This window comes from Sphaerodactylus townsendi, linkage group LG13, assembly GCF_021028975.2.
Source record: "Sphaerodactylus townsendi isolate TG3544 linkage group LG13, MPM_Stown_v2.3, whole genome shotgun sequence".
NCBI lineage: Eukaryota > Metazoa > Chordata > Lepidosauria > Squamata > Sphaerodactylidae > Sphaerodactylus > Sphaerodactylus townsendi.
The window spans coordinates 14809880-15094010 of NC_059437.1; the positions used below are offsets into that span (position 1 = coordinate 14809880).

Here is a 284131-nt window from a genome sequence, read left to right on the forward strand (position 1 = left end):
CCTAATTTGGTATCACCTGCAAATTTGATTAGCATGCCCTCTATTTCATTATCCAAGTCATTGATAAAAATATTGAATAGCACTGGGTCCAGAACAAAACAGTATTTGACATTGATAGTCCAGGCTTGCCTGATCTCAACAGATCTCAGAAGCTAAGCAGGATCAGTATTTGGATGGGAGATCTACAAGGAATTCTAGTGTGTTGACACAGAGATAGGTAATGACAAAACACCACTGAACGTCGTCTTGAAAGTCCTACAGAATTGCCATAAATTGGCTTCAGTATGATGGAGCTTTCCACCACCATTTGGGCTTTAGCCAGTTAGCTATTATGGAGAACATCTGGATATGGATAACATATTAGCCAGAATTCACTTCAACCTTGGTGGCTTAAGGGACCAAACTATGGTTTGAAGCTATATAAACAAACCCCCATGCTGTCAGACTCCTCCTTTACCCTTTCCTTGTCTGCCTTGACTCCCAGACAGAAAGTCGGACTATTAACAAAATAAGTAAACAGTGGACACTATTTTAGTTCAAGTTGAATGGACAAACTATGGTTTCTGTTTACCCCCAAAACAGGATCACAATCTAGTTTTGAAACATGGTTTGAAATCCCAGCATGAAAAGGTAGCATAAATCTCACCCTGCCAGCCCAGATGTAATGACAAACCAGAGACTCTCTGCAGAATTGTGGTTGGAGTGTCAGACTAGGAGATCCACATTCAAATCCCCAGTCTGCCCTGGAAATTTGCTGGGAGACCTTAAGCCAGTTATACACTTTCAACCTAACCTACTTCAGAATGTGAGCATAAAATGGCAGAAGGAAAAATGGTACAAGCCAGTTGGGGTACCCACTTAGGAGAAGAGCAGGGTATCAGTAACTTGAAAAATAAGTCTGTGCTCAAACAGAAATCACCAAGTGCATAAGAAGGAGGAGAAGGAGTGAGCAATCGCAGAAGTCTTCCCATTACGAACCATCCTTTGAACCATCTTGGAAAATTTGCAGTTTAGGTTCGAGGAGCTTCTCTCTTGGATCAATTTTTCTGTTGTCCATGAATGAACAAACATATCAGTGACAGCAAATGGGACTTCATAGGCAGGGTACTAATTTGACCAACACTGTGACTCGTAAGATCTGACAATCTAAAAGGCAGATTTTCCTCCAAATTTCAAAAAGTTTATTGTCATAAATTAAAAAAGGGAGGGAAGGGAGGTTGACCAGACAATACCAAGGAAGGCAACACATTGAAAAAGAAAGAAAAATAAACACATCCCCCCCCCTCCTCAGAGAGCAATTCCCCCTCTGCTTCTGTCCCCCTTCCAAGTGCGGCACTAACAGACCTGAAGCTGCTTCTGAACATGGACTTCATTCTGTTTGAGCTCATCAAAATGACAAGTGCAGCAGGAAAAGGAGGTTTGTCCTTTGCTTCAAGCCCTCAACCCACCTGGCCACAGTAGCCAGTTGCTCTTTCAAGTCTGAGCAACTGCATGATGGAAAAACACGCTTATTTGTAGGCAGGCAATGAGCGGTCTCTGATATTTTTGGCAGCAGCACAGACAGATGTTTGGGTAATCAACAGGGTTTATTGTGGGGCATACAGCAATTTGGGGGGAAAATCTCTGCTGGGAGAGTTGGAGGGGACACACTGCTTGGCTCATTGTGAAGCAGGACAGAAAGTTCATTCCTGGGGGCAAAGTTTGTCCCTCCAGCACTAGATGCTTGGCAAAAAGGGAGGAGGATCAGAGAAGTGAGCAACCCACAGGATTCAGGCTCCGGTGCTCCTTGTTGCCCCTGAAGAATATAAGCTGATGCAGAGGCAGCACAGCTTAAGCAATTCAGCCATCTGTCTCACACTCACACACGCACACACACTCAACACAAGAAACACTTATTTTCTGGATTCCGAAAATTAAACCATGTCTACATGTGTAGGGAGTACAGGAGAGAGCAGCTCTAGAGGGTCAGTGCAGAACCCAAGTTCTCAGTTAGCCTGCAAACTAAATTGTACCCCTCATGCTCCAAATTGCAACTCTTTACAAAACCAAGAAAAGAAAAGAAAAGCCCATCTTTTTTTAGGTGTTTGGGAAAGATAGACAGCTGCTGGGAGGGTCCATGTCCCTCTTAGGCCCCCCACTAGGACACCTTGATTTTGCCCTTCTCAGGAGCCGCCTCTGCAAGAAGAGGCTGCTCTTCGCCATTCACCGACAGGGTCCTCTTCTCTGGCAGTGGTTCCTCCGGCTGACGGGCGATCAGAAGGCGACAGGTCAGCAGGATCCCAAAGACCAGGGCATGGGCGTAGCGCTTCAGGGGGTCACCCACCAGCTGGTGGAAGAAGAGCACAGCGAGGACAAGCAGCAGCAGCACAAAGTTGGCCACGTCCTTGGGGCGCCCAGGAACCAGCGTCATGACGATGCCACTGGCCACCTCCAGGGTGCCGATGCTCTTGCGGAGCATGATGGAGCTGACCCCCATCTTCTTAAGCATGGGCAGTGCACGGACGTAGCTCTTGTAGGCTCGTTTCTGCAACAAAAACAGCAAGGGGATGGCGTTCAGTGCTGATAGGCATCTGAGATCTAGCTCATTTCACACTCGAGAACCACACGGCCTTGAAGGATGGAAGTCAGTTTTGTTCATAATGAAATAACAATTGTGTGGAGAGGAACCATCAGTAACAGAATCCCCATGATCACAGGAATGCTGCCTTATGCTGGCCTCCTCCACACAGCAATGGGGCTATTGCTGCTTCTGTAAATGCGGAGGTGTTTACAGTAGTAATGGAGCATTCATGTGGTCGATTTCCCTGCACTTTCTTTTGCGCCAGCCCCCAATAGCTGCTATTTCCCCTCATTAGAAGACTTCCTCTCATTAATTCATAACTGACACACCGCCATAGCTAATTGCCAGTGGAGAGCACCTCCTCCAAAAAGCCTTCCTGCTTCCTGGGGGACTGGGGCAGAGGAAATAGCATCATTGTCAGTGGGACAAGGAAAGATATATATTTTCCCATCCACGCCATCCTGGCCTTGCTATCGTCTTTCCAAAAAAATGTGTAGTAAAGCAGATTTAGCAGAGTGCATCAAGTCAGGGGAAAGTAAGGCGATCCATGAATACAACCTCTGTAATGGTTTCCATCTTTACTGACCTCCCCCCTCTCCTTCCCTCCCCTTTCTTTTTCCCTCTCCAACATGATGGTGGCTACGTTGTTGTGGGGATGATTATAATTTATTCAAGGACGCCAAGTATGTTATGGAAATTGGGAGATTATATCAGATTTTATACTTTTTAATCATGTTGGTTGTTGTAATGGTATTCTTCTTTGTAAGTTGCTCTAAACCCTGTTGAGGGGGCGGGGGAGAGAGAGAGAGAGAGAATGAGAGAGAGAGAGAGAGAGAGAGAGAGAGAGCGAGCAGGGGAAGAAATGCTTCACATTAACAGCCAAGGCAGACCAAAACATAGGTTGCCAACAGTCTTGGACAAAAAAAAAAGTTCTGTTCCTTTAATGGAGGCTTAATGCACGTAAACGGGCAACGGAACCTTTTCACAGCATGGAAGGTAAATAACATCCCATTAAGCCTCTATTAATAAGATATTATCCCCCCCCCCCCACCAGCCAGCTGGCAACCCTACTAAAATACTAGCGTGGAAGTGACCACTGAATCGAACGCTTTATCTATCAAGATCAGTACTGTCTTCTCCCACTAGTAGTGGGTCCCTGACCCCCTGATCCTTTTTTTTAAAAGGGAGATATCAAGGATTGAACCTGGGATTTTCTGCACACAAAGCAGATTCTCTGCTACAAAGCTCCAGCCCACCTCATCTTTTGACTGCTAAAATTCCTGATTGTTGAGGAGCTACCAAGAAATGCTGTGGGTATTTTTAGGGAAATGTTTGCTGCAGTTTTTAAAGTCACACTCAGATCTCAGGTCTCCCCCGCCCCCCACATTTTGTCCTGGCAAAGGCCGATGAGGTGAGGTGAGCTAATCTGAAGAGACAGTAGCTTGTCCCAGGTCATCCCACAGTTCCATCATAAATAGAGTCACACCTTTCTAACTCCATTAAACCCAATTGGCTTAGAATGGTGTGACAGTGTTTAGGATGGCACCACAGGTGAACTTTGTGGCTGAACAGGGAATTAAACCTGTGTTATCCTTATTCCTAGAACCCTCTAACAATTACACTACACAGCTCTCATTCCATAAATACTCAATCTGCAATCTTCTGAAATTACATCTGAACCACAGACATAGCACTGAGTTGCACTCTTAGATTTATCCATTCGTTTTCCATTTTAGAAGTAAATGCAATAGCCCTAACAGATCGTCAAGGAAACATTTGGACACAACTGTAACTTCCATTGTTCATTGGGGTTGTTGGTTATTTTACCAAAAGCTTACAACAAGTCATCTATTAGAGAACACAACAAATACTCATTCTGCTTCTCAGGCTTACAACTGTCTGAAGAAAAAGTGTCCTGTCCCTTTAAGAAAGTCTCATTGGAATGTTATTTAAAGGGACAGGACATTTTACTCCAAAACTCCAGGTGGGGGTGGACTGGCTTTACTCCTTCTGCTTTGCAAAGTTGTTTTACTCTTCTTCATTAATTGCATCCCATTACTCTAAGTAGCAAATATTTAAAAAGTCACTAGTCTTCGGATACCCAGGAAACCATGTCCTTGATTAGTTCCAGACAAGAGGAAGAGAGACCAGTTGCTCATATTCCTGACTAGTCTGATGATGGGTAGGGATGGCAAATTATTCCAATGGGGAAAAAAACCACAACTTGGACAGTAGAAGAAATACCAAGAGAGGAATGGTGTAAAAGGAAAGAAAATGAAACAAAATAAAGTTTAGAGTGCTGTGGGTCTTCCGGGTTGTATGGCCGTGTTCCAGTAGCATTTTCTCCTGATGCTTCGCCTGCATCTGTGACTGGCATCTTCAGAGGATCTGATGGTAGTAAAGCAAGTGGAGTATATATACCTTTCCACTGAAAACTCTGCATTTGCCAATCTTACTTGTTCTGGGCTGTTTGTTTCCTTTCACAAAGTTAAAAAAAAGTCTTCATTTCCAAACCATCTCCACCAATCCCTTTCTGTCAGTCTGGTTCTGACCGTGAAAGCCTTCAACAATACAAACGAAAGTTTGTTAAAGGAAGTTATTGAACCTATTTGCGATTAGTAGTTTTGAAATAACTGAAGGCTGAGGGATGAAAGGTATGCCATCTTTTTCAAGATATTATTGAAATCAAAATTGAAGAGAAACCCAATGGTACTTTTAAAGACTAATAAAATTTATTTCGGCATAAGCTTTCATGAGGCAGAGCTCTGTATATAAACTAGTAGATATATTTATATTTAATGTTACAAACAACAGACAGGGAGTGGAGAGATGTTACAAAGAAAGGCTAGTTTGAAACAACAACCAATTTGAGATAAGTCCACCCATCCAGAGCGGGCGAGGACCATTCCCAACTGGAGACAGAGAGGCAAATTGGGATAAACAAAAATCATATCTAGTAACTGAAGATGCAGTGTCCCCCTCCAGAATTATTATTGAAACCAGAGTTCTTGAATGTGACAGAATAAGGCAATGATCAACAGGGAACTTGTTTAAAAAATACTACATCTTTTTTAAAAAACAAAAACAGAACAATTCAAAACAGTGGCATCACAGAGAATCACTAGTGCCAGTAACAGTAAGGCACATTTAAACACAGTGGCAATCCAAACTGAGCTTTACTAGATTTTAAAACCAGCCTTGGCTATTTCAGTCAGCTACGCTTTCCTTTTTACAACCAGACGTCCAGGCAAGCAGTTTACCAATGGACAGAATTACTACAATTCATTCATCTGTGATCCAAAACTAGGGCGAGGAGAGTATATCAGAACGTGCTAGAAATTTCCATTGTGGTTTGTTTTTCACCTCAAAATACAATCCCAGAAAACCAAGGAAGAAAAGCCTCAAATGGCTGAACGGCAGCTGGGCTCCAATTGCCCACAGAGCTCACTAGCAGATTTTGTGGGCCAGAGTAGGAAAGGGTGGAAAACATCAAGGAAAGAGAGACTGACCGCAGCTCCACAGCCAGAAATCCCTGACTGAGAAAGAGAATCCAAAGGTGTCACTTTCCAGAACCTTCTCAGGTGGGGAGCAGAGTATATATTATCATTTGCCAATAGGGCCAGAGACATTTTAAAGACAGGACTTCCAAATACTCCCATACAAATAATTAAATAATGGACAATTGTAGTCCATTAATAGTGTCCTCAAATAGTGTACCCAAATAATAGTGTCCCCAAATCAGCTGCCTGAGGCAAGCCACTTCAGAGGACCCGATATTGCAGGCCTTGCTCTTGGAAGGAAACTCACTCTGCATCATTTTGAGGCATGCCTTTGGGGTGGAAAGAATGGAAAATATGGGCAGCCTTGCGGTACTTAGGCATATCTCCTCTAAAGCAAGGATTACTTACGTTTGTTCATATCTCTATCTCACATTGCTTCCCCTTCTTCTTTCCCTTACCTTGCTTTCTGTAGGTGTGGGGGGGGGGGCAATGAGGGGGGGATGGAAAACCTAAGGAAGCTAATCACTGATTGACAGCAAAGAGGAGCTTAGCAGCAAGAGGATGAGATGTGAGCTTCCCTGCCAACCAAAAATGCTGTTTGTGGTACCCATCCCCCCCCCCCCCCCCCCATGCATCCCGCCTGCTTGCCTGCCTGCCTGCCCGCCTTGGCACATCCACACAGTTGCTGCCTCTAGCCGGGGTTGGTGCAACTTGCAAAGGCAGAAGCGGGCACCCCCCAGGAATGCCATTCCTGCCAGCAAGATGTCTCCCACCCTGACTGAGCTGCTCACCATTTCATTGTAAGCATCTTTGCTGAGCCTGGGGGTCAGTTTGATGGTCCCCATGAAGACAAAGAAGAGCCCCAGGGCTACCGAGAGGGCCACAATGGTGATTGTCCTGGGAGAGGCCATCAGGGTGGCGGGTCTGCTCCTCTGGAGGTCTGGCACCTGGGCTGGGTGGGCGATGGTCAGCCACCATGGAAGGAGATCGGCAGAGGGAGGCTGCAGAAGCAGAGAAGATGTCAGATCGGAAGCCTGCCTCTCCTGCTCAGCAGCCTCTGGGTCCTAACGTCCTTGTCTCTCACTTCCAATGAGATGCCAGCTGCAACAGAACAGAGAGCGGAAAGAAACATTACTGAAGGACAGGGGGGATTTGGGGGAGGAGGGGCCTCTCCTTGTCAATTGTACAACAGTTTACACACATGCACACACTCTACACACAAAATAAAACCCAAGTCTGGTGGCATTTCAAAGCCTGCATTTATTTCAGGATTAGCTGTCATGAGTCAGAGCTCACTTTGGATGCAAGAAGAGGAGGCAGCCGGATCCCGTTCCATTTTGCTGCAACAAAATAAGAATTACACCCACAAAATGTTTGGGGATTCAGTTACACAGCAACCTCTTCCTCCCCCTTCCCCTGGAGGAGCTAGCAGAGGCTTGTGTTTCCTCTCTAGATCGTTTCTAAAAAAGTACTGGTGACATATTTTCCCCAAATTGGGTTTCAGGAACTACTGCGATTCAGCAGTGGAGTGGCTGCTTTGCAGGTTAAATACCCTGATGTCACTCCTTAGCATTCCACTGCAAAGGATCAGAGATCACAGGCTCAGGAAAAGATCTGTCACGTCCTAAGAACTTGAAAGATCAGAGATCATGAGCTCAGGAAAAGATCTGTCACCTCCTAAGACCTTGAAGAACCACTGTTAGCACAGTAGGCGGTGGCGGAAAGTGCCAGCAAATCTTTAATGGTGACCCTGTAGGGCAGTGGTGGCGAGTCCCTGCCAGCATGGCCATGCTGGCAGGGGCTGATGGGAATTGTAGTTCATGAACATATGGAGTGCCATAGGTTCGCCACCATGGCTGTAGAGTGTTTAAGGCAAGAGGTGTTCAGAGGTGGTTTGCCATTGCCCAACCCCTGCATCAAGACCCTGGCATTTCTTGGAGGTCTCCCATCTAAATATTTGCCAGGGCTGACCTTGCTTAACTTCTGAGTTCTGATGAGATAGGACGAAAATACATACACAAAAAAACCTATATATGAGTATAAATATATAAATATATACACAGGCATTGGGATACAAGTCATCTTGTAGCCAGGGTGACATACCCGTTACAGACGTGAAAAGAAGAACTCTGTGGCCTCCATGAACTGTAAAGGTCATGGGGAGGTTATACCTAGGGTTTTCAGTTCCGGGTTGGGAAATACCTGGGAATTTGGAAAGGCGAGATACGTCAGTGGGGTATAATGCCACAGAATCCATTTCCAAAGTGGCTGTTTTCTCCTAGTAAACTAATCTCTATCACCTGGAGATCAGTTGTAATTCCAGATCTCCAGTGACCACTTGGAGGTTGCACCCCCTCCTCTCAGGAAAACCAGTTCGACCACAACCACAATGGCAGCTGAGCTTTCTGGCATCTCTCTTGCTTGCCTGAAAGAGTCCACTGTTCAGATCGGAGAATCAAGGACACTCCCAAGTCCATGGGCTGCTGAGACTGCACATCTGTTGTCTGTACCCTGGCCCAAGGATCGTGCTATCTCATACCATATGTATCCTAGCATCTAGTCATGTTCATGTGGTGATTAATACAATTAAATTTTGCACTATCCAAGATGTGTGAATGGGAGGTGTGATTAAATGCCCTCCACACCAGACATCCAATCTATGTTACAATCACAGCGTCTACACTCTGCTCATGTTCCAGACTTGCTGCAAGTTACCAGCTGGCAAGAGGGAAAGCACAGGAGATGAAGCGTTGGCCAATTCCCCAAGCACCAATGCTTTGAAATGCAAATGGAGCTGGTTGGAAGATGAAAAAATATAAACAGACACCTCAGCAAGATTGTCATACTTAAGGGACAGAGACTGACTGCAGAGGCCAGAAGGCTATGTAGTATTTCTTCCTTCTAAGTCAGGAAGATTGGGAATGACCCTAGAGGAGGACAGATTCAAAAAGGGAGAGGAGAAATTCTCCAGACGTGTGGAAGAATCTCTTTTGGTTCTTTTACATTCTTCTTTGGCACTGTTGGTTCATGAAACGCTACATTTTTACAATTAAACTCTGCAATACGGCAATACATTGACTCATGTTCTGCACACAGCCCTGGCACATTTAGGTTCCCATCCACTTCACTGTGATTTGTATAGTTCCTTATATCATTTACTTGGAAGTAGTCTGTTGGAAGTAGTCTGTTGATTTCAACAGGACGCGTGAGTTACCGTACAATCCTAAGGAGAGTTACTTCAGTCTAAGCCCATTCATTGAAATGAGTTTAGACTGGAAGTAACTTTCCTTGGGATTGCATTGTTAATGTGTTTAAAGTGCATGAAAGAGCAGAAATCATTAACACAGATTATCAATATTTACCAAATGTTCTGGAAAATCAGTTCAAACTTGAAAGAAAACCTTGTCCACAATTTACAATATGTATTTTTCTTTTTGGAAGCATTACTGTCAATATTTAGGTATACAACTATTTCTAAGTTGTTTTCAAATAAGAGATCAATGCTGTAATTGGTTTATATATGAGTTGTGTATTTGTGTATATTATAATGGAGCATCTGAGAGAGCCAGCGCGGTGTATTGGTTAGGAGGGGTGGATTCTAGTCTGGAGAACCGGGTTTGATTCCCCACTCCTCCACCTAAATGATGAACTCTTATCTGGTGAACTGATTTGTTTCCATGTTCCTACACATGAAGCCTGCTGGATGATCTTCGCCTAGTCCCTGTTCTTCGCAACTCTCTCAGTCCCACCTATCTCACAAAGTGCCTGTTGTGGTGAGAGGAAGGGAATAGGCATTTGTAAGCAGCCTTGAGTCTCCTTACAGGACAGAAATGTGGGGTATAAATCCAAACTCTGAAGAAGAGACGTGAGAATCAGGCAGGTAGAAACATTATAGCAAAAATAATTTATTTTATTGTTTTCCTCTACTTTTTGCAAAAATAAAAGGCTGAAGTTCAATAGATGTCCTAGCAATTTAATCAGGTAATGCAGCTGTTTCTTCCAGCTGCCCCAAGAACGCTGGAAGGCAATCAACGGGCCAAAAGCAGGACTAGCTCACAATGGGAAGTGTGAGGAAAGAGATCTACTGGAACAGCCAAGACAGGTGCAAAGGCCTCACCCCTGAGCTTCTTCCCAGAATCCGGTGGGCAGCAAAACCTATGCAGACAATAAAAGAGCTGCTTAATATCAGCACAATGCAGAAACAGATGTTGTGTTCAATGTATTGTCGAAGGCTTTCACAGCCGGATTCAACTGGTTGTGGTGGGTTTTTCGGGCTGTGTGGCCGTGGTCTGGTAGATCTTGTTCCTAATGTTTCTGCTTGGAAAACCCACCACAACCAGATGTTGTGTTATTTACTATTTACTATCTTTTATCCCTTTTTGCAATGCCTTACAGCTATATACGATAACCAGCATGGTATGGTAGACTAGAACAGAGGTCTGCAACCTGTTGCTCTCCAGATGTCCAACTGGCCATGCTGGCAGGGGCTGATGGGAATTGTAGTCCATGAACATCTGGAGAGCCGCAGATTGCAGACCCCCACATGCAAATCCCTGATGTCATGGAAACTTCCAGGATGGCCTTGGACAAGAATCCACGTCATACTTTTTATTAAGACAAAACAAATTGGCACAAAACGTTGTGCAACCTTTCAAGCTCACCACTTCCTCTGTCTCAGTCTAACCTACTTTGCAAGGCTGCTGTGCAGATAAAACGGAGAAGGGGAGAATGTTGTAAGTCACGTTGGGTCCCAGTGGTAAGGCAAAAAAGCAGGGAATAAATATTTACTTGTAAAAAAAATATCCTATGTATATTCCACAGATTTACTAGCCGCCTAGAGATGCTAGTATGAGGCAGGGTATAAATATCATACATAAATTAATAAATGAGTAAATGATTTCCCAGTAGGCATTAGCACGTGTGCCTGCATTTTCAGAAAGACAATCCAAGTGCCTCACTCAAGGAAGTTTCTCATGGCTTCTCCTTCGGGCTTGCAGGAAACATACACCAGTCTTCGGATGGCCTCACAGTTTCGAATGGCTCGCACCACACGGTAATCTGAAAAAAGGAAGGACAAGAAACCGCACACACATTACAATCAGAGACCTGCAGGACTTGTGGGAGAATCCCATCCTCTCTCTGCAGGGACCTGCTAAACTCACAGGGAAGAAGGAATCTCAGCTGCCCTCTCCTCCATGCTCTGCCTGCCCCTGTCCCCTCGCTGCTCTCTACCCATACACCTGGCCCTCCTCCTTGCCGCTAAACTGGGAGAGACAATAGGAAGGTTCCCAGCCTCCCTCTTTCTTCCACCTACCTGCAGTGGTGGTCTAAAGATTAATTAAGGAAGAATACTCCAGGCTCCACCTGGAAATTGGCAACCCTATAGGTGGGCCTTAGAGGACCCATTATTGTCTCAGCCTCACAGCACTGCTGATAATTTAGATGAAGTGCTTGGGGAACACTCTGAATTGTTACATAAATGCTAAGTAGAATCATACAATCCCATTATCTTTATTAAATTCAGTCGGCTTCCAGGATACTAATCATGTATCTTTGCTGGCTTCCAGGACTGCATCCTACATCCAGGGAAGTAGGTTATTGTCTATGAAAACGCATGCTGAACCAATGAATTTTTCTCCAAGGTATCACATAACATTCCTTGAACATTTCTGGAATTATCTTTTCAAACCTCACAGCAACAGAACAATACATAGAGAATCCCCAGATCTGTTGCCCTCTGGGATTGGAGTTGGCCAACATCAAAGCACCTAACATATACTGAGCGCTATTTCCAGCTCACATTACTGAAATTCCAGCCTGTACAGCTTTAATGGTGTTTTCAATCTGCCCCAAACCTGGCAGAACCAATTGTTGCCACGTCAGACTGACACACAGGACACCCCGTTCAATCCTAAAGATACTCTGCAATTTTGCACCAGGCTTGATCTGAAAAAGAAAGGGTTGGCTTACGGAGTCCAGCTCGGGATGGGTTCACCACGGCAGTAAGAGGTCGAGTCTCCGACCAAGACATCAGCAACTGGGGCAACACAGCCTCTGCCTTCCCATTGTGAAATTCACAGTTGGAAATACCTGTGTAAAGAGAGTGGTCAACCAATGAAAGAGTCATGTAGCACATAAATACATTGTCCCCAGTTGAGCTGACACTGAAAGAACAGACATTATTCCATTACCCACTGGCACTCTGGCATGTAGTGGGAGCGGAAGCACATCGGGGCAAGAAATCTTGTCCTGACCTGCTTCCTCTTTGCAGCGTGCTGAAAGAGGACGTGTATTGGGGCAAGGTTTCTTGTTCTGACATGCTTCCTCCTACCCAGTGCTTGCTTCTCACTTTCTGCAGGTAAAGTGAGAGCACTTCTGGTGTGACTTTTTGCTCCAGAGTGGGGTGTGGGAGTGGAATAGTCTGCAGTGTGTAATTGGCCATTGACAACTTTTATCTCAAAGACAATAAAGCTTGCCAATAAGCACAGCTCTTATTGTACAACTTTGACCAGAAAACTAAGTGAGAAATTCAGAAACAAACTACACTACCACCAGTCAAACTGTACAATTCAGATATTTACATTTGCTCCTGATACAATATACTCTGTATGAGAAGAGAGAAATCCTGGAAGTGGAAGAACTGAATGTGTGCCATGGATGGAGAAGATCAAATAAAGACCATCTGCAATAAATTCTCATACAAATCATTGGAGATCACAGTAGCTGTATTTGGTGGATTTCACCGCTAAATGAAAAAAGTATTTGTAAACAACACCCACAGCCAAAGTGGTGTGGTGGTTAAGGTCAAATTGGGATCTGGAAGACCTAGGTTTGAATCTCCACTCCACAATGGAAACTTGTTGGGTGTCCTTGAGCCAGTCATACACTCCAAGCGTCAATCAACAGAGTCATGACTCACAGTCCAGCAATCTCATTGAAGAAGGAGGTCCTACACAACCAAATGCTGTAGGTGGAACTAAAACTAGGAAAACAGTTCTATTTTAGTTCATTGTATTATAGTTTTTTGTAGTTGTGGGATCTGTTATTTGGGAGTTTTAAAAAAGTTTACTATTCTTGGGTAATGTGTTTATTGTATTGTAAATCCTATAGAGCTAGTGTTCAGCATAGTTAGATTTGTTTTAGGTTTAGTTTAGTGATATGGTGCTGTATTTTTTAGATCAGTCACTAGACTAGGCTTGTTGTACTAACGTGGCTAACGTGGTTGGGGGTTAGTCTTAGGTAACTGTGTTTTCTGTAGTCTTAGGCTACACTTAATTGTTACTCACTTGCCAGGCCACTCCTATTCAGATGCTCTCACCTATTGATCTTTACTCACAGGTATATATACTCCACTTGCTTTGCTTTCCTACTATCAGATCCTCTGAAGATGCCAGCCACAGATGCAGGCAAAACATCAGGAGAGAATGCTGCCAGAACACGGCCATGCAGCCCAGAAACCACACAGCACCCCAGTGATTCCGGCCATGAAAGCCTTCGACAATACATGGTAACTTTATTAGATAATGAATCTCCAGAAGTATTGGAAGCATTAGCTAACTGTATTGTCGAAGGCTTTCACGGCCGGAATCAGTGGGGTGTTGTGTGGTTTCCGGGCTGTATGGCCATGTTCTAGTAGCATTTTCTTCCTGACGTTTCACCTGCATCTGTGGCTGAATCCTCTGAAGATGCCAGCCACAGATGCAGGCGAAACATCAGGAGAAAATGCTACTAGAACATGGCCATACAGCCCACAAACCACACAACACCCCCGTTAGCTAACTTTTTGTGCTCTGTTATTAGTAAACGGTCTTAACTGTATGGTAATTGTATTTATAATACTGTATTTTTTCCAATTATGCCATTAAAGGTTTTCTTATCTATTAGAAAGATACCCTAGTTAGAATAGACTGTGCGTTTGCTCCTTCCTGCATGGATGTAACTTCTATTCTACATACAGATACTTAGTCAAATGTATGAAACTCACACCATTAAATGCTGCGTTCCACTTGGCATCTTCTATTGCCTGCTCCACCAACTCAACACCAATGACTCTAGAGACTTGGTCAGCCAGAGAGAGACCAATTGCACCTAGGAAAAAGATGGATAAGTGTTTGTACGCACTGAGAGCTACTAACAAAAAGGAGAATTTCAGGGGAAAACCTGGAACCCAGTCTTGACTTGTACTCAGTCTAGACCTCAATCAAGCCACAAGATCGCACTAAGCTGTCCCTCCAAGTCAGTGCCGAATCAATACACACCAGTTCCACAGCAGATATCCAGCAGAACTGTGTCCTTGTCAGCTCTGCTCATTTCCCCAATGGTCTTGTACAGAACCTCTGCCCCAGCTGTATTGACTTGGAAGAAGGCATCCGGGGAGATGCGAAACTTCAGGCCCAGAAGCTCTTCAAAAATATGGGGCTCTCCAGAGAGGAGCTGGTAGGGAGACTGCTCGTGGGAGCAGGAAGTCATGGTGTGCCTTCAAGGGGAAACGGTGAAGAGAAGGGAAATATTAAAACCAGGGGCCTGATATGTTTACCCACTCAGAAGCACAAAGCTTGGTATTCGAAGTGCGTAAGTGTCGCCCAGCATCTCTCAGCTTTTTTTGCTGACTGGTTTGTTCTCAGCAGGTTTCCAGCTCTTACGGATCCAGAGGAAAATTAGGAAGTGTGCAGTTATTGCACAACTTAATATATGGTTGCTGGAAAATGTCAACTCTTCCCCCCAGCTAGCGTGACGCTTACTATTTAAAATACTGCCTACAATAGAGCAGCAACTGGTTAACGTCCATGACATCACTGAGGTCAATGGAAGCAATACTTCTTCCATTATCATGCCCACCCATGATGTTAACAGTACCGCCAATCCTCCACTCACCCTCCCCACCAATAGATCCAAATCTATGGTGAAATCAAGAATGGGAAACTCCCAGTTTTGTCCACAGAAGAGCTAGTTTTAACTTTTGGGCACCTTGCCTTCTGCATATCCTTTCACAAGAGCTCAAGAATGGATATTATTTGGATCTTTAAAAAGAGGGAGGAGGGGTGCAGCAGCCCATCTACCCTTTCTGCTAGCCACCTGAAGGACATCTCCCTCTCTGTTCCATGCAGATGGGACAGCTCACTAGTGCAGGACTATTAGGGAAAATGTAGATAACAGAGAAGCCTAGTCAATCGCTGCTTTTTTGGAAAGGCCACTTTGAGAACCAAGGACATGGCAGCGGGCCACAACCTCAAGTACCCTCTTTCTTAACTAGCCTGCCCAAAACTTCTGTTGCCACAGATAATTCTTTCATTTTTAAACTGGCAGTTTTCTGTGTGTGGAATCCCAAGTCCTCAGTGAGCCAGATTTGGTCTAGGGACCTCCAGGAGCTGACTTTCTAAGAATGTTTTGAACGCCTCATTCAGACAGGCCATAGCTTTGAGGTGCTTGCACTGAAATAAGTTCCCAACGGCACTTATTTCCAAATGTGTATTTTTTTTATGATTAAGATGCAAATCCCTTTATTTCCACAGGAATAAACAAGCTTAAATACAAACATACCATTTGAAATGGGAGCTTTCAATTTGAGGCTGCTGTAAAAAGAGCAGATTTGTATCCAGTTGCAGACAGTGAAAAATGGGAGGCGGCAGCTCACGGTTCATTTCTGCCACCCTCACATTTCATTCACTTTTCAGGTGCTGGGATATACTGCAATTCTTTTCAAGACAAAAGTACTTACCTTTCTTGAAAATAAAGGGAAGTCAGACCACAAACTGCCCCAGGCCCACGAGTGAAAAAGTCCTTGACCAATCCTTTCTGGAGGCTGACGTCCTCCTGTTATGAGCAAAGAAATTGAAGGGAGTCAGGAAAACATATTATTATTAGGCAAACATTCAGGGATCTGGCTGCCACTTTCCCACTTTCTGTTTTGTTTTATTTAGGCAAAGGTCTAGTTTGTACTGCAACCATAATTTTTGCTCGCTTGTGCAGGCACAGAAAGAGGGAAACCAAGATGATTAAGATGCTATTTTTATCACATGCGGTGGACATGTCCAAAAACAAGAAAATATTGAATTATGATTCACGGTGAGTTGCAAAAGATATTGAAAATATAGTTTATAGTAGATTCCAAATTTACGTTATTAAATATCTTACCAAATAATATACCAAAAGTGTACAATGAATTGTTTAAATATATGATGACAGCAGCTAGAATTGTATTTGTAACAAGATGGAAAGTTGACACCCCTCCCCCCCAACCCAAAAAAAGACCTTCTGGAATGGATGAACAAATTAACGGAATACTCAACAATGGCAAAGGGGCCATTTTTGGTGCACAGTAGTCAACCCTCCACACAGTACAAAAGAAGATGGAAAGGTTTTTTTTTTATTACACTAACTGATAACTTGTTTTTCTGATGGCTTGGACAGTTATACAAACTAATGACCTGCATAATTTAGACTTTATAAGGACTATACGGATAAGGACAAATGACTGAGCCTGTGCTTTAATTTCTCGAGCCTTAAAAATTATGATTGGAATTTAAAACGTTGTAAAATGATACAGATGCACGCAAGCTTCGCAATGATTGTTATGTTTGATTTTGATTCTATGTAACAAAAATTAAAAGGAGATTGGAACACATTCCCTTGAGGAAATGTTAAAATTTAGAGAAAAGGCAATTGGGGGGAGGAGGGAGATGACAGAGGTTGTTCACAGGGCAGAGAACGTGGCTAGAGGGAACTTCTTTCCCAAAATATGAAAACTTGGGGGTACCTGATGAAGTTGATTGGCAATATATCCAGAACACACAAAAATTCATCACTCAGGGATAAGAATTCAAGACCGGTGGAAGCAACAATAGCCACTAGCATAAGTGATCTGAATAAGGGATGATGCAGGTTAATGGAAGAGTAGCTACTAGCCATGAGAACTAAAGGGAAGCTCCATTTCCAGAATCAGTAAACATTTGAAGGCAGCAGCAGAGGCAGGCCTTGGCCCTATGTCCCTTCACTTAGTCAGATCCTGCAGAGCTCTTCGTATGTTCTAAATCAAGACCAATGAACAGCTGCAAGCCAAACAGGTAGGCATCAGACCACAGTCAGCAGGGTGAATTGTGTCTTCATGCCTTCCTTCGGGATAACTGGTCTTTGCACATACAAGTACTGGAGTTAGTGCAGAGCTTTGTCTACAATACAGTAAAAAACCCTCTTCTGTTCAGTATGGAATGTGGAAGGGCCACATGGATTCTCATGGCCATTGGCATTAATGGACAGCAAAGCACCACAGTAGGCAAACACAGACCTATTACGACATTTCAGTCCTGCCCAATTTCTCACTTGCAATCCCTCCACCCTAAAAACTACTCACGGGGTTTAAATGTTGAGGATGAAAGGTAATAATAGCCATTTTGTCTCCTTTCCGATTAGTTCGTACGATGAGCTCACGCCAATGTCCACCCATGTGAAAGAGAAGGCACGGATCCAGAGGGGATTGACGGAGAAATTCCTCATAGTACTACATTAAAAATGAGGCTGGGTCAGTGGTACCATCTGTGCTGTTTAAGCACTACTTTGTGTAGTGATTTACTTCTTTACTTTTACATCATTGCATGCATATGCATTTCCCACTCAGAAAGGCAGTTTTCAAAGTGCTGCACATAAGAACATCAGTATTATACGACAAAAGAATGCAGCTTATAAATACACAACAGTAAAATAAAATAGCCAATATTGAGACTGTATTCTACAGGAGCTGCCATGTTAGTATGCTGTGGTAGACAGAAATGCTAAACTAACAATGAAAAACAAACAAACATGCCAACCATCAGTTTCTGGCATACTGAAAGTGTCTCCGCTTGGTACCACTTGGTACAACTGTTTGGCGAAAGAATCTCACAAACAGGGTGCCCCTGTCTTCAAGAAGCAGGAAGGGGCATGTGCAAGTTGCTGGCTATTCACTTACCCTAAGAGCTCATTAAGATTAAAACTAATACTTGGGAAAATGCCCGAAAGTAAACACTAAATAATTAAGACTGGTGAAATGGCAGGGATTTGTCAACCTAGCTGCTGTGTTCTATACCAATTTTCAAATAGTCCTTAAAGGACACCACATCAACAATCCAATGCTTTAGTTTAGTCATCGGGATGGATCAACATTAAGTTGTAATGAAGTATGAATAGAGTTTATTTACATTTGGCCAATTGTTGCTTAACCTTATGTTATCAAAAGACACAAAGTGCCTTGGATTCATCAGTAGTATACTCTTATGATACACCATCCCTGACGAGCTTTTAGGTCCCTTAGTAGATTCTCTTCAGCTTAGAGACCGGGTACATATATGCAGTGCTCTGATAGACAAATCACTCATTTGGAAAACAATGTCTGCTTCATGGTACAAATTATTTAAAAATGATCATCACAGATCCCCAATTATATCAAACCATAACCTCAGAACAGTTATCATGTCCTTTACCTTCGAAACAATGCCAACGACTGTATTGGTCGTTTGCTACAGAAGTATATCAAAGGACCAACATTTCTGTATTTGCAGTTTGTCAGTCCTGGAGGATTTATCCCATTACATTTTTGACTGCCCCCTTCTATGTGCAACCAGGACTAAATTTCTTGCTTGAGTATTAGCTGGTTTAAATTTACATTCTGTTAATAAGAACATAAGAACAAGCCAGCTGGATCAGACCAGAGTCCATCTAGTCCAGCTCTCTGCTACTCGCAGTGGCCCACCAGGTGCCTTTGGGAGCTCACATGCAGGATGTGAAAGCAATGGCCTTCTGCGGCTGTTGCTCCCGAGCACCTGGACTGTTAAGGCATTTGCAATCTCAGATCAAAGAGGATCAAGATTGGTAGCCATAAATCGACTTCTCCTCCATAAATAAGAAATTAATATTCCTGTTCTCAGATTCTGATGATTTTATAAATTACATGAGGACAGTGTGTGCCCTGGAAGCAAGGAAAATAGGGGCCAATGCAGTGTCCATGAGAGCAGTAACCCAAAATTAATTTTAATGGCCTATTGGATGTTCTGTTTTATTGTTATGTATCATTTTAAGGTAGTTTATATCACTGTAATTCTAATAATGTTTGTATATTATAAAGTTGTAATGACAAGTTGTTGTGGGTTTTCCGGGCTGTGTGGCCATGGTCTGGTAGATCTTGTTCCTGTCTGCATCTGTGGCTGGCATCTTCAGAGGTGTATCAGCCACAGATGCAGGTGAAATGCTAGGAAAAAGATCTACCATACCACGGCCGCACAGCCCAGAAAACCCACAACAACCGGTTGAATCCGGACGTGAAAGCCATTGACAATACATTGTAATGACAGCTTCAGCAGGATTTCACCTGTTCGTTTACTTCTTGAAAACATTTTTATTCTCAGTGTTCTGCCCCAAAGTGGCTTACATGTTCCAACTAAAAACAAGATTACTGGACTTTTGCAACTCAAGCAGCCCTCAAAGACCTACTCAGACTGAGGCACCAATTTTTTTTTAAAATAACAGCCACTGAAGTCACATATAAGGGCACTACTGAAACAATTTAAAACTAGCCAGTGGAAACCAAAACAATACTAAAACATCCTGGATAGTTTAGAAGGATCAAAGGGATGTACCGGCAGCAACTAGCTTTGAAGGCAAGATAACAGAAAACTAGCAAAAAGGATGGATAGGCAAGTTTCTTTAAGTGGCACTGGAAGTTCAACTGTGGGAAAGGATTTCCACAATGAAGGTGCTACAACAGAGAAGGCTCTGTCTTCAGTGGTTATCCACTCTCTTTGGCGGAGCAGGGAGGGGCACACAGAGCAGAGTCTTCAAAAATCTTAGATCCATATTTGTTCCATATTCTTGCTGAGACTCTAGGCAGATGGTAGTAAATGCAAAAAATGGACTGAACTTCCCCATAGTCATGATGCCTCCATCATTACCTGGGCAACCTGGAGGTGGCTCTGAGGCATGTTCAACAAGTGATTGGTCCGTACACAGACAATGTTTCTACCTGCAGAAGGAAGAAGGAGGATATTTTGGTACCACAGTCTCCAGCAACCAGAGAACAATTAACCATGCAAAGAGAACAGATCAAGGTTAGAATTGCTGATCTGCAACATTTCAAAGTACTCCCTAATGCAGGGGTGTCCAACTCTGGCACTTCAGATTTTCATGGACTACAATTCCCATCAGCCCCTCATAATGCCAGCAGGGGCTGGTGGGAATTGTAGTCCATGAACATCTGAAGCACCAGAGTTGGACACCTCTCTGTCCACCTGAATAGCCCTGACTAGTCTGATCTCATCTGGTCTTGGAAGCTAAGCAGGGTGGGCCCTGATTTGTTCTTGGATGGGAGTCCACCAAGGAAGTCCAGGGTTATTAAACACAGAGGCAGACAATGGTAAACCACCCCTGTTCATCACTTGCCTTTAAAATCCCATGGTCTTGGTGTCACCATGGTTGCCACTTGATGGCACACAATTGTTACTGTTAATAGAACAAGTGAAAAATCTTCACTTTTTGGAGTTTTTCAGAAAAAAAGGCTAGACCTGCTAGGAATGTTTCAGGCAAGGGATACAGTTGTACAGACAGCTGGAGTACAACACTGTTTTTCAATCTTCTACTAAGTAGGAACTGATTCCATCTCATTTGGTTTCCCAGGCATGTTTCTATGGTACACACTCAGCACACAATGCACACCTGGTCAGAAGAGTGTGAGCTAAAAGTGTGGGCCACACAAAACTCCCTTTCATCTGCACACTGCAGCAGAAGATCATTAGTAGTGGCCAAGCTCTTTTTCAGAGAAATGGTTACAAGAATATGCACCTTCTCTTTGAAGGACATCAATAAACATCTGAGGAACTCCACGGAATGCAGTTCAAAAGCTACAAAAAGTATTTTGTTACAGACTTGGCTAAAGTCAGAAGGGACAGTTTTTAGGCTTGAGACACAAACTTCAATGTTTACCTTTGCCAGTTCCTACGTACATCCCTACAGTTTTCGGGTTCCTGTCAGGGCCATGGTTCACTGAGAACGTGGACTTATTTCTGTAGCCATTGACAATGGGCTGCGAAAAGAGGAAGGAGAGAGAAAGAACATCAGGTGCGAGACAAACAGCAAAGCCTTTCTGTCAGGTCAATACAGGTGTTGATGAAAGAAGCCAGCAGAGACTATGCTAGACACATGGGTGAGCTACAGGACCCTGATGGAGAAGGGGTGTGAGAAAGCCTTGCCTGTCAACTAGTTCCAGGATCTAATGGGAGCCAGATTGCTATTATTACCATATGGGGTCAGGGACAGATTATGGCCTTTTCTGCATGCATAGTTTACCACAGATTCTCCAAATGGTCAGACCTTGTGCCTTGAAAAATGTGTTCTGTGAAATCATTCCACATTTCTTCATTCTCCCTGTCATTTTCCCCCTTGTCTCTTCAGCTGCATTATTTCCATACACTACTGCTGAAAACGTCTTATTCCTAATAGGGCTGAAATGTCACCCATGACACAGAACAATCCACCCCTTCAGTCATTTTCTCCCCCACCCCCAATCCCATTTTCAAAAGGATTTTTTAAAAATCTTGATCATATTAGGGATGTAACCTGAAGGCACAGACACAAGTTAGGCAGATTGTATCAGATTCGTCAATTTCATCTTGAATTAGCAATGTAAGGTAAAGTCCATGAAACAATGTCCACAGTTAGGAGGGAGTGAAATTGACAAGGGAAGTTGCTGTGCAGGAGGAAATTGAGAAGGGACAATTGAGAAGTAACGTCGCATCCTTACTGCAGCAGTCCCTTGTGAATTTCTTTCTGCAAACCTAACTTTCTCTGTCAATTTCACTCACTCCTAGTCCTAACTATGGACACAGTATATCACCTCCTTAAAGTTACATGCTATACTCTGTTCCATATAAAGATGTTAGTGGATTATATCTCCACCACAGAACAATACATGCTAGACCTTCTTTGCTGTAGAATGCTCTGCCTGGGTCCTACTGTCTACTTAGCCCTGTTCCTCCCATTTGAAAGTAAAAATAATGCACAAAATAGTGATAAAACGAATGATAATTCTCAAATTTGTTCAGGACTATATTCAAATGTGGAAACATACAATTTTCTCAGCTTCTTCTCCTTAATTAACTGAACTAACATCTTTTTGTAAAACGGCACAATTCAAATCTCATGTACCAAGCAAGATCTTTCTGTGCACAGACCTGGAAAGCTGCTATCAATCAGACTAGACCATACAGAGCTAGGTGGATCAAGGGTCTATTGAGGTATGAGATGGCCTGTAAACTGATCCTTCCATCACTTGGGATACAGAGGACAAACAAGAGCCGTGTATTACTCACTGAGGGAATTACAGGCTTCAGAGAGCAGCAGATCCCATCTGGCATCTGAGTGATCTTCAAGCGATCTGCACCAAGCTCCTTAAGATGTGTTGCCAGGTTCTGCAAAATAGACTTCAGCTTCTCATATTTCACCTGGGGTATGCATGTCGTAAAAAAAAGAGGCAAGAAAATTATTTTGGAATCAAAAGTGACATGATTGGTTCATTAGGCCCTGTGTTGTTTCCTTAGCAGGCATCATTTCAGGAATGGTTCTTTCCCACCCTTGCTACACTGAACACCTCCCCTGTAAACATGTCTTACCTTCAGTTGTTCCTCATATGGAAGTCCGCAGAGAGGGGTAGCCACACTGGACAGCCTGCCAGACACAAGATACCATAGTTAGAAATGGATGTAGGATGCATGGCATCACTTGGGACACCCTGGGTCAAATCCTGACTTTGCCATCTTGGGCGGTCACTCTATCTTAGCTTAATCAATCTTAAGGATGGTTGTGGTGAAGATAAACACAAAGGAAAGGAGAACAATGTTGTAAACTGCTTTATGTCCCCCTCTGGGAGAAAAGTGGGGTGTAATTCACAGGAGGTACATTATCTCCTACCTCTCTTCCCAAGAAGAATTCAAATCTTGGGAGTTCCATCGGTCCTTCAGTTTCTTTTCCTTCCACCTTTTCTTCCTCGGTTCATTCCTTCCAAGTACTTGTTTGCAGTCCACAGGGGCAGATGTAAGAAATGCTTGTCTAAGACATGATGGCTGGCAAGCTTGTAAACGTGACAGAAATCTTTGTCCATAGAAAGCGGCCATCCTTGGAGACCAGCACTGGAATCATCCATGCAGCAAAAAGTACTTTTAACTCCCACAGTTATGCCACCTTTAAATTCAGGATGGCTTCCACTCATCACAAAAAGCATTAAATGAAAAAAAGTTAAAATTTCCACAAGCCTCTTAACATGTTGTGTTTAAAGCAACTGAGTCTGCCAAAGTTTCTAGTCCTTAAAAGTTAGCATATTCATGATCCCAGATGTATTAATGAGTCTCCGTTGAGGTGAAGAAGGAAGTGTGATTTACCAACTTGAATAAATATTTATTAACAATAAATAATTAGGCTTTGTTTGTAGTATGTCCAAAATGGACAGTACACGTGATCTCAGACACCTGGCCTGCAGGGTCCCCTCACTCCTCCATATGAGGGGTGGACTCCTATCTGGTGAACTGGGTTTGTTTCCCTGCACAGCCCGGAAGACCCACAACAGCCAGTTGATTCCTGCAATAAATGTGATTTATTATTTATTTCAAACATATATTGGAGCCTGACTTTCAGCTACGTGGAGCTGATGCTGCATCGCAAGAGGAAAACACAGCATGGTGTGGCCGGGAGGAGACAGAACGGCAGCAGCGCGACAGCCACAGAAACTCCCGCGCCTGCGCGTTTACGCAGGTTGGAGTTTTGGGGACTGCAAGGGTTAAATGTCGACCTGTCTCTTACCTGGTCACTTCTGCAGTTTGCAAGCCAGCCTCGTTTCTTTCTTGTGATCCCTGTATGCTGCGCTTCCTGCTTCCCAGAAACGCTGAAACCTAGGGCCACCTCCTCCTGTGACCAGCTCAGGAGCCGTCCCTTTTTTAAAGAGACATGAACTTTGCAGCAAGATAACTTTGCAGCGGACGGAGGGCTTTTGCACCACCTGCCCTCCCTTGAGGCCGACACCTAGGGAGGGAGATCATGGAATAATCGTGTGGGATCTACTGCGCAAATGTTTCTCGCCGGGCTGGATTTTTCTGCACAAGGAAGGAGCAAGTTAATGGAGCCTCCCTCTCCAAAGGCTTGAAAAGTGAGAGCTGAAGCTCTTGCTGGAGTCAAATGAGGCCTCAGTGCAAGCTTTTGAGTTACACATGGTTCCTTCTCAGAAAAGAGGGGAGTAGATGCTGAGGTCTGAGAACAGGGGTGTCCCCCCCCCCCCCGATTTTGAGGGAAAGTGTTCTGGAGACTGGATTGGTCCGAAGAAAAAGTCCAAAAACTAAACCAATGGAATACTTTTATTCAAGCTGATCAAAAATAACACAAAGCATGTGAGTTCCCTAGCACGGTTCACCAGACTAGTTGTTTTAAAGAAGGGTGAGGAAAAGTTTTTTAAAATTATTATTCCGGCTATTTTATTGAGGCCTCTTGTCTGTTCCATTTGGGAAGTTAGGCACACTTCATATGTCTCAGCACACTGGGCAGAACACTATGATCCTTATCAGAGTTGTATCTGGGCAAACTGGATCTTGGGGACAAAACCTGAGTTTGACGCCCCTCCCCCCGGCGTATGGGTGGCCACCCTCCCCCACCACGACCAAACAATGATTTTTTGCACCAGCTCACAAAACACCTCCCACCCCCAGCAAAACATACATGGCTCTCTTCCCACCAACTCTCCTAATTTTGTCCTCACGCTAACCCTATGAGGTAGGTTATTAGCCTGAGAAACAGATCCAAGCCAATGTGGGTGGGTATTAAGCATGTAAATCTTTCACAAATCATCCCCAGCAAAACATTTACCAAACAAATGTCGGCATCATCTTTCACAAAACACCTCCAGTGGAATCCACCCCCAAACAGTATCACTTTCAATGGTGTTTAAACTAGACAGCTCAAAGTCTCCTTTTAAATCCACCTTAAAGGGAGAATCTGGGGTCCCCAGTTAAAACAACTTTGAAAGTGATGCTGTTTTGCGGTGGATTCTCCCTCACCCTGAAACTGCATCACATTCAATGTTTAAACTGGGGACCTCAGATTCGCCTTTTAAGTCCATGCCAAAGGGGGCTGATTTAAAAGGAGAATCTGGGGAATTTTTGGGGGTGCCTGCTGTCAGGGGTGCAATTGTTAAGCTAGCAGCACCAAACTTTCAGGGTATCTTTAGGAGACTCTCCTGATGATCCCACCCAGGTTTGGTGAAGTTTGGTTCAGGGGGTCCAAAATTATGGACCCTCAAAGGTGTAGCCCCCATCTCCTATTAGCTCCCATTGGAAACATGGGAGTCCATAACTTTGGATCCCCTGAACCAAGCCTCACTGAACCTGGGTGGTATCATCAGGAGAGTCTCCTGAAAAATCCCTGAAATTTTGGGGCTGCTAGCCTAAAAACCGTGCCCCCTGCAGGCCAAAAACTAAAAAAACACACACAAAGAAACCTGAAATTTTTGCGCCCCCCACATGACCAAATGGGGGTGCCCGGGGGACATTTGTCCCCCCATGTCCCCATGACAGATATGCCCCTGATTGGTTGCAAACGTTAAGGAACTTCCTTTGGGAGTCAGAAAAATTGGGCTTCTAGGCTCGCCAAGGGACATGTAAAGCTAGGGGACACCACCAGCCATAGTTTCTCCAGCATGGTGTAGTGGTTAAGAGCTGGTGGATTGTTGTGTCTGAAAAATACACTGCAGGATACAAAACATTGTCTTTCTTGCAAGGTTGGACTCTTAATTTGGGATACGGGAGTTTCCTGTGTTCTGTGATGGTTAAGCCCAAGGTCTGATGCTGTGTGACGTGAAGGGATTGAAGGAAAAGAGAACAGGGCCAGTGTGGGTTCTTTTTTGGCAGGGATTTCCATAAATAAAGGAGGATGCAAGGGAAGAATGGCTCTTGTTGTTTGAGGCAGTGGATATCACAAGCTGTCTTGGACTAGGATGTTTGGCTGCCATATTCCAGTTTGTCACAGATGCAAAGCTCAGCCCTGGAGCCTGTTTTAATTTGAATGTCTGAAATGCCTGATGACCCAACAATAAAGGAGCAAGCCCTCTGGAGAGAGCATGGCTTATTCTCTCTGGAGGATGGTGGCCCATTTTTGAGGGAAGATGAGTGCAAATCTTGGGCCCCTTCCAAGCATATATATAAGCTTCTACCATTGAACATAAAACATTCAATAATAATAATAAAGGCCCCATGCGCACATGCTGGAATAATGCACTTTCAATCTATTTTCAATGCACTTTGCAGCTGGATTTTACTGTGAGGAATAGCCAAATCCACTTGCAAACAATTGTGAAAGTGGATTGAAAGTGCCTCATTCTGCATGTGCAGAAGGGGCCAAAGTGTACAGATTGCTTTGTGCATGTTGTCACCCCTTCGCCCCATCCCCCATTGGCCTGAAAAGGGCCCTAGTGGGAACTACAGTACCCAGGAGACATTGCGAGTCCCAAGGTCTCCTGGGTAGAGTAGCTCCCACCAAGAAGAAAAAGAAGAGGAGTTTGGATTTATATATCCCCCCTTTCTCTCCTTTAAGGAGACTGAAAGGTGGCTTACAAACTCCTTCACCCCCCAACAAACAACCTGTGAGGTGGGTGGGGCTGAGAGAGCGCCAAAGAACTGTGACTAGCCCAAGGTCACGTGTTGGAGTGCAGAAGCTAATCTGGTTCACCAGATAAGTTTCCACAGGCTTTTTTCATCCTGAACTGAATAGGCCTGAACTTTTTCAGCCTGAACTAAGGTAAGTGGGGGAGGGGGCACAGGGGTGGGGGGTAGGGCAGAAAACATAGAATCTGCCCCAGGCACAGTTTGGCCCAGCTAACCCTCTGCTTTTCAGAGATACCCTGTTAAACAGAGCTTCTGCCTAAAAGACAGAAGAGCCATTTCCTGGCTGACATTTTGTGTTGGGTGGTGATTCCTTCCATGGAAGCAAGTTTGGGGACCTCAGGGTCAGAACTGCAAATCCCGAATCCTAAGTAAGCCCTATTTCAAGCAAGTCTGGACCTTATGGGTGGAAGTATTTTGATTTATCCCCAATACCTGCTTGAAGCTACTAGGGTGTCAAAGTGTGCTTTTAAAATAAGCTGCTGTAAGAAATTAGCAGGCAAAGATACAAAGTATACTTTAATGCAGCAGAAAGGACCCTGTGTGAAAATATGCCATGAAAAGAGACAGGAACCAATCTTGAAACACAGCAAAAAAGATTTGATTTGTAAAAAACAATGTTGCAGTTAAAATATATATAATTTACTTCACAGAATTGCTGTATAGTTGAGGGGAGGGGCTTATCTATCCAAAAGGGAGATCTTTCGAAAAAGGTGGGAAAATGCCAGGTGTGTTCCTGAGGCATCAGTGGCCCCCCCTTAACCATGCAGGGAAGGCAGCCTTATAAAAGGAGTCCTGTTTATCATGGGAAAGAGGAATAGAGCTGAAGTTTATTGAAATTAGCAGGCAAAGATATGAAGAAGTATGAAGAAGTTTCCCCTCCTTGACAGTGACTTGAGGAGGGGAAGAAGCCTGAACAGGCAGGAGGCTTAAAATATATAAATGTGGCATGAAACATTTGGTAAAGGTGTGGCAAAAATTAAAATTGAAGTGAAATAGAAGGGTTTTTTTTAAAGGGGATATAAAGCCTGTCCGTGTAAGGTATTTTTTTTTTAATTTTACAGTTTAAAAAGTATAGTTTACTTCACAGAATTGCTGCAGTGTTGAGGGGACCTGAGGGGATGGGCTTTTCTATCCAGAAAGGGGAGCTTTCAAAAAAGGTGGGAAATCACCAGGTGCGTTCCTGAGGCATTCAGTCGCCCCCCCCCCCCTTAACCATGCAGGGAAGGCAGCCTTATAAAAGGAGTCCTGTTTATCATGGGAAAGGGGGATAGAGCTGAAGTTTATTCAACAAAGGTATGAAGGAGAAGTTTCCCTTCCTTGACAGTGTGTCAAACATTCAATTTACCAGGCATTGCTAAGGGTGACATTTCAAAAATGTGGAAGAATATGGGGGAAAGGGTTTGAGCTCCTTAATAAAAATAGACGGTTTACAATAGATTTGGGCATAAAAATTAGATTAACGTGAGAGGAGAAATAGGAATTAAGTGTGGGAGAGACCCCCCCCCCCACCAAGCCTTCCTTGTAAAGCAGAATCACTGGAGAAACAAAGCACCAATTGCTTTTATGACCCCCCCTAAGAAGCCTGAACAGGCAGGAGGCTTAACATACATAAATGTGGCATGAAACATTTGGTAAAGGTGTGGCAAAAATTAAAACTGAAGTGAAATAGAAGGATTTTTTTTAAAAAAAACCATGGGATATAAAGCCTGTCCCTGTGAGGGTTGTTTTTTTTTTAATTTTACAGTTAAAATATATATATCGTTTACTTCACAGAGTTGCTGCAGTGTTGAGGGGACCTGAGGGGATGGGCTTATCTGTCCAAAAAGGGGAGCTTTCAAAAAAGGTGGGAAAATGCCAGGTGCGTTCCTGAGGCATTCAGCCCCCCACCCCCCCTTAACCATGTAGGGAAACTGGCAGCCTTATAAAATGAGTCTGGTTTATCATGGGAAAGAGGAATAGAGCTGAAGTGTATTCAACAAAGGTATGAAGAAGTTTCCCCTCCTTGACAGTGACTCAAACATTCAATTTACCAGGCATTGCTAAGGGTGACATTTCAAAAATGTGGAAGAATATGGGGAAGGGGTTTGAGCTCCTTAATTAAAAAATTTACAATAGATTTGGGCATAAAATTAGATTAACATGAGAGGAGAAATAGGAATTAGGTGTGTGAGAGACAGAACGCCCCCCCCCCCCAAGCCTTCCTTGTAAAGCAGAATCACTGGAGAAACAAAGCACCAATTGCTTTTATGCCCCCCCCCCCCCAGCCTGAACAGGCAGGAGGCTTAAAATACATAAATGTGGCATGAAACATTTGGTAAAGGAGTTGCAAAAATTAAAACTGAAGTGAAATAGAAGGATTTTTTTAAAAAACCCCCATGGGATATAAAGGCTGTTTGTGTGAGCGTTTTTTTTTTAATTTTACAGTTTAAAAAGTATAGTTTCCTTCACAGAATTGCAGCAGTGTTGAGGGGACTTGAGGGGATGGGCTTATCTGTCCAAAAAGAGGAGCTTTCAAAAAAGGCGGGAAAACGCCAGGTGCGTTCCTGAGGCATTCAGTCGCCCCCTTACATAAATGTGGCATGAAACATTTGGAACAGGTGTTGCAAAAATTAAAACTGAAGTGAAATAGAAGGGGTTTTTTTTAAAAAAAAAACCCATGGGATATAAAGCTTGTGTGTGAGACGTTTTTTTATTATTATTACAGTTTTAGTTTACAGAATTGCTGTAGAGTTGAGGGGCAGGGCGGGGCTTATCTGTCCTGAAAAGGGAGCTTTAGAAAAAGGTGGGAAAACGCCAGACACAGGCCTGAGGCTTTTCATTTGTGTCCCTTAAGGATGCCGGGAAGGCAGCCTTATAAAAGCAGTCCTGTTTATCATGGGAAAGAGGGATAGAACTGAAAAGGGGAGGTTTATTGAACAAAGGTAAGAAGGGAAGGTGTAGAAAACAGCACTGTGACAAGTGTTTGGGGACCATTTTGACCTGGATAGTCCAGGCTAACTTAATCTTGTCAGAATTTAGAAATTAAGCAGGGTAAGTCTTGGTTAGTACTTGGGCTGGAAACCACTGAGGGAGTCAGGGGTCGCTATAGAAAGGATGGCAATGGGAACCCACTTCTGGAATGTCTCTTGCCTTGAAAAACTGCTGGGTCAACACAAATGGATTTTTTTCCTGATGTAATCATTCCTTTTCTTATTTCCTTGGGGAAAAAACCCTTTCTGGCTCTTGTAACAGTGCCTTGTCGAACAGTCTACTACCCTACCTTACAAAGCCGCTCATTGGAATTGTATAGGGTTTTAGTCATCACAAAATATATAGATAGGAATGGTTTCTAAAAAGAGCTCCCCCCGCCCCTTCTGGTTGGCTCACTGGAGAATTGTGACAAGAATGTGTGTTAAATTTCAGAAATTTAAAGCAGATATTGGGTCTATCAAACCCTTGTGGGGTACAGCAACTATGGGTGGGTGGGAAATAATAATGATAATGATAATGATATTTAATGAACAGCCCACCCCCGAAGGGCTCTGTGGTTTTATAGGGTTTTGCTTAAAACTGCACCCTTTTTTCCAGGATTTTCCAAAATACAATTGTATGCAATCAAGGAGCTTTACAGGGTTACTCTCTCTACCTCTTTTTTATGTTGTTTGAACTATGACAATGACTGTTTTTTTTTAAAAGCAACAACCAAAAACTGCTGAACTAGTCTTGTAGTTACCAAATGTGGGGAAAGCTATCAAATTTCTCAGTGTAGTGAGTTTTCAAACTTCTGGCTTCCAGGATTTGTTCTGCTATCGACTTGTTTGCTGAGGAACCTCTAATCAACTTTCAATGTTTATATTACAGCATATAAAACACCTCAGCCTGTTCTTTGGAACATGAAGTCTTCAAGAATGAGACCCAGGTAATGAGTTGATCCAATTCAATATCTTCCCTCAAATAACAGCCCAGCCTGGCTTTAAACAACAGCTGTACCTCTCCTTATGTATTTGTACTATTTGGGCATGGATGTTTCATATAATTGCTACTAGCATTCCCTATATAAATGGCAAACACAAAATTGTTACACACTCTGAAGATGCCAGCCACAGATGCAGGCGAAACATTAGGAACAAGATCCACCAGGCCACGGCCACACAGCCCGGAAAACCCACCAGAACCAGATGAATCTAGCCGTGAAAGCCTTCGACAATACAACAAAATTGCAGCTTTGCCAGTAAACCTGAGAGTATCATAGAAACTCAAAATAATAGGTATTAATCGACTCAGCCCATTAAGTTATGTTCAGAAGAGTGTGTTGGGAGATATTCCCCAAAAACTGAGGCTCTGGGCTCATGCCTGCTTAAGCTGGATTCAGTTTTTATTAAGGGGCATACTAAAACCATTGACAATACATGATTGCAATGCTCATAGAGAATGCATGATTGCCCATAGGGAATAATGGAAAGCATGACTGTCATTACAGTTGTCTGTTACACATTGTGACTTTCCCCATCATGGTTTTGATATACCATGGGTCGGCATAAGAAATTAAATGGGAATTTTTTGAAAAATTTGCAGAAACTGGTAGATAACATGCAGATGCAAATAGATGACACAGAAAAAGTTTAGAAATGCATTAAAATATGAGAGTATTGTATAATATCAACATATCTTTAAATGCCATAAATATACACAATTTTTAAAAAATGTTAAAATAAAAATACATTTAGACTAGTTCTTGGGTGCAAAGGGAAGGTAAAAAAAATATTATGAGGATTTCCAAATTGCAGGGGGTGCTGTACCCCTAAATCCAGCAGTGTGGAAGGGACAACTGTATTTCCTATGGGCAGGTGTGCTTTCCATTATTTCTTATGGGCAATCATGTACTGCCAATGAAAAGAAGAAGAGTTAGATTTATATCCCCCCTTTCTCTCCTGTAAGGAGACTCAAAGGAGTTTACAAACTCCTTTTCCTTCCCCCCTCACAACAAACACCCTGTGAGGTAGGTGGGGCTGAGAGAGCTCCAAATAACCGTGACTAGCCCAAGGTCACCCAGCTGGCATGTGTTGGAGTGCACAGGCTAATCTGAATTCCCCAGATAAGCCTCCACAGCTCAAGCGGCAGAGCGGAGAATCAAACCCGGTCCTCCAGATAAGAGTACACCTGGTCTTAACCTCTACACCTGGTCTTAACCACTACACCACTGCTTCTCCTGAGCAGTTGTTCTCCTTAGTTTTAGTACTCTATTGAGTCAACGTTGTTTTCAGTTAACTCATGCACTGAGCCTTCAAGGTGGTTGGAACCGTCCCGCCAATCAGGATTTAATTTCTAAATTGAAAAGGGCTGTGGTCATTCAGGCTTTCAGGCCCCTTCCCTCAGCAACACAGCATTGCATGCCAGGTGCAAATTCAGAGCACCCTTTTGCTCTGCATTCAGTCTGTTGCAAAGTTTGCCAGTCCCCAATGCTCACAGTTCAAAGTGGCCTGTCTGTCCCACTGGTGTAGCCTCAGTTGGCTCCTTCTCTTCTTTTGCTGGGCCAATGAAGGATCTGGATTCCTTGTGCCCAGTGCTGCTAGCTTTCCTTTGCAGGCTTCTGCCAGTGCTGGAGGCAGGTGCTGGGGTATGGCTCTGGCTTGCACTTTTCTTTGTGCAGATTCTTGAGGTCTGGGGAGGGAGGAAATGGGACTGGCCTTGGGCTTGGCTAGATCCTTCTTAACTGGATTCTCCGTTTCTTTCCAGCAGCAGCACCAGGCACCATTGCAAAGTCTCCTCGTGACTTCGTCTTCTGGACAGCAAGACTGAGTGAGTCTGGTCCGTGAAGGTGGCAGGTCCCAATGTATGCAGATATGGGTGGGCTTATGTCTGGTCTCCCTCAGGCTGAACTAGAAATTTGCTGTGCTGTGTAATTTCTGCTACAGGAAGGGTGCCAACTTTTCTCTCTCTAAATTTCTTCTCTCTTTCAAAATAAGAGAGAAAAAAGCTGGCACCCTTCCTGTAGCAGAAATTACACAGCACAGCAAATCTAAATTTCTGCTCTCTTTCAAAATAAGATTATTTCTCTCTTCTCCCTTTTTATATGGTGAGGATAATAATTTGTTTGCCCCTTTTGTATTTGTATATCACCCTTCCTATAGCAAAAATGTAATTCTGATTTGGTCTTCTGGTACAATGGGCATCTCCTTTCTTTCCCCTGGCTGAGCATACCCACCAAAAACAGGACGGCTTATGATCATCATTGTTTTTTAAAGGTTTCTTTGTTATCTGTATTACTGCTCTTATTTTTGTTATAAATTGGCCCCTTTTTAACTCAGATATTTTTGGTGGGTGGGAGAGATTCTATATTCTGCTGCATAAGATTTGTATGAGAAGCACTGCTTTCAGATTTTGGGTTTGGTGCCTTGAAATTTCTATTTCTAAGTTAATATGCATGTGCTTTTTTCCTGCGGAGAGGCCTCCCAGAGGAAAAGCTTATCTCTTTCCACTCTGTACTGGATACATCATTCCTTTCAGCCAGAGATGGCGAACCTATGACACTCGTGTCAAAGGTGAAACACCACAGTGTTTTGGGTGACACACTCCTGTTCACCAACACATGACAATACTCCCTGCTTGAGTTTCAGGCATTTTGGAATTATTTGACTTTTAAAAAACAAAACAGGTAGCATTACACATAAATGGTTTGTTTGTTTTTTTAAATAAATGAATTTGTAAAAAAAACCTGTGTCTTTTATTTGGGGGATGGGTGACATGGGAGCAGAGTGATGTTAAGCATTTTTCAAATTGTTGGCACCCAGAGCCCAAACAATTCGCCATTACTGTGCTAGGCAGCAGTGACTCCTTGTGGGGTAAAGAGCCTCTTGGTAAAGTTCCCACACAAGGCTTTGCTTCTTCTGAAAGGATCACAGGTGGGTTTCAAAGGGGGATAGAAGCCCACCAATGCCTACTAGCCATAGTGTGCTTAGGGAATCTTTATATACGCACACAGCAAATATCTGAAATACAGGGGTTGCATACAGAATCAGGGGAAGGTCTTGGTCTTTATGTCCGGGGGTGGGGGTGGGGGCTATCCCCTTGAGGTGAGTTGAACTAGATGTATGTATATGATCCAGAAGGACGCTTCTCGTGTCGTGTGCTGGACCTTTCAGAAGTGCAGATTATAGAGGTAAGTGGTGATTTCCATTGTATACATGCATTTTTTAATGCTTATGAAATGTGTTGCAGTAGTGCAGGGCTTGTAGAGCTACGTGATGATTTTCCATTGTATATACACACACAAAACCTTTAATGCTTATGAAATGTGTTGCAATCGTGCAGGTTGTAGAGGTGATTTTCCATTGTATACACACAAATTTTAATTGTATTTTAATCAGATTAGATTGAATTTTAATTTTATCATTGTTTTTAATTGTGCTAATTGTTATTTCATCAAATTTTATGATATTTACTACAGTAAGCTGCTCTGAGCCCTTATGGGGCATGCAAATTGAAATACATAAATTTAATAGAGAAATCTCCCCTCACTCCCACGTGGCTTCATGCCTTTCCATTCCCCGATTTCTAGGTTCATAAAGGAATCTCCCTTTACTCCTAGTGGGGCTTCATGCCCTTCTATTCCTAGATTTCTCTGTTATGCATGTCTTAGAGGAATCACCCTTCACTCCCACCTGGGCTCAGACCTTTCCAGTTCTGCATTTCTCCACTAGTATGTATTTCATAGAGGAATTCCCCTTAACTCCGACATTAACTTGTTTCCTTAAATTTTCCGATTCTCTTTGAACTTAAATGTCATAGAGGAATCTCTCTTTATTCTTTCTCTGCTTCAAGCCCTTCCATTCCCAGATTTCTCTATGAATTTGTAATTTGGAGAAGACCCTACCCTTGATGCCCAGGTGGGCTTCAAGATCTGCCATTCCAGATTAGTCTGGGAATTATGATCTGAAAGAAGATCATTTCCTTGACTTCCCCATGGACTTCATACTCATCTATTCCATGTTTTGAATTTTGTTCACAGAGCAGACCCCCAGTGTTATAACTGGGTTACAAGCCCACCTACTCCTTATGTAACTATGAATTTTGCTCAGTGCAGACCCGTCCCTAATGTGTTATACCTGAGCTGACTTTTCCTTATTAAACTGAATTTTGCTCAGAGCAGACCTGTCCCTAGTATAATAGCTGGGCTACAGGCCTTATGTAACTGAATCTTGCTCAGAGCAGACCTCTCCCTAGTTTTATACCTGGGCTATAAGCCCATCTATACCTTATATAACTTTGAGTTTTGCTCAGAGCAGACCCATCCCTGGAGTATCAAACCAAGTCCTGTGGCCCTGCGGAGACATTTCCATCTTGTGAGACTTTGTGAGGTTTTTTGTTGATGGTGGGGACTTTATGCATATTGGAGGGATGCTAGGGGGGAACTGCGCTGGGTTATTGTGACATGTTTGGTGGTCATGTGAAGACTTTTCACAAGGTGGGGCTGTGTATTTTGGGGGGAATGGGGCTCCAAATATATTTGGGGTGTCTGGTTGCATTTATTTTTGGAGGTGAGGTGGTGTTCATACATATTGGAGGGGTGTTGGTGCTATTGACAAAAAGAGCTGAAATCACAGAAGATTCAAGAGGAAGGCCACTGCGGGTCAAGACTTCCAGAGAAAGAGCTGTGCTGACATATCATACCAAGTCCTGTAATCCAGCGTAGATTCTTGCACCATTAAATAAATGAGTTTAAAAACATAAGCTGGTACTATTGAAAAAAAGAGCTGAAATCACAGAAGACTGAAGAGGAAGATGCTGGTTTGGCGCTTTGATGGGGACAGCAGCTGACAGGAACAGTCCTACTTCCAAGGACCACACTCTACCATTCCTGCCTGCGAGGGAGGCCACTGAGGGCCCATCTATTCCTTATTTGAACTTAAATTTTCCTCAGAGCAGATCATTAATTTCAGCTCTTTTTGGCAGTCGCACCAACACCTTTCCAATATGTATGAACGCCACCCCACCTCCAAAAATAAATGCAACCAGACCCTCTGAACGTATCTGAAGCCCTATTTCCCCTAAATACACAGATTTGCCTTGTGAAAAGTCTTCACAGAACCAACACACTTGCTACAATAACCCACCACAGCTCCCCCTCAGAAACCCTCCAGTATGCATAAATTACCCAACTCAAAAACACCCCAAAGCAGACCCGCACCCTAGTATTATACCTGGGCGACAGGCCCGACCATTCCTTATTTAAATGAATTTACTCAAAGCAGATCTGTCCCTGTGGTAATACCAGGGGTACAGACCCTATTATTCCATATTTAACTAGATTTTGCTAAGAGCAGACAAGTCCCTGGTGAAATACCTGGGCTTCAAGTCTGAATAGTCGCTTACTGAACTGCATTTTGCTCAGAGCAGACCAGTCCCTGGTGAAATACCTGGGCTTAAAGTCCCGAATAGTCCCGAATAGTCCCTTATTGAACTGCATATTGCTCAGAGCAGACCAGCCCCTGGTGAAATACCTGGGCTTCAAGCCCGAATAGTCCCTTACTGAACTGCATTTTGCTCAGAGCTGACCAGTCCCTGGTGAAGTACCAGGGCTTCAAGCCCGAATAGTCCTTATTGAACTGCATATTGCTCAGAGCAGACCAGTCCCTGGTGAAGTACCTGGGCTTCAAGCCCGAATAGTCCTTATGGAACTGCATATTGCTCAGAGCAGACCAGTCCCTAGTGAAATAGTCCCTGGTGAAATACCTGGGCTTCAAGCCTGAATAGTCCATTTTGAATTGCATTTTGCTCAGAGCAGACCTGTCCCTGGTGAAGTACCTGGGCTTCAAGCCCGAATAGTCCTTATTGAACTGCATATTGCTCAGAGCAGACCAGTCCCTGGTGAAATACCTGGGCTTGAAGCCCTAATAGTCCTTATTGAACTGCATTTCCTCAGAGCAGACCTGTCCCTAGTGAAATACTTGGGCTTCAAGCCCGAATAGTCCTTATTGAACTGCATATTGCTCAGAGCAGACCAGTCCCTGGTGAAATACCTGGGCTTCAAGCCCGAATAGTCCCTTACTGAACTGCATTTTGCTCAGACCTGTCCCTAGTGAAATACCTGGGCTTCAAGCCCCAATGGTACTTATTGAATTGCATTTTGCTCAGAGCAGACCAGTCCCTAGTGCAATACCTGGGCTTCAAGCCTGAATAGTCCTTATTGAACTGCATTTTGCTCAGAGCAGACCAGTCCCTGGTGAAGTACCTGGGCTTCAAGCCCGAATAGTCCTTATTGAACTGCATATTGCTCAGAGCAGACCAGTCCCTGGTGAAGTACCTGGGCTTCAAGCCCGAATAGTCCTTATTGAACTGCATATTGCTCAGAGCAGACCTGTCCCTAGTGAAATACCTGGGCTTCAAGCCCGAATAGTCCTTATTGAACTGCATTTTGCTCAGAGCAGACCTGTCCCTGGTGAAGTACCTGGGCTTCAAGCCCGAATAGTCCTAATTGAGCTGCATATTGTTCAGAGTAGACCTGTCCCTGGTGAAATACCTGGGCTTCAAGCCCGAATAGTCCTTATTGAACTGCATATTGCTCAGAGCAGACCTGTCCCTAGTGAAATACCTGGGCTTCAAGCCCGAATAGTCCTTATTGAGCTGCATATTGCTCAGAGCAGACCAGTCCCTGGTGAAGTACCTGGGCTTCAAGCCCGAATAGTCCCTTACTGAACTGCATTTTGCTCAGAGCAGACCAGTCCCTGGTGAAATACCTGGGCTTCAAGCCCGAATAGTCCTTATTGAACTGCATTTTGCTCAGAGCAGACCAGTCCCTAGTGAAATACCTGGGCTTCAAGCCCGAATAGTCCTTATTGAACTGCATTTTGCTCAGAGCAGACCTGTCCCTAGTGAAATACCTGGGCTTCAAGCCCGAATAGTCCTTATTGAACTGCATATTGCTCAGAGCAGACCAGTCCCTGGTGAAATACCTGGGCTTCAAGCCCGAATAGTCCTTATTGAACTGCATATTGCTCAGAGCAGACCAGTCCCTGGTGAAATACCTGGGCTTCAAGCCCGAATAGTCCTTATTGAACTGCATATTGCTCAGAGCAGACCAGTCCCTGGTGAAGTACCTGGGCTTCAAGCCTGAATAGTCCTTATTGAACTGCATTTTGCTCAGAGCAGACCTGTCCCTAGTGAAATACCTGGGCTTCAAGCCCGAATAGTCCTTATTGAGCTGCATATTGCTCAGAGCAGACCAGTCCCTGGTGAAGTACCTGGGCTTCAAGCCCGAATAGTCCTTATTGAACTGCATATTGCTCAGAGCAGACCAGTCCCTGGTGAAATACCTGGGCTTCAAGCCCGAATAGTCCTTATTGAGCTGCATATTGCTCAGAGTAGACTAGTCCCTAGTCAAATATCTGGGCTCCGGGCCCGAATAGTCCCTTATATAACTGCTTTTTGCTCAGAGCAGACCAGTCCCTGGTGAAGTACCTGGGCTTCAAGCCTGAATAGTCCTTATTGAACTGCATATTGCTCAGAGCAGACCAGTCCCTAGTGAAATACCTGGGCTTCAAGCCCGAATAGTCCCTTACTGAACTGCATTTTCCTCAGAGCAGACCAGTCCCTAGGGAAATACCTGGGCTACAGGCCCGAATAGTCCTTATTTTACCGCTGTACCTGTGTGGTTGGCACCTGCAGAGACGTGGCACAGAAAGAAAGTCCGGCACCCACAAAGGCGTGGCACAGAGAGAAGGCCTCCAGGTATGTATGCTGTGGGCAGGACAAAAGGAATTATTGCCTCCTTTCTGTTGCCCTCCATGCCGGAGTCCATTGCTTGCTGGGGGTGGTGTTTTAATTGTGTAGATCTGCTACAGAGCAGTCTGTTTTGTATGTTAACCTGTTGGCTTTGTTTTATTTATCTTTGGGATAACTTAATTTTTCCCTTAAGAACCCTTTTACCTTGTTAAAACATATGTCTGCAGCATGCTCTACAAAAAAGATACGAGAGGATTCATTTTGAACTCAGCACTGACTTTTGTTTTCCAATTTGAAGGGACATGGCCCATCTCAAGCAAAGACTTCAATGGCCAGAAAATGCAGGAAGAACAAGAATCGCTCCACGTTGGTTTTCCTCTGGATTAAGAAGATAGCTGAAACAAAGAAACAGTGCCCTACACTGCCTGGACTTTGTGCTTCTCTGTCCTCTGGACTTTGTGCTTCTCTGTCCCCTGTCCACACCTGTCCCTAGTGAAATACCTGGGCTACACGCCTGAATAGTCCCTCATTGAACTACATTTTGCTCAGAGCAGACCTGTCCCTAGTGAAATACCTGGGCCTCAAGCCCGAATAGTCCCTTAATGAACTTTTCTTACTTACTGGACTTTAACCTGTTTCCTAGAAGCCTAAATTTAGCTTCCAGAACCTCCCGGCTACATTTCACAATGTTGTTGGTGCCAATGTGAACCATAGCTGCTGATTCCACCCCAGCACTGTCTAACAGACTTTTTAGACGAAGCGTGACATCCGCAACCTTCGCTCCAGGCAGGCAAGTCACCATGCAGTCATCACGCCTCTCACAAACCCAACTCTCTATATTCCTAATGCTCAAATCGCCTACTGCAAGGAGCCCCCCATCTCCCTGAGGGGTATCAGTTTAAATGAGAACTGATATGAAATTGATATGAGAACTAATTTTTATCCCTCCTCCTCGCATGCCACCACCAGTGATATGAGGGATATTGGATAGGGATTGGAAAATGCAGGGAAACCAGTCATGTGTGACCCTATTGCTGCTGTGCTGAATCAGTGATTGCTGTGACAGGAAGGAAACTACTGAAAACCTGCCCCAACATCCCTGTCAGTCTCACAGAGCAGAGAAGAATATGTCTGGAGAGGGTAAACAGCAATGTACATTATCATAATGGCATGGCTTGTTAGGTTCACCAAGTTCCTTGACAGCCTACAAGTTAGGCATAAGCCACAGCTTAGAGACTGGAATGGAGGCGGAGAGGAAATCCATGTGGCACCGATATGGGGCAATACGTTCATCTATATCCTAGAGTTCAGGGTAATGTACATAAGAGCTGTCCAGCTGGTATCAGCAATCCTGCAAGGTAGGCTCAGCCGCTTGAGTGGCTAGCCCAAGGTTACTCAGTGAACTTCACACTAGGTGGGGATTTGAACCCAGTTACCTCAAACTTCTGCTCTTAGTGTTTTTAAAAATAAACAAACGCACACACAAAACAAAAACCTGAGACTTTAATTGAAAACAAAAACAAAAATATTTCCATTATAGTTCAGTCTAGCAAATATTTTGCTGTTCTAGATTAAGTGTATCTGCAAACTGAGTGTCTCTCCCAGAGTAGAATGTTCTAACAGTATGGAAGCAGCCTCCGAGAAGCCCCCCATCTTCACATTTGGGCATGACATAAAGATAATGCTGCTAAAAGGATGCTGATTGGGTCAATGCCAATGGGGTACAAAGGACCATTCTCAGCATCCGAATCACTGGTCCTTTTTTCAAGTGAGTCCAAAATAGACTCTCTTGAGAATGAGGCTGCAAATCTTCATTGGATTCTAGTGATGTGGAAGAGGCTCTCAGAGCCGTCCATGTTTTCTTCCAGAGATTTTCTTTGAGCCATCTGACTGCCTGTTGTATGTCAACATTTCACTTCTGAATATTGCACAAAGTTTTGGTACATCTTAGTATTCAGTGCTCCATCTCCATCGCAGTGTCTTCAGCTCTGCAGGGGCCAGTTTGAGATTTCTACCCCAGGGTTATTGACTGGATGGATCAGGAAATGCTGATTGAATGGGTCTTCGGACCCTCTTGTTGCATTTTCAGAGCCAGCATGGCTCTCCGATACAAATCTGGGGGACAAAAACCACACAGCTGATGCAATACACTAACTGTCGTTAACTGTCTGGCTAACTGTCACAGGTACAGTGGGGAAAAATATAAGCCCCTACATCTTCAACTCTAAGGAAGCAATATGAACCAGGGGGCATACATTGAAAATGCTGGGGGGAAGAATTAGGACTAATAAAAGGAAACACTTCTTCATGCAACATGTAATTGGTGTTTAGAATATGCTGCCACAGGAGGTGGTGATGGCCACAAACCTGGATAGCTTTAAAAAGGGCTTGGACAGAATTATGGAGAAGTCAATCTATGGGTACCAAACTGGATCCTCTTTGATCTGAGATTGCAAATGCTTTAACAGATCAGGTGCTCGGGAGCAACAGCAGCAGAAGGCTGTTGCTTTCACATCCTGCATGTGAGCTCCCAAAGGCATCTGGTGGGCCACTGCGAGTAGCAGAGTGCTGGGCTAGATGGACTCTGGTCTGATCTAGCAGGCTCGTTCTTATGATTTTGCTAAATAAATTAATGTCCACTTACTGCACATTCCTGGCAGCTTTGCTAGCTTCTTTTCAGGAGGAAACCAGTATTACTGTTGGTTTCGTGAAAGAGGCATGGTTGCATAGAAAGGAACTAAATAAATGCAGCTTTTCCCATTCCAAGGTGGTCACAATGAGGAAAACTTTCTTGCCTGATGTTGCAGAACATGTGTGTGCATGCTCACTTCCCCATGTTCTTAAAGGGGCAGTGCTACTGTCTGATCATGGTGGCAAAACCACAGTGCTTCAGGAAGGTTCATATTTGGCCCAATAAAAGCCACATGTTTTTGGGTTCTACAAACCATTAATGCAGAATCAAAAACCTACCCCCAACAACAGTCATGCCAAATTAGACCACAGACTTATCACATTCATCCTCCAGCCTGCAGCTTCAAAGAAGTAGAGAAGCAGGGCATGAAGGCGACAGACCTCCCTAGCTCCTCAGCAACTGGTACTCAGTGGTATACTGCCTCTAAATATGGAGGTTCCATTTAGCTATCAGCATTCACTGGTGTAGATCTATTACATTTTAAATCCCTTCCTTCTCCAAGGAGCTTTGTGCCACATATCAGGTTCCTCTGTTTTATTCTCAAAATAATTGGGTTAGGTTGGATCCACTGAGAGAGAGTGATTGGCCTAAAGTTATTGCATAAGTATAATCCCTCAGTTGGGATTTGAATTCAGATCTCCTCACTTCTACTTTATGTGTGTATGTGTTAAGTGCTATCAAGCCACTTCCAACAGCCTTGCTGATGTTTTGCAGATTAAGATTTGTGGCTTCCTTTGTAGTGTCAATCCATCTCATGTTGGGTCTTCCTCTTCTTCTGCATTCTATACTTCACATATATTCTTTATGTATTTGTCTACCCTCCCCAAACCAATTATGTAAGTAAACAATGTGTTGAACGAAGTAGTCCTGAATCTATCACCAGTAGATTTCATGGGGTGACCTTCAGTTTTTAACATTTTAACAATTTTAACATGGAGGAGATGGAGCAAGCCCTCGATATTTCTTTTCTCCAAACCATGTCTAATTGAAAAACCTCTCACAATAAGAATGTAAGAAATCACTGGTATACAGAGTATCATGCAAAGACTGTAATCCCGCCCCCCCAAACCACCTTTCCTACCAAAAGTGCTTGACAGGTTCTCATTTCGTTGGGTCTCTGCTTGCTCTTTGCTCTTGATTTTATTTTTCAGTGTTTTATTTTTCTTCTTTGTGCTCTGCCCTGGAAGAACAGAAATGAACAAACAAGGCTTTAATCATCCAGCAAGCCTATTTTGCAGCATTATGAGCTAGTTCGGACATTTTTTAAATAAAAAAAATAAAATCCAAGAAACAATTAATTTATTTTTACAAAAAATAAATCTATCTGTCCTCTGGACCAGTCTCAAGGGCAGCCCAACACACAGCAGGTTACAGTAATACAGCAGTAAAACACAGCAGGTTACAGCCCAACACACAACAGGATACAGAGGTGTCCACTGCATGAATCATTGTGGCAAAGTCAGACCATCAAGAAAGGGAGATAGTTGGGGAGCACACCAAAGATGTTAAAACACAATTTTACCTCCTAGCAAAACCTGCTTCTCCGTGGTTAGTGTGGCATCTAAAATGACCCCCAAACTCCTGACGGAAACAGAAGGTGTTTGCATTCCATCAAGAGTTGGGAGTCGAAGTCCATGACCTAGTCTGGACCGAGACGGTGTAGTGGTTAAGGTATCAGACTAGCAACTGGGAAACCTAGGTTCTAATCCCCACTTTGCCATGGAAACTTGCTGGGTAACAACCGTGGGCCAGTTACACACTCTCAGCCTTGACCCTGGAATGTACTTACGTGAGAGATCTCCAAAGAATACCAGGGGCATGATGTGAAAGCAGGCAATAGTAAACCACCTCTGAATGTCTCTTGCCTTGAAAACGCTATCGGAGCACCATCAGTTTGGCTGTGATGCAAGTAAATAAATAAAACAGAACAAGCAGGATGCTGGACTGAGCTCCAATTCAGCAGGACTCTTCTTATGTTCCAATACTGCTACTTTAGAACAATGTTGTGGCTCCTTATAAATGGCTGTAGCACATTGAAATAAGAATTCTATTTCCTTCCGCAGCACTGTATATGTTTGGGTGTTTTGTTAACATTTGTTCATTTTTACCTGCTGGGGTTGGAGATGTTTCTCGAATTCTGGGATTCTCTTGGGCAACCTTGTTGTTCTGGATGAGGCCACCGATGGCTCCGCATTTGCTCCCACTGGCTGCCATTTTGCCCTTGACGTCTTCAGCCAACGTGCTGCTCGACTGCACTGAGCCTTTCTTCTTCATCTTGAGATTTACTTTCCTCTTCTTCTTCTTGGGCGCCATAGTTCTTTCCTCTTTCTGCACAAAGACCAAGGAATGGTAAGCATATATCTACGGAAGCCATTTCAGAAGCTTACCATTCTAAAGGTCTTGCTCACACCAGTAGTAATATCCCACAATATCTCTAACACTCTAAAAGCCTCATGCTTGGATTCATTTTTACCAAGATATGAGAGAGGAGGGGGCAGGTCTTACTTTTTGGAACATCTCTCTGAGATTTTCAGAATTTTCCTTGGTTTCCCTATTGGTTGAGGTAAGGAGGGGAATCTGGCTCAAGTCAGCAAAGCATAATTCTCTGCGGTGGCAGCAGTGAGAAAAGAGAAAGGGAACCAAGAGGAACAAAGGCTGAAGAGAGGTGAACTCCACTATTTATTTCTTTTATTGGATTTATATCCCGCTCTATACTTGAAGGGCTCTGGCTATGAGGTCTAGAAGCTTAAGACCAATGCCAGCTGTGTAAATTTCTTGTTCCAAAGGACTGATTTACTACATCAACTACCAATGGACATATTGCTACTTCTGAATACAGGTAATCGACACATCGCTGTAGCTTAATGTTAAAACAATATTTGCATTATTTTTAAAAGCCTTTAAAAGTGGTGTGTGTGGATGGTGGTGGTAGAAAATGAACTATGAACATCTGAGATGCAAGGAAACATCTTTTGTCTCTGGGGAATCTCTGACTGCTCCGGCCTGGGGCAAGAAAAATAGGACCTGCAACAAAGGTCCATTTTCCCCATCCACAATGAATCAGACTTCGACCAAGATGTTTAGCAAAAGCTTATATCGAACGAGGTTTGAGAAAGATTGCAGGATAGCAGAGGAAACCTCAGAAAGCAAATAATCAGGGAACCACATAGCATGAATTCTCAAAAACAACCCTGCTTCAGTTGGAAAGCCAGTTTGAATGCTGGAGAAAAACTTCTGTATAGAAGCTGTCTTAGATGGCTTTAAAAGGAAGTAGGCAAATTCTTGGAGATGGTTCTGTTCCCAGCTATTACCTCCATATTCAGAAGCAGTGAACTGATACCAGCTGCTGGACTTTTAGGCCACTGTTGAAAGCAAGATGCTAGATGGATTGCTGATTAGGTCCAGCACAGAGGTGGGATCCAGCAGGTTCTCACCAGTTCCTGAGAGTGGGTTACTAATTATTTGTGTGTGCCGAGAGGGGATTACTAATTGCGTCTGATTTTCCGTTAGAAATTCCATTAGGTCCAAAAATCATAAAGTCCTGTTGTTTCCTATGTGGCTGGTTAGCGAAGGTAGAAAATGGGATAACTCTCCCTGTTGGGCTGTTTTAAAAACATGTTTTAGAAATATGGTAAAGTTCCTTGTTTAAGGAAAGTATCCTTCTTTTGATTTCTAGAAACAAAATTAAGTATTTGAAAGTATTAAGTTTTTGACAGGCAGTCAATTAGAGCAGAAGTAGTTGTTTCTGTTGGCAGTAGACGATAGGACTTGCTATAATGAGTTTAAATTATGGACAGAAAGCAGCTGGAAATTAGGAACTTTTTTTTTACAGTAAGAGTTTTTTACAGTAATAGAGAAATTATTAATGCCTCACCCCCGGAATGCCCGGCCATGCCCCTGTCGTGCCCCGCCCAGCCCCATTGGCGCTACACCATTGTTTGAATCCCACCACCTTGGGAACCTATTACTAAAATTTTTGGATCCCACCACTGGTCCAGCAGGGCTCTTTTTAGATGCTTATATTATAGTCTGTACTTTATACAAAGAAATCAAAGTTCTGTGGCAATAAACAGATCAATCTGCAACTTTCATAACATTATCAAATATGCACATAGTTGTTTAAGTCTGCTTCTGCTGATTATAAGGATGTGGTAGGACGGCAAAACACCATCCCATCCCATCATGGAAACCCTGCTATACCCCATTTTGTATGTGAGACTTCACTAGGCATTCCCCAAGTTCTTTCAAACCTACTTCAAAATCTTGAGAACTAAAAATTGGAGGGGGGGGGGGTTATGGAAACTGCTTATTTACACTCTGTGCTAATTTCTGCGTTTCTGGCTGTGTAATGATAGAACGTAAATAGCTCAGATCAAGATAATGAATCTTTGTAAAATACAAAACACAAAACTACCGATTTATCTTTCTTTAGATGTCAGTCACTACTGCAGAACACTCTAACTGTACATTTATGACACATGTATTTTTTGGGGCAATTTTTTGCAATGTTTATTTTATTTATTTATTTATCGTTATAGACTGTCCTCCCCCAGAGGGCTCAGAGCGGTTTACAACAACAACAAAACAGATAATACGGTGGCACATAAGCACCGGTACAAATTAAAACATAATATTTAAATCATAATATAAAATTTCAAAATAGCAAACAGATGGCGTTTAATGGCTAAAACTCCTCTAAGAGGGGGACAGCAGGGTCCCAGCTGTTTAAAAAAATGGAAAAGGGAAGGGGGAGGGGGTGGATTGCCATTGTTCAGAGGTGGATTGCCATTGCCGGCCTCCATGTTACACCCCTGATATTCCTTGGAGGCCTCCCATCCAAATAATTGCCAGGGTCAAAGTTGAGAGTGTGTGTGACTGGCCCAGGGTCACTCAGCAAGTATCCATGGCATCATGGTTTCCCAGATCCTCATCCAACATCTTAACCATTACACCACGCTGGCTCTCTATTTTGTATGTACTGTGTGGAAACAGTTGCAGCTCCTTGTGACTGGTCTCAGCCTGGCCCCATGATTCTGGCATGTTCTGACCAAAAGACCTTCCCTAAATTACTCCCCGTCTCTTGTCAATTACTAGACATATGATATGACCAACACACCTATGAGACACCCGCAGTGATCCCTGTTAGAGGGCCTTTGGCCCTATAACTAACAATGATAATCACGCCTCTAGACAGAAAGGAGCAGGTTACCTGTGACAAAATGTTCTGGGAGCTCTTTGGTGGTTTGCTTTCCTCTATCTTGGCATTTTGTTCTTGGGAGTTCCCCCTTTTGGCTGGTGGCTCCCTAAAAATTGGAGGCAGAGGTAAGAAATAAGCTTAAACTAAAAGCAATCATATGTGGCTAATGATGGCTAACCCCAAACTATGCTGTCCTCTACAGTGACTTGAGGATCATGAAAGTAAAGTATCAATATGGTAGAAGAACTGGGTCTGAAAGAACAAGGCTGAGGCATGTGATGTATCTGTTATGCTGGAGCTAAGCAAGAAGGAATACGGTCCATTCAATTCTATGGGTTGCATGATGGAAGAAAGGCAGGAAATAAGTATAATAGTAGAACCTGTTCTCAAATCCCTACTCATTCAAGTAGTCTAGGGCAACCCTTTCTCAGCCTCACTGGACTATCCAAAATAAATTTTGCAAGAGTGTGAAGATGAGAATCATGACATACCATGCTGTAATGCTGCTATAAAGCACTGTCAGGATGTTAGCTTCCCTAGCATTGCCAGACCACTGTCCTGATTGATGGCAGGACAACCACTGTGGTTTCAATAAGTATTTGTTAAACTTAACAAGAATAATTAACAGCTACTTAACAGTTCCCAGCCTGAACTCTCTTGGTTCCAGCTCCAAGAACATCTTTTTCTGGCTCTTAACTCCTCGCCTCATCTCAGACCCTCTCTTAAAGGCATATATCACCACAACCATGGCAAGTGGCAGGAGTTTTTGGGTGGCAGGAGTTTTGGGAGTGGAGAGGGCTGGGCAGCACTGTGCATTGTGACATCACTTCCTGGTTAAAAAAACAGAAATAGTGTATATAACTCAAGGAATAGCCAGCAGAGAAGGGTATTTTGTGGGCATGCCCTAATCAAATAGAAGTTGTGAATATGCAGGTGGCTATAGAGACTCTGGAATAATTTTGTTGTTCTGCTGTTGTTGGATCTGAGGCAGAAATATTTGGGGCAACTTTTATCCTATAAACCTTATTTTTATTCACAAAATTTAATTCAGTATCTGACAAAGATGATAGAACTACAATATTATTAGCTAACTTCTTGCGGGCAGTAATCGATTATAAAAGAAATTTGGGGGGATTATATTACTGAGATGCTGCTCGAAGCCTTTTGGCTGTTTAAGCAATATCATTTAAGTAAGTAAGAATAGCCAGCGATTCCTAGAGCTACCCTACATAGCCAGCGATTCCTAGAGCTACCCTACATCTTTGCTGGGTCTCCCCTGGAAATGATATCATGCAGATGACACCAATGTGTTTTTTAAAAAATTGTTTCCCTACTGCCACTTCGAGCCATGTTGGGCAACATGGACTTCCAGCAGAAGGTCTCCCACCGTAGTGGGAGTCGTGGCAGTCCTACTTCATTCTCTGCCTAATTCCTACTCAACCAAGTTACAATCTTGGTTGTGGCTAATGATGCCATTTCAAAGTCAAGATAGGAGGAGGAAGGAGAACCTTTCTTCCCGGGTCTTGCTCCGGGGTCTCCGGGCCTTCCGGGATACCTCCCGCTCTGATAACTGTTGCGGTTCAAGGCTGTCTTTCTGGATGCGATCAGACAGTGCCCCATAGTTGACGGCAATGATGCGCAAGAGCCAGTGAAGCCCTTGAATGATGGTTCGGCACTGAGTCCTGGGAAGTCTTTTGGTGGCTGAAGAGGGTTCCTGTGAGATGATACACAAGACAGCTGGGATTAAAGCCCACAGGATCAAACTAAAAACAAGCAAGAAAGAGTTTCTGAAATAGAATGCAGGCATTGGGGGCTATGGGGGCTCTGCTAAGGCACTGGTCTTCAATTGGGAAGCCAAGCCATGATTTATAAGGGGTATATCAGAAGCATCAGTGCATCTGACCATTTTTGTGAGGGATTTTTAAAGATAAGAAAAAAAATAGGGAAATCAAAGAGTGAACAAGAGAGCAGATGCAAGCTACACTGAAGGCCAACTCACATATGATAGTGGAGATCAGCATTCAGATGCCCAGAAGTTAAGCTGCCAAAAACAGCTGGGAGGAAGAAGAAGAAAAGAAGAGTTTGGATTTATATCCCCCCTTTCTCTCCTGCAGGAGACACAAAGGGGCTTACAATCTCCTTGCCCTTCCCCCCTCACAACAAACACCCTGTGAGGTGGGTGGGGCTGAGAGAGCTCCGAGAAGCTGTGACTAGCCCAAGGTCACCCAGCTGGCGTGTGTGGGAATGTACAGGCTAATCTGAATTCCTCAGATAAGCCTCCACAGCTCAGGCGGCAGAGCTGGGAATCAAACCCGGTTCCTCCAGATTAGATACACGAGCTCTTAACCTCCTACGCCACTGCTGCTTTCAAGAGGGGAATGATCTGAATAAGGGCTGTAATTCTGTCTCCCACCCCCACCCCCAAGCCATTTCCTAGGCCAGAAAGGGATCTGCCAAGCAACAACTTTGTCATAGGGATAAAAATGGAGGACAGAAGAATGATGCAAACTATTTTGGGTACCTATTAGGGAGAAAGGTGGGGTATAAATGAAGAAGAACTTGGAGAGGCATTGCCAATACAAGTGGAGAGTGTGAACCCATGCTTACAATGCGACACAGCGACTTGCTTTCATTCACGAGCTTCTCCAGAGACAGGTACTCGATGATTTCACTGGGCAAGAGTGCATCCAACTTGTCCTGTTTGTTCGCCAGCCTTGAAGCACCCACACCAAAATCAGAAGACAGAACAGCAAGATCCCATCAGCAAACAGCATAAATGTTGTCCTTACACCCTCTGGCCACACAATACGGAGAAGGCAACAGATCTGCAAGGAGCACCTTGTCCTCTATGTGCACCCCAGAAAAACAGCACCCTCCTGGGATTTGGGGGTCAGGAAAATGATGTCGGGGAGAATGCCAGGATTCTGGTTCATGTAGGGCCCTGAAGTACTTAGAAAAGTAAATTCCCTATGCTTTTGTGTAGCTGTGGGGAACATGAGTTGGGGTGGTGTGGGGAAGAATCCCAACCTAGTTTGTCGGGACATATCACAGAGTTTATGTCTCAGTGCTTCAATCATCTTATCAAAACCTGTCTTCAAGTACTAAGAGCAGAGTTCCCCCTCTCTCTCAGAAGGGAACCCATTCTTTGGAACCCCAAGAAGTCAGTCCTCACTTCTTACATTCAGGTCTATAGTTAAACCCTCGTAAGAAATTCCAGAGGGACAACTGCACTAATCTACTGCTGTAGAAAACCAAACAGGAGTCTTAGGACAGCTTAAATAGGAGTCTTAGGAGCAGCAGTGGCATAGTGGTTAAGAGCAGGTGCATTCTAATCTGGAGGAACTGGGTTTGATTCCCCGCTCTGCCGCTTGAGCTGTGGAGGCTTATCTGGGGAATTCAGATTAGCCTATGCCCTCCCATACATGCCAGCTGGGTGACCTTGGGCTAGTCACAGCTCTACAGAGCTCTCTCAGCCCCACCTACCTCACAGGGTGTTTGTTGTGAGGTGGGAAGGGCAAGGAGATTGTAAGCCCCTTTGAGTCTCCTACAGGAGAGAAAGGGGGATATAAATCCAAACTCTTCCTCTTCTTCCTCTTCTTCTTCTTGCCTCACAATTTTTTATTGCAACATAATCATTCATGGTTTGCTGCATACAAGGAATAGGGCTGTAGCCCACTAATGGTTATCATAGAATAAGGTGTTACAATACTTTTTTTGTTTAGAAAGAATTTTGGATGGGCATTTAAGCTGCTGAGTTGCGGGTATAGATTTCCATGGGGCTCAAAATAACCTTTTAGCTTAGTTTACTTTCCACAATACAATGTTTTAGAATAGATTGGCTAAGTGGGCCAGGTCTAGACGGAAAAGAGAATGAAAATGAAGTAAGTGAATAAATATAGAATATCTGTCAATGTAAAACGGGAACACTTTTCCTGCATCAGAAACTCTGCTGTTTTAAGTCTTGTTTGTGAAGCCCTTGTGCGTGATGGCCCAACTCTGACCCAGTGAAATGGTCTACTCTGAGCTCTGCCATCTCTTGATTGAGGACACAAAGAGATGTAAACAGGATGAAAGGAAGCAGACTTTATAACCCTCTCTCCCAGTAGCCAGGCTCAGAGTGGCTAACAAATCAAAACATCAACAGAATAATACATTAATAATGACACTACAATATTAAAACATTATATCCCATTTCAGATGGCGTTGAGTCCTTGGAGCCAGTGAGTATCTAATTATGATCATATAATACCCTCCAATCCCATTAGATGTTTCATTTATAGCTCATATGTGAGGAGGGAAGGCAGAGGAGGGGCAGATTGAGAGGCCAGTAAAATTCAAGAAAAACTGTAGCTGTCTCAACCAGAAGCCCGGTGGATAGTGGTGTAGCGCCAAGGGGACAGGGGGACATGACATACCAGGCGCATACCGATGCAGGGGCAGGTGTGTGTGGAGGGGGCATTCCAGGGCGTTCTGGGAGTGTTCCGGGGCAGGGGTGTGGCAGGGGCATGGGGTGCATGCATGCCCTAGGCACAGTTCCCCCTCTCTCCAGCCCAGCCGGTGGAACATCTCTGTCTTTCAGGCCCTGTGGAACTGGACTAAGATTCAGGCAGATTTGGAGCTATTATGAAAACGGTCCCTCTTCCATCTTCTGGTTCAATCACCAGTTCCAGTGAAATGTAAGTTACTTTCAACTCTGGAGGATCCAAGATCCATGAACGCCATCATATTTGTTTGTGGCCTGATTATCAAACTGTATATTACATGGGAAAGCTACAATTCAAACCACTATTTTTTCCTACACATTAAAAAGCCACCAGGGTGGAGGTGAGAATTCAGACCAGGTCTACAGCATGGAGGCCAGGGGCTTAAATATTCTCTCCTGCTTCCCTATCAGCCATCCTTTAAAAGAAGAGCATCCTCTGCTTCAAGCCCCTCTCCCCAATTTCTCCATTTACACCCTCACTTTTATCCACAGGGACACAAGAAGAAATTACAATGCAAAGAGAACGAGGCTCACAATAGCAGAGGCTTTCCCGAAATCTTAGGGTGCCCCAAGACACGCGCAAAGGTCTTCTTGACCTCATCCATCTGTGCCATGTTGCTAGAATCGAGCACAAAGATTATCCCATGAGCTTTGCCGTAGTGGTTCTTCCAGGTTCTCTGACCCCCCTCTGGGTTGATGAAGGATACCTCAAACCTGTCCACTCTGAGCTCTGTCTGATTTGGCTTGGTGGTAGGGAGAACTTCGCAGGAGAGTACTGCACAGAGAAAATGGAAAGATCAGACACAAACTAATCGTTAGTTCCACCTACACAGATAGGGACTGTACATCAATATATTGTTTAAGGCTTTCACGGCCAAATTCAATTGTTTGTGGTTGGTTTTCCGGGCTGTGTGGCCATGGTCTGGTAGATCTTGTTCCTAACATTTTGCCTGCATCTGTGGCTGGCATCTTCAGAGGTGTATCACAGAGAGAAGTCTGTTACACACAACCAATTGTACATCAATAGTTTCCCCCTAATTTCTTGGAGGTTTGTTGAAAAGCTAGTTTGTAGAAAAGCTAGAGAGTGTTGAAAAGCTAGTTTCATCAGCTGGTGTGTCAGATTTAAATGGCAGAAACATCTGAATTCCAAAACTATCACTGTAAACATTCTCTGTGGTGGCCCCAAATGTACAGAACTCTTTCCCTAGAAAGAGTAAACCTTGCCTCTGGTGTGTTCCCCACGGACCATATATCCTGGGATAAGGAGGTGAAACATCCCAGTTTGGCCATGACTTCCGCGGTAGAATATAGTCCAGAATGAATATGAGAATTATCATTCATTTTTATGCGCTCCTTTTGTTGAAACCATTATGTTGTGCATTATTGAACATGATACTTTGATAGAAGAGCAATGTATTTTTACTTTCAAACAGACTGGGGGAAGCAGGGGTAGGTAGGCATTGGGACCCAGGTGGAGCATTCTACAACAAAGAAGGTCTGGCATGTTGAGGTCTGTGGCAGAGGAATATTCAACCCTACTAACATCTTTTTCTGAGACAGACTATAACAGAGCACCTGCCTTGTTAAATTCAATTCCCAACATCTCCAGTGAAAGGATCAGGTACCAGGAAGACCTCTGCTTGACACCCTGGAGAACTGCTGCCAATCAGATTGGACAAGACTGTCCTTGATAGACCAAGGGTCTGGCTTAGTATATGGAATCCTCATGCACTTGAACATCGAACATACAGAGAACCTACATGTTTCAGTTTATCTAGCTACTCACCTCTCTGGATTTCTCTGACTAGGGAAGTTTTTCCTGCTCCTTCTAGGCCAAGGACAAGGAGAGTCACTCTTCTGGCAAGGAGGAAAGAAAACGTGACATTGTGTTATGGCAAGATCTGAAGCTATGCTCTCTCCCCTAACACTTCTCCTCCAACATTTCACTGAAAAAAGGGAAACACCTGGGAATAGGGTTATTGATAGGGCTGCTAGGTCCTCTTTGGCTACTCATGGGCAATGGAGGTGGGGAACGTTGCCAGATCCAGGTTGGAAAACTCATAGAGATTTAGGGAGAGTCTGGGGAGGCCAGGGACTCGAGTGGGGTACAATGCCACAGAGCCCATCCTCCCCAAAACCTATTTTCTCCAGGGGAACTCATTTTTCTGGAGATGAACTACAATTCCAGGAGATCCCCAGGTCCCACCTGGAAACTGGCATCCCTAATTGTTTCAAACTGTTTCAAACAAATTGTTTCAAACAAAGGTCACCACCTTCATCCTGCCTCTTTATTAAACTTTGCTGAAGTTTAATAAATGTGTTCACTTGAGTAGCCTATTCTCAGCTGTTTCCACAGAGAAAGGTGACTGTCTGCTAACATCCTGCAAAAACTAAAAACCAACACTGCAGCTTATGGTTGGGGCAGAGAACATGGGAGATAAAAGTCTGCGTAGAAGCAGGCTTCCTCAGTCTTCTAAGGAGCGCCGTTAGTAGACCAACTATTTAAAAATTACCGTATATACTCGCGTATAAGCCGAGTTTTTCAGCCCTGTTAAAAGGCTGAGAAAAGCCCCCTCGGCTTATACGCGAGTCACCATTTTCTAGCAATCACAACGAGGCTGGGGGCGGGGCCGGGACAACCTCCCTGCCACCTGGAAGCCGCTTGTTGCTGCCCTCCTCCGAGGGTGAAGGGGGAACCCTGAGGCACCCTGGCTGGCTGGGCTTCGTCAAACCCAGGGAGGCAGAGGGAGCTCCTTATTTGGGCAGTGACATCAGGGGGAGTCACTGCCCAAGTAAGGAGCTCCCTCTGCCTGCCGGCTGGGTTTGACCAAGCCCAGCCAGGGAGCTCCTTATTTGGGCAGTGACATCAGGGGGAGTCACTGCCCAAATAAGGAGCTCCCTCTGCCTGCCCGCTGGCTGGGCTTTGTCAAACCCAGCCAGCGGGCAGGCAGAGGGAGTTCCTCTCCTCCCGGCTTCCCACCCTCAGCTTATACACGAGTCAATAAGTTTTCCCAGGTTTGGGCAGTAAAATTAGGTGCCTCGGCTTTCACACGGGTTGGCTTATACATGAGTATATATGGTAAGCATACTATAAACACATCATAATCCTATTCATGCTTACTCAGAAGTACATACGCATTGTCTTGCTTCCTTTAGTAAGACATGACACATCTCATCTGGTTTTCACCCCAGTGTAAATAATCATGGCTGCAGTCTTATCTAGAGTAAACTCTGCTAGACACATTGCACTGACCTCTTCCCCAAAAGCCAAAATGGAAGAAGTGGGTTTTTTTAGGCAGACACCACTGCAGGAGAATTATCAGTGAAACAACCAGGGCTGATTTTTAAAAACTGGACAGAGGCTCGGTGTCTTCAGCAGCTTTGAAACAGGCAGAAAATCTGCAATTCCCCCCACTTTCTCTATTGCAGCCGTCTCCAGTGCGGGAGGAGAGATCAAACTGCCAGGAAGTCAAAAAGACACAGAAACTCTCACCATTAAAGGAGAGCAGACGTATAGCGTGCACTTCAGCATTAGACAGATGAAAACAGGCATACATTTTTATTCTCCCACCTTGTGTCCTTGAAGCCCTTTTCCTTATGTTCTGACTGGTTAGAAAGTATGAATGAGGGGAGGAAAGAAAGGGATAACAAGCTCTATCCTGATAAGAGACCCTATAAGCTTTCCATGCTCAGAGCAGGATGGAGTTTATCACTAGGTGCACAGAAGTGTTAAAAAGAAGAAAAAGAAGGAGGAGGAGAAGAGCTCCCAATCAGGTGAAGAGAGTCATGCACTTGCTGTCATAATTCAGCCCCACCCAACATGTTCACTCCACTCAGCTGCAATGTTTGAAGAGAACAATAGGTTAGAGCCCCCTCAGGAATTGCGCCTGGTGACTGAGGGGTATTCCTAGCTTATTGCTTTTGTAACCATTTACATTGACAGAGATGGTATCTGGATGACAGAAAGGTACCTTCACTTCAGTGTGATTGTCACAAGATATATGGGACCAGCCTGCTATATGTAACAGAACTTTCCTTTCGCTTGTATTGATCTTTATGGCTTAACATGTTGGTAGAGAAGTAGACTGACCCTGGTTGGTTGCTCCCAAGAGAAAAGGATGTGCCTGTTGCCCTGTGGAGACAGACAAGCCAGGTGGCTGTATCTTTGCCTATCGCTGACCTTGGAGCGCCTAAGCTCCAAAATCTCTTTTCACACATTCTCTGGGAAAACAGGAGGGGGGATCATTTGGGGATAAAAGGAGGCCAGCTAAGCCAGGTCTGGCAGAACTGATTTTCTCAAGCTGGGTGCTTCGTTGCCTTTCAATAAACACTTCTGATCAAGACTCCAGAGTCCATTTATTCCTTGAAGGTGCGAGACCTAACAAGCCCACCCCCATAGAAGATTTCCTTGTGCAAAGAGGCACTAACATTACTCTTCTCTTCACTGTCTCTTTACACAAAGTGAAAGAATTTCTCTTCCCACAAGGGCAAAGCATGTGTGTCAAGTCACAGCTGACTTATAGCCACCCCAGCAAGGGGCTTTCAAGGCAAAGGAGACACTAAACTACTAGATTTTCTTTCCTGTTCACACCCCTCTTCCATTGTGACCAATTGATGGAATGTCATCTCTGCCTCCAGTATGTCTAGCTGCCAACTGCGAACCATCCTCTGCTGCTGTGCCTAAATTCTGCTCTTGGCTACAGATCATAGATCAGAGGCATAACTGTAGAGGCCACTCTGAGCTGAAGGGATTCCTTTGCTCTGCAATAGCTAGTAAGGGGTCTGCAACCTGCGTCTCTCCAGATGTTCATGGACTACAATTCCCATCAGCCCCAGCCAATTGGCCATGGTGGCAGGGGTTGATGGGAATTGTAGTCCATGAACATCTGGAGAGCCGCAGGTTGCAGACCCCTGTCTGGGGCTTGAAGTGCAGCATGTTAGTAAACCGATTGCTAGAGCCCTTTTTGTGGCGAGCTTCCGAAAACTCAGCAAAAGGAAAGCTGGTGCCCTCTACTGTTTTCAAAAAAGCATCCTCTGAAGATTAAATAGGGGCCAATAAACTTACAAGGGTGTGGATCAGAAAACAGGGACCATCCTTGGTGACTGCGTGCGCGCGGGGGGGAGGGGGATATGGCAGAAAAGTTGCTTTGTTGCCATGGTGATCTTTGTGGGGCGCAAGCCTGGCTAAAAAGGCGCAATATATTGGAAACAGAAAGTTGGAGGGAGAGGAGATTGCTTGGCAACAAACACTTCAGTTTGTCGTCTTAGCAACCTTTGTTCTGCGGCATGTAGATAAAACCAGAGCTCTGTGGTCAGATAAGGCTGGGAGATTTGTGGGGAGCCTTCATCACCCATCGTGCTCCAGATGACCAGCCATTTTAAAGCAGGTGTTGCAATGTCTATGAATAGCCTGAAAGCCACATCCTCTGACCTCTGGTTTCTCAAACTGCTGAGGGCAGGGTGTGGTTTATGAGAAGACACCACTCTACTAAGATTTGTAAACAAGCTCAGACAAACACAGCCTGCCCTCTAGAGCAGTGATGGCGAACCTTTTCGAGACCCAGTGCCCAAATTGCAACCCAAAACCCACTTATTTATCGCAAAGTGCCAACACGACTTACCTGAATACTGAGGTTTTAGGTTAGGAAAAATGGTTGGCTCCAAGGCAGGCATTACTCGGGAGTAAGCTTGGTGGTAGTCTGTGGCTTTACTTTGAAGCAACCGTGCAACTCTTCCAATGGGTGAATCATGACCCTAGGAGGGTTTACTCAGAAGCAAGTCCCATTGCCAGCAACTGAGCTTACTCCCAGGTAAAGGAGTAATTAAAATCAGTTGGGTTTAACAGCGCTTAACAGGGTTACCTACACTGCTTCCCCAAAACTAGGTCTTAGGTTTAATGGTAATAGAGCCCAGCGGCCCAGGCCAGCGTAGATATGGGGAGGGGGGACTCTGTGCATGCCCACAGAGGAGGCTCTGAGTGCCACCTCTGGCACCTGTGCCATAGGTTCGCCACCACTGCTCTAGAGGCTTAATGTGTGGAAACAGGAAGCTAAACCTTTTTGGTTCAAAGAAGTAATGCTGGGATTTGCAAGTGTCTCTGTCACAATCAGTTATGAAAGTTTTAACTATCTGTTTGGGTGGACACAGGATGTTGAAGTCACATTCCAATGAGCTGACCTATTGATCAGCTATTGGCTAATCAATTTGATAGCCATTGGCTACATGTTTGTGAGCCCATATACCTGACGTTATAAAATCAACTTGCTGTCTTCGTTCTTTGTTCAGACTCACTCAGTTCTTGCCATGTGCTGAGACAACTGTAAATATGGAGCAGTACAGTATAGTATTTGTTGTTTTTCTCCAGGTTGCCCTACCTTTATACGACGCACCTCATGAGTATCTGGGTCTTTATTGGTAACTGCCAGACTCTGCTAACAATATATATCAACCAACAAGTAAATATCTTAGCAAGCCTCTTCTAATAATGAGCCAGGATGCTGTTTTTATTCCAGTCAGTTGACAAACCTTTGCCCTGGAGATTATGATCAGGAAGTAGAGTTGCCAACCTCCAGACAATCTCCTGGAATTACAACTGATCGCTAGCAAGATCCTCAGATTTCTTTCAAGACCTGGGCGCTGCAGGACCTGATGTTAAGACAGAGCTGTTCCAACAGATTTATGGTTCAGGCAGCTATGTTTATACCATGTGAAAGCCTCCCTGTTCTTCAGCCCTCTATTGTTTACATTGGCAGGGTTATTTTAATGGAAACTGATTTTATTTGCCATCTGGGTTTTAATTGTTATTTATAGTTTTAAGCTTTGATTGTATGTTAAATGTTGGAAGCTGCCCTAAGCCTGCCTGGGGATGGGTGGCATATAAATAAAATAAACTAACGTAACAGGGATCATTCCCCCAGGAGAAAACAAATGCTTCGGAGGGCAGAGTCTGTGACATTATGGCCTACCTTTCCTCAAACTCCACTCATCTAGGCTCCACCTCCAAATCTCCAGGAATTGCCCAACCCAGAGTTGGCAACCCTAGATTCAGCACAATGCTGTTGGAGGATGGAATTCTTTCTAAAGGCTGTAAGAGAACCTGTCTCATTTCATTTCATTTCTTGGATTTACAGATCACCCTTCCCCAAAGGGCTCAGGGAAGTGAACAGCAAAAAATATAAAATATAACTTTAAACAGTATAAAATAACTTTAAAATATAATATAAAACCAGCTCAAACCCACTTAATAAAATCAGGAACCACGTAATATCATATGGCGGCATTTTCTTCCCCCCTCCCCACTTGCGCCCACAGAAGGCCAGAGGTCTCATCCTCAGTTGGATAATGCAGTTTCCAAGGAATGGGGAAAGGGACTCAGCAAAGGCATAGAATCGGCTTTTGCCAAAATCTTCCAAATGGCGAAAGCTGCCACCATCCAAAGTCACCTGACTTCTAGATTACTTCACAGCACTAGCAGAAAACATGCCCTTCCTTGGTTGGAGGAAACCAAAGTTCCACCTTGGATAGTGTCATTAGTTGAGTGGCAGTAAGGAAGGACAATCCCAATGTGGTCATGTCACTGTAGCTGTTTTTGGTGTAAAACTGAACTGTTTTTTTTTGAACTGTTGTTTTTCAAGTTCAATGTATTTTAATTAGCCCACTGTACAATTTTCAATTGAATACTACAAGTTCTGGTTTTGTTCAGTACTGGCTTTCCCCTCTTTCTTTGAATAGCTCGGAAAGTTTTTCCACAGCTTTTCCCATCCCTGTTTTCCTAGCGCTGGTTAGGAACTAATAACAAAGTCTCTTCCAATCAAAGGACTTTTGAGCAGTCTTCTAGAAAAAGTTGCTCTGAATGGGTGACGGAAACATTATACTTGAATGTGCTTTTAGAGTGCAGCTGATATGGTTTTCACTGTATTTTTACCAGGATCTCAGAGGGGTTGCCTGGTCCTCCCTGGCCACTGGTGAGGGAGGGGAAAGGGGGTAAGGTTGCCAGATCCAGGTTGGGAAAATCCTGTAGGTTTGGGGATGGAGCCTGGGGAGGGCAGGGACCTTAGTGGGGTGCAACCAATTCCATACAGCCCACCCAACAAAGCTTCCATTTGCTTGAGGGAACCCAATCTCTGTAGTCTGGAGATGAGCTGTTATTCCAGCAGATTCTCAGGTCTCACCTGAAGGCTGGCATCCCTATAGGTCTCCATGAGGAAATGCAAGGCTTCACATACCCTGTGAAGCAGTGCAGTGAATGGCATGGAATGGAGAGGGACTAGTTGCTAATATTTGAGAACTGCTGCTGTAAGAAAGAACATAAAGTGGAGTGTCCAGCTCTGGCCATCTAGATGTCCATGGACTACAATTCCCATCAGCCCCTGCCAGCCCGAAAACTTGAGGGCCAGAGTTGGACACCCCTGACATAAAGTCTTTTTTTTACTGTATATTATACAGGAAATGTCAAAGGACAAAGCAGAGAGAAAAAAACAAAACACCTCCATGGAATTTACCTCAGCGGCTCCTGAATCGCCTGCAGCCAAGACCAGCAGTAGGTGATGAGGTGAAACATACTTTGGCAAACCGCAGAACTTGGTTGTGTCTCTGTGCTGAAGAAACATTAAGAGAAGAAGAAAGGAAGAAGAAGAATTAGTGGAATTTTATTTCACAAAGGCAGGATAAAATAATGAAGTATCAATAATCATAAATGCATTATTTCTGGCATCCACAAGTGAAAAAACATAAGAACATAAGAACTAGCCTGCTGGATCAGACCACAGTCCATCTAGTCCAGCATTCTGCTACTCGCAATGGCCCACCAGGTGCCTTTGGGAGCTCACAGATTTAACCCTGGACTTAACAACTGCTAGCTTGGCTTAGCAACCAAGAATTCAGACTTGTTGCTTGACAGGTGCAAAAAGTCTGAGAAGAGACAGAGCCTGTATTCAGACATCCACAAACAAACCACATTTTGTTTGTAAGTCCTCAAATCCTCAGGCCTTGGTGTGGCCTTTCGTCTTCCATCATGCCTGGAGCCCCATCTGAAGATCTTTGGCTGTCCATAAACCACAAACTGAATCCTGGTTTAGTAGAATCTCAATTGCAGAAGGAGAGATAAAATCAAAACAAAACAAACTACCCTTTAGAACAGAGGTGACCAATCCTGGTCTTCCAGATGTTTGTGAACTACAATTCCCATCAGCCTCTGCCACTTTAGAAGATGGTTGATGCAAAATAACATCCTACTATTAACTGGGAAGCTTAGTAAAAAGACTGTTCATGTTCTTGTTGCCATTACTCCCCCATCATTTTGCACTACAGAAGACAATCAGTGATCAGAACAAAAGACCCCACGGTGAATTCTCTTTGGAGTCACGAGAAGCTCGCCACGCACAATCAACCTGTATTTTCTCTGGTATATACCCAACAATCATAAATGCAGTTCTAATCAGTTCAGGATTGTGCCACAAAATTCCAATGCGTGGTCTCAAAAATGTATCCCCAACATCCTTCTAAAAGAATAAACAGACACAAGGGTTTGCTTTTTAAAAAGGGTCTGTCCTCCCAGTGCATACCCAAAAGCCTTCTCTAGATCAGGATATGACAACTCTGTTCTTGTAGTTTCCTACTCTTTATTACACTACACATTCAAGATTTGGTCCTGAAAGACATGCATGTTTCCTTAGGCCAGAACTTCTACTTCTTCCTTTTCCCCAGGATTGCCCCCTTCCTTTTACGGCAATGAAAACATTTCCATTGCAGAAAACCAGGTTTAATTGAAAAGCTCTGCCCTCAGACTTTTCTGAGGTAAATTTTTTTTGGGGGGGGGGGGGTGTGTGACAGGGAATCAGAAAACCAGGGAATTACAGGGAATCAGATGAGCCCCACTGTTTTAAGAAGGATAAATTAAATAGAGAATCTCACCAGTTTCTTGCTACCGCATTCTTCTTCCTTCCATCCGTGTTCTACTTCATTCAGATAAAGCTAATCTGGATTTAAGTACTCAGGACCTGCAGTTTCCTTAATCCTGGAGTAGGTTCAATTCAGGAAAAGAGTTCACTGTCATTTTGTAGATGCTGCAGTTCCAGTCATAAATGCCAAGCTAGGCAAGAGTAGATAACCACATTTCTCAAAATGTGATCTCTACAGGGTCTAAGGAAAGGCAGCAACTAGATCCATCACTGGTTTTAAACGTCTTAAAAAAAACACACATGCCCAATTGGCCTGTGTAGCAAATCTCTCATAATGAATCTCCTTGTACTAGAGTCCTGTGCTGATATAATCTTGAGATTGACTGAACTACTCTTGCTGAACAGCACAGCCACTCACCGCCATTATTTTGCAGAAAAAAACCTGAGATCCAGTGTACAGAACAAAGGGTGAGAATTAGATGGGGAAGGCCTGAGTTCAATTCCTAAGAAGCGTGTTAACTGTGCAATCCTAAACAGAGCTACAACCTTCTAAGCCCAGTGATTTAAGTACACTCAGAAGGGAGTGATATTCCTTAGGTCACCAAAAGTGACCTTGAGCCCAGCAAGAGCTCTCAGCAAACCTCATCTCACAGAATTGGTGTGAAGCCAAAGAGGGTAGCTCACTCCATGTTGTTATCATTATTAATGCCATTAATAATATCGAAGGGAGTTATCATGGGCTATTAAAGGTTAGGGTTTTAAGAAGTGGTGAGTCATCAAGTGATCAGTATTGCTGTGAACTACTACAAGATTGTTTGTAATTAGCATGCTAAACTTAGATGTTCTTCAACCTCCAATAACAGGGTTGCAAGCTTTGGGTTGGGAAACACCTGTTGATGGGTGGGGGAGCCTGGGGGTGGGGTTTTGGGAGAATAACTAGAATCAGGTTAATTGTTGCAGAGGGTGGGGGGAGGAATTTGAAGTCAGGTCCCAAAACCTGGTATCTCTGCTTCTACTTTATTACAATACTGCAGTGGCTTTCATAAGACCATAAATGGCTTCTGAGAACAAGAACAAGGACGGAAACATGATAAAACAGTAATGTAAAAAGACGGGGCTGTTCATTCTTGAGAACTCCGGTTTCCCCAAGCCTAGCTGGCAGAAGGTCTTGATGGGCTCATAGCTGGCTGCATTTTCACTGCATTTTCACTAGATCCTGGCTGCATTTTCACTTTTGCGCAATTCAAGAAATCAGTGCAAAAGAAAATCTCACACTTTTTATAGCTGCCCTGGGTGGAACACTGCACAAATGTAAACAATGACAGTTTACTAATTGACCGGTAATAGGAAGGTCTGTGAAAAAATGGGACTTTCCTCCTCCAGCAGGAAAAAAAAAGAGAACAGTGTGGCCTTTAACTACTGCAGGATGTCACACTGCTCAATTCTGGCCACATGAGAGAGTCACGGGGTGGGGGGATGACAGCTTGCTCCACAGACAGACTGACTGTCAATCTTAGGCTGACATTCAGTGAGTTAACTGCATTGAAAAGGGAGACGCTGAGGCGGAGAGTCAGACATCCATTTTTAAAGCATTTTGACAATTAGGAACGGATTCCAGTGTCAGTTAGTGATCACCACTCAAGAGTTTTGCTTTTCCTGGTTAAATATCACCAGGCTACCTCCCGCTGGTGTGAAGGAAAACTCACTTGTCTAACTCAGAAACTGGCCCATAAAGCCCGGAAATGAGACTCTGCTGCAATTATGGTATAAAGCCCATGTTACTCACCTGTCTCTCTCCCCACCACCCCCCCCCATATAGGAAGCTGCCATACCAAGTCTGAATCATCTAACTCACTGTTTAAAAAACTGACTCTAAATGGCAGCAGCTCTCTGAGGTCTCAGGTAAAGAAAGGCCTTCCCCAACATCTGCTGCTAGATGTTTTTAGTTCAAGGGAATTAAACCTGCAAGCCTGTATGCACAGCAGTGTATCCGGGAAGGCAAACCTGGAGCCAGGGCACGTGCTTTGCTCTCTTCTTTCACTGAACCCTTTCCTCCTGTTTTCCAGCTCTGGTTGGGACATTCCTGGAGATTTGGAAATGGAGCCAGGAGAGGGCAAGGACCTCAGTGAAGTACCCTGTTTCCCCGAATATAAGACATCCTCTGAAAATAAGACATAGTAGAGGTTTTGCTGAAGTGCGAAATATAAGGCATCCCCCGAAAGTAAGACATAGAAAAGTTTTTGTTTGGAAGCATGCCCGACGAACAGAACACAGAAAAAATAAGACCTCCCCTGAAAATAAGACATAGCACATCTTTGGGAGCAAAAATTAATATAAGACACTGTCTTATTTTCGGGGAAACACGGTATGATGCCACAGAGCCCATCTTCCAAAGCAGACATTTTCTCTAGGGGAACTGATGTAGTCTGGAGATCAGTTATAATTCTGGTAAATCTCCACAGTTATAATTCTGGCAACCCAACCTGAGCCAGACAGTCGATGTAAACATTTGATGCAAACTCATTTAATGCTGCATTTTTGGTCTTTCACACATACACACCAGGAACAGCAGGGAGGTCCAAAAGTGCCCGGATCAGGGTACACATGATTGGGACTGTTGGAGCTACAAGAAGAACAAAACATATGTGAACTGTTCCTGCTACCACTTATTCTCTGGGCAGGGCTCCTGTGCCTGGGCCTTCCCGCTCTGCCACTGAGCTCTGGTCCCTCCTGATGAAAATGGCAGATAACAGCAGAAGCGATCAAGGGGAAGGATCAAGATGATACCTTTAAGACGTTTAAGGTCCATGCTATTTCTGTCAGAGGAGATCAGGCAGGGAGGGGGAGAGGAAGAAGGAAGCACTGGGCACGTTGAACGTACATTGTGAGCAGCGCAATTTACATTTCCTGTTGTGCACACAAGGAAGAGGAGAGTAATTATGGTGACTCACAGACCACAACAGATTAGGTCAGCAACCTGCTGGCACAGTTGTTTGTGTGGATGTATTGACATCTATATGCAATGAGGTGAAGATGCATCTGTCACCTACTTGAAGAAATGCCCACTTTCAAGATCCGTGACTGGTTCTCAAGCTCTGTACTTTACCCTTAAAAAGCAGTTTTGGGGTGTGTGGGGGGTTGAAGTAGAGTGGGGATGAATGCTATCCCTCAGGCCATTTTCCTGATAGTATCCACTTAGCCCTCTGAACTGGAAAGACTGGAAGAAAAAAAAGAGAGAAAAGAACAATTTTTAAAAGGCAGTGCTAAAAGGTAAAACAGAAATAGGGATGAGTCGTGAAAAACAGAGACTGATCATAGTAAACAGGAGCATTTAGAGTGTGTGAAGCATTTCTTGTTATTGCTAAAATTCTGCTTTCAAGGGGAAAGGTTGCTCACATGAAGGGGAAAGTTTGGCAGAGCTGCCCCTAGGGACAAATATCATACTGCCCTTTGCAAGAAACAAGCAAAATTAAAAGAAATCAACATAATATTTTTAATATTTTAAATCTGCTGGGAAATGTAAGAGGCAAAGACTGAACTTTGCTGCTTGGACATTGGATATATTACAGATCCAGATCAGGAGATGATACCGGATCTTTTAGGAGTGGGCATAGAAGCAGGAGTAATCCACACTTCAGTGTGAAAACAGGTCTATTAATGCTGGCTTATTGTACTGTGACTGATGATGTAATCTTATGCAGATTTACTGAAATCAATACTTAGACCACAAAGGACTTGCCCTTTGACCATGTCCGGGTTAAAAAGTTTCTTCTGTCAAATCTTTTGATTTCATTTGAGCACCTTTCCCCCCTTCTGAGTGGGAGTGATAGGGGGTGGATTTATTAAATTTAAAAAGAATGTTTCTTATGATTCAACTGCTCCAGTTTACCGTTTATCTGGAACTTTTCCACAAATTACAGGGAGCTCTGCGACACTTAAGTTTGGGTTTTGTTTAGAAGAAGCTTCTAGCACAGTGGACTGAAATATGTCCAAGGCTCTGCAACAATGTAATTATTGTTTTTGCTATTGTTTTTTGCTATTGTTTTTGCTATTTGAAATATGGCCTAATTTTGAATGAGGAATTTGAGATTTGAATTCCCAGTCTTAAAATCTGCTTCTGCAGAAGACATTGATAGAGTTGATATATTCCAAGAAACTAAAAGATGACGAGACCTGTCAGAAAGGAGTTTAATTTTTTTTATATATATAATTCGGTGTGTTACTTAAAGAATGCTTAGCTAAGATTCTGGATAGATGTTTTACATAAATAAGTAAATGACATTATAATGAGAGTATTACAACAGTGCATACTCCATATGGCCAGTAGGGGACGAAGAAGATTTGTACAAGAGGTTCTGTGTCAGACACTCCCAGGAATTTTAAAAATTCACTTAGGTGCATAGAAGATAGGGATCACGGCATGGAAGGAATTAAGTTTTCCCTAACCTAAGAGCCAGCCTCCAGGTTGGGCCTGGTGATCTCCCAGAATTACAAATGATATCCAGACTACAGATATCAGTTCCTTGGAGAAAATGACTGCTTTCCAGGGTGAACTCTATGACACTGCACTTTGGCTGCACATTGATTCAGTCTCTTCATCAACATAAGAACATAAGAACATAAGAACTAGCCTGCTGGATCAGACCAGAGTCCATCTAGTCCAGCACTCTGCTACTCGCAGTGGCCCACCAGGTGCCTTTGGGAGCTCACGTGCAGGATGTGAAAGCAATGGCCTGCTGCTGCTGCTGCTGCTGCTCCTAACAATTCTGCTGCTGCTGCTCCAACAATTTGGCTCTACATCGGACTAAAGTAGATGGTCACCCTCCAAAGATGGGGAAATGTCACATCCCTCTACTCTATGCGGACAATGCAGCTGTTCTTTCTTTCACATGGGTGGGCCTTAAACGATATCTTCAGGCATTCACTAATTATTGTCATCATAACCATCTCACAGTCAATTCTGACAAATCGAAGGCAAAGGTTTTCTCAAAGAGATGGAAATGTCTTAAATGGAAAATTGAGGACAATCGAACAAGTTAAAAATCAAACAAGTTAAAACCTTTAAATGTCTACGTTTGAACTTTAAATATAATCTTTGGTGGTCAGCTCATAGATATTGTGCCATCAATCTAACTAAATGTACAGCATCAGCAATCCTCAATTTCTACTTCCACCAAGGCAATCAAATTCTATCTGCAGCAATTTACCATCTTTAATGCTAAAATAATCCCACAACTTTTGTACGGAATACCTGTCTGGATTCATGTTTTCAACAATACTGTTGAATATGCATAATCCTATTTTCTCCATCAAATAACAGGATTGCCTCATCGCATGATCTGTGCAGAAACCAAACAACCACTTATGAAAACCAGAGCTTGGTCAATTACCATCAAATACTGGCTGAATGTTTTCTATAATCGACATTTGTCAAGTACTCAGTTTTAGAGGACTCCTATCAGTCCAACTGGCACAGTATAATCCTCCTAATAATTAAACCCATAGGAATCAACATTGACCCTTTCCTTCAGAGACCACAAGTTAGCAATACTATATCCACACAAACCTAGAATGTGGTCACCTCAATCTCTAGGCAACCAATGTGATCACAACTACAACTTGTCCTGTCTAACTGAGTTGGATCCACCCATTAACAGATGGGTGTTTATGATGGCCAGAATGAACTCCTTCCCATCATCGGTGCTCTCAGGGAGATTCCTTCGCATTCCACATGCTCTCAATTTATGTTCATGTGGGAAAGAAATGCCAGAGTCCATTGCTCGCATTCTTTTCAACTGCCATCACTACAAAGATCAGCTTGAGAAATAATTGATCCTGCAGTCTGTCTCAGTACCCTTTAAGATATGGCACAATGTAGGGGGAAGGGGGGTTTCTATGGCGCCACCTGACCTGCCTTTTGGTTTCTGCTGTGGTCAAGACCGTCCAGCACTTAGCAAATTAAAATTGATATGATTAGCAAAAGTAGAGACATCTAGCTTGTGATCTTAATTTGGATTGCAGGCAAAGTATGCATTGAGTTACGCAGCTGAATCTCTTAACCAGAAACAACAAGATACCCATCTCAGTTCAGCTCTGGTTTCCCCAGAGGATATCTATAATCCAGGCTCAGCTTTGTTCATAACAAACTTCTGGAAGAGCCTCACAAAAGTCATCTGGCTTAATTTCTTATTTACACTGGAATTAAGATAGATTAGGCCCGTGGCCTCCAGAAAAAGGATTCTGGCCCTTTCAACATGCCATGTTTCAGGACTAGTTCCTGGTTTCTATGGGAACTGTTGCCCAGAGAGACGCTCCACAGTAGAATTTATTCCTATGGTTGATAACAGAAGGTTAGATGAAATGGAGAATCTTTCTTGTGTTCCCCAGGGCATCCAGACCAGGAGATTACCTGCTATGAAATGATTCACAGGAAAGGGTACGGTATTAGGATAGTTCTCTAGTGTTATGCAACAACCTTTTAAGATTGTGTGGAACCAGTCAAGAATGTCTGTTGCCTCTGAGCATCAGTTGAGGCTTCTTTTCCCAGTCTCAATCATGGAAGACGGGAGAGTCTTGATGATTCGTTCCTGGGCCAATGTCTCAGGACACCGAAAATAAATTGTGTGCGTCACAGCTGATTTGATGGCAACCCAATAGGGTTTCAAGGCAAGAGTCACAGAGGTAGTTTGCCATTGCCTATGGCAGGGTCTGCATAACAACCCTGATATTCCTTGGTGACCTCCCACCCAAGTACTAGCTAGGACTGACATTGTTTTGTTTTTAGATCTGACAAGATCAGGAACAGCCTGGGCCAACCAGCTCAGGGAAAATGAATTAGAGTCTCTCAAATACCTTGGAATTAATCAGAACTGCTTAGGATTACTGTAAAGGTCGCCCCACTATTTTTGGGAGGAGAGGAATGAGATTGTGGTTTGCAAGGGATAAAAATGAACTTGCTATGATTAATCTGGCTGACGAGTTGCTGTTGCTTTTATACACTGTGCTACTATGCCTCTCAAGGCAGCCTGACATGAAGCAATTCGTAAGCCTGAACTTCTCCCAGCAAGTACTCTCCATTCTAAAAAAGTGTTACCTGATCTCTTTCTCTGTTATGAAAAATTCTGGAAATCCCAGCCATGGCCTTTTGAGAATGGTGGCTTCATCATCCTTACAGAAAGGTAAGCTCCCTTTGATTTTGGTTGAAGAAGAAGAGTTTGGATTTATATCTCACCTTTCTCTCCTGTAAGGAAACTCAAGGTAGCTTACAAGCTCCTTTCCCTTCCTTTCCCCACAACAGACACCTGATGAGGTAGGTGGGGCTGAGAGAGTTCCAAAGAACTGTGACTAGCCCAAGGTCACTCAACAGGAATGTAGGAGCGCAGAAACACATCTGGTTCACCAGATAAGCCTCTGCCACTCAAGTGGAGGAGTGGGGAATCAAACCCAGTTCTCCAGATTAGAATCCACCTTCTCTTAACCAAACTGGCTGTCTTGATTTCTCCATAACTTGTTTTAAGACCAAGTTTCAAAAGTACTTTTTCATAGGGAATGTTTATGCATGTCCTTAACGTGGAGTCTAAAGTGGAAATGAGAGCGATTTTTATTGCTGAATGCATATTTTCACCGAGGTAGGTTTTTCATTCACGTAATCGTTTTTACAAATAGGCAAATGCAAACATTGTTTTTGTTTTAACACAGGGAAAGTCGATCAGGTCTCTTGGTAGCTGTTTTTTTTCTTAAAGGCTGTATTATCCCTCTAGCTTTCAATCAAAGCTTCCAAGTTCATTTCCATAAATAAAAAACAGGCTTTACACTCAGACAAAAGTAAAACAGTACAGGAACAAACAAACAAAACCAGAACAAGGGCAGTCTAGGACTTGAGAGAACGATAAAGTTTCTACTTGTTGCCTAAGCAAGAAAGACGAAGCACCAGGCAAGCAGCTGTAGGAGGAAGTTCTGTGGAGAAGGCCCTCTAAAACAGAGATTTTAACTACTTTTCTGCCACACAGGGCCAATTTGTTCATATCAAGGAGACTCAGTCAAGTCACTCAACCGGGTGACTAATTGAATGGACCTGGGCCAGTAATTCTTTCTCAGTCCAGCCTGCCTCACAGGGCAGTTATGGGGATAATAAGGAATATCACCTTGAGTTCCTCGGAAAAGGTGGAGAGAAATTAATAGATATTGTTCTGCATCTGGAACAGCCTTCCACAATTGTGTTCCCCAATCCACTGCCTTCTCCTTCTTTCAGTCCTTCTTCAAAACCTAGTTTTTAAAGTAAAACCTTCCCTAAACAGCACTGGTCTCCTCTTATCTGTTTCCTATTCTCTGTTTCCTATCACTTCTTGTGACCTTCTCAACCCACCCCTTTCTCATGTAGCTAATGTAAAGAAGGCACCAATTGACAGAAATAATAATTATTCCCCACCAATGAACTGCTATTTTCCTGTCTTTAACAGAGTTGTGATACACAGAAATCAGGATGTGAAGGTTTTCCTAAGGTGGAGCTAATAGATCACAATAATTTTAAAATGCTTTAGCAGCTTGTTAAGAAGAAGAGTTTGGATTTATATCCTCCCCCCTTTCTCTCCTGCAAGGAGACTCAAAGGGGCTGACAATCTCCTTACCCTCCCCCCCCCCACAACAAATACCCTGGGGTTAGGTGGGGCTGAAAGAGCTCCGGAGAACTGTGACTAGCTCAAGGTCACCCAGCTGGCGTGTGTGGGAGTGCACAGGCTAATCTGAATTCCCCAGAGAAGCCTCCACAGCTCAAGTGGCAGAGCGGGGAATCAAACCTGGTTCTCCAGATTAGAGTGCACCTGCTCTTAACCACTACACCACTGCTGCTCTCTTGGATCTTTATTTGGATTTTTAAAGTCCAAAACAACTCTCTAGTGGTATAGGAGGATGACATGGTGGCGGGTGGCGGGCAGCGGGGGGGGGGGGGGGGGGGGGAAGGAAGGAATGTGCAGGAGAAACTGTCATGTGGATGTTTGCTATGGCTGCAAGGGGCTCACAAGCATGTGCAGAAATACAGGGAAGCCCACGTATGGGACCAGACTCAAGGGTAAAAGTATATGTGGAAAAGGTTAAAGTAGCAAAGGTGGGACCTGGGGTTCCCCCCGAATCACAACTCCTCTGCCGATTACAGAGGTCAGTTTCTCTGGAGAAAGTGGCTGCATTAAAGGGTGGAGTCTACGGCATTGTTCCGCACTGAGGTCCCCGCCTCCCAACACCCCGTCCTCAATTCTCTAGGAGTTTCTCAAACTGGATCTGGCAGCCCTACATCCTCCTATCCCCCACAGGTGGCCAAATGGAACCTGGCAATTCTAGGTCAGAGAATCACTGCCATGTTTGTTTTATTGTAAGCCGCCTAAGCTGCCCTACAGAGATATGTCGGGGTATAAATATAATAAATAAAATACAATAAAATGTGGAAGCAGCCTGAATTCAAACAGGCCATTATAGCACTTTCCCAGTTCCTCTCCCACCCAGGGGTACATTTGTAAAAAACACACCTGATAGTGGGTTTTAAATACGCTTGTAGCAAAGTTCTGCATTAGCTGAGGGCAATGGAATAATACTGATTTACTACCATATTCCATCTTTCCAATGTGTACCTGATGGTAGTCTTAAGTTTTTGTAACACAGACACCTGGTTTGGGTTGGTTTTTTTTTTTGGGGGGGGGGGAATTTTACCAGGAAAATGGAATGGGGGAAAATGTTAGCCCTTTTTCCACATGGCATAGCCCTGATCTAAATTGCTGTCCTTCTTTGTAGCTTCTTTTGAACTTTACTGTGTATGTCATGAGATCCCATCACAGATCTCCCGCACAGCATGCATTCAGTGGAGAGAGCTGGGTAGGACTATGGTTTGTAGCAGAAGGAAAAGAGGAGGGAAAGCAGCTGAATACCAAAGCACGAGTTTCCTGCGAAACTGTTTTTAAAAAGCTACGATTGCTATCGTGTCTAAACGTCAGGGTTCCGCAGATATGCATGAAGGAGAACTGCAATAGGGGAAGTTCTTCCTGTGACTGTAACAATGTTGGATGAAACTGCACCTGTTGAATGTCTGTTGTGCCTCTTCTACCCCCAGTCACTAATGATAACTCTTTAGGATTCATTACATATAAAACGACATCTGACTGGCATTAAAAGATAAGTACTGCTTCTCCTAGCAGAGTAGAAATGCAGATGATTGGTCAGGAATTGGGAGACAGGCGGTTTTTGATAAGGGAGTAATTCTAGAAAGAGCAGCTCTGGTAGCAACTCCCTTAGGCAGACCAAAAGAAAGCCACAACAAACAGCCTAGTTAAAGTTTAGCCTGGCATTTGTGCAAGTGCCATTTCCTGGTTTCTGTTGACATAGATTTGGATGTGGCAACACTGTAGTGAAAGGCACAAGCTTTAGCTGAAACTGACACCATCCTTTTCTAATTATTTCCTCTCTCATGTAACTTCTTGGGGTTAGTGTTATTTCTCCAGCAGGAATCTTGCACCTTTCTGAGACGTGAACGAGGGAGAAACGAAGAGGGAACGGCTGTCTCCCCAACACAGTTCCCAGCTGAGAAAAAGCTTCCTCTGACCAGAAAAACAAAGTGGCAACCCTATTTCTCTCATAGTGGAATTATCCTGGTTTTGTTTTGTATTTTTAAAATGGGCTGTGGATCCTTTTCAAGAACAACCACAGGAAAAGATTGTTCAGTTAGTGATGCACCAGAATTTTTTGTGACTTGAACCCAACAAATATGGTGTGTAGTTCCTTAACTGGAAGTTCTGGTGTCCATGCTTGCTGGCTCGGCTAGTACCTATGAGAGATGGCTCAGAGGATCTTGATGCACAATGTAGAAACCCATATTAACCTAGAAATAGTAATCCTTTGTTTCTGGTTTGATTTGGTGAATCCGCCAATCTCTCCCCATTTGTGAGATGGGTTGGGGTCAACAGCCCTGCTCACAACAGACAAATGTGGCACAGTTTGGCAGCGAGGGCAGGGGAGGCCCGTGTTTTCTGATACGCTCCATAAATGTAGCAGTGCAGGGTCCCAGTTCACTTTGATGTGATCACTTCAGTAGGTGCCTGTGAAGACCCTGCCACATTTTGGACCAATTGAAATTACCAAATGGTCTTCATGGGCAACCCCATACTGAATGAATTGCAGCAGTCAGATCTGGGTGTTACCATAGCAATTGTAACTGAGGCCAATTCAGCCTCCTCCAGGAAATTCCAACAGCTCGTAAACTAGCCTCTGCTAACTTAGAAATACCTCCAATCTACATGCTTGCCAGTTTTTGAAGAGCCTGTTCTGTCCTCCTCCTTTGTTGCTACTTGTTGCTAATGGCAGCCAGTGTGTGGTGTAATGGTTAAAGCAGTGTTTCCCTACCTTTTCAACGTCACGGTACCCTTGACCTCTCTCTTCATATCTCACGGTACCCCTGCCATCCCCCCTTCCCCTCCTAGTGCCCCTGCTTGCCACCCCCCTCACCTCCTCCTCCCAGGGTGAAGGGAAGCACGGGGGGGGGGGGGCGGGAAGTGACTGCTGACCTTGTGGCAGGCCCTTGTGGCAGGCTCACGGCACCCCAGGGTACCACGGAACCCTGGTTGGGAATCGCTGGGTTAAAGTGTCAGACTGGGATCCAGTAATCCCAAGTTCAAGTCCCCACTTTGCTATGGAAACTTGCTGGATGATTTTGGGCCAATCACAAATTCTCAGTTTTAGTCCTGGAAAGTTTTTGATGGGAGAACTCCAAGGCTGATTCCTCATGGGCCAAAAACAGCAGTGTGAAAACAGTGTGAAAAAAGCATAAACCCCTTTGCACCATTTTAAACCCTTTTACACCATTTTCACACCATTTTCACACTGCTGTTTTTGGCTCATGCGGAATCAGCCCACCAGAGGCCTGGTGTGAAGGTAGGCAAATGGCAAACCACCTCTAAACGTCTCTTGCCTTGAAAACTTTGCAGGGTCACTATGGTTATTTATGCATACGCTACTCATCCCAAGGCTGTTCACTTTAAAGTGGAGTTATCCCTCATTTTTTCTACCTTTGCAAAGTGTCCCTAAGCTGAGTTGATCCATCATTTTGCCTGCTGCTTTCTTGTTGTTTTCAGGCAACATTGGGGAGGTTGCTTACTGCCTTTTTTTTGTTTGTTTTGTTTGTTTTCGGTCTAGCATTACTTTGTTAGACCATGTCAATTTCATGTCACTTTCACACTGCAATAGACCTGCAATGTTATAACCAAAAACAAAACAAAAAAAGAAAGTCCTTCTGATTGTTCTGAAATGGGGATAGTATGGGCGGGGGAAGGATAGGAGGAGCGATAAAAACCCTGAAGAAAGCCTGATGCATATGGATCTCCTTTGCTTTCCCAACAGAGAGGGAAAGTCACGCTTAAAGAGGAGTTTGAAACTGGAGTGATTCTCTGATCTGAAGGCAGGGTGACTGCAGAAGAGGGGAAAACTTGTGCATAATAACCCAGAATCAAACCCAAAGGGAATGTATGCTCAATGTGAAGCAGACTACACTTGTGTTAAAGTCATATAAGTCAGCTGTGATTTGAGGGCAGAAAATTGTATACCCTCCCCTCCCTTGCATGCCACCCTTCCCCCTCCCCCTCCCCTCCCCTCCATTGCATGCCACACCTTACTCCCCTCCCTTCCCTTGCATGCCTCCCCTCCCCTCCCCTCCCCTCCCTTGCATGCTAACCTTTACTACCTCCCCCTCCCTCCCCTTCCCTTGCATGCCACCCCTCCTCCTCCCTCCCCCTCCCCTTCCCTTGCATACCTCCCCTCCCCCTCCCTCTCTTGCATGCTACCCTTTACTACCTCTCCTCCCTCCCTCCCCTTCCCTTACATGCCACCCCTCCCCCTCCCTCCCCTCCCTTGCATGCCACCCCTTACTTCCCTCCCTCCCCTCCCTTGCATGCCACCCCTTACTTCCCTCCCCTTCCCTTGCATGCCTCCCCTCCCCCTCCCTCCCCTCCCTTGCATGCTAGCCTTTACTACTCCCCTCCCTCATTCCCCTTCCCTTGCATGCCACCCCTCCCCCTCTGTCCACTAGGGTGGGTGGGCCATGTCCAGATGCTGGGCCCCTCCCTCCCCTCCCTGCATGCCACCCCTTACATCACCCAATGGGTCAGCTATATTTTCCTTCTTTGCTTTCCCGGAGTTCTTTTTGAAAGCCAGAAGCCGGTTGTTGTGGATGGTAGAGTGTTGTTTGTTGCTGGTTTTTGGTATCCCCCACGGATCCTGCAACTAAGGTAGCAGATTTATTGCCATGAACTATTGCTCAGTGAACTAAAGCCTGCGGTTTCATACATCTTTAAATAATACAAAGTAGACCCCAAAAAAAGATCTAGGAAAGTAAAAAAGAAAGCCAGCTTTTAACCTTTCAAACACAAGGGGCTCTGTTTAGTGCAGGAAAAGCAAGTATAAGCAAAGATGACATCGGAAGTGACAGTCAGCTAATAGGCCATCTATCACTAGGCCAATTTTAACTGTGTTGGATACATGCATTCCAAAGTCAAGGGCTGATGTAGAAATATAATAATACAATAAAAGCAGATTTCCTAGGGTCGTGGTAGAGTGTAATCCTATGGCACTCCAGATGTTGTAGATTGTTTCATCAGTCTTCGCCAGCATGGCCAATTGGCCATGCTGGCAGGGGCTGATGGGAATTGTAGTCCATAACATCTGGAATGCCAAAGGTTCGCCACCACTGTTCTAGGGCAATGTGGTGGCTGGGATTAAGCCCTGGGGATTTGTGACTGCGTGGAGTTAACAGTGGGTACATTTGAAGGTGAGTATTTGCTTGTTTGTGGGAGGGGTTGTGGCTGAATGGTAGAATATCTACTTTGAGTGTGGAAGGTCCCAGATTCAGCCCCTTGGCATCTCCAGTTGAAAAGGATCAGATAGTAGGTGATCTGAAAGTCATTTGCTTGAGACCCTGGAGGGCCGCTGCCAACCCAGATTGTATAAGCATCTTGGTTAATGTGTCAGACTAGGATCTGAGACAGGGGGTGTAGCACCCAAGGGAACATATGGGGTCAAATGTCCCTGGGCTGCAGCCATTTAGTCACATTGGGGAGGGGCAGAAAATCATCCCACACACCCCTCCTCCTTCCCCCCCAGGTCCATACACTGACTTTTGGTATTATGGCTACCAATCTTGATCCTCCTTGATCTCAGATTGCAAATGCCTTAGCAGACCAGGTGCTCAGGAGCAGCAGCAGCGGAAGGCCATTGCTTTCACATCCTGCACGTGAGCTCTCAAAGGCACCTGGTGGGCCACTGCGAGTAGCAGAGTGCTGGACTAGATGGACTCTGGTCTGATCCAGCAGGCTAGTTCTTATGTTCTTATGACTTTATGACATCTTTGGAAGGCTTCGTGCTGTGTGGCATGGACCATTGCTGTGTTCAGATTTGTGAGTTGGGGCATGTTCTATAATGTGATGGTAACTTTGTGATGACCTGGTGCAAAAAAAGTTGTTTGGTCGTGGTGGGGGAGGGCAGCCGCCTATGGGGTGGGGGTGGGGCGGAAAACTCAGATATTGCTCCGGACTACATTTTCCTTGGACATGCCTCTGATCTGAGAAACCCAGGTTCGAATTTCCACTCTGCCATGGAAACTTGCTGGGTGACCTTGGGCCAGTCACACACGCTCAGTCTCAACCCTGGCAAGGAATGCCAAGGCCATGATGCAGAGGCTGATGATGGCAAACCACATCTGAATGTCTCTTGCCTTGAAAACCCTACAGCAGCGATTCCCAAAGTGGGCGCCACCGCCCCCTGGTGGGTGCTGCTGCGATCCAGGGGGGGCGTGGATGCGCCGCCAGGTAGAAACATTAATACATATATCTTTCTGTTTAATTGCTATTAAAATTTAAAAAAAATTAATTTCCAGGGGGCGCTAAGTAATATTTTTTCTGGAAAGGGGGCGGTAGGCCAAATAAGTTTGGGAACCACTGCCCTACAGGGTCCCTATAACTCCGCTGAGACCAGGCAGCTAAAAAAACCCTACTGTTCTGGTGAATGGTGGTAGGTAATGTGTACACTTGATTTTTTTTTCATATGTACACAGAGTGATTATTAAATTGTATTCAATGCATTCAGAGGCGGACATGTGATTTTAAACCCCACATTTATCTAGGTATGAATCCCTGGCTTAATTTTTTTTAAGTGAATGCACATTGATTAATTCCTACATCTGTACATGTGTACTTGCAGAATGTAACATGTGATTATATCTGATTCTGCATGCATTCACTGTAACACATGCATAGTTCAGACACGTATATTTCCTATTTAGTTGTCAGGAATTCAGGACATCTTAGGTGGGAATGCTTGTTGCACAAGCTGCAAAAATGTCCAGCCATTTGAAGATTGTTGATAAGAGCATAATAAATAGCAACTTTCATGGCCGTTCCTATCATATCTGGACCCAGGGCTGACAGGCACATGGAACTCCAACAACACTGAAGCAGACCTAGGTCTGATCAGTGCTTAAGATGGGAGAATGCCTGAGAAGCCATTGTCAGAGTGTGGTGGGGTTTCTGGGCTGTATGGCCACGTTCCAGTAGCATTTTCTCCTGACATTTCGCCTGCATCTGTGGCTGGCATCTTCAGAGGATCTGATGGTGATCCTCTGAAGATGCCAACCACAGATGAATGCGAAACGTCAGGAGAAAATGCTACTGGAACATGGCCATACAGCCCAGAAACCTCACAACACTCCAGTGATTCCGGCCATGAAAGCCTTTGATAATACAATACAGTGATCCACTGAAAACCAGCAGTGTTGCTCCTAGATTCAAAGAGCTGACCTTGCTTCTTATTCCAGCAAGATTATTCAATTGCCACAGCTTCTTATATTGCCTCAATTGTGAAATGTCAGATTTTACCCCCGTTTGTTTGCAGCTGCTTGTGGGGTTTGCACAAGAACATAAGGATTGCCTGGCTGCAGCGGACCAAAGTCTACTGAGACCAGCTTGCTGTTTAGAAAAAGTGACCAATCAGGGTCTCTGTGAGCTTTTGAGCAAGGCAGGCAATGACCCAACCCTGTTGTCAGTCCACAGCATCCGGCTTTCAGGGGTATACTCTGAATATGGAGGTTCCAGTTAGCAACTGTGAATCATCTTTGAATTTGATTAATTTTTTAAAAAGTTTTTTATGCTAATGACTATTGCTATGCCTCATCATAGTAGTGAAAACCATAAATCTTGTGTAAATTACTTCCTTTTATCACTTCTAAAATTACAGTTAGTCAGTTTCACTTGGTGAACCTAGTCCGCATTTTACAAACCAAAGCTTTTGGGGGCTGCCTTCTGCTACTCATAAGATATTTTCCCTCCAGAAATTTGAACCTTGGCAAATGAAGAATTATGTGCCGTAGAGCACACAAAAGCTTGCAGATGGATTGGAGGGCCAGTGGGCTGCCTCCAAACTCAGTTTATGACTATATTTGGGAATCGAAGAATTAGGTTTCTTGGCATGTTGCACTGAAGACTCCCCAGAGCAATGCTTTCTTCTGGGTCCTTGTGCAATCCCTTCACTAGAAAGCAGAAAGTCCACCCCCTCTGGGGATGCTTGGGCTGCAAAAAGGATCTTGGTTCATTCATTTCTATCCCAGAGTCAGCTTCTCTGACTTAGAAAAAAAAACCCTGAATTTCAGGGCAGGAGATTTTGAAACAAAGGCATGGGAGGAAAGCATCTATCCCTCGTGTGCGGACCAAACTTTATTGTACATAAAGAATTCTCATTATGTTTCCAAAAACAGCAGGAACAAGGAAGATTAGGTGATTTTATCTCCAGGACAAACAAAATAGGAAAACTCAAGCCTCAAAATACACAAAACAGAAGGTCTCACTCCATCTATGCAATTGCCCAAGGGATGTTTAGCAAAGTTATTTTCTAAATTTTTGTTTTGTAAGGAAAAGACAATAATGCTAGCAAAAGCTGAAGGCAGTAAGAACCGAGATAGATTGACTCTATAAAAGAAGCCATGGGCCTCAGTTTACCAGACCTGAGCAATGCTGTTAATGACATTTCGGAGGACAGGCATTCAAGTCAGAAGTGACTTTACGGCACTTAACACACACACAAGTACCCATATCCAAGGGTGACATGTTATTTCCCCCCTGCCATCCATAATGCCTGTTCAGAAAACACTGTTCTCAGTGATCATCTCATCCTTTGGCAGTGAGTTCCAAAGACTTCTAATGAGAGGAAGCGGAACTATATCTAGCAGGATTATACAATTCCCATCAGCCCCTGCCAGCACCATGCTGGCAGGGGCTGATGGGAATTGTAGTCCATAACATCTGGAGTGCCAAAGGTTCGCCACCATGGCTCTAGTATGAACAGTTATTCTAACTAGCTTGTGGCCTATCAAGGTCACATAGGCCACTAGTGGTGAATGGCTGGCTGCCATGGTGATTAGATAGCCTCCTGCTTGGAAACTGATCTGGAGGATTGTCAAGCACCCGTTGAGCCATGATTAGTTGCTGGTGAGGGATGCATTTGATTTTTGGACAACAAGCTACCTGCCTCAGTTGCGCCCCCCCCCCCCACCAATTAGCAGAGGTGTCTGGGTCTGATGCAAAGGCTCTCTGCCACGTCCTCAGTTTCTTTATTCCCTGCTGTGGTGCGGGGGTGGCTGCAAATCTTGCTCTTTGGAATGTAGCTCCCCTTTCTCTTCCACTTTCAGCAGACTCCCTCTGCTAGTACAGACTCTTCTTATTGTTCTCTTTGATCTTCACTGAGGTGAAGGTTCAAGGGCTTTTCCTCCGGCCCCATTCCTCCAGCCATTAGGCAGAAATGTTGCTATTGTTGTACATGTGAGCAGGGCTTGGCTTGGCTTTGAAAATTATGGTGTGGGTTTTTGGCTTTACTTCTGTTCCTCCCTGGGAATCAGAATTTTCAAGCAATCATTGTGGTTGCCAGTGAGAATTTGATTGCTGGGGTGGTGAAATGATCTTAGGTGTATTTTAATGGTTGATATTGCTAGCTGCACTGAGCCTGACCTTGACTGGGGAGGGATGGGGTGGGGATACAAATCTAAGGAAAAACTACAACCAACCATGACTTTGCTAGCTCCTCCAGAGTTCTAGGTTTGAATCCCACTGGAATAGAGACTGTGTGTGATGCTAACCCTGTCTCTGGTGTGACCATACTTAAAAGTGCTTTTAAACATTCTGATGGAGATTCAACTATTGCTTGGAAACGGTCTGATTTTGGAGCCAGCAGGATCTTCTCTTGCTGGCAACATTAATTTTTTTTTGTAACGATCATTTTCAGGGGGTTAATTTTGTTCTCTCCAGCTGCTGGGTGAGAGCAGAGATCGTCCCCTACGGGGCAGCTTTCAAGAGGACCTATAAGGTTTCAAACCTACCTATGTCTTGAATGGAGAAAACTTTCCAGCGAGCATGTGTGGCTCTCGCAGCTAAAAACAGGTTGGCATTTTTAGCCAAATACATGCTAAAGTTATACAGACATGGATGTGGTTTGGGGGACGGGTTACCTAGTGAGAGCCAGTGGGGTGTAGTGATGAAGAGCAGTGGACTCTAATCTGGAGAACGGGGTCCCCGCTCCTCCACATGAGCAGCAGACTCTTATATGCTGAACTGAATTTGTTTCCCTGCTCCTGCACATGAAGCCTGCTGGCTGGCCTCAGGCTAATCAGTTTTCTCTGAACTTTCGCAGCCCCACCAACCTCACCAGGTGTCTATTGTGGGGAGAGGAGTTTGTAAGTCACCTTGGCTCTCCTTACAGGAGAGAAAGGTGGGGTATGAATCCAAACTCCTCTTTTCTCTTTTGCTGGCTAGCTTGCTTTAACCCAGTGTCACCACCAACAGTCTTCCTGGGCATGAAAATGGGGTGTCACTTTTCCGGGCATGAAAATGGGAACCTACTGGAGTGGAGACTTTCCTTTTCTCTTTCCCAGTCAGGCCACCGCGCTTTTCAGCCCCCGCCCCCCCCCCCCGCTTTTGCACGCCTCCCCCCATCCACCCCGTGTTAAAGGCCCAGGAGCCCCTCGGGGGCCAGGAAGGAGGCTGGGCTGTGGCTGGGTGGGGATTTTTAATGATGTTTTTATTGGCTGATTTTAAGAGATGTTTTAATGGCAGTTTTTAATGTTTATGTTTTTGGGATTGTATATTTTAACCACAACCGCCCTGGGACTTCGGTGTAGGGCGGGGTATAAATGGAATGACTAAATAAATAAATAAAACCCGGCGGCGCTAGGACCCAGGGCTGCCGCGGGCGGCGGCGCCCGACACACCTGTTCCTCCAGCTCAGCCAAAACAGACCGGGCGAACCAGCAGGGCGCGGAGCAGCTCGATGGGGGAGGTCCCGGGTTCGATCCCCGGAGCCCCCTGGACGGGCTCCCCGCGCGCCTGCGTGGGTCGGCGGTGCAGCTGCAAAGAGCCTCGGTGCTCCGGGGTTGTGGGCTGATCCGTGTCGCTTCTGTCGCCCTTTCTGCAGAGCCCACCTCCGCCCTTCGGTCCGGACGGGAGGACGCAGCCCCGACGGCGATGTCGCGCTCTGGCCGAGCCCCCCCGGACCAAGCCGGCTCCTGGCCCGCCGATCCCAAGAGGAGGCGCCTCCCCGAGCCCGGCGCGGGGCTCCGGCAGTAGGCAGCCCGGGAGGGCGAGAGCCCGCGGGGCTGCTGGAAGGCCCACGTGGCGGGCGAAGGCGCGGAAGCTCCCCCGGGAAGCGCCGGTTCTGGCACGCCCTGCCCTGAATGCTATCCGGACGTTGGAACCAGAAAGCCCCCCTAAGTGGGATCTGGGCTGCAGAGACCAGGCGATCCTAGAGCCCCACGCCGGATCCTGGGATCGATCCTGTGCCCCTCCCTTTGGAACTTGCTTGCCTCGTGGTGGCTTTCTCTGGTGGCAGCTGGATCAGTCTCTGCCTGGTTGGGTCTCGGTTCCGGTTCGAGCCGGCATCTTTTCTCGGGAGAGTCAGAGAATCGCGGTCCATTTCTTCGCCTTGTGGGGAACAGCGTCTGAAGCCACACCCTGCAGGTTCCTATAGAAACTTGCCAGAGCCAACCAAAGGACCGTCTTGGCTCTCCTGCCCTCTATGGACTGGGCAGGGTAGAGAGGGTGGGACTGCGCGTTTTTGTTAGCGCTCTGGGTGGGATTTTGTGGGGTAGGCTCTGGAAAAGAAAGCAACTGGGATTTGGGGGAGAGAGGAGGTGGAAGTGGAAGCCTGGCATGAGGCCCAGGTAACCCCTCCCTGCTCTTGGGGCCTGAAGCTCCTTCAGACGAGATCCTCTCGGAGCTGGAAGGTTGCTGGACTCCAGGATGGATGCCGTGCGGAAAAGTTCCATTGGGGAATGCCCCGATCCGCTTCTGAGCAAGGGGTCGAAGCACACGCCTCCCAGCATAGTCATCCAAATAGAGCCCAAAACTTTTTCCCAGATGAAGCTGCCCTACAGCATCCTCCTCACCACCCTCCTGTACTGTGGGGAGTTTGTGTCGGCTGCTATCCTGATGGCCTCTTACAGACGTTCCGACGACCAGTTCTGGCTTCTCATGACCCTCTTCTTCATGCTGATGCCCGCCATCGTGGACCAGCTCACCCTCATCTTTGTCCACCGAGACATGACCAGCGACAAACCCATGGTCTTGTGTATGCACCTTCTCTTACTGGGTCCTCTCATCAGGTGAGAAAGGCTGGCTTTGGTAGCCCATACCAGGCCCAAATGCACAACAGCCCCCTTCTTTGCCTGACTAGCTGTGCCACCAGCAGGGATTGAAGGTGCTCTGTGGAAACACCAGGCACCACGCAACCCTATTTACCTTCTTGAAGAGGGTGGGGGGGAGTTGGAACCTTTTCTCTGGGGTACCAGGAAGTCAGAATTCTGCAAGCTGCTTAAGAAGAAGAAGAAGAAGAGTTTGGATTTATGTCCCCCTTTCTCTCCGGTAAAGAGACTCAAAGGGGATTACAATCTCCTTTCGCTCCCCCCGCCCCCACAACAAACACCCTGTGAGGTGGGTGGGCCTGAAAAAGCTCTGAAGAGCTGTGACTCGCCCAAGGTCACCCAGCTGGCATGTGTTGGAGTGCACAAGCTAATCTGGTTCCCCAGATAAGCCTCCACAGCTCAAGTGGCACAGCGGGGAATCAAACCCGGTTCTGCAGATTAGAGTGTACCTGCTCTTAACTGCTACACCACGCTGCTTAAATAAGGCCGTTAAGCATTGTGCAGTTACACTGGGCTTCTGCTGATCAGAGAGAGCGTAAAAGTCTTGCAAAGTGCAAATTCATTAAAATAAACTACCACCACCCCGCACTCCCCATCACTCATGTGTGTGAGGTCTTGTGGGCATGTCTCCTCCCAATGTTGTTAGATCTGCCTTCAGAATGGCTGGAAAGTTGATTCTAAAAAGTGCCAAAGGTTGAGATTTCTCTTCATGCTAAACAAGACACTGGACTTAGGTCTTGTGATTTCAGATGGGTAAAGCAAACAAGGTCGTTGCCCATCATGGTCCTTTCCCCCTCCTTTGGAATTTACAAGAGAAATGCAATCAGAAACAGTAAAGAGGATACAAATTGTGTACGCTGGTAAGGTGGTGGTCTTTTTCAAACTTGCCCTGGAGGAAAGGCCCGTGAGCTTTCGACTGGGCCTCTCATGGTGGTAAGAGAAGGACGCAACAGGAATCATGCCCTAAGCCCATGGTGGCGAACCTTTGGCACTCCAGATGTTATGGACTACAATTCCCATCAGCCCCTACCAGCATGGCCAATTGGCAATGCTGGCAGGGGCTGATGGGAATTGTAGTCCATAACATCTGGAGTGCCAAAGGTTCGCCACCACTGCTAAGCTTCTAAAGACTGCTTCACACATTGCAAAATCCCTACAAGGAAACTGCTTGGTGTGTATGCATTAGATCATTGTATGTTTCCATTGTAAATGGGTGTGTGCACGTTGAAATATGCACGTGTAGGCAACTATCCGGATTGCAGTACATATTTTAAATTAATTCCCACCCAGGAGTGCTTTCCATGTCGGGAGAGCTAGTATGATGTAGTGGTTAAGAGCGGTGAAGAACTGGGTTTGGTTCCCCACTCATCCACATGAGCGGTAGTCTCTTATCTGCTGAATACATGAAGGCTGCTGGGTGACCTTGGGCCAGTCACAGTTCTCTCAGAATGCTCTCAGCCTCACCTACCTCACCAGGTGTCTGTTGTGGGGAGAGGAAGGGAAAGGAGTTTAAAAGCCACTTGCGGCTCCTTCCGCACATGCAGAATAATGCACTTTCAAACTGCTTTCAGTGCTCTTTGAAGCTGTGCAGAATAGCAAAATCCACTTGCAAACAGTTGTGAAAGTGGTTTGAAAACGCATTATTCTGTGTGTGCGGAAAGGGCCTGATGCTTACGGTTGAGAAAAGTGAGGTATAAATCCAAACTCTTCTCTTCTTAATGAGTGAGGGGAGTATGTGGAGGCTTTCCATCAGAAGGGTTGCAGAAGATGAGCCTCCGATCAGACCACTAGTTCATGTAGTCTAGCATCCTTTCTCACACAGTGGCTGACCACTTCCTCTGGAGGTCCCACAGTGGTCATAGAGGCTGAGGCCAATCTCTGATGCTTCCTCGTGGCATGGTATTCAGAGGTTTACTGCTTCTGAACGTGGAGGTTCCCTTTAGTCACAGTGGCTAGTAGCCATGAGTGTAACCCCCTTTTGAAGCCATCAGTGCTCATGGCCATCACTACCTGGATGGACTCCTATTGGGTGAACCAGATTTGTTTTCAACTACATTCCTTCTTGGTGACCTTGGGCTAGTCACAGTTTGTTCAGAACTTTCTCAGCCCTGCCCACGTCACAAAGTGTCTGTTGTGGGGAGAAGAAGGGAAAGGAGTTTGGAAGCCGCCTTCGGTCTCCTTACAGGAGAGAAAGGCCGTATATAAGTTGAAGCTCTTCTTCTTCTCTACTTCCACTGGCAGTGACTTCCACAATTTAATTACCCACTGAGCTAAAGAATTATCTCCTATAGAAGAAGAAGAAGAGTTTGTATTTATATCCCCCTTTTCTCTCCTGCAGGAGACTCAAAGGGGCTTACAATCTCCTTGCCCTTCCCCCCTCACAACAAACACCCTGTGAGGTAGGTGGAGCTGAAAGATCTCCGAGAAGCTGTGACTAGCCCAAGGTCACCCAGCTGGCGTGTGTGGGAGTGTACAGGCTAATCTGAATTCCCCAGATAAGCCTCCACAGCTCAGGCGGCAGAGCGGGGAATCAAACCCAGTTCTTCCAGATTAGATACACGAGCTCTTAACCTCCTACGCCACTATAGTCTGCCCTGTACCCGTGGCATTGCAAATTCACAAGTACATTGAGCAATGCATAGAAGATTATGAACACTGAAGCTTGAGATACAAGTAAGTAGAAGCCCAGTCTGCTGGCTATACATAGGGGGAAGTTTAAGAGGCATGTTGGTCTGCGGTAGAACAGCAAGATTCGAGCCCAGTAGCAACAAAACTTTTGGTGTACAAGCTTTCAAGAGTCAAATACCTGAGGAAGGCAGGTATAAGTGCGGGCAATGTTTTGATCTCCTCCCAACATCCTCCAAGGGTCTGTCCTTGAGGGCACTGTGTATGTGTGTGGCATCCTCCCAGCGCAGGGTGATATGGAAGATCTTCTCTGGACTTGTTTGGTCACCGAGCCCCTTAGAGGGTGTTCACTGCAGATTCAGCATCTGAGGAGGTGCTCCGTCTGGGTGCACTCTAACTCCCTTTTATTGAGCACAGTCTCTCTGTCATTTTGGCAGTTCGCTGTTCCCCAGCGGGCCTTCTGTTGGAGGCAGGAAGCTGTTCGCCAAATCAGGCAGCAGGGCAATTACAACAGTCCAAACCAACTGGTTTTACACTGAGTCAACTCTTAGGTTGGGGGGGAGGGGACACAAAGCAAAACAGATTCTATCTTTTTTTAAAACTCAGTCTTCACGAATGCTTGGTACTCTCCTGCTGTGATCTCTTTAGATGTCTTCCTGGGGCCACCTCAGAGGTGGGGGAAGAATTTCCAAAAGTGAAACTATACACGTTCCTTGTGACATTCTTGGTTCAGATTCCTGACGTTTTCTGTAAGGCTAAAGACCTGGCTGGCCCAGGCTGGGCAGATCTTTTCAAATCTCAGAAGCTAATCTAATTGGCCCCGGGTGATTTGGACTAGTCACAGTTCTCACACAACTTTCTCAGCCCCACTTACGTCAAAAGGTGTCTGCTATGGGGAGAGGAAGGGAAAGGATTTTGTAAGCTGCCTTGAGTTTCCTTACAGGAGAGAAAGGCAGGGTATAAATCCAAACTTTTATTTTTCTTCTTTAATATGTATTTATTTATTCAATTTTTTATCCCACTTTCCCCCAACAAAGTTGGGCTCAGAGCAGCTAATTGTGCTGGCTATACATAGGGAGCACGTATCTAATCTACGTGAATTAGATAAACATCCTAAAACATACATAAAAATCTGCACAGCACAACAGAACTTAGATCAAATAAACAGATAGCTTCCTAATAATAATTCCACTCATCATGAGGCTGAGCAAGTAGCTAGGAACATTGCGACACCCGCGCTTTATATAGCACTTTACTGAGCGCAAGCAAGCTGGTCTCTTCTGCCCGGGTGTTCGCGATCTAAAATTGGACACAAAGAAGATGACAAAGGATGGGGAGGGAGGTGGAGGTGGAAGCTGAATAAACATGGGAAAGACTGCATTCGTTACGGGTGTACATATGTAGTAGACTTAACTTCCAGTGGATATGGGGACAACAGAGTTGTGGCAAAGATAGGCCATGAGATTTTTGTCAGGAGGGATCATCTTTCTGATATGACACGCCAGGCACCAAAATACCTTTGTTTGTCAAAGTGAACACAGGTCATATCGTTCCCATTCTTTTCCTCTGTGTAACTCTTTTGAAAAATAAATCATCCTTCTAACTCCCCAACCCTGCTCAACCATTATGTGCACCACTCTGCTCTGAGAAACCAGAGGAGGTCCAGTTCCCTACCTCCTCGTCCACCTCTGTCTGTCTTTGTTTCCCTTCTCTTGCTTGCCCTGCCCGTCAATTTTAAGTTTCCCCACCATCCCCTGTAATTGGTGAGGAGGGATTGCGCATGCCTTCAGTTCTATTCTCAGCATCTAGAAGTCAAAACAAAGTGTCTGTGTTTGCCGACTGCGCCTCCCTTTCCTTCCAAGCCATGCGAGGCTTTTAAAAAAATGCAGAATACAAGACAGTCCATTGATGCTGTTCGTTTCAGCACTTGCATTTAACCACGAAACCTGTTGTCGATGCCAAAGGCTAGAATCGGAAGAGGTGATGAATGGGAGATGGATGTGCCTCGGGGAACGCGCAGAGCACTTTTTCTTCCACAGCTAAACTAGAGAGCGTGGCAGCCAGGTGAAATTGAAAACCAGTGCCCCTGGTCTTTGGAATGGGGGATTCGAATGAGGTTTTAATATTTCGTTGGTGCACCCTTCAGTTTGAAGGCAAGGAAGATTAAGGGACAGGAAGAGCGGTTGAAGAGAGAGCCAGCATCATGTAGTGGTTAAGGGCAGGTGGATTCTAATCTGGAGATCCGGGTTTGATTCCCACTCCTCCACCTGAGTGGCAGAGGCTTATCTGGTGAACCAGATGCTTTTCCGCACTCCTACATTCCTGTTGGGTGACCTTGGACTAGTCACAGTTCTTTGGAACTCTCTTGGCCCCACCTACCTCACAAGGTGTGTGTTGTGGGGAGAGGAAGGAAATGGAGCTTGTAAGCCACCTTGAGTCTCCTTGCAGGAGAGAAAGGTGAGGTATAAATCCAAACTCTTCTTTTTCTTCTAGTATGAATTGAAATAAAGCGCTGTACTTTGTAGCACTTTTGAGCGACCCACATGGCAAGCGTATTTCATTGCAAGTCGGAGGGTCCACTAGCTATTAAGGAGAGATGCTTGGGCTTCATTCTTAGGGAATGACATCACAGCTTTCTCCAGACACGGCAGAGGGGGAACTCCCCCCACTCCTCCAGCTGGCCATGCTAAACCTGAACATGGATAAAAAAACAAATTGTAGTAGAGGGAAAGAGACCAGACATTGCATCCAAGCTGGAAGAGTCTTGCTTGAATGAGAATGCTCACACATCTTTCAGTCTAGTTTCTGTCTGAGTCAAGATTGGGCAGAAGCCCCATTGCACCGGTTGGTTTCCTCGACAAGGGTGTGTGCTCTGCAATCTTGTATTTGGCCTCAGGGGACAGTTGTGGGCGTGTTCTTGCATTCCCCGTCTGTGGGAAAGACAACTGTGTATCAGGAAGCTGGGAATCTAGAGCAGGTCATGTACTCAGGGTGTCTGTTACAGCTGCTGCTCCTGCAGCGAGAGAATTGACATGCAGGAAATTTTCTAGTGAAGCTCCAAAGAAGGACACGGCGTTCCACAGCTGCAAGTTGCTGCCTTCACTCCCGAGTCATGTTTCGGGCCTGATAACCTGCCTCCAACTTGGCTAAGTTAGGAACTCTTGAGCAACTTTACGGCTGAAGACAGATGTAAGAACCGTGTATATTTTTATCCCACCCTTCTGCCAAGAAACTGACAGTTGTGTATATGCTCCATCTATAGAAGAAGAAAAGTTTGGATTTAGAGCCCTTCGGGGACGGGGCGGTATAGAAGCCTAAAGTAGAAATAAATAAATAAATAAATTTATATCCCCCCTTTCTCTCCTGTAGGAGACTCAAAGGGGCTTACAATCTCCTTGTCCTTCCCCCCTCACAACAAACACTCTGTGAGGTAGGTGGGGCTGAGAGAGCTCCGAGAAGCTGTGACTAGACCAAGGTCACCCAGCTGGCGTGTGTTGGGAGTGCACAGGCTAATCTGAATTTCCCAGATAAGCCTCCACAGCTCAAGTGGCAGAGCGGGGAATCAAACCCAGTTCCCCCAGATTAGAATGCACCTGCTCTTAACCACTATGCCACTGCTGCTCCTCTATAGGCTTTCCATCGTCCAGGTGGGGCCAGGAGATCTTCCAAAATCACAGTTGATTTCCAGGCAACAGAGATAAGTTCCCCTGGGAAAGATCCCTGCTTTGGAGAGTGGACTCTACACTACTGAAATCCTTCCTGGGCTCATCCCCAAATCTCCAGGCATTTCCCAACCCAGAGTTGGCAACTTTGTGCGAGGAGGTGTGATTGGCCCTCTAGTTGGCAGAGTAAGGTGTCTCCGCTGCTAATTACCATAGCAGCTCTGTTGCAGACAAAGACAGCATTGTAGCACCTTTCTCTGCTTCTGAGGGAAGGTTGGCTTTCTAACCAAAAAGAGAGATTCTCATTCCAACACATCACACACTAGCTCAGCTATCATTCATCTTTTTCTGACAGGGTAGCCACATTTTTTAAAAAGTTCTATATGAATGCACATAAATAGCCCATCATCATATGTAACAGCAGAGTGGTTTCCTCTCCGCCGCCAGTCAGGAAAACAGAAAACCTGGCCACTCGCGGTCACGGCAGGGATTTCTAGATATATGGGACTCCAACAATATACAAAACAAATGGTTAATTAGCCAGAACCCACTGGCTTGATGAGGACTGAATATATGCTAGGAATATGGAGTGTTTGAGCAGTTGAGAATCAGGTAAAGGGGGAAAAAATAGAAAGGAGAAATTAGCTTGATTAAGCCCTGGGAGTTTATAGCAGCCCAGAAAAGAGCTTTGGGGAGTGGGATATCCAAATTGTTCCTCTCTCCCTTAACTTTTCATGAGTAGCTGATTTTTTTTCTTTTAAAAGGGAAAATTATTGTAAAAATACAGACATTTCTCCAAGGTTGGGATAGGGCGGAATTTTTTTGGTGACATCATAGGGACCCAGCCGATCAGAATGGTCCACACCTGGCTTCTGCTTCAAACTTGCAATGTACTACTCTTGAAGTTGTGAGTTCTCTATTTTCAGGTAGAGTGCTCTTCTTTTTCTTATTGGGCAACAAACTTGGTGGTTATCACTGGTCTGTTATGCTCTATTCTCCCACCAGCACTGTTCAGTAGCTGAATGTGCTTTACTGTGGTATGCTGCAGGCATAGCGAGAGCCAAGGTGGTGTAGTGGTTATGAGCAGCTGGATTCTAATCTAGAGAACCGAGTTTGATTCCCCACTCCTCCACCTGAGTGGCAGAGGCTTGTCTGGTGAACCAGATGTGTTTCCACACTCCTACATTCCTGCTGGGTGACCTTGGGCTAGTCACAGTTCTCTCAGGAATCTCTCTCAGCCCCATCAACCTCACAAGGTGTCTGTTGTGGGGAGAGGAAGGGAAAGGAGCTTGTAAGCCACCTTGAGTCTCCTTACAGGAGAGAACTGTGGGGTACAAGTCCAAACTCCTCCTCCTCCTCTTCGGACCATGGCAAATATGTGCCTGGTCTGCTGGTCCTACTAAACCTCTGACTAGGCATTTTAATTATTCCATACTGAAAAGCAGGCCTCATATATTTTATTGAATATTTGACATTACATTATATTTCACAGTCATTTTGCATCATTGTACAGGTTGAGCTGAAGGCATATGTTCTGATCAAACCACCCTTCTTGCATAACTGGATCTCTGCCATTCTATAATGCTGTCGAGTGCCACTTTTGTCTACTCATGATTTAAACATGGAAGGGGAAGGGACCATGAACATGCCTGACACATGGGTACATCATGTTCAGATGTAGGAAACAAGAAGAAGAAGAAAAGTTTGGATTTATATCCCCCCTTTCTCTCCTTGTAGGAGACTCAAATGGGCTTACAATCTCCTTGCCCTTCCCCCCTCACAACAAACACCCTGTGAGGTAGGTGGGGCTGAGAGAGCTCCGAGAAGTTGTGACTAGCCCAAGGTCACCCAGCTGGCGTGTGTGGGAGTGTACAGGCTAATCTGAATTCCCCAGATAAGCCTCCACAGCTCAGGCGGCAGAGCTGGGAATCAAACCCGGTTCCTCCAGATTAGATACACGAGCTCTTAACCTCCTACGCCACTGCTGCTCCTACACTCACAAGTATTACAGATGATAGGACAAGAATCTTAAACACCCTACATGAGTTGGCTTTAGGCATAAAAATGTTCATGTGTACACTCACAGTATAAATGAAACTACATCTATGAAACTACATGCGCCCCCAGCACAGAGGGTTCAATGCATTCACCGTGCTGGATCAGGCCAAAGGCTTTCCCCTTCACTTCACCGTTCTGTTTCCTGAACTGCCCTCCAGGTACACCAAGTTACACTATATCAAGGCAGACCATTGGTTTATCTGGTTCCAAATTGTTGCCTTGGACTGGCAATAGCTTTCCTGTGGAGAAAGCTAAAGACCTTCCTCCAGATTCCTGTCCCTTGAGGTCCTGCACCAGGAGATGCCAGGAATCAAAGCTGAACTTTTTTGCATGCAAGGTAGACTAATGATGGGATTCTCTCTCGTTGCAGATGTCTGGAGGCCTTGATGACCTACTGCCAGGTGGGGTCTGAGGAAGAACCGTATGTCACCATCACACGCAAGAAGCGTCTCCACAAAGACTCGGCGGTCGAGGTGGAACAGGAGGTGGGCCATTCGCTACGCAGGTTGATCACCCACCGCAACGCCTTCAAGCGCATGGCTGTGATCCAAGCCTTCCTGGGTTCCACCCCACAGCTCACACTGCAGCTCTACATAAGCGTTGTTGAGCAGTACGTACCCGCCAACAGAGGTAAAGGAACCGCAGAAAGGACAGGGATTGAAAGAAGCCAGGCAGGTTTGATTTTTAACCTGGAAACTGGACCACATGGTATTTTTAAAAGAGGCTGCCTTTTATCTCAGGGCAGGATGCTGATTCTGAGGAATTTTCTTTCTATGTATTGTGGAAGGCTTTCATGGCTGCAATTAACCGGGTTTGTGGGTTTTCCGGGCTATGTGCTCCTAACATTTTCGCTCCTAACATTTTCACCCACATCTATAGCTGCCATCTTCAGAGTCATGTGTTTCTGTCCATGGCACAATATGGAGTGATGGAGTGCAATATGGAGTGCATGTGAATGAACTCCACCCAGACACATGCTCACCCCCCCCCCCCCGTCTGTGAGGTGGACAGGACATATACTCCACATATACACCACACAATCACTCGACACTGTGCCATGGAGAGAAACACATCTTACTGTGATACGCCTCGGAAGATGCCAGCCAAAGATGCGGGTGAAACATTAGGAGGAAAAACTATCAGATGACACCACAGCCTAGAAAACCCACAACAGCCCCTTTTCTTTCTCCAGGTGTGTGTATATAGACATCCCCAGAAGGAATGGTAGAATCCTGAACTGATTGGGTTGCCTATGTTTCCACATGTTGGGCAGAGTCATTTTACTTAAAAAGTTCCCAACCAAGTTACAATGTACTGTCCCAACAGGAAGGAAGGTTCTAGCCTTGCTGACACGTTCCGTTGCAAGGGGTTTTTACAGACAGGAGCAATATAATTGTGTTTTCCCTGTACCCTGGACTGTGCTTTAACACCAGCTAGCATGACTAAATGAATTCAGGTGAAATGCTGTCTAGCACTGAAAGAAAAAAACTCACCAGTAAATGCTGATGTTGAAGACACAGAAGTACAGTAAAAATTTTTTTAAAGAAAAAGAAAATTGGCACTCTAATCAGCTGATTGGTGTTTTACTTTAGCACACACACACACACACACACACACACACACACACACACAGAGCAAGTTCAGCCAGTATCTCCTTACTATTTGAGATGTTGGAGGCCCACAAGGAACTGTGTATGTACAATGTAAGCAGGTAACTTACATCTCCCGACGTCCCCTCCTCTTCCCCATTTTTCCAGGACTCCCTATTTTAGTTTTTTTATCCCCCACTTTAAAAAAATCTCCAATGTATGGACAGTCTCTAGTGAAACACCTCTGTTTTCTACATGCATGGACAGTCTCCATGGAAACACCTCTATTGTCTGCAGGAGTCCCTTTCTGTCCTGCCAAAAGCATCCTGGATAGTCAAATGCCTATTGGGAGGACAGTCGAGAGAGCTTTTCTTTTAGCTAGGACCTTGCAAGAGGAGGGCTTTGCATCTGGAATGGAAGGATATGTTTTAAAACAACTCGCAAAGCAAAGCATGAAGCTAGCAGTTGACGTAGCCAGTGTGTTCAAAATTGAAGTTATGTGGAAATCTGGAAATGAACTAAGCGTTGTGTAATCACTTTTTGTTCAGTAGACAAGGAAACATGGCAGAGTTCATAAAGAAATTCATTACCCCTCTCCCCCACTGGATATCATCGACAGAGCTCACTTTGGATCACTGTATTTATTTTCACTTATTGTAGGGTTGTTTGCCCTGGTCCAGATTGATGCTTTCAGGTGAACTTGTGAGGCTGCCTTATGCCGAGTTAGACCAGGTCTGTCAAGATCTGTATTGCTGTCATTCCCGGTGAAGTTAACCTTCACTCAGATGCTGGCGGACTACAGTTCCCATCAGCCCCTGCCAGCATGGCCAATTGGCTATGCTGGCAGGGGCTGATGGGAATTGTAGTCCATAACATCTGGAGTTCCAAAGGTTCACCACCACTGGCCTACTCTGACTGGCAGCAGCTGCCCAGAGTCTCAGGCACATGACTTTTGCCAGTGGATTCACCCTCCCTGGAGCACTTAATCCGGCGGAAGGGCCATTTCAGTGGTGTGCAACCGCTGTTGCCCTTTCTGGCGCTGGGATGCAGCACCGACTGGGGCATCAGCATTCCTGTCCCACCTTATTCAGTACAGTAGGGGTGGTCTGGGGGCGTGGCTAGGGGAAGGGCTGTCTTTAGTTGGCTCCCTTCCAGCTGTTCACTACGGTATGTCAGCGGTGTTTGGTTCAGACTTATGCCACTGAAAATGGTAGCCTAATTCTGAACAGCCCCATAGAGGCTGCTCAGTGGCAGCAAGGCTTCTGCATTTTTGCAGCCTCCAAGAAGCCCCTCTGGGGGAGCACCAGGGCAGGTTGGCATGGCTGCATCGCCACAGCTGGAAGTCCAGCTTGTGGACGAGGCTTTCCGCAAGATTTTATTTCTGTATAAACTCCAGTTTATGCTGAAATCTTATTATTCCTTAAAGTGCTGCATAACGCCAGTTTATTTGGGGTTCTACAGAATTATCCCTACTGAAAGAAGAAACTATTCTGAGCTGTCATTTTGTTCAAATGAAAACAAACTGTGTTGGCGCTTTGAAGGTGTCTTGTTACTAGAAATTATCTCAAACAGCTCTGGTAACTTAGAACTGTATGATTTGAGAGATGTGGCTCAGCTATATTGGTCAGAATCTGTATAAACACAGTAGAGGGACACAATAATCACAATTTCTCTAGAATTTCTGTAGCACTTTTCATGCAGGTGCTGCCTGGTTTTGCTGAGTCTGCACTTAAAAACTGTGTTTGGTGCAAAAAGAGGGGGAGTTTCAACATCATGCTTGTTTTCTTCAAAATAATTGGAAGCATGTTCTGAAAAAAAAACACGATGTGGTAATTGACATAACTTGCACACTTGGACGGATCCACTGTACTTCAGGGCTTATCTCCAAACTGTAACTTTACGAAGTTATGCAATTATGTGGAGATTTTGTTTTGCAAATCTAGAAAAACTAGCAGTGTGACCTATGAATACTAGGTTCCCAGGCTTCAGAAACCCAAAAACTTCTAGTCTCTCCCCAAGCCCCATCAATAAGAGTATAGTGTCTAGGGAAGTAATTGTACTACTCTACTCTGCATTGGTCAGACTTCACCTAAAATACTGTATTCAGTTCTGGGCACCACAATTTAAGAAGGATATTGACAAGATGGAACATGTCTAGAGGAGGGCAACCAAAATGGTAAAAGGTCTGGAATCCATGCCCTATGAAGAGAGACATAGGGAGGTGGGAATGTTTAGTCTGGTAAAGTGAACATTAAGCTATATTTAAATATTGGAAAGATTGTCATGTCAAAGAGGGAGCAAGCTTGTTTCTGTTGCCTCAAAGACTAGGAGACAGAGCAATGGATTCAAGGTGCAGGAAAAGAGTTTTCACCTAAATATTAGAAAGAATTTTCTGACTGTCAGGGCTGTTCAACAGTGGAATTCACTGCCTGGAAGAGTGGTGGAGTCTCCTTTGGAGATTTTTAAACAGAGGCTGGATGAACATATGTCAGGAGTGCTTTGATTGTGTGTTCCTGCATGGCAGGGGGTTGGACTTGATGGCCCTTGCAGTCTCTTCCAATTATGTGATTCTGTGATTCCCTGTGACATTAGCCTAGTACAAATAAGATAGCTGCCTAAAGGGTTGATGGGCACAGAGAGGGAATATGTATGTCACTGGCTCCAGTCCCTCCAATTATGCTTTTGCCTGAGTGCCGATTAAAGGTTTATTTGATTTGATTTGTCTGAGTGTAAGCACAGTGCGTATATAGTTGTTGGCATCCATCACTTTAGCTGGGAACATATATTCCAGGTTATGGAGATAGGGCCATCAAACATACAATTTGGAAATGTGCTTATGTTTGGTGAATGCATGTCGGAGGGGGTAAGGTCAGCAGCACACTTGTTCCACCTCCCCCTCTATCTTCGTATGCTCCACACACTGATATGTTTTGTGTACAGGGCTCCATTCTAGCATTTGGCATCTCTATGATGAAATCCCTCTGTTCTTTGCTTTGGAAGTTAGCACTGAAAAACAGCTGCAGTTTTAGACTGTAAGGATGACAACAGTGTGTGAATCTAGTTCCTTTCTAGCTTACAGTAAAAGTGACTGATGTAGGAACATCTTAAAAACAGAACAAGCCTAACAAATACACAGCATTGTTCGGTGTCAGATTCTGCCACACAGCTCAACTAGTCATTTGGCTTTCCCTTAAGACTGTAAGTCTTTTGTACATTCCCACACAGCTAATTTCTCAGAGCACTTGTGCGTTGATCGAGTTACTCCTGTATGAACGTGGAAATCAGTTCTTTGTGTGAAATAAAACTTCTACGCTATAAAATACCTGGCTGATCCTGGAGCCTCCCCCCCCCCCCCCCCGCTGTCTTTATTGGGCAGTAGGTTCTAATCTGTGTGATGGATGCTGCTCTTTCATGCAAACAGGAAGTTGACCTGACCTCAGAGAAGAGACCACATGGCTTGGTTTCCCATGAAATAATTCCAGCATGTGGAAAGTTTGACGTTCCAGAAACAAACTCTTCCCCCCACATTCAAACGTTGTGCACACAGAAGTTGTTGTTTTTTTTAATTTAAAGTTTGGGGACTTTGGCATTTTAAATTATTTTTTTAAATCGAAGGTTGAGTTGTCCCAAAGACCAGGATACTCTTTAACTCTTTAATTTAATAATGTTCAAGAGGAATAGCTGTGTTAACCTGTTAAAAAGAATTTAAACAGAAGTCCTGTGGCACCTTAAGGGCTGATAAGTTATTCCGGCATGAGCTTTTGTAAGCCAGAGGCTCATTCTGCACATGCAGAATAATGCACTTTCAAACTGCTTTCAGTGCTCTTTAAAGCTGTGCGGAATAGCAAAATCCACTTGCAAACAGTTGTGAAAGTGGTTTGAAAACGCATTATTTTGTGTGTGCGGAAGGGGCCAGAGTTTAGTTCATCAGATGAGTGGAGCGAGTTTCAAGAGGGTAGCAGTGCCGGTCTGCAGTAGGAGCTAGGTCTGAATTTAGTGGCACTTTGGGGACCAGCACATCATAAATGAAGCATGCATCAAACAGATGTTTTTATGCTTAGAATCACAAGCATGAGAAAGGCAGGAATGGGGGAATGTTACGAAGAGAAGGTCAACTTGAAACAATAACCAAAGAGTCTACCCAGAGCAGGTAGGGACCACTTCCAGTTGTTGACAGTTGATCAGAGTAGGATTAATTTGAAATCAGACCTGGAAGGAGCAGTGGGAAACATGGTTTGCAGAATGAATAAGCATCTGTAAAAGGTGGATTATGGTGAGCTTGTTGGCACCTACGGTAAGTGAGGGCTCACCTTGTGCCACGCCCCCTTTCAGCTGTGCCCCGCCCCCGATCTCCACGTGGCGTTCAGGGGTGCAGCCAGCTGGCTTGCCCAACCCTGATCTTCATAGGGAGCTTCTTGTACCACTGATTTTTTAATGCCACCAATTAATGTAACCAGCGGGGCAGGAGTCCTTGGGTGAGAAGATTTGGCATCCAGGCAGTCTTGAGTCCTGGCTTCTCTGTTTTTAGAAATAAACCATTGCAGGCATCATTCGGTGGTCTAACCTGTTCTCCTGGATGCCACGCTACTCCTTGCTAAATATCCCCCATGGGAAAGAAAGTGACAATATGTCTCACAGATTTTTAAAATGAGAAGAAAGAAGAATGATTAAAGCACACAGTGAACAATGACCCAGAAGGTTTTTGGTCAAGAAACCTTCTCAGAAGCACCTAAATCAGTTCATGCCAATTCAGATCATCTACTATTCTTACTGACAGCAGCTCTGCACTTTCTCATGAACAGAAAGGTCTTTCTTAACAGTTGCTTCCTGAGGCTCCAATTGGATGCCAGGAACTGACTTCAGCGATGTAGTGAGGGGGGCATGGGAGGGTGGGAGCCCTGGGCACCATTTCCTCAGAGGTGCTTTACAGGGCCATGACTCTCGCAACCATGGAGACCGGGGCTGGGCGAGCTGGCTGGCCCCATTCCTGAACTCCATGTGGGGATTGGGTGGGAGGCGCAGTTGGGAGGGGATATGGCGCACAGGGTAAGACCTGAGTGTCATTGTATAAAGCTACACCCCTGACCGAACCTGAGACCTCCTGCATGCAAAACACGTGTTCAACCACAGAGCTGTCTCCCCTTCTTTGGCCTTTCTTCTGAGGCCGTGGTCTGGTAGATCTTGCTCCTGACGTTTCGCCTGCATCTGTGGCTGGCATCTTCAGAGGTGTATCACAGAGGGAAGTCTGTTACACACTGTGTCCAGAGCAGCAAGATCTACCAGGCCACGGCCACCCAACCCGGAAAACCCACAACAACCAGTTGAATCCAGCCGTGAAAGCCTTCGACAATACAATACTGTTGAATGGTGTAACCTGTTTTGAGAAGAGGGTTAGTATTTCCTGGTGTAGAATTGATCTATTTGCATAACCTATTTCGAGAGCAGGTTTGGTATTTTCACTACTGCAAAATTTGAATCAAGGATGTATTTATTTATTTAGTATATTTATCCCACCCTTCCTCCAAGAAGCTCTGGGCAGAATACATGGCTCTCCCATCTGTTTTATCCTAGGCTGAGGGCTAGGCTAAGGGACCTGGACAAGTCCAAGGCCGCCACTGGACAGAGTGAGCAAGCAAACTTGGGTCTCCCAAATGCTATTCCAACACTTCCACTTCTACTCCACACTGCCTGTCCACAGCCCGATGGAAACGGCCTTCCATTCCCTGGACAGTTTTGAATGATTGGTCTCAAATTATTTTTTTCCTACCCAGATTTGTCTTTCAAAAACAGGCTGTATTAATGCAGTTTCAAAGAGACAGTTTCAAAGCTTGCCCGTGTTTTAATAAAACCGTGGAGGAGAGCCTCCTGTGTCTCCAGCAGGAAACAGGTTTGGTTGCCTTATAAAGGCTGGAAGCATGAAAGGCACAGGTCAGAGGTCGCTCCGTAGGCACCACCTGTACTTCTGGTTGTATTTGCACGCTCGCTTGCGTAAACACTCAGCATAGCAACAGCCACTGGTAACAACGAAGCAGGGAGGTGATTCACTGAAGCTAAGGGGAATAGCAGTTTACTGGACCAGTCGGTGCTTTCCTACAAGTGTGATTTGGGGAGCTGCCCCTGGCTAATCGCCAGTGCGCATGGCCCTTTCGGTTTGGTTTGGTTTATTAGATTTATATACCGCCCTCCCTGGAAGGGCTCAGGACGGTGAACAACAGCTCCACAATGACAATATCAACAGTGTAATATTAAATAACAACCAGCGAAAACATAACATCAATGAACATGGAATAAATAACATAACATTATAGCGTATCAGTCTTAACTTCAATAAATATAACATTTTAAACCTAGGATTATAGCAACAAACATCAGTATTATAACATCATAACATCATGTAACAGTATAATAATCATAACATCACATCATAAATTATACAGAGCAGTAATACTCATAACAACAAACATCATTAGCAGCATAACTGCTGAGCAGAGAGAGGTCAGAGGCATTTTTTCAGCTGCGTCCTGCAGAAACAGGAATCAGATGGTCAGCCTGCAAGCCAGAGGAAGAAGAGATGTCCTTGGCTTTGCAGAGCAAGCCAAGTTCTCTGCCATAGGGAGATTGTTTCTTGCTTTCAGAACTGCTGGCAGCATCAGCTGTTTCAGGCCTAAATGTCTGACGTCTCTGGCACCAGCTGACCCCACACCTGTCATGAGCAGTCTCTCTCAGGTATCTCTCTTGCACCATCTGCCAAAGGGTGCCTTTTGCCCATGCCCCTCATCTGAGCAGCAGCTGTTTTTACACTGTGCAGAAAGGGGAAGAAGAGCCATCAGTTTGGAAGGAGGAGAAAAAGCACATTCAATCTGGAATGCATTTGTATCCCGCCGTCTCCAGAGGAATGCAGGAAACATGCGCGGAGCTCCAACAATGCAGCTCCACATTTTATCTCGTAACATCAAAATGGACTGCAGGGATAAGTGAAATAAGCAGGGAGCTCTTGTATGCCTGCCATTAATTGTGTTAAGAGCCAGTGTGGTTAAGAGAAGGTGGATTCTAATCTGGAGAACCAGGTTTGATTCCCCACTCCTCTACCTAAATGGTGGAGGATTATCTGGTGAACCAGATGTGTTTCTGCAGCCCTACATACCTGCTGAATGACCTTGGGCTAGTCACAGTTCCTTGGCACTCTCTCAGACCCACCTACCTCACAAGGTATCTGTTGTGGGGAGAGGAACGGAAAGGAGCTTGGAAGCCACCTTGAGTCTCCTTACAGGAGAGAATGATGGGATTTAAATCCAAACTACTCTTCTTCGTCTTCGTTGTTGTAGTGGTGATGTGATGGACATTGTACAAATGTCCAAACTCACTTTCTAAGTACATGACATGAAGAAGAAGAAGAAGAGGAAGAAGAAGAAGAGGAGGAGGAGTAGGAGGAGGAGGAGTTTGGATTTATATCCCCCCTTTCTCTCCTGTAGGAGACTCAAAGGGGCTTACAATCTCCTTGCCCTTCCCCCCTCACAACAAACACCCTGTGAGGTAGGTGGGGCTGAGAGAGCTCCAAGAAGCTGTGACTAGCCCAAGGTCACCCAGCTGGCGTGTGTGGGAGTGTACAGGCTAATCTGAATTCCCCAGATAAGCCTCCACAGCTCAGGCAGCAGAGCTGGGAATCAAACCCGGTTCCTCCAGATTAGATACATGCGCTCTTAACCTCCTACGCCACTGCTGCTCCTAGAGAGTGTCTGTATCCAGAAACTTTATAGTAAGCAGGCATATGAATAGTTTGGGGTGAGGCGAGGAATTGCAAGAAGCAAAAACATAAATATAAGTCCAGTATGCTGCATGCCAAGGGTGACAGAAGGTATTTTTATGCCTGAAGGAGGTCTGGGCTGGTAACAGCATATGACCCAAGTGTTGCCTGCCCTAAGCATCTGCTCTCCTCAAATTGCAGGCCCTAAAGTGGCTACTTGGGTCACTTGTGCAGTAAGCTGGCCCTGATTACAATTACATAATTAATTAATTTAGATCAAAATGAATTTCAAGTGCCTAGAGCCTAGCTAGGCTATAGATTCAGTGGTGGTTCATGACAGATATTCCACTTTAAATGGAAAGCTTATATCTGTGCAACATTATATTATCTGATTGAACTATTTTTTTTTTTGCATGATGCAAACATAAAACCACAGCCTCATTAGTGGCAGTAATAATGTTTCATCCTGTTTGGCGGTAAGTAATTGAGAGGCCTCTAAACATGACAGTAGTGTAGAAGTGGAAATGTGTCATTCTGAATTCTTTCTCAGAAGTCACATCTGAATAAGAGGTCAAGTTTTCCGTTACTGTAACCATCTAATTATATTCTGTAAAATTTTGCAAGCCTTCCTTGCGTATTAGATTACATATCCTGCTAATGGTTTATTAAATTGTAAAATGGTTAAAAGTTAGCATCTGTATAGGAGTGTATAGCTATCTTGAGTGCAAACTTAAACCCCTAAAATGTAAAATATACTTTTGGGATTTACAGAAACATATACACAGGCCTATTATGCACGGAACACTTATCACAGGGTTCCTTGTGGTGCAGTGGGGTTGTGGTGAGGTCTACTTGCGTTTCCCCATTTACACGCAAGAAGGCACCCCGCTGGCTACTGTGCAGCTTGCCTTCTGAACTCTACCAGGTCTCTGCTTTTCCTAGTTTTTTTTAATTCCGCCCATCAACGCACTCTTAAAGGCACACAGTCACAAGATTGCTGGCTTTGTTAAAACCCTTTAAATTGCTGTTATATCAATATTGCTGTTATTGCAATTATATTGATATAGAATAGAATAGAATAGAATCTTTATTGGCCAAGTGTGATTGGACACACAAGGAATTTGTCTCCGGTGCATATGCTCTCAGTGTACATAAAAGAAAATACATTTGTCAAGAATCATAAGGTACAGCACTTAATGATTGTCATATAGGTCTAGTAAGCAATCAGGAAACAATCAATAGTAATAAAAACATAGAATGTAAAATCATAAAATAAAATGAAATGAAATGAAATGTCAGCACAGGCATATTGTAGTCCCTTTCCAAAAATAATACCCCCAAAAGAATAATGGACTTTCAATCCACTTTCAATGCACTTTGCTGCTGAATTTTACTGTGCGGAAAAGCAAAATCCACTTGCAAACAATTGTGAAAGTGGATTGAAAGTGCAGTATTCTGCATGTGCGGAAGGGGACAGAGAGAAATGTAGGAAACTCCACATTCCATACATGGAATGGTTGGAACAACATCCAGAAGTCTAGAGTAGTGTGTGGGATAGGATTAAAATTTTATGGGCAAACATGTGTGTGCGCATGTGCATGTGTGTGCATGGGAGGTTAACTAATACTTTAACAGGCAATGTCAGAGTGACACTTTTCTGCAACTTACTGTCTCCAACCCAGGGACTCACCCTAATAATAGGCCTAGGCCTGTTATTACTTGCAGACTTGGCACTGAGAACAGGGCTTATCACTAGCTCAAATTTATTTATTTATATCTTCCCTAAAGTTCTGCTGCTGTGAGAAATGGTGGCACTGAAGACGGCTTGGATATTATGTGTCATTTGGCCCTGCATTGCGTAGTGGGTTTAAAAAAAAAATCTGTTCCAAGAGGTTCTGAGGTTTATACCTGCCTGAGCATTGTTTCCGCTTTGACCTTTTAGCCTGAATTCCAGCATTTGAGGGAGATGAGGATGGGAGCTTGGCAGACATTATTAATTTGGTGAGTCACAGGCAGTCTGTATATGGTCATTTTCCTTCACACCGAGGCAGACTGCAGCATGCTGGCTGGCCCGGAATGATGTGAAACAGATATCCAACAGAGCGTAATGGAACATTCATTCTTCTCCTCCTGTGTCCATCCTGGGCTCCACACAGGGAGATTCCCTATGCAAATTGAAGGCAGCAACAAAAAAGCAGATTCCATCTCGCCCCATTTTTCTGCTCAGTGTTTTTGCTTGTCACTGCTAACAAAGGGGTGCAAGGATGGAAAGGGCATATGAGAGAGGCATATGCAACATTATATTATCTGATTGAACTATTTTTTTTTTTGCATGATGCAAACATAAAACATAAAAACTAGCTTGCCTCCTCCTACAGCTTGCCTCCTCCACGCTTTGAAATATAATAATAATAACAACAGTAAGCCTTTATTGGCATAAATTAGAACATTATAGTACAATGATAGTATGAACAATATATGAACAGGTTGTTGTGAGTTTTCCGTGGTCTGCTAAATCTTGTTCCTAACATTTCATCTGCATCTGTGGCTGGCATCTTCAGAGGTGTATCACAGAGAGAAGTCTGTTATACTGGACACAGTGTATAACAGACTTCTCTCAGTGATACTCCTCTGAAGATGCCAGCCACAGATGCAGGTAAAACATCAGGAACAAGATCTACCAGACCACGGCCACACAGCCCGGAAAACTCACAACAACCAGTTGAATCCAGCCGTGAAAGCCTTCGACAATACAATATATGAACAGATAAAGTACAATTAAGCGTTCATAATGTCAAGCAGGAAATTTGCAACTGTCTCACAAAATGTCAAATCAGAACTATTCCACAAGTAAGGTACCCTGTAATAGTCCAGCAACTGAAAGCAATTTGCCAAAATTGAGTCCTTATATTTGGACCTGATCTTTTCACACCTAGGGCATTCAAACAAAGAATGCATAAGCATTTCCAAACGACCATTATTACAAGGGCAAAATCTTGTGACTCGACCAATGTTCCTGTATCTTCCAGTCAGAAGAGCCGAAGGTAATACATTAAACCTTGCAATTGCCAGGGCTCTTCTTTGTGCTTTGAAACATACTTGAATAGAACACATTGCTTGGGATATCTTCATTTAAAAACCTGAAAGGAAAAGAGCTAGGTCAGTGGTGGCGAACCTATGGCACGGGTGCCAGAGGTGGCACTCAGAGCCCTCTCTGTGGGCACGTGCAAGCAGAGTCGCCCCTCCCCCCCACATCTAGGCTGGCCTGGGCCGCTGGGATTGATTATTAGCATTAAACCTAAGACCCAGTTTTGGGGAAGCAGTGTAGGCAGAGGTGGGATCCAGCAGGTTCTCACAGGTTCCCGAGAGTAGGTTACTAATTATTTGTTTGATTTTCTGATTTTCATGCGAAGAACTAAAGCACGATCCTTTACCTGGGAGTAAGCTCGGTTGCTGGCAATGGGGCTTGCTTCTGAGAAAACCCACCTAGCATCGTGATTCCCCCATTGGAAGAGTTGCACGGTTGCTTCAATGCAAAGCCACCGACTACCACCAAGCCTACTCCTGAGTAACGCACACCTCGGAGCCCACTGTTTTTTCTAAACGAAAACCTCAGTATTCAGGTTAAATTGCCGTGTTGGCACTTTGCGATAAATAAGTGGGTTTTGGGTTGCAGTTTGGGCACTCGGCCTCGAAAAGGTTCGCCATCACTGAGCTAGATACTTTTCTTCTTTTAAGAAAGCTGGAAATTCAGAAAGGGGGGCTGGGGTATTTCTGCAGAGTTACTGCCCTGATACGCCCTCCTGTAGCTGTGATTCTGACCCAATGCCAATTACACATGTTTGCACTTCCAAGAAACGCGGTGCGCGTTTGGCTATGATGTTCACTGTCTTATTTCCTTCTTGCACAAACCCAAGGATCCTCATTGTATGTTAGGCAGTCAACAGTGGGCCGTTGCTTCCCTACATGCTTACCATTTGGTTTTCCTCCTTATTTTAGCAGTCCTGATGGGCATCTGCTTAGTGTCCATCACCTACGGAGCTTTGGTCTGCAACGTCCTGGCCATCCAGATCAAGTACGACGACTACAAGATCCGCCTGCGTCCGCTGGCCTTCATCTGCATTATCCTGTGGCGCAGCTTGGAGATCTCTACCCGCATCACCATCTTGGTTTTTTTCGGGAGTGTCTTCAAGCATTATGCATTGGCCGTTGGCGCGGCCAACTTACTGGTGTTCTTCTTTCTACCCTGGGTTCAGTTTTGGCAGAGCGGCGCCCAGCTGCCCGACCACGTGGAGAAGAATTTCAGCCAGGTGGGCACGATCTCCGTGCTGTGCTTCATCACTTTGCTGTATGCTGCCATCAACGTCTTTTGCTGGTCGGCTGTGCAGCTCAATCTGTCCGACCGAGACTTGATCTCCAAATCGCAAAGCTGGAACTACTTAGTTGGTTACTATGTGTTTCGGGGGTTGGAGAACAGTGTGTTGCTCGTCCTCTGGTACCTCTTCAAGATAGACTTCTACGAATACTTCTGCATGCCCATGCTGGTGGTGCAACTCATTGTGACCTACTGCTTGGCCATTGCCTTCATGCTCTTCTTCTACCAGTATTTTCACCCATGCCGCCGCCTCTTCACACACAACATCTCTGACTTTTTGCAGTGTGTCTGTTGCAAGTCCAATTCCAGTCACCTGCAGCCTCCCCATGAGCCTGGCATTAGGCACAGCATAGTCTGATGGGAGGGACGTAAGCGGATTCTAAGCCGAGCCTGCCAAAATAGTGGTACGGGCAGTGCCTCTTGCCTTTGCCATCCAGTCACACCAGGGAGACAGGCCTTAATTCCATGGTGCTAAGCTTTATAAACAGGGCTAGTTTTCTTATGGATCGTTTGAACTGGTACTGTAGGCTCACTGGGTGAGCAAGGAGGTCCAGTTTCCTGCAGAGGTGGGGAGAAGAGGCTCTACAGGCACATGCAGTAGAGGCTATTGTACATTGACAATGAGTGTCTTTGGCTGAGAGAGGTACGCAGAAGAAGAATTTTTAGATGACGGTTTCTGGCATATTTGCTCTGGTTGCATCCAGTTGCAAAATACCCACCAGGTCTGGTGGAAAAGTACTGTGGATCAGCTTAGCCTAGGGTATAACGGGAGACACTTCTGAAAGCTAGGGAATCCTCCTGAAGTTTAGCTCCTGCATCAATGTCGCACCGCAGCCTTCCTCAATTCAGACAACATTGTGGCCCTCGCCATTTTTCAAGTGGCCCGAACTGATAAGTTATATCATATATAACTCTGTATTTATTTATTTGTTGATCTGAAAATGGACGTGTTTTACATTCAAAATGCCAGGAAGTGTCCTGCATTTAAAAAGAATCCTGCTGGTTTTGTGGCTTTCATTTCTGCTGTGTCAGTCTGGAAGGGCGTCACCACACATGCACAGGTGGATAGGGCATGGTGAGTTGTGGTCAAAATCAGAAGGGAGCATGCCTTCTGGTGTTCCAGATGGTCAGTAACACCACATCAGCCTGCATGTTCACCCGTCTCTTGGGAAAGGTCAAGCTAAGGGCTGACCCTTTAGCTCCCTCTTCGGTGTGAAATAGGACCACCAGTGTAGAAGAAGAAGAGTTGGTTTTTATATCCTGCTTTTATCAACCTTTAAAGAATGTTAAAGTAGCTTACAATCACCTTCCCTTCCCCACAACAGGCCACCTTGTGAGGTAGGTGCAGCTGAGAGAGTTCGAAGAGAACTGTGACCAGCAGCAAGGAAAACAAATTTAGTTCAATATATAACAGTGGTGGCAAACCTATGGCACAGGTGCCAGAGGTGGCACTCAGAGCCCTTTCTGTGGGCACGTGTACACAGAGTTCATCATGGGGGGGGGCGGAAAATCACACCCCCACCCCCACACACACCTAGGCTGGCCTGGGCACGATCCTTTACCTGGGAGTAAGCTCGGTTGCTGGCAATGGGGCTTGCTTCTGAGTAAACCCTCCTAGGGTCGTGATTCACCCATTCGAAGTGTTGCACGGTTGCTTCACCAAGCTTACTCCCGAGTAACACGAGCCTCAGAGCCAACTGTTTTTTCTAAACTAAAACCTCAGTATTCAGGTTAAATTGCCGTGTTGGCACTTTGCGATAAATAAGTGGGTTTTCGGTTGCAATTTGGGCACTCGGTCTCGAAAAGGTTCGCCATCACTGCTATATAATCCACCACTCAAGTCGGAGGAGTGGGAAATCAAACCTGGTTCTCCAGAGTTCACTGCTCATAACAGTGTAGTGGTGCCTGGATTGAGTGGAACCATGAATGGGATCAAGCAATTATCTCTGTGTGTCAGTTGTATGGAGAATTGTAAATCCTCTTGGGGTGAGTGGTGAGTTCAGCCAGTTGGGAATCACCCAAGTTATTGGTTTCTTCTGTCAAAGTGGCTGTGTGTGGTGGCCCATTCGGTCGGTTTTCCCATACTTGTGGTCCAGTAGCCATGATTTAAAGCTAGTCAGCTTTGAAACAAATTTGAGCTGTCCCAATTCAAGAGGGTTTTTTTGGGAGAGGTGTGTGTGTGGGGCGGGGGGGGGGGGGATAACATCTGAATTCCTGCAGTTTTCAGAGGTCAGGCATAGTGCTTCAAAATGCCAGGTTGCATGCACTTTAGAGTGTGGGCTGATGCTTGATAATTTTTCTGGCCAACTGGGACTTGGGGGAACCACCTTGGGCTTACGTAGTCTAACAAGTGTGACATCATCATAATTTATCAACATTATTATTTATTATCCTGCCCTTTCCCAATGAAGGGGGGGGGGGCTCAGGAGAGCTAAAAGCATATCAAATATTAAAACAATCAAAGAACATAAGAACATAAGAACAAGCCAGCTGGATCAGACCAAAGTCCATCTAGTCCAGCTCTTTGCTACTCGCAGTGGCCCACCAGGTGCCTTTGGGAGCTCACATGTAGGATGTGAACGCAATGGCCATCTGCGGCTGTTGCTCCCGATCACCTGGTCTGTTAAGGCATTTGCAATCTCAGATCAAAGAGGATCAAGATTGGTAGCCATAAATCGACTTCTCCTCCATAAATCTGTCCAAGCCCCTTTTAAAGCTATCCAGCTAAAAATCATACACATTTAAACCAGAACAGTAGCAATAGCAATAATTTCATTCAGCACCTGGGCAACCAACCAAGAAAGGATGAACCTAAATTGGCCTTCCCTGCTCAAGATGGATCTTGCCTGCTCTGGGGTTTGTTCCCAACTGTACACTTTGATCTTCACAGACAGTTCCTCTTGTATATTTAAGGATTCAGCTGTTTGGCTTCTGCTTGGACTTAGCAACTCCTTTACCATCCATTTTCTTCCGGAGACAGAGAAGTTTGGTTTTTTGCTTTCTTTTTCACACTTGACCACAGCCTTCAGGTAATCAATCAATCAGTCTGTCTCATACGCATACACTCAGTCCTCCTCACCCCAGCAATGTATAAACAATGTTGTTAGCTGCATACATTGAGAGTTGAAGTACAGAACAGAAATGGTTGCAAATAAAGCATTCTGGACACCACACCCATCTAGAACCAAGGCAGTGAGGTGTTTTTGTACACAGACACGAATTGTGCCTCTAATGAGTGGGTTGCTTCCATTATGGCCCATTATGCATGGAAGCTTACCTCGGTGCTCTTCACTGCACAGTGGACTTGTAGTGTGGGTCTCCTCATGTTTCTGTTTACACACGAGGAGGCAGCTTAGAGAGCAGTTTGTTAGATGAACTCTGCTGGCTCTCGGTTGCCATCCAGTCACAGCTTGGTCATAGGCCCTGTGGGGTTTTCAAGGCAAATGACATCTAGAGGTCCTTTGTCTGCCTCTGCATAGAGACCCTGGACTTCCTTAGTGGTCTCCCATCCAAATACTAACCAGGGCTGACTCTGCTTAGCATTTGAGATTTGATGAGATCAGACCAGCCCAGGTCAGAGTACTCTGATACAGCAAATGAGTTAATCACTTGAACCTCTCAGACTTAATTCAGGATCCTTTAAGTTTTGCCTAAATTGCATGGAAGCTGTATTTTTGTAAGTAGTTTCTGCACAGCTCAGGTAAATTTAAATGGCACAGCCATGGGGGGGGAGGGGCTGACTACATAAATCTTTACTAAACATCCTTCTCTTAACACCAAAAGAGCCTTGATCTGGCCCGATTTCCTCTCCACACACACACTCACTCACTCATCCTGCTGCTGCTCCGGTGGCAGGGAAAAGAGAGGCTTGTTTAAAAAGAAAGGCTGGTTTGAAATAAAGTTTTTAAAAGCCCTCCCAATCATCAGGGAAGGCAGAAGTCAAGCGGGGGAGATGGGGTGGAACCAAAAAGAGACCCTGCTTGTATTATTCCTTGGAAAAGCCCTCTCTGTTATTATTATATTGAAATATCAGTATCTTGATATAAGCATTTAGAGAAGCAGGAAGGAGCCAACAGCATGAGTGTGTGTGTGTGTGTGGGGGGGGGGTGATGGGGAAAGCATGGACAGCAGGATGAAGCTAGATAGGCTGGCTACAGGTGGGGGGAAGATGTCCAGGGCAAAGTTGTGCCCACTGGCAAATCTGTCCCGCTCTGGCGGTTAAGCAAATTAAAGCCATGCTAGAAGTGGCCCCACTTGCCGTGGAGAGCATGGAAAGTGAAAGCAGGGCTCCGGAAAATATATCCATACAAGAAATTTTGCTGCACTAAGCATTCACGCCCATTGCACGGCAGACATGCTGTGCATAATGACCCTATGACTTTGGTCTGAGTTCATTTTTGGATTGCCCCTGTTTACATTTGTACAAATCAACTATGCCATGGTACCCCCTCCCCCACCCAATAAGACTCCTCTGAGGGAGCAGCATCCCTCTCCAGTGAATCCAAAGCTCTAGGCAATTGGCAGTGCCATGACCTTGCTCAGGCACCTCTGACAGAACAGTGCTTCTGTCCATGCTGGCTGCCATACTCAGCTAGCCCTAGTTATGCCACAGAATCATATACACACACATTTTCTGTTCCTTGGAACACACCATGCTCTCAGATCAGAGAATCCCCTTGGTTTCTGAGACCAGTTAAAGTGTAACTTTATCTCTCCCTTCGCAGGGAAAGGAAAGGAGATCATTGTGAATGAAGCTTGCTCCGGGTTTTCCCTCTCCTCCACCCTTATCTTCACCCACTCAACAGCATCTTCTGCCATTCTTTGGGCCATCATTTCAAAATGATCAGAAGGGCTTTCTTTTTTGGTGAACTATCACTGGGGTGAGAGACCCTGTGGAATTGACATGAAATTGATATGGTCGAGCAAAGTAATGCCACAGTAGACCAGGGGTAGGGAACCTGCGGCTCTCCAGATGTTCAGGAACTACAATTCCCATCAGCCTCTACCAGCATGGCCAATTGGCCATGCTGACAGAGGCTGATGGGAATTGTAGTTCCTGAACATCTGGAGAGCCGCAGGTTCCCTACCCCTGTGCTAGACCAAAGATGGGACACACACACTCAATTTCCCTATATGTTTCTCCTATACATGATAAGTCACATTCACATTTAATAAAGTAAATCACATTTTTTAAAATTCTACATGTAGAAAAATGTTGTAATGTTTTAGACAAGCCTCTATCTGGAAGATTGATTTCCTTGCATTCCCATGCACATTTACACACCACACAATTTTGGCATTTAAAATGTCCCACAACAACAGGTGTGTTAATAGTTTCCCTCCCAAAATCAGTTGTAATCAAATGATGGCCCGCAGAACCATTTCAAAATGATCAGAAGGGCTTTCTTTCTTGCAGAACCATCACTGGGGTGAGAGACCCTGTGAAACTGACATGAAATTGACATGGTCATGCAAAGTAATGTGACCAGTGATGCTGAACCTATGGCACGGGTGCCAGAGGTGGCACTCGGAGCCCTCTCTGTGGGCACGCACACACAGCGTTCATCATGTGGGGGTGGGGGTGGAAAATCACCCCCACACACACATCTAGGCTGGCCTGGGCCACTGAGCACAATGTGTGCACACTGCAGTGAGCAGGGAGGACTCGGCTGGCGGGCCTGGTGCCTGTGCTCCGGGTGGCTGCTGCCTGGGGGGGGGGGGGCAGAGGAGGCAGAGATGCTAGAGAGGCACAGACCAGTGCGTGCAGGACTTGCTGAGGGCTAGAGCAGGCTGGCCCCTGCTCAAGCGGGTGGGGCGGAAGAAGAGGGAGCCAACCAGTTTTTTTCTGAACGAAAACCTCAGCATTCAGGTTAAATTGCCAGGTTGGCACTTTCTGATAAATAAGTGGGGTTTGGGTTGCAATTTGGGCACTCGGTCTCAAAAAGGTTCGCCACCACTGTGCTAGACCAAAGATGGGAGACACACTCAAAAGGTTCCAGGCAACATCCCCAAATGGAGGTTGCACAGAAAGGACAAGGAAGCAACAGGCAGGCAAAATGGCGACGTGGCTAGGGACTTCACAGGGGGAGGAACCCTGTGCAAACCAGAAGCCACAGGGAAAACCCACTGTGAAGCAAACAGCTTTAGGTAAGTAGCGCATTCATAAACGGCCACAGTTTCTTGCTCTCTCACACAGCACATGCCACTAAGTAGCACATTACGTGCAAGGCAACTAAGAGGCCAAAGAATTGCAGAAAACACAAAGTCTTTTACTTAGCTGGCGGCAAGAATGGTCAAGGAAGCCCAGACAAATCAGTTCCCTCAACCCTTAGGGAGGTATGACCTCAGCTGGCGATTTCAGCCATTTCATCACTAGCTTGAAGAAAGGTCAACAGAGTTCCACACGATCTGGTCTGTTTCAGGCTATGGCCTCAGGGACCGTCAGGCAATGGAAACACGAAAAGGTGAAAGTTCACTGATGGAGACCAAGATATAGGATGGAACAATGCATAGTTACCGGGGCCAGTGATGAAATAAGATATTGGACAGATTGCAATCGGCTGGAACAAATGTCACAAAACTATGAAACCACATTTCTCGGCAATGAAGGCTATGAGGCAAGGCCTCAAGCAGTCCACAATTAAAAGATGGGGTCACCAGGTCTATTCGTGCATTAAAACAGTCAAGTACTGACGCACAGAGAAACACACCACTGGGTGGCAGACGTGACCGCATCACGTAGCCCAGAGTAGCAGTGCTAGAAAGCAGAGCTGAAATGAATTTGAAAATATTTTGACACCTGCCCACATTTCCAGTTTTGCTGCTCATCCTTTGCATTTAAGAGAGTCAATTTCCATCCCCCAAATTCAAGCAATTTGGCCCTGCTGATTGTTTTGGCCTGCATCAGATATGAAATCTCACCTGCTGTTTGATACCAAACACCGTTGCACAAAATCTGTGAAATACTTGTAGGGTGTTGAAGATCACATCTGCTGTGATGCACAGTCTAAATGCCACTGCATGCCAACCGTCCAATAGTTTCAAGTATGAAATACCATAATATGGCAGTGATCAAAGATTGTAAAATGCCATACGTTGTAATAAAATGGCACAGGTTGTCAAATACAGATAGCAAAGACTTGGCAGATATCTGAGAACTTGGAGAGGGTTTGGTATCAAAATTCACAGACAAGAATTCTGGGGAGCATTTTAGGGAGTAAAATCATTTCAGCTGTACCCAAGACATTGGGAAGGGGTGTGTGTAATCTGAACAGGACTACTGTATGTGGGCACAAGCACTTACTTGCCCAACCTGTTCCTTTCCATGAAAGAATGCAAAACAAACAGAGATATATGGACTGTGCGTGCATGCTGCAAAATGCAGTGTGGTCTATAAATACTTGCAGGCTAGTAATCTCCGCTTTCATACACATAGGGCAGTTTTGGTTTGATCTGTGAGTGGTTCCCTCTGCAACCTTTTTGCCCCACTGCAGGATCCTTTTCAGCATTTAGTTGCAAGCAGAACAGAATCGAGGACTGCAGGATACTTCGTATCACGATTTGTTCCCTATGAAAGTCCATCCCCTCATCCATCCCATGCAAGCTCTTGCTATATGGATGGAATTTCCTTTAGGCAAAGATTGCTGCCTGCGGGATTCCCTTTGTTCCTGCATTTTCAGCCTAATTAATTACTTCCTGTTCTAACCCAGCTGGCTAGTCATTCAAGTATAAATAAATGATTAATGATCAAGCTTTTTGTTCCAAGAGGAAAGGAGGTTGAGTGCTGGTGATTATGTTGCAGCAAGTCGAAGTTACTGTTTATAATGGGGGACATGATTTTTTTTTAAGTTAATGGCTTTCACTGACTGCAAAGTGAAATATTCTGGTTAAGCCCTGCACCCCAAAGTGCCAAGAGCTAGCATTTAACCATCTATTCACGAATGCACCAAGAGAACTAGAAGAACACAGGAACAGAATTAAGCTGGAAGGAGAAGGGATGAAAAGCCACGAATGCCTCAATAGTGGTTTGGCTGTCTGTAAGTGTCAGCCTGGCCCTGTATTTCCAGCTTAAATAAGTTGTAACATCAGTTGTGGATAAAGACAACAACACAGAGCAAAAAAAAGATTGGAGTGCGACCATCCCACAATGATGTCGCCTGGTTTCTCAGTTAAAAATGGTATGAGTGTACTGCAGCCGCTCTGGACTAAATGAATGCGGTGGGATCAGCCTGTATCACCCACCATAAAGATCTGAACTTGTTATGCTGCCCCAAACCACTTCATCCTGTGTAAATGTCAACCTGTGGGAGATGCAGCTGCCCCCCTCAAACGTGCTTAGCCAAACTGGGTCTGCAAGCAAACTTTGCACTTGGAAGGAACCAGGTCTCTGAATGGACATGGTGTAGTAGCAGCCAGAATTCTGAATACATCATCATATGAGTAAAACAGATGTTAGGTAGGAATGATTTCCCCCTAAACCTAGACTGTAAGGCTAATTCCGCACATGCAGAATAATGCACTTTCAAACTGCTTTCAGTGCTCTTTGAAGCTGTGCGGAATAGCAAAATCCATTTGCAAACAGTTGTGAAAGTGGCTTGAAAACGCATTATTTTGCTTGTGCGGAAGGGGCCTTAAATGTTAGAGTTATTAGAAATAGATGCTGGCTCATCTTATGATATTTTATATGGTATCTGATGCATTCGTTAGGTAAAAATAACAGATTTTCAAGATGTAGCAGGAATCGATTCATTTAGGCCAAGGATGAAACATTGGTTTCTGTCTCTCTAGCCTTTTGGCACCAAGCAGCCTTTCACACATCCTCCTCCACAGCCTTCGCTGTAAAAGAGAAACTAAACTTCAAAAAGTTTCACATTCAAGGAAATGTTATCTGAAACTGTCTCCGTATATAAGAGAAAACCAGTTATTTGATACAAAACATCCTAAGCCAGTGTGAATGGCTATTAAACTGTCGATTAAATGCTTTTCCTGTCTCAGCAAAACCTTGAAGCCAAGACTCTGACCAGATAAAAGTTTGCTAGAAACATGAATTGCTGTTTTAAGAGCTCTACTATTTTGGGTTGCTGATAAGCAATGGATGTTCTCAGTCAAGGTTGGCAATGTGAACAGCTGCATTGACTGCTTTGACAAAAGTACCAATAGATCTGTCATTAGGCGACTATACTGTTATTTAGGATGCTGGGACCGGAATGTGGTGGTACTCCCTATCACAGTGGTGGCTGGATCCTTTGGCACTCCAGAAGTTATGGACTACAATTCCCATCAGCCCCTACCAGCACGGCCAATTGGCCATGCTGGCAGGGGCTGATAGGAATTGTAGTCCATAACCTCTGGAGTGCCAAAGGTTCGCCACCATGGCCCTATCAGATAGTGGAATGTTGTATTTTGAAGTGTTAATTTGAGGTGCCAGTCCTTTGTAATGTATGCACTCCTTATTGTTTTATTATGTATGGACGAAACATCCTTTTCCCAGGACTTTTCCCATTACTCTGTCGGTTTAAATAAACTTGTTTACTTTATCTCTTGTCTCCTGGTTATCCTTTTCCTGTTTCCTGCCGGGAGCTGGCAAGCCCCTCTGTTACCACCTGCTGTAACAATGGGAAGCCCTGGAAGACCCTAACTCATTGTGATTAAGGTTCAGAGAACTCTGTGCTAAAATCACTGTACTGCTCACCCTTTTAAGGATATCCTTGCAATTATAAGAGCTAGAAGAGCTTGGTGTGTTTAAAAGGAAAGCTGAAAGAAACACTCTCAGTACACAATTCTATATTCAGTATCACTCTGCATATACATATGTGCATTGACTGCATGGATCCTGGTTTATACATGAGACAATACCAGCAGTGATGTAACTGATTCAGTAGCCAAATTTATTTACATATTTATAACTCAGCGTTCCAAGGGAAAACTTGATTAATATTCTCTTCCCACCCCTTCTTTTTCTTCCTTTCCCCCCTCTGTTTGGCCTGAATGAACTTTTTGTTTATAATGCTGTATTGTTATGCCAATAAAAGTTGTTGATGTTGATCAAACATTGGCTGCAGTACTGTTTTTCCAAACAAGCTATAATTCCAAACCTCAGAGCCAGTGTGATGTAATGGTTAAGAACACTCTTATCTGCAGAACTGGGTTTGGTTCCCTGCTCTGCCACTTGAGCTGTGGACGCTTATCTGGTGAACCAGATTAGCTTGTGCACTCCAACTCTGTTGCAGCAGTGGTGTAGTGGTTAAGAGCAGGTGCACTCAAATCTGCAGAACTGGGTTCCCTGCTCCGCCACTTGAGCTGTGGAGGCTTATCTGGGGAATTGAGATTAGCCTGTGCACTCCAACATATGCCAGCTGGGTGACCTTGGGCTAGTCACAGTTCTTTGGAGCTTTCTCAGCCCCACCCACCTCACAGGGTGTTTGTTGTTGGGGGTGGGGAGGGAAAGGAGATTGTAGGCCCCTTTGAGTCTCCTTAAAGGAAATGGGGGAATATAAATACAAACTCTTCTTCTTCTTCTTCTTCTTCTTCTTCTTCTTCTTCTTCTTCTTCTTCTTCTTCTTCTTCTTCTTCTTCTTCTTCTTCTTCTTCTTCTTCTTCTTCTTCTTCCTCTTCCTCCTCGGCTTGTGGGTAGAAATACATTTTAATTAGAGAGGACACATGCACTTGCATATCTTGGCAAGTTGGTGCTTGATCAAACCATAATATTTTCAATCAAACCTCACATGGAGGGTGGAGTGGAGGAAGCAGAACAGCACAGCAAGCAAGTCGTGTTCGGGTCTGATGCTGCCAAACAGTTTATAAACTGTTTCCAAAGATGCTGAGTTGCATTTGACTACATCAGGATTCATCAGTCATTGGAAATGGGGTAAGGGTTCATTCTCCCCCCGTGGGTACGAACGCTTTTATGTGCTGCGCCCACTATGATTTCCAACTTCCTCCTATGAATCTTGCAATTTGGTGTTCCTGTGGGTTAGTCAATAACTGACCTGGGTTAGGTATGCTTCACATTTTTCAAGGTACTCACCCTTTCTGTTCCCCTGAGAAAAATACACAAGGAAGGATTTTGCTTCCCTTATAAATAGTTTATTGGTTACAATTTAACTTTGTGAGTGCGGTTGCCAACCTCCAAGGAGGAACTGGAGGTCTTCTGGAATCACAACTGATCTCCAGACCACAGATATCAGTTCCCCTGAAGAAAATGGCGGCTTCAGAGGGGGGACTATATGACACCACATCCTGCTGAGCTCACTCTCTACCTTCCCAGGCTCCACCCTTAAATCTGCAGGATTTTCCCAAGTAATTTTACGACCTCAGTCTTGCGCTTTGAAAAGTATGATGTTATTACCTTCCCTTCCCTTCTGGTTTGCTCTGGTCCTCGTGTATCAGCATTTATTTCCCTGCCAGAATGTTGTGAATCAATGATTTTATTTATTACATTTATATCCCACTTTTGGTCATTATGGAACTCAAAGCACCATATACAGGGTTCCAAGAAAGTATTTCATTCATGTAACTATCAGACTTGGATCTTCTGGCTGCAGTCAATGCGCTGCACTTCGTTTGGCAATAATCTACCAGGCCAAAGGCCCACCTGTAATCTCAACCTGCAGTATGGCACTTGTTTTCAAAGTTATAAAATAGATAAGCTGTGAACAGGAAGTCGCTTCTAGAATGCCCTGATGTTGCACGTGGGGCGGCTGTGGGCCCCATTTAAACGAGATCCCAAGCCCATGCAAAGTCACATGGCTTCGTTCTTCTGTTCTGTCAAGGTCATGTTTCCATTGGGCCCGAGTTGATGAACTGTGTAACTGTTAAGCAATTATTCTTCGTACCTTTCCAGGCCTATTTTGGTGTTTGAGGGAAGCTACTTTAGGGCCAAGCCTGGGGTTGCCAGCTCCAAATTGGGAAATTCCTTGAGAGTTCTGTGGTGGAGTTTGAGGATGGCAGGTTTTGGAAAGGGGAGAGGTCTTCGCTAATATAATGCAGTAGAGTCCTCTCTCCAAAGCAGTTATTGTCTCCAGGGGGACAGATCTCTGTTGCCTGGAGCTCAATTGTAATTCTGGGAGATCTCCAAGCCCCGTCTGGAGACTGGGAACCCTAGACCTGGAAGCAACCTCTGGGTGAATTGATACCGCCCAACTTCCATGACTCAAGTTGGACTGGGTGCATCCAGTTTACGAAAGCCAGTGTGGTACAGCAGTTAGAGCTTCAGAGTAGGGTCTGAGAGACCCTGGTTCAAACCCTCATTTTCCCGTGGAAGCTCCCTGTGTGATTTTGGGCCAGTTACATACTTTCAGTCTAACCTATCTCACAGGATTGTTGTGCAGATAAAAAGGAGGCGAGGAGAATTATGTACGCTGCTTCGGTCCATACTATGGAGAAAAGTGGGGTATAAATGAAGTACATTAAAACATAGCTAAAGAATGGGAGGCAGATATAAGGTAGTCCGGTGAATGGCTGAGAAGGAGAGAATGAGGCAGAGAAAGGGAAGAAGGTATGGAGGATGGCAGGAAGAGAGAAAGAGGAAATAGTGTGGAGAGGGGGATACAGAAGAAAGTGATGTCCCTTCCTCCTCCAGGTAGTTTAGCTGTCGGATGGGAAGTGATAAAGTTACCAACTTCAGATTAGGAAATACCTGGAGATTTGAGGGTAGCAGAGTCTGGGGGGAGAGGGATTGAAGGACGGGAGGGATGTCAGAAAGTAATAGCGCAATAGACACCCCCCCCCCCAACAGTTACTTCCTACAGACGAACAAGAGTTGCCAGCCCCCAGATGGACTTGCACCAAAATTGGCATGCGTTTCAACGGTCAATTATTACATCAGAGCAATGTTTATTCATATAGTACAGTTACCCAAGTAAAGAACACATTATTTACATTACGGTCAGAGTAAACGTAAGACTGAACATAAATTTAAGTGCGCTGTGTGTTGTCTCTTTAAAGTCTATTTCTTTCTGCTTATTTTCTGTCCCGACAGGAGCTGGTTGTTGGTTGTGCCTCCCCGCTTTTTCCCTCAAGTCTCCGGGTGGGGATAGGAGATCACCTGGCATTACAGTTACTCTCCACGGGTGACAGAGAAAATGGTTTGGGGAAAAATGGTGACTTTGGAGAGTGGATTGGTTGGCATTATGAGGTCACTTCCTTGCCCGCACCTGGCTCTCCCAGGTTCCACCCCCAAATCTCCAGGAACCTCCCAACTGGAGTTGGGTGATCTGTTGTGCTTCCAGGAAATCTCCAGGCCTCACCTGGATGTTGCCAACCCTAGAAGGAGAGAAGGGAGCAGGGAAAGGGGAGACGCTAGGGGGGCTTTCAGGAAAAGGGAAGAGGAAATGGCGGAGCAGGGGGAAATCAGCTGCCTTTTGCAAGTCCTTGCCGGTTCCCGCTTGTTTACTTAGCAGAATCGAGCCCAGTGAAAAGAATGCGTGTAGATTTTGAGGAGATAAAACACTGGCTATTTCCTTTTCAAGAGCCCAGCAGGGAAAATCCCAGCGCTGCGCAAAGACTGGGCAGGGTCAAGGATGCCACCTTCCTGACTCACAGAGTAAATGGAAAAGTAAAAGACCAGCTTTTCGCCCAAGAAATCTGAGGAGAGCTGTAGCCAGCCTCAACAAGACGATCCTCACCCACTACACAGAAGATTGCCCGCATCAAGATATACGCTCACTCCCGGTAGAAGTGCAAGATGGGGAACTGGGTAGTCAACCATTGGTTTTCAGCCCTGGTAATTGTAAGTGAGTGTTTTATTTTATCCAGCTCTAAATGAGTGGTGGGCAAAGGAGTTACAGATGTTTTCAAGCTGAAATGGAAGAAAATAGATTATAATATAAGATTGCTCTCCTAACATTCATCCCTTGGCACTCCTGCCTTTCTCCCTTCTCTCCTCTTTCTGCAGTTTGTTGCCTTGGCCCCAAGCCGATACAGATTTAGTCATGTTTAAGCTGTTTTAATTTCAGTCGGTGGAGGTCCCTTTCTCCCCCTTGCCTCTGGAGAGAGCCAGTATGGGCCACTCCCATTCTTGCTTTACAAGACTGTTGTGAGAGCCAAATTGAGGAAAGGAAAACTAGGGTTGGCATACCACCCAAGCTCTTAAGAGGAAGAATAGGTGAGATGCAAATAAATAGTACAGTGCGGTTCTAAACAAAGCTCTGCCCTTCAAAAGCCATTTAAGTCAGTGGACTTAGAAGGGTGTAACTGTTTAGAAGTGCATTGCCTAGGTCCTTGGGACAGGGATCTGTGGAGGGAAAGGAAATGGTGGCCATATGGGGCAGTGGGGAAAGGAAAGCACAATTAAAATGATTACACGGATGACCAGTTGCCACTGGAAATGTCTCTGCAAGAACTACACAGAGAATCTTCCTTGCTAGGCAGCCACTTCACCGTGATCCAAGGGATAATGCTGTTTAATAGAAATCTAAACCTGCTTGGCGTTACCAGGTCCCCTCTCCCAGGGTTGCCAGATCCAGGTGGGGAAACTCCTGGGTATTTAGGGATGGAGCTGTTATATATCACACTGGTCAGCAATAATGATACTTATAACTCCAGTTCTCTTTGATCCGAGTGTGGGTCAGCAGTAGGTTTAATAAATATGAAAGGCATGAGATGAGACAAAAACAACTAAAATGAAGAAGGGACAATGGGCAAAGCCCTATACAGTCCTATACTGAGTTACTCCAGTCTAAACTGAGAACCCATGAGAACCCCAAACATAGGGAGGCTTCAAGAAGGAAGAGAGCACATCACTGTTATATGAGTTATTTATGAGATTTCTGAAATAACATGGCATTTTTTCTTTAATGACATGCCTATGTATGTATGTATGTATGTATGTATGTATGTAGGTAGGTAGGCAGGCAGGCAGGCAGGCAGGCAGGCAGGCAGGCAGGTAGGCAGGCAGGCAAGCAGGCAGGCAGGCAGGCAGGCAGGCAGGTATGGGAAGCAATGCAGAAGGACCATTGCACATGGGCCAGATAAATTAGGGTGGCTCCAACCATCATCTAAGTAGCCTTCTTCCAACTGAAAAAAGAGCCACGTAAGTTAAAGAAAGAGTTGTAGGTTGCCAACCTCCAGGTTGGGGCCTGAGATCTCCAGGAATTAGAACTGATCTCAGAGATCAGTTTCCCTGGAGCACATGGTTTGCTTTGGAAGGTAGAGTCTATGACGTCATACCCTGCTGAGATCCCTCATCTCCCCAACCCGCCCCCCCCCCCCTCCCCAGGTTCCATCTCCAAGCTCCAGGCATTTCCTAACACAGAGCTGGCAACCCTAACCCGTGGACTGGAGAAAGACTCCAACTTGAGCCCGAATGACAGGTGGGAAACGAATATTTTAATCTGTGAATGAATAAAAGAAAAGCAAAACTTTGTTCAGTGAAGTAGGAGGACGGGGGTTAGATCCAGCCCATCATGCTGGGGGTCCTGCTGCCTTTGAACTAATTTGGCAGGCTTAGGTGTGCTCTTTTTTCCGCCTCAGTTGCTCTTCTGTAATATAGAGTTCATAATAGTGGCCTTCAGGGGTTTTGTCAGTATTACAGGGATAATTTATGTAGAGTACTTTCAAGCCTCAAAAGTATTATGTGAATGCATTGCTAAGTAATGTGGTCGTCTCTGTCAAGGGCTTATTTAGTGGTGTTGGGCAAAGCAGCTTATAAGTCAGGTTAGGTCAGGTCTTTCTGTTAGGAGCACATTGTGAATAGGACTGTACAGGGGCGTTATGAGGCAAACTGGAGCCCTGGGCAAAACCTGAGTTGCATGCTCCCCCCCCCCCCCATGGGCAGCCACCCCACCACAACCACCCCCCCAATTTTTTTTTGCACCAGGTCATTGGTGCCTTTAGCCCCCCCGCCCCCCCCCCCGCCTGGCTCCCCCGGGACCTCCCTCCCCCCCTGATCGGGTGCTGCAGCTGAGGAGAATCTGCCCCACAGTGCTCGGGAGAGCCCCCCCGTCCCTCCCCTGGACCACGCCACTCTGACTGCCGCCTTCGCACGAGACCGCACGTGGATGTTATGGGGTGATTCCGCTATCTTACCAAGCCTCTTTGAGTTTGGCAGCCCGTTTGGACAATGTAGCCGAGAGCCCCTAGGGCGCCAGCTTCGCAGGAGGCCCCACGTCGAGCTTGTGGCGTGTCCGAGCCTCTTTGGGCAGGGGAGCCGTTGGGGATGCTGCTGCCCTCCAGTGGCCAAAGGTGTGAATTACAAGCGCACCCCCGCCCCGCCAGCATTTCTCAGGTTATAGTTGCTATAATGTGGCGTGTTGGAGCCTCTTTGGGAAGGGGAGCCACTGCGGAGGGCTCCCCGAGAGCGTGGTAACACTCTCAGAGATCGGACTAAGACAGCCGGTCTCCGAGATCGGGCTAACGCTGCCACGGTCTCCGAGATCACACTAAGGCAGCCAGAGAGCGTGATAACAGTCTCCTAAGGCTGCCGGAGAGCGTGGTAATGGTCTCCGAGATCGCGCTAAGGCTGCCGGAGCATGGTAATGGTCTCCGAGATCGCGCTAAGGCTGCCGGAGAGCGTGGTAATGGTCTCCGAGATCGCGCTAAGGCTGCCGGAGAGCGTGGTAATGGTCTCCGAGATCGCGCTAAGGCTGCCGGAGAGCGTGGTAATGGTCTCCGAGATCGCGCTAAGGCTGCCGGGCAGCCTTAGCACACTCTCGGGGAGCCCTCCGCAGCGGCTTCCCCTTCTCCAACACGCCACATTATAGCAACTATAACCTGAGAAATGCCGCCTTGTGTGTATGTGTGTGTGTGGGGGGGGTGCACTTGTAATTCACACCTTTGGCCACTGGAGGGCAGCAGCATCCCCAACGGCTCCCCTGCCCAAAGAGGCTCGGACACGCCACAACCTCGACGTGGGGCCTCCTGCGAAGGTGGCGCCCTAGGGGCTCTCGGCTACATTGTCCAAACGGGCTGCCAAGCTCAAAGAGGCTTGGTAAGATAGCAGAATCACCCCATAACATCCACCTGCGGTCTCCTGCGAAGGCGGCGGTCAGCGTGGTCGGGGGATATCTCCTGATGATAACCTGAAATTATGGTGCTGATACGTCCAAAAATGCACCCCCCTGCAGGCCAAACTGTGAAAAAAAAAAACAAGGATTGCTCACATGCCCCCACGTGACTCAAAATGCTGATGCCCTGGGCAATGCCCCAAACTGCCAAATGGATGTTACGCCTGAATGTAACAACAGTGGCGTACCTAGGCAAACTGGAGCCCTGGGCAAAACCTGAGTTTGATGCCCCCCCCCAACAACAACAACAACTTTATTAGGCATTGAAAGAAAGAAAGAAAGAAAGAAAGAAAGAAAGAAAGAAAGAAAAAGAAAGAAAGAAAGAAAGAAAGAAAGAAAGAAAGAAAGAAAGAAAGAAAGAAAGAAAGAAAGAAAGAAAGAAAGAAAGAAAACAAGCATTGGCAGGATGGGGTGGATTTAAAAGAATCTGGAGAAATTTAGGGTGTGCCTGCTGTCAGGGGTGCAATTATTAGGATAGCAGCACCAAAATTTCAGAGTGTCTTCATGAGCCCCTACTGATGATACCACCCAGGTTTGGTGAAGTTTGGTTCAGGGGGTCCAAAGTTATGGACCCTCAAAGGTGAAGCCCCCATCTCCTATTAGCTCCCATTGGAAACAATGGGGGATGGGGACACTCCCTATGGGAGTCCATAACTTTGGACTCCCTAAACCAAACCTCACCAAACCTAGGTGATATCATCAGGATAGCCTCCTGAAAAATCCCTGAAATATTGGTGCTGCTAGCCTAAAAACTGCATCCCCTGCAGACCAAAAACAGAAAAAACACTGAAAATTCAAAAAAATCCCACCTGCATTTTCGGCGCCCCCCACAAGGGGGCGCCCCGGGCAACTGCCCACTTTGCCCAATGGGAGGAACGCCTCTGTGTAACAAGGACGTAGGTAAGGGGGGGGGGTTCTCGGGTTCAACCCCCCCATTCATGTCCGAAGCTCCGCCCCCCGTTTTTAAAACGGGGTTTTAAAAACATATTTAGTGTTTTTTTGGTTTTTGGCCTGCAGAGGGTGCATTGTTTAGGCTAGCAGCACCAAACTTTCAGGGATTGTTTGGGAGACCCTCCTTATGATACTACCCAGGTTTGGTGAGGTTTGGTTCAGGGGGTCCAACGTTATGGACTCCCAAAGGGGGTGCCCCTATCCTCCATTGTTTCCAATGGGAGCTAATAGGAGATGGGGTCTACACCTTTGAGAGTCCATAACCTTGGACCCCCTGAACCAAACTTCACCAAACCTGGTAGGTATCATCAGGAGCGTCACTTACTGATACCACCCAGGTTTTGTGAAGTTTGGTCCAGGTGGTTCAAAGCTATGGATTCCCAAAGGGGGTGCCCCCATCCCCCATTGTTTCCAAAGGGAGCTAATAGGAGATGGGGTCTACACCTTTGAGGGTCCAATAATCTTGGACCCCCTGAACCAAACTTCACCAAGCCTGGGTGGTATCATTAGAAGAGTCTCCTAAAGATACCCTGAAAGTTTGGTGCTACTAGCTTAACAATTGCACCCCTGACAGCAGGCACCCCCTAAGTTCCTGCTAGATTCCTCCCTTTCTTTACATCCACCCTCCCGTGCATGGGATTTAAAGGGGAGAATCTGGAGAGGGGGTCCCTCAGCTTTAGAAGAAGAAGAGTTTGGATTTATAACCCCCCTTTCTCTCTCTTGTGGCAGGAGACTCCAAAGGGGCTTCACAACTTCTCCTTGCCCCTTGCTAAGTCTCCCTAATTCTCACAACAAACACCCTGTGAGGTGGGTGGGGCTGAGAGAGCTCTGAAAAGCTGTGACTAGCCTAAGGTCACCCAGCTGGTGTGTGTGAGAGTGCAGAATTCCCCAGAAGCCTCCACAGCTCAAGTGGCAGAGCGGGGAATCAAACCTGGTTCCTCCAGATTAGAATGCACCTGCTCTTAACCACTACGCTGCATTGAAAGTGATGCTGTTTCAGGGTGGGGAGAATCCACCCCAAAACAGCATCACTTTCAATGTTGTTTAACTGGGGACCTCAGATTCTCCCTTTAAGATGGATTTAAAAGGAGAATTTGGGCTCTCTAGTTTAAACACCATTGAAAGTGATGCTGTTTGGGGGTGGATTCCAGCATCACAGTGGCCGCCCACGGCGGGGTGTGTGTGTGTGTGTGTGTGTGCAAAACTCAGATTTTGCACTGGGCTCCATTTTCCCTCTAAGCCTCTGCCCACAGGGGAGGGCAGAAGGAACTGCTGGCTGGGAGCCCAGCTGGTGGGGGAGCGGGGGAGGACAGGGCAGGGCAGGGGAGTCTGCCGTCCCAGCTTCGGAGAGCTGCTTTTATAAGCGTTAGGCTGGGGGTGGGGCTTGTAGAGGCGTGGCCATGCTCTAGGGGCAGGGGTGTGTGTGGCCCCACCCCCGAACCCCCTCATAAAAAAAATCTATACCTACGTCCCTGGAATGTAATAAGGACCTTATAGGGTTTGCAGCTGGAAAAGATGGAAGATGGTCAGTTTAGACTCTGGAGGTTGAGCCACCACCTCTACAAGTCCTCCTTTTCCTCCAAACCAATCCATGGGAGTCAGAGAACAGTCTGACCCAAAGAGTATTTCAGGCAGAGGCGTAGATCCAAGGGGACAGGGGTGCGTGATGCACCGGGCGCATGCCCCTGTGGGGGTGTGGTGGGGTGTGTAGTGGGGGCGTTCTGGGGGGGCAGAGGGCGCACTGGTGCAGCGGGCACTTTCCCCCCTTGCTACGCCTCTGAATTCAGGGCAGATCAAATGGATCCAGATTATTTAACTGTGCTGAGACCGATGCTACAGGGGAAGGGGAAGAGAAGAACCCTCTTCTTCTGAATTGAAGAAAACTCTGTCTTGACCTCAGAAGGAGGTTCATACACCAACAACTCCATATGTTTTCACAGATTTTTATATTTCCTTCTCTCTTTTTTGCTAAATTATAAGATGTCTTTTAACAAATGTCTTTACACTTTCCCCCATATTTGGTACCCCAGATGTTTTAAAGCTTGCAACCTCTGTTCTCTATAGGCAGCTTGGCTGGGGGTGAACCTTTTCCTGTTTGTGACATTCTTCCTGACATTCGACAGGGACGAAAAATACTACTACACAAGAGATCTCCTTGGGGTGAGTTCTGGGTGTGCATGTTGATCATCTCATAAACTGCTAAAATGGCAGATTGCTCAGAACCTGACATGCAGAGGTGGAGCTGGGGAGCTGAAGGGTGATGCCTGGTAGAATTGGGGTGAGGCTTCATGATGCTTGGCGGCAGCAGACGCTGGCACCTAGCAGGTCAGGGGTAAAGCCTGGCAGTATCAGGAGGCCTTATGGGTGGAGCCTGAACAGTATCATCTGTGTGCGTGTGTCTAAAGCACTATCAAGTCACAGCCAAGGGGCTCTCGAGGCAATTGAGAAGCAGAAGTGGTTTGCTGTTGCCTTCCTTTGCAGTCTTCTCTGCTGGTCGCCCATCAAGCTACTGATCCTGCTTAGCTTTTGAGATCCAATGAGATCGGGCCATGTGATACCATTGCTCCCTTCCCTGCAGCAGAACCTCTAGCCAAGTAAAAATAAGCTTTCCCCGCACTAGCCCCTAAAGTGAAGGGTTTTTTTGGAGCTCCCCTGATATTTCCCCTGAGCCTCCCGTGGGAGAAACAATATGTCTCACCATTTGGGGTGGTTAGTTGGATTGTTTTAAATGGTTTTATGATTTGTTTTTATTGATTATTTTTAGTTTTTTAAAAAATGAATTTCATGTAGGGTTCTAGGTTTTATGCCATTGTAAGCCGCCCTGATCCCTTTGTGGGATAGGATGGAATAGAAAGAAAGAAAGAAAGAAAGAAAGAAAGAAAGAAAGAAAGAAAGAAAGAAAGAAAGAAAGAAAGAAAGAAAGTCATCAAGGCCTCCCCTCCCCCCACGCCCACAGCAGCCATTTTCTCCATAAGACCTGACTGCTATAGTCAGGAGATCAGTTGTAACTCCAGACCTGGAGGTTAGTACCCTTGACATTGCTGCTTTATTTTGTGGCAAAACTAAGGTGACCAGATGGTCACCTTTGTGAACCAGGATGGGGGGGTAGGCGGCAAGCCCCAGAAGGCCGTGCTCCTGCGGCCGCGTGCGCGGGAGGCTGCCACACTGCCTTGCACCCCAGAAGGCAGTGCGGCAGCCTCCCAAAAATCGGGACAATTTGAAGAACCCGCGGGACGCGGGACAAATTGTTTAAAGGCGGGACTGTCCCACCAAAAGCGGGACGTCTGGTCAGCCTAGGCAAAACTCTTTTGGAGCTTTGGAAATATTGATGTTTTAAGTAAATACATTGCTTTTTTAAAAAAAGCTTTCTCTGTGTTTGCAGTCTGCACTGGCTTGGGCTCGTGCTTCAGCCAAATGCCTCAACTTCAACAGTATGCTGATCCTGCTACCCGTTTGCCGGAATCTTCTATCCTTCCTGAGGGGTACCTGCTCTGTGAGTAACCAGACCCACCTACGCCATCAATCTGTGGGGATATAAAGACTATAATCTCAAGGCAATGGCAGGCTGGAATGATTACAAATTTCAAAAGATGATCCTTGGATGGAATTTTAAAATGTGACCCAGTTCTGAATTCTTGCTTAATTTACAGTGTTTACCCTTATTCTAGTCCAGTGGTTCTCAACCTGGGGGTCGTGACCCCTTTGGGGGTCGAACGACCCTTTCACAGGGGTCGCCTAAGACTCTCTGCATCATTCTCCATCTGTAAAATGGATAAATGTTAGAGTTGGGGTTCACCACAACATGAGGAACTGTATTAGGAAGGTTGAGAGCCACTGATCTAGTCCAAGCCCATGAGTTTAGACTGAAGTAACTCTACAACAGCACTGCGCTAAGACGTGGAGTATACAAATAAAAAAACAATAAATTCATACTTTACCTAATTCCTTATTTGCTTGTCACACATCAAAACTGCCTTTTCAACCCCTGAGTTCACAAAGTGGCTCATATATTATAAAACAATTAAAAACTAAGAATATGCACATAACTATGAAATAATATAATTACAAAAAACAATTAAACTCATTTCCAGCTTATCTCCTAAACACCTGGTATTTATTTTGGATGGAATGATATGTTACCAAACAAACGTTTCCCATGATAACATGAGCATGGGAGATGTGTGGAGAATCAGGAAGAGAGATTTTCACTGGCCCTCCGCTCCCTTGTTTTGTTTCTTTCCAGCATGGGTTTATGATGTTTTATGCTGGACGCCAATGTAAACTTGTTTAATCTACTATTTTAATGGGGTTTTAATGTAATTGTTCGTTTTATTGTGTTGTTTACCGCCCAGAGCCCTTCGGGGGAGGGGCGGTATACAAAATCGATTATAAATAAATAAATAAATTTTCCTTATGTGGAAAACATGGGTTGGAAACCCTGTTGTTTTCTCCTAAGAAATAAATGTGCTCTCGCTAAATTTGACAACTGTGCTTTTGTGTAGTGCTGCAGGCGCACCATGAGGAAGCAACTGGACCACAACCTGACATTTCACAAGCTGGTAGCCTACATGATTGTCCTGCATACAGGTATACGGATTTAAGTTCTGCCAGAATCTAGCACTCTTTTCTGAGTAAGGGAATTCTCTGAGGCACCCCACAGACATTCAGAATGCAGTGTTTGGAAGAAATTTGGCAGGATGTCACCAACAGAATGTAATTTCAGGGGGAAAATCAGTGTGATTTGCTAGCCATGTTCTAATTGCATTTTAATTTGGATTAATTCCCAGTTAAGCATTTATGCGTCATAATGTTAATAATTAATTTTACAATTGTTTATCCTTTTTTTAGTTTGCAAGCCTTATGATAATTTTAATCCCTCAAACCAGAGGCAAAGCCTGGTATGTTGCTGCAGAGAAGTAGCAAGGGGGCGGGGATGCGTGCGAAGCACTGGGCGTACACCCCTGTGGGGGCGCGAGGGCATGGTGGGGGCATTCTGGGGCGGGATGGGGGCGTTCCGGGGCAAGACAGGGACAGAGGACGCACCAGTGCACCAGGCGCCCCCCCCCCCCCCCCCCGGCTATACCTCTGTGTTGCTGGGATAGGATCAGAGAGATCTGGGTTTAGATCTGCATTGTGGATGACCTTGGACCAGCCACCAACTTTCAACCTCGCCTCCTTCATAGGCAGGGTTGTCAGAATAACATGAAGACATATGCATGTGCCTTGAGATATGTAGGTAACACCAAGCTCCTTGGAGAAAGGTCAGGGTACAAATCTAACAAGCAATAATATATACAGTTCAGAAACATTTATTCTATTGCAGATCTGAATTTCTAAATTTTCATCACACACAAAACTATCTCAGCTCCAGTTGCCCTCATTCCACTAAGAACCAGCTGTGGTCTGAAACCTCCCAGCCTTTCTGAGTTTAGTGGAAGGAACTAAACTGACATACATGAGAGCCCAGTTAAAATGTCTTTTCCCAGATACTCTCCTCCTACCTCAAAGTCAAAGTGCCACTTGGCTTTTTAGCTTCATCTGGCTAGCAGGAGGAGCAAAAGGCCCATCCGCTTGTTGGAGTCAGGGCAGCTATTGAGGTTGCTTGCTTATTTGCTTGCAGGGAATTGGCTCAGTTTTGCCTTTGTCTTCCAGTTATTCACATCATTGCTCACCTGTTCAACTTTGAGCGGTACAACAATGCCCAAAAGGCAACAGATCAAAGCCTGGCTTCCGTCCTCTCTGAACTGCACCTGAGTGATGACCTGTGGCTGAACCCCATCCATTCCAACACTACAGTGAGTGCCCCACCAACCCTGGGTATTAGCAGGGATTCCCTGAAATGAGATTTGCCAGCATGCAAGCATTGGAAAATGCCCATTGCCCAGGAGCAGAGTATCAGCGTTGGTATCCAGAAGGTCCCTACCCCCTGCACCTTGTAATTAAAGGATATATTTGCCTGAGATCTTGATCAGCTGCAGTGGAGCTCCATAGACCAAAAATCTGGTTGCATGTAAGGCAGCTTCACACAATGAAGAAGAAATCTCTTGGATGTCTATAAATTCTTATCCCTGTTCTATTACTTTGCTATATCAGAGTGTAAAGACAAATGGCGGTACATGCCCGAAGGTTTTTACTTCCAACTGGCTTTGATAGTTACACAACACCCAATCTAATATTTTATGCACAACACCTAATTGTAATGAAATTCACTTCTGTGTTGATCACCAAGAGCTTAGCTGGCTTAAAAAAAAGGATAGACGGGCTCATGAAGGATATCAGTCAATGACTGTTAGCCATGATAGTTAAATTGGACCTCCAGGGTCAGAGTCACTGTACCTCTGAATACCAGATACAGGGAACTCATGTCCAGGGACAACAGGTACCTTTTGTGCCTTATTTGTGAGCTTTCCAGGGCCATGTAGATGGTCACTGAAGGAAACAGGATGCTAGATAAGATGGATCCTTTGCTTTATCCAGCAGGGCAGTTCTGATGTTGTTATGAAGGCAGGTTCCAAGCTAAGCCCAAGTGAGCGTGGCCCATCATAAATTTTATCTATTGGTCCTTAGCCTCTGGGACTTTGTCTGTTGTGGTCTTGGTGTGACATCAACTGCTTCTCCTTGTCTCCCACTGGCAGACACCTCTGTACGTGGCGTTCACCACCATTCCAGGACTGACTGGTGTGATAATTACTTTGGCTCTGATCCTCATGGTCACCTCTTCTGTGGAGTTCATCCGTCGGACCTACTTTGAGGTCTTCTGGTACACCCATCACCTCTTCGTCATCTATTTTGCAGGCCTCGTCATCCACGGCATTGCGTAAGGCTAACTTAGAGAAACTCATCTGCCAGTCCCATGTGCACCTTCTGCTTGTAGTAGCTGCTAGCTGCCCTATTTGTCTTCTGAACCTGGTTCCGGAGATTCATGCATAATAACATAAAGGAACACGAGAGCTTTACTGCAGTACTAGAGTGACCACAAATGGCAGAGAAATGTTCTGAGGAAGGACACACGATGCTGCCTTATGTTGAGTCAGACCATTGCTTCAGCGTTGTCTGCTTAGACTGGCAGTGATTCTCCAGGATGGAAATCTTTCACATCATCTCTGAGCTGATCCTTTTAAACTGGAGATGCTGAGGACAGTACCTGGGATCTCCTGCGTGCAAAGCTCTTCCACTAATTCACAGCTCCTCTTGGTTGGAGGAGGCCTTTACTTACTATCCCAATAATGATCTTCCCGTCCCACTGCAGAACTTTCCAGCATCTCATTTCCAGCATCTCATTCTAATCTGGAGGAACCGGGTTTGATTCCCAGCTCTGCCGCCTTATCTGGGGAATTCAGATTAGCCTGTGCACTCCCACACACACCAGCTGGATGACCTTGGGATAGTCACAGCTTTTTGGAGTTCTCTCAGCCCCACCTACCTCACAGGGTGTTTGTTGTGAGGGGGGAAGGGAAAGGAGATTGTCAGCCCCTTTGAGCCTCCAACAGGAGAGAAAGGGGGTATAAATCCAAACTCTTCTCTTCTTCTCCTTTGAGAGAGGTTGCAAAAAGCAGCTTTGATGGTTTTCTTCCTTTCCCAGAGGTGTTGTTCGTGGGCAGACACCAGACAACATGAAGGAGCATAATCCAAAGAATTGTGCATCCTACTACATGGCGTGGGATCAAGAGGACAGCCATCCCGACTGCAAACAGCCTGAGTTTGGCAGTATCCCTGCAGAGGTAAATATAGGAGCCCATCATTTCCCAGACTAGTCTGAAAACATTGATTTGCCAGCACTTCTTTTTGCTCAGCATGTTCTGAAGAAATTTAGACCCAGTTCTTGTCACAAAGGCGCGTAAGCAATGCGATTAGAGTGTATCATAATCGTTTCTTTTCTTTTAGGATTAGAGGGAGTGACCTTATATGGATCATATTTCATCAGCCCCTGCCAGCAAGGCCAATTGGCCATGCTGGCAGGGGCTGATGGAATTGTAGTCCATAACATCTGGATACAAAGGTTCAAGCACAGTTTACATAGATCTGTGGTGGCGAACCTTTGGCACTCCAGATGTTATGGACTACAATTCCCATCAGCCCCTGCCAGCAAGGCCAATTGGCCATGCTGGCAGGGGCTGATAAGTAGCAATCCATAACTGGAATTAACAAACCATCCCTGTTATAAATGTAGAACCTTTGAGGGTGGTTTTGAGACTTTCACTTAACACTGAATTTACTTCAGAATCTGGAATCTGGGGGTTTGATGAATGGCTTGGTTTCCTCCAGAGATTAATGGAACTGTCGTTTGTGTGGCTTTGCAGGATTCTACTTCTATGTCATCCCTTTTCTGTCTGTACATTTGTGTATCAGCAGATATTTACAGGGATATTTGCAACCATTCCTCCCACAGGAAAATGGCCCTTCAAAAGTAGCTCTGAACACCCCACTGCTCAAAGACGTTTAGAAATGAAACTTCAAATATTCTTGAATAGCTTTTAGAGTAATCACATTGGTCACATTTAATAATTGTGTTCCTTGTTCATTCTAAAAATCTGAATTCCTATTTCACCCACAAATGGGAGCACTTGTTGAGGAATATACAGGGCCTGTTCGTCCCAGTATGAAAGAAGTACTGGGATAATGGAGAGAGGCAGGTGAAAAAAACCCTCAATTTTGTGACTGTCCTTCTAGCGTAGACCTGTCTTTTATCTTTCTTTGAAGTCCTGGAAATGGGTTTTGGCCCCTCTGATTCTATATGCCTTTGAACGAGTCCTGCGGTTTTGGCGTTCCTGTCAGAAGGTGGTCGTCACCAAGGTAAGGGTTTGTGCTTCCTCCCTGCTCACGTTTTTTTTTAAGCAGGATACATCAATGAAGGCTGTCTTGGAGGGTGACTATTTTGGTGCTTTTCCAAGGAAGTCCAGTAATGCACTTCTTCTTTGTTTTCTGGCCTTTCTGCCAGGACTTCAGGACAGAACGTTGACTGGACTGAAGTTGTCCAGTAGTGTTTCCTTCGGAATGGTTGATTAATTTGGCTTCTCCTTTAAATCTGAATGACTGGCGTATTAGGATTGGAGAGGAATGTTCCTTTTCATGTGATTGAGCAGTGATTTTGCTACTTTGCTTGAGTCATCTGAAGATGCTGGCTCTCTAACTATCTTCTGCAGTGGCCCTTCGCCCTCCTTATGATCTACCGTGACCACAGACCAAACAATGATGTTTGTGAGCATCAGTTTCACCCCAAAGCAAGAGCTGGGACTAAGTGACTTTTTTCATCCAGTTCCAGAGAGTGTCCAGAACAGCAAGGCCATATTATCCATAATTTATTTATTTATTTATTTATTGGTTAGGTTTATATACTCAGGGCTCAGGGCGGTGAACAACATGTAAAATAGAGCACATATATCAGACTAAAATCCGTTAAATATTGGTTAATACAGGCTCTAAAAAATAAACCCTACCCCATTAAAATGCAGCATTATTAAAATCAACATAAAAGATGGCACCTACTATCAATTCCCTTAAAAACCAGAGGGAAGGGGCGGCAGGATCCACTTGATGTTATAAGGAGGGGGGCTGACTAGGCTGACTAGGCTGACGCCTAGGGGCCCCATAAGGCTGACGGCTGAAGCCTAGGGGCCTCATAGGGGCTAGGGGCCCATCAAGGGTTATTTTTTTCCCCGCTGAGGCACTGTTACCAGCACCCAAGAGCTCCAATGCTTAAAGGTATTTTGCACTCTCCACTGTAGCAATAAGTGTACATATGTATTTATCCACATATACTCTCTTTAGTATACTATACGTATATACGTTACTTTAATGCCTTATTGCTTACCGTTTCCTTTTTTGTCAATATCTCTATTCCAGTTCAGGCGAGAGTAACAAAAGGCAAGAGATGCTTAGTTTCAGTTCGTATCCACTCTTCCACCTATTTTAGTCCATTTCTATTAAATGTTTATTGTTGCAAACTTCTCTACTTACCTGTGAAATGTTATAGAACCCTTACAGTCCCTTTTCATACAGCCACATGCTAAACAAGCAGTCATTATGCAAAAGAACTGAGAAGTTGCAGGGCACACTCGTAGTCAGCTGAGGTTTGTTTTGAGTCCGTGGTGGGCGGGAGACAGTGAGCTAATAGCATGCTAGCGTCAGGGCTATGGTGTCATGCCTCCTCCTCCCTTATTACACCTCTATGGCCCCTTCCGCACACGCAGAATGCACTTTGCAGCTGTGCGGAATAGCAAATCTACTTGCAAACAATTGTGAAAGTGGACTGAAAGTGCATTATTCTGCATGTGCAGAAGAGGCCTGTGGGTAATATAGTCTAGTCATGACCTTGATCACATGTGCTTAAACTTTCCCATGAGCTGTTAGGACCTGTTGCAGTGGGGTGAAAGGTTGAAGTACTGGAGGGGGCTGAAAGTACCTGAAAGCCTAAGCACCTGGCTTTGGGTTAATACAGCCCCGCAAAACAGCCTGGAAAAGTTATATGATCTGACCCAGAAGTCATGTATTCTGCTTGTCCAGGATTCATTATGTTTTCTGGGATTAAGAATTTATTGAAGGCCCTCTGTGCATGTTCAGAAAACTCCTGTTTAGCTGCTGAGAAGTCCCAGTTAAAGGAAAGCTGGGGATTCTCTGTCAGACTAACTTCCGGCCGTTTTGCGAAAGCTGTTTTGTCTGTAGCTACTCTATTCTTACACACAGCAGGAAAAGAGTTCCATGAGAAAATAAGGTTTGTTGTATAGTTTGGCATGTGGAGTTTAATAAGGAGCTAAACTGTGTTTTAAAAACAAGCGGACAAAAAATATAACTAGAAAAGGGAGTTACGTATTATCTTACTCCATCTTATTAGAAAAAGATCCAGCATGTATGCTTGTGATGGAGTGAGGGGCACTGTGCTACTTGCTTGTGTGGTGGGAACAGAAGGTTAGGATAAACCCCATCATTTTAATAGGGAAGCCATAGTCTCAGTTATTTTGTTCCTCAGTCAGGCTTTTATATTTAGGTTGTCAAGCACCCTTCGAAAGTACTGGAACTGCAGATGCACATGAAGGGCTTCAGCATGGAAGTGGGGCAGTATGTTTTCCTGAACTGCCCCTCCGTCTCCCATTGGGAATGGCATCCGTTCACCCTCACATCTGCACCAGAGGAGAACTTCTTCTCTGTCCACATCCGGGCAGCAGGTGACTGGACAGAGTGTCTCATTGACACCTTTGAGCAGCAGAAACCAAAGACACCCAGGTGAGCAGAGGCAGGAATATTGCAACAGCGAATGGTAGCAAACAAACGTTTTGAATGTATGTCAGTAGAACATGGGGAAATCTCAAAATCACACATAAAACTGATCATCATCAGCAGCAATAAAAACCTGGGGCTTGAGCATCCTATATCTCCTTATCTTTTCTGATGGCCAGTGTCATCAGTGTCATCAGCAAATATCTGCAAAGATATCAGCAAAGATGGCTACCAATCTTGATCCTCCTTGATCTCTGATTGCAAATGCCTTAGCAGACCAGGTGCTCAGGAGCAGCAGCAGCAGCAGGCCATTGCTTTCACATCCTGCACATGAACTCCCAAAGGCACCTGGTGGGCCACTGCGAGTAGCAGAGTGCTGGACTAGATGGACTCTGGTCTGATCCAGCAGGCTAGTTCTTATGTTCTTATCAAGCTCAAAGCAAGATAACTAAACAGAAAAATATGCAAAAGTGGCAGATTTCGAATGTTTCACGAACTATTTATTTAGATCCATTACTTAAAAACCTAGAAAGGTGCTCAGAACTGGGCAGCTAATTGTTTAAAAGTATCTTGATCCAAAAGCTTTTAAAAACGGTCACTGGTATTCCCCGCTCTCACATAAAGGCTGGGTCCAGACTAAATTTTCCCCTAACAGAGGGCATGGAAGTGGAACAGAACTTTCCTGCCTCTCCCCATCTCATTGGAGCCTATCCTGCTCCTTCTGCACATGCAGAATAATGCAATCCACTTTCTGCGCATATAATATTATTGTGGCTGCCGTCATGTACAAAAACAAAGTTCTATGTTTTCTTTCCAGAGATCTGTCCACAACTCCCATCAGATAAGCAGCTTCCTTTGTTCTTTAAAATCTTCTGCATTATTGACCTTCAAAATCTTTAGCTTTTCCACAGGTCAACCATAATTGATAAATGATGTTTTCCCCACATCTATGATTGCTGTCCTCAGAGGCATGTCACACTTATTACCATGACGTACCTCTAAAGATGCCTGCCATAGTTGCAGGTGAAATGTTAGGAGCAAAAAGCCACCAGACCACAGCCACGCAGCCCAGAAAACCCACAGCCCTCAAATAATCAAATGTTTCTGGGGGTCTGGCTTTGCATTTCACACAACTGTCAAAGGGCTAAAGAAGGCAGCTGGCTCACAGCTCTTCTCGTCTTTCCAGGATCAAGGTGGACGGTCCCTTCGGCACAGCCAGTGAGGATGTGTTCCAGTATGAGGTGGCCATGTTGGTGGGAGCTGGGATTGGAGTGACGCCCTTTGCCTCAGTGCTGAAATCCATTTGGTACAAGTTCCAGCATGCTGATCAGAATCTCAAAACCAAAAAGGTAACAGAGGGTGAAGGTGGAATTGCTACTTTATACAGAGACTTCTCTCTTCTTATCCGATTCACAAGCGAATTCTAGTTTTTCTGTTGCACTAAACAAAGACACTAGTGCAGGGGTGTTAAACTCATTTGTGAGGGCCGGATAGGACATATATGTGACTTGGTGGGGCTGGGCCCTATGGGGGGTAGGGTGGAGTGGCTGCCTCTTCTGGCCACCAAACAGCACTGTGGGGTACTTGGGCTGGCAAGCCCGCAGCAAGGTGGGGTGGCTGCCTTGAGAGGGCTTATCAGGCCCACAAATCAGCTGAGGCAATCCTCCCCTTTGCTGTCCTGATAAGCTCCCTCAAGGGGCTGGATCTGGCCCCTGAGCTGCATATTTGATGCCCCATGGACTAGAGCAGGGGTCCTCAAACTATGGCCCTCCAGATGTTCATGGACTACAATTCCCATCAGCCCCTGCCAGCATGGCCAAGTGGTAGGGCTCATGGGAATTGTAGTCTATGAACATCTGGAGGGCCATAGTTTGAAGACCCCTGGACTAGAGCATTATGCAGTCTCATACTAGGGACAGACCATTGTTTTTAAGAAGGCTGATGACGCTGTAACAGGAACCTCATTGCTGTGCTCATTCTGCATATTATCTTTGGTGAAACAGGATTTGCAGGTTTCTACAGTACTTCTAAAACCTGCAGCGCCTGCTTGACCAAAACTGAATGGTGAGGCAAAGGATATAAGAATGGGACATGTAAAGCAACTATGCCCCTCTCATACTTTCAAATCTCTTCGAACTTCATATCCACCTCCAAACTTAGCATCTCTCTTTGTCTGTATTTATGGATTCTCAGATCTACTTCTACTGGATCTGCCGGGATACTGGGTCCTTTGGCTGGTTCAAAGATCTGCTGGCCTCCCTGGAGCAAGAGATGGAAGGTTCTGGCAAAGCAGGTTTCTTGAGCTATCACCTCTTCCTCACTGGCTGGAGCAACAGCATGGTGAGTTGCTGAAGTCCATTTCAAAAGGGTGATTTTGAGTGGAAAAGTCAGGGAAAGAAAGAGGGAATGTCCAGTGCTTCACCAGTTTACTATTTCTTCTCTCCAAATCGCCACCCAAATCACCTTTTCCTCCATAGAGGTCCAGATGTGTATTTCAAGCCTCTAGAACTGGGGGACGGCAACGGGGGGGGGGGGGGAAGCATTTGAAGTGGAGAACTGGTGGACCTCAAAAGGTTTTTGCGCCCCTCCTCTCAGCCTTTTGTCTCTCAAAATCACCTCCCACTGGGTAAAACAAACAATGGTCTTCTGAAGGCATGTAACCTTTCATCCCTCCCTGAGATTTCTAGGATGCTGAATTTTACGCTCAAGACCAGTTTCTGCACCTTCACAGCAAAATTCCATGATGCACTGAATTATACTCACTGAACTATGCTTCCATTTCCCCAGTTCTTTATGCCCTAATTCACAAACTGTCTTATTACCACAAACATCAGTTACAAAGTCCAGCAAACTCTAGCATCTGAAAAACCAGTTTCTGCAAGCTTTTTGGAATACTGGTAGTGCTGTTGTGTGTGTGTGTGTGTGTGCATGCGTGCGTGCGTGCGTGAGAGAGAGAGAGAGAGAGAGAGAGAGAGATAGATGTTCAGTGCCGGAAAGTCGCTTCTGAACCATGACAACCCTATGCATTAATGTCACTCAAAAACATCCTATTATTAACAGTCTTGATCAGTTCTTGAAAACTGAAGACTGTGGCTTCCTTTATTGAGTCAACCCATCTTATGTTGGCCTTCCTCTTTTCCTGCTGCCTTCAACTTTTCCTAGCATTATTGGCTTTTCCAATGACTCTTGTCTTCTCATAATGTGTCCAAAGTACGATAGACAGAGTTTGGTCATTTTAGTTTCCAGGGAGAGTGCAGCTGTTGTAATGTATTGCTAATTTTACCTGCCTTTCTTTGCTGAGAATCCAGGTTGGTCATGCAGCACTCAACGTTGACAAAGCCCTGGACGTGGTAACAGGCCTGAGGCAGAAAACCTCCTTTGGGAGGCCCATGTGGAGCAATGAATTTTCAGCGGTGGCAGCTGCGCATCCCAGGTGAGTGTCTGCTGCCCTGGGCACCAAGGTGGTGGAGCTGAGGCCCCTTCCGCACATGCAGAATAATGCACTTTCAGTGCACTTTGCAGCTGGATTTTACTGTGAGGAATATCAAAATCCACTTGCAAAAATTGTGAAAGTGGATTGAAAGTACATGATTCTGCATGTGCGGAACGAGCCTCAGTCTTACATTTGTGGTGTAGCTATAACTTGATACTTACCTGGAAAGAATATCTGGAGAGGTGGGATGGTGAAATGGTGATAGGAGACACAGCTTTCCAGGGGCAGGGCTGCAGTATCTTACATAATTTTTTGTTCCTCCCAATGGCGAACAAACAGTTGTACAGATTAGCAATGTATGCTTTCTCACTTAAGGCACAGTGTACTGTAAAGCCCATGCATGATTTCTTCACTCGCTTCCCTTTCAACGTTTTTTTGCTGATGTTCCTGCCTTGGTATTTGCAGGTCTGTGGTGGGTGTTTTCCTGTGTGGACCAGGGGCCCTGGCTAGCTCTTTGCAAACATGCTGCCACCAACACTCCAGCCTGGACCCAAGGAAGGTCCAGTTCTACTTCAATAAAGAGAATTTCTAGCATGCTGGGAAAGGCCAATCATAGACTGGTAAATCGTAGACTGAACTGCTGCAGCTCCTTCTCAGATTGAATCAGGATTGCTACAACCATGGTTGCAAGAACTGGAAATTAAAGCAACATCCTCTTCTGCTTGGATTGTGAGTCTGGTACCAAAGTTGCCAACGTTGGTGGTATAAGTCAGATATCAACACATCAGCATCAGTTTCTGCAACAGTTTTGCTTCTCGGAGAATATACCTCTGAATGACAAAGCCAGTTAATGTATTGTACCAAGACTGCATCCGAAGGGTGGGGTGTGATCCTGCCAATATAGTCCATGCATTTCATCTTAAAATCTACCCAGAACCAGCCTCTGTGACAATATGAAGTATGTATTCTGTTCCGGTGTTTTGGTCCAGTAGACAGCTGCCATCTGTCTTGTACCATCTTTTACTTTTAACAAAATTGCACATAAATTGTAAATTTTTTCGCCGACAGCCTTTTAACATAACTTGTATTAAGTTATTGTTGATACTTGAACATTTTATATAAAAAAAGAAAATAAACAAAATGAAAGCAAAATGATCCTCTGAAGATGCCAGCCACAGATGCAGGCGAAACGTCAGGAGAGAATGCTGCTAGCACACGGCCATACAGCCCGGAAACCACACAGCACCCAAAATGAAAGCAGACAGCCTGAGGAATCCGAATGCTTGCAAAACTAAATTCTAGGGTTACAATGTTAAAGAAGGGTGTTCCAAAACAGAATGGGTCAAATGGATAATGCCCCAGCTATTAACCACGAACGGGTATGTTTAAACTCTGTTTTGCATATGGGTTTTTGGGGGGAGGGGTTGTGATTTTAATAGTTTTAAAATGTGATTTTATCATGTATGATTTAAATCGTTAGCAGCCTTGGTGGCAGGATATGAATTTTGTAAATAAATTAATAGCAACAGTCACAGCCACCACAACCCATTAATAGCCACGACAGAGCACAGAAACAGGCTGAGATACATAATTCCACCTCTAAAAAAATGGTAGTGCATACATTTGATAGGTGGTTTGCATGAGCCCATTTCTCCCCTGATCTACCATGTACACAGACAGTGGCATAGCACCAAGGGGGCTGGGGGATGCAACGCACCAGGCGCATGCTGGTACGGGGGCATGGCAGAGGCTTTCCGGGGTGTGGTGGGGCGTTCCGGGGCATGGCAGAGGTGCAGGGCGCACGCGTGCCCCGGACACAGTTCCCCCCCGCTACGGCTCTGTACACAGCCCAAGTGCATGTGTATGAGGGGAATAGCTTTACTGATGGCACTGATATCTAAGCGTACCGGTTGTCTACCACATTAGAGCAGCAGTGGCATAAGAGCAGGCCTGAGGGTTCCCTTTAATCTAACCTCCATGTTTCCAACACTGGCTCATCCAGTACCCAGAAAGTCCTCAAAACCCTGCTGTCTCCCCCACCAAGTGGTATTCACAAGCATGCTTTCCCCAATCATGAAGCTTTCCCTTTAGTTACTGAACTGGAACCACCTGTTCAGAAATTTAAACACATCTAAGCCAGCATCCTGTGGTAAGGAACGTGGTGGATTCTTATCTGGAGAACCGGGTTTCATTCCTCCCTCCTCCACCTGACTGGCAAAGGCTTATCTGGTGAACCAGATGTGTTTCCACACTCCTACATTCCTGCCGGATGAACCTGGGCTAGTCACAGTTCTTCGGAACTCTCACAGCCCCACCTACCTCACAAGGGGGGAGGAAGGGAAAGGAGCTTGTAAACCACCTTGAGTCTTCTTACGGGAGAGAAAGGTGGGATATAAATCCAAACTCTTCTTCTATCAGTTAATCATTGTGTCAATCTTTTCAGAATGAACTTTGGTGGGTGCTCCCAAATTCTAGTACATTGGGAGAATTATGGCCACTCCCTGGACCATCAACTATTTTATTAATCGGCATCATGTTCCTCCTTAGTCACATTTTCTCCACTTTTGATTGGCTGTGGCTGTACAAGTCCATCGATGTGACTGACATGTCCTGGAAGTGCTCCAAAAATCTTGCTTGGACTTGCTTTTGCTGAAGGTGGCAAGCATGGCAGAACTTTAATCCAGTGTTGTTGTTTTTTTAAATTGACAAGGAGGGTGTGACCAGTTGGACAAATGAGTCAATTGGAGGGCCCCATGTCAGGAGATGAAAAAGGGACACAAATGTAAGGCAAACAGATACCAAGCCAAGAGGTTTACTTGAATCTAGGACAATTTTTCATTTGAAACACAAGGAACAAAACAGAACGAGTAAAGAAATAACCAGGCGAGAGGAAAGGAAACTGCTTTCCTCCATTGCTGCTCTGGCTCAGACGAGAGAAGGACCTTCAGGAATGTCTTCCACAAAGGGCTGAATTTCAGATGTTTCATCAGAGATCTTCCAAATTCTAGGAGAATAAAGGGACACTGTTAAGAAGTTACTCTCCCTCCTCGTTGGCAAAAACAAACCCTTAAATAAGAATATGGTGACCATTCTGAAATACTTAGTAAGATTTCTGAAAGACGGGAAGTAGCTGTTCACCCTAATCAGCATTGTTAAGACAGCAAGCAAAAGGGTAGGGAGGTAGAATTAGGTGAAAAATCAGAAAGAGAAGAGTTTGGATTTATACCCCACCTTTCTCTCCTGTAAGGAGACTCAAAGTGGCTTACAGCTCTTTTCCTTTCCTCTCCCCACAACAGTCACCTGGGGGGATAAGTGGGGCTGAGAGAGTTCCGAAGAACTGTGACTAGCCCAAGGTCACCCAGCAGGAATGTAGGAGTGCAGAAACATCTGGTTCACCAGATAAACACATCTGGTCCACCAGGTTCTCCACTCAGGTGGAGGAGTGGGGAATCAAACCTGGTTCTCCATATTAGAATCCATCTGCTCTTAACCACTACACCATGCTGGCTCTCCACTTCCTATATGTGAGACATTGGGCACTATAACCAGTTGCCAAGAGAGACAACACAGCCTCCTTGACTTAGAGATGTTGCTTAATACTGCCACCCGCCCCCCACTTCCACCACAAAGCCCCCTACTGTTTGATGGGATGGTTTAAACAAAGGATTGCATCTTGCTTTATTCAGCAGGTTGGCTAGATCCTCAAAAGAGTTTTCTGCCAGAGGCAGCAAGGGTGCATCTCAGTACAATTCTGTGCCTACAATACCAATAAGGAATTTCCTCTGGGTACTTCAAAGCCATGTTCTCCTGAAGTTCCACAGACACACTGAAGGACTTGCCTACTCCCACAATAGCCAGTTGAGATCTACCACGCAAACCCTTCTCTGTGTGTTGCCACCTTCAGAGGTAAAGCATGAGGTGAATAAAGACCAGCTGTAGCACCTGGCCTGTAAAATGCCCTTCCCCCTGAAGATGGCCTACTACCTTTTTTACTCTGTTTTAAAGGCCAGGTCAAAACCTTTGTTAGTTTTTAATACCCAGGCATTTAATTAAGGGGCTGATCTTTGGCCATCTTTTCTACAGTCTGAATTGTTCTGAGACTTGTTTTAACCTGGAATCCCATACTAGTAATTTCGTCAAGACCAGGGGTCCCCAAACTACGGCCCGGGGGCCAAATGTGGCCCCCTGAAGGCATTTATCCGGCCTGCCAGGCATGGCGGCGATGGCTCCATTCATGTGCAGTGGGGGCTCGAGGGAGAGGAGGAACCGGCCCCAACGGCTGTTGATTGCAATTACATGATGGCACCCCCAAATCTCCATGAATTTTCTGACCCAGAGTTGGAAACCTTACACGTGGCAATGCCTGCTCCACCCTTCCCTCTCAGCTACTCCATGTGTTGCTCTCAGGCTTTCTGTTCCGCCTCACTCCCATTGGCATCAGCCAGGCTGGCAAATCGCTCGCTGGCTGCTAGGGAGGAAAGAACCCAGGAAGATACCTGATCCGGGTTAGATGGAATGCTTCATTGGGAAAGTTCTGCTTTTTTTTTTTTACAGGGGAAGGTATTCCACAGCCTCCTCAACAATATTTGGAGCCCACCCTGTACTTGACATACTTTGGTCACTGTTCTAAAAATAGACCATGACAGAAAGGCTGAAAGGTGAAAGCAAACATTTTACAATCATTTGTGCATAGGAATTTGTTCATAGTTTTTTTTAGTCCGGCCCTCCAACAGTCTGAGGGACAGTGAACTGGCCCCCTGTTTAAAAAGTTTGGGGACCCCTGGTCAAGACCATGTTGCCCTTTGAAATTGCTATAAAGCTCCGACACGCTACTTCAGGGGAAATTATAAAAGGGTTTGGAATTAAATTCCTGGTGGCAGCGAACTATAGACAGAGAAAGGCAAAAAGAAACATTATTTTGAACCGATTATATATATTTGTTTGTAAAGAAATACAAGTGGGCATCGCGATGTTCCTCAGGGATATGGCCAGGAAAAATTGTTTGGGGATTACACTCCAAAGGATTGTCCTTTGAGAGTTGAACATAATGAAACTCCTCCTGCTATTGCGCCTGATAGCTCCTCCCAAGGGAGAATCCCAACATATTATTAAAGTGGTAGCTTTTCCAGCGTAAGTGGCTATTCAGCAGAGTCCAGTGGAGCACCCTCTTTTCTTACCCCAAGCTTGTCAGGGGGCACCAGTGGACTTCTGTATCTGCTCCTTCAGAATCAGGATACTCTGTCTTTGCTCGGGAGGCAACATGGCTATCTGGTCTGCCGTCAACTGGAGGACCTGCATGATGAGCGCAGCCTAAAGGGAGAAATGGAAGAAATGGGTGAGAAAGGGAAAATCCAGGCATTATAAAAGTAGGGACTTTGTTTTTTGATTGCAACACACAGTCCTCCTGTCCTCTCTCGCTCTTGTAGTTAGAGAACTGGATTAGGATCCGGGAGATTCGGGTTCAAATCCTTACTCTGTCATGAAAGCTTGCTGGGTTACCTTGGGCCAGTCACAATCTTTCAGCCTGATCTACCTCTTAAGGCAGTTGTAAAGGTGCAAATTAAACAGTGAGAATGTTTTAGGCAATTATGGGTCTCCACTGCGGAGAAAGGCTGAATACAAATGAAGTCAATAAATAAAAATGAATCATTCTCTCCTTCCCTTCCCAACAATATTTGAACTGTCGCCTTTATGATGAATTAAAGAACAGACTAATAAGACCCATAATTGGTGCCAAAGAATACTTAATAGTATTTTTCAGTTCTTGATGTCAGACCCGGATCTGGAAATAACTTTACCCGTAGCTAAATTTTTAGTGCCAGTGACAAAACAAATGATTATCATATGTCACACTTTGAACACGATCTTTGAATTTTTAAAACCATTCATACCGTTTATTTATTTATTCTTTTTTAAGCCCAATATATTCCGGGGTTTTAGTTTTCTTTTTGACTTTTAATATATCTTTTTATTTGCAAACTGTCTTGAGCATAATTTTATTAAAAAAACACAATAGGAATTTGGGTGCTGTGTAGTTTCCGGGCTGTATGGCCGTGTTCTAGCAGCATTCTCTCCTGACATTTCGCCTGCATCTGTGGCTGGCATCTTCAGAGGATCCTGCTTTAGTTTGCTGGAATTCAGCCAAGTTGTATGTAAGTTACATTTCTTGAAAGTTATTAAGGAGATATTCTACTGCCCTACTTCAGCAAACTTGTTCCAGAAATGCCTGGCCAGCATAGAAGAGGCATCTGTCTCACTTCTCCAACTGAAGGGAGCATAACACTTCCTTTTAATTCTTCTCCCATAACTATCCTGGTCCTACACACTTCTGTGCCATGAAATGGTATGAAAGCACACACTCGGAATGCTTGTAGATGGCATGACACACCTGGGGCACCAACCCAGGTCAAGGACATCTCTAAACAAAATCACAGACTATGCTCGCAATGCGCAGCTATCTCACAGCAAAGTGAGATAGCTGGAAAGGCAGCCTGGAAAAAAGGGCTATGCCAATTAATTCAGCGCTTGCCATTTCCTCATCAACCTCTGCACCACAGCTGACGCTACCTCTTGGGGGATCCATGGTAACCTTGAGAGCAAGCATTTCCTCATACCTAAAGATGCAAAGACGGATGTCATCCCACAGCACCAAAACCCCCGGCCAGCCTGATTTCGCTTACCTTTTCGTGATCCTGGGGTGTTACCTGGTTTTGGCCAGGGCTGAAGCCTCCAGGCTGGCTGGCTGCTTGCACGCCTGCCCCAGGCATGCCTCCAGTTTGCATGGCTGTCCCTGCCATGTTAGGAACCTGCAGGCAAGATGGAAAAAATGAGATGCAGACACGTTGAAAAGATCTGGGGAGCCAGCATGGCGGACTCTAATTTGGAGAACTGGGTTTCATTCCTCACTCCTCCACATGAGCGATGGATTCTAATCTGGTGATCAGGTTTGTTTCCTGCTCCTGCACATGAAGCCTGCTGGGTGACCTTGGGCTAGCCCCAGTTCTCTCGGAACTCTCTCAGCCCCACCGACCTCACAAAGTGTCTGTTGTGGGGAGGGGAAGGGAAACAGTTTGGAACTTGCTTTGAGACTCTTTACAGTTGAGAAAAGCAAGGTATAAATCCAAACTCCTCTTTTTCTTCTCTGCAAACAGAATTGGACATGGTCTCACTGGGCTGACCCTTGGATGTGACCCACAGTTTCACCACTGGCAGGAATTTGCCAATTACTATTTTGATCCTGTCCTCTTCAAAGGACTTCAGGGCAGTCAGTAATCAGGATGGGAAGGGGAGAGGAAGTTACCTTTATAACCACACTAAGGGGTAAGTTAGGCAAACACTAACCCAAAAGTTTGGTGATAGCTATGAAGACAGATCCCTCCCCTTCCAATCTCCTTTCAAAAACAATCATTGCATGATTGGCTTGATCTGGCCCAGTGGGACTCTTCAACCCTAAATCCAGGGTATCTCAATGCCTCTTAATGTAAAGACAGCAGAACAATGAAAAGAAGCACATACCTGCCTAGGCCCCTGTGGACCACTAGCTGCCATGTTAAGAGGCCCGGGACCTTGGATTCCTCCCGCCATTGGACCACGCGGGTTGGGACCAGGTCCCCGAGATTCCATGCCTCTGGATTCCATGCCCCTGGGCTCCATGCCTCTTGCGTCCATGCCCCTTGGGGGCTCCATGCCTCTGGGCTCCATGCCCCTTGGAGGTTCCATGCCTCTGGGCTCCATGCCCCTTGGGGGTTCCATGCCTCTGGACTCCATGCCCCTTGGTTCCATCCCACGAGGCTCCATGCCCCTTGGGGGCTCCATTCCTCGAGATTCCATTCCTCTTTGCTCCATTCCTCTTTGCTCCATTCCTCTGGGCTCCATACCCCTGGTATCCATCACTCTGGGCTCCATTCCTCTGGGCTCCATACCCCTGGAATCCATCACTCTGGGCTCCATACCTCTGCCATCCATGCCCCGAGGTTCCATGCCTCTTGGATCTCTGCCCCCTACACAAAAAGCAATCAAAACCTATGAACGTTCTGTTCTATAGATATAGAAGTGCCCCAAGTTACACACCCACAGTCCATGCCAGAGGTGCTGATCTGGATTTCATAGGCCCCTAAGCTCTTTTGTTCATTTACACTAGTGTTTCATCTGTACTTTTTACCTTGAACTGGACTTACGTTTTTGCAGGATTTGCAATGTTTTGCGCCAAGATTGGTATGCAGGTAGGACGAGAGACCAGAGAGATGATAGGAAATTTACTAATGTAGTTGGCTTACCATCTAAAAGGACAGTACCCTGTCTGCATACCCTTGCTCCCAGTTCCTGTCCTTTAGATCTACTGACAGGTTGCAAGCAGTTCTGAGCAGAGGCCTAGGTTGTTCACTTACTTTTGCAAAGCAATTCCAATACCTAAAGAAGCAACATGCGCATGTGTCTTTAGACTAGGGGTCCCCAATCATTTTGAGTCTGCAGGCACTGTTGGACTTCTCACACCAGAGTGGCAGCAACCACAAAATGGCTGCCACTGGAGACAGAGCCCACCACAGTGTCAGGTGGATGGCTGTGAGGGAGGTTTTTGCCTCAGCTAGCTTGCGGGCCTGATAAGTCCTCTCAAAGGGCCGGCTCCGTCCCCGGACTGCATGCTTTACACCCCCTAAACAGAAGCTGGCCTAATTTGAAATGTCACTTTATTTGCTGTGTCTTCAGTGTGACCAAGCTGGCCTGGATCACAGGTGGGCAAGACTTCATCGGCTATAGTACAGTCTCAGTGCGAGCACACACCCCGCCCCCAGTGGCATGCTCCAGGTCTTGACTTTTCCTAGGCTTAAGATCAGAGGTGGGATCCAACCAGTTCTCACCACTTCTCTAGAAGTGGTTACTAATTTTTTCTGAGTGCCGAGAAGGGGTTACTAAAGCAACCTCCCTGCCCAATAGGAACTGGAGGTGCGTGTGTGCGGCGGCGGCACTGTTTGAATCCCACCACCATCGGAACCTGTTATTAAAATGTTTGAATCCCACCACTGCTTAAGATTCAGATGAAATGGCAACAGTATGGTTACTGCAAGCCAGGTATCAAGGTGGGAACTGAAGGAGATGAGGGGAAAGTGCAGCCTCAACAGTGAGCCCACAGCCTGGCTTTTGTGGCCAAGTTTCTGCCCTTCCCCACCTCCGGCACTGCGCTATCTCTACGCTGCCTGGTACAGATCTCGCCCATGGTGCTCAATAGCCTCTCACCTCGGCCATCCATCAAAGGTCCTCGTGGCTCTCCCATCAAGGGTCTGGGCTCTCCCATTGGTCCTCCTCGCATTTCATGTGGGGGTGGCCCTCGGCCGTCGTGGCCAGGCATGTGGTGCATGGGTGGGCCTTGGTGAGGTGGGCCCTGGTGGGGCGGGCCAAGGTAACCCCTGCAGAAGGCGGTGGAAAGTAGATTAAAAAGAGAGAAAGATGGAAAAGGCACAAGAGGCAACAGCTGGAAACCCAGCCCTTAAATCCTGACTGACAGCAGACGAAGGAGTAAATCTGAGATCAGGCTGCACTGTTGAAGACTTCAGGATCACATGACAGTTACTTAATACAAAAAAAAAATCCCTGCATGTAGAAAGTTAAATAGCAGGGGGAAAACTGCTAGCTTAGCTATCTCCCTGATATGATAGCTCGCTATGGAATTAGGGTTGCAATAGTTAAGTCAATTAATGGGTTAGACAGATAAACTAAAAGCCATTTTTACAGGCTACAGAATGTTTCCCATTAATCAGGCAACAGATTTCTGAAGCATATTACTTTAAAACCAAGTAAAGATTGCAGGTAGCAAGCTCTGCCTTAAGAAGGGAATTCCTTCCTGTGCGAAGAGAGAATGGGAAAATACCTCTTCCAAGCCTATGCTTGCTGAGGCATCACCTAAAACGTCCTTTAGAATCATTTTGTCCATATTGAAACTTATGTACATCTGATGAATGAGTTAGTGGCATCTGATCTCTTCGGCAGCACATATACTATAGTTAGGTGGAAAGGCAACGTGACTAAAACTTAATATGGCCAACTTAATGGGGTAACAGCCCTGGAGGGGATGCCTTTTTGAACTGGATGACCATTCTATTCGAGATCCTACCTCTAGTCTGAAGTGGAATAGTCTGTACATAGGTTTGCACCCTCATCTGCTGTTTTAGAGAAGGAAGCTCCGCGGGAAAAACAAAAGACCGGTGGACTCTAATCTGGAGAACAGGGCTTGATTCCCCCTCCTCCAAATGAGTGGCAAACTCTAATCTGGTGAACCAGGTTCGTCTCTCCACTCCTCCACATAAAGCCTGCTGGGTGATTTTGAGCTGGTCCCATTTCTCTCTGAATTCTCTCAGCCCCACCTACCTCACAAGGTGCCTGTTGTGGGGGAGGGGAAGGTGATTGTAAGCTGCTTTGGGACTTTCTACAGCAGGAAAAAGTGGGGTATGAAAACCAACCCTTCCTGTGTTGATCTTCTCCACAATAAAGGGAGATGGAAAAGACCAAATCCAAGTTTACGTTCAGAATGACTGCACACGGTGCAGGGTCTCAAGGAAAGCCTACAATCCCTCTGTTGCACCAACTCCACCAAGCTCTGTTCTGTTCCACCTACCTGGGCTCAACGTCTCCAGTGACGGAAAGCAAGGTCCCTCCGCGGGGATCGTTCGGGGCATCCCCCAAAAGGCCTCGGGGTGGTGGGCCGCTAGCTGGCATCGGCCCGCGTTGCATGGGGGCCCGTGGGTCTGGCATCGGCACTGTCAGGAAAACAAAGAAAGGGGGCCGTGAGGATCTTGAGGATGGAAGCCATTGTGAGGCCACCGGGAGATCAGCACTGCTTGGGCTGAGGTGCAATATTTCAAGCATGCGTGACACGCAAAGATAAGCATGCTGGGTGAAGAAGCCACAATGTGGCCAAGACACCATTCACAGCCCTGTAACTGCCTTGCCAGGGCTTGTTTCCTCTGAGATACCATCTCTGCCTGTTCCAAAATAGTCACGCTCAAGAAAAGCAGGGAAGATCCGAATGGGAACTTGTCAGAGATGTTTCCTAGAAAACTGTCAGGATGTCTGCTGGGAGGGGGGACTTGCTGGGGAGAGCTTTAGCATTTGCAGGTGCTGCTTTATCTGTTTCCCTGGCCTTGAAGCTCAGCGGCTGGGACGAGCTTTCAGGCTGGACTTTTTCTGAATAACTTGGTTCACGCGTGGGGGTGCGGATCTGCTACAACAGTGATGGTGAACCTTTTCGAGACAGAGTGCCCAAACTGCAATCCAAAACCCACTTATTTATCGCAAAGTGCCAACGTGGCAATTTAACCTGAATAACCCCCTCGAGCAGGGGCCAGCCTGCTGTAGCCTCCAGCAAGTCCCACATGTGCTGCTCTGCGCCTCTTTAGCATCTCTGCCCCCTCTGCCCTCCCGCCGGGCAGCAGCCACCTGGAGCACAGGCACTAGGCCCACCAGCCAAGTCCTCCCTGCTTGCTGAGGTGCACGCACATCAAGTCCAGCAGCCCAGGCCAGCCTAGATGTGTGTGTGAGGGAGGCGACCCCCCCCCCACATGAAGAACTCTGTGCACGCGTGCCCTAGGTTCGCCACCACTGTGCTACAACATATTATCAACTGCTTTGGCGCCTTTTTGCCAGAACTGTCTTCTCCTGTCTTTCTCACGTCTTCAATCAAATCCTTGAGCCCATCAAGTGAGTTATTGTCTGAATGGGGAAACTGACACAACCATTTGCACCCTGTGCATTTTGTATTCTCTATTATTTATACAGCCTCAGAAATGTAGCTGTCCAAGCCACGTGCCTATCACATCAGTTATGCACAGATATGGACACAGGATACTGCCTTTTACTGAGTTAGTCCATTTCATTCAGCGCTGTTTCTTCTGATTGGCAAGGGGTTTTCAAAGCTTCTGGTCAAGGTCTCTCCCAGCAGATAAGGCAGGGACTGAACAAAGGACCCTCTGCATGAAAGGCCTGCGCTTCACGTCGGTCTCCTTCTTAACCACAGCTGTCTTCTTGAAATATAAACAAGCAGCTACTTGGACAGCATTAAGCTCTTACCTTTGTTCACTGTAAAATAGGCTCACCTTTCACAACTGCCAAATGTCTATTGTACCACTTTCTTATTTTACACAGCAGCATCAACACATGCTTTACAAGGAGCGTGATACTTATGGAACCAGGAAAACCTACCCTACAAGTCTTATAATCTAAAATTTCAACAGAGAGAAAGGAAAACAGACAGCACCTTTGTTTCAGAATCTCTACATTTTGGGATCTGTGCCCAGATACAAAGCAACACAAGTTGTAAGAAGTTACAACACAAAGTTGTAAGAAGCAACACAACAGCTGACTAAAGAATGCAGAAAGTTAAAAAAATGAACCTGTCAAGGCCCACGGGGGAGATGTTCCTTAGAATGGTCTATCCCTCTATCCACAAGCAAAAATGGTTGCCCTCTGGTCCTTTTGCCCCAGAAGAAGCTCCTTCTCTGAAACCACGACTTTTGTTTGGTTTTCCGAGCTACATAGTTCCTAAGATCTCGTCCTGCACATTTAACACTACAGGCAAACAAGCAGGAGGAGCCAGAAAGAGCTGTAGGTACCTTGGACTCGCTCAATAGAGGCAGGCCTGGCAGGTCCCACAGGAGAGAGCTGCATGTTTCCTGGCCGCACAGCAGGAAGAGAGGGAGAAAGAGCTGTCACATCAACAGGAGATGCACTTACCATCTACACACACACACACACACAGATGCACACACGGACACACAGAGTCAAACCCTGGTTAAAGCATTTCATCCATTACATTTTTAGCTCTTACAAAAACAGACAGAGCTCTCCCCTAAAATCCAATTCCATATTTCAGGAAGGTGCTCTCAGCCACAAAGAGTGGAGGCTTTCCTCTAAGGGCCATATCCCGCCTTCCAGAGTAGGTATTCAGTCATAAACTTGCTAAGCAGCGATGACACTCAAATTTGACAGGCATCCCTCCTGTCTGCCTGCTTTGATCTATTTGCAGTTTACATTGCTCTGATGGGTGGGTCTGCTCTGCTGGGAAAAGAGGGGGACTGCATATACAATGAGCTATTGCCATGTGATGGTTCCCATGTCATTATGGCACCCAGCAGAAGGGTACAAAAGTTCTATTACGGTACAGTGGTTTCAGCATCAGACTAGGATCTCAGAGACCCAGGTCTGAACCCCCACTCTGCCGTGGAAACATGAGGGGTGGGCCAGTCACACACACTCAGCATACCCTACCTCACAGGATAAAATGGAGCACAGGAGAAAAATGTACTGGTTCCCCATTGGGGAATAAGGTGGGGTATAAATGAAGGAAGAAAATAAGCACTAACCAGGGGTCTATTCTCTATGTCTCACAATGATGACATCACAGCGCAACAGTGGGAAGCTATTCTGCAAAAGCCCTGAGATACAACTGCGGGATGCTGGGAGCAAAACATCTGTCAGATTGACAATCTTCTGGGTGTCTCCAGACATAAATTCTCCTCTAATGGTTCAAATGAGATGGCAAACCATAGTTAGAAGGTATGTGAGTGACCTTGAGGGATTGCTAGGGCTAACTGGCTCTCTCTTCCTGCACCCAGACAAATATTTAGATAGTCCGCATTTGCAACAAGCTAAGGCATGCGGTTCCACTGCAAACCTGAAAATAGACATCCGTTTGTTTACAGACTACAGTTCCAGCCTGCATGAACTGCAGCTTGTCAGTTTAGACCGAAAGGAGAACTATGGTTTGTTGCAACCCTTGGAATATATAATTATTTGGCCATGAGTGCAGAAAAGAGGAACAGCAAGAACCTAGGGGATCCCTAGTAGAACTTGCTTCCAGATCAGCCTGGGGAATTATGGCCTTATCAGTTTTCACCAGCATGGCCAATTGGCCATGCTGACAGAGGCTGATGGGAATTGTAGTTCCTGAACATCTGGAGAGCCGCAGGTTCCCTACCCCTGCCCTAGGCAGTGGTGGCGAACCTATGGCACTCCAGATGTTCATGGCCATGTTGGCAGGGGCTGATGGGAATTGTAGTCCATGAACATCTGGAGTGCCATAGGTTCGCCACCACGGCCCTAGGGTCATTCACGTAAGTCTGCCATTTCATACGAACCAAGTCAAAGATTGGGTCATTCTGATGTAGATAACAGCTTGGATTTAGAGATTGTGCCCTCCCATCTATTCTTTTCTGTGCCCTAAGATGACCACATGAGGCCCTGCTGGTTGTGTCTCACTTGCCAGGGAGACACAGCAAAGACTCCATAGTGCAGACTTCTCAATTTCTGCACCTGATCACTGAAATGCCTTTGGAGGGGAATACCCACCCCTCTACATTTGTGTTGCCAACAAGAAAACAACCCACTTTCTCAAGCATTTCCCATCTTGCAATGCTGTGAATGGGCTGTTTTCAGTGTCTGAAGTAATTACGACAGCCCTGCTGGGTCAGACCAACATTCCATCTAGCCCAGCACGCTGTTTTGCACAGCAGCCAATCAGCTGCCCTGGAGGGATAACAAACAAGATACAGAGATGTATAGTCGAAGGCTTTCACGGCCGGAATCACTGGGGTGCTGTGTGGTTTCCGGGCTGTATGGCCGTGTTCTAGTAGCATTCTCTCCTGATGTTTCACCTGCATCTGTGGCTGGCATCTTCAGATGATCTGATCCTATGAAACTTCTACTACATCTTATCCTCAGGGGATGTCTTATTTTCGGAGAAACAGGGTATGGTAATACCTACGACAGCCTTTTTGTCTGAAGATGAGAAACTGATTTTTTTTAATTAACCGACATCGATTCCTATGTTACCTAGAAGATGGCTCTTTTTGCTCTGGCGGCTAGGAAAAAGTGAGCAGAGTACATAAAGGAGGGAAGGCACTGCTTAAACTGATGACTTGTTCAGTTCAATGACAATTCAGTTCAGCATGTAAGAAGCTGTAGAAGTATTTGATGTGGATAGTATTTGAGGGCGGGAGGGTGGGATAGTAATCAAAGAATACATAAAATAAATGTGGCATTTTAATCTGTTTATAGTGAATGTAATTCATTTATATTTTAATCTAAAGACAGACTTATTTTAATTTGAGTTGTATGCAATATTTTCCTTTTAGATTATTTATTCTTTTTGGATGTTATAACCAACGGCTTAAACAATAAAGATTACTACTACTACTACTAGTGGTGGTATTCAGCAGTTAAGTATTAGTTTGATTTTATACATTTGGCTCATTGGTTTGACGTCTTTGGCATTTTGGCCAGAGATGATAACTGATAAGCATTGTGAAAAAACAACAACTATCTTTTCACAAAACTGCCACTTGCTGACAAGAGTAATGGTAGGCATCACAAGGGTTTCTCGAGGAGATCAAAAGGCTAGAAGTCTTAGGAAAGGAGAACAGGCTCCCTCTATGCCTCCCAACATGGCCTGTACTGTATGAATGCAGAAAACCAATGAGAACTCCGAAGCAAACATGCTTTGAACATCTGAAGCATGCAAGTGGAAGGTCTAGCCACAAATCCCCACTCTGAATCAACACTAAAACTGAGCTCCTGCGCAAGTTTACTCAGGCTCAAACCTCCCTGAAGAGTGAGATTTACCGTCGAAGGCTTTCACGGCCGGATTCAACTGGTTTTGATGGGTTTTCCAGGCTGTGTGGCCGTGGTCTGGTAGATCTTGTTCCTAACGTTGCCAGCCACAGATGCAAGCGAAACGTTAGGAACAAGGCCTACCAAACCACGGCCACACAGCCTGGAAAACCCACCAAAACCAGCGAGATTTACGTCTGACTAAAGAAGTTCAGGAGCAGGCTGCAAATCATTCTCTTAAGCTGCTCGGAGAACAAAATGGAAAAGCCAACTAGCACTGTCAGGGACAAGTTTGGCGGTGGAAGTCCAATGTCCCTGTTCACAAGCTCAGTGGAGAGGCCCCAAAAGCAGGTTGAAACTTTGCATTTGAAACATACCATCTTGGGGAAAGGGGGAGAGAGATGTAGAAGACCATTAAGTCCAGCTTCTTAAATCTCCTAACTGCACCACTGCTAAGCTACCAGGGGAATCTCACCTCAAGCACCAGCTGGCACAGAACGCTGCAGCTCCATTACTAACAGGAAATAGGTAGAGTATGCACATTACACCCATTCTGCAGTCGCTTCCTTGGCTACTCAACAGTTATCAGGTTCAGTTCAAGGTTCAGGTTTTGGCACGGACTTGGATCTTCCTATCCACAGGACCTCCTCCTCAGCTGTGCTCCGCTACAACGGCTTCACCCAGCTGACCAAAGCCTCCTGCAGGTGCCATCCTGCAAAGGGGCAAACCACCTGTACATACGCATTCTTTGCTGCAGACCCCATCTTTGGAATAGGCTGCTTGAGATGGTCAGCTCCCCTGCTTCTGTCCTTGTGCAAAACGACACAAGGCAGAATGGTTCAAAAGGGCATGTTTATAAAGGAGAACAGGATGGTTCAGGAGGCTACATATTATTAATTTGCTGTATGTACTATCCTGCTTTTACTGCACCGTTCTGCGTGTCACCCCAGTTTCCTCATCACTAGACATATTGTGCCTGTGACTTTGTTGGCGTGGTTTCTCATTTTTGTAATCCTAGCCCTACTGAACAGTTTATTAGATCTCCCATGCATCATTTCACGCCATGTACTCTGCCTGAGTGAGAACTGCAGTAAAGTAAAACGGGCTGACAACTGTTGGGTCTTTGGACAAGAAGGGTCTTTGGTCTGACTGCAAGAAAGCGGCGCTGCAGAACTAATGATGCGTTCTGGAAAAAAAACAGGTGGAAGGACATGCAGCTACATCGCCAGCTCTCTCTCACACACACACACAAACACGCTCACACATAGTTTCCCTGGCCTCCATCACCAGAACAAAGCAAGCCCCATTACCTTGCATAAGGGGAGGGGGGGGGAGAGAAGCATTGCCAGGGCACCCCCTGCTGGAGAAACAAAAGAAAGCAGGTGCGACGCTGCTCAAGCGCTACCTGACAGACTGTGGAGCCCAACCAAAGGGTGTTTCCCCTGCTTTCTGCATAACATGCAAAGTACCTGATGGAGAATTACTGGGGAAAGCATCACTCTCATTGTCCACTAAGCGCAAAGAGAAACGGAGGGACAGAGTTACAGAGAGCTTGACAGCGGGTTATATGCCATTAGTTGGTGGGGAGCATCCATATTTATTAAAGGGGACTGTCCACCCACACTCCCGATTTGTGACTTCCATCTCCGCCCAAAACTTATCCATGCCCCAGCACAGAAACCAGGAACCTTCCTGGGACATGCCATCTAACCAGGATCTGACCCTCAGCTATCTGCTTTACCTTGCCCACGTTCCATGAGCATCGGCCCACCTCCTGGCATGCCCCCTGTGGGAGAGAGAAAATCATTTCAGGTTTCTTTTTAATATCCAGAAGGCTCTGGGTAAGTTACAGGGTTCAAAGGAAAGGCAGAAGAAGCAAACTCGCTGCAAAACTGGCAGCACTGGAATAAAGCGACGAAACCCAACATTGATGCATTCCATCCCATCTTTCCTAGCTTCATGCCTTGCACTTGAGCTAGGATCACAACACGTGGCCTCCAGTGCTCATGTGGTAAACTGAAACATGTTGGAGACATGCTTGCTTAGCCTTTTGACAAAGCTTTAGCCTTTGATGTCCGGGTGTATGTGGTTGGGAGGGAAGAATGATTAATCAGAGGTTTCTCCAATGTCAGGTTGATAAAAATAGTTTTATTTTACCATTGCTGCATTGATTTCCAGGTCAATTTTTTAAAATTTCCCTGCTGCTTAAAGATACCAATTCTTATATAACATACAATGTTGCCAGATTTTGTGCAGCAATTCTTGAAGTATGTTGCAGGATGGTCTGTGCTATAAAACAGGCTTAATTAATACTATGGTTCTCTTATTAGAGTGTACTATGATCTAACACAGGGGTAGGGAACCTGCGGCTCTTCAGATGTTCAGGAACTACAATTCCCATCAGCCCCTACCAGCATGGCCAATTGGCCATGCTGACAGAGGCTGATGGGAATTGTAGTTCCTGAACATCTGGAGAGCCGCAGGTTCCCTACCCCTGATCTAACAGTTTTACAGCCCAATCCACGGCCCGAGGCTGCCAGAGATGGTGCTGCTGCTGCACCACAACCTCCAGACGGCTTTGCGGTGATGCGAGGAGGCAGGGAAATTTTGCAAAAAACCCACCGCTGGACAGGACTTTATAGGGTTAAATGGAGTTACACCACCCGTAAGGGAAGCATAAATCTGAGCCCTGGGGTACCAGTTACAACAGCTCTTAGCTCCTGGAAAGGCCCTGAAACCATTTCGGTCTAAATTGACAGCTACCAACTCAAGGATAAATGCTGGACAAGAGACACTGGAGAACTCACCACCAGGTGCCATGGGTCCGGGGCCGGGGCCAGGTACAGAGATGGGCATCTGACCTGGGGCTGGTACTCCTCCTGGCATAGAAGGCTGCATTAGAGGAGGGGCTCCATTGACATGCATGCCACCCTGCTTAGGGGGAAAAAGTACATGAAGTTCTTAAGCAGGAGAAAAACCTGCATCTATGTTCTAACATTTTAAGTAGAGGCTTGCATGATAGAATCGTCGTCCATACAATAAACAAACACATCTTGCACACAGCAAAACGAAGGCCCTTTCCGCACATGCAGAATAATGCACTTTCAATCCACTAAATGCACTTTGAAGCTGGATTTCACTGTGCGGAATAGCAAGATCCACTTGCAAACAATTGTGAAAATGGACTGAAAGTGCATTATTCCGCATGTGCGGAAGGGACCCAAGTTAGACCCCTTCACCTCGATATCTAGTTTTCAACTTGAAGTTCATTTGTGGTTTACAGGAACGCAAACCTCAAGATTATGAAATTTATTAAGAACTCTGACTGCAGTATATAGAGAATTGCAAGATCACCTACAAAGATGGAAAACAAAGAAGCAAGTTTATTTTTTTAAAAAAACTATATAAGAGAATGTAACTAAATCTGATATCCCATGTTAACGTAACCGGTTACAAGTGATGGGATCTGACAGCAACCAAAGAAGAATTAGCTATACTAGCCTCTTTGTTGCTGCCAGTCAACAAATGTTTCAACTTTGTGTGTAATAGACCAGTACACGTGCCATTCCTAGAAAGTGTGAAAGAACCTCTGCCTTCGATCCTCTGGAACTGGACACCAGAACACATACAATCCTTGCTGACCATACTCTTTTGCACATGCCCCCACTTTCAAAAGAAACATGCGTAGGTGCATTGGGTCTTTTCTGCTATGGCACCTTATTGTTGGAACTGCCTCTCAAAATTAGCTGGCCCAGTGCCTAGACTTTTGAGTTCTGGATGCCTGCCAAAGCCATTTCTCTCTTCCCAAGCTCTTCATTAGTTTTGCTGGCTTTGTGGGTGGTTTCTCCTGACCTAGTTTTTGTGGCTTTTTCTCCCACCGGTGATCAGCGAGAGGAACAATTTTGATCTCTCTCTCCCATATAGCCTTTTTAGGGGCTTGTTAAATTGTTCTTCTTAACTTAACCATTTGATTTGCTGTTCTCTGCCAACTGGTTCTTGATTCTCTTGCTAATGGAGCTTTAAAATATTTAACAATCTGTTCGTTGTTGTGTACAATGGTTTCAGTCTGGGTTTCTAATGGTGAACTCAACGCTGTAATTTTTTATGTGGAAGCTTCCTCAAGAGTACTGCGACAGAAACGCCGGCTATAAATGTTACGATTAACAACCAAAAATGCCAATCAGCAGGAAAATTTTTATCCTGCCCCAAAACAAATTATTATTGGTATGAACTGAAACCTAAGTTGTGTAAAGGTGAATACTTAGCAAACACGAACATAAGATTTGTCACAGCAAATTATTTTGTAAGGAGGAAATGCTAAATTGGAGGAGTCACGGACTGAAGAGGTACACTCCAGACCAGGGGTCTGCAACCCTATAGCTCTCCTGGACTGGGTCAGTCTGCATCTAGCCCAGCATCCTGATTCACGAAGGGACCAAACAGGTGCCAAGGGAGGCCATCAAATAGGACACAAAAGCAACTTACTATTGGCTGTGGCTGGGATGATGGGACATTTTGTTGGTTCATCTGTGGGTTTGGACCCGGCCCGGGCCCTGGCCCGGGCCCAGGCCCTGGCCCAGCTCCTGGTCCAGGCCCAGGAACTGCTTGCGGATTGCCTGGAATCAGAGCAGGAACTGTGGTCTGGCGATGCAGAATTTTCTAAAAGGGGGTGGGGGGGAAAGAGATGATAATGAAGAGCCTGTAAATGGAGCACAAAGATACTCAAGGAATCAAAGCACGTTGCCCCAGGTGCTCCCTTGAGGCATACCAGGGCGATCTCAGGGTCCACAATTCGCATCACCACCTGGGCCTGCAGCAGAGCGTAGGCAAGTTGTGGGTTCTGCAGCAGCATGCTCCGAGCCTCTTGAGGGCTGTTCTGGACACACAACTGTAGAGGAAGAGAACCCCACATAACAGCTAAATTGAAGTTCCAAGTTTTGGGAATGTTTCTCCCTAGCCTAGGTCTTGGCACTTCAACAGGACATCTCTTGTACAACAGAATGACCTTTGATTGGATTCCAGATTCCTAGGAGGCAGAGATTGATTTTGAGGAGCTAGATATCACACGCCTGAATTAAGAGGTCTGTGAATCTCACCAGCATTTCCACTTTGTCTAGAAGGCCAAAATCTCAAAGGTTATAGCTACACCTGCCAAGCTGAATTTGAACTATTGCTGATGTCTTAGAGGTTTTTGCAGTAACTTCAGCATTCTTCTCTCTCTGCAAGTCACAGGGCCGTGGGTAAAGATACACAGAACATCCATGCCAGCTCATCTAGTTCATGGTAACATTGCTAACTTGCTTCTAATGCAGAGTTTTTCCACTAGCCCTGCTACTGAAAATCTTTCAACTGGGAGAGACTTATGTCTTCCCATAAAACTACTTTCACACCTTGGATCGACTAAATGCAAATGGTTCTTGGCTCTCATGTCCACTGACCTTCATCTGCTTCATCAGTTCAAACATCTGCTCAGGTGGGAGGCTGGCAACAGCCCTGCTGATGGACTCCGGAGCATCTTCAGGGTTCACTGGGTCTCCATAAGGTGACTCAATGATAGGGGCCCCAGTGCCCAAGCCTGGCAGAGAAGAAGGGGAAAAAGTTCAGGGCAAGACTTTTTGCGACTCAACAGGTTGCTGGCCTACTTCAAGCCACAGGTAGCAGACAGCAGCGGCTGCCTCTGCCCCCCCATTCCTTAAGGAGCTCAGACTCACTCTTCAGTTCTTCTTTATTCTTCTCGCTGGCTGCGTTGTCCACACGCAGAGCCCTCCCGCTGAATTCACGCCCATTCAGATTCCGCATGGCACTGAGTGCCGTTTCCTGGTCTTGATATTCACAGAAGCCATAGCCTTTTGGTTTGCCTGTCTCTCTGTCATACACCAATCTAGTCAGGAGGGGACAGAAACATTGTAATTCTTACCCACGGAAAGACATCAGGGAAGCAGCCGTCAGAAATGGGGCTCTGAGACGTTGCAACAAGACAGGAAGTTGTAACACTCTCTCATCCAGTCCCAAACTTTGTGCCATGCTCAGTTTTACATCCCCGCAGTCCCTGGTTTGGGAAACTCTTCACTGGATTGATTCTTACCGGAAACTGACGACAGGTCCAACTTCTGAGAAAATGTCCTTCAACTGCTCTTCTGTGGCTTCGTAAGGTATATTCCCCACTGCAGGACCAAGAAAGCAGCAGATAATCAATCTAAATGCACAACACTGAAATAAGAAGTAATCAGAAGAGAGGCATTGGGAGAGACGAGGGCCAACAGAACATTGTAAAGATATTGATGATATTGTAAATATATTGGCACCCTATAGAGACCTTTGTGGGTCACCCAGCTAGGAAGGATCACAGCTCATTTTTCATGCTTAAGGCCATGAAGGTCACATATTTTGTCCTCCAAGCCAACAAGACCTTGACATAGACGATGAGCTTAAAATAAGCCAGCTTTTTACACTCCTGTTTCATGTTATACAAGGTACAAATAGCATTTATTGCATATGGCCAAAGGCCATTACAATCGAACACAGAGAACATAATGCATAAATCATAACATGTCATTACTTGAACAAATATATTTGGAATTCTTATGACCTTATTGGCTGAAAACCCAAAGAGTTGGTTCTCATAAAGACATCTACAACATTCACATTTTATATTGTTTCAAGTGCTATATAAGATGCAACAAATACTTTTTGGTTAATGTATTCTATCAGTTGGAAGCTGTGCAGACTTCTAGGAAAGTAAAACATGTGATCTGGGAGATCAGACTTCGTTCTTCAAATACGAAGAGTTGATGAGCATGGATCTACCTAAATTAGTTTTGCAGGAAGTCTGAAGAAATTTTTGTTCAAAGAGTAACATAACAGGCTTTCTGAAGAAAACATAAAAGAAAACATACATTGCTACACGAACAGTGCAGTCTTAAGCAGAGTTTTGCCCTTCTGAGCCCACTGACTTCAATGAACTTAGAACAGTGGAACTTTGTTTAGGATTACACTGTTTAAAATGGCTCTTTGAATTTTAAATGGAATGGACATCAGGCAGACCCCAATTCTTCAGCCTTCTTCCTTAACAGTTCCAGAGCGTAGAAAGCAACGAACATCCACAAATGTTCTAATCCAACACTGGCACAGAAATGAAGACCTAACGGATGTGGCCTGTGCAGAAAAATGTGTACGCAACTTTCTGCAAAAATATATCTACCTTTTCTCCCCAACCATTTATCAGGCTGCATACCATGATTGAGAGCATTCTATGTGACATTAAGTCTCTTAAAACTAACTTAAACATCTTTATTGAGCTTGGCTCTGATGAAACTAAAACGATGATGCAGGAAAATAATAAACTGGCTGGGACCCGTATGGCTATTGAAACCACAAAAACCAAATCACCAATAGATAATGCACAGCTCTAATGATAGGGTAGTCCCCAAGTATGTGAAAACAGTGAGTTTGTAAATTAACAATACCACAGCTCGCATGGAAGCTGAAAATGCTGCAGAAGTGACAGGGTATTGACAGCAGTTGAACTCAGCTAAGGGGGTAGGGTGTGGGATATTAGTCTGGTGACAGTTTAGAGAATTTGGGTGCTGTGTGGTTTCCAGGCTGTATGGCCGTGTTCTAGCAGCATTCTCTCCTGACGTTTCGCCTGCATCTGTGGCTGGCATCTTCAGAGGATCAGAGTTTAGAGAATACTGGAATGGGAGTTTTAGGAGGCCGGAGTAGGATTTCCAAACTGTTATCCCCCCCCCCAAAAGAACTACTCAACCAGATGATTTAATGACCCATGTTTCCTTTTAATGCAGCTTTTCTACTGCTTTTGAACCAACAGCTTCTGCGATCCATTTCTACTCCCTTAGGTCAACAAGCAGATATGAACAAGGGCTTGTTTCTATACTTCTACATATGTCCACCCAGGACACTTCTAATAATGTTTGACACACAAGTTCAGTGCTCCATGAATTAAAAAGCTCAGTGATAAACAAAATCGTATAACTCTTCTCTCTTTAACATTACTGTCATTAGTGAAGCAGATACACTGACATTTTTAGAAGATGGCGAATAGGAAAATGTTTGCTAAAAAGACTCTTAAAAAGTCATTTGCTTCCCTTTTGACATATTTCCAGCTGTGCACTGGTTCCTTTCATTGTAGATGAAGAGGCAGGCGTGCTTTTCAATGGCATTTTTCCTGAATATCTAGATGCATATCCAGCTGCTAATAAAGCAAGCATTCCTAAAGACCGCTGGTTCCTTTAAAAATGATAAGGGTTTCAGAACAGGGGGCAATTGTAAGTGAATTTACTTGTAAGTAAACCCCATTGTAGCTAATGGAACTTTCTAAATAAGGATGCTGGCAGCCTACAAAGATGGAAGTATGGGGGGGGGGGGCTTTCTTGTAATCATGCACCATTTGACATATTCTTCTACAAGGATGTCTTAACAGCCTTGTTGGATCAGACTAAAGGTCCAGCAACAGCAGCCACCCACATGCTTTGGTGGAGCATCCAAGCAGAGCATGAACAGTGACGAACTTCCCTGCTTTGCTTTCCTTGCTGCAGCTATTCAATTTCTGCAACCACTCAGTCCAAAATAGGAAGTGCCAAGTGGTTGCTAGAAATAGCTAGGGAGTGACAAATGCACACATTTGTCCATTTTTAACAAAGCAAAGTTAAGTAAAATGGTACCTCCAGAATTGTACCTCCAGAACTCCACACTAGCTGCAGCAAACACACACTGTTAACTAAAGGATTCTGCCCACCAGCCTGAGGCTGTAACAGAGCAAACTCGGGTTTGAATTGCTTTATACTCCACTCATCTTTTTGCATTGAGCAATGGCATGGACATCAGGCACACTCCAATTCTTCAGCATCACCATCTGGCTTAATTTGAAAACCATTTTAGGGAATATGTGATGTGAAATTTGTAAATATTTGAATGCAGTAACCCAGGAAGCACTTATTGGTCCCTGCCCCCTTTAGAGCATTTATTTGCCTGATTAAACACGTATTAAGGAAAGTGGTACAAAGGACCAAAAACAGGATAGGAAGGAATGAAGGCTTGCTGGCCATCTTTATTTTTCCTCAATGTCACTCATTTTCATACTGAACTGCAAAGGAAGCCTGAGATTCCCTGCAAATCAATTAATCATCCCTTAGCCAAAAGATCAGTCATGGAAGTCATGGGAGACCAATCTCCCTGTAAAAGAGTTTTGCCCCTAATTACTGATCTTTACTATATAGAGCAGGGGTCTGCAACCTACGGCTCTCCAGATGTTCATGGACTACAATTCCCATCAGCCCCTGCCAGCATGGCCAAGTGGCAGGGCTGATGGGAATTGTAGTCCATGAACATCTGGAGAGCCACAGGTTGCAGACCCCTGATATAGAGCTTCAGTGCTGTGCTGGGAGTGTTTTGAAGGGTGCTAATGGAGCACAGTCACACATACTTATGCAGAGTAGAATCAATAGCCATCACAAGAGATCCGCTTTTCCCCAGCAAACCTTGCCTATGCATGTGTCACCTAGTTCCCCTTTTCCCTATTACGCTCCAAACCCAGATATAATCCTGGGGAAGGTTAGCAGTTATGTGTGGGAGAATAGGTAGGTAATTAAAAGGATTAACAGCTCTCTCACGGTTTCTGCCCTGCAAACACCCTACCCAAACCCGAGTTTTGGAAGTCACATTTTCTGGGTACAAATTCCAATGGGGCAGATGTATTAACCATTGGAGCAATAACAAATGAAATATACAGTAGCCTCTTAAAGACAAACGCTTACTGTAGCATAAGCTTTACGTCGAGCCGGCTTTACCATTGCATCTGACAAGCCCACTAAAGCTTATGCTACAATAAGTGTGTTTGTCTTTAAGATGATACTGAATTATTTTGTATCTTCCAGCACAACATGCATTTCTACTCTCGGCTGATTTTGTATATCTATTTGATATACAAAAACACTGTGAAAACAGAAAGCTTGAAAACCAATGCTAGGTATAATGGCACACTGGCAGCCATTTGTGAATGTTCATCATGCCAATGCATAGCAGATGCGCCTGTAAAGGATTTCCTCCTAACCCCTTTCACTCCCCAGCTTTAAGTCCCAGCATAATGCGACCCTATAAAATGGTTAGGACTAAGTATTGAAAGTAATTCACATGCATTTGATACAGATCTATATTACAGAAGGGGGGAGGGGTCGATGCTGAAGGAACAAGTTTGTGGCAGAGCCAAGACTTTAGCCAGTGATTTCTACATTTGTTCCCTCCTCCAACATATTTTTTTTTAAAAACACCCTTTCTCCAAAGAGGCACAATACACACTTCTCACTTCATCTGTTTTATTCTCACAACAGCTCTGTGAGGTGGTGAGGGGGGCGGGGTTGCATCCAGGCATTCAGGGAACTGCAAGGCCAAATGGAAGATTTAGCCAGGGCTCTTTTCACTCCTAACCCGCTGGTCCACCATGGTGGCTTACTTGTCTTCAGCCTCCCTCATCAGAAACCTGTCCCCATTGCCCGATTTCTTGGGAAGGAGAAGGAACAAAGGGCTCCTTTAAGATAAGGGACGGTGGCAGTGGTAGAAAGCGCCCCCAAGTCATAGCTGGCTGATGGCGACCTCGGAGGGTTTTCAAGGCTAGAAAGGACAGGTTTTTGAAAAATAGGAAGTCTCCTGTTTCCTAATCCTCGCCCTGGGAAGACTAACGGCCTGCAGCATTCCACACAGCCAAAGCCCAGAGGGGACTATGGAGTCGCCATGGAGCCTGCAGATAAGTCAGGGGAGGGCTGAGATGAGCAGCAACTCGACCCTCCAGGAGGGGCGGGAATCCCCCTCCCGCTTCCCTCCACCCTCACCGAACACGGAGCGCAGGGACCGGTCCACGGCCGGATCCCGCACCGACAGCCCCGCCATCCTCCTCCTGCTCCGGAGCCTTCGCCCACCGCGGCTTCCGCCACTCCGATCACCACGCTTCCGGTCCTCTCCCTAAACGATTCCGCCTCGCTTTTTGTCCCAGGTTTTTTTCTCCCTCCCGGAAACGGCATCCCGGAAACGGTAGTTTCGCCCCACCCAGGTGCCCTCAACTCTGAATCAGTTTGCCCGTAACAAACATGGCGGCTTGAGTTAGTCCTTGGAGGGCGACGAAAAGCGTGACCGACCAACGAGTCAAACGGTAGAGCGGCATGCCGCTATTGCGCCTGGTTGACGAATGGATGGTTTAGGAGCAGGTAAGGACTATCCACAGCGGGAAAGGGGAGAATTCGGTGTAATTCCTGGTGAATTATACCCTTTGGAGAAATTATGCCCTTTTGTACCCCCCCTTTCTATTGGGGGGGTACAAAACAAACCAGCTATATATCGGGACCCACAGCTAATACTGGAGGATCTCTGTGGTCCCTTCCGCACATGCAGAATAATGCACTTTCAATCCACTTTGCAACTGGTTTTTCTGTGCGGAATAGGACAATCCACTTTCAAACAATTGTGAAAGTGGATTGAAAGTGCATTATTCTGCATGTGTGGAACAGGCTTAAGGGTCCCCTCAATGTATTCTAAACTGTAGCTGAGCGACTGCTGGGAAATCACACAACCACCCAGCCCCTGCTGGGAAATCACACAACCACCCAGCCCCAGTCAATGCGGGGAGGAGTTTACTTATAAAAGCCTGTTTGGCTTTTTGACCCTAGTGTGTATTTTTCCCCTCTCTACATGTTTTTTCCCTCTACAATCTGCCAGTTTATTTTCGTGCATCTGCTGGAGAGAGCTCAAATCCATATAAGAGAGATGGGTTTAGTATGCCTCAAAGGTGTTGGCAATTCTCTGTATGCTCCTGGGAGTAAGCCCTGTGTAACAAAATGAGTTACATAGGACTGTGCAATTTGTTTCTTCAGTAACAAACTAACACTGGACTTACAGGTCACATTGTGACCATTTTCTCATGTTTACAACTTTGGAAGAGAAGGGTTCATTTTAGAAATGCTCATTTTCTTTTCAGCAGTGTGGAAAAACATGTTGAGCTGTGAGCTCAAGTCATGTATGAAGCTTCCCAGTTCTAATTCAAGCAAATTGTCCCTTCTCCCTCCCAGTTTCTGACAAGATGGATGCAGAAAAGTTGAACTTCCACGGTACTGCAGCTCTCATTACCAAACCACAGCATACTCAACTGCTCAGGTAAGGTTGTTGGGCACAGGAAGTGTGTGTTTTATGAAAGGAGCATCTTCCATCTGTATAAAATCAAGCGCTCTGTCGCACTCTAATGTGACCAAGAAAGAGTGTCCTAGACTTCTGGGGTAATGGCATAGTTCTGAGAAAACCTAGAATTAGCAACTCTGTCAGCCGTGAACTTCCCAAAGTAGCCTTCCCCTCTTTCCCTTCCTCTTTTTAAAGTATAATATTTCTTTTTCGTTTTCTATTTATTTTGTTCTTACTATTATTGGTATTGCTGCAGTGGTTGTATTTGCTCATGTTGATTTCTTTTTTGTTTTCCCACTTTCCTTTTTCTGTAACTGTCTGTTGATGAAATAAAAATCATTTGAAAAAGACAGAGAGCCCAAGAGTGCTGTGGGTGGGCAGTAGGATAGGGTTGTATAGACAAGACCAGGCTTGATTCTCAGTGATTAGGATCACCAGAGGCCTGTGCCCTGATGTCTCCCTTGTCAAAGTAAGCTTTTCTGATGTCTCCCTTGTCAAAGTAAGCTTTTCTGCATCCTCCTCAGCTTCCCCATTTTATAGGCGACCCAGTGCATGTGCTCTTTAGACTTTCCTCATTCTTTCTTTTTCTATTTGGCTTTAAAGTCAGAACTCTCACCCCCGTCAATCGCCCAGTCCTGGCATAATAATGGTTTTGCTGGAGCAGATGAAGCTTCCCCGGATAGTGGTGCTAGTTTTCTGTTCTCTGACCTGTGAAACACTTATTGGCTTTACAGGGAATATTTAGAGAGAGAGGGGATCCTAAATAGCCATTTCCGTGTGCAGAAGCTTCCAAATGGTGACATGGCATTGCCTGTGCTCAGTCAAAGATTCCAGGAGCATCACCTGCAGCACTTGAAGGAAGGCATCCTGCCTGGGAGGACCTGTGCTTTGATGTGGATCCAGGTATATTATTAATCTTGTTGGAAAGGAGACAAGTATTTTTTTTGCAAGAGCTAGCAAGCAGGTTAGCAATGTAATGAACAAGGGGTTTTGGCAAATTTCCCCCTTTGCTTGTCCCCCTTCTTTTCTCATTTTTGCTTTGTTCTCTTTCATTGTTAGATATTATTGGCTTAGCCTTAGTTGCTCTGATGTCACAGGTGGACCAACCTGTCTTGAATCAAGCTGTTGTTAAGGAAATACTTTCCAACGTGAGGGTCCATCAATATGTGTAGGAAAAGTCAGGCTCCCTTGTCCATAAAACTATGGCTCACCTCACAGGTATAGATGAGTAGTCTGACTGTTAATGGTTGAATAAAATTGAAAATGGTGGGTATTGAGAGCAAGCTCAGTGGAGATCACTGGCTAATTATTTGCATTTCTTTCCCAGAATCCCATTCCCTCGAAATCAGCTCAGGTCCGTTCGCCCATCCAGAAACTGCATGAAGAGCTGGAGTCTCTGGTGTTGAGCTGTGGGGCTGCGTGGTCCAAAGAACTGGAAAAAGATCTGCCCCGCTCCTGGCAGCAGCTTGGGGACTTGGTTCTTCTGAACGAGGACAGCTTCAGAGCAACCCTGTGGGGAGAGATAGGTAAGTAGAAACTGTGGTGCTTTGCCAGGCTGTTCAGGGCATTCTGCTGCCTCAGCCAGCCCTTCAAGGGGGTGTGGGTTGTCTTTCAGGACCAGAGCTCTGGGAGATGGTTGCTGGTGCTCTGGGGGCCAAACGTTTAGCGAGACATGGACGTGTGCAGTCGGACTCCTTTCGGTCCCCGACAGTTACCCTGTTGTTGGGGAAAGATGGCTGGGTTGAACAGATGGACAATGGAATCTGGTCAGTGCAAAACTCCAGCCCTTTTTTCTTCTTCTGATTATTATTATTGTTGTTTTGAATACCTAAATATGAAGGAGAACTGACCAAAAATGAGTTATGAGCCTTTTAACCAAGCTTAATTAGATTTTTATTGGGCAGATTTTGTTTTGCTCAGACCTGTGAATTTGTGTTGCATCCCCAGGTATAGGTTTGATGTGACACGGTGCATGTTGTCGGCCGGAAACATCACCGAGAAGCTGCGGATAGCGTCTCTGCATTGTGCTGGGGAAGTGGTGGTGGATCTCTATGCTGGTGAATATCATACTGCACGGCAGAAAATGGAAACTATCTCGTTCCTACTACACTTTAGAGATTAGCACTTTCTAAGAAATTTAGGAATCCAGAGAGCTGTGCTCTGCGCATCATAGAGCCAAGGTGGGAAGCAGCATGAATGGTAACCTCCCCTGCCTGCTTCATCTCTTTGACCTCTTCCACACATGCAGAATAATGCACATTCAGTCCACTTTCACAATGGTTTGAAAGTGGATTTTGCTATTCTGCATGTGTAAAATCCAGCTTCAAAGCTGGTAAAATCCGGCTTCAAAGTGCATTGAAAGTGGATTGAAAGTGTATTATTCTGCATGTGCGGAAGAGGCCTTTCAGAGCTAGTGTGGTTTAGTGAGTAAAGTTTCTGACCATGAGTGGAATCAAATTGCTATTCTGTCATGGAAGTGGTTGGGGGATCACACATCAGTGGCCACTCTATAGCTAACCAATTTATCAAGGTGGTTGTGAGGATACAGTGCTCTCCCTTTAAGTTCCTCTGAGGAGGTGGAGTATAAAAATAATAATGAACAGGGCTGTAAATCACTTCCTCCTTAGCACATAGTACACATCTAAGTGGAAATGGCAATGCTGGTATGGTTTTTCAGACAGAAAATGTGGTGGGATGGGCATGGGAAGTGGTTTCCAATACATGGAGTTGGGGGCTTTTGCCAATGACATAGCTCCATGAGAGTCTGTTTGGCATTGGGAGCTTTTTCCTCCATCCTTCAGAGCTTTTGGTATAAGCCTGATGTGGTTCTCTAGTCTTAGTGGGAAATGTCTGACCCCCTGTGGCAGAGGTGCAGAACAGGCTCAGGTGGATGTTTCTGGAGCATGCCGATCTTCCTTCCTTTGTCCTCAGGGATCGGCTATTTCACTCTGCCCTATCTCGTTCATGCGGGCGCTGCTTTTGTTCATGCCTGCGAGTGGAACCCTCATGCAGTGGAAGCCCTGCAGCAGAACCTGCAACTCAATGGCGTTCATCATCGGTGCCGCATTCACCAGGGAGATAACAGGAAGGTAAGAGGAAAACTTGGTTTAAAAGGGAAGTATTCATCATTCTAGGGATGGGGCTTAACTGGGAACGCAATGAGGTAGCTGCACCAGTTTTCTGCCTGTGCTTTCCCCAAAATGGCTTTCTGAAAAGATGCATGTGTCCAGTATGCTTCTGCTTTCTTGCCTGGCGACGCATCATTATTGCTTCCAAAACTCCCACAATTTTAATTTCAAAATATAGGAACCATCCAGAGGGAGTCTTGTACTCCTGAGGTGGATGAGAACTACTCAGCAAGCAAGGCTGGCTCTAGAAAGAGGTGAGCTGGGATGGTTATCCCAGGTTGCAGATTTTTTTGGGGGGGGGGTACTTTCTCATCCCGCCTCCAATCAATTTCCTGCTGGCCAGTGAGGCTAACTTCCTCCACTCCCTGGGAACTAGAGAAGTGGTTCTCAACCTTCCTAATGCTGCGACCCTTTAATACAGTTCCTCATGTTGTGGTGACCCCCAACCCTAACATTTATCCATTTTACAGATGGAAAAAACTGATGCAGAGAGTCTTAGGCAACCCCTGTGAAAGGGTCCTTCGACCCCCAAAGGGGTCGCGACCCACAGGTTGAGAACCACTGAACTAGAGGGTATTGTTCTCATTGCTGCTGCCTCCTTTGGGCGTTTTTAAAATTGCATAAATCCTGTTTGTTCCCAAGCTCTCATGAAGGTTCGGCTACTATTTCTATTTCCTAGAACAGCCCAACTGATAGCCGAACTCTTTTGAGAGAAAGTAAACTTGCAAGTATTCAGGAAACCCTGGACAGTTTGCCACATTCTCTTTCAAGGGGTCCAGGGCAGTGAGGAGGGGAGGAGGATTCTACCCTTCTGGGAGGCAGCTGGCATGAGGGGGGCGGGCAAGGGAGGGGTAGAAATTCCTGCAAGATTCTGCAACATCAGATCTCGAGGCATGGTTGTGAATGAATCAGCTCAAGACTGTGCATATTTATTAAGGAGTTTTTTCCACTTAGTTTAGTGGGGCTTACTCGCTCGTAAGTATGCATAGAATTGCAGGCCCGAGACAGTCTAAGACTGTCTTTTCCTGTATTCAGTATAGTGTTGATCTTTAGCTGGTGATTTGGAACCCACAAGTGGTTTGGCACCTAGTGTAAGACACCCATTTTTAAAAGGTCGAGATGAATGGTACGTCCCAGATCTGAAATATCTGAATGGTGTGTCCCAGATCTCAAATACCATTTTGAGGTTCTCTGTCTTCCCGCCCTCCCCCCATGTGCTCTGATTCTTTCTCTTGTCTGCAGCTGGAACTGCGAGATGTGGCCGACAGAGTGAATCTGGGACTGATCCCATCGTCAGAGGAAAGCTGGCCTGTTGCCTGCCGTGTCTTGCGGAAGGATTTGGGAGGGATCCTTCATATTCACCAGAATGTGGAGTCCTTTCCGGGGAAGGCCCTTCAGCTAGGGCAGGATCACCAGTGGCCAGCACCAACAAGTCAAGAGGACCGAGGGGGCAGTGATACGGTATCGGGTACTGGCGGAAGGGACCCGAGCCCCACGGCCCAGAATGCATGGCAGAAGTGGGCAGAGGCTACAGGGACCCAGATCAGGATATTGCTTCAGGAATTGGATGGGAAGCCATGGAGGACAAACATCCTGCACATTGAACTTGTGAAATCCTACGCTCCCCATGTGCACCATATAGTTTTAGATCTGGATTGCCGCCCCCTTTGATAGCACACAGGAAATGGCTGTTCTGCAGGGGCGGCCCCAGAATGTTTCTCTCTTCGTGGTAACGATTAAGCAGCGTCTTGGTGGAAATGAGGCCGGGTAGAGATAGTGAGCTCAAAGGCGAGGCGGGGGGCTCAAGGTCAATAACAAGCTGGCATAGGTTGGACCTACAGGACCAAAACAGAGAGGGGAAGAAAAGCTTCAACCCAGAAAAGGCAGATAATCAGGAAGGTTGACAAAAAGAACCTAATAACTGAAGGAATACTCAAGGGTTACATGTGCCAAGGAGCAAGGCCAATGTGCAATGAGCTAGTGGTGTATGATTGTTGCACCACCAAGGATGCCCTGAGTTCACACCAAGTCTGCAGGTCAGCTAGCTGTTGGACAGCATGTCAGGCCTGCGCACCTTACCTGCTGGGAGTTTTGTGTGTCCAGAAAGTGTTTCTAAAGGGGGAGGAGGAAAGAATTCTGTTCGTCCTCAATTCCTGTCATGGGGGGAGGAGGTCCACATTCACAGTGCCTCGAATGTAGATTTCTGATCTTCTCTGCAAAGTCGCAGAGGTACACTGACAGGATTGAAAGAAGAAGACGTACATCGTACAGCTTCACATTTGTGTGTCCCGTTATTGCCTGTAGTGCATTCTCTGAAACATGTAAAATAAATTTACATGTGATTTTTGTGTTACCCTGTTTTGGCATTCTTTATTTTTTTTTTCATGTACTGGCAGCCTCAAAAAGCATCCCAGACAGAGGTGAGATCCAACCAGTTCTCACCACTTCTCTAGAAGTGGTTACTAATTTTTTCTGAGTGCCGAGAAGGGGTTACTAAAGCAACCTCCCTGCTCAATAGGGACTGGAGGTGCGTGTGTGCGGCGCTGCCACTGTTTGAATCCCACCACTATCGGAACCTGTTATTAAAATTTTTGGATCCCACCACTGATCCCAGCCCTCTTGACCTCTGAGAGCCCCTCTTCCTTTCCATGTTAATAGGGTTGCCAACTCCAGGTTGGGAAATTGCTGGAGATTTGGGGGTGGAGCCTGAGAAAGGCAAGGTTTGGGGAGGAAAAAGGACTTCAATGGAGTATAATGGAGTAAAATGAGCCAGCGTGGTGTAGTGGTTAAGAGCAGGTGGATTCTAATCTGGAGAATTAGTTTTGATCCCCCACTCCTCCACCTGAGTGGCAGAGGCTTCTCTGGGGAACCAGATTTGTTTTTGCACTCCTACATTCCTGCTTGTCACAGCTCTCTCAGGACTCTCTCAGCCCCACCTACCTCACAAGGTGTCTGTTGTGGGGAGAGGAAGGGAAAGGAGCTTGTAAGCCACCTTGAATCTCCTTACAGGAGAGAAAGGTGGGGTATAAATCCAAAATCCTCCTCCTCCTCTTCTTCACCATGATACAGAAAAAGAAAGAGAAAAAGAAAAAAGTAATGGTTTAAAATATATCTACCGTGTCATCTGGCCTCCCGTGGGCACAAGGGGGGGAGAGGGGTAGCCAGACGCCATCCACATTTTTAATGGGTTCTGTTTTTATGTAATTGGTATTTAAAGTATGTTTTAATGTATGTTTTAACCTGTTGTGAACCGCCCTGAGCCCTCAGGGGGAGGGCAGTATGTAAAACTAATAATAAATAAATAATATTTGGATCTACATTCATAACTAGTTATAATAAAGAAACACTGATTACAATTCAAAGTATAATATAAGAAAAAGAAGTAATAAGCTTAGTACATAGATTTAACAGCTTCATATTATCATGCTCATATAATTGATTCATGCAGGACTGTTTGCCATTATTTATATATATTAAGAAAGTACACATCGATTAATACTCAAAATTTGAAATCATATTGACAAAATGTATGCTTGACAATAAATCCAAGAAAAAAGTTTTGTAATCCATTTTTCAAACTAGGAGTCTTGTTATTAACTTTGTGCAAATCCAATCCAAAACAAGTTCTTATGAAAGCTGGTTTAATAATCCTTCAGTATTTTAAAAATCTTATTGCAGATCCATTGAGAGACACAAAGAAAATGAAAGTCATAGACCAGGGGTAGGGAACCTGCGGCTCTCCAGATGTTCAGGAACTACAATTCCCATCAGCCTCTGTCAGCATGGCCAATTGGCCATGCTGGTAGGGGCTGATGGGAATTGTAGTTCCTGAACATCTGGAGAGCCGCAGGTTCCCTACCCCTGTCATAGACCAAAGGAAAGGGGGGGGGGGGTAAGAGAAGTGGAGAGGCTGCTGCTTCTCTTGCTGAAGGCAAGCTTTCATTTTGTGATCCTCCATACTATCTCAAGACTGGTGGATTAAAAATAAATCCAAACTAGTCCACCCGTTGAACCAAAGGTCTCCAGAACTTCTGAGGAGGCAAGTGCTAGACCTTGTCTACACTAAAGCCGGCTTATCACCCAGTATCAGTAAAGCGTAGCTGGGAGCTACTGGAAACTCAAACTGGTCTCCAGTGTCCCATCTTCTAAAGCAGCCGTTTTCTCCAGGTGAACCGATGAGCTGCTCTGGACCGCTGAGCATAAGAGGCTTCTTCCTCTTGCTTTTTAGAACTTGACTGAACTTGATACTCCCCTGTGGAGTGTAAAAAAGTAAATTCCTGTATCTATAAAAAGTGCATATGCCCTCTTGCTGAGCAAAAGGCAGAAGTTCTCTCTCATTTTTATTCCAGCCTTCCTTCAAGGAGCTTAGGATACCCCTTTCCCCATTTTATGTTCGCCTCAGCTCTGTGTCATAAATTAACCTGCAGGATAATGGATGTCCTACACTCATCCTGTGAAGAAAGTGAATATTTTGGAATTCAAACCTGGGTCTCCCAATCCTGAGCCAACACTGACCATTACACAGCACTGCCCCTTGCTCTCTCCTGTGTGAGTGTTTGCGGAACAGGTATTCTGTTGATCTTTGGTTATGGGACTAGATGTTTATAGCTGTTTATAGTTCCTGGTTGCACATAAGAGACTTTCACTACTTTGGTTCAGCCCAGGATGCACGGCCTTTGCCTTAATCTAATCTGCTTCTGCTAAGGAGAACAATGGAAGCTGCAAGCTCTCAGCTTGGGCGGTTTCCCTGTGGAACTTTCTGCTGCTCCTCTGTGTTATTGCCCAGAGATAGAGTCCTGAGCAAACGAAAGGTGAGTCACGGTTGGCTAGCTTTCTGTTTGTTCTGGACACCACCTCCCCGCTACAGAGGATATGGTAGACGAGTCTCAAAAGCAGCTCCTAAGGGGAAGAGAAAGCAACTGCCAAGAGAAGATCAGGAGGGCAAACAAAGAAGTGGATGGAGAAAGAGGAGGAGACTTGGAAGTCCTCCTTGACAAAAAAGGGGCAAAGCAGCTTTTTATCCTGTGGCCGGGACCCCACCTGCATTATCTCCTGCTTGGGTTTGTGTGTATTCTTGGGGAGGTGTTCCTGCCTCACAGTTGATGCTCTGCAAATATGTTACATGTATGCACCCTGGAGCAGGCCAGCCCATCTTTGCTTTGCACTCGCGATGTTGAATTTGACACCAACAGTGTGGCATGTCTTTTTAAATATACAATATTTGCATACTGTTTTGCAACCCCAGAAGCACCCAAAGCGACACACCGATAAAGCAGCAGTTACCAATTTTGGCAAGGCACCGATGGATTTGGAATTACAATTGATCACAATGTTATCAAATACTGGCTTAAAGTCCTTTCCCACCCCATGGGCTTATTGCCTTTGCTACTGGCAGCAACACCATATCCAAGTTGGCTAGAAAAAATAACACTTAAACTTACACAGTGTGGCTTGGATCCTGTGCAACTATTGGAACTGGATCATTGCAGAGCAACAGCCTTGGTCTATCAATGGCTCAATGATATTGAAATGCAAACAGATTTCCCCTTGTTACTGGTGTTATATAAACCCATTAAAATCTTGGACAGGTATCTCGCTGCCCTCACCTGTCCGCTAATATAACATCTACAAAATGTCAGCTAAGCCTTTTCCAGGGTCTGCTTTGATGCTTTTCCATCAGCCAATCTTAATGGGCAGATTTCAAAATCACACGACCTAGGAGACTATGTGTTTGGAACTCAGGGGAAGGGGACCTGTATTACATATTTTATGGCATTGTGAACCCATAAAGGGAAAGGGAGGCTTTAATTCATCCATTGTTTATCCAGTACAGAAATTTAACTAGAGTTAATTCCGACCAGTTCTTTTTGTGAGAATTTTGCTGGAAGACCGAGGTTCTCTTATATCTCAGCAAGTAGCTAAATGTTGTATGCTGGCATATAGTAAGAGAAGAGTCATACACTCAAGAGCCGACCACATGAGGGTGACTGCAGTAATGCTACAAGCTGATGATATTCTCTTTAGTGGATTCTGTATCGCGGGATTTCTGTACAAATCGATTTTTCTTTTGTTTATTGTTCTTCCTTTTTCTTGTTCTTCTCTATTCTTTTTTGCTGGCCTAATGGCCGTAATAAAACTGACTGACTGACAATTGATCACAATGGCCCTGAAATCAGCAGCGCGACATCTGAGCTACACAATCCAAAGTGAGCAGGCAAATTGAGGTTGTGTGGATGTTTGCTGTCAAGCCACAGGTGACTTAGGGTGACCCTGTAGCGCTCTTGAGGCAAGATACTTTAGAGGTGGCTTCCCCTTTCCTGCCTTCATGTGGGTTGAGAGAGTTCTGAGAGAACTGGGACTGGCCCAAGGTCACCCAGAAGGTTTTATGTGGAGGACTGGGGAATCGAACCTCCAATGTGATGGATTCACCTGATGCACCCAGGGCCTTCAGAATAGTAAGGGTTAAGCCTCCCAAGGGAGCGAACAATTGTGGATTAGAAGGGAGCTAACAGCAATTATGGGCTGGGTGGTGATGAAGAATTTACCTGTGTTTGGAGGGAACATAGTAGAGTATTCTGAGATCGCTAAGGGGGAAGGAAAACTACACTGGTTAGTTAGGGGAAGAAAATACTGAAAGGGAACCAGGTTCCAAGAGGGCAGAAAAGAGGGTTTTGATCAGGAGAGGGACCTCAAAACATCTCAGGGATAGCCCATGATTTGAGGTACTTCAAAGGGGAAGGTATTCTCTAACCAGGGATTTCAGTATTGCCTTATTATTCTGTTCGCTCATAGTTATAGATTTTAGTAGGTATAAAACCCCTCCATACCTAAGTGGTCAGGTACAGAGTCTTAGACACTCCTGCCCTATGCTGAACCCCTTGTTCATATAAATAAGATAAAACAAGCTGGAACAAATCTGTAAACAGTTAGTACTTGTGTTATACATTCTCTAAGTATTAAATGTAACTGAAAAGAAAAAAACATGTTACGAAGTATGATGCCTGTGGAATAAACTTCTACATTTTAATTAGCTTATGTTTGAATCCTCTAATAAGGAAATCAGGAGGAAATAGTTAATTATTCGGGGGACGTTGGTACTCCTCTCCTATACATAGGAGAAGGGGAACTTGTTATACTCAGTTATCCAGGCTGCTGCTCTTAGTCAGGTGTTTATTCTCTTGTACAGGGCTGGTTCCAGGTTTTGGGATGGGCCTGCTACCACACCCCTTGCTTGCACCCCACTTCCATACCATCTGTATTCTTCACATACCCTTTTACATTATGTATAGTCTACCTTTCTCACAGGAACTGAAAGCGGATCACATATGTGGAGTCAGTAAAATGGGACTTTCAATAACCAGAGTGATAGGATTTTAGATGTATGAAGCACCAAAAACGACAGAAGGGTAATGTAAGTATTCCCATGACACACTACAGAAATTACATAAAATGGTCCTACTTACAATAAGCCACACACAGCAGTATAGACCACAATCCCAATCATTTATCCAAGTAACTTTGTGAACCATTTTGTACAGTGCAGTCCAATTACCTGCACAGAAAAGCTTGCACAATAGCCTTCCCTGGTGGCACTCTGCAGTGTGTGTGGCCAGGACTGTGGGAAGGCTTGTGAGGAAACAGGTGCATGGGAGAAAGGTGTATAGGCAGGTGGCATGAATGGGAGAGTAGTGGCACTGGGTCTTGAGAAAAGCAGGCTCCCTAGCAGTAGCTCCATCTCTGGGTATGCTTTTGCAGGTAGAGGGAAGGTGTGTGCCCTTGTACACATTACAGAGGAGACCGTGCCATAATGCAGGGGCTGCTGAAATGCCTTTGGGGCTTATTCTTGCTAACAACAGCAAGGCTGTTTTAATTCATAGCTGTAGCACCTCCCCCTCCCCCTCAGTGTGGTGTTTTGACATACACACTAGACCAAACCATGAAATCAAATTGTAAACACAAAACATAGAAGTCGCTGGTCTTGTTTTGTTTTTTCGTACTTAAAAATAATGGGGCTGATATTCATATATAAGGCTGCATTGATTTCCACTAATTTTCCCTCAGGACTTGAGAGACACGCCCCTCCACCCCCCAAAAGGTCACAGTGCGTAGAAAGCCGGCATGTCATGGAGGAAGCTACAACAGAACCCTTTCCTCTAGCTTTTTATGTTCAGTGATTTTTTGGAAGTAGCTTTCAATTATGCAATTCCCATGCTCCAGTGGCACAGCCCAGCCACAAACTTGCTGCTTGAATGAACTTCAGACCTGAAGTAACATGGAGTCCTTGCTAGTTGCACATATTCCCAAGGAATCTGAAGGATAAGAAGAACAAGGGAACAGCACTTCTCCTTTTCACATAGCTAGTGTAGTTAGTTGTGTGCCCTTGTACACCTTTCCTGCAGCGAGACTGGACAAGGTGAGCTCTTCATGATTTCTCCCTTTACACATCTGACTGAAACGCAGAAAGAGGAATCTTAAGCTGGAGATGCAGTGATGATGAGGGAGTGTAATGCAACTGTTAAAACTTGTGGTGGACCAGGGAAAAGCAAAATAACGTATCAGTTCCAAAAATTTAATAGGGAATAGCTAACTGAAAGTGGTAAAAGACTGATCACACTCTGGATCTGCTGGCTCATTACCCTGTGGTTTTTATGGCATGATCCTGTACCTGGTCCCATGAGTTCAGTATAGATCACTCCCAGGTAAAATGTGAAATTGCAGGGGGTCAAGGGTTAACACCTGTTTTTCAAGCACATGGTTCCTCCTTCAATCCCCACTCTCTAGTATCTTCGGTTACAAAGAAGAGATGATATGAAAGACCTTTGCCTGCCACCTTGGAGAGCCACTGGACTGACCTGGGCAATCTAAAGCTGCTTCATGTGTCTAGGACTGCATTGTTGGTTGCAATGGAGATGACTCCACAGTCTGTAGTCATTTCAGGATCGTATTTACTTGACAAAGGCTTACCATTTTGCTTAGGTTGAGTTTTCTAGTATGTGTGAACATCTAAACCGATACTGAAGTGAGTTTTGCTGAATCAAACTAAGCATTCTCCAAGCTCACACCAGCCACCAACCAGATGCTTGGAATCCCAAGCCCGCGAGGAGAAGAGAAAGGCCAGAGTCTTGCCCTATTGGGTTACCCACCAGTGATAAGTATTCAGAGATATACTGCCTCTGAACAGGGAGGTTCTATAAAGCTAGCATGGCTAACATCTGCTGATAAAACTGGGTAAAGCATTAATAAAGCCTGCAAATCTAAGGAAAGTCGCAAGCAGTTGGACCCTTGTCATGCCCCTCCATTCAGACCCCATCAGGAATCTTTCAAGTGTAAATTCTCCATGTAAAAAAAGAAAGCTGAAGTACAAAGGTGTGAATCCTGTCATAAATCCTCAAACTGTGCATTCTCTATGCAATTGACTAGAACAGAATTAGCAGTTCGCAGGGCTGAAGGGTCCTAATTTAAAAAGCTGGGGTGACACATAATACCTGAAAGGGGTGTTTTTTTTTGCTCTTTTCTGGTTTTTGTAATGCAAGATCTATTGCATTGCTTAGGTCGAGATATCATCCTGCGTGCTATTCAGTCATGTTGCTTTTCACCATGCACAGAGACCTTGAGCCTCAAGTACAAAATTGGCTAATCAATCATCATCACCAATAAAACTGGCATGGGATAATGACAAGCAAATGACCAATAAAATAATAACCAATAGTAACCAATAAAACATAACGTGAACCAATACAACATAAAATTGGTCAACCAATAACAATAACCAATATGAACCAATAAAACGTAATATGTACCAATAAAACGTAATACGTACCAATAAAACATAAAGTTGGTCAACCAATCATAAATAGTAATAAAGAAAATAAGCAATTATGGGCTGACACACCCCCCCCCCTCCGGTCTGCTTTGCCCCTCCCCCTTCAAATTTCTAGGCTACCGACCTGCTTGCAATGTAGGCAGCCTCATACCCTTCCTTTCAGGACGCGTTTCCCTGCTAACTCCACTTAGCACTGGCCGGTCTCCTTTCGCTTTAAGAGTTTAGGCGGAGGCGCGGCCCCTTTAAGGGCGCTGCTCCTCCCTGGGTCAGCGAAAGTTTCCTGCTGAACCTGCAGCCGGTGGGAAGCCCGGGCAGGAGCTGGGAATTTGCAGGTACCGGAGACTTTCCAAAGGGGATGGGGTGTGGTCCATCGGTCTTTTCCCGTCCGAGCCTCATTCCTATCCAAAATCAAAGTTTTCCTTCTGTCTTTTCTAGCTCTTCTCCTTTGGGGGCCCGTGCAAGCTGTTTACAGCTGCCGGGAGTTTTTAGGAGCATGTTAAGGCAGCTGCCAGGAGTTTTTAGCAGCATGTTATGGCATTTCCCAACAGTAGGGTACCGGGATCAAAGCCCGCTTGGATACCTTCCTCAAGACGGGCCTGAAAAGCTTTCTTCTGTTGCCCAGGTGTCCAAGAGCTGGCTGCTGTTATTTATTGGGAAATGCACTCTGCGAATGGTCAGAGGAATGCCTTTGTAGGGTAGATCTCAACCTTGCTGGTGCAAACGGCTTCCAGGTAAGTATTGCTTGGCTATGCCACGACAAGCACTTTTCCCGGAAGTTTTCTTACTTGTTCCCCGGGATCTTTGGGTTCAGACTCTGCATGTTTGCAATGTCCACCATCGGCTCCCAAGGTGCCGATTTGTAAACCTCATTTGTTAAGCTGAATCAGATTTGTAAACCTCATTAAATTAATCAGGTAGTAGGTGTTGAGGCTTGTTAAAAAGGCGCACCCTTTTGCTGGAAACACTGTTAATTCCAGATGTGCATATTGGTCTTAGAGCTACTAAAAGCCAGCATTTGATCCTGGAGACAGTTTTGAATGTGTATGTAGTTGAAAGGTTCTTTTTTTTTACAAAATACATGTTGAGAAAAATTCTTATATATTTCCTTGCTGCTACAGAGAGATTGCAGCCTGCCCGCAGACAATGGTTTTTTTTGGAAAGGACGTGATGTAGCCTTGAGCCATATTTTGTGTTTTGTATAAGAGTAATTGGACGGGGAACTAATTTACTTAATTTAATATCCTGCTCCCTACCATGGGGATCCAAAGGGGCTTACATTTCCCCATTCTCCACATTATCCCCACAACAACCCTGTGTTGTGAGTTAGACTAGGGCGCGGCCATCCTGCAAACTTCTATGGTAGAGTGGAATCTCTCAGATCCTAAGTTAACATGCTGAAAACTGCATCATGCTAAAATCTGATGACCTTAGTACTAAAATCTGACCCTCAAGACTTTTTTTAAAATCAAATTTTGATTGTAAGCTCCCTTGGCGCAGAGATTGCCTTTCCTCACGAGTTTGCAGGGGTGGTCAACCTATGGCGCTCCAGATTTTCATGGACTACAATTCCCATCAGCCTCTGCCAGCATGGCCAGTCGGTGGGCATCTGTTGATGGGGCCAATCACTGTGGGTTTCCCTTTCTAGAGAAGCTGTATGTGTAGCACAATCGGCCAGCTTTGTTTTCTTTATCTGTGCTAGCCTACATAGTTTTGTGCTTGTCAAACAAATGTTTGTGTGTGATTTGTTGTTTGTGTTTAGTGATTTGTAGCTAATTTGCAGTTTCCTAAACTTGCCAGGGGGCTTGCAGTTTCCTGATCTTGAAATGTGCAGCTGTAATTGTGGAAGGGTGGATGGTAAGGAAACAAAAGAAGGAATTTAAATTCTCGAGAACTGGCTTCCTTGCATCCTGAAAGGTCTTTCAGATGTCAGAGCTGGATGTTTTCTCAGATGCTTTTCCTCTTGGAATGTGGGAAAGTGGGAGGGAGTTGATGGAGAGGGTTGGTCTTGTTGCCCTCTCTGCGTTGGGTGGCCTTGCTGGAAGCAAGGCTATAAACAGATGGGGACTGCCTTCCTGAGTACTCCAGATTCCTTCCAAGAATTTTAACCTTCCATTTCATTTTGTTATTTATTAATATTAATAGCAACAAAAATGTACTTTCAGAATCCTGCTTCCAGAAATACTGGCTCATCTATTAACTCTTTCTGTTCTCAAAATACTTGTGGCTGTTTTGCAGTGATAATCCTATCCCATGAAGCACAAAATGTTTGGCCACAGGCCTCGCTGGCTAGCAGCTGTGCAGCAATCTGATGCTTTGTTGCTGTGCTGATTATTATATTTGCAGGAAATTTTTAAACATAAGAACATGTTTGAAAATAGTATCCCTGTCCCACCTGCAGCCTGAACTAGTGTCCTGCTTTGCTGCCTAATCCTGCTGCATTTGTAGACCTCACTGGAAATACTGGCTCATCTCCTGTTAACTCTATCCATTCTCAAAATACTTCTGGGATTTGTTTCTCTCCTCCTTCTGCTACTCAGGAGATTATTTTATACATAACAATAGGCTGGAGCCTGGGTTGGATGTCCTTCATAGTACATAAAAATTATCCAAACTCTGCACTAAAGGAACACACATTTTTCAATCTGAATGGATTGCATTATAATATTACCGGTAGTGGGTTTTTAAAATTTGCAGTTTCATCCTATGCAGAGTTAGTACCGTGTTTCCCTGAAAATAAGACAGTGTCTTATATAAATTTTTGCTCCCGAAGATGCACTATGTCTTATTTTCAGGGGATGTCTTATTTTTCTGTGTTCTGTTTATCAGGCATGCTTCCAAACAAAAACTTTGCTACATCTTACTTTCGGGGGATGCCTTATATTTCGCACTTCACCAAAACCTCTACTACGTCTTATTTTCAGGGGATGTCTTATATTCAGGGAAACAGGGTATTGACTGAAGAGGGCTTAGATGTGCTGTGCTTTCCACCATAGAAATCCATGGCAGCAGGTGTAAGACATATCTCCTCCATCTCAGTCTCATGCACTGTGATTTTTGTAGTTATTTCTGAAATGTTCCAGGGACTGCCCGCATACTTGCATCTCTACACTCACGTCTACACCAATGAGGGTTGGATTTTTTTTTTTTAAAAATGACTAGATATTCTCAAGCCTGTGTATAACAACAGTGCTTGAATCACATGTCAAGCGGGCACTACCAACCTCCAGACATGGGCCCTTTCTGCACAAAACAAATAAAGCATTTTGAGGTAGAAAATAAAACGTTTCCTCCATGGAGTTCTGCATGGTTTTTAGCCCCAAACGTTTTATTTCCTGCCTGGAAAAGTTTTATTTGCATGCTGCTCCTGCTATCTTTGAAAACAGTTTCAGCGCCACCTCTTGCAGAAAAATGGAGTCACCACTGTGTGGATCTTTAAAACATTTCCTACACTCGCTCCCCATGTCCCCAGACATTCCTCACTGGCATTTCAAGCTGCACTGGCCACCTTTGCTGTATTTATGTCCATTTCAAAAAAAAATCCAGGGGATTGTGTCTACATAGCCAATTGGCCATGCTGGAAGAGGCTGGTGGAATTGTGAACCATAACATCTGGAGTGCTGTTCACATCATTTGCTCTAGGAGTTATTGAGGTGGGACAACTGACCTCAGATGGATCATATCATCCCCGCCAGCATGATGCTGGTAGACATGAACTGTAGTCCATAACATCTGCAGGGGCGCGAGTTTGACACCTATGCTCTAGAGAATCACGGCACAAATTTTGGAAGCCACGAAGCATTGGATTTAAGAAGTTGGAAAAAATGGAACCACCACAAAACGGCAGCCAAGAAGTGTTTTCTAGGGGGTGAGTGCAGACGAACCGGGGTTTTGAAAGCATTTGCAAAATGTTTGCAAAACATTTTCAGGGGCTTGTGTGGAAAGGGCCATAGCCCGGAGTTCTTCCAGAATTCTAACTGTTCTCCAGATGACAGACATCAGTTTCCCTGGAGGGAATGATAGTTTCAGAGGGTGGACTCTGGGCATTACATCCCACTGAGTGGGATTACATTACATCCCATTACATTACATTACATCCCATTGGGCATTACATCCCACTCCTAACCAGGGAATGCTTCTCTCGACTGGCATCTCCCCTGTATCTCCAAGAATTTCGCAAGCCAGAGTTAGCAACCCTGTAAGCAGTGCTTTGTTGGTATGGTGAATTTGTGACAATTAATAGAGGATTCATGCAGAATTTGAAGCCTTGTGTTCTGTGTAGGGTTGTTTCTTCAGTTCACCTGCTTTCTCTTCCTTATAAATGGGGTGTGGGCTCAAATGGAAAGGATGTGGAATTCCTAGGGGAGGTACTTGATTCTGCCAGAAGCAAGGAGCTCCCTCAGTTTGCTATACTTCATTCTTCAGCTTCTTAGAGGCCTTAGGTCAAGAAAGGTGTGGTTCCTGGTCAATACTTCATGGTTCGTGTCTCTCGCAAACTGCTCAGACTGGTCTACGGCCTGGTTTGTCTGCTCTCTGTGAGTAGTCAAGCTGCAATCCCTGTCTCCGCAGACTCCTGAGGTCTCCTTCCAGAGTGTTCTCCACAAAATGCAGCACAAGGTTGCGAAGCACTGAAGCACAAACTAGAGCCAGCATGGTATAGTGGTTAAGAGCAGGTGGATTCTAATCTGGAGAACTGGGTTTGATTCCCCACTCCTCCACCTCAGTGGCAGAGGCTTATCTGGTGAACCAGATGTTTTCCCACACTCCTACAATTCCCGCTGGGTGACCTTGGGCTAGTCACAGTTCTTTGGAACTCTCTCAGCCCCATCTATTTCCTAAGGTGTCTGTTGTGGGGAGAGGAAGGGAAAGGAGCTTGTAAGCCAAAAGGTGGGGTATAAATCCAAACTCCTCTTCTTCTAAAAAAAAGAAAAGGGAAAAAATCACAAAATGGTGGCCAGGAATCATTTCAAGGGGGTGAGTGTGAACAAAAGTGGGGATTGAAAACATTTTACAAACGTTTTTGTAAAATCTGTGTGGAAAGGGATACTTTAAGGTGTGTGTTTCATTATATAGTTATCATTTGAACCTCTTCAGGATACATGGTACATCTTCTGGCTGTCACTGTGTGTTTATAGTTTATGCGGAACATTCAAATGATGAGCAATTAAAGGTGATTGGAAGTAGTATTAACTGCATTAGTAAAGAAGGGAGAAACTGCAATATGTACAGGTATGAGAACTGAAAAGCGAGGACTGGTAAGTTTGTGAAATATTGGAAAAGTGCTTAAGGCATTAATCTGTTAAAGCTGTTCTGAAGAGAGAGACATTGTAATTACAAAAGAATCGCAAGAACAAATCCAGCTACAGTTAAGCACTTTTAAAATCTGCTGTAAAAAGATTATTTCATTTTTTCTTATGAAAGCTGATAGGATTGCAGTGTCTTACCTTGTATTAGTATTTCCATTATAAATGGAATGCAGGCAACTGATATTCAAGAGACTGAATGGATTCTTGTTCTAAGTCAGAAATGTTAGCAGGTTTTCCACTGATTATCTTGTTGGATCGTAATGCTAAAATATTTTTTGTGCAGGGCAAGAACCTTTTTATCCTTGATTGTTAGGCTTTGTATTGATCAAGACATTTAGACATCAAGAACATTAGAACAGCCTTTAAAGTGTATCCTATTATATAAAAGGCTAGCCGTGGTGTCAACAACTCTCCAATCGCCATGCATGACTCTCTTGCAGCCAGTTGCCACGCCCACATGGCTTGGGGGTGGGGCTTATGCAGAATGGGTAAAAAACAACATGAGCGAAAGAACAGAATGTGGCAATTATTCTCTTGTTCTTCTTCCCCACTGTTGTATAATTAAATTCACTGTTCTGTTAATTTGATGGGCGCCATCAGTGGGATGCATGCTGATGCAGGCATCTGGGAAGAGGACTAAGAGGGAGCTGCTGACATGTGGCCAAGGGGGGAGGAAACGTTGGAGGGGTTGACCCCTTTAGTGGGCGCCATTATAGGACCCATTGTATTCGTTCGTAAAATTGAACTTTATAACTTCAGGTATGTGGGCTCGCAAACATGTAACCAATGGCTGTCAAACTGGCCAATAGCTAATCAATAGGCCAACTCATTAGAATGTGACCTCAGCATCCCATTTGCACGCAAACAGTTAACACTTTCATGACTGGTTGTGACGGATACTTGTAAATGCCAACAGGTTCCTATGGGACAAGGCCGTTCTTAACGTATGCTGGCCTCAAGCCAAATAGGGCTTTAAAGTCAATACCTTGAATTGGACTCAGAAGCAATTTGGGATCCAGTACAGATGGATCATGACGGAAGTGATAAGGTTCATGTGGCCTACCCAGTCACCATCCTGGCTGCTGCATTCAATACTGTTGCCTCTGCTTAGTCTTTAAAAAAAACCTTCTTTCTGCATTCTTTATTGGTCCAGGTGTCAGCTGCCACTCTCAACATTTTTAGGACTTCGTAATTCATTCATTCTCTCTCATTCTGTGGTGTGCCCCCCCCCCCCGCCCTTCCCAGTTCTTCAGGCAATATAAGATTATTTATTCACTGAACACAGAAAGTTTTCAAAATTAGAACTAGTCTTGAACTTGGGTATGTCATCAGTAGCCTTAAAGATGTAGCAGATGATGCCAAGAAATTGTTTTAAAATCAGACACAGAAAGCTTAGCTGTGGTGGTTGGTTTGCCTTTAAAGGAAATGGGAACTTAGCTTGTGCTGGCTCACACCAGTGGGTTAAATGAACCTGCCATGCCTTGCTTGACCATTAAACTCTTAATTTCCTTCCAGGTTCTAGAATTTGCAGTGAGACTTGAGGACAAGGGGCGGTGGCTCCCAACTCGAAGCCATGACAGAGGCTGTTGACCTATCGTTTCTCTCAGAGGCAGAGAGGGATTTGATCCTCCAGGTCCTACAGCGGGATGAGGTGGTCCGGAAAGTTGAGGAGAGGAGAATTAGGTGAGATGCCAAAATGGCCGTGGGTGTGGTCAGCAAGGTTTGGTTGCATTCTGAGCTGCCAGAGCTGGGGAAAGTCTCTGCTGGGTTGGAAATACTGCTGTTATTGTATTACATGACTTACCGTGTACAACCCTATGCATGTTTACTCAGATGTCAGTCCCACTGGGTTCAGTGGAGCTTACTCCCAGGTAAGAGTGCATGAAAAGGTCAAGTTTCGGAGGGTAGCTGTTTTCAGAAGACAGCCATATTGGTCTGTACTAGAACAGACAGAGTTGATTTCAGTAGCATCTTAGAGGGCAACAAGATTTTTGGGCTATAAGTTTTGAGAGTCAGAGTTCCCCTCATCAAATGAGGGGTGAAGAGGAGCCTGTGGAGCGAGAACATACCTCAGAGAAGATCTGTGTGACTCAGGGTATTGTCCTCCCAAGTGGTGCTCAATCTATCAGCCACCCGATTAAATTCCTAGTTTGGTTCCTTGTCTGGAAGGGCAAAAGTTAGACAGCTGGGCCATTTTACGATTGGTGGTTGATGGTTTTCATATTGTATCCCAGAGCATTTTGGGTACTCTCCATTCATATGCTGTCTCCTTTGAAGAAGACGACGAGTTGGATTTATATCCCCACTTTCTCTCCTATAGGAGACTCGAGGGGCTTACAAACTCCTTTCCCTTCCTCCCTCACAACAAACACCCTGTGAGGATAGGTGGGGCTGAGAGAGCTCTGAAAAACTGTGACTAGCCCAAGGTCACCCAGCTGGCATGTGTTAGAGTGTACAGGCTAATCTGAATTCCCCAGATAAGCCTCCACAGCTCAAGCAGCAGAGCGGGGAATCAAACCCGGTTTCTCCAGATTAGAGATTTGCTGGCCCTTGTGGGTTATGGAGGACATATCAGTCCTGGAGATGGAGATTGGCTAGCCAGTCGTACGCCATGATTGTTAGCAGTCCTTTGATGCAGGCTTCCTATCTGTCGGGTCCCTGGAAGAGAAGAGCAGCGTGGCATTTTAATCAGTTAAGACTCCTTGTAATGCTTCTATTCCTCCCCTTCTTCCCTGGACTTTTGTTTATACAGCACTATCCTGCACAGTAATCAACGCTGATGGTTTGGTTAACAAGATGCCTGCTGGTGATCTGTTGTCTTTTCCCTTCTTGCTTGCTTGTCAAGTTCTGTGTAATTACTTGCTAAGCTCTCCGTTCAGGAGCATGCAAAAGCCAGCTGCTCGTGATAATATGCTTCCAGGTGAATTCACAAGCTGAGAGTGACCTGTTAATTTCTTTTGGGCATTACCCTGTTTCCCTGAATATAAGACATCCCCTGAAAATAAGACGTAGTAGAGGTTTTGCTGAAGTGCGAAATATAAGGCATCCCCCAAAAGTAAGACGTAGCAGAGTTTTTGTTTGGAAGCATGCCCGACGAACAGAACACAGAAAAATAAGACATCCCCTGAAAATAAGACATAGTGCATCTTTGGGAGCAAAAATTTATATAAGACACTGTCTTATTTTCGGGGAAACACGGTATGCAGAATGAGGAGGAAGGGTGAAGGGGCTGAATTCTGGAACGTGCCATTTTGGGTTCTAGGATAGGCATGTGACGTATTTTGAATACCCTGCTAAATACTAACCTGAGTAAAATGTGACATATTTTGAATACTATCCGACCTATTTTGAATACTGAGCTGGTTAGCAGTGATTCTTTGTGTAGGTTTCACTGTTGCTCTTACTGCAGTCTGTATGTGATACACTCCAGAATTCAGCCTTTTCATTCTGTGTAATACGGAGCACAGTTCTGTTCTCACTGGGACACACACATATAAAATCTCCTTCCCTGGCCATAGAAAACTGTACACCAAGAGGAATGGTCCTACTCTTTATCTTTGCTGTTTATTTAGATACGTTTACCTGATTTGCTTCTTATCGGGGTGCCCAAAGCAACATACAACGTTGTTGTCCTCTCCTTCTTTGTAAGGTAGGCATGGCTGAGACAGAATGACTGGCCAGGATTACCCAGAAAGCTTCCATGGCAGAGTGGAATTTGAACCCGGGTCTCTTCTCAGTCTGGTCTCCTGCCAGAACATTCCAAATCATGAATTTCCATGATCCACCACCTGTAGCCTGAGGTGCTGGCATCTATTCATCCATCTTACCATTTCATTCCCGCCATGCCCTCCCGCTTGTGTGAACCTGGCCTCAGAGCCACGAGATGCTGTGGTTGTCCTCTGTAAAGCAAACCCTGCCTGAATTGACTGCCTTCTGCATCATGGGAGCAGATGTAGTAAACTGCATTCTATCAGGGGAGTTCAGGGTTACCTTTCAACTTGTCAATCACTGGTTATTTCTGTTGTGCTGCTCCCAACAGGCGCTTGAAGAATGAGCTCCTTGAGATCCGCAGGAGAGGTGCCAAGAGGGGAAGCCAGCGCTACAGCGAGCGGACATGCGCCCGCTGCCAGCAGAGCCTGGGCCGGATCAGCCTCAAAGCCAACACTTGCCGTGGCTGTAACCACCTGGTGTGCCGCGATTGCCGGGCCTACAATGCCAACAGCTCTTGGTGCTGCAAAGTCTGTACCAAGGAGGCGTAAGTCTGGCAATTTTGGCCTGTTCCCACCACAATACCTTCTTTGTCTTGTCTCTGAATTTACATGTACAGTGGTTGTTTCTATGCATCTTGCCCTCTTTGCTTTTCATTTAAAAGGAAGCCAGTGGGGATTCTACCTGTTATGGGTTTATCTGGATCTAGTGGCAGCTGCTTCTGAACTCAGGATATCTGATTTACCTATTTGGTGACCAGATGTTTCCCTTGTTCTCCATTTACTCAGAATGACACTATATTTTGACCCCCGTATAGTAACTTCCGCATACCCCACAAAACTTTCACAGTTTCGAAATTCATTAGGCAAATTCAGGCCATTGTAGTGAGGACTACAAACTTGGTTCTCTTTTAAAATGAACGTTGCAGGGCTCAAGATCACAAACACAGGAGCTGAAACACACCACTGCAACAAACCAGACTTTTATATTTAATATTTTTAAGAATAATTCAAAATCCGTAAGTCCAAATAGAATGAGGAATCCTGAGTTCTTCTCATTTAAAGGACTTCACAATTCTTCAGCTAAATTTTATGAAGGTGTCAGAAGACTCTGGATATCTCTTGTGTGTTAAATTACAACAGGCTTCATTTAGTATGCCCCACCTTTGCTAATCAGTTTTGGGTCTTCTCTGGTTTGAGATGTCTTAAGATGTTTCCAGCTTTGTATGCCATATGAATTTTTTTGTCGTTAACATGCAAAGGTGTGTAACCTCTTTTGATAATTTTTGTGAAGGTATCCGAAGAAGAGGGTTCCCCTTGAAACAGGAAGATGCTTTGATTCCTTTTAAATCATTGTATTTAAACTTCTACAGTTTTGCATTCATATAAAGCATGGTGATGTTTTTGCATTCATATAAAGCATGGTATAAAAATCTGGTTTAGGTATATTTTTGGAGTGGTGGGTTTGGCTTTTGGGTCAATGTTCCAGAATCCATGTTTGTGTGAAGTGAAAATTGACCATAGGCTGTTCTGAGTGATCTCTTTAAGCTCTTCCTTCTCTCTCTTCAGGGACCTCAAGAAATCTACCGGGGACTGGTTCTATGACCAAAAAATAAACCGTTTTGCTAATAGGTTGGGCAGTGACCTCATTCGAATGTCCCTGCGGCGCAAGCCACAAGGTAAAGTATCTAAATAGCTGCCTTTTGGGGATGAGAGTAAAGGACTGAAGATCTCCCCCAAATAGTCCTTCAGTGCAGCTGTAACTTGGCCAGAGAATATTCTCCCCCCTAATCTTTCTCACTTGCTTGACCTATCTGGAGAAGTTTCCCGTGCTGGTATCAGTGAGTTCCTCCCTGGACTTCCCTAATATCCCTGCTCTCCCTCTCCGTTCAGAGGGAATATGCTTCAGATTTTAAGGGAGAAATTTGTAAACTTCTCAAAGCATTCTCAGATTTAGACATCTCTTTCTCTGGTGCAGAGGGTAGACTTTATGGGTTGCTATACTCTGTTCCACATAAAGATGGTCATTTGGTCAGTTGAGGTACAGTGGTTGAGAAAGTTGTATGCTTCCGCATTAGAATATAGTCCCGATTGAATAGAAGAATTATCATTCATTTTCACGCACTGCCTTGGTCAAAACCATTATTTTGTGCATTATTGAACACGGTGTTCTGATTCAAGAGCATTTATGCCAAGATGTATTTTTACTTTCAAACAAATGGGAGAAGCCAGGCTAGGTAGGCACTAGGATCCAGGTAGAGCATTCTACAACAAAGAAGGTTTGCCATGCCTTGTTCTCTGGTAGAGGAATATACAATCTACTATCATCTTTATGTGGAACAGAGTATACCCTAGGCCTCTCTTGATGCTGTTTCTTGTTTTAGCAAGCAAAAGGGAGACGATGGGACAAGTCCTACTTCAAAAGGCCCAGCTCAGTGATTCCAAAGTCGGGCGAAAAAGTCCCCAGCAGCACCGCAAGGAAGCCGGGTGAGTCTCTTTCCTGTTGATGCTCCTGTACCTTTTTGAAACCAATTCTGGCAAGCCCAGTTTTCTTAATCAGTGGAAATAAACCTGCTTGTAGCCCACTGGTGGTCAGTTGACAGGGGAACAGCCATTTGGAAGGCTGGTAGTGTCGGGATCCTGGGCTACGGTTTATGTTGAACACACATGTCATATGGGATGGTGAGATTATGGAAATTCGTTCTCAAAGCACTCCAACTCAAGGCTGATCTGCTTAGAATATAGTGATATGTGGACCTGGAAGATGAAGGGTGGGGCAGGGGCGTACCGCACAGGGGGACATATAGGGTCAAATGTCCCCAGGCTGCAGCCATTTAGTCATGTTGGGGGGCAGAAAATTGCCCCCACACCCCTCCTCCCCCCAGGTCCATACACTGACTTCAGGACCTGGTGCAAAAAATTGTTTGGTCATGGTGGGGGAGGGCAGCCGTGCATATGAGGGCAGAAGACTCAGATTTTGCACTAGGCTGCATTTTCCCTAGATACGCCTCTGGGGTGGGGGTGGGGGGTAGGGAGGCTGTACTAATTGAGGATTCAGATGGATGTCCAGCCATGTATCCATTTGTGAGTCTGAGATATGCAGCTATTAATATGGCCTACCTAGCAGAGGTGTTGGTGAGGATTACTAAGGGATGACCTGGACAAGATGTTGGAAGATGCATGACAGGCTCTTCAGCATCTCTTCTGTTATACAAATAGCATCCTCTTCAGATCAGAGCCACAGTATTGGATGGGCAAGGGATGTAAACACGTTGTTCCATTGATCCTGACCTTTTAAGTCATTTGGTGGAAATTTACAGGCTTAAAGACCGTCTGTATGCTTTCCTCACTGGGGCAAATAGGAGCTTCGGGGTTTTTCTGAGCTCTAAAAAGCAGCCAGTAGGAGAAACTTAAACACATTTCCTCCACACCACCAATGCTACAACTAGGATCATCAGGCATCTCGTTGGATTTCACTCTCAGACGCTGCATAGAAAGTGCTCTAAAGAGCTCCTCAAATGCACAGTAATAGCAGCAGTAGCTCCGTTTCTCTTCCCTCCCCACCTCTCAAGTTGGGGTGAGTTCTGCTGTTCCCCAAGTCTATCCTTATCAGTTTGACCTTTGCTTTTCCTTGCAGCTTGATCTCCTCGGAGCCCCGAGACCCAAAGAGTGATACAGAATCCACTGAGAACATGAGTCTGGATGGGTACCATCCCGTCTCTGCTCCTTCAGCAATCAGGTGAGGATGACCGCCTCTGATTCACGCTTCCTGGCCATCCTAGGCTGTTGGCCAGCTTGTTACGGCTTATTGGATCTGAAAGGTTTGGGCCTCAGGAAAGGGGAATACCCAGTAGAAGAGTGTGTCTTGCTCTGCTCTGACCATGATGATGCCTTGCTATCTTTTCTTGCAGCCCTGGCCCAGAGAAAACAAAAACTCTCAGCCCTTCTGGGTCCAACGCATCCAGCTTGACCGTTCCTATCCGCTCCAGAGAGGCTCTTCCCTCGGATTCAGACACTGTAGGTTTATTGTTCAGTTTCTCTTGGGACTTTTGCAAATGAGCAATAGATAGATAGCCTCCCCTATTTGGAATTGGTTCGAAACTGGTGTGCTTTCTGGATAAGCATTTGGAAACAGCTTGGGTTTTTCTAAAGAATTCTTTCCCACTGTACGTTGTAGGGGGGGTGTATTGTCCTGTTGCCCTTGGGGAACTTGAGCGTGAACTCCCCCACTCCATACCAGTTGAGGGAAATGTATCTTTCCTCCTGCTCCTTTCCCAATCTGACAAACATACCTGAGAATAAGAGTGGATTTTTGATCTGGGTGAGGTAAGGACTGCCCCTTAAAATATTTGCAGCATACACTGAAGGATTGATCTAAATAGAAAAGATGCTTGTGGACAAACAACTAGGCAATCTGGTCTTGGAGCTCAAGCCAGCACTTTTGGGAAGTAAAATTTCTTCCTTTAGCCCAACAAACCATTGGGCTTTGGTCACCTTGTCTGCTGAAAGTCTATACATATTCTGAGAATCTATACATATTCCACGTGGGGATGGGGTTGTGTGAGAATTCAGAGAGTCTGTTAACACATATTGGTATAATGTTGCATCTGTATTCCAATGCCGCTATAAGAAAAGCTCCCCAAAGATGGGGGGAAGAAATGGCTGCCACAGGAACAGGGTGAAGGGAAAGGGTGCCATGTGGGCTGGAAAACTGAAATTTTTCCATCATACACAGCCACACAGACTCTGCTGTTGTCTTCCCCAAAACATTGAAGCAAAGCAGGTTTGAGAAAGATCAGAAGAGAAGCAGAAGAGACTCCCAAGAAGTGCATGAATGTGTCACAATGCTGTGGGGAAGAAGGAAGAATAACTTCCTAACAGCATTGACTCTGAGGCTGGTAACCTGTATGGGAGTGGCGTTGTGAGCTGAACAGATCAGTCTGCCGTACTGGAAAAACCGAATTGGGTTCAAGGTTCTGGTATGGACCTTCAAAGCCCTAAACAGCCTGGAACTGTTGTACTTGCAGGACTACCTCTCCTGATATATTCCACCAGAGGGCATTATGTTCAACTGGAAACAACCAACTGGTGGTCCCTGGCCCTAGAGCCCTGTCTGGCTGTCCTCAACCAGAGCCAAAGCCTTTTCAGCTGTGACCCTGGCCTGGTAGAACTCTGTCAAATGACACCTGGGCCAGGTGAAATCTGGCCCAATTCCACAAGGCCTATAAGACTGAGATGCTCTACCAGGCCTATGGTGAAGGCAGCAACGGCTACATCTTAGCTGGCCTTCCTGTCCATATTTTATTTTTGTTTCTTCAGTTGCTGAGGTTTTGGGTTTTGTTTTCCTTTACTGTTTCCTTCCCTCTCTGATTGGTTATATTGTGTGTTGTTTGTGATTTGACAAGGCACCCATTAAATGTTAACATGAGGTGAGGCAAGTTTTGAGGGCTGTGAATCCAAGGAAGGCTGCTGGACCGGATGGTATTCCCGGTCGGGTGTTAAAGGAATGCGCTAACCAACTGGCTGGTGTTTTTACTGGGATCTTTAATCGATCTTTATCCCAGTCCACCATTCCATCTTGTTTGAAAGCTTCCACCATTGTTCCACTACCAAAGAGATTTCCTGCTGACAATCTTCAGGATTATAGACCAGTGGCACTCACCCGCATCATCATGAAGTGTTTTGAAAAACTGGTCCATAGGCATATTAGTTCTTGCCTTCCAATTACATTTGATAAACATCGGATTCATATGGGACTAATAGATCTCACGGAGGATACCATTGCCATTAGCCTCCACACAGCTTTGGCATCTGGAACAGCAGGGGTATGTGAATGCTCTTGCAGACTTTAGTTCAGCATTTAATACAATCTCGCCACAAAGACTGGTGACAAAACTTGTGGACCTTGGACTCTCACATTCAATCTGTTTGTGGATTAGGGACTTCTTGTCTGGCGTTCCCAGAGTTGGAGCTGGAAATCGGGTTCCCTCAGTTCTTACTCTAAATATGGGAGCATCACAGGGCTGTGTTGGAGTCCTTTACTGTTCACCCTTTATACATATGATTGTACTCCCTGTCTATCATGGTAACACCATTATCAAATTTGCTGATGACACAGCGATTGGTGGGGCTCACCATCTCTGGAGGATGAGTCTGCCCTATCGGAATAAAGTGGACGACTGCTCTCATGGTGCAGGAGAAAATAACCTGGTTCTTAACACTAACAAGAGACAAAGGGCTCATGAGTGGACTATAGAGAGGAATAGCTCAGAAATTCAGCCCTTGACTATAAATGGAATCCAAGTGGAGCTGAGGTGGCTAGTTTTAGAATTTCTAGGCGTTATGATTAAAGAGGGATTTGACCTGGGGTACAGACTGCATGATTGGTTAAAGAAAGCCCAGCAAAGACTGTACTATCTGAGACTTTAAGGAAGCAGCAACTGGATGGAAAACTCCTGGTGTCCTTTTACAGCTGTGCTATAGAGTGTCCTAACCTACTGCATCTGTGTATGGTTCTCCAGTTGCACAGTGGCGAATAGGAAGAGCTCCAAGGGGTGATCACCACTGCAAGGTCTCGGCTGCCCTCTCCCCTCCTTGGAAGAAATCTATAATGCCTGACCCTAAATAAAGCCCAAAAATATTCTGAGGGTCCGTCTCATCCAGCACCTCTCTTTTTTAAACTACTACCATCTGGCGGTCTGGGGCCCTCAGAACTAGGACAAGAGGTTTGGGGCAAGCTTCTACTCTAGAGCTGTGGCTTTAATGCTGTCCTTCCTTCATATTGATGTATTTGGGGTGCGGGAATTAGATTGGAGGAAGGAGAAAGTGAGGATGATGTATGAGTCTGAAATTGTGTGCATCGAGGAATGCTGCTGTAAATTTCGTTGTGCATGCACAATGACAATAAAATGCTTATGCTTAAAAAATGCTTATGCTTAAAATTGGATAACGTTTTAAATTGTACTATGTATTTTATCTATTTTATTTATTTAGTTAGTTATTTTTCTCACATTACATTTATACCCCACCCAAACTGCTGATCCAGAGATTATGCCATTCTCTTCCCCTTCATTGTGAGGTAGATAGTAGGTAGTAGGAAGGGTCCAGAAGCATTTTAAAGACAAACAGCATTTCTGACAGATATAAACTTTAGGGAGTTATAGGTTACTTCAGATACGAAGAATTGAGCTGTGTTCTGGAGGGTTTTCCGGGCTGTGTGGCCGTGGTCTGGTGGATCTTGTTCCTAACATTTCGCCTGCATGTGTGGTTGGCATCTTCAGAGGTGTATCACAGACAGAAGTGTGTAACAGACTTCCCTCTGTGATACACCTCTGAAAAATACCAACCACAGGCTCAGGCCAGCTTGTCAAGAACAAGATCCCTGACCACTGTTCAACCCTTCAAACCCTCCAGAACCAGTTGAATCCGGCCGTGAAAGCCTTTGACAATAAATTAAGCTGTGACTTATAAAAGCTCATACCCTGCCAGAAAATTTTGTTAGCCTTTAAGGTGCTACTGGATTCTGGTTCTCGTCTATGGCTACAGATAGACTACCATGGCTGCCCATTGAGATTTAAATAGTGATGTGAATGATGAGGGGGTCGTTCCTTTTGCCCCTGTTTGGTGACATTTGGCTGTTTCCCTTTCAGGAATCCCGTCTAGGGAGCCGTGGGACTGCTTCAGCGGATGAAAGTGAAACTTTATTCAAGAAGAACACCAGGAGAAGTCAGAGATCCTCAGGTAAGTCATCTTAAAAGAGATGCTCTCTTGATCCAGCTAGATCTGTCCTTAATTAGCAGCATTTTTTTCAAGGTCTTGGAGATATTTTCCAAGTCTTGCCAATCTGAGATGCTTTCAAGAGTGGCACTTCTATTTCGCGCCCCCCTCCCCCATTGAATGCATGTGCACACACAACTGTCTTATACTGCTGCAGTCTATTGGCCTGTCAAGGTCAGGCTTGACTGTCTCCCTGGCAACATATTTCAGGATCTTGGGTAAAGGTCTTCCACATAACCTGCTATTACTTTAACTGGAGATGCTATTGATTAAAACTGGAACCTTCTGCATTCAAAGCAGGGCTCTACCATAGAACGATGGTCCTCCCCCTAATATTTATCATTGTCTGTTAAGTGTGATTCAGCCCTGGAAGAAGCTGCCAAGGGTGGCATCTCCTTCCTTTGAAGGTTTCTCAGAAGGAAGTTTGGACAAACACTTGTCAGCTGTCTTGGGGTGTGGACTAATCCTGCTGACTGATAACAAGGTTTTCTTTCCACCTTGGCCTGTAGATTGCCCATTCTTCATCCCCCCCCCCCCCCCCCCCTCCGGCAGCAGATCTGCAAATCCACTCCCTACCTAGAGAGGATGTAAAGATCTGAGCCTGGCAACGGAGAGGCTGCTTAGTACTATGACCTGCAGATTGTTACTTTTCTCTGTGCTTGATTTTTGAGTTTCATAGCTGATTTTTTTTGTCTCTATATATTGGCTTCTTGCTGGTATAGCATTTTCCTCCAGTTCTGAGTTTTCTAGTAATAGTCACTTTGACTCCTGTATTTTAAGAGAAAGCATCAGTAGAGCCAGCGTGGTGTAGTGGTTAAGAGCAGGTGAATTCTAATCTGGAGAACAGGGTTTGATTCCCCACTCCTCCACCGGAGTGGCGGAGGCTTATCTGGTGAACCAGATGTGTTTCTGCACTCCTACATTCCTGCTGGGTGACCTTGGGCTAGTCACAGTTCTTCAGAACTCTCTCATCCCCAACTACCTCACAAGGTGTCTATTGTGGGGAGAGGAAGCGAAAGAAGTTTGTAAGCCACCTTGAGTCTCCTTACAGGAGAGAAAGGTGGGGTATAAATCCAAACTCCTCCTCCTCCTCTTCTCCTTCTTCAATTGTCAAAAAACAAGAGCTGTGTTGTATATGGAGCATGCCCAGAGGCTTCACTATCTGTAAAGGAAAAAAATAAGTCAGTTATTCTCTTGAATTTTTAAGTGCTTTTATCCCTTTGATAGAAGCACTGAAGAAGACCATGTCAAAACAGTTATCCAGATTTGTGGTCATGCCTCATTGGGCATATTTTGCGTTACGATATGATCTTTGTATGTGAAATTCTACACCTGTGTTAGGTTCTTCATATTGCATGAAACTTGTGATTCCAGTCAAAGTTACTGCACATTTGAGCCATACTCATGTTACTGTTTTATGTTCTCTGGAATTGTGCTTTAAATTATAAAAGATTACAGAATCTATATATATAAAAAGCAAACCGTCCATTTGTGAGTCGTGCTCTAACTCTGAAACTACTGGATGGATTGCTTTCACATTTTCACTCAATGTTCCTTTCCAATGTGGGCAGGTTTTTGGATATTCACATTGCTGAAATTCAATACCTGAGCCAGGTAAAACGTCTTTTTCCTGGCACACCAGGCTATGAAGCTGGTTGTGCTTAACCAGGGGTCCCCAAACTACAGCCCGGGGGCCAAATGTGGCCTCCTTAAGGCATTTATCCGGCCTGCCAGGCATGGCGGCGATGGCTCCATTCATGTGCAGTGGGGGCTCGAGGGAGAGGAGGAACCGGCCCCAACGGCTGTTGATTGCAGTTACAAACAAATACAAATACAAATACAATACCTTTAATGGCATATAAGATTGCAGTTACATGATGGTACCCCCAAATCTCCATGAATTTTCTGACCCAGAGTTGGAAACCTTACATGTGGCAACGCCTGCTCCGCCCTTCCCTCTCAGCTACTCCATGTGTTTCTCTCAGGCTTTCTGTTCCGCCTCACTCCCATTGGCATCAGCCAGGCTGGCGAATCGATGCGGCTGTGGCTGCTAGGGAGGAAAGAACCCAGGAAGATACCTGATCCTGGGTTAGATGGAATGTTTCATTGGGAGAAGTTCTGCTTTTTTTTTACAGCGGAAGGTATTCTACAGCCTCCCAACAATATTTGGAGCCCACCCTGTACTTGACATACTTTGAGTCACTGTTCTGCAAAAATGAATAGACCATGACAGAAAGGCTGAAAGGTGAAATCAAACATTTTACAATCATTTTTATTGCATAGGAATTTGTTCATAGTTTTTTTAGTCCATTGACCCTCCAACAGTCTGAGGGACAGTGAACTGGCCCCGGTTTAAAAAGATTTGGGGACCTAATGTGCTTAACTGTCACCCCTTAGAATGTTAGATTGCACAGCATGTCTGTGGCCTGATGGTATGCCCTAACAATGTTGGCGCCATGATGGCCAGAGATGAGCAGTGAGGAAACAGTACATAGGTAATGGCTCTGTTAGGTAATGCGAGTGGGAAGTGGAAACACATACACACTTTGCCCGTTATTGAAGGCGATCAGGTGGGGTTCCCCCCTCACACGCATGAGTAACTTTCACTCTCTATTGCCTCACCCACTGCTACCACACAATACACATCCAGCTTATCCTCACACACCTCACTCATACCCTCCCTCACATCCAACCACCACTTACCCATATTCCTCCCACCCATATTAGCCACAGCAGCTCTCTTTTACTAAAAGCGAGCTGGAGTTTATGCCTTTTTCTTCTAAGAAAATCCGTGTGGGGTGAGGCGAACCAACACTACCGGCTCCACTTCTTTTGTACGTTGCCCTTTAAAAACCCAGGGAGCTGGCCTCGATCTGAGCGCCTCACCACCCTGCCTCTGCTGCCTGACTGGGATAGCCTGCTTGCCCCAGTTCTGCCTTACCCAAGCCAGGACTGTGCGTGTCAACCAGCCTCATGGACAGCGGGATTTGCACTCTGGTCAGTTCTGTTGTGGAATGGAAAGGGTTACCTTATACTAAAAAAACAAGACACCATCATATAACAATGTGAATTGAAAAGGGAGAAAGGGATTTCATTTGGCCACCCCAAAAGGCTATGCTGAGGATCATTGGACCTTCATGGACATCTGTGTGGGTTGCGGACTGTGATGAGAAGGACAATTGCCACAGCAACGCATGGCTGGGCCCCGCTAGTTGTAAATAAGATTGCTTTTGTTATAATTGTATTACTTAGGAGTTTTATCTCCCTAGTTATGTACACATTTGGGTAACAAAAATTCCATGCTCTGCCAATTATATGCAACTGTATTGTTACTTCTTGCCACAACATGGCTTTTGTTTTCAGGAAAAAGCTGCATATAAATATAGCAAATAAATATGTTTAGGTAATAATTCATGTCCCTCCCAGTTCTGAGATGCTGAGACTTCCACATTGCTTACCTCTCCTGCCATCTTTGTTGCAGAATTCACCAAATCAGTGATTGACCTGCGACTGGAGGTGCCCAGCAGTGAAAGTGGATCTCTTGGAGACAGAAGCAAGTCTGTGCCAGGCCTCAACATGGACATGGTGAATCTCCATCAGGAGGGTGTTGCAGAGTTGTTGGGGTTGCTATGCTGAATTGCTGTCTCTGAACCTGTACCTCTCTGAATTGCTCTGTCTTTTCCTGAAGTGCTCTAGTTTAGTGCAGGATGGTATTCTTTTCAGTCTATTTTAAGACGACCTAGAGAGACATTAGGGAAGAGGCAGTCTTTTAAATGGAGTCAGGGGCAGAATAAGTGATTGTTTGGCGTATCAAAAACCCGTGGGTACCTGGTCATGTTATAAGTGTTGAAGAGAGAGCAATTGTCCCCAGTTTTTTCAGTTAGCTTGGAAGCAGTGATGTATTCTGTGAATACAAGTGAGACCATTCTGATATCCGCTGTCTGGGGAATAGACACAGTTGTAAAGAGGAGGGAGCACAGAAAGAGCAAAGACTGAAAAAAGATCAGATGACTGATGTTCTGACTGGTGCAACATGCTGTTAGAGCAGGATAGGGTGGTGAGTCGATGGGTGTGAGTCTTCAATTTGTTAGAGAGCAAAAAGCCTTGGATCAGCTGGAGCTGTGTGTTGGCAGAGTAATTAACACAGCAAAGGTGCACAGCCTGATTAAAGTGTAGATTAAGCTTGAGCAATATGGAAAAAAATCAGGAAAATTCGGCTTCGGCTTGATTCGGCTGTAAAATTATTGGTATGGCCGAATTAGCCAAATCCCCAGTTTGGTATACCTGTCCACTGTTTATTGTTATTTCAAGTGCCTTCTTTTCAGGTGCCGGGATGGGGGTGGAGGGTGGCAAGCAGGGCCACTTGGAGAGGAAGGTGGGGGTGGCAAGCAGGCGAAGGGGAGGGAAAGCAACATTGAAAGCAGCTGAATTTAGGCAAACAAACAATGCTGCTTTCGTTGTTTAAAGGGAGGCTGTGGGGCTTCCAACCCCCCGCCCCCGAATCCATTTGAATGCCTGAATCGCAGTTTGGATTTGGGCATTCAAATGGATTTGGATCTGGCTTGGTTTCAGGCCACTGGAATTCGGCCCAAATCCGAGCCGAATTGCTCGAATCGGGCCTGATTCGGGCGTTTTGGCAATTCAGCCATGCCGAATCGCCAAGCCTAGTGTAGATGAAGGAACTAACATACTTGATAGCGAAGAAGAGATACAGAGAGAGCCTTCTAACTACATCACTAGCCGAGAGAGTGTCTATAAGTAGGAAACTTCTGAGAAGAAGCAGGATATTACAGAGGCAGACAAGGAATGACATTTAGCGGAAGAGAAGGTACTGAGCCCACTGTCCTTTCTATCTTATCCCCCTTGCTGCTCCCTGCAGGGTCATGTTCTCCTTGTACACCAGACATTTTCTATTCCAACATGGTAGAGATTTCAAGGTTAAAACCAATTCTGTGTGTCTCTTTCCAGGAGGAGGAGGAAGATGAAGATATTGACAGCCTGGTAGAGATTCACCGGCGGAGGACAACCAGAGGCAGCATGCGCAGTGGCGTGTCCTCGGTGAGTTCTAGAACTGATCATTATTGCATGTACTATTTAATATACCACAAAATAGGTGATCTGAAGGGATGATTGATGTCAAGGTGGACAATTGTTGTTTTTTACCCCTGTCTGTGGAGGATGGGACAAAAGGTTTAAAAGACAGGGAATGGAAGTGTAGTTTGGACACTGGCCCAAAACTTCCTTGTACATGCAGTTGGATCCCATAGTCCAATTTTGACTGGACTGCACCATTCACTCTGTAAGTGGGGATCTGTATGTTTGAACGTTCCCCTATCTAAAAAAAATCCTCATGCATACAAAACTTTCTCTGACGGGCTAAGGATTCTAGGTTAACCCTCTCCTTGACATCTTAGTGTCTGAATGTGCAAGAATTTGGGATCTTTAGAAAGAGGGAAGAGATATTTAAAGATGCAGTTCCCTGATTTCAGGCTGAACGGTATAGTCCAGCAAAATCTGGCCTTGTGACTCTGCTGCAGGAGTAGTTCTTCTCTAAGAGAAGGGTTGCAATAGAAGAGACTAACTGACAGGTTGCAGAATACTATTTCTTGGAGACTTGAGTGAGAGAGTGGACGGGCATCAGCTGGGTTGCTTCCAGTATCTTTATCGAGTCACCCTAAACATCCTATCAGCTGTTCCTAGTCTAAGATAAGTCATAAGAAAAGTTTCAGTCCCAAATGCTGAACATATGAATCTACCTTGTAAATAGTCAGAAATCTGGTTCTTGCTTAATGCCAGCTGAGTAGCAACTCTCTGGGGGTCTTGGGCAGAGGATGGCCTTTCCCAGCATTTGAGATCCATAAATTGGTGATATCAGAGACTGAACTGAGGATCTTCAGCATTCAAAGCAATTGCTCTTCCGCTGACTATGACCCTGGTCCCAAACACAGGTCAAGATAGAGCCCAGCTAACCATTTGTGCTGTTGATTTTGACCCAAACCATTTGGCTGATTCATGTGGTTGACATTCCCTGCACCACAGCCTTTCAGATTTCATAAATCTACACCTTACATGGAGGTGCTGAGTTCAGTGTAGGTTTCCAGTCACTGCTGCCCCCTGGTGATGGGGTGACCTCAGGACCCTCAGTGGCAATTGGCTGTCATCTCCATGTGGGAATGAATACACAGCTAGCGCACTTCCTGCAGCAGTAGTTTATTGATAGCTACAAGAGTAAAAGATTAGCTTTAATAATTGGGGCTTCCATGTAATCACAAGCAGGTTGTGAGCAAGCCACTGGCCCTGCATCTTTCTGGGATCCTTTTGTGGGACTGATGACTGCGTGAACAGTCCTTGGAGACTTTTTCTTTCCCCACTTCTGGATGTATTTATAGCTCTGGATGGGAATCTTTGCTGAGGAGGGTGGCTGAGCTGTTTGGGACTGGGCAGGCACCATTCTTCAGTGTTCCCCTGCTGGGAATTGTAAAGCAGAATGGTGGATCTCAGAGCCATCGATGGGACAGGGCAGGTGAAATATATCTCAGGCATTCCAGCAGCTCTTACTTCTTTTTTCCTCAGAGCACTCTGGGAAGCATGGTCAGTATTTACAGCGAGGCCGGGGACTTTGGCAACATTTGTGTGACAGGGGAGATTGTCTTCTCCTTGAGCTACGAGCAGAAGGCGGAGATCCTGTTCATCCACGTGAAGGAATGCCGCCACCTGGCCCATGCTGACGAGGCCAAGAAGCGCTCCAACCCGTGAGTGCTGGGGAGTATGTCAGAAGGGTGGGATGGGGGTGGCTGCGGCAGTGGGACTCATCTGCTTGTTGGGAAGGAGTCAGTTTGGGCCTTGTCCTGCTGGGAAAAGCCTGGTGAGTGTTAAAGCTGTGGGAATCAAGTTGACATCTCCGTTCACATGAGGTCCCAAATCTTGTGTGAGGATATCAGAAGAAACAAATATTAATTTGTAAACCACTTCACTCTTCTCCTTGGCTGTGTGTGTGTGTCAAATTGCCTCTGACGCATGGTGACCCTGTGAATCAATGCCCTCCAAAATATTCTATCATTAACAGCCTTACTCAATTCTTGGAAATTGTGTGCTGTGAGTTCCTTTTTGGAGTCAATCCATCTCATATTGGATCTTCTCCTTTTCCTGCTGCTGTCAACTTTTCCTAGCATTATTGTCTTTTCTAGTTACTCTTGTCTTCCCATAATGTGACCAAAGTGTAATAGACTTAGTTTAGTCATTTTATCTTCTAGGGATAGTTCAGGCTTCATTTGATTTAGAACACATGGATTTGTCTCTTGGGTAGTCCTGCTGTTCCCTTATTGAACACGGGGGAATGAGGTTGGGGTTTCTGTATCCAGTGGTAGGAGGATTCAGTGTAGGTGTTCCAGTCACTGCTGCCCCCTGGTGATGGAGTGATAGTATGTTTAGCTGGCATTAAAATGGGTTTGGACATACTCATGAAGGACTGGTCCCTCAGTGACAATGGGCCACAATGACTAAATGGAACCTTCATTTATAGAGGGGGTATTGGATAGCAAGAAGTAGGAGACTTTGGCATCTATGCCTTGCTTCAAGGAATATTTGGTTGGCTACAGTCTCCAACAGAATGCTGGACTAGATGGACCATTGGTATGATTAAATGTTAGTGCTCTTCATATAAAAGTGATTAGAGATGCACAACTACACACCAAGGAGTCGTTAAAGTCAGGCTTAGCATTGAGATGGGCGCTCAAGTCCTACCATGTACACTTTTGATATAAAGGTGCTTTGGGTTGGCACAGTAACTGTATAGCAGGCTGACTGCATGCTGCAGCAACACTATAGTGTCACTGGTTATCACACCAATGCTGACCATCCGAAAATGATTTGGGAGCTCAGTTGGAGACTGACAATCCCCCCCTTCAGATTGATGAAGGCACCTTATTGCTTTACTCCAGGTTGACCAGCCTTGTCGACTTCATCACCATTAAAAAGGGACTGTGCAGACAGCGTGTGTGTGTTCATTTGTGTAGCTGCAAATAGGTGGGATGAAGTGTACTCCTTTGGTTCCTTCAGGTATGTGAAGACGTACCTTCTTCCGGACAAATCCCGACAAGGGAAGCGTAAAACCACCATCAAACGGAATAGCATCAACCCCCTGTACAATGAAGTGCTAAAGGTAAGAGTTGAGCTGTGAACGGGGGGCTTCAGAGGACACCTACTCATTTTCCCCCTACCGTCACCTCTTACCCTTTTCCTCCCCCCAGGGTTGTCCTGGCTCCCCACTTGCTATGCAGCCCACAATGACAGCAGAGATCTGATGGGACTAAGCCACAAGGTCTCAGGGGTCATGTCAGGATTGCTAGGCAACCAGAAACATCATTTCTGAGGCCTCCTCCCTTGAACATAATGTAAAATTTGCTGAAGGTCTTATGGCCCTCTACGGTGGATTGAGAGTGTCAGCGCATTTTCCTGGTTGCCATTTTAAAAAGTTGCAATGCCTGCATCACTGCTTCAGTGACTGTGTGTGAAGGTCATTTTCTTTGTTAGGTTTTAGATTTTTCTGCCCTCTAATGCTGGGCAGCCCCATTGCATGGATGTTTGGATCCACATAGTTGGTCATCGTGGGAGTTTGGTATACTTTCCTCAACTTGCTTTTAACAGTTCCGTTAGCATCATGAAGCAGGTGAACACCTTATGAAAGCTGTACAGGTGTGACTGAATTTTCCAAATGCACCTTAGTGGCTACCATTGTCGGCCGCTCACCTTCTTCCCATTTCATTTTTTTCAGTATGTGATCAACAAGCCCCTGTTGATGACCAGGACTCTGCAGTTCTCAGTGTGGCATCATGATCGCTTTGGCCGGAATATATTCTTGGGAGAGGCAGAAGTTCCGATGTCCTCCTGGAACTTTGAGAACCAGTTGGAGGAATGCCTCCCATTGCATGGCAAGGTGTGTCCTGTACCTCTGCTCAGTTTTGTGACCTCCCTTGGGCTCAAATTCCTCTTAGTATATGCTATGCTCCAGGGAAATTGCAATGAAGTTGGCCTCCCGAGTTTCTAGCTCTCTATCATTGTCTGCATCTTAGACAACAGCCTTGGTTAAAGAAACAAAGTTATCTGCAAAAATATGAATGGTATCTCAATGGAAACTGGTGAATGTGTCCTTGCATGACCTGGATAGCCCAGGCTAGCATGATCTTGTCAGATCTCAGAAGGCAAGCAGGGTCGACCTTTGGAATAATTTGGATGGGATATCTCCGAGGAATACTAGGATCATGATGACAAGGAGGCAAACCACCTCTGAATGTCTGTTGTCTTGAAAACCCTATAGGGTTACCAGAAGTCACCTGTAGCTGTCCCCTTAACCACTGAATAGCTCAGTAAGGTGTGCCACGGGCTCACAGCAAAGTTGGGTAAGCTAACAAGCAAATAAATAGAGGCTATCTTTAGAAGAGTGGATGGGAGAGAATAGTTTGAGTCAACAGGAAATGCATGGGTCACTGTTCTTGACAGCCACGTCTTCTCTTCTTAACATGTTTTTTCCTTCTTTTGGTTGTTTTGTAGCATGTATCAAGAATAACAGAAGTTATAACAGGACAAACTACATAACTGTTTATTTTTGAGTATACTAACTTCATTTTCATGTATGACAAAAAAGATAGTCGGGCTTCATGAATGGCTCTGTAAACTTTTTTGGTATTTCAGAGGTGGAGAGTCAGTGTAATGTGGTAGTTAAAGTCTTGAGGCTAAGTCTTGAGAGATCCAGGTTTATATCCCCACTCAGACATGAATCTCGCTGGGTGACTTTGGGCTGGGCACACCCTTAATCAAGCCTACCTTACAGGAGAGTTGTAAGGATAAAATGGGGAGAACCATTCTATGAGCCAAACTATGTGTTACCTATGTGTAGGTTCTGGGTTCCCCGACCTGATTTTGACTCTGGCATTGTAGTGATAAGCTACATGTACTTAACCCTCTGGGGCTATTTTGGGTTAGGACAGGGGTAGGGAACCTGCGGCTCTCCAGATGTTCAGGAACTACAATTCCCATCAGCCTCTGTCAGCACTTAGCCAGTGGCCATGCTGGTAGAAACTGATAAATGGCTCTAGATTAGGAGAACAGTGAGTGTGTATATGTGTGAGGCGGTGTACTGAAGCCCCTTTTTCTCCTTCACCACAGTCATGTTCCGAATCGGGCCCCTGCCCCTGAAGGTTCCCCTCCCCCTGCCCCTGAATCCCCTCCCCCTGCCCCGAATCGGGCCCCTGCCCCTGAAGGTTCCCCTCCCCCTGAAGTTTGCTTGTCAGAATCAAGTTGGGGCAAGTTAGACCCTACATGATACAACTTGCAATGTAGTTTGGGTTTGAGCTCCTAGAAGGAAGAGTGGGATAAAAAGTAACATACTCCCACGTAAATACCTCCCTTTTCCTTAATTTTCTTCCTTTCCCTCAATCCTGCCTTTTGGAATTGCTCGCCTCCATTAATGCAACTCATATTTTGGGATTGTTTCTTAACAAATTCCCCACACACACCTTTTTGCAATCAATTCAGAAACCACTTCACCATGCTGTATACCAGGAATGGCCCTGGTCATAGGTCTACCTCCTCTTTTACACTTAATTTCCCCCTTTCCCTCTCTCCCCCAAATCCAGTCCAGCCCTTCAAGAAATATGGGTTGCATGAATCTGAATTCTACAAGAAGAGGCTGAGGAGTTCACCATATTGGTTTGTCTTTTTCTCTTCCAGGGGGGTGCTGACTCTGCTGCCTTCCTGCAATATAAAGGCGAACTAGTGGTTTCCTTAAAATATATCCCACCTGCTAAGCATCCTAATGCAGGGAATGGACGAAAAGGTAAGAAATCAGGGCCTTCCAGCAGCATTTTTTTCACCAATTTTAACTCAAGTCATAGAGTTGCAACTTTCTGGTTTCCCATTAGAAACTGCCTGGTCATTTCCAATTTTTTTGCCTAAAAGCTTGATTTTGCTATTGAGTAAAAAAAAAATCAAACAAGATTCTTGTGTTCTCAGATTTCAGGTTCCTTGTTACATGGTTAAGGGGTTCTTGTGGGTGCTTCTATATTTGGCTGGTGTCATTCATCTCACCCCCTGTGTTTCTTGTAGCGAAAAAAGACGGAGGAGGTGAATTGCAGGTCTGGATCAAAGAGGCCAAGAATTTGACGGCAGCCAAATCTGGGGGGGCCGATCGACAGCTTGTCAGGGGTGCGAACTGGACCCTTTTGTTAGCTGAGTGATGAAAGGGAATGGAGCTGGAGGCAGTGAGCTTTTTGATTAGTGTTGTCCCACCCAGAGCCCTGATTTGGACTTACAGTGGAGAGGAGAACTTGGGTCATCAGAACGGTTTCCTTGTGTGGCACTTCTTGTCTTGCCTCCTCAACTGAGTGTTAAACTGCACAAGATGCTGGGTGGGTGTTTTCAAGTAAAAAGCAGGCCAGAAGGGCCACAGTCTAGGTCTACCTGGATTTGGGACCCTACCTGCTTATTTTTAAAAAAGAATATTCCCAAACAATCCTTTTAAAAAGGCGACTCCCATCAGCTTGGCAGCTTGGCTGTCAGGATTCCATGACTAACGTTATTGTGTATTGAGTCTCAAGGAGGCAGGGAAGGGAGGTGTTTTCTGTTCCCTGAGTACCCATTTCCCAAATCAGACCTGCCCCCACTCAGCTCCCCCCAGCTACTTTTAGCCTTTATAGGTGGGAAAAAAAGAATGGTGCGGTATGGGGACTTGCTTGCTTTTGTTCTCCCAGTTTGGGTAAAAGCAGCCTGAATGGGCCAGCTTTGATACAAGAAAAGTAATTGGTGGGGCGTGGAGGGGGGGGGGGTTAATGCTGCCTTCCACTAAGGTGCCCATTAAGAAGGATGTTGAACTCCTCCTTTAAAAGGAGCTCCAGTGATGGATACCTGGGATCAAGTCACGTTTCAAAGTCACCAGAGTGACTTCTGAAAACAGGGATGCCTTTCCTGGGATCCCTCCATAAAGATAGACACCTCGTACCTTTTGGATGCCCACTGGGGTGTTTAGCTTGATGTTTATGGAGGGATGCCAGCAAAGCAATCGCTTTACTTTCCAGAAGTCCACTCCTAAATGACGTGTCACTTGATCCCAATTGCTTCCTACTAGACTCCCTTTAAAAAAAAGGACAGCTGGAGATCTCCTAGGATTACATCTGATCTCCAGGTGACAAATCAGTTCACCTGGGAAAAATGGCTGGCTTGAAAGGTAGACTCTTTGGCACTGTGCCCGGTTGAAAGGTAGACTCTGTAGCACTGTGCCTCTCCTCCACAAACCACCACCCTCCTCAGGCTCCACTCTCAAAAGCTCTAGCTATTTCCCATCCGGGATCTGGCACTCCTTATTGACAGGTATTTTAGCCTTTAAAAGCAGTCACAGAGAGCCCCAGTTGCGGAATAGGCTGTGAAGGGGAAAGGAAGGTGTTGAACCCTTTTGCACGTTTCCATTTCCCCAGTGAAAGTCACGCCACATCCCCCCCGCCCCCCCGGCACCTCTCCTGCGGTTGTGTTGGGAAACAGGGCATCACGTGCCGGAACCTGTCTCTGTCCTAACAACCCGGATTCCGGAGCCTGATTTTTTTCCATTAGGAAGCTTATCATTGGGAAGTGAATGGCCTGTCCCCCACTTTGTCTATTGTAGCCGTGGAGTACAAAATGGAATGGCTATTTGCAAACTGGGGGGGCAGGGGGACCAAGCACATCTTTTGTAGGCTTTTGGCAGACAGTGGTCCCTTTGCCATTTTCTTGCTTATCTCTTTCACAGCTGCCAATTGTATTGTACCAGTGAGTGTTGAGGACTTTTGTTGCTTTTGTTGAGATGGTTTGCACATGACAGAAAATGTTGACAGAGAGAAATTTTTCTCTCTTTCTCACAATACTAGAACCAGGGGGCATTCATTGAAAATGCTGGGGGGAAGAATTAGGACTAATAAAAGGAAACGCTTCTTCATATAGCGTGTGATTTGGTGTTTTGGAATATGCCACGGAGGTGGTGATGGCATAACCACCGGATTGAAAACTAAGGGCTTTGGACAAAGATTTATGGAGGAGAAGTCGATCTATGGCTACCAATCTTGATCCTCTTTTGGTTGATTTACCAAAATGCCTTAACGTCCCAGGTGCTCTGGGAGCAACTTGTGGCCACAGAAGACCGTGCTTTCACATTCTTGCATCTGAGCTCCCAAAGGCACCTGGTGGGCCTGGGCGGTGCTGGGACCAGGCGGACTCTGGTCTGATCCAGCTTCAACACATTTTGCATGTTCTTATGACTCTTGCTGTCTCAGATGGTCTTGTTGGTCTCACCAGCCTGACGGGCGGAACCTGATGACTCTTGTCTGCCGGAATATTTAACGCCTCCTGTGAACAAAGGCCACCAAAGGGAAAACACGATTACGTGAAGAAGAGCCTAAATCCCCACTACAACCACACCTTCATCTACAACAATGTCACCGCGGAAGAACTGTCCCACATTTGTCTGGAGCTTACTGTGTGGGACCGAGGCCCACAATCAGCAACTTGACTTTCTGGGAGGAGTCCGGCTAGGGGTTGGAAATGGTGAGGAAGCTGCTTAAGTGACATGGTGTCCTCAAGGGAGCACCACATGGTCTCCTCAAGGGAGCACACTGTTCCTGTGGTATACGTGTTGATCCATCTGGTTCAATATTGTTCCAGACTGAGGATCTTTCCCAGTAACCAAAAATTCATTTCACTGGGGAGATCGAGGATTGAACCTGCAAACTTTTGGAGGAATGAATGTGCTCTATCCTTGCCCAAGGGATGCCCGCATCTGCTGGCTTCCCTTCTTTCTCATCTTTTGCTCTGTTTCAGGGCAGGTGGCCGTAGGGCTGGTAGACTGGATGGACTCTGGTGAGAGATCAACCTGTGGCAGAAGATATTGCAAGTACCAAGTGCGGGCGAAGGAGGCACCTCTTAGCTCCACCATGGCTGGAGTCGAAACCTTAACCTTTATTACCCTGACTAGGGACGTGAAGGCCTGAGGAGGGACCAGGCTGCTTTGCTGGACAGCAGCTCTTAAAGAGAAGCTGGAGCAAGACTTCCTGTCTCTGAGTGTGCAGCAATAAAGTGAATTTCAGTGGCCCTTGAAGCCAGCTGTTTCTGAGGGCTGTTTGTTGGCTGTATTTAATGGGTCTTGTTTTGTAACTCTGTTGGAACTGGCTGCCGTTCAGGCAGTATGTGGGTGCCTTGGAGACCCAGGGGGTGGGTGGATCCTAAAGTGCCTCTTAACTTGTTTTCCATGTTCCCTTTTCTTTCTGCTCTTTCTTTTCCATGCATTGGGGTTTTTTTAAAAGGTTTCTTGGGCAGATGCTTTCTACATCTGTTCCTGCTTAATGCCTTCTATTTTATGTGCTGGGCTGGGGTCACTGAAATAAAGTTCAAGTAGATGAGCTATAGGAATCAAATGTCTGTTGCTGTGTTTGCCTTATGAAATTGAGTGGATAGAAATAAGAGAAGATTTGCTTCAGTGTAGTGTTCATATGTGGGCAGTCAGTCAACAGTCTACAGAGGGGTGTAGCAGTTGGTCTTGCAAGCGTCTTGTCTAACCAAGCGAGGACAGGGATGAAGCCTTTGTCCTGCCTTGCTAGTTGATAGGTGGAGGGGAGTTTCATAGAATCATAGAAACATAGAATCATAGAGTTGGAAGAGACCCCAAGGGCCATCATCCACATTACAGTGCAAGAGGAACACATGATCAAAATACTCCTGACAGATGGCCATCCAGCCTCTGTTTAAAAACCTCCAAAGAAGGAGACTCCACCACATTCCAAGGTAGTGCATTCCACTGTGGGGCATGCCTGTCAGGAAGTTTTTTTTCCTGATGTTTAGGTGGAGATCTCTTCACCATTGAACCCGCTGCTTGACCTGGGCCTGGTTCTGGAGCAGCAGAAAACAAGCTTGCTCTCTCACCAGCATGACATCCCTTCAAATATCTAAACATGGCTTTCGTGTCACCTCTTAACCATTGCTTCACCAAACTAAACATCCCCAGCTCCTAAGTCTCTCCTCGTGTGGTTAGACCTTTTTTACCATTTTGGTTGCCTTCCTCTGGACCTGTTCCAGCTTATCAATATCCTTCTTGAACTGTGGTGCCCAAAATTGTACACAATGTTCCAGATGAGGTCCAACCAATGCAGAATAGAGAAGTACAATTTCGTCCCTCAATCTTGACACTACACTCCTATTGATACAGCCCCAAATTGCATGGCATTGGCTTTCTTGGTTTAACACAGAGGAGCATTCAAAATAGTCTTATCTTCCACACACCCCACACCCTCCATGCTTGCACAGTAGCAGTCTAAAGTAGTACAAGCCCATTCTGTTGCATGTGTTCCTGGCTGAGCTGCATGTTTCTCCTTGCGTCTTCTCTCTGCTTCCCCCTTGGATGCCTTTCTTTGCAAACACATTATATTCATTTGGGTAATGGAATCAAATTGGGCAGAAATATCTTTTTTTGCTTAAAGAGAAACAAGCCAGAGTTACATATTTTCGGGACTCTAACACTCCAGGATGACAGCGCATGGCATGTGGCCAAATGAGGGAATGGCCTCTGCCAAATAAATAGGGCAGAGGACTACAGACGTTCCCTGTTGTGTATCTCTGTTCTTTTCCTTGCTGACTTGTGTTCCTCTACACCCATGGTGCTGTTCAGCATATTGCTGCACATTAGTTAAGCACAGCCTTACAAGGAGAAAAAGATTGGTGTTTGGAATATGCTGCCACAGGAGGTGGTGATGGCCACCAACCTGGATAGCTTTAAAAGGGACTTGGACAGATTATGGAGGAGGATTGTTTATGACTTACCAATCTTGATTCTCTCATGATCCTGAGATTGCAAATGCCTTAACAGTCCAGGTGCTGGGAGGCTGAAGGCCACTTGAGAACCATTGCTTTCACACACATCCTGCATAGCCCGAGCTCCCAAAGGCACCAGGTGGGCCACTGCGAGTAGCAGAGAGCTGGACTAGATGGACTCTGGTCTGATCCAGCTGGCTTGTTCTTATGTTCTTAAAGGTTTAAGCAGCAAAAGGTCTGTTTTCTACTGCTGCTATGCTAAGGATTGCCCTTCTTTTAATGACTTTTCCCATTTCCCCCTTGCCAGTCACAGGACATAATATTTGAAAGTATTGCTTCACTTCTTTTATTAATAAGAAGTTCAAGCACTCTGTCTTCAGGATTCTTGCTTTCCTCCTTCTGTCCTGCGTTCGGATCTAGTACAAGGGTTTTGCAACCTGTGGCTCTCCAGATGTTCATGGACTACAAATCCCATCAGCCCCTGCCAGCATGGCCAATTGGCCATGCTTTGGCAGAGATAATGGAGCATGATCCATATTAGTGAAAGAGATTACAGGTTGCAGACCCCTGATCTAGTACTTTAGTGACTAGATTCGCAGCTATACCGTTTCATACGATGGAGTTAAGAAAAAGCTGTAGGCAATCACATTCGTATCAGCAGTTCTGTTTTAGTTTTCAGTGAGCAAGGATGTTGAAAGGAAGGCGATTGCAAACCACCTCTGGTCATTTCTTGCCTTGAAAACCCCATGAGGTGGCACTTGATGGAGTCACCATGAGATAGTTGCAACTTTACCTTAAAGGGAGTTAAAACCCATCAGAGAGCAAAAATACACACTCTCTAAAATAGGTTGTCTCTACTCATAAAAAGAACAATTTACATGAACAGAACCAGAATGTAGTTTCCTCTACTGGCTGAGGGCAATGTGGGATTGAGAAAACAGAGCTTTATGGATATCCTCTAGTGACTCGTCTGGATGAAATCCTCTGACCAGAGAATGCATACCCTGCATAAAGAGTCAACGGTACAGTTGGGCAATCTGGACATAATGATACTAAGGGGGCCCACCCTTTGGATGGGAAGGGATACTTCACACGTGAAGTATCTTCTCTTCCTCTTGAGCACAGTACAAAAGTCAGATGTGTGGTCTCATGCGATGCCCACACGGCGTATTAATGATTTGCTTTTGTTCATGTGAATGCAGCCCTAATCCTATAGCAGTCTGTGTTGCAACGCAGAGCCCTGGAGAAGCAACCTGCTCTCTGTTTGAAGGTTCAAAATAAGCAATTCTTCTTTCATCTGCAGTCGTCATCCTCTTTCACCCGCAGTCACATACAATGTTGAAAGAAAGGCCTAGTCTCTTTAGAAGACGAGGGAGTGAAAGGCCTACAGCTGCCTTTATAGGTGGAGCAGCTACCATCAGTCACACATGCCCCCGTTCTGATTCCTCCAGAGTTCTTCCTGGTTGGTCAACAGGTGGGTATCGACCAGAGAAAAGATCTCCTCGGGTGTGACGGGCTGGATGTAGCGCTCATGGTCCACACCGTCTTTGTCAACAAACACCATGCTGAAACGTGAACGGGTGATATGCAGAAACTGTCTGCAGAAAGGAGAAACTTGAATTAAAGGACTCACCACATACCTTGTCAGAGAATGTAATGGTTGAGAAAAGGGGCTGCTAACTTAGTCCTAGTTTGAATTTTATGTATTTAAAGTGTTTGGCTCAGGGCAGCTCATGCCACCATAAGAGGTTCAGTTTTTGCAATTCTAAACTGCAATATAAAAGATGCTTTAAAAAAGGGTGCAAAGTTGTAAAAAAAAAAACCCCTCCCCCAATAGCAAATAAAGTTTAATTTCTCATTGATAAGCTACTTGAAGCACTAGGAAGCTGACTCATTCATGTACATGGCAAGAATAAAGAGTGGTCATGCTCCTTTAAGAACATGTTAGGAGGTGGAAGAGATGAGTAGAATCATGGAGTTGGAAGAGACCACAAGGGCCATCGAGTCCAACCCCAAAGAACTTTAAGAAGGAAATGGCTTCCCTCATGCAGAACCAGTCCTTAAGGGGTTGAGGAAATCTTGAGAACAAGATTTCAGACATGTCTAAGATATTCCCCATCTTGACTTGAGAAGTCAGGATCCTGCTTTGACCTGGTAAACTCAATAGCAGCACCAGATGCCCTCTGTCATACCCACCAGTGTGTCTCCATTTCAAGTTAAGAACTTCATCAACAACCTTACTTTTATTGCTATCTCTATATTCTATCCCTTCTAGATGTTAAACTTCTTTGTTGTGGGGGACAGGTTCTATTGAAGTTGGTACCTACTTGATGAGCTACCCTTCATTCCAGAGTGGGAATTTGAACCAGTTTTTTGAGCCCACCAAGCTTATCCACTGCACTGGTGCTCTTATATTAAACAATACAATCTGCATATCCAAAGATACTGATCCCTTGAGAGATGAGTTGGGGTTCCTCCACCCTTGCCTTGCGTATCCCAACTTGCTCGCACTAACCTGAGTCCTTCAATGATGTCATCTGACAACTGGTGTTCATGGATCCGCCCTACCTCATGGGGCGGCAGCCCCACCAGCTCGATGATAGTGATGTGACGCAAATCCAGCCCGCAGGTTGATTGCTGTGCAGAGAGAAAAGTGTCTGGTCAGAACTTAGTCTGTGGGGGAGCAGTGAGAACGGGGGCACAGAGGGCCAAGAACACTTGCCTGCAGCATGGCAGTCTGCATCTTGTAATACTGGTCGGCGGGGTCAGGAGCAGAGATGATGAGCAACCGGCGCTTCTCGTAGAACTGGTCCATGAGGCCGGCAACAGAGTTTACCTCCGTGTTGATCTGCATGGCTAAGGTAAGGTGGAGAGGTAGAGGGGTTTTTGGTGTCTTTTTAGTATATCGGGAGGTAGCAACTATGAAATTTCTAGCAGGCTGGAGGAAAGCTGCCAGTGTTGTATAACTGCGGGCCCTGGCACAGAAGAAGAAATTCCCTTCTCTCTGTCTCTCAGGAAAAATAAAAGCCTCTCCAAGGCTGTTTTACTAACCGTAGTTCTTATAAATACTTGTATATATTGGGCAGTGGACTCAACTCTGTAAAAAATTAACAGCACACTTCTGAGTAGAGTCACCTCCTTCCCAGCTCATTTCCATCAATGAACTCTGGAATGCAGTTTTGCTTAGGATTGCACTGTACCGCTTCTGTCCTGTTTATCAAGGGCATCATTTTAATCAAAATAGTTTGGAACTGACTAGATCTATCCAGCAGTGCAGCCCAAGTTTTCTAGGTCAATGGTCCTCCTGTTTTTCCAGACTCAGGAACCGCCTTTAATTGTCACAATGATGCCTGCTTTTCTTTAGCTTTCTCACTTTCTGCGGCTTTCCTGCATGCAGCTTAGACAAGGACTTTTCCTCCTACCGACACATGCATCCGGTACACAATAGCCGCCATTTTGTTTTCTGCCCTCCAATTGTAGCCTTTTTGCTTTATGTTCTTCGTTCCAGGAAGGCTACAGGTAGACATGGTATGTGTCTAAAGTTTGGAATGCCTAATTCATCTTGCTGGTTCTGATTGACCTTCCCTGTAGCCTTTACCATCAATACTCTCCTTTTACACCTTGTAGTGAGAAAAGGAGCAATGTGAGTCCAGAGAACTGGAGAAACCATCAACAGTATTAAACATGTGGCAATTGAATCCAATACTCCCTTCCCATATCATCTCTTCCAAACATGACACGTACACCTGCCTTGTACAATGTTGTTAACGTGACCCTACTGGGCGATGCAGAATTCATTATGTCAGACTAGAGCTGTGGAAATCCAGGTTCAGGTTTCCACTTTGCCGTGAGAGCTCACCAGGTGACCTTGGACCACTCACGCACAGCTTCATCTCCCTCACTGTGAGGGAACCATGAAGGAGGGAGAAATTCCTTGGAGGAAGGATGGGATTTTTAAAAAAAGGATACACCCCCCCAAGCACTTACGTGTGCAGGTAGGCTGAGAGCCTGACCATTGGCGGCTGGACTGACAGACCCGCAATGAGGCACCTTGCTGTTCATAGCCGCCATCGCAGTGATACTCGCAGGTAGCGCCGTAGTTGTTGCCTACTGAGGTGCATGTGAGGTAACCGTGTTCTGGTGGCTTCAGAACTGGACATCGTATCACTGAAGGAAGGAAAAGAAGTGAGCTTTGAGGATTCCCTTCACTTTAACAGAGGCTGTGGAAGGCCCTGACAGAAGCCCTGAGCTGATTCCTCAAGTATTCCATATTTCTCCAAAGTCACTTCCTACAACGGGAGGTGAAGTCTAATCATAGTGAAGTTTAAATACTGGCAGCTCTACTCACAAAGAGAATCAGTCTTTAGTCTCAATAAATGCAAAACTAGTACCCCAATAGGAACTGATCGGCTTGAGTTATGAATTGGGAAGTCTTGGTTTGAATTTCTGACATTAATTCACTATCTGTTCATCTCAGCCCTAAAAATAATCCTTTCTCTCTTATAATAATGACCTATCTTACAGGCTTGTTGCAAGGGTTACGAAGATAATATATGTCAAGGTAGTCAGTGTTTGAAAATACAACATAAATACTTTTATAACTGATCAGAAAACCCAACTTCTCCCACAAATTCAAAGGAAAAGAAAAGTGAGGTGTGTGACAGTTATACTGCAGAATACTCAGCCCCTTCAAAATTGTCAGCTGGCAAAGGTAGTTGCTGGCCAAAGTTTTGGAATTCACTCTAGCTACATGCCTAGCCTGAAATGGACAAGTTCCAACCCACAAACACTGGGATAGGTTCCAGAAATGTGGAAAAGTCAGTGTCCTCTTTCCTTTCCCTTACCTTGAACCCTCACAGTAAACTTGCAGGTGGCTCGGTTGTGCGCCTGGTCGTACACGGTGTAGCGGATCACATGCTCCCCTTCTGGAAATTCAGAGCCTGGTTCTGGGCCTCGAAGCATCACGCTGGACTCAAAAGATAGAGACCTGAGTCAGGACAGTACGGTGAGTGGGAAGTGCCATTTCAACCCTGCTGGTACTTTGTGTCAAGGCTCAACTGAAGCCATCCCCACCAGGAAGTAGGTTCTGGGGGCCATTCCCACAAGCTCACTGTTTGATGACACCGTCAGCAGAGTCCGTGGCCCGTGGGGGGTCCCAGTACACCGTAGCCACCAGCTTGTCAGGCTCTGCTATCCGCTCTCGAGAGTCAGGGCACCTGATTTTTGGAGGGTCTATATCTGTTTGGGTAGAATTGGAAAGGAACTCCATGGAAACAAGCTGCAAGTGGGAATGAATTTCCATATCAGTCTAGAGTGGCGTTTTTGTCTTTTATACTATGGTGACTTGTTACTAGTTCAGGTCATGTGTACCTATTTGATTCATAGCTCACTTAAGAACCATGCTATATTAAACCTATAATTCATCTACCTGAGCACACTCCATATCAACAGTCAGTAGCTAGAAACAGGCTGTGATCAGTTCCATCCCGTATTAAATCTGCAGCATTTGGCAGGTAGAGAATTTCTTCCATTTCCAAAGCCGTCATGGACATGAAGAGGTATTGATCTGTTTTAAAACCATCATTCAAACTCCCTCGGGATCCATGGAAAATGTCGTTTGGAGCCAGCTGGAAAGATTTTCTTATAAAGAACTCTTATTGCCTTCATGAAATCATAAAGCCCAGAGTTGGTTGGGTGGGAGGTGGGGGAGAGCACGACTGTCAAGAACATAAGAAGCAATCTTCTGGATTAGACCAGTAGTCCATCTAGTCAAGCATCCTGTCTCCCATAGTAGCCAATCTGTTCCCCTGGAGAGTCAACAACCAGGTTATGAAGGTCAAGGCCTGTCCGGAGGCGTAGCTCCAAGGGGATTTGGGGGGGGGGTGCATGACACACCGGGCGTGTGCCCCTGGGGGTGTGTGATGGAGGCAGGGGCGGAGGAAACACCGGTGCACCAGGTGCTTTCCCACCTTGCTACGCCTCTGGGCCTGTCTCTGATGTTGCCTCCTAGCACTGTGATTCAGAGGTTTCCTTTAGTCACTCTGGCTAGTAGCCACCTATCCCCCCATGAATCTGTCTAATCCTTTAAAACCATGAACAGAAGAGGGCAGCCAACATAACTAGGCTGTTGCAGCACCAGTTTTAACACTATAGCATGGATAAACCAGTATTCTCCATACAAATTGAAACTATTTTGAAATCACCTAAAATCTACCGTTTTCAATTGCAGACTCTTTTATGGATGGAGGTGCTGTGTTTTGACCTGCTGTGACAAAGAGCTAAGGTTACCAATTTTCAGCTGGGTCCTGGAGTTCTCCCTAACTAAAACTGATCTCCAGACTGCAGAAATTGTCTCCTTTGGATGACATGGCAGTTTGGGAGGTCAGTCTGTACCATCACATTCCCAGTGACCTCATTCTCCTTCTCCGGCACAGCCCCATATCTCCAGGAATATCCCAAGAAGGAGTTTTCTGTCTTTGGTTCTTAGAAGAAGAAGAGTTTGGATTTATATCCCTCCTTTCCTTCCTGTAAAGATTCTCAGTGGGGCTTACAATCACCTTCTCTTCCTCTCCCTACAACAGACACCTTCTGAGATAGGTAGGGCTGAGAGCATTCTAAAGAATTGTGACTTGCCCAAGGACACCCAGCAGACTTCACGTGTAGGAGCAGGGAAACAAATCCAGTTCACCAGTTTAGAGTCCGCCGCTCTTGTGAAAGAGTGGGGAATCAAACCTGGTTCTTCAGATTAGAGTCCACTGCTCTTAAACACGACACCAAGCTGGAGTTGGCAATCACTATCACAGCAGAAGTAAGCCATATTCTGAGCTAACTGATCTAGGATACTTTTTAAAAAGCCTACTTTCCTGGTGCTATTTTTAATATACTGGGGATCCCAATTGGATTTGAAAGCAGCATATAAATCCTTTAGAATAAAAGAAATAAGGTGAAGCATGACTGGGGACAATAGGTGTGCCTCCTTTGTTTGGCCTTGTATGTGAAGGGTTAAGGTTGGCCCTAAGTAGGGTGAGAATTTACCTACACAGATTGGGTCACTGCCGCTCCAGTGCCCGTCCTCAAGGCACATGCGCCTGCGATCTCCTTCCAGGTGGTACCCACGCTGGCAAGTGTAGGAACAGTAGGAGTCCAGCTTCACCCCATTTGTGCATTGATATGAACCATGGTGTGGTACTGCCAAAGTATGGCATCGGATCTCTGAAACCAGAGAGAGAAGTGAGAGTTAACGTTGGTACAGCAGCTTTCGAACACATAATTATGCTATCCCCACAAAACCCCGGCAGGATAGGAAATATGACTGCCATACTATGGGGTTAATGCTGGGAAACTGTGCCTCACTTAAAAGCATGTCAAGATTTCCAGATTCATAATTCAGTTTCACAGACCAATAAACCTGGCCATGAAATTACAATCCCCTGGGCTCATTCCGCACATGCAGAATAATGCACTTTCAAACTGCTTTCAATGCTCTTTGAAGCTGTGCGGAATGGCAACATCCACTTGCAAACAGTTGTGAAAGTGGTTTGAAAACGCATTATTTTGCGTGTGCGGAAGGGGCCCTGGATTCCTTGAAGGGTTTGCAGTTAAATTGGCCTCAAACTAGCTGAAGCACTGGAGAGAGCAGGCAGTCTGAAAACAAAGCCCACCTGACAGGTTTGCCTACTTGTCTTTTTTACCTGGAGGCTGAATCTCAGCATTTTGCTGGTAGGTTATAAGGATGGTGTTCAACCCTGACAGGTTTGGTGTTTGTGCAATGAGATGCTGATTTTCCTAGAACAGCTCCTAACAGCATATCAATTTCTTTTTTCTAATGCAGCATTCCCCTTTCTTGTATGTTCAGGCCCAGAAGCACAGCATCAGCTGTATCCCTTTAACAGCTGTGAAAAACGTCAAAGCCCTACCGGAGCATGTTTTTCTTTCGCTTTGACTTCATTTGGCGAGCCAGATTTGCTTGTGGAGCTGCTGGGTGGGTACTTATGCCGAAAATAAATCTATTTCCAAGAAACAAATGCAGGAATGTACTAGGATGGTGGGCCAGGCCCTAGGGGACCATACAACAGCTGTAAGCCTGCTGCCGCTTTGATTTGCTCTGTTAACCATGGGGGGAAGATTGGCTCAACTTGGGCAGGATGTCCTGAAAACAGCCATGGTGGGGAAACAGATCACAGGAATTGGTCCAACATCCAAACACAACAGACGGTCACTTACGTCTGCAGTAGGTCATCCCAGACCAATGGCGGTTTAGTAAGCACTGGACCGACCTCCGGCCAACTAAGCGGTATCCTCGGTGGCAGGAAAGCTCGCAGCGTGTCCCCATGCTGCTGAGGTAATTCCCTCCCCGGGGAGAGTAACAGGTAGCCTCCCCATGGTGAATATTTAATCGATGACACCACTGGGGCACTAGAGCGAATGAGAAAGAGATGCTTTACTTCAGGGTCTACTTGTCAAGACCCAAAGCTGTCATGATTGTAATGCCAGAAAAAATCGCCAAAGTACCAAAATAATTTTGCAGCATTTCCCCCCTTTTTCTGTGTTTAACTAAAAATGAGAGATGCCAGGGTTCACCTCAAGTAAGGAATTGGGCCTGCTAAGTTGGCGTCTTTATCTTAATCTAGTTGTGTGTGAGGGAGTCACTCCACCTGTGCAGAAAACAAGATGGTAAAATGAACCGTGTTCCCATTCAGCCTTTAAGAGAAGGATCGTGGAGGATTGCATTTCTGGAATGATCTCCCACGGGTTTTTAAAAACACTTTTGCGACTTGAAAGCCAGCATATCAAGCAAAGTGGAGGGGCAGAATCTTTCTCCCTGCTATTTTCTTTTCTCTGGGTTTCTCTGCTTTCATGGCTTTTTAACAGGAAAGCACATTCAAAACAGGAATCCACTTCCTGTCACCCAGAGGGTACAGTCAGTTCTGCTATCTTGGCATTTTACCCACTGGTATAGTGAGAGGGGGCATGAGGGGACTATGGCCCCGGGTGCCATTTCCTGGGGAGGGGGGGGGGGTGCATTGCTGCCCCTCCTTGCAATTGTGCCCTGGTCTCATCTTGGAACAGAGTTAAATACCCAAAGCTCAAGAAAATACAAATAGCAGGCCACTAACTGCAAAATTATAAAAATATTGAAAAATACATATTTATTACAAATTAAAACCATTCAATACATTTTAAGGTCTATAATAGCCTCCATTACAAATGTTCACTTACACATTACACAAATAGGAACTGCTAGACAATTTTTGATCCTTGCTCACCAGAGACATTTCAGCCAAATGCCTTCCTCAGTGGTCAAAACTAAAACATCTAACATCTAGTCTAGAAATAATATTTATTACAGTCTTTACGACTCAAATAATTTGATTTGCAAGGGTAACTTCAAATTGCACAATTGAATTCTCAATAAGAGATTGATACATTGTCCTAATATTTACCAAATTCTTGAAGGAAAGATGATCTATGACTCCTATAGCAAGGTTTTTGTTGTATTTCCATCATAAGTTACCAGTTGTAAGGCTGGAGCAAGTAGTATAAGGGAAGTAATATAAAGACTTTAACCTGAGAACCTTGGAGAACCAATGCTAGTCAGAACAGTTTACACAGCATGAGATGGACTAATGATGAGATTCTACATAGTGCAGTTTGCTGTATTCTGATGTGTGGAGCAGCTGTAGTTCTTCACTTGAGTGGAAAGATACTCCACTCATGGGCTTCTCCTTTTGATTGTTTCTTAACTTGTTCCAAGCATTAAAACAGAACTGGAGGTTCAGCTCTGTTGAATTTCTGCTAGGATTCAGCCTGCATACTTCCCCACCAGCTGCCTCTAATTGGTTTCAGCAACTGGAATAAATCGTATTGGTGTTGACTAATTTCTTCTTTGTACCAGCCATTATTTCTTGAAATCAACGCAACCATGGAGTAAACAACAGTTGCTGGCTGTCCCCACTGGATCCCATGGCTGACATTCTTCAGACTGACTAGAAAGGCTTGTTCCCAGAAAGAGCGGCTGACATTTTGCCACAGATGTTCCAAGCTGCCCCTATGTTTCCCCCCCAGAAAACAATAAAAAGAATTTCCAGAACAGCAGATCAAGAACTTGCGACACATGGCTTTAACATGAAATAAATGAGAACATTTGGAGATAGTCAAACATCTTAAGATGGTAGATTCTTGGTTAATTGCCTCAAAGGAAGGAACTCAATACATTCTGTTTGTGAATAAGAGAAAAAAGAAATGAGTTACAATGTTTGTTCAGAATTGCTAGTTTAGGCAGGACCACACTTTCAAGGACCTCCCCCAAGAGAATGTTTAAGATTATTTTTACTTCAGTTTAGGAGCTGTTGGTTGAAAACCTTTACCTCTGTGCTGTGGGGGAGAAACCTGTGGAGTTTCCTCAATGTACACTTCATTGGTCTGCCTTTCTGCAGCAGCATAGCCAGATCCTAGCACAAGGGAGAGAAAATCAGACCGTGTCAAAACCACCTCCACAGAGTTCCTACTCAGGAATACGGTTTCACAGTGGTCAGCAATGACAATTTTCTGTTTGTGTAGTCTTTTCTGATGATTAAATCACTGTCCCTGATTTGAAACTGGTCAATCCCTTTCTTTAAAAATTTCTTTCTGAAGGCACAAGAAAGTACAGTTTAACTTCTAGAGGATTCGGGACTGGTCTTTCTGCCGGTAAAGCTGTGGAGGATGAAACGGGGGTGCTATGACAGGATGCACCATTGTGGGCTTCCTGATAGCAACTTGTCACATCCAGAAACATCTCTGGAAAGAGGGCTGAATCAAGATGTGATGAGTCGCACCCCTAGAGACAGGTTGAACTATTTCATATGCAAAAAAATCCACTGTGAAAAGCAAAGGATGTGTGCATTAATTGGCTTCCCAAAGCTATGACTGAATTCTCAGAAAAGGACTCTTGTACAATTATTGCCCCCCCCCCCCACCTCTTACCTGGCAACAGTGTGAGTAAACTTGCTGTCATACGCCAGCAGACAAAACAGGTCTTGTGCCAGACCTATTAAGTATAAGAAGCAGTCTTCCAAGCAGACAACTGTTTGCTCATTGCAAGACTTTCCAATGTCTGTATTATAAAATGGATTCAAACTCCTTTCTTTGTTCTTTGGATACAGAACCCAGCCTAGAATACTGACTTTGATTAACATGAAAAAGCCTTGAGAGACTGCATTCATTATAATATTGTCATTGGAGTATCTGTACAACTTTTCCAGACCAAAAGCTAAGCAGAATCTGAGATCCCACTTACAGGATTATGAGGACTGGGAAACATATTCCGTTGCTATCTTCTCAAATGAATTGGCACCTTGGATCTCTTTGGAGGGTCCTCCTTTCTGTGCTGGACATGAGATTGTATAGTAATCATTTGTGGAGATAAAATGAACCCAGGGTGATTCTGCATAGCATAAATAAAACGTCTTGACGTTTTAAAAAGAACTATTTTGGCTTTTTCCCCCCTCCCGCACAGCATGGGAAAATGAAGCAGTTCAACCCCAAAGGGTCCTTTTACTGCCTTCACCCACACCATTAGGAGCTCTTTCATTTTCTCTACAGCTTGTACCCACCATTTTATACTGCTGCAGGCTAGTGAAGGCTGCCCACCATTGGCAGAAGGGTCCCACGGAGGTTGTATCTGCTTGCAGCTTATCCGTCCGTGATTTCATTATATAAAGTACACGAATAAAGTTAGTTTGAACTGGCGATCCTGTGCATGTGCCGTTTTTTCTTTTTTCCCCCAATGAGACATCTTCGAAGTTGTGATGACCAGTAGTGCAGCACCTATGGGGCAGGGGGTGGGGGGAGCCGTGGCGGAGGCATGGTTGGGCTGTGGAGGGGGTGTGGTGGGGGCATTCCAGGGTGGGGCAGGGGCGAACGATGCTGTGGCAGGGGCGCAGAGTGTGCACGCGCACTGGGGGCAGTTTTTTCTCACTCCGCCTATGGTGATGACTCAAAATATGCATGTATTACAGATTCTCATATCAAGTCATTGCAGCTTCGAAGATGTCTCATTTTTAAAAAGAACAACATCTGCACGAGTGTGCCAGTCCAAACTAACTTTATGTACTGTATGCAATGAAATTGCACACAGATGAACTGCAAGCAGAGGAAATCTCCGTTGAAAATGAAGAATCTCTGCAGAAGTACAAAATGTTGGGTGCAAGCTGCAGAGAAAATGAAAGTGGAAGCTGGTAAGTCAGTTGGGAAATGTAAAGTTTCCAGCTTTCTGCACAGCAAGCAGGGAACATTTTGAAAATGTTTCAGGGAAAAATAAAATGCTATTTAGTATTTTAAAAAATAAAATATTTTGAGGGGAAAAAAGTAAAAACGTTTTCCAAACATCTGGAGGAAAAAGCTGTGTGGAATTCCAGCAGGGAACGCTTTATTTTGCAACCTGAAAACCGTTTGTGTTGCGTGGGATCAGTCTCTGTTTCTCCACTGTTTTGCATAACTGAATGGGAATGCAAATGGAGAAAAAAAAATCTTTAGTGGCCAATGACCATAAATTAATTTGCTGATGGCATTCCAGATTATGAAGTCACATTTCCACTGGGGAGAGGTCATAGTTCATCCTCCTCACTTTCCTGAAACCTTCCAGTTTTCACTTGTAAATGTTCAAAAATTTCTCTTCCTAATCTTAGTCACCATGCCCGAGTGCCTGCATAATAGCCGCATTAGCCTTGAAACAGCATCTTTGCTAAACAGAATCCCAGATGTGTCAGTTACTGTGGTTGACAGGAATTTTAAAAGGAAAGATGCCAAGACTCAAGCCTAGCTAACTGCCATGTTGGGTGAGATGAAAAACCCTTCTCCCACCCCAAGTGTGGTCTGCTTGTGATGATGCATTACGGCAAAGGCATTCTGCCCAGGATCAGAGGTACTGTGGTCTTTGTAGATATTTCATGTGATTCGGGAGTGTGGCTATGGGCTGGAACGAAGCTTCAGTTCGCCTCCTGGAAAAAGCTGCAACGCTGAAAGCTGGTTGAGAAATGGACGACGCTGCTATTTCTGCCTTGCTTATTTTGGTTCCCTTTTCCAAATCTACCCTGTTTCCCCAAATATAAGACATCCCCGGAAAATAAGGCGTAGTAGAGGTTTTGCTGAAGTGCGAAATATAAGGCATCCCCCAAAAGTAAGACGTAGCAAAGTTTTTGTTTGGAAGCATGCCTGACGAACAGAATATAGAAATATAAGACATCCCCTGAAAATAAGACATAGCGCATCTTTGGGAGCAAAAATTAATATAAGACACTGTCTTTTATTCGGGGAAACCCGGTAGCTGCCAGAATTGCTTTACTGATGAGCTCTCCATGGGGTAGGGACTCCCCCCCCCCCCCCCGCAGTTTTCTTGCTGGAGAAAGCATCTTTAAGCGTCTTTTTATCCCTGTGGGGAAAAGGAAGGGTTTTCTGCAGTAGGAATTAAAGCAGCTCAAATCTCCCCGCTTTTTCATCAACAAAGTAGTAGGAGGGTTAAGGGTTAAATTTTCCTTTCTCTCTCTGTGCCTTTCTTCTCTTTGATAAAGCATTGAAAGAAGAAAAACAGAGCCCTGTGTTAGTTGCAATTTGGTCCCCTTGCATGTAATTGGCTTGATTCTGCAGTTCCCCTTTATAGGTGTTAGAGAGGCACCAATGCCCCATTGCTTTACTTAAAAATATTGACATCCTGCTATTACAGACTACAAGGCAGCGTTCTCTCTCTTTCTTCTATACACTAATATGTAGTCAGACAAAATAAATAAAACAGCTCAAATGCTGTAAAATAATGAGATCCAATGAAACTGGCTAGCAAATGTGAAGATTAGCAGAAACTTGCCTGTCACTAAAAACGTGCTTTGTAATAAAATAGTTTTAAATCGGTGCCCAGGGAATATCTCTAGGTAGGCTATTATACAATCTAGTGACCGTAATTGAAATGGCTGTTCTTAAGTAAAAAAAAAGTATGCATATTTTTGTTTTACTTACAAAAAATTAATTTTGTTCCTTTAGTTATACGCATGTAGATGAAAATATTCTTGGACTATGTCACTTCAGTTCCAAGCACAGATTCACATGCTCCTTTTTTTTGTAAAAAAAAAAAAAGATCTTCATGTTCTTGTCTGTCTTTCCTGCTATATTTGTATTTTCTTCCCACATTCAATTGCCACCTCCTTCAGTATGAAATGATAAGTTCCAGGAATGTTTTTACCACAAGATGACTTTTGTCTAGACTGGGCCTCCTTCCCTCTAAGGTGCTCCTATTTTTTTTAGCAAAATAAAAGTGCTGGACCACAGTCGCCCTAAACTTTATATTTGCCACAGGGTTCCCATGGTGATTGTGTGTGCTATAGGTTGGACTTGATGCCCCTTGTGGTCTCTCCCAACTCTATGAATCTATGTGACAGCTCCTTATTTTACCATCTTCAAATCTCACCCCTCACAAGACTTTTGGTCTTCAACCTCAGGAATGTGGGATGTCAGTCATTCCATTTCTTGAAGAGAAAGGCTGAGTCAGCCTTCTTGAGCCAAAGTTGAGATATCTCCGGGGACCATAAATATGGTCACCACATCACCCTTCCTTTCTGAGTTGAAATGCAGACATCAAAACCATCTTTTTCTGGTGCTAAATTTATTTATGGTGGTAAGGATTACTTATGGTAGGCACTAGAAGATCCAGATGCACCCTAATAGGAAAGATGGCTGAATTTTTTTTAATGAAACAAAATACAAGGGGGTACAGTAAAAAAATATACAAACCATGAAAAGAAACACTATACCAAGTCTACACAACACATATACATAGTGAAAGAATTAATTATTAATAAATACATCACTAGATGCAAAGGAATATTTATTGGTGGGCAAACATGAAGGTGGAATGGCATCGATGGGCAACATGAAGCTACACAACTTGATATAGGGGAGAAGTTTTCTTCCTTACCAATTACACAGTTCTCTGCTGAGGAAGTTGGGAGTGTGTCTCCCAGCAAAACAATGATGATGATGATGATTATCAGGAATACCTGTCTATGAACAGTTTAATGTTTATGAACTGATGTTTTCAATAAACTGTTTGATATTTTGCTGATTATCTGACACTAGATATTCTACATTGTGACGTCTTTTGGATGCTGATATACAAATTTGCAGGGTTTTTGGTAGTCAGAGCATTAGATACTGTTTATTTACCTTTGCATCTATTGATATATTTATTAATAATTACTTCTTTCACTGCATATATGTGTTGTGTAGTCTTGGCATAACGTTTCTTTTTGTGGCTTGCATTGTCAAAAGTTGATGACACCCTGTGAAAAGTAAAACTAAGTGCACTGTGACGTTTGGGGAAGATAAGGTACGAAGAAGGAAACCGGCAACCTTCAATTACATATTTAAATTTAGTAATAGAGTAATGCGTAAAATTGCATGGTCTGTTATTTAGATATCAAAGTTTGTCAATTGACTTTCAAACTGAATATAGTTGTGTACAATTGTAATTTATGTAATGATGTAACAATAGAATATAATTGATTTTCAAAAAATAAAAAAATGTGGGGATCCTCCCCACCCCCTGACCATGTCTTTTAAGTGTGGCTTGTAGCTGAATACCTGCAAATTAGGGTTGCCAGCTTGAGGTTGGGAAATACTTGGAGATTTGAGGTGGGGGGAGGGGGGACTTCAATAGATTGTAATACAATAGAATACACCTTCCAAGGCAGCCATTTTTTTCCAGGAAACGGATATCTGTCACCTGGAGATCAGCTGTAATTCCAAGAGATCTCCAGCTACTACCTGGAGATTGACAACTGTACCAGAGGTAGACCAGGCCTGTTCCAACTGAGCCCGGAATCTATTGACAGCTGAGATATTCATACCTCACATACCTCCAAATAACACCGGGAGACAGGCTTCCCTCCAAACAGCATTAAGGAACATTAATGCCACGTGCCCCCAGCCCATTCCTTGGCTCTGTCCAGCTACCGTTTGAAAACCCAAACCTCTCCCATTTGGGGTGGCCTTTCTACCACTCCTTCGTTCATGTGCTGAATAATTATTGGAAATACATGTTTCACATGGGCTGAAAATAGAACAACAGGAATGCCTTTTCCAAAGAAGTAGGAAATACACTAATGTGTTGGAGTAATTCCTAAATGCTTGTCTCTTTGTGGCTGCCAGAGAGGAAGGAGGCATGATTTCCTTTCTCCTTATTGTGAGGAGAAACAGGCAAAACCGTTAGCTGAGGAGAGGAAGAGAGTGCCTTGTGTTCATAAGGGAATTCTGTAAGTTTCTGACCCGTACTGCTCTCAGTATTTCAAGGCAGTCATCTCTACAAATGTCAGTTACTGTTAACTGCTGCCTCTGTTTTTCACTATCTGGAAATGTGGATAGGAGAACAAAATAAGCCAAGTTTGTCACTGCAGTGTCTTTCTGGCGAAGCTTCTGCGTTGTGTGATAGGCAGAATGAGGAGTGGCTTTTGGTCCGGAGACTCAGAAAGAAGCTTTCCTTGCCAAAGTTCTTCCTGTCATGCATCTATTAAAGCTGTAGGAGTTTGACCAGGAAAAAAAATCTACAGGAAAGATCTTTTAAGTCTCGCAGGCATCCAGCTGTGCTCGACTGTGCAAGATTTCAGAGAGAATTTTAAAGTATGGCAGGAAAAACTGTGACCGCCTCTTCTGCTCAAAATAGCTTTGCTTGCTACTAGTGACCGCCAGGGATGGGTTTTTAATATGACACATGAGCCAAGGAAATTGAGGCTTGACATCTTAGCTGAGAAAGGAAACAGGCGCTTTTTCTGCTTACTGTCTGTAAGCAGTCCAGACGAACCAGCTCTTGCCAAGTACTCTGTGTGCCAGCCGCAGTCAAGGGCATATGGAAAAGTTTAGTTTTTGCTCTTGCGGCTATGAGGCGGAGATGAGTTATTTACTCAGCTCTGGAGATGGTCCTAACCCCGAAGATTCACACTCACCCTACCCCCTAGCAAGGCAGACTCACCACTAACCCTTGGGGGGTTCTTAATTGCTGATTCATTGCCTGTCAACTGACTTTTCCCTTTTGGTCACTCATCTTCTGTTGTTTCTTGGACCAACTTTTGGGCAACTTTTGAGAAAGAATCTAACTGGTATGGTATCCTATGGCCAGTATGTCTATGATGGCGTCTTCAAACCGTTGCCCAATGCTCCCCAAAGAAGTCAGTGACTGCAATCCTAAGAACAATTTCCTGAGAGTAAGTCCCACTAAATAAAGTGGGACTTACTTCTGAGTAGACCTGCTTAGGTGCGCTCTCCATGTCTAGCCAGGTCACAAAAAACCCCCAGAAGCCTGGGGGTTCCTGAAAGGCTTGACAAAATTTATTCTGGCAGAAGCTTTTGTGAGTTTAAGCTCACTTTGTCAGATGTCTGGAGTTTTCCTCTTTTGCAGATATTTATATTTAGAGTTACAAATGGCTCAATATGTTTTAAATGAATCCCCTTTTAAAATGATTCTCTGGCTGAAACGTTTTGAAAACGTCTTTCGTTGCTGTGCGATCTATTGACTATATTTCCCATGCTTCTCTGCTTTCCTGAGCATCCACCTCAGCAGTTCCCCCTCACTTGTTTTTTTGCAGTACTATTCTGTTTGTTTGTTTTTTATTTTTTGGGGAGGCAATTTTTGAAGCACTGAGTATGTGTGGAGTATAGAATGCAGAACAAGGCAGTGAAACAATGAAGGACTGATTCACACAGAACTTTAAAAAGAAGAAGAAGAAGAGTTTGGATTTATATCCCCCCTTTCTCTCCTGTAGGAGACTCAAAGGGGTTTACAATCTCCTTGCCCTTCCCCCCTCACAACAAACACCCTGTGAGGTGGGTGGGGCTGAGAGAGCTCCGAGAAGCTGTGACTAGCCCAAGGTCACCCAGCTGGCGTGTGTGGGAGTGTACAGGCTAATCTGAATTCCCCAGATAAGCCTCCACAACTCCAGCGGCAGAGCTGGGAAGCAAACCCGGTTCCTCCAGATCAGAGTGCACCTGCTCTTAGCCACTGCTCTTAGCCACTACGCCACTGCTGGGAGAGGGGAAAAATAGAGGGGGGGTGGGGAAATCAGGTAATGGCAGCCAGAAATTGTTTCAAGGGAATGTGTGCAGACATACATCATTGTAAGGAGGTGGGGGTGGGGGGGGTGAGAGACGGAAAACATTTTAGAGAATTTGTGTGGAAAGGGCCTCAGTGTGAAACAGAACTAATTAACAACTGTGCTATTAATACCTATGGTGAGGTATACCACACTTAATGAAATCTTGGGCCATGACTCAATTTGGACTCAACCTAATCCAACTCATTTTCCTACAGCTCCATGGCAGCTGCGGGAAACTTACTCAAGTATTAGAGGGCCCAATTCAGATAGGGGCTGTGGCACATGGGAGGGATGCAGCACTTTCGCCCCCACCCTTCATCATTTTTTCAGGCTGAAACAGATCTTGGGTGGGGGTGAGTGTTGTTTGTCCATTCCAAAGCTGAACATGCAGCTGAATATCCATTGAACTTTTTCAGCTGCGTGACAGGCTGGTGTTCAAAAGCCAAGTTTTCCCTGGCATGAAGCTGGATGTCTTCCCACTTGCCAGATTTCTCAGCTGCATCATAAGCAGAAAAAGCCATTTCTGTTTACCTGGCTGCTTCACCTGCTCAGTTCTGCAGCAGGAATTGGAAAGGTGGGCTCTTCTCAGCACATGACACTACGCCTACTGGACTTCTGCATGCTACCCAACTGTCCAATGGCAGCAAAAACGGCTGCTCCTTTTAAATTCTGAATTGGAACATCAGTGCCTACCTTCATACCAAGTGGATAATGCCACCTCGGCCCAAAGAAACAGCAGGAGGCTAGATGTGCCTTGAAGCATCCTAGAGGAGAGACCTGGCTGGCAGAGTTATCCCAACAGGGCCCAGTGGATAATTTGGAGCAGGATACAATGCAAGCTTGGGACCAACAAGAGGAGAAACAAGGTTAAAGCAGGAAGGACAATCTACCAGGCTAACATTTGAACACTGACAATCAACGGCATTTACTTCTAAATAATGCAACCAAATGTGACAAAAATATATAAAACACTATACTGCCGGCTACAATGAATATACTATGCAAAGATGCATATTAAAATATTTAATACAAAGTGCAGCTAATATACATAAACAAGTGACATAATATGAGAGAATCCAAATGATATAAGAATAAAGAATCCTCAAAGGATAAAGAAGTACAGTTCTTCGGAAAGTTCACATAACAACTAGAATTCCATTGAAGTCCACAAAAGGCTAAGAAAACTTTCTATAAGTAAAATTTTCCAAGAAAAGTTCTTGGTGATTTTTCCACGTTTCATAGGACAGAAGCTTCTACTTCTTCAGTCAATAGGTGGAGAGGTTGTCTTGTCTGTAACAACTGCAGGGATTATTTTGTCTTTGAAAGCTTTAAGGTGATCTCCAAAGTATAAACATGTCCATTCTGTCTGGGCAGCAACTACAGCCAGAATGATGCTACAGTGAGCATTAGTTTTTGTTTAGTATTAATGTGTAAAACATTTTAAATGTTGGTTGTGGTGGGTTTTCCGGGCTGTGTGGCCGTGGTCTGGTGGATCTTGTTTGGACCACGGCCACACAGCCCAGAAAACCCACCACAACCAGTTGAATCCGGCCGTGAAAGCCTTCGACAATACATTTTAAATGTTGGCCTTCAGTTCGAGTCTGGTACTTTGGTTGGAGTGTTATTTAGAAGACCTGAATTCAAATCCCGCATCAGCCATGAAGCTCTCAGGGTGACCTTAGGACAGTTATTCTGCCTTGGCCTAAATTACCTCACTGGATTATTGTGAGAGATAAAATGGACGGGGGCCACTTCTACTGTCTGGTGCTTTTTAAAGGCAACGCAGGATGGAAGTATGACTTGATAAATCAACTGTTTGATGGATGCTGAAGAACATTAGAAGGCATAGTCAAAGTTTTGAGGGCACTTATGCTGAAAATAAATGAAATATATTGTTGAATTTTCCATGGGTCTCTGTAAACCACTCTGAACATTTGGAAAGACTGTATATCATTCTTTGAAATACACACATAAATAATTAAAACAGACAATGAATGATCCCTGCCTTGGGGAGTGGTAGATACAGAGAAAGATTTCAGTTCTGATTCACATGCGGAATGATGAACATACATATCTGCAGTCAAAAGTGTCACCTATGAAGTAAAAAAGTTTTTAAAAAATTCTATGTAAAACATGTTATGCCACCTGTCTCTCTAACATGGGATTCCCAAGCCAGAAAACAACCGAAATCATTAAAAGAAACTTGCATATATGTAAAACAATTAGACAAACTGCACAAATGGGAAGCAGGGTAAATTAGGTGCCATCAAACAAAACAGAAAGAAAAAGAAGAGTTTGGTTTTATACACTGCTTTTCTCATCGGTAAGGAGTTTCCAAGTGGCTCACAAACTCCTCCCCTTCTTCTCTCCACAACAGATATCTTGTGAAGTAGGTGGGGCGGAGAGAGTTCAGAGAGAGCTGCGACATACCCAAGGTCACCCAGCTGGCTTCATGTGGAGGAGTGGGGAAACAAATCCAGCTCACCAGATAAGAGTCCGTCTCTCATGTGAAGGAGTGGGGAATCAAACCTCATTCTTCAGACTCCACCTACTCTTAACCGCTTCACCATGCTGGCTAGCCAAAGACATGATAACCTTCTCTGTAACTGCATATGATCTTCTTGACCCTCCAAGATTCCTTTCAGGACTATATAAGCAATTATGGGCCTGAGCAAATTAATTTCCCTACCGCCTTCTGCTTTTCTCTTTAACTTGCTCTCAAGATGACTCTCATGCTTCCATACTTTAGTGCTTCATCAGGCTGTTTTTGTTAGCCTTTTGGTTTATTTCCAAAGTCATATTTTTCTGCATACTTGGGGAAGGAAATGCCCACTTCACTATTAGACAGGGTGAATGAAACAGTCGAGGTATTAGAGCACTGGCACTAATTCACTGGTCCGATTCCATCATTGTTTATGTAATGTGAGCCAAAAGTGACTGTTAGTTAACACAGAGGAACAGGCCGGGGGCACAGAAAGGGGGGAAAGATTCTCCGAAAAATGGTTTGCAGCAGGCACAGCCAATTAATAGCACATCTGTCCAGCTGAGAATGAGGTACAGTCCAGCTGAGAATGAGGTGCAGCCATTGTAGCTGCACAAAGGAGAACCAGAGTTTGGTTTCCTTGGTGAGAGTTGTTGCTTCTTGAAATCTGCATTATCATTTTGCCCTTTCATTAGTAGCAGTGAAGAAGGAAAATGAAAGACGTCAGCATTATGTTTACTATGGATTTGGGTCAATGGAATGGAAAAGCCAAACAGCCAAACCAAGGGAGAGAAACATACACACACAGAGAAGACTGATGGGAAGGACAGTTAAGTAGCTGAAAATCTTAACAAATAAACAATGAATAACAAGGAGTGTCTGACAACGCACAGAAGCCGGTATCCTACGCATCAGTTTGACAAATGGGAGAGGAAGAAGTACGACAAAATCCAAACAAACCAGGGAGTCCAGCTGTTTTTTCCTCCTTTATGCCAGTTTTGCGGTTAACAAGACAGAGAACATTTGCACGCAGGGGTGTTTCTCTTTAAAGATCAGTTCTTCTCCCCAAGGCCCTAAAGCGTAATGACCTGCACTACTGGTCTGGAAATATACGAGTGCCAATGTGGTGTAGGGGCCTTATAACACTGGGAAACTTGGGAAGGCTTCATTCAAATCCAACCAAATGTTACGCTTTCCCCAGAGATCAAAGTGGAGAGCAATGTTGTGAAGTTCTCTGCTTCCCAGGCCCATGTGGGCCCAATTTAGATCAGTAGCATGGCACACACACAAAAGGAACTGGAAGGTCTTCCCCTGCTGTTTTCCCAATCTGAAATGGTGCTGGGAGTGTTATTTGTTCCTCTGGGGCTGTGAGTATACTAATGAGCAATACATTATATTTCCAAAAAGGGACAAAGCATTTCAGTTTGGGAACAGTTGCAAGAGTAAGGATGATAGATGAGGGCTTGGTGTTGCATGATTCCTAGTGAAGCTGCAACGTCACTTCCTGTCATGTAACAGGAAGAGACATCATGTGTTGCCACGACACTAACAGTCTCCCAAATCCCTATTATTTTTTTTAAACATGGGGCATTGCTAGAGCATTTTGCTCCTGCTACTGCACAGGTCAGAAGTGGGTTACTGGAAGCCAAGGACAATAAGTCTACTATAGTGGAAGACCTGGCATTCCTACACAGTAAGGACTAAGTGTTGTGGCCCTGAGCTGAATTGGTCCCATTGGTCCCTGAGAAGCACTCTAACCCAGAATCCTCTTTGGGAAAATATAACATACTGTGAGGTGGATGACATAGGTGGATGGCCTTGTCTGGTGACAGAGGGTCAGGTTAGAGACCATTGTAGTCTCTTGCTGTTCTTTTATCATTCACTAATAAATGCTGTCCTGACCTAGGGCCTTTCCCCAATTACCTTAAGCCCCGCGTTACTCTCCTCAAGTAGCGCGGGGTCCCCCAGCACTCCCCACAACAGGGGCGGCGACAGTTCAGCTGCCCTGATGCTGCCGCGCCCCCTCAGCATCCCTGGCGCTCTTGTAAATGGAGCAGGGTCGCCTGGGCATGTGCCAGGGATGCCACGCGCTGAGAGCAGCTGAGAGCAGCGCGCGGCATAGGGGGGATCGTGGTGAGTGGGGAAACGCCCCTAGACAGTCCAGGCCTGCCTCATCTCATCAGATCTCAGAAGCTAAGCAGGATAAGCCCTGGTTAGTACTTGGATGGGAGGCCACCAAGGTATTCAGAGTTGCTATGCAGAGGCAAGCAATGGCAAACCACCTCTGAATGTTTCTTGCCTTGAAACACTATGGGGTCACCATGGGCTGTACTTTTCACCACCAATGAATGTCTCCCCCCATTAAAAAAATGGGGGTCTGCCTTTGATGTAAGCACACAGTGCTATTACTTTAATCCCTTTCATGAAGCTTCTTCATGGGCAAGGCTGTGAGATTTGGTTTGGTAAAGAAGACCCCATGTGACACTGCCTTATAGAAAGTTAGACCCTTTGCACATCCAGTTATGAAATGCTTGCTTAACAGCAATTCTTTAGAATCTCAAGAGGAGACCCTGCTGCTACTTGAGATTTTTAACCTGAAATTGGACCTTTCTACACACAACAGATGTGTGATGCCACTGGTGTATCACCACTTCACAGATTTCTTTTTGTTTCATTTATTGTGGTTGCCAGCAGAAACACTATGTAAAACATTACTTTAGAGTATGCTATCGGTTGAGACTTCACTGGGCGATTTCCCACTGGCGATTAACCCTGGGATAGTCACCCGAAATATTCAGGTTTCCTCGCGATCTCCCCACTGCCGAACTGCGGAACACCGATCAGTCCCTTTTCTGGCACTCCCCCTACCCTTATCACGGGATTTTCCTGAACCTGCTTGTATGTGCACCTTTTTGAAAAAACACTCCAATGGGAGCTAATAGGAGATGGGGGCTACACATTTGAGGGTCCATAACTTTGGCCCCCATGAACCAATCTTCACCAAACCTGGGTGGTATCATCAGCAGAGTCTCCTAAAGATACTCTGAAATTGTGGAGCTGCAAGCTTAACAATTGCACCCCTGACAGCAGGCACCCCCTGCAAGGGGCAGGCCTAGACGTCTTCACTTGAAACATGCTGCAGTGAGGATGTTGGAACCTGGATAAAAGGTGCTGATTCTTTTGAAACTTGGTAGAATCTAGATCAGGGGTAGGGAACCTGCGGCTCTCCAGATGTTCAGGAACTACAATTCCCATCAGCCTCTGTCAGCATGGCCAATTGGCCATGCTGGTAGAAACTGATAGAATAATGCTGGTCCTGAGCATCTTGAAACCCTACAATCTAGGTAAATGTTCTCTTGGGAATTGACCACTTTTAACTTGCAAAGTGTTTTGCAAACTAGATTGCACTCCCAAGCAACGTTTCAAGGCAGGTTACTAATATTCCCAATTTATACATAAGGAACTGGAGCTTGTGGGGTATTCAACTGCCATATGGGACCTGGAGATTTCCCAAATTACAACCGATTCCCAGACTGCACAGGAGAAACTGGGTACTTTGCAGGGTGGACTCTAAAGCATTATACCTATTCCTCCCTATGCCCTGCCCTCTCCAGGTTCCACCTCCAAAATCTACAGGAATCTCCTTCCCTAGAGTTGGTAACCCTAACTGGAGCCCAAAGCTCCTCCGCAAGCCCGTCTCGAACTCAGCTCGTTAACCAGTGAGACGGAATAGCTCTTCTTAGTGAACAGTTCCCCAAAGCATAATCCACTCCCTGCTATCTCAAAAGTAGAACAACCATTGCACTTCTCAGCTGGCAGGATTAGAAAAACTGCCACATGGATGTAGATGTACTTTGTCAATTAAGGCACTGGATTTGAACTCGCATCTTCCCAGTCAAATGTGTCAAGCTACCTTATATTAGGGATACCAGCCTCCAGGCAGAACCTGGGAATCCCCCGGAATTACACTTCATCTCCAGGTTACAGAAGTCAGTTCTCTTGGAGACTATATGGCGTTGTGCCCTGCTGAAGTCCCTGTCCTCCACAGGCTCCATCCCCAAACATTCAGGAGTTTCTTAGCCTGGATCTGGCAATCCTACCCTCCCAAGTGGTACCAGTGGATGGGGAGTGGGGGGTTGGAACCCTCCCATATACCAAGACAGATCATCTAGCTCTGTGCTGTGAGCTCTTTAACTGGCAATGGCTTTAGAGGGTTGAACTCCAGCTGAACTCGGTTAAGTGCACAGAGACTGAACCTGGGAACTTCTGCACCCAAACAGGGATGCCTTTTTCCAGTCACGGGTCCTTTCTCTTCCACGACATCACTCTGACTTGAAAAAGCAAATACTAAGAATCTTCTATTGAGTTCCACTGGAGGGGAAACCCATGCACAGGAACTCTGGTCCTTACCACAACCTGGGTTATCTTTGATAAAATCACTTCCTCATTTTTAAATCTGGCAAGGCTTTTGTAACTTGACCACAGCCACTTCCACCAACCTGGAATTCAACAGGCAGGGCTTCTTCTGGCATAGAATGGCAGAGATGTACAACACTTAACCTGTTGAATGTTGGTTTCTTAGTTGCTAAAGGCACAGGAGCCCTCCCAGAAAGAAGGCAGCGACCGTATCTATCCATGTGCCTCGGCATGTAGCTGATTTCTGGGGGGTACAAAAGCAGCCAGCCCACAGCTCTTTCTCCTGCTATCGACAAGGCAGTCGGCTAACAAGAACACCTTACCTGTCTGGTGGTGTGTCCAGCTATTGCCACTTGCTCCTCTCTCAGCACAAGCAGGGAAACTTCTCTTCCACTTTCTCAAAACGAGCCTCTTATTCTCACAGGCATCCCAGACTCAGCTAACGCTGCCCAGATGTTTCTTTAAAGCTGCCCTGTCCCTCAAGGAGGAGGAGAAAAGAGTGAAGGGGGGGGGGGGACGACGGCAAAGAGGCCCATAAGAACAGCCTGGCTTTTTCAGAGCGGGAGAGATTTCTGCAGAGTACACAGCAGGATTCAAGGAATATAACTAACCCTTTCCCATATTCCTAGATACACTATGCCGGCTTTTGCACAGTTCATCAGTCACAGACTCTTGGCTAAAAGAAAGGCAGGGTCCATCAGCCAACAGACCATAATCTCACAGGGCTAGGGCAACACACAAAGGGAGCTGTGCAACCAGTGGAAAAATATAGCACAGTGTCTGAAGAGAACAGACAACAGTGGTGTTTCAGGGCAGTGGTTCCACAGGCTTCCCTACCATGGTATCAATGGGACAGTAGAGTCAGTAACTTTGTCATGGTCAACCCAAGGAGGCTATTTTGTTGGCCCTCAGAATTGCACTGCACAGGGTGCCTGCCATGGGTTTGGAAAACCCTGGAGATTTTGGGGGTAAAGCCTGAGGAGAGTAGGGGTTGGGGGTGTGTGTGGCTTCAATGAAGTATAATGCCATAGAGTCCCACTCCCAAAGCGGCCATTTTCTCTAGGTGAACTGATCTGTGTTGTCTGGAGGTCAGTGGTAATAGTGGAATATCTCCAACCAACATCTAGAGGTTGGCAACCCAAGCACTTCATCATCTGAAAAGCACTCCCTTGGAATGTCATAAGAGTGTCAGTTCATGGGAACCTCTAAAAATCAAGGCTCCCCAATCTTTTGAGTCTGTGAGGACTACTGGAAACAGGTTGTGAGGGCCGCCACAAAATGGCTGCCATGTGGAGGAATGTATGCAGCTAACCATAAAATGGAGCCAAACAGCAGGGACCAGTCACAGAGCAAGGGGAAACTGATCCTGGTGCACGCGTGAGACCTGTGCCCCTCCAAGCCTTTGTCTGCCCCCACCATGCCCCTGCCACGCCCGGGAACGTCTCCTCAGGGGTGCACGCTCAGTGCATCGCACCCCCCTGTTCCCTTGGCGCTACGCCACTGCCAATCACAAAATGTTGGGAGCTTCCAAGACAAGTATCTGTCTATGATGGAAGCCACTGTTTCTGTATGAGTGGTCTGTCAAACATCATGCATCTTGGGTTCTTCCTGGAACACCTCCTACTCCATTTAGATGGAAGAAAGCCAGGACTGACTAGGGCTGCCAGCTTTAGTTTGGGAAATTCCTGGAGGTTTGGGGTAACGTTACTCTACATAAGCCATCTCTACTGTGGTTGTGGGAATTAGCTGGAGATAAGAGAGTGAGAGGTGGTAACTGGAAACTATAGCCCAGTGGTGGCGAACCTATGGCACGGGTGCCAGAGGTGGCACTCAGAGCCCTCTCTGTGGGCACGCGCAAATAGAGTGCCCCCTCCACATCTAGGCTGGCCTGGGCCCATGGGCTTGATTATTAGCATTAAACCTAAGACCAAGTTTTGGGGAAGCAGTGTAAGTTAAGTGCTGTTAATCCCCACTGATTTTCATGAAAATAACAAAATCACAATCCTTTACCTGGGAGTAAGCTCGGTTGCTGGCAATGGGGCTTGCTTCTGAGTAAACCCTCCTAGGGTCATGATTTCACGCATTGGAAGACATGGTTGCTTCAAAGTAAAGCCACTGACTACCACCAAGCTTACTCTTGAGTAACGCACACCTTGGAGCCAACCATTTTTTCTAAACTAAAACCTCAGTATTCAGGTTAAATTGCCGTGTTGGCACTTTGCAATAAATAAGTGGGTTTTGGGTTGCAGTTTGGGCACTCAGTCTCAAAAAAGTTCACCATCCCTGCTATAGCCCCTACTGAACTCTCAGATGAGAAGGTGGTTGTGCAATTAAAATATAGTTTTATTAAAGAATAAAAATAGTAAAACAAGGAATATATTTTAAGCAATGAACACACACATAAAGCGCTACAAGAGCTAACCAAGAGAAATGGGAGGACGTGGTAGTTGCCAGATTTGAAAGGACATCCAAGAAAAGCAGTGCTGAAGAGGAGAAGCCCACACGCAAGTGGTGGTGCGTGCACAGATCGAGAACACACTCACTCTGAAAGGCCAAAGAACTAATATTTATATCCTAGAATAGGTCCTAGGGTAGTATGAAGTAAGCTGGTGGAAAAGCTCGAGACAAAGAATTAATAGCTTTTCTGGAGTTTCAACAAGAACAACAATTAAATTATAGACATTTATGAATGAATGAATGAATGAATGAATGAATGAATGAAGCCTGATGAGTTGTCAGGACTCCAGAGAATGCCAGGACTATTCTCTTGAATACTGGTCGTTTCCCCCACTTACCTGCTGCTGTGCACTACTCTCCCCAAGTAGCGCTGGGTCCCCCGGCACTCCCCACTACAGGGGCGGTGACAATGCAGCCGCCCCGATGATGCAGCTGTTGCGCCCCCTCAGCGCGCGTCATTCCTGGCGCTCCTCAAAACGACACCTTTTGATGACCCCGTGCAGAGCGCGGGGAAGCCTGGGAGCGCACCAGAAATGACGCACACTGGGAGTAGCGCGCAGCAAAGAGTGGTCGAGGTTAGTGGGGAAACGACCACTGATTGACTGCTGGGATGGGTTCATTTGGGGTGAGTAATGAACTGCTTAAAGCACTGATTCACAGCTCCATCCCAGGCAGAGGTGGGATCCAACCAGTTCTCGCCACTTCTCTAGAAGTGGTTACTAATTTTTTCTGATTGCCGAGAAGGGGTTACTAAAGCAACCTCCCTGCCCAATAGGGACTGGAGGTGTGTGTGTGCAGCAGCATCACTGTTTGAATCCCACCACCATCGGAATCTGTTATTAAAATTTTTGGATCCCACCACTGATCCCAGGTGGGGGTCAAATCCATTCTTGGGAGCAGTGGGGCAGGTACCTTGGTGGATTAACCCTCTCTGGGGCACTTGAACCACTGGAGGAGCATTAAAAAAGAACCTCCATTTTGGTGGTTCTGGAAAGCAATCGAGCAAAACCAATGATCTGGGGCAGCGCTGGGGTAACAGCGTGGCAGACACGCTGCAGCACCGGGAGCCATGCAAAACTCTTGGTCGCACTGGGTTTTTTTCCGCCCTAACAGCGGTGCAATTTCTCAATGAAAAAACGACCTTTGTTTGACTGTCAGAAGAGCCTTTGGGATCAAATGGACAATGGAGTCCCAACCCTTAATGTCCCAACCCTTAATCCCAGCCCTTAAAGTTGTCAATTTGGTCATTTTTTTATTTTAGTGTGAATCAGATTTGACCTAGGTCGGTTTGTTCCGTGTAGGCAAACTTCTGTCTGTCTGGCAGCTGCAAAATGCAAACGAGCCCTAAAAAGCGAAGACACCCTCCACCCCCCCCCCCATTAGATCATTTATCCTCTCCTTCTATGCTGACATGCTTGGTTGGCGCCATCTACTGGTAGGCAAACGAACGAGTTCACAGCCAATGACGTGCCAGTCTTCTCATCCCTAATAAGCGCTGAGTTTTCGGGTATGTTCGGCCCGTCTCGTAGGTGCTCGGAACAGTTCAGAGAAAGGGGCGGGGCTTTCGTCGTCGCGGAAAGAGCCGGGATTAGCGGCCGGGTTTATATTTCGGCAATTTCCGGAAGGGCTCGGCTTCACTAGGCGTTGAGAGGACGGAGCCCTGTGCCTGGTTCACGTTCGGGACCTTTCGGACAAACTCGGCTTGTTCCGTCTCAGGGTAGACGCTGGCAGGCGGCTGAGGGGCTCGGAGCCCGGCGGTGCGTGGCGTGGCGGGGCGTGCGGTGGTTTGCCCGGGCATGGCGTCCCCGTCGCGGAGGTTGCAGACCAAGCCGGTCATCACTTGCCTCAAGAGCGTCCTCATCATCTACAGCTTCATTTTCTGGGTGAGCTTCTCGGGGTCCTGCGAGCCCTGCACTGTGCGCCAGACTGCCATAGAGAACAATGGAGCCGACTCCCCACCCCTCCGGCCCCACAGTGTGTGACCCCACCCTCCGCGGCCCCATAGATTGCTGCAGGGCAGGCAGCTTCCCTCCACCCATAGATAAAAGTGGACCCCCGAGTGATTCTTTAATCCTGCTCCATTCTCGATGGGCAGGCAATGAATTGAATTTATTCCGGTCATAGACTAGTTAGCATATATTCCAAAGTAATAGGGGGAAAAAACCCTTACCAAACGTTACTCCTAAAATACTAAACTGCTATTTAAAAAAAATACACATACAAAATGTTTAAAATGCAGCATCCATTAAAAACAACTTTAAGACTCTGCTGCACAATGCGCTCTCTGAATCAGGGTGCAAACTGGCAACTTTACAAGATATCTGCGGATTCTTATATGATAACAGCTAGTCCAATTTAATTTTATTAGGCAGGCGGTGTTTCTCCCCTCCCATAAATAACGGAAGGATAAACTCTGTTTTGGGTTTTAAAAGATTTTTATTCGTACCTAAAACACTTTGACAACAAAAGAGAATGATAGAAATTACAAATATAGATCGGTATATTTATCTTAGGGATTTCTAACTTAGTCTGCGTTGAATATTAGTTGTAAATGAGTATACCTCTTGGTCCTTAGTGACATCAATGGTATTGGATCTTTGGAAACATTGCTTGTAAATTGATATCACACTTTTCTCTATTAGTTCTTAATTTTAAAAGCCTATTATCTTTCCGTAATGGATAAACTCTGTTCTGGTTCACAGAAGACCCTCTCCCTGGCTACCGCTAGCCCATATCCCCATTTCTGAAAACCTTGTGAGACGCTGCCTTCTCACATCTCTGATCCCCATAGTAGAGTGCTGTCAAGTTACAGCTGACTTTTGGGGACCCCAGCAAGGGGCTTTTGAGGCAAGTGAGAAGCAGAGGTGGTTTGCCATTGCTTTCCTCTGCGGAGTCTCCCTCGGTGATCTCCCAAATGCTGACCCTGATAAGCTTAGTTTGGGCTGTTTTGTGCCATCTTCCCTCCCTGGTGCCCAGAGAGAGCAATAAAGGAGGATCCCTCTTTCTTCCAGTAGCTGTTCCCTTCCTACAATATGGGACAGATATTAGCTTCTTCTCCCTCTTCCCTAAGCAACAAAGGGACAGGCTGCCCCATTAATCCAATGCTATTTTTGTAATGTGTGTTGGGATTGACAGTGCTTGTCTCAGTTCCACAAACTGCAGTAAAGTCACATCCAGACCCCCAATTCTGTGTCCCCTTATTGCACTGGGAGTGCCCTCTCATCATTCCTGCATATCCTAACCCCAGAGAACCGTATGGCAGATGTCCTCCATCTGGTCACAATTTTGAGTTTTGTCCTAGCCCTTGCTTCTAATTTCTCTTCTCTCCCTAGATCGCAACAGGAGAGGCTAACCCTATAAAACTTAGCCTGTTATTTTAGAGCACCTTGGGAACAACAGTAGTCGTCCCAGTCTCATGGACAAGAGTAGGGTCAATTCTGTCCTCGCACACACATCCCATCATGCATTTCCTAATCCCACACACTCCGTCTTCTCTCGGCTTGTGTAGAATGATGCAGGACAGAAAACAGCCTCCCCAACTCTCTACAGAGACCACAAGCCCTACAAAATGTTTTATATAGTCTCCCCCAGATCCTATAAGGAGAAAGATATTCTTCTCTCCTGAATTTCCATTCTTGCCACCCCATAAAAAACAATAATGCAAGCCATATGCAAGATGGTCACCTTTCCCCTGTGATTCTTTCCCTTCCCACTGGAGGGAAAAAACCACACAGCAGTCCTTTTCTTTATAACCTCCTTTCCAATCTTCATGAAGTTTGATACAGTGAAATTCATAGCTGGGAAGAAATGACACCCCTCTGTCTTCACAGCATCCTTAAGGCACAATTGAAGGCAAAGCCTCCCGCTCCTGTAGACTGTCAGTGCTTTAAGACAGGCTGGCATAATTGTGCAAGTGGCACCCAAGGCAAGAAGCATGTTGAAATTGTTGACGTGCCTTTCCATGCCCTGTGGCCGTGATGTACCCTGTGCTTTGTTGACCCTTGTCTGTGAATAGCAAATAACATGTGGAATGCACTCAGTAATCCTGTCCTTTCCTTCCCTCTGCTGCTTGCTTCAGGCCTCTGAGTCAGGTGAGTGTGGCTTTCCTCCCTAGGAAGAGGGTCGCCTTTCTCCCTGCAGTGTGTGGCTGCGTTGCCCCGTTTGGGTACAAATGTTAGTTGAAGGACGTTTTCTTGAGCTTGGGGAGGTCTGAGAAACTCTTATTTGATTCTCAAGGTAACCCATTCAGTTCCCTAGGGCAGTGGTGGTGAACCTTTGGCACTCCAAATGTTATGGACTACAATTCCCATCAGCCCCTGCCAACATGGTCAATTGGCCATGCTGGCAAGGGCTGATGGGAATTGTAGTCCACAACATCTGGAGTGCCAAAGGTTTGCCACCACAGCCCTAGGGCTTAGATAACTTTCAGATCTGTTATGTTTATTAAATGCTACAGGGACTGAGCAGGAGAAACCCACGTTACACGAGGGCTTTCTGGACTTGTGTCTTTGTTTTCTCCTGGGACAACAACTTTATGTAAATCCTTTCTGGAACTTCTGTTTCCTTAACATGGTGCTTGCAGGCTTTTCTGCTCAGGAGGGCCCTGCTAAGGAAGCGGCTGTACATTGAGCGTGCCGTGCCCAACGTCAGACAACGAGCTGGTGTGGGTGGGGAAGTTTATTGCTTTTATCTCCCAAGGTGCACATGTGAGATAATGTAGAGTTTTTGCCCTTTGAACCACTTTGTCAGGACTGGGGAAAAGATTGCTTCTAGGCCGGCAGTGTGTACTTATGACGGTGGGAGCGAATCCCTACATATCATTAGAGAGCATGAAGATGTGATCTTGCGTATGCTGTACCAGTCCTTTGCAAAACTACCATAAGGGTATAGGCTATACTTCTGCAGAAACCTCGTTCCTTTGCATAAACTTTGTCAAACAGCTCATTTTGATTAATGGAAACCCCTCCCCCCCTTCTGCTTTTTCTAGTTTTCAGGCATTATCCTCTTGGCGGTTGGCATATGGGGAAAAGTGAGCCTGGAGGTGTATTTCTCCCTGTTAAATGAGAAGGCTACCAACGTCCCCTACATCCTGATCGGCACAAGTGGCGTCGTCATCCTCCTGGGCACCTTTGGTTGCTTTGCAACCTGCCGGGGAAGCACATGGATGCTAAAATTGGTAAGGCATCGTTGACTGAAAGGCACTCAGGGGTTCTGCACCTCCCTGCGTGGTGCAGTGGTTAAAAGCAGGTGGATTCTAATCTGGAGAACCGGGTTTGATTCCCCACTCCTCCACCTGAGTGGTGGAGGCTTATCTGATGAACCAGATGTGTTTCCGCACTCCTACATTCCTGCTGGGTGACCTTGGGCTAGTCACAGTTCTTCGGAATTCTCTCAGCCCCACCTACCTCACAAGGAGTCTGTTGTGGGGAGAGGAAGGGAAAGGAGCTTGTAAGCCACCTCGAGTCTCCTTGCAGGAGAGAAAGGTGGGGTATAAATCCAAACTCTTCTTCTTCGTCCTTGAGATTCCTACGACTCTTGCAGCAGCGGCCGGCCCTGTTCTTCTCTGCCTGGTCTAACTTCCTGAGTTTTGAGGAGGTGGAACTTTATTTATTAGTAGTAATTGTAACTCACTCTTATGTGGAGATGTAAAATTTTGAAGCCATGGAAAAACCCACCTAAGAACACTGGACATATTGGGGAAAAAACCTGAAGGGTTTACAGTGCTTACCATCGTATCAAACTATAAGTATTTTACTGCTTTAGCCACATAAATTGCATAATTCAAAATATTTTACAAGTATTAATGCCATAGGTATCCACAAGCAAATTATAAACACACCCACCATTTCAGAGAATTCTGCAAACTGTTACTACCTTGGCAGAAGTATGTTAATTTTTGCCATCTCAGTAGCAGACAAAAATAAAAACATGAAATTAGGAAACACATTTTTTAGTAAACAAGTGTGCTTTGTGTGTTGTCAAAGGCTTTCACAGCTGGAATCACTAGGGTGTTGTGGGTTTTCCAGGTTGTATGGCCATGTTCCAGTAGCCTTTTCTCCTGATGTTTCGCCTGCATCTGTGACTGGCATCTTTAGAGATCCTCTGAAGATGTCAGCCACAGATGCAGGCGAAACGTCAGGAGAAAATGCTACTGAAACACGGCCATACAACCTGGAAAACACACAACGCCCTAGTATGTTTTGTTTAGTCAGGAGCAATCTCATATGATCATCATACCAGCACTGGATGTGAAGTTATGTTGCTGAAAACACTAGTCTTTAATTAAACATTATCAGAATTATTTGGGTCTTATGCCTAAAGGAGCACTTTCATTTGCGGTCAAGCGCATAGCTGGTTTTTTTTTTTTTTTAAGATTCAACGTGCACTGAACTCCTCCCTTTCTACATGAAGGTAGCAGGCAGTTAGCTTCTTTAGGGGCCCTCTTGTGCTGCAGTGATGTGGCTCAAGAGGGCTCATAAAGAAGCTAACTGTGGCAACAAGAGTTTTCATCTAGAGTCGCTTTGTGGACCAGGAAAATCAGCAGGTGGCTCTTCAAAAACGGCCCTGTGTTTCACAGTTGGTGCCAGGGTTTAAAGATGCAATTCTGGGGTTGTGTATTCATTGCAGTTACTAAGAAAGACCAAGGGGCAAAGTCCAACTACATGTAAGAAAATTGTAGTGTGAGCAAACTGTTCCTTCTCTTTCTGCAAGGACGGCATTGCAGGATTGTATCCTAGGACTTCTCTTGCAGTAGTGACTAAGGTTTAGGATATAGCTATGTGATTTTGTATTGGTAATGGGTGAGAATATTGGCTCTGATTTGTTCTTTCTCTCCGTCCACAGTATGCCATGCTCTTAACCCTCATCTTCCTAGTTGTGCTGGTGTCTGCCATTGTGGGCTTTGTTTTCAGACATGAGGTGAGGAGTTTTGTTTCTTGGGATGTGTCCTGGGGTTTGGAGACATTAGCTGGCTTTTCAGTCTCCCACACGCCAGCAGCAGGATGTGTGGTTGTTTTCTCAGAAATGGGAGATCTTTGTGGTTGAGGCCAATGATACATCCTAAATTTAGTATTCACTGTGTGAGTGAAACTTTCAGGATCTGAAATGTTTAAAAAATTCTTATTTTAACATCGCTATGGGTTATGTGTGTGTGTTTCTTTCTTGACCAAATAAGTTTGGTATCTCTGCGAGTGGAATTCTGATGTGGAATACTCAGCTTCCTTTCCATGAATACCATAGTGCAGGTATTGGGATGATGGTGCTTGACTCCGGAGTCTGTATGAAGGACGTTATGGCTGAAGAAATTAATCCTCCTTTGTGTGTTCTATCAGAACTTGAAAAATCTCTCTGAAGGGGAATCTGCAGGCAAGACTTCAGTGTTCAGTTTAGCCATGAGATTAATTTTTTTTAAATGAGAGGCGCCCTTGATAGATCATTAATTTTTTAAAAATGAGAGGAGCCTTTGATAGATCATACAACAAATTTCTTCAAACATGTTTATTTTTAGTAGGCAAGGCTATAAAAATTACACCTGCCATCTTAGAAGGAGGACTGCTCCTTCTGAAAGGGCACATACCGCAACACATACCGCACACATTCAATCCCCACGATCTCCAGTTAACCTGATCCAGTAGCAAGAGCTGTGAAAGACGTACGTTTGAGACAGACTACTGGTTGCTTAAGAGCCAGTCTGACCAGACAAGGTTGAACTTGATGAACCAGTAATCTGATTCAGTATAAAGCAGCCTCGTATTTTCATGTGGCACCTGAAAAAATATCTGTTAAGGTGAAAGTATTGTTTCCAGCTCTGCACAGATGTAACCCAGTAATGCTCACATAAATGAATAATATTTCTTTAATTAAGTGATTGCCCTGTATACGTGTGGTTGGTATCTTCTTTTTCTGCAGATTAAGAGCAGCTTTAGGAGTAACTATGAAAGTGCTGTGCGCAATTACAAGCTCGGAGATGAAAAGAGCCAAGCAGTCGATACCATCCAGAAAACAGTGAGTACTCGCTTATGCCCTCCCGTGTTGCATAACTAATGGATTGTGTGTCTCCTCCAGCGCATTGCATGCGCTCCTTTTCTGTTTGTGGAAATGCTCAGAGTTATAGAGTCGGCCTGTTCTTCAAAGCGAGGCATTAGAAAAAGCAGCAGCATTTCTGCAGGCTGCAAGGTGAGGTAGCACAGAGGCTTTTGAAATGTTCTGGGTTCCGAGCTTCAGATTTCTTGAACTATCCCTCCCCTCCTTCAGTACACAAGCATCAATCTTCAAAAGAATCGGTGTGCGGTAATCTGTCGAGCGTGGCACAAGGGATAAAAGTTTCTGTAAAGTCAGGAATGTGGGGGTGGGTATGCTGGATGCACTGTGTTACCCCACCTCTGTTTCTTCACAGTTACACTGCTGTGGCGTTGCCAACTTCTCAGATTGGGAGACGACTGAGTACTACAAAGAGAAAGGAATACCCATGAGCTGTTGCAAAGTTGGGCAGAACTGTACAGGGGGAGATATGAAGGATCGAGACAAAGCCAGTCAGAAAGTGTACCATGAAGTAAGCAATCCCAAAGCAGGGTCCTCCTTCCCTCAGTCCTGGGAAAAGGTGCGAAGAGCCAAGACTGCTGCCATAGAAATGAGATTTGGGTTCTGGTGGTAGATCGGACTGTGTTGTGGAGGCGGGAACCAAAAAACAGGAAGTGTGTTTTTGTTCATACTGTTGTCTTAGTGGCTGGCAGCCTTATCTTCTAATGTGAACATGAACTGAGCTACTTAAAAGAACTGGAAATTACTGCCTGAAAGCAGAGGCGGAGCTACCAGGGGATGGGGTGGGTGCACATTGCACTGAGCGTGCGACTGGGGGGTGGAAAATTGCCCGCGCTGCACCCCCCCCCATGGCACTCCCCAACTTACCTTAGTGAAACAGTGCATGCTGGAGAAGCGGCCTGTTCCCTTCAGGCTGAAAACGGCCTGGTGGGAACGACACTTCCCAGGAGACCTTGTGATCCCCAAGGTCTCATGGGAAGTATCGTTCCCACCAGTCCGTTTACAGCATGAAAGGAACAGGCTGCTTCTCCAGCCTGCACTGTTTCACTAAGGTAAGTTGGGGGGGGGGGGCGGAAAACACAGTGTGCGCACTGGGCACAGTATGACCCAGCTACGCCTCTGCCTGAGAGCAGGCCAGTGTGGTGCTCTGGCTGGAGTTGTTTTGGGGGCATGGTGTCTCTGCTCCTGTGAATCTCTGCTGTTCTTCTTTAGCAGAGCAGGGGGCGCTTCCTCTTGTTATGTGCTGAGCCAGCAGTTTTCCAAGTATATTACAACAACAACAAAGTTCCATTGAGATCGCAGCACTAATAGTGGCTCAACTGGCCACTGAGTCAAATTACAAATTAGACTGGGTCAGATCAAAGGGCTCTGGGCTGCAATACTAATGTGCAGCGCCTCAATCATTTGCCTAGATTTGAGGGCTATGAACATCTCTGGTTTCCCCATAGGCAGGTGTTGCCAGGAAGCTGACTGGTATATTATTTTCATCTCCCCCCCCCCTTCCCCCCCATAGGGTTGCTTCAACATGGTGACACAGACAATGGAGTCCAAACTGAGCGTTGTAGCTGGGATCTCCTTTGGCGTCGCTTGCTTCCAGGTAAAGTTGTCCTTCAAATGCTTCTTCTCTTCTAATGGGTTTGGGTTTTTCCCCCCTTCGCTTTTGTTCTTTGCTTATCTGGGTTCAAAGAGCACGGTGTGCTTCAGATAGGAGGAGGCCGCAAGGTGATCTGGCGGTGACTGGCTGCCGTGCTGATAAGGCCTTGCATTTTCTCTTAGTGCAGACACTGGAGGTGGCTGGCTCCTTGCCAGGAACGCACTGGGGATGGTCAGGTGGCCACCCACAGTATCGTCGTCTGCCTGTTGCATGCCATTCTGTTGTTTTTGCCTCCTTTAGGGTGATTGAACATAATTCAGGGCTGGGGTGGGATGAGTTCATCTGTTTATCTACCTGTGATGTCTTCAAATGGTCCCAAATGTTTTCAGTAGACGTGGGCTAATTAGCTACCGTTGAAGTTCACAGCAATGCAGTGTTGATCCACAGTATACATTATGTAGGTGAAACCCCACATGAAAACATCCAATCGTTGAGATCAGCATAGCCAAATACCTTTCTCTGGTCTTGTTTCTTGCTCCCCGACATAGTCGATGTAACGCACAAAGATATCCATTCTGGGTCAATATTATGCTGAGCCAAACTGGAGAAAAGTTTGGAAGCGGCTGCCTTGATAAAGATACAGTTGGCGAACAACAACAGAGTAAAAGAGAAGGAGAATTGCATGGAAGCCATAGCTGTTTCTGAATTTCAAGGAAGAAATTCGAACTTCATCAAGAGAAGATCTGTTGTGGCTGGTGCTGTCAATTTTGACAATTGGGGCGGGGGTAGCTGTGCCTCCCAAGAAAACAGTGAAAGGGAGAAGAATCCTCTTGAGTTGCATCAAAAATTTGTTCTTGTAGTAGGAAACAAAACAATAGGACTACTTAGAAGCACTTGTGCCTTGATGTGCAGCCAAAAGGTTTGGTGTGAACAAGGGCTTAGATGAACTGGCTGAATTGCTGCTTGCAGACAGTGGAGAAAAAGGGGTGCCTTTCCTTTCCAGGCTGTAGGTCAGGCTGCCAAGGCCTTGTGAAGAACATCCGCAAATCTCTTTCTGTCCCAGATCCAATTAAGCTCTTCCTGTGTCAGTTTCCTCTTGCATTGCCAGCATTTCTAACAATCTTAGTGCCGTGCATGCTAACAATCTTAGTGCCGTAAGTGTAGTGTTTTTCTGCACTTATGTTTTCTTGAAAGCGTGCCTCAGGCACACATCTGTATCCTAATCGGACAGTAGATCAGGCAGGAAATGAAAGGCCACTTGAAGAAAGGACAGACATCCTCTTTGAGTCCGGTTTCGCTTGCAAGTGCACACAGTTGGATTGGCAAAATAGGATGTGTCTTAAGTATCTTCAGGATGGTTGGTTCTTGAATACTTCCTGATGCTTGGGCTCCTCCACCCTCTTTCCAAACAAAAATTGAATGTGTTTCATTCAACTCTGGTAGCAGTAGGAACTCACACTTTATTTACCTCATTGATATGTCACTTCAGAGTGTCTATGTGATGTAGTGGATAAAGTATTGGGCTAGGATCTGGAAAATCTAGGTTGAAATCATGCCATGGAAGCTTGCTGGGCACACATTCTCAGCCCTGATGCAGGCTAGTATTTTGATGGAAAACTTCCAAGGAATACCATGGTAGTGACATGGAGGCAGGCAATGGCAAACTGAACATCTCTTGGAAACCCTATGGGGTCACCATGAGTCAGCTATGATTTGACGGGGCTCCCTTACACTTCACTAAATATTCCCAGCAGTTATGTTCTTCTCCTCTCCTTTACTGAATCCTTATCGCCAGGGGCCTATCTGTAGAAAACGGCGCCCAGGGCAAGCACTAAAGCTCACCCCCACTTGCAAACTCCATGTGGCGTTCAAGGGGTGGGGTTGTGCCTGTTTGACTCCTGGCTTGGTTGGTTTGAGCTTGCAGTTTAAAGCTCGACCCAGCCAGGCGAAGCCCAGTGTCAAACTGAGCTTTGGGTCTGATCGACTTCAGATATATACTGCTGGCTCCAATCCCACCTTCTCAGGCTCCACCTTATAAGGAGCTGATAGCTGTGGCCAGGAGTACCTTTCACCAGCTTTGACCGGTTAACCAACTGCCGGGTTTCCTGGGCAGAAAAAATCTGATGAGGCAGGTGGCCACCTTAACTGGGGAACCAAAACTCTGGAAATTGCTTCCCAGGGAGAATTGTCTCATCCCAGTGATGGCGAACCTTTTTGAGACCGAGTGCCCAAATTGCAACCAAAACCCACTTATTTGTAGCAAAGTGCCAACATGGCAATTTAACCTGAATACTGAAAAAATGGTTGGCTCTAAGGCGTGCGTTACTCGGGAGAAAGCTTGGTGAAGCAACCATCCAACGCTTCGAATGGGCGAATCAACCCTAGGAGGGTTTACTGAGAAGCAAGCCCCATTGCCAGCAACCGAGCTTACTCCCAGGTAAAGGATCGTGCCCAGGCTAGCCTAAATGTGTGTGTGTGGGGGGTGATTTTCTGTCCCCCCCACATGATGAACTCTGTGCACGTGTGCCCACAGAAAGGGCTCTGAGTGCCACCTCTGGCTCCTGTGCCATAGGTTCGTCATCACTGTCTTATCCCCTTCTATTGCCATCCTCCACTAACAGGTGAATACTTTTACGTTTCAGTTGGCACTCCTTTGGTGACCTCTCCTTTCCATCCTATGTTTAAATTTTTTTAAAAAATGTTTTTGTATGTATTTTAGCTCAGATTTAAATTATTTTAATGTGTGGGTTTTTTGTTGGTTTTAATAGTTTTAAGGTGTGATTTTAATAATTTGTTAGCCACTTTGATGGCTTTTATGAGCGTAGAAAGACTAGGTAAAAATCCTATAAAATAGATTTGGTCACTTTGTTTTAAATGAAGCTGGAAATCCTCTTTTTGTCAACATACTCCACCAATTGTCAGTAGATGGCAGTTTAACGATGCTGCAAATATTATATGCAGCAGAAATAGTGTTTTAATTTTCCAAAACAAGACCTGTAAAGAGTTATTGCAGGGGCGTAGTCTAGCTATATATAGTGTTTATTGGGGTGTGGTGTGGTTTCTGGGCTGTATAGTGTTTGTACTTGTGATATTTTACTATATGTACTTGTATAAATCAGTGTAATCTTTTAGAAACCACTGAGAAGTCTATGTAGTTGAGATATGTTTGATTTATATGATTTTTTTATCTATATATTTTCCCACTTTGGTCTATATGATATTTTATGTTTTTAACATAAACACTTTGTGTGTGAAAGCAGAATTGTTCTACTGAGATTGTATGTTTTTGTAATATCTTTTATCTGTTCCCTAACCTTCCTTTATTTTAGTATTTGGTGTGTTGATTGTACATTTATTCCCATCCCTGTTTTTGGTTCAACTCTCATTCATAGAACATAGTTCTAGGTCTGTCTTGTTGCTGTTTGCAAGCGTGCACATTACCCTTCTGATGACTACATGATTGGCTACATTGCTAGTAAAACCTGTGCAATTTGTGGAATTGATTCATTGTGTAGGGTGTGACGGGGGCAAATGTTGAGGTTTCGGGTTCCCAGGAGCCAAGAAAGACAACCTCTGGTTTCTTCTGTCTAGAAACTGCAGTAAAAGGGGGTTTATTGGCTTCTGTTTTTCTTCAGAATCTCATTTTAACTTGAACAAACAGTTGGCAAGTCACCTTGGCTTTGATCTCCAGCCCAACCATAGCAGGTGTCTTATAGCTAGAGCTTGGGTATGTGAAACTGCCAGCTCTTGGCTTGTTACTGTTCCTTTAACCCATTTCTCTGATCTGTTTTTTCTTAGCTGGTTGGAATCTTCCTTGCCTGTTGCCTCGCCCGGTCCATCACAAATAATCAATATGAGATGGTATAACTCACAAGGTTGCAACTCGCTGCAAGGTATAGCTGCATGTGTAGTGGCACGTTAAAAAAAAAACTTCAGGTTTTGTGTATATTGCTTGATTTCAATCAAGAGCAGAGTTCTGTGGATTCAGAATTCATCATACTTAAAAGTCATTTAAAACACACACGCTTATGCAAGTTTCTAGTCATTAAGGATGTAAAGATAGGCCAGTACTGGGTGAAACCTGAATGTGGGACGGAGAAATGAATGCATGGGGTGCTAGTCTGTGGGAGAAAAGCTTGAAAACTTTGCATAGCTCTTTATTGCTCCTGTTGATTAGTAAAAGCAGAATTAAAAATGCAGGTTGAACAGATTTGCAACACAGATGGTGGAATTCAGTTTGGCTTAGCCTTTGGGGTATGAAGCGCCTTATACAGAGTTGGGCTGTTGGTCTACACAGTCCAGTCCAGTGTCACTGGGCCTGGGTCAGTTTTCTGTGTAGCGAAAAGGCTTCAGTGAAATAGTCTTGTGTAAATGAATGATGCAAAGCTTTGCATTTTGATGTAGCTTCACCTTGATTTCATATTTTCTTGGAAGTTCTTGAAATGTATGCTGGATTTGGTTTGAGCACCGCCATCTCTAATTTTTGGCATTCTCCTTTCTTTTCAGAATTTTGGGACACTTTAGAAACCAAACAAAAAACAACACTTTGGGGAACCACTTCATTGTTTCCAACCTGCTGACATCCTGTTTGATTAGGCCCATCTCTTCTGAAGCTGTCTGTTCTTCAGGGGACTGAATTCCACAATGGACTTATTCTACTTCGGGGATGTTGTCATGGTGGTATTTTGAAGGAATGCCGCATAGGACACTTAGCTTAGAGGAGATTGTGATTACGTCTTTCAAGAAGGGACAGTGGTTTACTGCATGGCTCCAGGCATACTGTGAACTGAGGAATGGGTTTTCTGAGGCCAGTCTTTACAACAGAAGAGATTTCTATTCAGGCTGTCGAGAAATGAAAGGATTTTGTCTTGGTTTTAGTCACTTGATCGATTAGCCCTTTAATCTGGTTTCACGGAAGCCGTACATTACTAAAATCTTGCTATAGGTTGTCATGTTGTGACAAGGAAGTAGAAGAGCACTTATAAACACAAGATGCCACTCCTTGCAGTAAACCAGTATCCTTGCTGTTTGACATTTGGATGCCGTTGTGCAACTACGACCTTTCTGTTCTCAACTATTTTTCTTCACTAACAGTAATGAACACTAAATGTGTGCTAAACCGCTTCTGGCTCTGTTTTTTCCTGAGGCGGGAGCAGTTGAGTACCTTGCTCTTGTTTGCCACCAGGGGCTGATGGGAGTTGAGTCCTTCTCAGAGCACCTGAATTAGCCCTTCTTACTGCAGTGATCCTTATCAGAGTGCCTGTGCTCTTGTATGCATATGGGTCGCAGCCCAAATAAGGTCAGTTAGGATTAATTTCTTGAGGTCTTCTGTCAGTTGCTTGTTTGGGAAGAAAACGTGCTGGCGTGTTTCGTTCTCCTAGGAGGGTGGCAGTCCTCATTAATTTGCTGCTCCCTCCCCTCCTGGAATGGCATCATGCTCCCTTGTCTTCTCAGCATACAGCTAAATGTGTTCGTCAGCAGAGCAAACTGACAACGTGAGAAAAAGGGAATTTTTTCCTTTTTGTGCCTGTTGAAATGAGCTCCAGGCTTCTCGGCCTTTTGGCTGAACCTTGGCTCTGTTTCTTTCATTCTTCCCCTGACGGAAGTTTTTATATTTCCTTTTTTTAAAGAAACAAACAACCCTTATTTTGATAAAGCCTTGAGTGTTTTCTAATCGAGTTGTAGTGATCTTTTTGTGTTTACTGTGAGGCTCTGTGGGGAGCTGTTAGCCTTAGCGATCACTGCCCTGCTGGGTTGGTGTGATTCTGACCGTCAGTATTATGGGATGCTTTAAGCACATGGCAGTGTTTTGTATTAAATAGAAATCCTCTTGTCTTGAAAACAGAATAAACAATTATGCGCTTTTCTTCTTTGTCTGTTGCTTCATGCGATAGGGTTCCACTCAGTCAGTTTTTTTACTTATAGAACTGAATTCAGGCATCCTGAATATATCTCTGCCCCCTCTCCCGCTCCCCTCCCCCGGTGTGCCAAGAATGAACCTGGTGAATTCCTGGGCTGGCTTGCTCGCTTGCTGTTCCCTTAATGTTAAGATTGCAGACTTCCACTTTCTCTGGTGTGTCCTGGCATCAGAATGTAAGTTGACGTCCGTTTCTTTCCTGTAACTGTGATTCTGACCAAGAATTTCCCTGAGGTTAATAATCTTAGATACTGGGAAAGGAACAAATCCCAGTTAGAGGAAGTAATCAAGACATTGGACTTTCAATACTGGAGGAGGGAGGGCGAGGAAGCGAGTGAGCAATTCTGGCAATTAACCTGGCTCATACTCAGATCTAGAGTGGAGGGGCTCTAATTTGGAGAACAGGATTCGATTCCCCAGTCCTTCACATGAAGCCCGCTGGGTGACCTTGGGCCAGTCACAGTTCTCTTCGTGCAATTGCCTGCGCGGAGACAGGCAATGGCAAACCACCTCTGAATGTCTCTTGCCTTAAAAGCCCTATGGCAGTGGTGGCGAACCTGTGACACTCCAGATGTTCATGGACTGCAATTCCCATCAGCCCCTGCCAGAATGGCCAATTGGTCATGCTGGCAGGGGCTGATGGGAATTATAGTCCGTGAACATCTGGAGTGCCATAGGTTTGCCACCACTGCCCTACGGGGTCATCATAAGTCAGCTGTGACTTGATGGGAATCACATACACACACTCAACACAAAGGAAAAAGATTTGCTCATGGTGTCCGAGTTTAGCTTATATTTCTGGGAGCTCTTCAGTTATTGTTGTTGCCTTTTTTGGTAATTGAGTTGGTGGCTCTGTGTGGAGGTACAGTTCTGCGAAACAAAGGACTTTGGTCCTTCTCCAGGCTGGCTCTACGTTTAGGGGCCTTAGGAGAGATGATCTGGTGTTGCCCAAGAATGGGCTCCCTATAAGAAGAAGAAGAAGAGGAGTTTGGATTTATATCCCCCCTTTCTCTCCTATAGGAGACTCAAAGGGGCTTACAATCTCCTTGCCCTTCCCCCCTCACAACAAACACCCTGTGAGGTAGGTGGGGCTGAGAGAGCTCCGAAAAGCTGTGACTAGCCCAAAGTCACTAGCCCAAGGAAGAGAGAAGTAGAGAAGAGTTTGGATTTATATCGCCCCCCCCCCCTGCACAAATACCCTGTTAGGTCAGTGGGGCTGAGAGAGCTCCAAAGAACTGTGACTAGCCCAAGGTCACCCTGCTGGCATGTGTTGGAGTGCACAAGCTAATCTGGTTCTCCAGATATGCCTCCACAGCTCAAGTGGCAGAGTGGGGAATCAAACCCGATTCTCCATATGAGAGTGCAGCTGCTCTTAACCACTTTGCCACTGCTGTACAGATAAGTCTCATTTGTGCTACCAAGGCTTAAAAACACATGCTGTGCTCTGTTCCTGAGGTGGTTCCATCCTGAAAAGGAGATTTTCCCCTTCCCCAGGTCACTGCAACATCCCTAGGTCCTTTGAGGTGATCTTCTGTCCTTGGTGGGAACAGATGTGTCAAGTATCTGGCAGGGGGCCGACCACTGACCAGAGCCTCAGCAGACTCTCCACCGTGTTGTGCTGACCTTTTGTACTAGCTCCGGTTCCTTGCACTGCTCTTCCCCTCATAATGAAAATAAAGGCAAAATAAAGAGAATATATACACATTTTAATGTTTCTCTTCCTGGAGATTCTATTTCTAAATGTTCGCTAAAAGCAGAGCCGCGAGATGCGTTATTTTGACAAGCTTTTACAGATTGGATTGATAAACAAAATTGAACGCAGAGCAAAATACTCAAATGGGGGTGTTTTGTAGCAGAAAAGCTAATTGAGAAGCTTGAGCAGCCGCATGCTTCCAATAATCTTGCAAGGTGAGTCCCAACATTGAAACTGCAGTGTTCTGTTGCGGAGAAAATCATTCTTTCCTCCCCAGGCGAAAGCAGTGGTTCCAGAACGAGGCTTTCATAGAGACTTCTGGAGTAGTTTCTGTATGACAACATGGCTAGAGATCCTTCCCCACCTCCCTGCAAAACCTGCTTGTTTTTTCCCAAAGATGTTTCATGATTTGGAGGTCTTTTGGCACAGACATAAAGAGAAACTGAAGGAGAAACTGGCGCAGAGCGGTGAGCTGCAGTGTAGCAGTCCAAGCTCTGCTCATCACCTCAGTTCAGAGGTGGGATCCAACCAGTTCTCACCACTTCTCTAGAAGTGGTTACTAATTTTTTCTGAGTGCTGAGAAGGGGTTACTAAAGCAAACTCCCTGCCCAATAGGGACTGGAGGTGCGTGTGTGTGGCGGTGCCACTGTTTGAATCCCACCACCATCGGAACCTGTTATTAAAATTTTTGGATCCCACCACTGCCTCCGTTCAGTCCCAACAGCAGTCAGTTTTAGGCATGTCAGCTCAAGGCTGACTCAGCCTTCCACCCTTCCAAGGTCTGTAGAAGGAGCACCCAGCTTGCTGGGGGTAAAGTAGAGATGACTGGGGAAGGCCGTGGCAAACCACCCCGTAAACATAGTGTGCCTAGTAAATGCTGTGATGTCTCCCATTGGGTCAGCAATGACCTGGTGCTTGCGCAGGGGGCTACCTTTACCTTTTACAATCACAAAACTTTGCCTTTTGAATGAATCCCTGTTCACAAGTTAACAACAAACGCTCCTAAAATCATTGTGCAGTGGACACTTGATTCTTTAAAATGCATGTGTTGCGTTATTCTCAGGGTACATTCAGCGCATTTACAGCTGAAAGTGCTGTACAGCCCTCACCGTTTAGCAAGGTGCTAGTCCCTGGTTTCAGTTGTGAAGTGAATGTGCATTGGCTCTTTCTTACAAACAGGTGTTCACGTGTATGTGCAGGATGTACGCTGTGACGTGAAGAGGGCTGATGTGTTTATCTCCACAGGGAGTTCCTTAATGGAAAGGAAACTGGGCCGGAAATGCTGCTAATGGGTAGCAAAGAGTCAGTTTGCAGAGCCTCAGCCAGCCTACGAGGTACAGACCAGAGTCTTGTCAATTTTGTTGCTTCCCAAATACAAGTGAAATTGACAAAGCACCCAATAGAAAAAGGAAAGATACAAGTGCAGCTTCTGTATTTCCCCAGTCCCTTGTTCTAAAAGGTTACCTTGCCTGGATCCTGTCTTGCAGTTAGGCACCCCTTCCTGTCTGTGGTCAAGGGGGATGGTACACTGGATGCTGCTTTTCAGCCAGAGACTTACAGAAAAGGACAAGGTGTCTGGAAGTCATTGGCTGATTATGCACAAGGTATTTGGCGAGCGATGGAGGCGAATGTCCGTTGCAGCGAGATTTCTTGTACGGACCTATTTTCTGGAGCCCTGCTTTCACTTTCTATTCTCTCTGTGGCAAGGAAGACCACTTCTAGCATGACTTTTAATATTTTTTTTGCTGCCAGAGTGGGCAGATTTGCCAGTGACCACAGACATCTTCCCTCTGCCTATGACCAGCCTTCCCACTCCCTCACTTTGCCACCCATACCTTCTTCCTCACCCTCACACTTCCATGTTGCTGGCTCCTTTCTAGCACAACTTTTAAATATTCATATCAATATAACAATATAATGATATATAATAATAACAGTTGGCTTTTGCAAGGGACTATAGAAGCAAGGGCTCTTTTTGGCTCCACCCCACCTCCCTCACTCTACCGCCATCCTCCCCGATAATTGGGAGGTCTTTTTAAAACCTTATTTCCAACAAGCCTCTATTTTAAAACAAGCCTCTTCTTTTGGAAGAGAAAGAGAGCGAGCGAGTGTGAGAGTGTGTGGGCGAGTGGAAGGCAACGGAGAGAATATTGGCTCTAGTCTTGATACTATTGGGTGTGATAAGATGGGCTCACTTAAGAGAACCCAGAGAAGCACAGGCCCAGCAGAGTTCAGCACACAATCTTCCCCTTTAGGTTGTGGGCGGTGGCCTCGCGTGTAAACAGAAATGCGAGGAAGAAGAAGAGTTGGATTTGTATCCTCCCTTTCTCTCCTGTAGGAGGCTCAAAGGGGCCTACAATCTCCTTTCCCTTCCCCCCTCACAACAAACACCCTGTGAGGTAGGTGAGGCTGAGACAGCTCCGAAAAGCTGTGACTAGCCCAAGGTCACCCAGCTGGCATGTGTGGGAGTGCACAGGCTAATCTGAATTCCCCAGATAAGCCTCCACAGCTCAGGCGGCAGAGCGGGGAATCAAACGGTTCCTCCAGATTAGAGTAAACCTGCTCTTAACCACTATGCCACTGCTGCTCCTTTAAAATACAGTGGGCTTGTATTGGGAGACTGTGAAGAGTCCTGAGTTCCATGTATAATAGGGGAGTCAGGTGGTTACTCTTCTGCTATAAAGCTAAACATAGGGAATTTATGGATAGAGGTTGCCCTCTTGTGGATATTGGATGGAATACAGAGAAGAGTTAAAATGTGTGTTTTCTATCAAAGAAGCTGATCTGGTGATGGGGAAAGAATTATTTCTTTCCATACATGTGCTATTCTTTAAGAGTCATGTGGCCAGACACAACATGAGTTTTAGGACTTGGACACAAGAAACAGACACATCTGTGGGGCCTTGGCTGTGGCGAGCCAGTACAGACATCCAAATATAGTCACTTGGGCATTCAACTTTCAGCAGATTGTCATGTCTTAAAACAAATGGCAGGAAAAGTGCGCAGATTGTGGATTATAGGTTGCACAACTGCCCCCCACCCCGAGATGCCCCTATATGGTCACTCAAATGTGGAAGTTGACAAGCTGGAACGGGTCCAAAGGAGGGCAACCAAAATGGTAAAAGGTCTATGAGGAGAGACTTAGGGAGGTGGGTATGTTTTGTTTGGTGAAGAGAAGGTTAAGAGGTGACATGATAGCCATGTTTAGATATCTGAAGGGATGTCATGTTGGTGAGGAAGCAAGCTTGTTTTCTCCTGCTCCAGAAACTAGGACCGGGAGTCATGGGTTCAAGGTGAAGCAAAAGAGATTCCACCTAAACATCAGGAATAACTTCCTGACAGTAAGGGCTGTTCGACAGTGGAATACACTGCCTCGGAGTGTGGTGGAGTCTCCTTCCTTGGAGGTTTTTAAACAGAGGCAGGATGGCCATCTGTCAGGAGCGCTTGAATTATGTGTTCCTGCATTGCAGAGGGTTGGACTTGATGGCCCTTGGGGTCTCTTCCAACTCTATGATTCTAAGCTGCTGTCTGTTCACCTTACTGCAGGGAAGTATTTCAAGACATTAGTAGTGATGGGACCGGGGGAGAGACGGTGATACTTTTTTGCCCCACAATCAGAAAGGGGACGGGCATATGAAGCAGACTTTAAAGAGCTTCTCCGAAACCCATTTATTGATGTGCTCCAGAAAATGTATGCTGGATAAAGGTACACCTGATGTCTTTTCAGTACAATATAACACTTAATGCAGGCTGTGGTCATTTCACATGTCTTCTGCAGGAGATACCTTATCTATAAAGGAGACTTAGCATAATTATTTTCTGGGAAAGAATGATTCTGGAAGATCTCGGGCATCAAATGCTTTCTGGAGCACAACAATAACTTGGTTTCTTAGGACTGACTTGAGTTTTCCCCTCTAAATTACATCTAATCATCCAAGTTCCAACTACTGTTTAGGCATTAAAAGCTATCTCGGGAGAGGAGGCTCTAGCAGAGCCCCTGCCCTTTTGGTAGGGGCCTGTTGACGGGCACTAAGAAGGCGTGTAGTACCACTCTCATTAATTTCAGTGTGGCTTCCATCAAATCATGGTAACGGGAGCTAGAATGTTGGTAGCACACATGTGCCTCTGGGATCTGGGCTATGTGTGTCTCCTGAATGGCGGTGTGTTTTGTGCCAGAGTTGCTTGCCCCAGGGGTTTACACTCGCCCCAACATCCGCGCAATCCACCAGTTACAGGGCATGATTACACGGCAAATAACTCTCCCTCCTTGATAACAGTAGGGGTACGGGTAATATCCCAGCAGAGGCTCACACACCCTCCGGCAGTATCGATGGGCGCGGCGGCAGCGGGCGCAGCAGTATCCTCTTGCATCCCACATGGAGTGGAACTCGAGCCCATTTTCAGTCTAAGAGGGGGGTGGGGGGTGGGAAAGAGACCAGATTAGGTGCAAAGTCTTGGACTTGTTCACAGGATAAATTTAAGCCGACCTCCCAGGCAATGATAGTTGGGCATATAGGGGGAGCAACTTGAAATAGCTTTACTAGTGTAATTGGACATAGGGAAACCTAAGTGTGGCTTAGGAATACGGGGAACAACCTGTTAGTATTGTCCGTCTTAATCTGCTGCTTCCTCCTTCATTTCTAGAAAGGTGAAATTGACTCTACAAGTTTGCAGGCAGGCGCCTCTGTAATCAGTTTCACTCCTAAAGGCAATAAACCAGGTCCCTTGCAGCAGGGAGATACTTTTAAAGGGTACGTTTTGGAGCTCTATAAAATCCTAGTTGGAGCAGAGATGGTTGCAGGATGTAAAAAGAACCATATGTGTCCTGACGGCTCGACAACATTGCCGCCAAATCTATAAAAAAAGATATGCTGTCTACTTGGCTTGATGGTAGACCCCCCCTCCCCATTTGTTTGACAAACTTTCTCTCTCATTGTTATAATCCTCTTTCTCACCTCCTTGCTGTTTTCTGGTTTGTGTCTAAATTTTGCCATCTGCCTGCCAAACCTCAATTTCTCCGCTTCTGTTCCTCTTCCCCTCAGCACTGCTCTCATTTCCTTGTGCTTGCTTTCCTGCTTTTCATTTCTTCTCCTCTCCTTCCAAATCCATTTCTGATTTTACCATTTTCAAATGGTATTTTAAAAAAATGGCTTTGGGGACAGCAGAGTGGCACAGCAGGGAAAACACTTTGATTTATTATATCGATACTCCATTTTCTCCCCAGTAGCTTTCAACATCGTTCGGCCTTGTTTAATCTTCCCGACAATCTTTTGAGGTAGGTTAAGCTGACAGTGAACTGGTTTAGCTGACCTAGTGAGCCTCCTCGACAGAGCGGGGATTCGAACCTGGGTCTCTCAGGTTCTAGTCTGATACTCTGACCACCACGCTATGCTGGTGCCTGAACAGCCCCACTCAATCAGATCAATGTTCCATCTAGTCTGGCAACAATATGATACATGATGCTGACCGGATTTCTTAGAAGACCTGCAGTCAGGGACTGGAGGAGCCAAACTTTCTAAAGATGCCACCTTCTTGGCAGCTAGTTAAGAACATAAGAACAAGCCACCTGGATCAGACCAGAGTCCATCTAGTCCAGCTCTCTGCTACTCGCAGTGGCCCACCAGGTGCCTTTGGGAGCTCACATGCAGGATGTGAAAGCAATGGCCTTCTGCGGCTGTTGCTCCCGAGCACCTGGACTGTTAAGGCATTTGCAATCTCAGATCAAAGAGGATCAAGATTGGTAGCCATAAATCGACTTCATAAATCTGTCCAAGCCCCTTTTAAAGCTATCCAGGTTATTGGCCATCACCCCCTCCTGTGGCAGCATATTCCAAACACCAATCACACATTGTGTGAAGAAGTGTTTCCTTTTATTAGTCCTAATTCTTCCCCCCAGCATTTTCAATGGATGCCCCCTGGTTCTAGTATTGTGAGAAAGAGAGAAAAATTTCTCTGTCAACATTTTCTACCCCATGCATAATTTTATAGACTTCAATCATATCCCCCCTCAGCCGTCTCCTCTCCAAACTAAAGAGTCCCAAATGCTGCAGCCTCTCCTCATAAGGAAGGTGCTCCAGTCCCTCAATCATCCTCGTTGCTCTTCTCTGCACTTTTTCTATCTCTTCAATATCCTTTTTGAGATGTGGCGACCAGAACTGAACACAGTACTCCAAGTGCGGTCGCACCACTGCTTTATATAAGGGCATGACAATCCTTGCAGTTTTATTATCCATTCCTTTCCTAATTATCCCCAGCATAGTTTGCCTTTTTCACAGCTGCCATGCATTGAGTTGACATTCCCATGGAACTATCCACTAAGACGCCCAAATCCCTTTCCTGGTCTATGACTGATAGCACTGACCCCTGTAGCGTGTATGTGAAGTTTGGATTTTTTGCCCCTATGTGCATCACTTTATATTTTGCTACATTGAACTGCATTTGAAAGTGTTACTAGTTTTGAACTCAGGGGTTCTGTTTAGTCATGTCGCTGATAGATCCATCAGCCGCTATCTCTGCAAATTTGTCTCATCCCCTTTGAAAAGCCATCTAATCTACAGTCCATTTTGATACATCCTATGCCAGTGAATGTCACAACTAATCACTCTTTGGGTGACTTGAGTACTGCATAGAAATGCTTTCCTAGAAACCGAAGGAAGCAGCCCTGCATGTCCTGTGGAAGTTCAGCTGTAAAGTTCAAACACGGAATATCATCCCCAAGTTTGATCTGGATGACTTACGTAGTCGTTCACAGGTAAGTCCTGTTCAGTAAGTTGGCGGGCTTGACGTCTGGGGCTCGCTCTTGCATGCTTAGCCAAACGATTCTCTCTCATTTCCTCCTGCCCTAGCCTGTTTGCAAGAAACTGATCATCGGCCTCGCCTTCATTTTCAAAGTCGAGGGGCTCTGGTTCTAAAAGGAACATGAGACATAAGAACATAAGAACTGGCCTGCTGGATCAGACCAGAATCCACCTAGTCCAGCACTCTGCTACTCGCAGTGGCCCACCAGGTGCCTTTGGGAGCTCACGTGCAGGATGAGAAAGCAATAGCCTGCTGCTGCTGCTGCTCCTGAGCACCTGGCCTGCTAAGGCATTTGCAGTCAGAGATCAAGGAGGATCAAGGAGACAGGCAGTTACCATGAGCAACTTTTCCAGCAGAGTACTGAAGGGCGTAGCAAGGTGGCCCTGAATGTAAGAAAATCCCTCTAAAAAAAGGAGATACACACAATTATTACTGGTCTTAATTGTAACTTGTATGCAAATATAAAACAACTCCCTTTTAATGGTATATATGGGGAAAAAAGCCTAGCCTTACCTTTGAGTAAATACTGTAGCTTATTGTACTGTTTATTGTGTGTTTTATCTTATTTTTATTGCATTGCCTTCCAAGTCTTGTAATCCAGTTTTTGTATTGTTGATGGGGTGCTTCATACGTTTTATTGCATTGCTTTATAAACGCTGTCATTTGCTTTGAGTCTCAGCAAGGAAGGCAAACTATCATTTTGATTCACTACAGAAACAGACCAATCCTTTTTTTAACAGCAACCAGCCAGATGCCCCTGAGAAGTTTATTAGCAGGCCTATAAAGCAGTCTACCATCCTCTATCTTAAGTACCTGTTCAGAGATGTACTCCCTAGAGTGATACTTGAAAGATTAACAAAGTTTATTCTAGCATGAGCTTTGTGGGTCAGAACTCACTTCATAGGATGCATTGGAGTATACATCCATGTCCAGCTTCAGAAGTTAGACAAAGTGGCGTAAGCACCTGCCTCTTCCATGAAAAGCCTGGGTGTGTTCCTGGACTCCTCTCTCTTGATGGAAGCCCAGGTTGTACACACAGCCAAGGTGGCCTTTTTCAACCCCTGCCAGGCTAGGCTAGGCAGTTATCCCTGCTGAGCTTCTTCTCCTCCCCAGACTTTGCTCTCCCCAGCCCCCCCCCTCCCCAAACTCCAGGAATTTTCCATCCTGCAGTTGGCAACTGCATGGTTTCAAAACCTCTGGAAGTGTCACCTTTCCAATATTACTGCTGCACGCATAGTAGCTAATAGCTTTGGACAGAGCTATCTCGCACGAATCAGTCCAGTTCCATACCCCTCCCTCCCACACAATAGCCATCTTAGATAAGAGACAAGCTCCGTTTCTGGCTTTTGGAAAATACAGTCTTTTGAAGCAAACAGTTGCTTTTCTTTTCTTTTTTTAGCGGAGCAAAGCCCTTTGCTGCACAAAAGTTGATAAGGAACTACAGATGGTCTCTTCATAGCAGAAAGATCTGGCCGCCCACATTCCTTCCGCCGTACCAAAATTCAGAAGATGTGGCTGCCCATATTGCTTCCGCCATACCAAAATTCAGTTTTACAATGGGTGCAAGTTGTGGCTTTGTGTCGACATGTGGCGTAGCAGTTTTATGGTTTAGGAACTAGTGCCATGATATTTCCGTTGCGACCAAAAAGGGGGAGGTATGTTAACTACACACTTGATCTTCACCAAAGGGCCAAGAACCAAAAGATCTGTTTCCATTGCCAAAGCAGGACAATGAGACAGCCGTACCTGTTAGCAAGGTTGGGTGGATCCAGTACGTAGTCACATTTTTGCAGAGGTCAAAAATCTTGGAATTCTCCAGGAAGTCTTTGTTGTCAATAGGCTCCTCCCTGGGAACCCAGACCACTGATTGTTCGAAATAGGTGGTCACTTCCTCGCCCTGTGAGAAAGGAAAGAGCCTCAGCCTTCAGTTAACTTACAACAGAAATGTGACAGAATGGTATGGCCCAAACTTTTAATTGAATTGCGCCGTATGGCTCTTCCTGCCTCTTTGACTAATAGTGGTGGTACACCCCTCTCTACATAGAATACATGCATTCATATGTATTCTGCCTGCAAAGTGTGTCTGCCACTAAGACATGGCCTGTGTGATGTCTCCAATTTAGTGGCTGAATTTTTCAAGCCCTGCTGCTCAAGACACCCAACATTGGAATCTCCAGAACAGAAGGGGGTAGGGAAGGAGCAACACATGGAGGCTGGATTAAATTCTGCTCCCCCTGTCTTAGCTTGGGCCAGTTTCAGCCTTAAAACTGATTCCATCTGGACTGCTTTAGCGGGGCCTCAGTTCGGCATGCTGGGTGGGATCAGCCTGGTCTGTGAGCAATTTAAAAGTTAATGGGATTATTCTCAGTCTGTACTTTCCACATAGCTGGGAACCCCTAGCAGTCCTTGGGTCTTACTGAATCCCATGAGTTATTTAGTTCTGTATACCTCAGGCTCCTCCTCCTCCACTTCGGACATTTTGGGTATCCCTTTCATTTGACTTCTGATGAAGCATTTAGGGTCCCCCACGAAAAAGATGCCGGTTATTCCCTAATGAAACAAACAGTCAGTTGAAGCGGGGATGAACATAAAACATGAGTCTAGCTAAGTTGCAATGCAAGGCAGTTACTTTAGATGGAGCAGACACACACCAGTTAATTCTGTTGTCCCCGAACAGGAGCATGGGTCCCAAAGGTAACATCATCTGGGCAAAGTGTTTGCATGTGGATCAAAGAAAGATTCTACCTTTTAAAACTTCTGCCTGCTTTGGTGACAATCTCCCCCTGTTTGAAATCAGAGTTAGAGATCCTGTTGCTTGCGGGAGATGCTTTAAGCTCTGCCCTTGGCCCATAACTCCTTGTCTGTCTGTTCTGATCAGGTTTTTTGATGCCCATTCATCTCTTTGACAGGTAGGCCAAATGGGCTTTCCCCACTGAAACGCAGTTCATGTTTTTCATGACACTCTCTCTGTCTCTTTCTCTCTTGTGGAAATAAACAGTTGTCATGGTTCCAAAGGCCCCAATCATAACACGCCAAAGGCCATTTTGTCCCCAATACTCTTATTTGTATGTAAAACCCCTGGCTTCAGGGTCGACTGTCACCAACCTACAGATGATATATATCACTATCTGAGCCTTCTGCCCTGATCTGGATAGTCCAGGCTAGTCCAATCGTATCAGATCTCAGAAGTTGAGTAGGTTGATCCTGGCAAGTATTTGGATGGGAGACCTCCAAGGAATACCAGGATTGTAATGTGGAGGTAAACAATGACAAAAAGGCACCTGGTGGGCTACTGCGAGTAACAGAGTGCTGGACTAGATGGACTCTGGTCTGATCCAGCAGGCTAGTTCTTATGTTCTTAACATCTCTTGCCTTGCAGACTTCAAGAAGTAGCCATAAGTCAGCTATGTCTTATTAATAACAACAATAATAACAATATCTAAGCTTCCAGAGGCTGCTGTGAAGATTCTGAGTCAATGTCTTGAGGCTGTACAATTAAGTGGCTAAGGTTGAACAACCTGAAACCTATCCCATAAAAGATGGAAGTGATGCTGTTTGGGAAGGCAGAACGTTTAACTAGGGTTTAGCTTTCTCAGGTTATTTAAGCTGGGGGTATTCCAGGTGGTGGATACGGAGGATGGTGCTTTTCTTATCAGCACTGTATTTCAGTTACATCTGGCTTGTAAGCTGGCCCCTTATTTCAACTCTACTAACCTAACCATGCTGATTGACACTACTGTAACCTTCGGATTAGACTGCTGCAATGCATTCTGTACGAGGTTGCCTCTGAAGACTTTTTAGAGGCTTCAACTAGGGTGGGATGTGATTGAACAGTCAAAACTTTTTTTAAAAAAGCAAAACTTTTTAATTCTGTATTGGGTTTCACTTGTTGAACATTTAGGATGACAAACACTGGAGATTTGTGGACAGTGGCTGGGGAGAGTGGCCATTGGGGAGGAGAGCAGGAATGTGGTGCCACAGAGTCCACTCTCCAAAGGTGCCTTCAGTTTTCGGGGTTAAATAAAACAAATGCTACATATTACTTTTGAGTCAAAGGCCCCTTCCCAAGATGCATACCAATGCATTTCAGTCCACTTTCACCACCTCTTGAAGTAGAAATGTTAAAACCACTTAGCACTTGTATTAGTGGAGCTCTCCAAGACATGCAGTAATAATGCATTTTTTTCAGTGCGCTTTCACTGTACTTTGAAGTTGGGCGGAACATGTAAATCCGAATGGCAATTTGTATTTAGGTGAGCCTCCTCAAGATGATGTGTGCAGAATAAATACCTTCAACCGTTCTCTCGGCCTCAGCTGCTTAAAGCCTACAAAATCCACTAGCACTCATAATAGTGGAGCCTTCCATGACATGCAGGCACAATGCATTTTCAGTCCACTTCAATGCAGACTTACAGCCATGGCTCATGCTAAAATCCACTAGCAATTTGTATTAGTGGAGCTCTTCCGCACATGCAGAATAATGCATTTTCAGTCCACTTTCAATGTACTTTGAAGCTGGGCGGAACAGCAAAATCCACTAGCAATTTGTATTAGTGGAGCTCTTCCGCACATGCAGAATAATGCATTTTCAGTCCACTTTCAATGCACTTTGAAGCTGGGCGGAACAGCAAAATCCACTAGCAATTTGTATTAGTGGAGCTCTTCCGCACATGCAGAATAATGCATTTTCAGTCCACTTTCAATGCACTTTGAAGCTGGGCGGAACAGCAAAATCCACTAGCAATTTGTATTAGTGGAGCTCTTCCGCACATGCAGAATAATGCATTTTCAGTCCACTTTCAATGTACTTTGAAGCTGGGCGGAACAGCAAAATCCACTAGCAATTTGTATTAGTGGAGCTCTTCCAAGACATAGCTACTGGAATGCATCTTTCAGTCCACTTTCGAAGCAAATTTCGAAGTTTAAAGTAGCAACCCCAATGGCAATGATGAGTATTTCTTCTGTATTGATGCAGGTAGAATAATGCATTTCAGTCCACTTTTCAATGCATCTTTTGAAGCTGGGCGGAACAGCAAAATCCACTAGCAATTTGTATTAGTGGAGCTCTTCCGCACATGCAGAATAATGCATTTTCAGTCCACTTTCAATGTACTTTGAAGCTGGGCGGAACAGCAAAATCCACTAGCAAACAATTGTGAAGGTGGATTGAAAGTGCATTATTCTGCAGGTGCGGAAGGGGCCTAGGACTTGCTTTGAATACGAACATTAAACTCAATTAAGTTATTAGAGTGGGACAAGGACTTCGGCGTGTCGTGGTTTCTTGTTTACACTCCATACAACAGCAATGCTATGATGAATACTGATCAGTTCCCCTGTAATGGAAAGAAGAGATGGACTTTCAGCAAGCGTGTCTAATGCATAAGCTGCACGACTGCCATCCACTGTGCAGAATCCGTAGAAATACAGCTGCTCCTGAAGAATGTGTGGCTGGAAGGGGGTATAGTGACCTTTCCTCCTCAAATGCCACAGAAGAACAAAAAAACAACAACATACGTACATTTTTGAAGTCATGGATTTCCAGAACTTCTTCATTGCCCTTTCCACTTTGAAAAATCTCTGTCCCACTGAGAGGGTCAATTTTCATTAATATCTTTTGCATCTCCCCTTGGCTGAAGAAGGTGTGCTCCATGTCATAAATCTGGAAGGATAGACAGTGTATTGAGCGGGGGACATAAAGAGACCATGACAGTGCTTGCAAGAAACACTAGGCTTCTCTCCCTGGGTGTGTGTGTGTTTTTAATAAGAAGCGCAACCACCCTCAGATCTTGCTAGCGGCTTGAATGCCCTGGTTCTTCAAAGAGCTCCACTAATACAAATTGCATGAATCGATTATTTTGCCTTTTTAATGTGCGCACAGTGTGGAAAGTTTAAGATGCAGGCTAGGAAAGAGTGGCACGCTGCCTCTTTAGGCACTCTCCAAGTACAGGCTGTGCTCCAGACTGGCCCGAGCAGCATCTGAAGACACCTTGTTAAAAAGTGTCTTGGCATTCCAGTTTTTATGCACCGAATTATTTTTTTCCCTCATGACTTTGGCTCATTTTGAAGGTATTTCCTCCCTTTGAAAGAAGGGCAGTCTGCAGCCCTGGTGAAATCTGAGCAACGCCTGAAGAGCCTGCGGCTCAAACATACAGGATGAGTGGAGTACCATGCTAGTTTTCTCAACCATAAACAGTTCCAATTAACCACTATTTGTCCCGACACTGATGCAGGCACTTGTACGTTGGCATACATCAAACAGGAAAGACAAAGAGCAGTTCGCCAGAGCCATTTTTGGACAGGAAAATGAGAGGGAAACTCTCTTCCTCCCCTCTTCCTTAACTCTTTCCTCCCCTCTTGCTACAGCCCCGAACACCTGATATATCTCTCTCATTTCCCTGTCCAAAAATGGCCCTGGTGAACTGCTCTTTGTCTTCCCTGTTAGCTGTATGCCAACATACAAGTGCCTGCATCAATGTCTGGACAAATAGTAGTTAATTGGAACTGTTTATAGTTGGGGAAACAAGCATGATGTGTGTATATGGTTGTGTGTGTGTGTGTAGCCTCTTCATGGCATGATCCTTACCTGAATGGAGACCCCTGGATACCTGATGTTTACAGAATGCGGGAAAATACTTGCTGGGAGTTCTATCCATGTTGCATCTTCAAAAAGAGTTTTTTCTTCGGCCCCTTCTGCACATGTAGAATAATGCACTTTCATTGCACTTTGCTACTGGATTTTACTGTACGGAATAGCAAAATCCACTTGCAAACAATTGTGAAAGTGGATTGAAGGTGCATTGTTCTGCATGTGCGGAAGGGGCCTTAGTGGTTAGAAAGAGTCTTCTTTTTGTTTTGGTACAAAACAATGAGGAGGCATTCAATCACTCATACTATTTAGTCTTTTGCATATAGGATTTTCAGGGCAGAGACCTGTGAGCTGTTAACTAACGTACAGGTTGAACAGATATTACAATAGGAGGAACACAGAAGCAAGGACACAGGCAGGCTACACCAGACAGGCAGCAGCATTATACTTGCCATTGTCCACATCTCAGATATTCTCAGATGTTGGCTCATGGGTCTTTTGGCAGCAGTAAAAGTTATTGCAGTCCCTATTCAGATAGATACAGTAAGCTTGATATGTCTATCCTGTGTGATTTCATAGTTTTCCAAGGAGTTGAGGGACGGTTCTGTCTCACCCATTTTGTGCTCAGAAGAACCTTGAGGGGTAAGCTAGGCAGAGAGCCAGAGTGTTGGTGTATCACTGAATCAGTCAAATTCCTACTGAATGGGGATTTGAACTCGGGTCTTCCAATCCAAAATGGCTACTTCAATCTCTATACAAGTTCTGGATGATGAAGATTATTGTTCAAACAAGATATCAGTATGCATTCTCCATTTTGTGGATTTATTAAGGTTTGGAATATTTCTGCAAACCTGGGGGTTTCTGTAGGTTAGGAGCAAAAAAAATCACTCCGATCTGTGCAAGAGAGCCAGCATGGTGTAATGGTTAAGATGTCAGACTAGGATCTGGGAAATGTAGGTTCACTTGTGCCACGGAAACTTGTTTTATGATTTTGGACCAGTCATACACTCTCAGCTCTGACCCTGGCTAGTATTGGACAGAAGACCTCCAAGGAATATCACAGTCATGATGATGCAGAGGCAGGCAATAGCAAACCGCTGCTGAACTTTTCTTCCCTTAAAACCCTGCATGGTTGTCATGGAGTGACTTGACAGCAAAAAACAACACAAAACCTGTATAAGGCCATTTGGGCACTGTGGTCTGCTCCACAGCAAGGGTATATTACCTACAGGTCAGATTCTCGATTGCCCACATGTTTTCCGAACTCACCACACCACAGATGAGAGAATCCCCGCCGTTTCCACAAGCAGGGAAAAAATGACCCCCCCCCCCCCCCGGCCTTTGCAGGAAAAGCAAAGGCAATGGTTTGCATTACACTCTCTTCTGGTTGGTCGCTCCTCCCAGCTTTCCCTTGTTCTAGTTCAGGGGTCAGCAACCTTTAGCACCCAAAGAGCCATTTGGCCCCGCCTCCCCAAGCCCTGCCCCTGCCCCCGGCCTCCCCAAGCCCTGCCTTCAGCCAAGCAGGCAGGATAGACAGCAGTGGCGACGCCAACGACGGCAAGTTGCACTTGGGACGTGGTGAGCGCGCCTCCTTCCCTGCCCCCTCCCTCCCTCCCTCCCTGTGGTGTCCTTTCCTCTCCTGCCCAGGCACCAGACGAGGGAAGGAGGGGAAAGGATGAGGAAGGCAGGAAGGCAGGAAGGCAGGAAGGCAGGAAGGCAGGAAGGCAGGAAGGCAGGAAGGCAGGAAGGAAGGAAGGAAGGAAGGAAGGAAGGAAGGAAGGAAGGAAGGAAGGAAGGGGGGTGCTCGCCGCATCCCAAGTGCAACTTGCTGTCGTTGGCATCGCCGCCGCGGAGCCGCAATACGAGGACAAAAGAGCCGCATGCGGCTCTGGAGCCGTGGGTTGCTGACCTCTGTTCTAGTTCAACCATTTGAGATCATTTGGGAGGGATGCTTTATTTATATTTTACAAGCGTAAAGGTGTATTGATGCAGCAAAGGACTGTGCAAGTGACGTAATGCAGTAGTCAGTAAAAAAAAAGGCAAGCAATGGAAACAAGGAAGTGGCTGGCAGTCAGTAGTTCCACCATTATATTAAGCGCAATCTGAAGGGTGTTTTTTTAAACATTAGCAGTGAAGAGCTATCTTTAATCCAGTGAAATAAAAGTAGGCCAAAGATAGGAAACAAAAAATAAAAGGTGCCGAAAGGAGGTTACAGGGAAGCAAGCAAGGCAGCCGCCAGTGGGAAAGAAGGTGGATCGTCATGTCCCGTCTAAGAATGGTTTGCAGCAGGAGACTTCCGAACGGAAAGCCATGAGGAAGCCCCACTGCAAAGTACACAGCCACACTGTGAACAGTTAGTGCACAGAAGGCCCAAGGCCCCATTGTACAGATTTTTTGATCCACACTCTGGGCCCAGTGTTCAGAATTAAATATTTTGATTCCAAATACCTGGAGTGACAAACTGCCTCTTATCCTCTCAACAACCAGGCCACACCAAAGTTTAAGGAGAGGCATTCTTTGAGTCAGAAAGCAAAATAGCCTACTTCAGGGGTCAGCAGCTCTACTGTTATACTGTTTGCCCACCCAACTGGTCTTACTTAGAGCATAGTGAGTTTCACAGAATAAGCCTGAATCTGTACACCCAGTTTCTGGTCAAAGCCCTATGCAATCCCTCCTGACTTTCAGAGCAGCAGTGGCATAGTGGTTAAGACCAGGTGCACTCTAATCTGGAGGAACTGGATTTGATTCCCTTCTCTGCCACTTGAGCTGTAGAGGCTGATCTGGGAAATTCAGATTAGCCTGCGCACTCCCACACACGCCAGCTGGGTGACCTTGAGCTAGTCACAGTTCTTCTGAGCTCTCTCAGTCCCACCCACCTCACAGGGTTTTGTTGTGGGGGGAGGGGGGGAGGGAAAGGAGATTGTCACCCCCTTTGAGTCTCCTTACAGGAGAGAAAGGGGGGACATAAAACCAACTCGTCCTTTCTCCTTCTCTGGGAACTATCCAGTGACAGAGTTAGAATGCATCCTTCTGAAGGGAAGTTCAGGGCCTCTTCTTGGTACTTGCTTATGGATTCAAGGCTGAAAGCTGTTTTCTTTTTGCAATGTTTTGCTCTGCTTCTTTATTTGGGTTTCCTCAAGTTGCTTGACATTGGAAATCAAGCCCTGTAGCCATTTGTTTGTCCTGGAAGGTACTATGAATGGCTAGGCAAACAGTTGTTTCCTGATGTCAGGGGGCAGAAAGACAAGGAGGACAACGCTGCAGACAGACTCTTGGAAGTGTTGTTTGGAATCTGGCCTCCTTCCCACCTCTCCGTTTTTGAAACTGTGCAGGCTGTGTGATTGTCAGTCTTCTTGTAGGGGTGCTGAGGGAGTTTCCAAAAAGACAGGGATGAATATGTCTTGTATTATTGATCCGTCCATATCTGACTGGCAGCAGCTATCTAGAGGTCTGGGCTGCCAAGGGCCCGAAAGGCCAATGAAGGGCAGGCTGGCACCATGGCTTGGTGGTAGAGTATCTGCATGATACACAGAAGGTCTACGGTTCAATCCCTGGCATCTCCAGTTAACAGGCTCAGATAATAGCTAGTGTGAAAGATCTAAAGCCCTGGAGGGTCTCTTCCAGCCAGGACAATACTGACCTTGATAGAGCAGCGGCTGATGAGGTAACAGGCAGCTTCACGCCTTCATACAAGTAAGCATAAGTGAAATAAAAAGAATGACTGGAGAAATGAAGTAAATAATAAGCAACCAATCACTCTTGGCATGTCAATGTCTCTTCAGAAATTCAGCGTATTCCTATGGCTATTGGGGAAAAAAACTATTCATTCCAGTTAGAATACTAGTAAATTTCTTAGGGCTGTTGTTTTTAGCTCAGCTGAAAATCCCTGTTTGATTTTGTGCGAGTCGAAGCCATGAATCTTTATTTTCATGCCCCTTTCTTCTCTGTTGCATTCAATTTAGGCTTTCAGTTTAAGCATTTTAAACATTATTGCCCCATTATTTGGGTGTACGGATGGCACATAGCATTAAGTAAGAGTAACAAATTAACTGGGAATGACCCAAGTGGAAATAGGCGAACCAAAAAGGCTCAGTCTGACTTCATAGAAAACAAAGAAGAAATCAGAAAAGATGTATTCATACATTCCTCACTCCAGCCGTCGTTCTATCACATACTTTTCATTTCAGATTCCAGGGATTGGGCTTAGTCGCCATTGGAAACTGGTAATGGATTTGCAGCTAAGCTGTAGGTATATTTGCTGCGTGGCAAAAGGCTTGAGGATGAGATATGCCTGGAATGAAAACGACTTACCCAGATGTAGCTTCTGAATAGCAGCAACTGATTGCAAACAGATGCTGTTGTCAGGTCGAACAATGAAGGAAAGTAAGGCTGGGTAGCCTGACAGCTCCTGGCTGGCAGAAAACACCCTGCTGGCTCCGCTAACAGCATCAGTGCTTGGCTGCCTGCGAGATCTTACAAATCTTCTTGTGCTTCCTGTTGATTCTCACATGGTGAAAACAGGCCAGGCCCTGCTGAAAAGGATCCTGCCCAACGGCTTGGATCCTTCTGTATGGGAATGCAGTGGCCATATTGGGAGACATCTAGGGAATGGTCCCTAAAAATCAATTCTCAGCAACTAATCTTTCTTGGTTGGTGCATGCAGAGGCGTAGCTCCAAGGGGGAAGGTGTGCGCGATGTACCGAGCGTGCGCCCCTGTGGGGGTGTGGCAAGGGCGTGGTGGGGGTGTTCTGGGGTGGGATGGGGGCAGAGGATACACCAGTGCACCGGGCGCTTTCCCCCCTTCCTATGCTTCTGGGTGCATGTAAGTGTCATGTGGAAATTCAGTGTGTCCCCCTGGCCATTTGGAAGGTACCCATGCATGTGAAGACAGCAGGTACATAGTGGCTAGAGTTTCAGGTTAGGGTCTGGAAGAACTGGGTTGGAATCTGCACTCTTGTGTGAAACTCCCTAAGTGACTTTGGGCTAGTCGCTGTCTAACCAACCTATCTCACACGGTTGTGAAGGGCAGAAAATGCCTGTAAGCCTCTTTGGATCCGCACCGGGGAGAAAAGCAAGGTATATATGAATTAAAAGAAGCTAAATTCCAGTGGTCACTTAATATGTCTAGAGTGAATGCTAGGGTACCTATCCCCATTGAATTTGATGGTCACGTTTCATTAGTTGGTATTCTCTATTTTGTTTCTGATGGTTGTGGAGAAGGGTGATGAACTACATTAGGCCCTGCAGCCACAGACTCTAAGTACTAGAAATCCTTGGCCCTTGGTGATTTCACTTCACCTTGCTAGCATTAAAGCCTACTTTTTTGCATCCAGAAGAACTAGAAAGTTCATCTTGAAAAAAAAACCCTCCGAAAACGGAGAATCTGTCTTTGTTGCTGTTCTGTCACTAAATCTGCAGAATGGAATGCACATAGTTTTAGAAGAGAATTGTACCCAGGGTTTAATGGAGGCACTGGAGTTCATGCCTTTTGTGTGTGTGTGTGTGTGTGTGTGTGTGCGCGCTAAGGTGACCAGATTGTCACCTTTGTAAACCGGGGCGGGTGGGCGGCAGCGCGTGCGTGCATGCGCGCGCAGCCGCAGGAGCGCACTGCCTTCTGGGGCGCTCCCGTTTCCCGCCCTGTCACAGGGCGGGAAACGGGAACGCCCCAGAAGGCAGTGCTCCTGTGGCCGCATGCGCGGGAGGCTGCCACACTGCCTTGTGCCCCAAAAGGCAGTGCGGCAGCCTTCCAAAAATTGGGACAGTTCAAAAAACCTGTGGGAGGCGGGACAAATTGTTTTAAGGTGGGACTGTCCCGCCAAAAGCGGGAAGTCTGGTCACCATAATGTGTGCATGCCATCAAGTCACAGCTGACTTATGGTGACCCCGTAGGGTTTTCAAGGCAAGAGGCATTCAGAGATAAAACAGGGATAAAATAGACCCGGTTTGCCATTGCTTGCCTCTGCATCACAACCCTGGAGGTTTCCTATCCAAATACTAACCAGGGCCAAACCTGGTTAGCTTCTGAGATCTGACAAGAGCAGGCTAGCCTGGGGCGATCCAGGTCAGGGCTCCTTGCTTTTATAGAACCTGTACGTTCAGGAATTGTGTTCTGAGTTGCCCAGGTGAATCACTGGTCGTGGTTGAGCTGTCAGGGGAAGAGTCTTCCCCTTGAAAGCTTTGGATAGCTTTTAACTGGGACCCAGGATGGCTGGTGGATTGGCCAGTGAAGGAAGGGTGGTAGCTGCCCCACCTGGGGTTATGCTGGCACTGGAAGTGATGTGGAAGTAGTTTTAAAGTGCTATTGGTGTGAAGGAAGATAATGGGGCTCCGTGGGACAGTGTCTGCCTGGTATGCAGAAGGTCCCAGGTTCAATCCACGGCATCTCCGGTTGAAAAGATTGGTGGTAGGTGAAAGGGAAAGCCTCTGCCTGAGACGCTGGAGAGTTGCTGCCCCAGGGGTCTGCAACCTGCGGCTCTCCAGATGTTCGTGGACTACAAATCCCATCAGCCCCTGCCCGCATGGCCAATTGGCTGTTGCTGGCCAATTGGCCATGCTGGCAGGGGCTGATGGGATTTGTAGTCCACGAACATCTGGAGAGCCGCAGGCGGCAGACCCCTGTATTAGACAGTCCTGATCTTAACAGATCAGTGATCGGATACAGTGTGAGGCAGCTCCACGTGTTCATATGCACTTTTAGAAATTGCTATGAAGAAGAGCAGGAGACTGGTTCTGGTGGACCACAGCCTGGAAAACCCACCAGAACCAGTTGAATCCGACCGTGAAAGCCTTTGACCATACAAAGAGCAGGAGAGTTTGGATTTATACCCTCCCTTTCGCTTCTGTAAGGAGACTCAAAGGGGCTTACCAACTCCTTCCCCTTGTTCTCCCCACAACAAACACCTTGGGAGGTAGGTGGGGCTGAAGGAGTTCCGAAGAACTGTGACTAGCCCAAGGTCACCCAGCAGGCATCATGTGTAGGAGTGGGGAAACTAATCCTGGTCACCAGATAAGAGTCCGCCGCACATGTGGAGGAGTGGGGAATCAAACCGGGTTCTCCAGAGTCCACCACTCTTAACCGCTACACCACGCTGGCTCTGGAAACTGTCTTTAATAAAAGATGAGAACGCAGCATAGCAGCTTCCCCCTTTAAGAGCGAGCCCCTTCACGCCACAGATGCATTAAAGTTCAGAATATAGCCCATGGTGATCAATCACCCTTCACACTTGGCTCCTTCTCCTGTATTGCGGTGGCATAATGGGTTTCCCACCCGTTTCTGGCAAGGTAATTGAAACAAAATGGGAAAATACTTTCTGGCAATTAATTGCACGGCAAGCGCCGCAAAGCCTTTCGTGGCAAAAACCCCATCGTAAAAAAAAAGTTTCTAAAACTGTCTGTCAAAATTACCTAGAGTCTTTGGAGTCGGGTTTTATAAAGGAGGGGAAATCACTAGAAGTTTTAAACAGAAATCTTTTGGGGACGAAAAAGAAATATCACTTCTATCTGAACGGGAGAATATAACTTACTTTGTGGGGCGGTAGGTTCCAAAAATAGTGGACACCAAGAAATGTCAGGATGAGAGAGAGGACCAAGATGCAGAACAGCACCCCGCAGACCTTGTATCTTCTGCCAGGTGCCTTCTGGGCTTTAGAAGTTTCCGCCTAAAAATAAAGAAAAGGCCAAAAAGAGAAAGGGTGTTTGGTCAAGGCAAGCAGCAGTAGAAATGTACAAGTGCCTGGAAATAAAGTATTCCCGACTGGAACACACAAAACGCCCACCCTGTAAAGGAGAATAAAACCCACTTACATCTTGGATTTTGAATGGCTCTTCTGAGCCCTCCTGGGGTGGTTTTCCCATATTGTCTCCTGTCGGTGTAAAATGCCCTTCTGTGCGCAGAGAGGAGGCGAGCGCACTGGAGCTGAGGTGGAGTCAGACTGCATTGGCTCCAACTGTGCTGAGAGGGAAAAGTTTGCTGTCTAGCTCAGGCTGGCTGTGAGGGATTGTGCTTTCTCCCACAGGGGCTGTGGATTCCTGGGGGAGGGCAAGACGCGCCAGCGTGGAGGTGGAGTGGCTTGGAGGCGAGTGGAGGGGTCGTGCATTGGAACAGAGGCAAGTTGTCATGTAACAGCTTTCACTATAAACTGGCAATAATAATGCCGGTGGGCATGCATTTTATGTGCCAGCTGGCCTTTTATGTACCTGTTGCCCCTCCCTCTAAGCTGGGGAGGTTTTTTTTTAGTCAGCATTGCTGATTGTGAGGTTTTGAATACTTTATATCTTCCTGCTCCCAAAATTGTCCGTGTGGCACGACAATCAAGTCCAAATAATCGAACATAAAATCTGCACCAATGAAAACTTACATGGCAAGCATGAAACAGTGGCGTAAGAGGTTAAGAGCTCGTGTATCTAATCTGGAGGAACCGGGTTTGATTCCTCGCTCTGCCACCTGAGCTGTGGAGGCTTATCTGGGGAATTCAGATTAGCCTGTACACTCCCACACATGCCAGCTGGGTGACCTTGGGCTAGTCACAGCTTCTCGGAGCTCTCTCAGCACCACCCACCTCTCAGGGTGTTTGTTGTGAGGGGGGAAGGGCAAGGAGATTGTCAGCCCCTTTGAGTCTCCTACAGGAGAGAAAGGGGGGATATAAATCCAAACTCTTCTTCTTCTTCTTCTTAAAGGTGAACAGCGACACGGCAAGCAGCTGAGCAGATTGACTTCTTAGTCAGCTGAGGGCCATTGGAATAAAATAAGCTTAATGTATTGCAGTAAACAACAAGTAGATGTCTCGTGTACATTTTTGAGGTGAGTATCTGCAGTTGGAACAGCCTGTATTAGAGAGCTACCCACCTACGTTCAGAAGGCAGAGACCTGGAGATCAAATATTTTCACTGAAGAGCTCTGTCATCAGGTGACCTTTCAGATCACTTTGTGTCAGGCCTCAGGCTCTGAAGACCGTATAAAAATGATAATATTTCAGCAAGTGTCAGGGTTCGATGGTGCCTTCCTGAACTCTCTGCTTTCACTTGCAGTGCCCCCCTCCCTGATCCCAGGTATGCTTGTACACTGGTTACTCAATGGCATGAAAAAAAAAAACACTCCATGAGGAGCCAAGAGGAAAGGTGGGGTAAAAATATTTGAATAAATAAACAAATGAAGATAAGACGGGCAACTCAGCCCTGTGAATTATATCCAAAGGCTACCGGTGGGGTGATAAGGAAATACTGGGGTCTAAAGGTGCAAGATATATTACTAGGTTGGTTGTTGTGGGTGTAGTGGCTAAGAGTGGTGGACTCTTCCACATGAGTGGCAAACTCTTATGTGGTGAATTGGATTTCATTCCCCGTTCCTCCACACTAAGCCCGCTGGGTGACCTTGGGCTAGTCACAGTTCTCTCAGAACTCTCTCAGTCCCACTTGTAGTAATGCACTGCTGACCCAGCAGCACCGTGGTAGAACGTTGGGGGCGTAGCGGACTCCACGTGCTGGTTGCTCGCACTACTCCTCATCCCCCTATGAGTCACGGGTCATGAACTGTCTGGCTCAGTCACCGGGCGCAGGGACAATGGTCTTGCCCCCAGGTGAGGATTAGGCTCCAGGCAAACACGGCTCCCTCTCCTTGCGTAGCCAGGTGAGATCATGCATGTATGATCTCCCGACCTCCCTTCTCCCGTTCTCCGGAACTCCCCGGTCCTCCCTCCTACGCCCGATAGAATAACAATAAAAGGTGCCAGGAACCGGCACGCGGGAGACTCGCTAGGAACACGGACCTCCGGGCTCCCGCTGCTGGCGATCTCCACCAGATGTTATCTCCGCGTCTCGTCGTTCTTAGAAGCCACGTGGGTGAGCCTAGCTGGTGCCGAACCCGGAATCCTCAGACCTCCACCCTGCTCACGTCGCCTGGGGAAGACGCGATACCGAAGTCCCATGGATCGGGTATCCAGGGACCACCCGTTCGGTATCGCCTGTCCTCTGGATCGGCGCATCCAGAGACATCGCTGGTCCTAGGGCTTACTCGTCCAGCGGAACACCGGTGAGTATGGGAGCTTGCAAAAGCAGGGCTTATGACAAGCACGTTGGCGAACTGAAAGCGTTAAGCGAAAATGCGGCAGGGTCCCATGAAGAGAAGGAGCTGCATAGAATTGGTTGAGGGGAAGTTGAAGCTCGAGTGTCCATGGTACCCAGAGGGGACATTGAATCTTAAGGACTGGGAAAACATCGGGCGACTCTTAGCACAGAGCCTGCTAGCGCCGATGTCACTGCTACTGCGTGGAGACAATGTTATGTCGCCATCAGCCTGCAGACCTATGGCTCCCCTTGCTGCAGGCAGCCATCCCTTCGATCTTTCACCTTCAATTCCAACCCGAATTTTCTCTATCCACTAAATTGGGCGCCTGTCCTCCTTCTGCCTTGCTCGCCGCCTATTTCCAAACTCTCCTCGGCTCAGCCGCCCTCTGCTCCTTCATTTTCGAAGCCACTGCACCTCCGTCAGCCGCGTAATGGCTGGCGGGTTTCAAAACTCGCGAGAACGATTAGCCCACGATCTGCAGAAGAAAACCCTGGCCGAGGAAGACGATGCCGATATTCTTGCATTATTGCCCGTCCATTTCACAGATACGAGGGGAGGGTGCGTCGTGGCCGAGGTTGTCGAAACCACCCTTTAAACTATAACATCCTCACTGAGCTCCATAAGCGTCGCGAGGCAGTAGAATCACTAGCCCTCGTGAGGCATGCTGGAGGCAATCGCGAGGGAATCACCCTATGGTTCCGGACGACTGGAAAACCACCTTTAAGCATGCTCACAGGCCCTGCACAATTTGTGATCTGGAAGCGAAGTTCCGCCAGCAATGCATCAGCAGAGGAGCAGCCTCGGCGGCGCCTACCTAGCCGCTCAGCTTTACCGGTCTTGATACTTTCGCCAACCCCAACGATCAGATTGTCCTGCCTGAGGCCACCCCTTACGGTCATGCCTCTGAGTGCGCCTATAAGGCATTTATCAAAATTAATGCCGGTAGCTAACCCAGAGTTTCTCCACCATCCGGCCAAAAAACCCCAAGAGCCCTATGCCGAAGTTTGTGAACAGGCTCCAGGAAGCTCAAGAGGCGAGTGGATAGCGAAGAGGCTCCAAAAGCAGGCTCCTCATGCGCCTGCAAAGAGAACGCATCTCCGGAGTGCCGTAGGTGCAACCACGGGCCTGGGCAAAAATCCTGAACTGGCCGACATGCTTAAGGCTTGCCAGGACATCGATCCTCCACTTGCCAAAGCTAGCCTCCTCGCCGCAGCACTCTCCACCGGCGGGAGGCAGCCTCAGGATGACTGCTGGCTTCGCGGCAGATCCGGACGCTTCCGAAGGGAGTGTGAGCAGCCCGATGGGAGACCTACACAACCCGATGGAGTCCTCCCCAGAGAAGGCCACCTAAAACCCGTGCCCACGATGCCAGAAAGGCTTCCACTGGAAACGACTGCCGTTGGAAACTCGCCAGTCTCCCCAGCCAGGACCAAGGAGGAGAATACTAGAGCAGACAACCCAAACACCAAGGCCCCCTGCCAAAACCACCCCCCTCGTGGCATCTCACCGCATGCACCTGCAGCCCATCTCCTTTAGTTCCCCGCGAGGTTCTTGTCGCCCCAACCCAGTATGGCAGGCCATCCCTACCGGGACTATTGGGCTAGTGCTGCCAAAGGCACTCTGCAGCTGAACAGGAACTGTTCATCGTCCCGAGTGATCGACTCCACGCACCAAGGGACCACATCCATCTCCAAGTCTGGACAAACATCCCACAGGAGTTGCCTGCCGGAGCCAGCTGCGCTCAGTTGATTCTCTTGCCCCATGCGCTGCCCGCTGCGACCTAATAAAGGCTAGAAGCCCTGGCAGCCAACATGGCGCCTTCCCCACCATACTTAGCGTGGGGCGCTATCGGGAGCTCCATACCATACCTGGAGCTTCGCCATGAAGGATGTATGTTCAAGGAGCCTGGTGGACACCGGGCGCTTGATGTTACCGGGCTATCAGAGCGGCGAGTGGCCGACCAGTGGCTCCGACTGGGAAACTTGCCACGCACATCTGGGGGGGTGGGGGAGACAAACGAGGCCGACGGAGCATCCGCCAGCCACCGGTCAACAGCCCAGGACTTCAGCTGACGGCTACAGTCCTTCCATCGCCTTAGACATCCATGTCAATCTCTGGGGAAGGGACCTCCTTGAGTCAGGTCAAAGTGACTTTGGTCTGGGATGGATAAAGCGTCTGAATCATTGATCCCTAATGCGTGCACTTCAAATTCACTTTCTAATTTCCGTGAAAACTGTTTCCTCTCCCTCCTCCTCTCCTTCTGTTTTTAGGCCAGTAGAGGCGGAGGGCCAATTGGCTGACTGGCCCTCCGGGATTAAAAATCTGGGCGTCCTGATAACACTGTCAGGACAGGCCCCAGTTTAAAAGGGGCTGCCACCATTATGCCCCCTAATACCTAAACCGTTTGGGTGCTGGCTCCCTTAGCGCCTGGCAACTTTATCAATTTACCGCGTTAAAGGCCAGAAGCTTAACTGGCTCGCCCTTAAGGAGCGGTCACCAGTGACGGCAATTCCCAAGATAATTGGATCACAAAATTTTAGCACCATCCAGCTCGTCCAGCCACCAAGGTCACGGTAGAAGTGCAAGCCTGCAAAGAAACCCCCCCCCTTTTTTTTGTTTGTGTGCGGGGAATCTGCCTCTAATCGCCTGATTGCATCATTCTCGGATGCACCCATCCCCAAAAAAGGCGCTTCCAAAGCCCCTTTTGTGTTGCTGATTAAGCATGCATACCCACAACTCCCCAGGACCCGCCTGTTCCCTCCCCTCGAGGAAACCGGTTATTTTCCTTGACGCACTCTGATGACTCTGAAGCCAATTCCCACCAGGGTCGCCACCACCTCCTGCCCTCCCTGTCAAACAATTAAAGAAAGAGGAGTAGGCCCCAGGAGGATTGCATTAAGCAACCTTCACAGGCTGCAAAACAAACTTCTTATATTAAACTCTAAAAACTCTAAACCCCCAACTCCAAACAAAACCAGTCGATCTCCCGCCATCGGCTCTAGAACTGAGCCTGGCCGGGACCGACGCCAACCTGGGGAAAGGGGGGTGTGTTTCAGTCCCCTCTTCCTACAGGTCCCTGTGGACTCCGATCCGGCCATGACAGGCCAACCCATGGAATGGCGCCAGGGGAGAAATAACCCTATCCCGAGATGGAACACATCTTCTAAGGATCCTTAGCGGTCTCAGCAAGGAACGCCGTGCATGGCAAAGACCCGAATGACCTGGGGAGACGCCGAAGGCGACTTCCAGTAAGCTCCTAGAGCTGCTTTCATGGCAAGACCACCCGAGACACCCGAGAACCTCTGTGCATCTCTTTGCGATCATCACCGCCAACTCGGGCGGCCACCATCCTTTTGCCTGCTCTGCCTCCTGCCGATGGCGATGCGGCCCGCCTGACGAAGCCCGCAGGCCAACATCTGGGGAGCAGTTTGCTGCCGCTGCCAACGCCCCATCTTTCTGCCTGGGCCAGTACTCTAGGAGTCGGGAGCCTGCTAAGCTCCTGCCTGCTCCCTGGCCTGCAAAGCCGGAGACTTCCTAGGCGGAGTCTGCGTAGCCAAGGAATGCCTCATCCATCAGGGTACTCTATGAAGCCGACTGGGGACCGGTCGTCCAAACCCTCCCGGCTGGCGCTCTCTCCCTTGTCACCAAGACTGCGCCCGCTATACCGATCTAACACCTCGCCCAGCATCACCGGGCGCAGCCAAGCGGGAACCGACCGGGCCCATTCATCGGCTCGCCAATTGGAACTGCACACATGGAGGACATTCCCCGTTGGGAAACATCCTGCTCCCCAGGGCTGGTTCTGGACCTCTTGAGGGAGAGAACGTTTAATTACATTCCGCCTCGACTCTCTGCCGGAACTCTTTGTTGCCTCAATTAAGCCTCACCATCGTCCTACCCAGGTTCACCGGAGGCCGGCCGCCGGCCCATAGCTCAGCTGCCTTCGACCCCTCCTGTCGGGCTGGCTGTCGCCCTCTCCGGCGGAGTTAGTCTCCCTACATAGCTTCCTAGTGGGAGTCCCGGTTGCCTTACAATGCTAAGACTATTGGCCGGGCTGGCCTGTGCCTTCTTGAAGTCCATCAATTCTACCTCCATTGCTCTGGACGCTCTGGCCTCGAGCAGCAGGAACTTCGTCAATGACCCTAGACAATCGTGCGCTATTGATTACTTATTGTTGTGTTATTACATCACCAAGGTTGTGAGAATGTACATAATATGTGTTGTTTTAATCTTTCTGATAATTCTCAATTGATTCCTTATGAAGATACGTGAGCTGCAAAGTTGTATCTAATCTGAAATATGATGTTTTGCCCGATTGGTGGTCAGCCCTCTGGAGCTGGCTGCCGGAGGATGGTTGAGAGTGCCATTGTGCAGCTCTGCATTGGTTTAATTGTGTGCCTCGTTATCCGGATCTTGTTTTAGTTCAATGTGTGTCTAATTGCCTAGCGTGTGTAAAGCCTGGTACCATACCCGCAACCAAGTTCTAATGTTACACAAGCAGCCCGGTCAGCTTGACCAGGCGGAGGAGACAAAGCGTCCTTTAAATCACTTGCTGGCATTTGGTCCCAGCACTGCAAAATGTAAAAGGAGGAGATGTATGCACTGCTGACCCAGCAGCACCGTGGTACGCAGAACGTTGGGGCCAACGGACTCTACGGCCTTCTGTCGCACCGCACGCCCACTCCTCATCCCCCTATGAGTCACGGGTCATGAACTGTCTGGCTCAGTCACCGGGCGCAGGGACAATGGTCTTGCCCCCAGGTGAGGATTAGGCTCAGACGCTTACGCTCCTCTCCGCACGTAGCCAGGTGAGATCATGCATCACATGATGATCTCCCGACCTCCCGCCTCCCGTTCTCCCGGAACTCCCCCCGGTCCTCCCTCCTACACGCGGGAGACTCGCTAGGAACACGGACCTCCGGGCTCCCGCTGCTGGCGATCTCCACCAGATGTTATCTCCGCGTCTCGTCTCGTTCTTACGCTGACCACGTGGGTCGACTACACCCACTTACCTCACAAGGTGTCTGTTGTGTGGAGAGGAAGGGAAAGGAGTTTGTAAGCCACTTTGGGACTCCTTACAGGAGAGAGAAGCAGGGTATAAATTCAAACTCTTCTTATTCTTCTTAGTTGTGTGGGTTTTGCTGCTAATGTTTTGTCTGCATCTGCGGCCAGCATCTTTAGAGGCATGTCACGGTGAGATGAGTTTCTCTCCTGTGAAGATGCCAGCCATAGATGCAGCAGGCAAAATGTTGAAAGCAAAAACTACCAGGCCACTGTCACACAGCCCAGAAAACCCACAACAGCCAGTTGATTCTGACCATGAAAGCCTTTGACAATACCATATTACGAAACCTTTTTGAGGGTTAACCAACTGCAGTGTTTGTTGATTCACTGTAAGGGGCAGCTTTGCTAGGTTTTTTTTACAGTTGAATAGATCTCCAGTTTTCATGGACTTTTTCTTTATCCCATCCTTCCTCTAAGGAGCATAGAGTAGCATGCAGAGTTTCTCCTCCTTCATTTCTTGTAACAGCCCTGTGAAGTAGACTAAGATGAGTGAGTAACAACTCAAGGTTCATGGGAGAGGATGGATTTGAATCCACCACCTCACACTAGCTGTCTGGTGTTTTAGTCACTGATGTAATGGCATGAAAATGATAATGGCGTGCAAACCAACGTTTACTTTCAAAGATTTATCCTCAGCCTTTCAGCCTGCCTTTCTGTGTGGCAGCTTGCATAAATATAACACCCTGACTGAAATGGCACCAAGTAGAGGATTTTTTTTTTTAAAAAATAATTATAAAGATAACCTTTTAAAACAAGTGGCAGCTTTCATTCCTGGTATTATCACACGTCTTCCCGTATCTTGCAGAAGACTAGTAATGGACATCTGTTGTGTCCTGTTCAGTTTTCCAAGTGGCAAGAAGGTCCGCAGACTTCACTCTTACTAGGATATGAATAGGTGGAGCACAGATGGAGGCAAATAACCATTCCTACAGGACAGCATTAAACCCAGAGAGAGAGAGGGAGAGAGAGAGAGAGGGAGAGAGAGAGAGAACCAGTCATTTGGCAAGTGATTGCTTAATCAATTCTTTCATTGGGAGAAAGCCCTAAAAATTCATTTTTGCTATTGATTTCTGCTCATCGTAGCACTTTGTAGCACATTGTAGCACTTCCGTAGCTGGTAGAGTGCTTCGGAAACTAACGGAGTCTGTAAAAACTAACCTGTCTATTACATGGCCAGAAGTCTGAAACATTTTGAAAAACGGAATGTTTTTCTGCCCAGAGTGTGCAGTTAATTTTGAGCGTGCCTATTTTAATATCAGTGTATTCAGTAACTTATGTTTTACAACTGGCTTTTATTTGGTTTGTTTTAATACATTGTTTTTTAAAAATTACCGCAGCACATGATTGTTTAGAGCAGTGGTTCTCAACCTTCCTAATGCCGCGACCCTTTAATACAGTTCCTCATGTTGTGGTGACCCCCAACCCTAACATTTATTCATTTTACAGATGGAGAACACTGATGCAGAGAGTCTTAGGCAACCCCTGTGAAAGGGTCGTTCGACCCCCAAAGGGGTCGTGACCCA

The 284131-nt window shown here is 45.5% G+C and overlaps 11 protein-coding genes across 20 annotated transcripts; 5 read left to right on the top strand and 6 right to left on the bottom strand.

Moving 5' to 3' along the window:
• Positions 1 to 1158: 1158 nt before the first annotated feature.
• On the bottom strand, positions 1159 to 7153 carry TMEM35A (transmembrane protein 35A). Its single transcript, XM_048515061.1, has 2 exons — positions 6852 to 7153; positions 1159 to 2524 (listed from the first exon to the last, which is right to left on the bottom strand). The coding sequence occupies exons 1-2, from the start codon at positions 6969 to 6971 to the stop codon at positions 2138 to 2140; spliced, it is 507 nt and encodes a 168-aa protein (XP_048371018.1). The 5' UTR covers positions 6972 to 7153; the 3' UTR covers positions 1159 to 2137.
• Positions 7154 to 9945: 2792 nt separating this feature from the next.
• TRMT2B (tRNA methyltransferase 2 homolog B) lies at positions 9946 to 23952 on the bottom strand. The gene is made up of 13 exons (XM_048513630.1): positions 23875 to 23952; positions 22990 to 23207; positions 22692 to 22746; positions 22392 to 22523; positions 21007 to 21106; positions 19980 to 20050; positions 17411 to 17557; positions 15779 to 15873; positions 14319 to 14533; positions 14047 to 14148; positions 12031 to 12150; positions 11019 to 11118; positions 9946 to 10215 (listed from the first exon to the last, which is right to left on the bottom strand). The coding sequence occupies exons 2-13, from the start codon at positions 23190 to 23192 to the stop codon at positions 10089 to 10091; spliced, it is 1467 nt and encodes a 488-aa protein (XP_048369587.1). The 5' UTR covers positions 23193 to 23207; positions 23875 to 23952; the 3' UTR covers positions 9946 to 10088.
• A 15969-nt stretch (positions 23953 to 39921) lies between these two features.
• Positions 39922 to 60759, bottom strand: ARL13A (ADP ribosylation factor like GTPase 13A). 2 transcript variants are annotated; one of them, XM_048514550.1, is made up of 10 exons: positions 60705 to 60759; positions 59294 to 59389; positions 52579 to 52649; positions 51327 to 51567; positions 48917 to 49022; positions 47818 to 48023; positions 46322 to 46415; positions 43221 to 43440; positions 42194 to 42292; positions 39922 to 40535 (listed from the first exon to the last, which is right to left on the bottom strand). In XM_048514550.1, exons 2-10 carry the CDS (start codon positions 59350 to 59352, stop codon positions 40459 to 40461), a joined length of 1173 nt encoding a protein of 390 aa, XP_048370507.1. In that variant the 5' UTR covers positions 59353 to 59389; positions 60705 to 60759; the 3' UTR covers positions 39922 to 40458. The 2 variants fall into 2 exon arrangements, with proteins under 2 accessions (XP_048370507.1, XP_048370508.1); XM_048514551.1 differs by lacking the exons at positions 59294 to 59389; positions 60705 to 60759 and having other exon boundaries at positions 51327 to 51410; positions 51500 to 51567; positions 52579 to 52614.
• A 9781-nt stretch (positions 60760 to 70540) lies between these two features.
• Positions 70541 to 104450, top strand: XKRX (XK related X-linked). Its single transcript, XM_048513650.1, has 4 exons — positions 70541 to 70552; positions 80881 to 81356; positions 90111 to 90370; positions 103073 to 104450. Exons 2-4 carry the CDS (start codon positions 80995 to 80997, stop codon positions 103804 to 103806), a joined length of 1356 nt encoding a protein of 451 aa, XP_048369607.1. The 5' UTR covers positions 70541 to 70552; positions 80881 to 80994; the 3' UTR covers positions 103807 to 104450.
• Positions 104451 to 117004: 12554 nt separating this feature from the next.
• On the top strand, positions 117005 to 137345 carry NOX1 (NADPH oxidase 1). 2 transcript variants are annotated; one of them, XM_048514233.1, is made up of 13 exons: positions 117005 to 117177; positions 123467 to 123562; positions 124785 to 124895; positions 125905 to 125989; positions 127055 to 127197; positions 128038 to 128219; positions 128985 to 129123; positions 130103 to 130195; positions 132387 to 132622; positions 133803 to 133965; positions 134810 to 134956; positions 135925 to 136049; positions 136515 to 137345. In XM_048514233.1, the coding sequence occupies exons 1-13, from the start codon at positions 117133 to 117135 to the stop codon at positions 136639 to 136641; spliced, it is 1692 nt and encodes a 563-aa protein (XP_048370190.1). In that variant the 5' UTR covers positions 117005 to 117132; the 3' UTR covers positions 136642 to 137345. The 2 variants fall into 2 exon arrangements, with proteins under 2 accessions (XP_048370190.1, XP_048370191.1); XM_048514234.1 differs by lacking the exon at positions 117005 to 117177 and adding an exon at positions 120279 to 120375.
• A 1500-nt stretch (positions 137346 to 138845) lies between these two features.
• On the bottom strand, positions 138846 to 162641 carry CSTF2 (cleavage stimulation factor subunit 2). 6 transcript variants are annotated; one of them, XM_048514228.1, is made up of 16 exons: positions 162491 to 162641; positions 157732 to 157810; positions 157358 to 157527; positions 157085 to 157221; positions 156415 to 156534; positions 156132 to 156305; positions 154454 to 154577; positions 153388 to 153432; positions 153116 to 153157; positions 148652 to 148711; positions 146659 to 146800; positions 145284 to 145453; positions 143565 to 144049; positions 142730 to 142855; positions 141227 to 141359; positions 138846 to 139053 (listed from the first exon to the last, which is right to left on the bottom strand). In XM_048514228.1, exons 1-15 carry the CDS (start codon positions 162546 to 162548, stop codon positions 141237 to 141239), a joined length of 2055 nt encoding a protein of 684 aa, XP_048370185.1. In that variant the 5' UTR covers positions 162549 to 162641; the 3' UTR covers positions 138846 to 139053; positions 141227 to 141236. The 6 variants fall into 6 exon arrangements, with proteins under 6 accessions (XP_048370185.1, XP_048370184.1, XP_048370188.1 ...); XM_048514227.1 differs by having other exon boundaries at positions 154454 to 154580; XM_048514231.1 differs by lacking the exon at positions 153116 to 153157.
• Positions 162642 to 162733: 92 nt separating this feature from the next.
• Positions 162734 to 169307, top strand: TRMT12 (tRNA methyltransferase 12 homolog). Of its 3 annotated transcripts, XM_048513670.1 has the most exons (9): positions 162734 to 162862; positions 163721 to 163805; positions 164561 to 164729; positions 165154 to 165352; positions 165442 to 165592; positions 165774 to 165883; positions 166758 to 166915; positions 167133 to 167208; positions 168197 to 168557. In XM_048513670.1, the coding sequence occupies exons 1-9, from the start codon at positions 162844 to 162846 to the stop codon at positions 168409 to 168411; spliced, it is 1182 nt and encodes a 393-aa protein (XP_048369627.1). In that variant the 5' UTR covers positions 162734 to 162843; the 3' UTR covers positions 168412 to 168557. The 3 variants fall into 3 exon arrangements, with proteins under 3 accessions (XP_048369627.1, XP_048369626.1, XP_048369625.1); XM_048513669.1 differs by lacking the exon at positions 167133 to 167208 and having other exon boundaries at positions 163630 to 163805; positions 168197 to 169307; XM_048513668.1 differs by lacking the exon at positions 167133 to 167208 and having other exon boundaries at positions 168197 to 169307.
• A 7731-nt stretch (positions 169308 to 177038) lies between these two features.
• Positions 177039 to 207990, top strand: SYTL4 (synaptotagmin like 4). The gene is given in 21 exon segments (XM_048513619.1): positions 177039 to 177109; positions 177400 to 177508; positions 183596 to 183763; positions 186120 to 186335; positions 187357 to 187466; positions 188172 to 188274; positions 189425 to 189526; positions 189699 to 189804; positions 193437 to 193527; positions 197045 to 197148; positions 198532 to 198621; positions 200137 to 200315; positions 201622 to 201724; positions 202337 to 202498; positions 204292 to 204397; positions 204667 to 204784; positions 205407 to 205424; positions 206944 to 207091; positions 207093 to 207129; positions 207403 to 207441; positions 207444 to 207990. Coding segments are annotated over 19 exon segments (2007 nt in total). The 5' UTR covers positions 177039 to 177109; positions 177400 to 177508; positions 183596 to 183653; the 3' UTR covers positions 207509 to 207990.
• A 2043-nt stretch (positions 207991 to 210033) lies between these two features.
• On the bottom strand, positions 210034 to 234842 carry SRPX2 (sushi repeat containing protein X-linked 2). The gene is made up of 11 exons (XM_048513693.1): positions 234720 to 234842; positions 228192 to 228337; positions 219753 to 219836; positions 217609 to 217800; positions 216421 to 216597; positions 214497 to 214623; positions 214230 to 214351; positions 213373 to 213552; positions 212108 to 212241; positions 211901 to 212022; positions 210034 to 210983 (listed from the first exon to the last, which is right to left on the bottom strand). The coding sequence occupies exons 2-11, from the start codon at positions 228259 to 228261 to the stop codon at positions 210803 to 210805; spliced, it is 1389 nt and encodes a 462-aa protein (XP_048369650.1). The 5' UTR covers positions 228262 to 228337; positions 234720 to 234842; the 3' UTR covers positions 210034 to 210802.
• A 3630-nt stretch (positions 234843 to 238472) lies between these two features.
• Positions 238473 to 252353, top strand: TSPAN6 (tetraspanin 6). Its single transcript, XM_048514511.1, has 8 exons — positions 238473 to 238736; positions 241841 to 242029; positions 243697 to 243771; positions 244762 to 244857; positions 245249 to 245404; positions 246407 to 246490; positions 250286 to 250380; positions 250994 to 252353. Exons 1-7 carry the CDS (start codon positions 238650 to 238652, stop codon positions 250352 to 250354), a joined length of 756 nt encoding a protein of 251 aa, XP_048370468.1. The 5' UTR covers positions 238473 to 238649; the 3' UTR covers positions 250355 to 250380; positions 250994 to 252353.
• Positions 252354 to 257504: 5151 nt separating this feature from the next.
• On the bottom strand, positions 257505 to 275481 carry TNMD (tenomodulin). The gene is made up of 7 exons (XM_048513702.1): positions 275285 to 275481; positions 275005 to 275139; positions 266414 to 266554; positions 263344 to 263445; positions 262642 to 262792; positions 260835 to 261004; positions 257505 to 258502 (listed from the first exon to the last, which is right to left on the bottom strand). The coding sequence occupies exons 1-7, from the start codon at positions 275333 to 275335 to the stop codon at positions 258293 to 258295; spliced, it is 960 nt and encodes a 319-aa protein (XP_048369659.1). The 5' UTR covers positions 275336 to 275481; the 3' UTR covers positions 257505 to 258292.
• Positions 275482 to 284131: the final 8650 nt, after the last annotated feature.

Bases quoted from the DNA above. Each gene is read 5' to 3' on its own strand.
- NOX1 (XM_048514233.1), top strand. From the start codon at position 117,133: ATGGGGAACTGGGTAGTCAACCATTGGTTTTCAGCCCTGGTAATT. The intron at 117,178-123,466 runs GTAAGTGAGTGT...TGTTCTCTATAG, and splicing joins GGTTTTCAGCCCTGGTAATT to GCAGCTTGGCTGGGGGTGAA. The intron at 127,198-128,037 runs GTGAGTGCCCCA...TCCCACTGGCAG, and splicing joins CCATCCATTCCAACACTACA to ACACCTCTGTACGTGGCGTT.
- CSTF2 (XM_048514227.1), bottom strand. From the start codon at position 162,548: ATGGCGGGGCTGTCGGTGCGGGATCCGGCCGTGGACCGGTCCCTGCGC. The intron at 153,433-154,453 runs GTGAGTTCTCCA...TCTCTCCCACAG, and splicing joins CGGACCCATGGCACCTGGTG to GGGGCATGCCAGGAGGTGGG. The intron at 148,712-153,115 runs GTACTTTGCATG...CTGTGCGGCCAG, and splicing joins CCCCAGTAATTCTCCATCAG to GAAACATGCAGCTCTCTCCT.
- TNMD (XM_048513702.1), bottom strand. From the start codon at position 275,335: ATGGGAAAACCACCCCAGGAGGGCTCAGAAGAGCCATTCAAAATCCAA. The intron at 263,446-266,413 runs GTACGTATGTTG...TTGTTTCATTAG, and splicing joins AAATCCATGACTTCAAAAAT to GGAATAACCGGCATCTTTTT. The intron at 258,503-260,834 runs GTAAGTCATCCA...CCCCCCTCTTAG, and splicing joins ACTTACCTGTGAACGACTAC to ACTGAAAATGGGCTCGAGTT.
- TSPAN6 (XM_048514511.1), top strand. From the start codon at position 238,650: ATGGCGTCCCCGTCGCGGAGGTTGCAGACCAAGCCGGTCATCACTTGC. The intron at 244,858-245,248 runs GTGAGTACTCGC...GTTTCTTCACAG, and splicing joins TCGATACCATCCAGAAAACA to TTACACTGCTGTGGCGTTGC. The intron at 245,405-246,406 runs GTAAGCAATCCC...TCCCCCCCATAG, and splicing joins GTCAGAAAGTGTACCATGAA to GGTTGCTTCAACATGGTGAC.
- TMEM35A (XM_048515061.1), bottom strand. From the start codon at position 6,971: ATGGCCTCTCCCAGGACAATCACCATTGTGGCCCTCTCGGTAGCCCTG. The intron at 2,525-6,851 runs GTGAGCAGCTCA...TTTTTGTTGCAG, and splicing joins AAGATGCTTACAATGAAATG to AAACGAGCCTACAAGAGCTA.
- TRMT12 (XM_048513668.1), top strand. The intron at 165,593-165,773 runs GTCAGTGCAAAA...TTGCATCCCCAG, and splicing joins CAGATGGACAATGGAATCTG to GTATAGGTTTGATGTGACAC. The intron at 165,884-166,757 runs GTGAATATCATA...CTTTGTCCTCAG, and splicing joins GGTGGTGGATCTCTATGCTG to GGATCGGCTATTTCACTCTG.
- ARL13A (XM_048514550.1), bottom strand. From the start codon at position 59,352: ATGTTTCACCTCATCACCTACTGCTGGTCTTGGCTGCAGGCGATTCAG. The intron at 51,568-52,578 runs GTGAGTAGCTAG...TTCTCTGTGCAG, and splicing joins AGTCAGAGAAATCCAGAGAG to TACTCTCCTGCGAAGTTCTC. The intron at 40,536-42,193 runs GTAGGAAAGGTG...TTTGTCCCCCAG, and splicing joins GAACCTGTCAAGCACTTTTG to ATTTGTATCGGAGAGCCATG.
- TRMT2B (XM_048513630.1), bottom strand. From the start codon at position 23,192: ATGGCCGCTTTCTATGGACAAAGATTTCTGTCACGTTTACAAGCTTGC. The intron at 15,874-17,410 runs GTGAGTAGTTTT...TGCTCATAACAG, and splicing joins ATCCTCAACATTTAAACCCC to GAGGACGTCAGCCTCCAGAA. The intron at 11,119-12,030 runs GTAAGCCAACCC...TCCTTTTTTCAG, and splicing joins CCCATCCCGAGCTGGACTCC to ATTACCGTGTGGTGCGAGCC.
- XKRX (XM_048513650.1), top strand. From the start codon at position 80,995: ATGGATGCCGTGCGGAAAAGTTCCATTGGGGAATGCCCCGATCCGCTT. The intron at 81,357-90,110 runs GTGAGAAAGGCT...CTCTCGTTGCAG, and splicing joins TTACTGGGTCCTCTCATCAG to ATGTCTGGAGGCCTTGATGA. The intron at 90,371-103,072 runs GTAAAGGAACCG...TCCTTATTTTAG, and splicing joins GTACGTACCCGCCAACAGAG to CAGTCCTGATGGGCATCTGC.
- SRPX2 (XM_048513693.1), bottom strand. From the start codon at position 228,261: ATGCTTCAAGGCACATCTAGCCTCCTGCTGTTTCTTTGGGCCGAGGTG. The intron at 214,352-214,496 runs GTGAGCTTGTGG...TTTTGAGTCCAG, and splicing joins GCTGACGGTGTCATCAAACA to CGTGATGCTTCGAGGCCCAG. The intron at 212,023-212,107 runs GCAAGTGTTCTT...CTCTCTGCACAG, and splicing joins TGCAGACTGCCATGCTGCAG to CAATCAACCTGCGGGCTGGA.